We start from the raw sequence: 240,206 nt of genomic DNA on the forward strand, positions 1-240,206 counted from the left end.
CTTTTTTCAATGGCAAAGATAGCATTTAAAAGAGTAGAACTGCCCTAGTCTTTTAGGAGGAATTAAGATGATTAGAAACACAACCCATTATCAGTTATTTTCATTACTATGTACTATCACTGGATTCCTGTCCAGACCCTTTCTGATATCCAGGGCACACTGCAAATAAATGCCAGTTTTCTCTAAGTTAAAAGTCAGAACAATTGTAAACTAGAATCTGAAACCCTTCTATTTGGCACAAAGTCATTTTATTTGGTTGGAGGGTTTTGGAACTTTTCTGATTTGGGTTGGTTTGATTTCCAAGTTTAGGTTACAGTCTATTAAATATAGAGTAAGTGATGAAACAGATTTAGTCAACAAATGAAGAAACAACATGGCTTACAGTTCTTCATCCATCAGTTTCAGCAATAAAAAAGGGTCAACAGTTCAAAATAGTCCTAAATTTTCTTAGTTGATGTAAAGTGTGATGCTTTTGTTTATATGTTTTGTTCATTTTTAAATTTCTCATTATGAGCCAAAATTAGATATATTTAAATTGTATAGGTATCAATAAAAGAAAGTGCATATGCTGTTTAAGAAAGAGCAGTTACTGCGAAAATGTCTGGCCAGATCTTAAATATGCAGTATGGTTTCAGATGCTTTCTTACACATTTTTTATAATGGTTTGGGTGGTGATTGTTAAGATCTTCCTCAACAATGGTAAGATCCAAGACCATTCATATCCTGAAATATCTTTTTGCAAATCTGTACAGAATTGTGAATGGGGGGTGGGGATGGGGAGAGGGAAGTGTGTATTTCCAGTCTATTCCTAAGAATGATTATATGAATAATTTTCTAACTGTGAATACACAAAAGGAAGTTACAACTACAAAAAGTAGAATACCATTTTGTACTCATTTTGAAATTCTTCTGTAGTATATACTGTATTATTCTATACTATAATTCTTCTATTCTGTCACAGATAAATGCAATGAATGCCTTCCTGCCCTTATCAGATGCAGTTTTTGGTCACAGGATGTCCCTGGGGCTATCATAAGAGTTTTGAAAATGGTCCTGCAAAGCAGATAATGGACTGCCATAGGGAGGAATCAGCATGTGATGTTGACATGAAGATTGTCCATCTTATGATGAGCTTTACCAAGTCTTCATCCAAGGTGTGACTCTGGTAACAAGGCAGATTTTTTTTAGCCGTACTGGAACTTAGAGAAAATGAGCGCTATCTACTTGAGAGTCAACTTGCTTGTCCTAATGATGCTTTCAGCTATTGCTCAGTAGTCTTCTAGAGAGCCTTCTTTGAAGTTATTCCCAAAGCCTCACAGCATCTAGAACTAGAAAGTAACTTAGAGATATAGTTCAGCTTTTTTCATTTTATAGATGATAAAACTAGAAAGCATGTGAAATGAAGCATAATATAGACAATAAAGAAATAGGACCAATGTCCAAGCCTAGGTCTTCTGACCCCCAACCCAGTGTTCTTTGCATACTAGCACACCTCCTGATGCACATTCTTCTATATCAGGGGTTGTAAATATTTTCCAGGAGGGGGGGGGGCATGAATTTGGTGGGGTTTTTTATATTTTCTGTATTTCAATCTAATTGGTTTCCATTGTATTCCAGTGTATTTTATTTTATGCATTTAGAAACATTATTCTGAGAAACACTTCACCAGACTATCAAAGGAATCTTGACAAAAAAAAAAAAAGGTGAAGAATGCTTGTTATGAGTTGACTTAAATGATAATGAATCTTCATTCTTTGAGGATAACTTTGTACTTGCCCGTGGCCAAAAGCTAGTTGGAGCCAAATTTAGGAAACAGTGCTGGTGGTTCATTAAGCTGATTAATACCTTCCACATGGCTATAAAGTAATGAGAGTAATTTTATTGGGTCATTTGTAGACTGATGCTGAAGAATGTTCCCAAAATATTCTAGATGTGTTTTCAGAAATGGCCATGTTGTTGGAATAATCAATGTTCTCCTAAGGACAACTAATTTGAAAGAAAATAGTCATTTGCATGACCACTGGCTTGTTTTGAAAAATGAGTCTAATTCATAATTCCAGCTTGAATTTTCCTTTATCCAGCACAAACCTTTCTGCTGTTTCAAGGTCCACAAAGTAGTTTATGGTAGTGATCTCATTTGATCATTACCACAACCCTGTGAGGCAAGTACTATAGTATTATTATCCCAAGTGTCTGGTGAGAAAACTGAGGGTCAGAAAGATGAAGTGACTTGGCTGTGGTAAAACAGGACTAATTGTCAAAAGTGGGATTTGAATTCATCTCTTCCTGTTTCCAGGTCCAGCGTTCTTTTCAGATTGACTAACTATACTGCCCTCTCTCTAGCTACATGCACAGAAGTATGAGAGTATAATTTAAATGTCACCTATATAAGTCCAATGTAAGAGCTGCACTCTTGTGATAGAAGAGATGACTAGAAGTAGATTTCTTTGGTAGAAAAGATTAGTTGTTTTCTACTGAATCCTTAACATGCTTCTGTAACTTCACATCACACCTAGAACTCACCACAAAGATCATCATGATGAGAGTAATCTTGGGGGTGGAAGGAGAAAAGAGGAAAGTAAGAAGTATTGACATATTCAGTGGACTTGGGGAAACGTACCCTGCCTGAAGCACTTCCCTTCCTCCAGGACATCAGGTAGAGCAGAGGCCCTTAACACAGAGATGAGAGATCTCAACTTAGGCCACAAAGAATTAGAGCAGTCTACTTGGAAGAAGCAGTGTCAGGATCAGAACTTGAGGCCCTTTTAGAATTTGGATAGACAGCAAAGAGAAGGGAGAGGATTTCAGTCACCATGTCCCCAAAATGGTGACTAAAAGCATGGGTAAAACCTGAGGTATGTAAGCGATCTGGTCTGATTGGAGCTAGGGTTACAACAAAGGCTAAATGTTCACTCAGTAACCTCACCATGGGGAGGAGGATGAATATATGACAATTCACAAACATGAAGTGCCTCCTATGGGCTAGGCCCAGTGCTAAGCACTGGAGCTACAGAGACAGGAAGAAAACAATCCCTGCCCTCAAGGAGCTTATATTCTAGCAGAAGAGAGAACATACATATATACCTATACACAAAATTAATTTTGGGAGCAGAGGTCATAAGCATAAATTGAATAAATCATCAAAGTTGTTGTGTATAAGGTGGTATTTGAGCTGAGATTTGAAGGACCTGAGAGGCAGAGATGAGGGAGGGCAATCCAAGCATGGGGGATAGCCCTTGAGAAGGGCAGAGAAAAAAACAGTGCCAGGGTGTAGAGTGCCAGGGTGTGAGGAACAATGAGAAGGTCAGTTTGACTGCATCTTGGATGTATGAAGGAAAGTCGTGTAGTAAGACAATAAATGTTAGGTTGGGGCCTGATAATGAAAAGTAATAAATATCCAAAAAAAGTTTATATTTGATCTTGGAGTTAATAAGGAGCCAAACCTGAAATAAGAGAAATTTAGACATTTAAGAGTTAGAAGGGATATCAGTGATTATCTAGTACAAAACAAACCTGTTCAGGAATAATCTGCAACACTGCACTGGACCTGGAGTTAGGAAGTCTGGAATTCAAATGTGGCCTCAAACACTATGTGACCCTGGGCAAGTAACTTAACCCTATCCACCTAAGTTTCCCCATCTATAAAATAGGGATAATAGCATAGTAAGATAAAATGAAATAATAGAAGGATAAAATGAAATAATATTTGTAAAGCACTTTGCAAATCTTAAAGTACAAATTGCTATCTACGATAATTGTTACTGTAACATGACATCCTTGCCAAGTGTGAATCTAATCTGAAGACGTTCATGAAAAGTAACTTATTATTGCTCAAGATACAAGAGTAGCTTTTCTCTTGTAGATAAACATAGAAGAAAATAAGCCTGTTCTCTTGGTCTCCAGGGATGGGAAAAGAATAACCAAGAAAATCTTTAGCTAATTCTTACTTTTGAGCTCTCTAGGTAAGCTGATTTCTCTCTCAAGAACTACAGGATGCTCACTTAACTTTGCTTGAGAAATTTGAGCAGACGATCACATTTCTTGTTAGTCACAAGTAATAATAGTAACTAATATTTACACAATGTGTTGAAGTTTACAAAGTGCTTTAAATCCATTAGCTCTGTGAGGAAGAACAAATCCTTTCATTGTACAGCTGAGGAAAAAGCTAACCAACGGCAGAACTGAGGAGCCCACCCAGGTGTTCTGATCCCAATTTGGCATCTTTTTCAAAATATCCTGCAGTTTCCCTTCACATGCTTGAGGAAATAAATGTATTCCTCAAAAACTCTGCAACATTTACTGTCAAACCCTACCTTAAAAGTTTTAGGAATTTTATGAGGTTTGTGACCAAGAGCAAGGGGTCAGGTGACCTGAAATCTAAAAGTCTCAGACCTTGCTTCTTACAGAGTATCCAAACCCCAATTATAATCCTCAAATAATTTACTAAGCAATGAGGTCCATCTAGCTGCCCAATTCAGAATTAAGTTGAGAATTACAACAAATAGAGAAGGCAATACAGAATAATCAAATTCATTACTGACTGTCAGGATTAGAAGGGATCTCAGAGGCCATGTAATACAGTCTACCTGTCCAATCCCCATCAAGTGGTCCTTTGGATTCTGTTAAAAGTTCTACAGTAAGGAAGGCGGAGCCAAGATGACAGAGTAGAAGGACACACCTCTAGAAGCTGTCCTCCTACAGCCCATAAAATACCTGTGAAAAATGACTCTCAAAAAATTCTAGAGCAGCAGAAGCCACAAAATGACAGAGTGAAAGAGATTTCCAGTTCAAGGCAGCCTAGAAGGCCAATAGGAAAGGTCTATCGCACCAGGTGCAAAGCAGAGTGCAGCACAGCATGGGCCATGCCACAGCAAGGACAGGACTGGAGCAAGGCTTCAAGATGCCTCCAGCAGCAGCTGTGGGATCCAGATTCCTCAACTCACAAACGCCAAAGACAGCTTCAAAGGTCAGTGAGAAAACTCTTTCACTTGGGTAAAAAGGGAACACAGTGGTTTAGCCCCAGCCCCAGGCAGCAGCAGCTTCCATTGTTGGAGCCCTAGCCTAAAGACTCAGGGGAATTGAGCAGCTGATCTGGATCTCAGCCCTGAGTGGAGGCCCTGGGGTGAGGAGGAGTGCTGTCATCGTGGAACAGGTAGAAGCTCTAGAGAGGGAATCCTGCTCACGGACCAGAGTGCAGGCCAGGAGAGGAATAAACTCCTCTCCCTTGATTGTGCCACCTTGGAGGAACTAAGAACTTACAGGTCCCTGGAGTATACCCTCCACTTGATAAAGGACTTTAAAGTCAAGTGACTGGCTGGGAAGATGCCCAAAAAAGGGAAAAAGTATAAGACAATAGAAGGTTACTTTCTTGTGAGCAGGCATTTTCTACCATCTTTTCAGATGAGGAGGAACGAGATATGCCCTCAGAGGATGACCTAGGGGTAAGGGCTTCTGCATCCAAAACCTCCACAGTGGTTGTGTCTCAGACCATGGAAGAGCTCAAAAAGGATTTTGAAAATCAAAGTTGCAGAAAAGGTTGGGAGGAGAAATGAGAGTGATGCGAGAAAATCATGAAAAGCAGATCAAAAACTTGCTAAAGGAGACCCCAAAAAATGCTGAAGAAATTAACACCTTTAAAAATAGACTAACTCAAATGGCAAAAGTGGCCCAAAAAGCCAATGAGGAGAGGAATGCTTTAAAGAGCAGAATTAGCCAAATGCAAAAGGAGGTTCAAAAGCTCACTGAAGAAAATAATTCTTTAAAAATTAGAGTGGAACAGATGGAAGCTAATGACTTTATGAGAAATGAAGAAGTTACAAAACAAAACCAAAAGAATGAAAAAATAGAAGACTGTGAAATATCTCATTGGAAAAACAACTGACCTGGAAAATAGATCCAGGGGTGACAAAAATTATGAGACTACCTGAAAGCCATGATCAAAAAAAAAGAGCCTAGGCATTATCTTTCATGAAATTATCAAGGAAAACTGCCCTCATATTCTGGAATTAGAGAGTAAAATAAATATTGAAAGAATTCACCAATCACCTCCTGAAAGAGATCCAAAAAGAACAACTCCTAGAAATATTGTAGCCAAATTCCAGAGTTCCCAAGTCAAGGAGAAAATATTGCAAGCCGCCAGAAAGAAACAATTTGAGTATTTTGGAAATACAATTAGGGTAATACAAGATCTAGCAGCTTCTACATTAAGGGATCGAAGGGTTCGGAATATGATATTCCAGAAGTCAAATGAACTAAGATTAAAACGAAGAATCACCTACCCAGCAAAACTGAGTACAATACTTCAAGGGAAAAAATGGTCATTCAATGATATAGAGGACTTTCAAGAATTCTTGATGAAAAGCCCAGATCTGAATAGAATATTTGACTTTCAAACACAAGAATCAAGAGAAGCATGAAAAGGTAAACAGGAAAGAGAAATCATAAGGGACTTACTAAAGCTAAACTGTTTACATTCATACATGGAAAGATAATATTTGTAACTCTTGAAACTTTTCTCAGTATTTGGGTAGTTGGAGGGATTACACAAACACACACACATACACGCACACACACACACACACACATAGAGGGCACAGGGTGAGTTGAATAGGAAGGGATGATATCTAAATAAATAAAATTAAGGGGTGAGAGAGGAATATATTGGGAGGAGAAAGGGAGAAATGGAATGGGGCAAATTATCTCTAATATAAAAGGCAAGAAACACTTTTTTCAATGGAGGGAGAAAAAGGGAGGTGAGGGAAAAAGTGAATCTCATCACATTTGGCTTAAGGAGGGGATAACATGCGTATTCAATTTGTTATGAAAATCTATCTTACACTACAGGAAAGTAGGGGAGAAGGGGATAAGTGGGGAGTGGGAGGATGATAGAAAGAAGGGCAGATGAGAGGAGGGGGATAATTAGAAGTAAACCCTTTTGAGAAGGGATAAGTTCAAAAGAGAGAATAGAATAAATGGGGGGCAGGATAGGATGGAGGGAAATATAGGTGGCCTTGCACAACGATGACTGTTATGGAAGTCTTTAGCAAAACTTCGCATATATAGCCTATATTGAATTGCTTGACTTCTCAGTGGGGATGGGTGGGGAGGGAGAAAGGGAGAGAAGTTAGAACTCAAAGTTTTAGGAACAAATGTTGAGAATTGTTTTTGCATATAACTGGGAAATAAAAAATACAGGTAATGGAGTATAAGAATTTATCTTGCACTATAAGAAAAGAGAAAATGGGGATAAGGGAAGGGAGGGGTGTGATAGAAGGGAGGGCAGATTGGGGGAAGGGGTAATTAGAATGCACAGTGTGTTGGGTTGGGGGGAGGGGAGAGATGGGGAGAAAATTTGAAACTCAAAATCTTGTGGAAATGAATGTTGAAAACTAAAAATTATAAATAAATTGGGAGGAAAAAGTTGTACAGTGAGGGGCACCCTCTTAACCTCCAGAGACACCCCATTCCATTTGGGGACAGCTCTAAGGGTTAGAAACTATCACTCTACATAAAATTATTTTGCCTTTCTGCCATTTCCCAGTAATACTCAGTTTTGCCTTCTGGAAAACAATTCTAATGAGTCTTCTCCATGCTATCTCTTTAAAGATTTGAAGACAGAGAAATCATCTCTTCTTGAGGCTAAGCATTCCTAGAACCTTCCTATCCCAATCATTGTCCTCAGCTCCACCTTTTTTTCTTTCAAAAATACAGCTACAGAACTAAATACAACCCTCCCAATATTATCTGTCCAACTATGATAGTTCTGTCACGCCCAATTCATTTAACCTAAGGTCATCTTGGTTTTTTTGACTGCTGTATCACATTGTTGACTCATGTTGAGCTTGTAGTTCGTTAAAACACTAAGGTTTTTTTTTTGTTTTGTTTTTTTATCATGCAGCTCTGCCTCCCCCAACTGATATTTGTGAAGAAGTTAACATTTTGAGCCCAAGTGTAAAACTTTACACTTATTTCTTGTACATTTCATTTTAGTGGATTTGACCCATTGATTCTAGTCTTTTTTGAATGCTGATTCTATATTCCCAAATTTGCGTTATGCACAAATTTGGTAAGCATACTGGATACTCTGTGACCTAGCGATGCTAGCCTAGCCACCTATAACAAATGCTTTTGTAAAGCAAAGTTATTTTGTCAAGGAAAAAAATCACCCCATTATTTCTTTTAGAAAAAAAACAATAGATTTTTATCTACAAAGTTTCCTTAAAGTGAGATTAAGAGGAAATATGGGATTTTTAAATTATCCACCATACATGAAAGTATCAACAACAATGAAGTCTATTTGGAAAACACTGACCAGCCAAGCAAAATTAATGTTATATTCTTCAATATCAAATGAAGTCAACAAGCATTTATTAAGTAGTTTCTATGTGGCAAGTACTATACTAAGTTCTAGGGATGCAAAGAAAGGCAAAAAACTATGCCCTGCCCTCAAGGAGCAAACAATCTAATGAAAGAGACAACATGCCAATAATTATGTACAAACTATATATAGGATAAATTGGAGACAGTCAACAAAGGGAAGTTACTGGGAAAGGCTTGTTGCAGAGGTCGAAACATGAAGGAAACCAGAAGAAGCCAGTGAAAATGCTCAGCATTGCTCAGAAAATGCTCAGTATCCTGTGCAAGGAGTAACAAGTAGGCCAGCATCACTAAATCAAAGAGTAACAGAGAACTCACCTACAATTGGCCACTAGTACTAGCTGATCCCTGGAGTGAGGAAGATCTGAGTTCAAATCTAGCCTCAAGCACTAGCTGTGTGACCCTGGGCAAGTCACTTATCCCTGTTTGCCTCAGTTTCCTCATGTGGAAAAGAAAATGGCCAACCACTCCAGGATCTTTGCCAAAAAAAACCCAAACAAACCACCAACTGGGTTCACAAAGAGCTGGACTTGACTGTGCGACAACTAGCTGGCAATTATAAAGCACTTTGCAGTCTACAAAGTTCTTTACATACATACATTATCTCACTTGAGCCTCGTAACAACTCTTTAAAGTTGTTATTATCATGTAATCAGATTAAGAAATGGAGAAATAAAAAGGCTGAGTGACTTTCTTGGAGTCATACAGATCAAACCCAGGTCCTATTGATTCTAAGTCCTATACGTTATCCATTGTGCCACACTGATAGTCTCATGGATGACACAGTTTATTGAGGGTTGTTTTTGTTTTGCTTTGTTTTAAATAACAAATGCTTTTCACTATTGGTTACTGACTCTGAAATTGCAAAATTAACTAATTCTGCTTGAAGAAAAATTTAGTATTGTATATACAGAAAAATGTGTTACCTGCTGCAAGTCACTGACCTTCTCTGAGCTTCCTCCTTATTAAATAAGGAGGCTGATCTGGATCAGAAGTTCTTAACCATGCTTTGTGCACTGTGAACCCCTTTGGCAGGTTGCAGAGGCCAGTGAACCCCCTCTCAAGATAGTTTTTGTTACCCAAATTGGAATTGAAAAGAAGTGCTAAATTTCAGTTAGAAATTAGTGAAAATAAAGATGTCATTTTTCTAGTCAAGTTCATGGATCTCCTAAAAGCTATCCATAGACTTCAGGTTAAAAGTCCTAGCTCTAAATTATTTCTAATACCACTTTAAAGTATTTGAATGTATTGTGAAGCCAAGAGAAACACTGAATTCTCTTTTGCCAATATCAGATATTCAGAGCCGGTTTTCCCGACTTAAAGTTGGTGATACACTGTTTTACTCTGGGAAGAGACACATACCAAGGAGTCAGAAAAAGGTAAAAAAAGAGGGGGTGGACAAAGGAGAGAAGGAGGAAGAGGAAGAGAGAATGCAAACACAAATGCTGCAATGTTTGTGGTCAAAGTGTCATTAACTTTCACAGTCCTACTCTAGCTGTGACCCAGAATATTAAAATGGTATGTTAATTATCAACACTAATAATTTCCACTGAAAACTTACATGGTTATAATATAGGCAAATTTCTGAGCTGCCATATCACTGAAGGAAAGATATTGGATCATTTAATGATGCAGAAACCCATAAATGTAGAGAAAGAGAAAAAAATTGTTCCTGGACTTCACCCATACCATTGAAATCCCACAAGACTGGGCAGAAAAGGCTGAGAGATGATTTATGTATACTTTCTATAAATTACTAGAAATCCATTGGAATTACATATGGAAACGTTCCCTCCCCTAAAGAGTTTCCCCAGAAGAATGACCGTTTCCTGAGATTCGTTTTGTTTCATGGAGGACACTTCCACATGACTAAGATGGATGAAGGAATTAAGTGGACAGAAAGATTAAAAATGAAAAAGGGAGACTCAGAATTAGTGCAAGCAGTCACATGTACATTGTAGTACCTAAAGATATGGGAAATATCCAGAAATGCCAATTACAGAGCAAAAGGGGAGGAATTAAAGGGAAGCAAAGAAATTTATGTTAATAGTGACAATGACTCAATTCAACAGATATTATATAGACACCTAGGTGGTACAATCAATACAGCACTTGGCCTGGAGTTAGGAAGACCTGAGTTCAAATCCTCAAACACTTGTTTGAATAATTATGTGACCTTTGGCTAGTCACTTAACCTCAGCTTGCCTCAGTTTCCTCAGTTGTAAAATGGGGATCATATGCACCTACCTCATAGGGTTGTTAATGAGAAACAACTGAGACAATTATCTGTACAGCACTTAGAAGAGTGCCTAACACAAAGAAGGAGCTTAATAAAAACTTATTTCCTTCCCCCTTAAGTGCCTACTTGCTAAGAAACTGTTATTAACAAAAACGCTGAGGATCCATCAGTCCAGAGCAAGAGTTTTTCACCTAGGGCTTATAGAAAGATTTCAGCAGGTCTATGAACTTGGGTCTATGATGGGAAAAAAACTAAACTTACTTGACATTATGAATTTAACTTATTAAATGTTAATTGTAAAATTATAAAATTAAATTATGAATTTTTAAAATAGTAGTATTCTGAGAAGATCCCTATAGGCATCATCAGATTACCCAAAGGATCCATGACACAAAAAAGTTTAAGGACCTCTGGTCTAGAGAAATATCCACAGAAGCAGTCAATTTCTCTTTTTTCCAGTCTACTATATTAAACTTAACAGACAGCTTTGGGTTTAGTCAATGATTAAGATTTAAGAACCACATATATTCCTATCAGGGAAAGTGACAAAATTACTACAAGAACATAAGTCAAACCAGTTCCTTGATACTATCAGTATGACAACTTTGACCTCTCTCTCTTAAAGAAACAGAAGATACTGTACTTGGGAAATTGTTTCCAAGGGGAAACCAATATGGGAGTCAACATTGGACAATGAATAAGAACTGGCCTCAAAGCCAAGAAGACTTAGGTGTAAATCTTGTCTCTGATCCATAACAGTTGTTTGACACTGGGAAAGTCATTTAACCTCTTAGTACTCAGGACACTTTCTAAGTTTCCTAGAAGGGGCTGACATATTGGTAGAGAGCATTTCTTTAGGGAGTTCTCTATGCCAAAGAAATCATAAGCCCAGTCCTATCTTTCTCAAAGTAATTTTTTAAAACTCTAATTAAAAGCCCACATTCAACCTGTTAAGTTTTGAATAAGGAAACTCCAGTGTGGAAATTCCCTCCCTCTACTTCATCTGTCAGTTACAGTCTTACACAGTTGCAAGAGGTTAAAATGGTTTTCCCAGTCACACAGCCAGAACATATCTAGGTCTTCTCAACTCCAAAGCTAATTTACCCTGTATCCACCCAAACAAACTCTCTTCCAAGTATTTGCTTGTTTTGTTTTGTTTACTGGGCATTGTTTTTTTTATTATTTTTTGGTTTTGTTTTGTTTTTATAGAAAGGCTTAAAGGCAGGATATGGGGTACACATTAGCTCCCAGTTTTATCTATCACAACCTCAGAGAGAACAAGGGTGACAATTACCAGCTCCTAGCTACAAATCACAAGTTCTAGAGTCTTCCTATCTACCAGGCGAGGTCAGGATCCTGGTTCATAAATAGTTTTTAAAAAGTCAAGCATACACCTTGCAGCTTCCAGCAACCAACCAGCTGACCCTGTGCTGGTGCCGGGAGGAAGTTAATCAGCTCTGCACAGGCTGTTCGGGATGAGGCTAAGCAGATGGTTTCTCTGTGAATCGGCAGAACGGGAAGCAGATGTACCCACCACTGCTCCCCATGCATAACTGGGAACCAGCCACTTGGTAAGGAAATTTGCATAATAAGGATAATTTGGTATCAAAACTGCCCCCTACAAGTGAACTGCATGGATCTCAGTAGAGTTAGAGAAATTTCACTTCTTGTTTCCCATGTTCTGTGAGGCCCACCAAATTTGATTCTGAGAATGTGAATTATCCAGGGCTTTCCCCTCTTTCTTTGCTGAGTCCCTGGCCTCCTATCACAACTCTCTCTTTTTTCCAGAGTCCAAAAGATTATTACATCTCCACATTCACTGGAGCAACTGCTTCTTTCTTTTCCTTTAAGGCTACATTTGTGTGTCTACATAAAGCCATAAAGCCTTCTACAGAAAGTCTCATTTTTGCTTGAGGTCTTTGAAAACTCCAACCTCTTTTTCCCTTCCCAGGGAGGAAGATAATTGATTTGTCTTCAGATATCTATTTGGCTTGGATTTCTCCAAAGCAATCTTCTGATGTGTCTCCTTCATCAGCTCCTATTTGGGTTTCCTCACTGTCACTCTCACCTCACCTCAGGCAGGAGTAGTCTTATTATGTGTTCCTAGATCCTTCTGGTATTCTCTTACCTTTTCAGTCCTCCTTTCACATACCTTATACCTAGTCCTGATCCCCTAGATGTCTGAAGTTCTTCCACTGTAGGATATCCATAGAAGCAGGCCATACCAGAGACCTTTCTAGGCTCCATTTACAGTATCAGAACTTCTTAATTCAGTGTCCCATTCTTTCAGAGCCCAGCTGTTTAATGAGCTGATTTGTGTTAAGGCATTAATAGCTGAGAAGCAAGGTGATGCCCTGGCAAGAGCTCACCTCTAAGTGATGCCTGAATTTCTTCATCTGAATACAGGAATCAGTCAAAAAAATCATTTAACTGTCTAGCACTGTGCTAGGAAGTAGGACTACTAAGGCAAAAATGAAATTATCCCTGACCTCAAGAAGCTTACATTTTCCAATGGGAGACATGGACCACATGCACAGTATATACACATATAAATATATGTGATAAAAAGCATGGACAAAATAGATTCAGGGGTACAGGGAGGGGGTCACCAGCAGAGAGCAGATCCTGACTAGCAGATCACTAGATCTTAGACTCTATGACTTAATGTCTTACCTCTTTCCAGGCAGGGGTACTCACTCAGTGCCTTACCCTAAGAAGATGAGTAATGTGGGAATTTCAGGCAGGGATAGCTATTGAAGGGCAGCAGAAGGGGGTTTTTCCCAGGACTTTCCCAAGATGCCTATGAAGAGAGGCTGCCCTGTGTGGGTGGGGCTGTGCTTTCCAAGACTAGAGTAGCATCTGCTGTATGCGCACCTCTGAAAGACAAAGGTTTGGAAAGAAGGCTACTGATTGCACCATGCACACCTGAACATACCTCTGCTCCAAGTTTCCTTTAAGTCCCAACTAAAACCCTACCTTCTACTGGAAGCCTTCTCTAACCTTCTTAATTCTTTTGCCTTCCCTCTGTTAATTATTTCCTATTTATCCTGTATGTAGATTGCTTTGTATATATCGCTTGCACATTGTCTCCCTGATTAGACTGTAGGGTCCTTGAGCGTAGAGACTATCTTTTGCCTTTTTTCCATTCTCAGCGCTTAGCTTCACAGTGTCTGGCATATAATAAGCACTTTGTTGCTGTTCAGTCTTGTCCAACTTTTCATGACCCCATTGGGGGTTTTCTTGACAAAAAAGCTGGAGTCATATTCCATTTCCTTCTCCAGCTCATTTTACAAATGAGGAAACTGACACTTACTATGTTTATTGATTATAAATGCTTAATCAATGTTTATTGGTTATTGATTGCTTGTTTGCTCCTGGAAGTCAAGGGGCCACTTATCTTATGAAAATCACTGACTTTATTAGGGAACCCTGTATAGATTAAATCATTTTTCTTACAATAACCTTGCCAGGTAGGTATTGCAAGTATCATGATGTCCATTTTGAAGTTGAGAAAATTCAAACACAGAGAAGTTGTTACTTAGTTTAAGGTCATCAAGCAAAGAGGTCTCAGAACCAGGACTTGAATCTAGGGTTTATGGAAGTAATAAATACAAGCATTTCCTGCTGAGCTCTTGTCCTTGTAGGTGGAACTCCTACTCCATGCAATTGTTCCCTGCTGCCACAACCATCAGGCTGAAAGCCTTTCTACTGTCTGTCAAAGTATCAGTCAAAGGGATGGGGAAACTGACTCCTTGCTTTTTTGACCTTTGACCCAGGGACACCTTTCTAACAGGAATGATTGAGTATTTCTAGGGATGTGGCATCCACTGACTGAGAATACCTTTTTTAATCATATCACACATATGACTTTCCCTCTTGTGCCAATATCACCCATCTTCTTGGCCCTGGATAACATAGGCATAGACACAAACCAAAAACAAAGGCTCACAGGATCCCAGATTGGCCATAGATGGCAGTAGGCCAGTCTACTTTGGGATGGTTCTAATCATTAGGAAGGTTTTCCTTACAATCAGCCAAAAATATGCTCTCTGTAACTTCCATCCACTTCTTCTAGTTTCTGCCTAATGGGACTAAGCAGAACAATCTAATTTCTCTCCTATATTGCAGCCCTAAAGATTCATATGTGAAAAATTGGTATCATACCCACTCCCCCACCTCCGCTAAAGTCTTTTATTTTCAGTATTTCTAGAGGGCATCATGGTGGGGTGGAAAGATGGTTGGACTTGAAGTCATAGGACCTGGCTTCAAGAACTAATTCATCTACTTACCTGAATGATCTGTGGGTATATCCCTTAATCTCTCTGGACCTCATTTTCCTCATCTGTAGAATGAGGGGGGTCTGGTCTAGATTAACTATCTAATCCTTAAGTAGATACTCTCCAAGGTCCTTTCCAACTGCAAATCTGTGATTCTGTTGGAGACAAGTAGGTGGCACATTGGATAGAAGACTGAGCCTGGAGTCAGGAAGACTTACACTCAAGTACTTACCGTGTAACCTTGGGCAAGTCATTTAACTTCTGTCTGTCTGTTTTCTCAGCTGTAAAATGGGATAATAATAGTACCTACCCTCTCAGGATTGTTGTAACTATCAAATGAGAGAATATTTGTAAAGTGCTTTAGCACAATACCTGGTACATTATATAAATAACTGTTTCCTTCCTTCCCTGTGGATCCATCTTTCTATGGCATGGTCCTCAGTCCCCTTACTAGTTTGCTCACCTTTCTCTCAACCCCACACACCACTACTCCATGAATGCCATTCTCAAAGGGAGCATCACCAATGGAGCACACAAGTACATGTGCATACAGAAGGAGTATACTGAAAGAACCTAACTTCTATATCTAAAAGGCTTACTAGGCTCCTCTCTTGCCCTTTCTTTGCATATAATCTCTCTGTAAATCTGTATAATATTAACAGTCAATTTTGTCCCATACACACCAGGGGTATTCATTCTGTTTCCCTTAAATTCCTTGGTTATAGCAACTCCAGGAGGAAGTGTTGATGTAATCATATGACCTCACCCTAACGATTTTCAGTAACCCTGACCCCAGTGGAAGCTTCCTGGGGAAATCTCCAGTACACTTCCACAATTCCCCCTCTACTCTCTTCCATCTATGACCTGTGATTCAGCACACAAAATGTGTTTTCTTCTCTCACACAGTACTCTGAATCTATTTATAGTCATACTTAATAGTGCTTAGTATAAAGGCATAAACCTTGAAATAATGAGGAGTGAATCATAAAACTTTCATCTTTCAAAATCAATATGAAATGTTGGGAAAATTGTTTAAGTAAAGATTTACTATAATGACAAACTGCATTTCAGAAAGTATGAAAATGTTTCAGTATGTTATATATCCTGGGTCTTGATGATCAGTAGCTACTCTAAATATTAAAGGAAGATGAATTATGTTGGAAATAATAAGTAGGTCAGAAGTAAAGCCAAAATTAGTAGAAAACTAACTGAAAAAAGGATGGATAGATTGGATTCAACATCACTGAACATTGCATTTAACCGTGAAGGAAATTTGCCCAAGAGTTGACAAGTCAAAACACATGTTCTGCCAAAGTTGTTGAAATGCTGCTATGACTATTGGCCTAAAAGAATTATAGAATAGCTTATTACATTCCACAACTTCTTAGAATACATCACTTAAATTAAAACATCACAATTCTACTTGTTCATGAAGATTATTAAACACTTAAACATACATGGGTGAGGGTATCCAGGGTGTTCAGACAAGTACTCTATAGGGTATTTGGCCAAAACTTATAATATTGATCAATTCTGGTGTTTCATAAAATTCAGAATGCATATTTATGGGGGAAGGAGTATTCAATATTATTCAAGTAATACTTTGGGGAAAGCTAGAGAGAGGATTAGCAGAACATTATTGTAGAGCAGCATTTTATATAGTACACCACAATAAATTCCAAATAGATAACTAATTTAAAAGTAAATAGTCTTATTGTTAGAAAAAATAGAAAGATGTATTGTTTACAAATATAGATGGGAAAAATTCTTAATCAAGTGAGAGAAAGGGATCTAAAGACAAAATAGACAATTTCGATAGTATAAAATTTAAAAGCATTTGCACAAGTGCAAAATGAGAGAAACATACTTTTGAAAAGGAAGAAAACTTTGCATCAGGTGAGAATATCAGAGATATTTGATGCAAAGATTTCTATATATGCCTACGTAGACATTTCCACATATACCCATGTACATATATATGTATGAAATTTATATACACAAATAAAACCAAGATACATTCCCCAGTAGATAAGTGGTCAAAGGATAGGAATAGTTTTCAGAAAGAAAAAGACAAATCATAAGCAACTATATAAAAAGGCTCCAAATAACAGGGGAGATTAAAACATCTCTAAGATTTTACCATATACCAATCAAACTGGCAGATTTGTCAACTTGCCAATTTAGCTTGGTAGAAATATGCAGCATTGGGGAGATTGTGTGAATGTAGGCACATTAGTCCATTGTTGGTGGAGCAATGAATTGGTCCAACCATTCTGGAAAAAAATCACAAAAAATCACTCTCATTCTTTGATCTAGCAATTCCACTATTAAGCATATACCCATACATCAACAAGACTGCTATTAACAAAAAATAGCTTAAAAGGAAACAAAGTAGGTTTCTGTTGATTGAGGAATGGTTGAACAACCTGTATCTGCATAATATTGGAATATTATTGCAGCATAAGAATAATCAATATATAAGGAATTGAAAGATACAGAAAGATTTGTATGAACTGATGCTTGATGAAGAATTAAAAAGCAGAACCTTTAGAACTTTGTACACAATGATTAAAATAGTGACAACAAAATCACACTAAAATGAGGCGAAATTCAGATTCATTGTAACAAATCTTGATCTCAGAGAATAGATGGTGATGAAACTCATTTCCCTCCTGTTGATAGAAGAGTGTGGGGCCCTTGGTGTAGAACTTGCATGCCTTGTCAAACTCATATTCTTTACCAACTGGTTTGCTTAATTATTTTTCTTTGTTAAAATGAGAAAAGGGTATATAGCAAGAAATGATAGTGGTTAAAAAAAGAAATCAATAAAATATTTTTAAAATAAGAAACTCCTTTCAAAGGACAATATCTAAATTCCCACTCTCTTTATGCTCCATGTTCAATAATTAATTTCTTTTGAGAATTAAACTTAGACTAAAGCTTTCATTTTGGTCACTGTTTTTCTTCTTCTGAAAGTTCCAGAAAATAAGATCTTCTGTAAATGGTCACAGTAAGGAGACCACAAAAAGACCTAAATATGAACAGAGATGCATTACTAGGATTTGAGAAGGCAAATTATTCTTGCTTTTGGATGTCTGTCTCACAGAATCACAGAATCTCAGAGTTTAAAGGAAACTCAAAGATCATAAAGTCTAATCTGCATCCATAAAAGAATTCACTCAGCTACATATCCAACATATAGTCATCCAACCTCTGCTTGAAGACCTCCAAGGTAAGGGAACCCACCATCCTCTTGGAGGAGCCCATTCAACTTTTGGATAGTTATGAAGTTTTTCTTGACATCCATCTTACATTTTCTTCCTTCCAATTCCATCCAATACTCTTGGGGTCTGCCTTCTTGGACCAAGCCAAGCCCCTCTTCCACATAATATCCCTTCAAATACTTGAACGCATCTTTTATATTCCCCAAGTCTTTTCTTCTCCAGGCTCCCCATGGATCCTCTGGTCACTTATCAATGTCTTTACCCTGTAGTGCCCAGAACTGAACACAATCCTCCAGATGAGATCTGAGGAATACAGAAGATGACCAGAACACCGTCTCCTTGTTCCTGGAAGCTGTTCCCCTCTTAATGAATCCTAAAATCCCATTTGCTTTCTCAAGGTGCCTCCTCATACTGCTGACTCATTTTGAGTTTGCAGTCCACTAAAACCCTCAGTTCTTTTTCAAACAAACTTCTGTATGTCAGGCCTCCATGTTTTAACCCTTTCTTATGGTGTGTTAGGTATCTTTCCCAGCTCTGTGTCATTGGCAAATTTGATAAGCTTGTCATTTATGTATCTCTTGAAGTGTATGATGAAAATGTTAGTTTAAAAGAAGACAAAAAAACAGTCCTGAACTTCATAGTTATGAATTTATTTTAGAATTATAGAATCTTGGAACTAGAAGGAATTTTAAAAATCCCTTAGCTCCACCCTTTATTTTTAAAATGAGGAAACTGAGATTGAGAATAAGTAACTTGCCTAAGGGTTACACAAAAGTTTCATTTACCGCAGGTTTGAGCCAAAACCGGGACTTACAGTTCCTAGTTTAGGGCTCTTTCTCAGGCGTCTGTGGAATGAAGAAATCATTTATTCATTGTGTGAATAAAAGCAGTGTGTTTTTCATAATTGAACATTGCATTTAGGAATAAAGAAGAAAGGATAGTGGCCTTGGGTTTTAGTGTAGGTTTTGCCACTAACTAATTATGTGTTGTTAGGTAATTCATCAACCCTCTCTGGGCTTCAATTTCTCCTCCTGTAAAAAATGGACTATATGATTTCTAAAGTTCCTTCCAACTCTATGATTCTGTAATTCCCATTATCTCCAACTCAATAATCACCATCTGCATCTACCCTACAGATGGGAAAAACTGAGGTCTACTTAAAGGCCTTTCACAACATCATTCAAGGCCTTAATTCCTGGCTTTGAATCTCTATTTCTAATGATAAATGAACATTTGCTCTGGAACATATTAATGTAGTAAAGGTTAAAATATCTTCTATCTAACGACTAATTCCCAGTTACCTTATGTTTTCCTCTCTCTAAATCTCATCTCTCCAACTTCTCCCCCCCCAAAAAAAATCAGAGAAGCTTAATCCAGAAATTCTAGACTATTTGTAAGCAAGCTTATGATTTTATGACAAAAAATATATTTTGATGCAAACTGGTAGAATACCTGTTCTAAACTTTGAAAAGGAGCGAGTGCATACTACAGACATTGAAATAAAGATAACTCAATAATGAAGACCATCCTTACATTAACAAACCATATCTGGTGTTTCTATTAAGGGGCCATGTACATAGTGGACCATGTGCTGGAGTCAGACACAGGAAGACTGGATTTCAAATCCTGTCTCTCATGTTTATTAGCTGTGTGACCACAGATAAGTCATGTGAGTTCTCTGAGCCTTATCAACTCTCTTGGACTGGCTGTAGATTTAGAGATCTCTGGAAATTTTTGCATCAGTGAATCATTGATTTTGTTATATTGCCGTTTATATAAATTTGTTGTTTTTTTAAAGATCCAAACCAAAAGAATGCCTCTACGTAGATTGTCCTTAAAACTCTGACAAATAATGGCTGAATTATTGTTATATTAATTACAGTAGAAATAGAACTGGATTGAGAGTCACAGTGCCTGAGTCTGTATCCTTGAATGCATGCCGTTGGCTGCCTGTATGACCTATGGACAAATCACCTAACTTCTCTGGGTTTTGGTTGCTTTATTTATTAAAAGGTTGAGGGGACTAACTAGATGACCTCTGAGTCCTTTCCAGCTCTACATCTACAATCATATGAACTATGCAATTTCATAATTGTTTTATTATGTACATCACATATTCCAAGTATATTTCCTGGGCAAGTATTTCAGGTGAAGCTAGAGGAAAAACTGTCAAAAATAAAGTTACATTGTAAATTTTAATTTTCTTTCATTTATCAGGCACTTGTCACTGTTATCAGAGGAAAAGAAAACTAAATTAGGTTGACTATGGGGGAACCATATGTTCCCTATAAAGCACTCAAGGCAGGTAGGTGGCATACCAGGGCCTGAAGTCAGAAAGACCTGAGTTCAAATCTAACTTCAGATATTAGTTGTGCAGCCCTGGACAAACTACTTAACCTTGTTTGCCTCAGTTTCCTTATCAGTAAAATGAACTAGAGAAGAGAATGGCAAACACTCCAGCATCTTTGCCAAAAATACCTCAAAAGGGCACAAAAAGAGTCAGACAGGACTGAAAACAACTAAACAACAACATAAAGCAGCCATTCAGTACCCTGGTGAGTTCAAGGTGTTTGCCAGTTGACTAATAGATTTTGTGATTGGTTTTACAGCATCTAGTGAGGCACATGCTCAAAGCTCCATAGTTTCCAGGATTTGCCATATTTCCCTTTTTGTAAGCACAGAAACCAAACTGGCTCCTCTCTAACCTCAAGGCATCTAGCCAGGTCAAAGAGCAACATACAAAATGGAAACTTAGATAAGTTTCAGGAGGGCGGGCTTTCCAACAAATAGGGAAGGACTTGTTACACCCTGTTCTTCAATTCTTGCAGGATCACCCTGGCCTTGGGAGAAAAAGAGGAAAAAAAGGCAAATAACTTTCCTTTTGTTTCTGCTTCTCCTAAATAAACTGCTTGCCTAATTTCCTTTGCAGTTAGAGCAATGTTCCTTGTGAAAACCATGATTTCCACATGTTGCACAAGGTTTAGCGCTTTGGGAGACATTTTTGGAGCAGCAATATTCAATGTATTTAGGATCATGGGGGTGGAAGGCATGTTGGAGACCCTATACTGTAATTTTATTTTACAAATAAAGTGACCTGCCTAAGGTGACACATGCTGCTTTATGTAGTAACAAAGTCAAGAATCTAGACTATAAACTCTTTAATGAGCCTTGTCTTCTTAAAGCATACCAGAGATAGTGGGAAAGGCTCCAGGTAAGTGGCAAAATTTGCCATTCCATCTGGGTTTTTTCATATCTGTTCACCTTGATTTTCGGCAAGTCCTTCCTGGGCCTCAGTTTGCTCACCTGGAGAATTAGGGCATTAGACTGGATAATCTCTAAAATCTCTTCCACCTCTAAATCTATGTTCCTATGAGCTTTGTCATGGCATTTATGTTTCATTTTCTTTATGGAAGCAGAGATAGAGTTAGGTCTACTCGTACTATCCCTAAAGTAACCCTAAACCCTGTAATACAGTGAATCTCAATACATTAAAAAAAATTAATTGAATTCACAATTTTGCCAGGCTTGGCCCTTTACTGTTTTCAAATTCACTGTGTACCAGGCATTAGAGATATAACAACAAAAAATACGATTTTTGTTTTGATATGATTTGATAAACTCATTCTAAATAAAATGTTTGTGATTTAGCACGCTATGCCTCAAAGAATAATTTGTTTTTAATTATTTTAAATAGTTTTTAATGTAAAGGGATTTCTTGTAAAGAATTCACCATTATAAATCTTAAGATAAATCCCCCATGGTGGAACAGCAGGGAGTTATTTTTTGGGCAAAGGAGTTTCTCGATCTTTATTTGTTTTCCCATTTTTGAAAAATCTTTGGAATAAATCAGACCAGCAATAGCAATAATAATAGTGATAGCTTTTGAAGAACTCTAAAGACTTTCATAAATATTCATTTTTTTTTGTCTTCTTGGGTGTTAATATATCAAAAAAGCTGAATTGTAGTCTGGTGGAGTATGTTAACAATTCAAATAAATTTGGTTTTGTCTGGCTTTTTTTTTTTTCAGAGTTTATGGAACCCTTCAAGAATTTTATTTTTTCTAATTACATGTAAAGATAGTTTTCAACATTCACTTTTACAAGAATTTGAGTTCCAAATTTTTTCTTCCTCCTCTTCCCAAGATGACAAGCAATCTGATATATGTTATACATGTACAATCATATTAAACATAAGGGGAAAACCATGAGAAAGAAAAAAAAAAGAAAAAGTGTATGCTTCAATCTGCATTCAGACTCCACAATTCTTTCTCTGTATGTGGTTAGCATTTTCCATCCTGAATATTATGGAATTGTCTTAGATCACTGTGTTGCTAAGAATAGCTAAGTGTATCAAAGATGGTCATTATTAGCTATGGCTTTATGGGAAAGGTAGACTTTCAAAGTTGGGGGCTATGACAGCATCTTGTCCAATTTGATATAGTTTTCTAATTCTGAGTGCTTATTCATACCAGAATAACCTCCAGAAGAAAGAAGTCACTCTAAAGGCTTAGGGCTTTTCTGTGTCAAATGAGGATTGTTCAGAAGTCAAGGAAGGCATAAGTAATATCAGCACTCTTACTTTGGGGTAAAAAAAAAAGGTGAGACATTGAGCTCATTCATAGTAGTGAGGGTGAGTGAAATGTCCCTCAGGACAAGAGGTTAATAACTGGAATGTTGTTTGTCCTTCATTTTTGAAGAGGACCGTGACATTAGGAAGGTGATGCCATGACTTAGAAGTGAATTGGATTTAAGTGAGGGAGAGCTGTGCCAAGTCTCTCCTCATTCTCTCCTTGGGAGCCTTATGAGTCCAATGGCTAGATAAATATCGGCGTGACTGGAGGTAGCCCCCAGCTCTATAGGAAGGGAAGAGGGGAGGATAAAGGAGCAAATAAGCCTGATGGAAAAACAAAAGATATCAATAAAACTTATCTTTAAAAAAGAATGGGAATTTAATAAAACAATAACTTTTTTCAGGAGAAATCTATATAATATATGCCTATGTTTCCTAATCATAGTTTAGAGGGGACCCTGAATTCTCATAGGCTGTTCTAGTAAAACACAAGTTCTGGTGGGTCTTTACCAAGCTGGAAATGCTCCAAGTACCAGTTCAATGACAAACTGTATATCTACCATCCAAAAAACAATTAAGTTAAATTCATCAAGGTGGCTATGGGTGATGGGTTCGTAGTTGTTGTTATTTGACTATAGCAACTCTAAGACAATTGGAACAAGTCTAGAAAGGTTTTGATCTACTTTGGTTGGAGGACCCAACCCATAATGGCAAAATCACTAGATTCCGAAATAGTGAAATTATCAACTTAAGTGGCATATTTCAAAATTTCCAACTGGTTCATTTAGTATTGTGTCATCAGTCTTAGTTGGTGAAGCATTTCAACTGCTTAGGGAAAAAGAACACCTACACCTAATAGTTTGGGTTTTTTCCCTACTTCTCACTCCTAAGTATGTTATCTGTTTCTTGTTATTTGTGTTGGAGAACCAAATCAAACCAAAGACTCAAGTCTACATCATTATTTTTATATACATCATTGATATACATCATCTACATCATTATTTTTAATTTGCTCCACTCCAATCTATTTTTCATCCTCACTTAAAATTCATAGTTACTTTATATTTTCATAACTAAATTACTCATTAGAATGACTGGAATAATGTCTAAATAAATGCCTGTACATGAATATTATGGAATGTTGGTGTGCCATAGATAAAAAAATATTAAAAATTCAGAGAACCATGGAAAGACTCATAAACTGATACAGAGTGGAGTAAGTAGGACCAGGAAAAATATGTTCAATGACCACATAACCTATACAAAAGAAGTCAACTTTAAAATACAATGAAACACAAAAAACTTAGTCCTAACTTATCAATAACAATTATTATTAAAACTGAAGTAGATATCCTTTTTTTCCTTTTCAATTCAGTATAGCAATACTCTGGTTGGGTTGCCAGAACTCATCTGGCTACATCTTCCCCACAGGAGAAACTCTGAATGTTTAAGGGCAATTCTCTCTAAGACTCTAACCCCTATTTCTGTGTATTCTGCCCAATGTTAACCACTAGTTATTAGCACTCACTCTCCCATCTATCACTTCAGTCCCTGGGAAGAATGAGCTCATACTTAAAGCATTTACCCTATCCAAGTTCACTTCCAAATTCAGGATAACTTTCTGGATGAACAAGTCCATGTCTCTATCAAAGACCTGGGTCAAAGGTGATTCTTTAAGGTCTTGGCTGTCATCTTACCCATGCTTAGCCTCAAATCCTGACACAGGCCACAACTCCCTGGTGCTCATTATTCTGACCTTTAAAAGCTCACAAGGTTCTTCCCAGCTCTGATACGATTTCACATAAAAACAAGATTCAGAGATAACAGCAGACATGTAATTATGAGTTACATGGAGCAGCCCTGTTGGCCTAAGGCCTCTCAACCCATATAGGGTTTATCCAGTCTTCAGTCAAACTTAACCAAGGGGGAAAGACCAAGAGACTCACTTGTGTTGTGTCTTTGGAATGAACACCAGTTCTGACTCAGGAGCCAATCAAAAGTACACCTGCTCATCCTGTTTTAACAGACTAGAACCAGTTGCAGAATGCCTACATATGCTCTGAATTGGTGAGCAGGACCCTTTATCCATTATCATACTTTTCTGGAAGCAGTCTCCTTAGACTCTTCTACATGAGTTGACAGCAGGCAACATACACTACATATACTCTGAGCTCCATTAGCCAGGCTCCCATTATAACAACAAGCATTTATTAAGTACATACTGTGTGCCAGTGGGGACAACTAGGTAGTGCAGTGGATAGAGTGCCAGGCCTGAAGTCAGGAAGACTCATCTTCATGAGTTCAACTATGGCCTTAGACACTAGCTATGTGACCCTGGGCAAGTCACTGTTTGGCTCAGTTTCCTCAACTGTAAAATGACCTGGAGAAGGAAATGGCAAATCACTTCAATATCTTTGCCAAAGAAAACCCCAAATGGGATCATGAAGAATCAGACACAAGTGAAACGACTGAACAACCAGGCACTCTACTTGGGACACAGAGACAAAAACAAAAGAAGTTTATCCTCAAGGAGCTTATGGGGAAACTAAAGTAGAAGGTTACCTGCACTATCAGTCATAATCATATTTTAATTGTTTTGTTTAAGTACTGGCAGGGATTAAATTTTGCATAGAGTTTGGTTGTGATTTTGTTGGGGTTTGTGTGATGTGTCAAAAAAAAGTTTCACCTAACTAAAAGAAAAAAAGTCAAGGAGCTTACATGTCAGGTTAAGGAGGTCCCCAAAGTGACATCAGTCCACAACAATTGTATAAAGTAAAAAAAAAGTCAAACAACAAAGTCAAAAAAAGAAATAACAGATTCATCAGATCAGCTGAATATGATAACTCTCCCAGAATCTCACAGGACACATTGCTAGTTCCCATCTTAGTCTTACTCAAGGTAATAGAGCCTTCATTATCCCTCCTTAGTCAGGGTACATTGTCTTACTGGAGAGCAGAGAGTGCAGAAATGTCAACTGGGGTGAATGAAGAGTGTTCCATGCCTCCAGCACACAATTTCTTGAGACAAATTGGGTTGAAAAGTTCATAATAACACTTTTCTACCTTAGCCTTAGATGGGGGGAACACTCCTCAATGCACAGCAAGTATAGTACAGCACAAGTAAAGTAAACTCTTCCATTGTTCCTATAAGCTAACAGAGCAGATGAATTCAGAGGCTTCCGTGACACTCCAAGGCTCTAAAACCCATACTGTAATGCAATGATTCCAATGCAGTACAAATTTTTTGTACTATACTCCCGACCATGTCCATTGGCATAATAAGAGATTGTAACATCTATTATCAATATGCTAATATATCTGTGTTGTCTTGTTTTCAGCCAGCAACTAACAATTATTTTTGTCCAAAGCAAGGAATTAAAAACTTAGATTTCAAAGAGATATTCACTGGGAAGCATAACATAAGGCCCCAAATACTGAAACCAGAGGGCACTAAACACCATGGCTAGATAAAGCCATGGCTACATAAAGCCACGGCTAGCTAAGGATCAGGAACAGAGTTGAGAAGGCTAGGGAAGAGCTCCCCTGAAATTTCTTTTTATTTAAAAACTAACAAACAAGCCAAAAATAAATAAATAAAAACCTGATCAGTTCCTATTTTAACTAAGTGCTAAAATCAATTTTTTCCCAAGCTGCTAGAAAGCAAATGCTACATGTTCCTTTAAATTCTGGTGCCCTTGAACAGTTTTTCAATTCTAATTGTGTTCCTACTGACCTTTCTCCAAACCAAATGGTATTTGTATATTCCCATAAAAGAAGCAAAATCATAACTTGTATGTGATAATTGCCAGAAAACACCATATACACACATGCATGCTTGTTTTGTCCATGTATGTATATATGCATACACACATATGTATATACACATACACAGGCAGTTTAATATAATGGTACTGGACCAGAAGAACCAAATTCTAGTCCCATTTCTGGTACAAACTAATAGAGGACTCATAAACAAGTCACTTAAATTCTCTACACTTCAATTTCTGAATATGTACCACAGTTGTAATAGTGCTTATATAACCTACTTCATGAGGTTATTTTAATAACCTCTGTAAAAATTCTTTGAAAAGTAATGAAATGATTGGACTAGGTATCTCTAAGATCTCTCTCAACTCTAACATTTCTAATAGGTCAGTGAGTTAGGTGACAAAGAGAATAAGGTACTGGGCTTGGAGTCAGGAAGACAGGAGTCCAAATTCAACCCCAGACACTTCCTAGCTGTGTGACCCTGGGCAAGTCACTTAACCTCTGCTTATCTCAGTTTCCTCATCTATAAGATGTGGATGATAATAATAGCAGCTAATAGGTTGAGATGCACTTCCAGACCTCAAAGGGCTTATATTCTATTGAGGAAGGTATTATGAAATACCTGGGGAAAGTTAAATAAACAATCAGTTCTAACAAACAAATTCAAATCCAAGAGAGGGAGAACATTAAGAGTCAATAATAAGAAACTAAGAAACTGGGTGAGCTTGGCCCTTGACCTTTGTATTACATCACCACAAGCATCAGGCACCATGATATCAATCTTAGGGCTGTTGACAGTCATTAACTGGGACACTATCATTTGACTGTATCTTGTTAACAGAAGAAAGTACTTTTAGTTTAGAAGCAATTTAAGATCTTTCTGGACCATGAAGAGGGAAATAAAAGCTGCACAACGCCACTGAAATTCTCTGTGTAATGAATTTAGGCTAAAAAGTATTTTAAAATTACAGGTGGAGTGAAGTGAATATTAAAGTTTAAATGGTGTAATATAAGTACATTGAAATGGACAAAAGGGAGGAAATCCCAACTTTGAGGTTCTGAGCAACATTAATTCAGCCAATACTTTTCCAACATTCAAACTGTAAATGCATCTCTCGCATAGATAGTCTTCATCGTGGTATTAATATTCAACATATCGTTCTACTTTGGGGATAGACAGAAAAGGTGAGAAGGAATTATTTTAGTCATATTTAAGAGTTCTTGGAATTTCTTTGAGAAAAGATCTCCATCTAGTGGTGAAGGGCAGTATAGAACAAGAGTGATTACCCATAAAAGTTAGCACTCCCAGAGATTAGTTTATCTTGGTTTTATTGCAATATGTTGTTTGTGATTTCTAAATTACCACACCACCCCTCCTACCCCCCCAAAAAATCCTCTGTATTATTTACAGGCACTTGATAGAATAAAATGCAAAGTTCTTAGCCTGCTATGGAAAGCCCTCCGTAATCAGCCTTTCAAGGCTTGTTTCATATTACTCTTCTTCACAACTCTTGGTTCCTGGAAAACTGGCCTACCAGTTGTTCCCCATAGGCAGTGGTGTGCTGGTAAGATTTAACAACCACCTATCCAGAGGAAAAAAAGGACATACTATTAAGTTTAATCTGCATTAATATTTTCTCCATCACTTTCTTAAAGCCTAAACCATCACCAAAACAGTAAGTCAATTCCTATTTGTAGCAGTCTGCTGAAGCTCACGCTGAAAATTTAACAATTTGTTCTCAGGGTGAAGATGGTGGAATTATAGGAAGCAGCAAGATGAGTTCCCCCTCCACAAACCCCTCCAAACAGATCTAGAAAATGCACTAGATTGAATCCTGATGGAAAAATCAAGAGAAAATGACAGTGAGTCATTTGTCCAGCCCAGCTCCATGCAGAGAGACAGAGAGGGAGAGCCGCAAACACTGGAGACCTGGCCGGATCAGGCATTCCAGGACCTAGAGAAAGTGGTGCACCAGGGCAAAAGGAGATCTCAGACCCATAAGACGTGCCCCCAGGGCCATACAGGGCACTGTGATGCAGACAAGTGAATAGAAGAGTAGACTTCCTAGGTAGGGAGGCTCTGGGTGGAGTATGGAGAAAGGAGAAAGTTCAGTAGCCAGCAGCAGCAGTGGTGTGGCTCAGACTTCAGTAGGAGAGCAGGGTCGCACTTCCAACACAAAAATGAGAACCAGCTCCCATTCCAGCCTGTAAAGCCTGAATAGTTTACATTCCAATTTGCAGGACAATAACCAAAACCGGAATCCTAGACCAAAGGGAACTTACAATTATGCCACTAAGACAACAGAGTTTTCCAGCTGACTGATAGGAGCAGTCTAGCCATAGACTCCTCTTGCACAGACCCAAACACAGATCAGGAACTTGCAGAATTCAGACCAGGGCAGGGCAGCAGCAATCATTCTTTGTCTCATACTGAAAATATCGAGGCTTTTTTACTGAGAGCTCCCTCTTCTCCCCCCCTGATCTCATATCACTCTGCCATCTTTTCTCCACTATCTCCTCCTCCATTCCAGTCCTAGATGAAAACATGGCTAAAATTACCTTCTGTATATGCACCCTTGCGTCATCTCCAGCCACCTTCTCCCAATATCATCCTCATGCTCTTATCCTTAATTTCTGCTTCTCAGTCTCCTTACGATTTCTTCCCTGTCACCTTCAAACATACGCATGTATCCCTCCTCCTTAAAAAAACCTCACTTGATCTTATTAGCCTTTTGATCATTCTGTGCTTCTCCTTGAGAAAACTGTTTAGCCTAGATGCCTCTACTTCTCATTTTCTCCTAAACCCTATATAATTTGACTTCCAACCTCTTTAATCAAATAAAACTATTCTCTCCAAAATTAACAATATCTTCTTTACTAAATCAAATGGCCTTTTCCCAATCCTCATCTCTCTTGACCTCTCTGAAGATTCAGCATGGTTGATCTTAGTCTCCTCCTGGATAATTATCTGTTCTCTGGGTTTACATGACACTTCCTTCTGCTCTCCGCCCTGTCTGACCACTCCTTAATATCCTTTGCTATCCTTCATATAGGACACACTCACAAATCATTAGTGTACCCAGAAGTTCTCTCTTGGTCTCTTCTATCTTTCTCTATATATACAATTTCACTTGATGATCTCACCAGCTTCCATGGGTCTAATGATCATTTCTGTCTCCTAGTCTATCTCCTAGACTACTGTCCACTACCACCAACCATTCATATCTCAATAATCAAAATGCTTTATGTATGTTATCTGATCTGATCCTGAAACAGGAATTGCTCTATTAAATCAAATACTTTGTTTAAACAGAAAGAAATATCAAAGGGCAGCTATGTGGTACAGTGAATAGAGCCCTGGCCCTGGAGTTAAAAGGACCCCAGTTCAAATTTGACCTCAGACACTTGACCCTCACTGTGTGACCTGGGCACTTAACTTCCATTGCCTTGCAAAAACGGAAGCAAATAATAAACACAGAGAAATTGTATCTTCTCTGACTCAGCTGAGAGACTGGAATGATGCGAACTGCTATAAAATATCATTTGTGAATATCTGGCTATTCTAATAAGAATCCTGTGTGTGTGTGTGCGCATGCGCACATGTGTGAGACAGAGAGAGAATGGGGGCATGTATGTGGTTCATTCTCATAAAATTTTTGTTGAGAATTATTCATATTCCTTCATTCACTTTTTTTTTCTGGTAATGGTTAGGTTCACAATTTTTTCCAAAACAAAAAGGCAGTATAAAGCAATGAATAAAGGTTTGGCCTAGAAACCACAAAGACCTGGGCTTAAGATTTGCCTGCTACATAAAGGTATTGGACCCCAGCAAGGGACTTAACCTCTCAATGATTTGGGCAACTGTTTAAAACAAGAGCTCTTAACCTTAAACCAATCCACAGAAAAATTACAGAGGACCTGTGAATTTGGATGGGAAAAAAAGTTACACATTTATTTTCACTAACCTAACATTAAGCTTCATCTGACTGCCAAAGGAGTCCATGACACATGAATCCATGTTCTAAAATTATTAAAGTTGCAAAGAAGATGCTGACCTGAATAGACAGAAGGAATTTCCCCACCAGGAAGTTCTCTATACCAGGAGTCAGGAAGATTCTTCTTCTTGAGTTCAAATCCGGCCTTACTAGTTGTGTGGCCCTATGCGACTTGAGTCAAGTCACTTAACCCTGTTAGTCTCAGTTTCCTTATCTATAAATTGAGCTGGAAAAGGAAATGGCAAATCACTTAAAAAAAAAAAACAAAAAACATGACTGAAAAACTACTAAACAACAACAAAGGGTATTAGATAAAATTCCATATTTCCCTACACTGAATAATCTATGAAATATAGGGATTATTATTCTTAGAAGTTTTGGAAGAATTTAGTTGTAATCTAGGTATTTTTGGGGGGAACAAGATAATTCTTTGATGATTTTTCTTATTTCTTCTTCAGAGACTGGTCTACTTGAATAATTTCCTGTTGTGCAAATTCTGGCAATACAGTTTTGTAGATAATCTTCTATTTTAGATACTTCAATTTTTTAATATAACCTGCCTTTGAGTCAGAAAAACTTGGGGAAAGAACTGACTTTGACTCCCAAATTTGTCCAATCTTTCCTTTCTAAAAGGAGTTGTGGAAAAAGGAGGCAGGAAAGAGCCAAGCAAGCAAGGAGAATGGAGAGATAGAAGTGGTCAGCATGTCAAGAGATAAGCCATGATAGTCTATCAGGAGATATAGACTGATATAGTGCTACCACCCAGCAGGAATACCCAAGGCAGGGATCCCTATCTGTGTGGCAATAATAGATAGCCCAAGGGGGTGGGACAGACTGGGAATTACTTTGTAGCAAAGCCACTTTTCCCTTTTCCAGTGTGCTAGTATGTCTAATCTTTATCTCTGGCTTTCACTTACCTACAATAAAACCCTGCTGGCCAACAGAAATGCTAAACTGTGCATGTGTTAGTTAAGATTACAGATAGAGCTTATGGGAGATAGCATGAATATTATAGCATTCTTTACTGTAGAGAGATGAAAGCAAAGATTTGGTCAATAGTAATTGATTTGGGGATGGGAGTTGTTAGGATAAAGTAGAACAATGGTACTGCACACATCTGTTAGATGAATCTGGGACTCAGATTCATAGAAACAAATTACAAGCTATTGAGATAACAGGCTGTACTCATCAAAGCATATATAAGTGTACTTTCATTTTTGAACCAACCGTAGCTATTTTTAGTAGAATGAGTTGAAAGGAAAGGTAGTCCCTTGAGGCAAGAGGGAGCTGAAACTCATAGATCCCTTCCCCTCCAGGCCTCTGGCAGCGTAACTTGCCTTGCTCACCAGCACCATCTGCTGTCTATAATAATATAGCTGTGCAAAGTATTCCCAAATAATATTCTTGGGTTTTGAGGAGTTTGTTTTTTTTCTGTTGAGATCTCTCCTTTTTCTCTAATAATTTTATTGATTTTTATTTTCTTTATCCTTTGAAAAAATAAATTTAATATTTTGTCCCCTTTTATTGATTTCTTCCCCGAACTAGCTCCTGATTTTAATATTTAAATTGTTCTTTCATTTTTTATTCTATTTATTTCTTCTCTTAACTTTGCAGTCTCTTCCTTTTTAAATACTTTTCTTTAGACAACTGCTTTGGTCCTTTTTAGGAGTGCCTTTATGTACTACCTTGATTTTCCTAAAAAGATTTCTCCTTTTCTCTCATTATTATTATGTATTCAGTATATGTTTCTTAGGATATAAATTTGGCTATAAGCTTTGGATGCATCTCATGTATTTCGATAAATGCCAGTATTATGTTCATTTGGTTTTCAAAAGTTGATTACAGTTTTTCTGATTTTCAGTAGAGGTGAGACCAGAAATTCATCCAGTAAATAAAAAAGCATTTATCAGGTACCTACTATGCGCCAGGCATCACGATAGCTCTGTAGAGGGCACAAGCAAGTGAAAAAAACAAACAGTGCCTTTCCTCAAGGATCTTATATTCTATTAAGGGAAAACCATATACACACATAGGAAAATACAAAATGCATTATAAAGGAAATAATAAGCATATAAAATTATATCTGTTTTAGAAAAGTTTATAAACTATATGAATTTATTTATATTCATATATTCATGTAAACAAAATATAAATCAAATTTATATTTTATATTTATACATAAACATGTTTGCTATTATATTACTGTAATAGAAATGTATGTTATGGGGGCAGAACCAAGATGGCAGAAAGATGGACCTGTTCTAGCTCTCCCCTCATAGCCCATAAAATAGCTGTAAAAAATTATTCCAAATAAATTCTAGAGCAGCAGAAGCCAAAGAATGACAGAGTTAAAGAGATTTCCAGGCCAAGGGAGCCTGGAAGGCCAACAAGAAAGGTCTATCCCACCAGGCTCAGAGTGGAGCACAGCCCAGCCTTGGCCATGCAGCCCAGCATGGACAGGATTGGAGCAGTCTTCAGAGCACAGAATCACAGGTAGCAGTTGCATTTCCCAGATTTCTCAATGCACAAACACCAAAGACAGCTTCAGAGGTCAGTAAGAAAGTTCTTTCACCTGGGTGAGGGGAGTGCAGTCTGGCCCCAGCCCCAGCATCTACTTTTAGAGCCCTCAGTCTAAAGACTCTGATCTGGGTCTCAGTTCTGAGTGATGATCCTGGGGTGAGGAGTGCTAGTGTGGTGGAGCTAGTGGTGGCAGTGTAGAGGGAATTCTACTAGCAGATCCTGGGCAGAAAAGAATGTTCGTTCTTACTCACAGACCAGAGTGCAGGCTGGAGAGAAGTAAATTCCTCTCCCTTGATTATGCCACTCTGGAGAAACTGTAAACTTACAGGTCCCTAGAGTATACCCTCCACTTGACAAAGGACTCTAAAGTCAAGTAACTGGCTGGGGAAATGCCCCCCAAAAAAGGAAAAAAATAAAACTCTAGAAGGTTATTTTCTTGGTGAAAAGGTATCTTCTTCCATCCTTTCAGATGAGAAGAATAAAGCATACCATCAGAGGAAGACATAAAACTCAAGGCTTCTACATCCAAAATATCCAAAAAAAAAAATGTAATGGTGTCAGACTATGGAAGAGCTCAAAAAGGATTTTGAAAATCAAGTAAGAGAGGTGGAGGAAAAATTGGGAAGGGAAATGAGAGCGATGCAAGAAAATCATGAAAAGCGGTTCAACAGTTTGCTAAAGGAGACCCAAACATGCTGAAGAAAATAACACCTTTAAAGATAGACTAACTCAAATGGCAAAAGAAGAGGTCACAAGCCAATGAGGAGAAGAATACTTTAAAAGGCAGAATTAGGCAAATGGAAAAAGAGGTTCAAAAGCTCACTGAAAAAAATAGTTCTTTAAAAATTAGAATGGGAGGGGCAGAGCCAAGATGGCGGAGTAGAAAGACACACATACGCTAGCTCCGAACCCACAGCCCATAAAATATCTGTAAAAAAGAACTCCCAACAAATTCTGGAGCAGCAGAAGCCACAGAACAACAGAGTGGAGGAGATTTCTGTTCCAGAGAGCCCTGAAAACAGACACCAAAGTTCCATCGCACTGCAGACCTGGAGCCAAGCCCAGCCCTGCCTTAGCCGCGCAGCGCTGAGAGGAGTGGATCTGAGCAGGCTTCAGGGACAGAATCTCCAGCAGCCGCACAGGTCCCTCCACCCACGGGCCCCAAAGTTTGGTGAGGGGGTCTTCTTGGTTTGACGAAAGGGGAGTGGGGTGCCCCCATAACTCAGGCCCCCTCGGGAGGCAGCAGCAAGGGCGGCAGCAGACCTAGGTTCCCCAAGCAGGCAGGAGCCCAGATCCATTGTTGAAGGTCAAGGCTTCTGTATCCCAGCCCACTCAATGTGCTCAGGCCATGGAAGAGCTCAAAAAGGATTTTGAAAATCAAGTTAGAGAGGTGGAGGAAAAACTGGGAAGAGAAATGAGAGACATGCAAGTAAAGCATGAAAAACAAGTAAACACCCTGCTAAAGGAGACCCAAAAAAATGCTGAAGAAAATAACACCTTGAAAAATAGGCTAACTCAATTGGCAAAAGAGGTTCAAAAAGCCAATGAGGAGAAGAATGCTTTCAAAAGCAGAATTAGCCAAATGGAAAAGGAGATTCAAAAGCTCACTGAAGACAATAGTTCTTTCAAAATTAGAATGGAACAGATGGAGGCCAATGACTTGACCAAGAAATCACAAAACAAAACCAAAAGAATGAAAAAATGGAAGATAATGTGAAATATCTTATTGGAAAAACAACTGACCTGGAAAATAGATCCAGGAAAGACAATTTAAAAATTATGGGACTACCTGAAAGCCATGATCAAAAAAAGAGCTTAGACATCATCTTTCATGAAATTATCAAGGAAAACTGCCCTGATATTTTAGAACCAGAGGGCAAAATAAGTATTCAAGGAATCCACAGATCACCACCTGAAAGAGATCCAAAAAGAGAAACTCCTAGGAACATTGTGGCCAAATTCCAGAGTTCCCAGGTGAAGGAGAAAATATTGCAAGCAGCTAGAAAGAAACAATTCAAGTATTGTGGAAATACAATCAGGATAACACAAGATCTAGCAGCTTCTACATTAAGGGATCGAAGGGCATGGAATAGGATATTCCAGAAGTCAAAGGAACTAGGACTAAAACCAAGAATCACCTACCCAGCAAAACTGAGTATAATACTTCAGGGGAAAAAAAATGGTCTTTCAATGAAATCGAGGACTTTCAAGCATTCTTGATGAAAAGACCAGAGCTGAAAAGAAAATCTGACTTTCAAACACAAGAATGAAGAGAAGCATGAAAAGGTAAACAGCAAAGAGAAGTCATAAGGGACTTACAAAAGTTGAACTGTTCACATCCCTACATGGAAAGACAATATTTGTAACTCTTGAAACTATTCAGTATCTGGGTAGTGGGTGGGATTACACACACACACACATGCGCACACATAGAGACAAAGTGCACAGAGTGAATTGAAGAGGATGGGATCATATCTTAAAAAAATGAAATCAAGCAGTGAGAGAGAAATATATTGGGAGGAGAAAGGGAGAAATGGAATGGGCTAAATTATCTCTCATAAAAGAGGCAAGCAAAAGACTTTTTAGTGGAGGGAAAAAGAGGGGAGGTGAGAGAAAAACATGAAGTTTACTCTCATCACATTCCACTAAAGGAAGGAATAAAATGCACACTCATTTTGGTATGAAAATCTATCTTACAATACAGGAAAGTGGGGGAGAAGGGGATAAGCAGGGTGGGGGGGATGATGGAAGGGAGGGCATGGGGAGGAGGGAGCAATTTGAGGTCGACACTCATGGGGAGGGACAGCATCAAAAGAGAGAACAGAAGCAATGGGGGACAGGATAGGATGGAGGGAAATATAGTTAGTCTTATACAGCACGACTATCATGGAAATCATTTGCAAAACTACACAGATTCGGCCTATATTGAATTGCTTGGCTTCTAAAGGGAAGGGGTGGGGAGGGAGGGAGGAAGAGAAGTTGAAACTCAAAGTTTTAGGAACAACTGTCGAGTACTATTCTTGCCACTAGGAAATAAGAAATACAGGTAAAGGGGTATAGAAAGTTATTTGGCCCTACAGGACAAAAGAGAAGATGGAGACAAGGGCAGAGAGGGATGATAGAAGAGAGAGCAGATTGGTGATAGGGGAAATTAGAATGCTCTGTGTTTTGAGGTGGGGGGAGGGGACAAAAGGGGAGAAAATTTGGAACCCCAAATTTTGTGAAAATGAATGTTAAAAGTTAAAGAAAGAAAGAAAGAAAGAAGAAAAAGAAAGAAAAAAATTAGAATGGAATGATGGAACCTAACGACTTTATGAGAAACCAAGAAATTATAAAACAAAACCAAAAGAATGAAAAAACAGAAGACAATGTGAAATATCTCATTGGAAAAACAGCTCATCTGGAAAATAAGTCCAGAAGAGATAATTTAAAAATTATTGGTCTACCAGAAAACCAAGATCAAAAAAAGAGCCTAGACATCATATTCCAAGAAATGATCAAGGAAAACTGCTATGATATTCTAGAATCAAAGGGTAAAACAGAAATGGAAAGAATTCACCAATGACTTCCTGAAAGAGATCCCAAAAGCAAAACTCCTAGGAATACTGTAGCCAAATTCCAGAGTTCCCAGGTCAAGGAGAAAATATTACAAGCAGCCAGAAAGAAACAATTCAAGTACTGTAGAAATACAATCAGGATAACACAGGATTTAGCAGCTTCTACGCTAAGGGATCAAAGGGCTTGGAATATGATATTCCAGAAGTCAAAAGAGATAGGACTAAAACCAAGAATCACCTACCCAGCAAAACTGAGTATAATACTTCAGGGGAAAAATGGAATTTCAATGAAATAGAGGACTTCCAAGCCTTCTTGTTGAAAAAACCAGAGCTGAATAGAAAATTTGACTTTCAGATATAAGAATCAAGAGAAGCATGAAAAGGTAAACAGAAATGGAAGCCTTAAGGAACTCATTAAAGTTGAACTGTTTACATTCCTATATGGAAAGATGTTATTTGTAACTCATGAGACTTTTTTCAGTATTAGATTAGTTAGAGGGAATATGTGTGTGTGTCTCTGTGTATATATGTATGTATATATACGTATATATGTATGTACATATGTATATGTATGTATATGTAGGTGTGAATGGGTATTTATGTATATATTATATATTGTTGGTGTGTACATGTGTGCATGTATGTATACATGTGTGTATATATGCATGTATACATGCACACATAGAGGGCACAGGGTGAGCTGAATATGAAGGGAGAATACCTAAAAAAATAAAATTTACTGTTGAATGGAATGTACTAGGAGTAAGAGAAAGTGAGAGGAAGAAAGTAGCAAATCATCTCACATAAGAGAGGGAAGAAAGAGCTTTTACAATGGAGAGGAAGAGAGGGGAGATGAAAGGAAATAACTGAGCCTTGTTCTCACAGGATTTGATGTAAGGAGGGAATAACACATATTCAATTGGGTATGGAAATCTATTTTACCCTGTAGGAAGGCAAGGGGGAAGGGGATAAGAGAGGGAAGATAATAGAAGGGACAGCAAATTAGGAAAAGGGATAATCAGAAGCAAACACTATTGTGGGAAGACAAGTCAAGGGAGAGAATGGAATAAATGAAGGTCAGGATAGCACAAAGGGAAATGTGGTTAGTCTTTTACAACATAACTATTATGGAAGTGCTTTGCACTGTTACACATGTACGACCTATATTGAATTGCTTGTTTTCTCAGTGAGGGTGGGTGCAGAGGGAGGGAGAGAATATGAAACTCAAAGTTTTAAGAATGAATGTTAAAAATTGCTTCAGCATGCAACTACAAATTAAGCTATATAGGCAATAGAGTATAAAAATCTATTTTGCCCTACAGGAAAATAGAAGGGAAGGGGGGTGGAAGAAAGGTAGGTAATAGAAGGGAGGACAGACTGGCAGAAGGGGTGGATGGGGTATATGCTGTTCTGGGGTGAGGGTGGGGAGAGATGGAGAGAAAATTTTGAATTCAAATTCTTGTGGAAGTGAATGTTAAGAACTGAAAAATAAATAAATTATATATCAAAAAAGAGAAGTGCATGTTATTTCTATATGAATATATAAGTAAAATATAAAATTTGTTTACAACATTCAATTTTATAAAGTGTTTATATTTATAAAATATATATTTTATATTTATAAATTATTTTATATATATATATTAATAGTAACTATAAAAGAAGCAGCTAGATGGCACAAGGCATAGAGTATTGGACTGGAGCCAGAAAGGCCCACATTCAAATCCTGCCTCTGACACTAGCTGTATGATCAGAAGCCAAGTTTGATTACTTCTTTCATCTTCAATTTCCACATCTGTAAAATGGGTATAACACTAGCACCTGCCTCATGGAATCATTGTGAGGATGAAATTAAAATAACCCATGAAAAGTACTTTTCAAACCTGAAAGTTGCTATATCACGGTAACTTGAAGAGAGGTATGGTGGATAAGGAGACACACTAGTAGCTGTAAAGATCAGCTAAGGTCTCCCGAAGAAGGTAGTGAGAACTGAGCTGAGCTTTGATCAGCTGAGGAAAAAGAAAAGCAGAACAGGTCAACCTCTTCTGTGGAGACTTAGAGTCAAAAAGGAGCCAGAAGTGGTGATTTCTCCTCTTCTACTGGTGATTTTTACAATTCTTTCCCAATTTTCGTTTTTCCTCCTTATTTATGAGCTGGGAAGGAAATCAGGAAGTATTTCTAAAATATTGAAGGGGGTGGGGTAGAATTGACTGCCATCCCTCAGGTAACACCTATGACCACTATTTCCATGAGACTTTTGTACGCTTGTATGTCACATGTGGACAGATGTAGTAGGTTAACAAAAGCAATTCAACAGGGCAGGGAAAAATAAATGTACATGCATCATGCCTTAGGAACTGAAAGGGACTTTAGTAATTATCAAATCTAATCATACACTGGAAAGACCAAAGACCTGGAGTTAGAGGACCTGGGTTTAAATCCATCTGATGCTTATTTTTGTTAACTTGGGAGAATTATTTAACCTGAATGGTTCTCGGTTTTCTGATCTGTAAAATAATACAGTCAGACTAGATGACCTCTGTGATACCTTCTAGACCTGCAGTCCCATCATTTTATAGTTTTGAGGGGGGAATAAAAAAAAAAACAACCTAGTCATCACCCTGTTTCCTAAGAACCTCCTCCTTTTCTAGGAGGGGAAAAAGTATCTAAAAAGGCATAGAATTATGGAATCTTTAATTCTATTAGGATCACACAATCTTTGAGTAAAAACAGATTTGAGACATCTTTGGACCAATTGCCTGAGACAACAACATGGCATCCAGGGCATGGAACTTGAAATCATGAAGCACCAAGTTTAAAACTCACCTCAGCAAACCTGCTTTCTGTGTGATCCTAAGCAAGTCACTTAAGCACTCTGTGCCTCCATTTCCTCATTTGGAAAATAAGGGAGTTGGAGTGGATGACTTCTAATGTCCCTTCTAGCTCTAAATCTATGATCCTATGATACCTCTTCCAAACCATTCAGGCCAAATAAGTACCTCTTCACTTTATGAAAATCTTTAGAACCTGGAACTCCACAACCATTCAGTGATGGACTTCTGGGATATTCTACCGATTCTTAACACACCTTCATTGTCTACTCTTTCCTTTCCTAACCCCTAGTTGTGATTCCTAATGCCATGTCCCTTTAATCTTCTCCTTCGATGCTGTTTTTCTTGGTGAATCTGTAGTCTCTTGTGTCTTCACTAGGAGGCAATGTCGTATAGTAAAAAGGCTACTTGACTGGAAATCAGAGATTGTGGGTTCCAATTCTGACTCTGATGCTTACTACCTGTATGACCTTAAGAAAGACATTCTCTCTGGACATCAGAGAAAAGAACATCAAGGAAATATTTAATGTACATTAGAATTGACTAGGAAGAAATTCAGAAGGGAACATACATAAGAAAGTGCTGATATTGCTCTGTCAAATGTGACATATGATTCAAGACAAACTAGAGTGATAAATTCAAAGTGCTAAATACAGTGTTGACGCTGCTGTTAAATTTGAAATATGCTTCAAGAAAACAAAATAGAGTGCTAGATTCAAGGTGTTACATGCAATCTTCTTTTTCCATCCTTTATATGTAGAAATATTTTGGTTTTTGTTGACTGTTCATAATTTTTTAAAACTATAAAAACAGGTCCTGCTATTTATTGATTATTGATTACAAAAAATCATTTAACTTGTTAGAACAAAATACAACATTAAATTGAGGTGCCTTTCATACATGTTACAATCATACAAGATTTAATCAAAGCAATTCAGAAATAACTCAGTTCAATAACCCTCAGACACTTGCTCAAGCATTAAATAGTGACATGCATGGGCTCCAATGTCATAGAGGATGTCCCATGTAGAGTTCAAATGGAAAAGCAGCATAGGCTCATAGATTAAGAATGGAAAAAGAACCTAGGAAGTCATCTCATCCAACCCCTTTGTTACGTAGATGAAGAAATTCAGTCAAAGAAAGAGTCACTCCCCCAAATTAAACTTCTGATAGAATTCTTTCAGTGAAGTGAAGTCCTCTAGATGCTTACATTTATGGATGAATGTACCAAGAAAGATCTGCTCAATGAGATCCATGAACTCAAAAGTGTAGAATAATGATCCATTTAGTGATCAGGCTTCTTTAAGAACTGAGTCAAGGGATGGTAAGGGAAGACCCTCAGGTTTGCTGAGATAAGAAAAACAGTTACTATAGACATTCAGTGTGAGCCAGGAGGGCCCAGAATATAGGCATTAAGTGGAGCTTGGTCAGGAAGCTATTGGGAGGGAAGGAAGGAAGGAAGGAAGGAAGGAAGGAAGGAAGGAAGGAAGGAAGGAAGGAAGGAAGGAAGGAAGGAAGGAAGGAAGGAAGGAAGGAAGGAAAGATTTGCACTGAGTAGATCCTCTGTGTGTAAGAACTATGGGAAAACAAGAATCATAATTGCACAAGATGAGAAAGGGTGGATGAATTGTGGTCTGCAGCAATGGAGGGAACATATATACCAATAAGATCACAGATCCATTGAAGAGAAAGCATTGAAGGAAACATTGTGTAGATGTGAATTCAATCTCTTTTGGCCACACTGTTCTGTATTTTCCCTTACAAATGTTACTGGAGGGAAGAGGTGGAAGGCAATAAGCATTTATTAGGTACCTACATTTGACCTTTCTAGCAATCCTCAGTCAGGTGTTATGATGCTCATTTTACAGTTGAGGAAACTGAAGGAGAGGTTAAGTGATGTGCCCAGGGTCACATAGCTATAAGTGTCAAAAGTCAAATTTTAATTCAGATCTTTCTGACTCCAGATCCAGTGTTTTATCTACCGTGCTGCCTAGTTGCTATGATTCATTGAATAATTAATTCCTTCCCCCTTGTTTAGTGAGCTTCCATTTATCAAACACTAATCTGTTTCTCTGGTTACCACTCTGGATTATCTAGGAAAATAGAGTTTAACAAACTGCCTTGGATCTTCCCCTCTGTGGTACTCCTACATATTTATTAAATATATGCATGCAGTCCTGTCAGGCATCTATGAATTTGTCAGTGTGGGTAATCTCTCTACTAAAACAGATCACAACCCTTTCACACACCTCAGAGGGTGGTCTTCATGAGAAGTTTCATTCTCATTGCTCTGTGAATGGCAGCATCAGAAGCATTCCACAAGTTTTCCAGCTTGGCATAAAATCTTTCAGATCTTTGCTGGCATATAAATTCTTAAGTTTTTTTAAAAAATTATTTTAAACAAAACAATAGCATAGGACTAAGCAAGAGGTGAAGTCACATCAACTTTAATAAGTTTCAAGCCAGTCAAAACTGGTTCAAGCAAAACAACATGACAAAACCAAGGCCAGTTCCATGTTTTAATGGGTTCTCTCTCTTCTTTCCCTTAACTTTCTTGTTCTTTTCTACCAGCCATCCTAAACAATGGCATCAAATTTGAGACTCTAGATGATACAACTTTTTTTTTTGTCTACCTTTTTTCATCCTCCCCAATTTCAGAGCATGGTTTAGTAGAAAGAGTTGCAGGATTTCAAGTCAGGGAACCTGGGCTCAAGTTCCAGGTTTGCCACTTAGTTACTTGTGTGTCTTTCAGCAAATTATTTAATTTCTTGGGGTCTCAGTTTCCTCATCTATAAAAAGAGGCAACTGGACCTCTGAGGTTCATTCAAGGTCCACAAATGTTACCTATGAACTTCTATTTTTAGACTAATAGTATGGATACAGATCATTATATCATTAGTTACTAAAACAAAACTCTATTCAAAGATGAAGGGTATTCATTCATTTATTTATTCAAGTGTAAACTACAAAAAAACTAATCTGCTTCCCCTATAAAAACTATAATATAGTTTCTAGGTCTTTACTTACTAAGGACATTTCTAATGTTGGTGTACATCAATTTCCTTTAAAAATGCAGGCAGCCTCAGAACACAGTCACAGAACAGTTGATAATGGTAAATAATCCTTCTCTATGGGGAAATAGCATTAAACTGATCAAAGTTTTGAAGCCTCCAGTGACAAGAGAGTGTTTGCCACAGAGGAAAGAAAAAGAAAGGAGAGGAGAGGAGGGGACAGCAGAAAAGAGGTGAGGAGAGGTGATCAGTGCAGTGCTTATCTGAATCTAAATAACATAAAATGTCACTTTCCCATAATGAGTCCCTTTTACTATTTCAAGTGACTGACTTTCAAATCGGAATTAAAGTTATTCTATCAGCTAAATTACAGAATCTCTCATTCTATACATTTCTTTGGAAAGGCTTCATAGATTATCTAGATTTTCTAAGTGTAAAATGATGTGGAAACTTTCCTTCTGAGGCTAACCAGTCTTACATATAAAATAAAGAATTTAATTTGTCTCACAAGTATCAGTAAGAACAGTGAAACCCTGAATAATATTAACATTATGGAGCACTAATTTTTAAACAATATAGGAAATTAATTGTAGAGGAAAAGAGGGATGATGAATTTCCCTAAAGTCTTCAAACAAGTTCATTCAATGCAAGAGATATGATGTGATGTTTATTTTTCTGATTTAGTAAATTCAATCCTATAGGCATTGATGCATAAGGATCAGTGGTAGGCAGGGGCTTGTAATAAAAACACAAAACAAAAAATAATCTCTTCCCTCCAGAATCTTGCATTCTTTTGGAGGAGATATAGCACATAAACAGACCACTAAACTTTACCATTTCCCCTGGGGCTAACCCTCTCTTAGTTCTTGTCTCCCAGATTAAAAAATGTAAATTACTTCAGGGAAGGGCTTTTTTTTTTTTAGTTCTACCTCTAGTGCAAAGGGGTGTTTGGCACATAATAGTCACCTAAGAAGTGTCTTGTCATGAATTAATTAATGCTCCTTTGAGGAAGTTATGAGCATTACCAAGTAGTGAGATCAGGAAATCTTCCTTCAGCAAACAGTACATGAGCTGAGCCATGAAGGAAATCAGACATTCCAAGAGTTATCTAATTGTGTTAGTCTATGTATAGCACTTTTTTTTAGAGAAAGAGAAAGCCCATTCCAAATATTAAACAAATTGTGATGCATAAATGTAATGGAATACTTCTGTGCTGTACAAAATAATGGGTATGGAGGCAGAGCCAAGATGGCAGAGTAAAGGCAGGGACTCATTTGAGATGTCCCAAATTCCCCTCCAAAGAACTGTAAAATAATGCCTCATTACATTATGGAGCAGTAGAGGAAACAAAAGGACAGGGTGACTAGTGAAAGACAATTTAGAAGGTCAACAAGATACATCCATCTCACTGGGGTGAGAGTAGAGCACAATGCAGCCCAGACTGAGCCCTGACAAGTTGGCAGTAGGCTTTGGTGGCAACTGAATCAGCATAAGCAGCTTCCAGAGGCTTCTGGAGTTCTCAGCCCACAGATGGTAAGGGGGTCAGACAACTGGTCAGAAGGAGGTTACAGAAGACTGTTTGCTAGTACGGGAAGCAGGACTCTATTAAATTGCCCATATACTATTCCTGATCACAATCCCAGAACAAAGAGGAGCACTAGCAGGAATAGGAATATTATTCACAGTTCCACGGCGGAAAGGAATCCTTGTAGCTGCTCTCAGAGCAGAACACAAGCCAGGAAAGCAGTGAAAAATGTGAATTGGCCTCAGGCCAAAAAAGAATTCTAGAAGACATCAAAAAAAGGATTTTAAAAATTAAATAATAGAGGTAGAGGAAAAATTGGAAAAAGAAATTAGAGTTATGTAAGACAATCATGAAAAAGTGCCAACACTTGGTAAAGGAGGCACCAAAAAAAAAAAAATACCGATGAAAATAACACCTTGAAAAATAGAATAGGTCAAATGGTAAAAGAAGTACAAAAAAATCACTAAAGAACTCCTTACATAACAGAATTGCTCAAATGGGGAAAAAAAAAAATATGTACAAAAATACACTGAAAAAAAGAACTCCTTGAAATGTAGAATTGACCAAATGGAAAAATATGTACAAAAGCTCAATGAAGAAAATAATTCCTTAATAATCAGAATTGGACAGGTAGAAGTTAATGACTCCATGAAATAGCAGGAAACAATAAAACAAAATCAAATAAAATGAAAAAATAGAAGAACATGTGGAATATCTTACTGGAAAAAAACAACTTATCTAGAAAGTAGACATAATTTAAGAATTACTGGACTACCTGAAAGCCATGATCCAAAAAAAAAAGTCTAGACATAGACATAATAATTCAAGAAATTATCAAGAAAAACTGCCCTGATATTTTAGGAAAAAATAGAGGGAAAAATAGAAATGGAAAGAATCCACTTATCACCTCCTAAAAGAAATCCCAAAATGAAAACTCCCTAGGAATATTATAGCCAAATTTCAGAACTCCTGGGTGAAAGAAAAATTATGCAAGTAGCTGGAAAGAAATCATTCAAATATCGTAGAGCCACAGTCAGGATAACAAAAGATTTAGCAGTTTCTACATTAAAAGATCAGAGGCTTGGAATATGATATGCCAGAGGACAAAAGATTTAGGATTACAACCAAGAATCACCTATCTTGCAGAACTGAATATAATCCTTCAGGAGAAAAATATGGATATTTAATGAAACAGAGGACTTCCAAGCATTCCCGATGAAAAGAACAGAGCTGAATAGAAAAACTAACTTTCAAATACAAAATTTAAAAAAACTGTAAAAAGAAAAGGTAAACAGGAAAGGAAATCATAAAAGATTTAATAAGGTTAAATTGTTTACATTCCTACATGAGAAGATGATTCATGTAAGTCCTAAGAACTTTATCTTTATTAGGGCAGTTAGAAGAAGTATATACAGACAGAAGACATGAATATGAGTTGCTATGATGGGATGATTTAAAAAAATAAATTAAGGAGGGAGAAAGGATTAGGAGGGGAGAGAGAGAGAAAGAGAGAGAGAGAGACAGAGAGAGAGAGAGAGAGAGAGAGAGAAGGATAAACAAGGGGAAAAGATTACAGAGGCAAATACACAGCTAGTAAGCATAACTGTGAATGTAAATGGGATGAACTGACCCATAAAATGGAAGCAGATAGCAAAAATGGATTAATCCTACAAGATGTTGCTTGCAAGAAACACAATTGAAGTACAGACATATAGAACAGAGGTAAGGGGCTTTAGGAAAATCTATTTACTTCAGCTGATGTAAAAAAAAATAAATCAGGGGTAGCAATCATGATCTCAGACAAAGTAAAAGCAAAAAGTAGATCTAATTAAAGGAAACAAGCAGGGAAACTATATTTTGCCAAAAACTACCATATATAATGAAATAATATTAATACTAAACATATATGTACCAAATGATATAGCATCCTAATTCTTAAAGGAAAAGGTAAATAAGTTACAAAAGGAAATAGACAGTAAAAGTATACTAGTAGGGATATAAAATTTCTCTTCTCAGAACTAATTAAATCTAACTAAATATAAATAAATAAGAAAGATGTTAAAGAGATGAATAGAATTTTAGAAAAGTTAGATAGGATAGACCTCTGGAGAAAACTGAATGAGAATAAAAAGGGATGCACTTTTTTTTTTTTATCAGTTGTACATAGCACATACACAAAAACTGACCTTGTAATTACATCATAAAAACCTCACAACAAGTGCAAAAAAAAAGAAATATTAGCTGCATCCTTTTCAGTTCATAATGAAGTAAAATCACATGTGAAAATATGATTAAAAATTTAAAAAGAGAGTGACAAGACAACATACAATTTGTGAAATGCAGCCAAAGCAGTACTTAGGAGAAAATTTCTATCTATAAACACTTATCAGTAAAATAAAGAGCAGAGCAATTAATTGGGCATACAACTAAAAAAACCTAGAAAAACAACAGATTAAAATTCCTCATTTGAATACTACATTGGAAATTCTGAAAAATCAATGAAGAGATTAATAAAATTGGAAGAAAATCATTAAAATAATAAATAAAACTAGAAGCTGGTTTTATGTAAAAAAAATAAAATAAAATAGATAAGCCATTGATTAATTTGATTTTTTTAAAAGAGAAAAAAATCAAGTTACCAGAACAAAAAATGAAAAGAGTAAACCACCAATGTAAAAAACAATTATCAGAAGCTGCTTTGCACAATTATATGCCAATAAATCTACCACAAGTGAAATCAATAAATACTTACAAAAATAGAAATTGCCAAATAAAATAAAAAGAAGAGGAAATAGAATGTTTTAATAACCCTATCTTTGTAAAAGGGAATTGAACAAATCATCATTGAGCTTCCTAAAATCCCTAGAAACAGATGGATTCACAACTGAATTCTACCAAACACTGAGAGGACAATTAATTCCAATCCTATATAAACTATATGGAAAACTGGTAAAGAAGGAGTCCTACCAAATTCCTTTTATGACACAAATATGGTGTTTATACCTAAACCAGAGAGAAAAACAGTGAAAGAAATGTTAGAGCAATTTCCTTAATAAATTTTGACGTAAAAACTTTAAATAAAATACTAGAAAGGAGATTACAATATTATATCACAAAGATCGTACATTACATAAGGAATGCAAGGCTTATTTAATATGAGGAAAACTACCTGCATAACTGATCATGTCAATAATAAGAAAGATCACAATATTATATCAATAGATGCAGAAAAAGCTTTTTGACAAACTAAAGCATCCATTCCTGTCTAAAAATAAAAACTCTAGAAAGTATAGCAATCAATGGAGCTTTCCTATAAAATGATAAGTAGCATCAACCTAAAACCAAGAGCAAGCATTATCTGGGACAGGAATAAACTTGAAACCTTCCCAGTAAAATCTGGGGCGAAGCAAAGATGTCCATTATTGCAAATGTAATAGAAATGCTAGCTATGGCAATAAGATACGAAAAAGAAATTTAGGGAATTACAATGGTAATGAAGAAACAAAACTATCACTCTTTGAAGATATGATAGTATGGAAACCCTAGACAGTAAACTAAAAAAACTGGTTGAAACAACATTTTCAGCAAATTTACTTATTCAGTGCCATACCAATTAAATTACTAAAAAATATTTTATAGGACTAGAAAAAATAATACAATTTATCTGGAAGAACAAAAGGTCAAGAATATCAAGGGAATTAATGGAAAAAAATGTGAAGGAAGATGGCCTACCAGTCCCAGATCTCAATTGGTAATATAAAGTACTAAGCATCAAAACAATCTGGCTAAGATATAGAGTCGTGGATCAGTAGAACTGATTAGGTATGCAATACACAGAAATTACCATAGCAATCAAAGTTTCATAAATATAAAATTGAAGCTTTTGGATAAGAACTCAGTATTTGACAAAAATTCCTAGGAAAACTGGAAATCAATTTAGCAGAAACTAGACATAGACCACTCACATTATATACCAAGATAAGGTCAAAATTGGCATGATTTAGACATAAAGAGTAATATCAAAAATAAACTAGGGGAATATGGAAAAATTTACCTGTAAGATGGTAGAATTTATGACCAAACAAGATAGGGAGAATAATGGGATGTAAAATGGATAACTTGATTACATGAAATTAAAAAGGTTTTGCACAAATAAAACCTATGTAACCAAGATTAGAGGAAAAGCAGAAAATGGAGTGTGGGGGGGGGGGGGGCGGAATTTCGCAGCAAGCTTCTTTAATAAGGGCCTCATTTCTCAAATATATAGCGAGCAGAATCAAACGTATAAGAATACAAGTCATTCCCTAATTGATAAATGGTCAAAGAATATGAACAGGCAGTTTTCAGACAAGGGAGTTCGAGCTATCTATAATCATATGAAAAAATGCTCTAAATCACTATTGATTAGAGATGTGTTTAATTAAAACAACTCTGATGTACAACCTCACACCAATCAGATTCATTAATAGGACAGAAAAGGAAAATAACAAATATTGGAGAGGATGTGGAAAAATCGGGACACCAACACATTGTTGATGGAGTTATGAACTAATCCAACCATTCTGGAGAACAATTTGGAAGTTTACCAAAAGGGCTACAAAACTGTGCATGCTCCTTGATCTAGCAATATCACTACAATGTCTTAATCATCAAAAATATTTTTAAAAAATTAATATATATGTATATAATGTGTGTATATTGTATACCATATAGTAGTTATATAGTAGCAGGCAGTTTTAATGGCATATAATTGGGCAAAATAATTCTAACAATTTTTTTAAAATTTAATTTCATCTGCATTAGTAGTGCATTCACCCTTCACAGTTTTAATTCTGGTGATTTGGTTTTCTTTTTTTAAAATTAAAATTAACCAATGGTTTATCTATTTTATTGGTTTCTCATAAAAGCAGCTCCCAGTTTTATTTATTTCAACGCTTTTTAAAAAAAAAACTTTCAATTTTATTAATCTCTCCTTTAATTTTCAGGATTTCCATTTGGGTGTCTAATAGGGAATTTTAAATTTGTTCTTTTTCCTTTTTTTTTTTTTTTAGTTGCATGTCCAATTCATTGATTTGCTCTTTCTCTCTTTTACTGATGTACACATTTAAAAATATAAAATTTTCCCTAAGTACTGCCTTGGTTGCATGCCACAAATTTTATTATGTTGTTGTATAATTATCATTCTCTTTAATGATACCATTTCTATGATTTATTCATTGACCCACTCATTCTTCTGATTTAGATTGTTTAGCTTCCAATTAAATTTTAATCTATGCTTCCACAGTGCTTTATTAAATATAATTTTTATTGCACTATGGTCTGAAAAATGTGCATTTAATATTTCTACTTTTCTGCATTTGGTTGTCAGGTTTTTACCTGTAATACATGATCAATTTTTGTGAAGTTGACATGTATATCTGAGAAAAAGTATAATTTCTATTCCCTTTCAGTATTCTCCAGAGGGTTATCTAAGATTCTATTAATCTCCCTCACTTCTTTCTTAGTTTTTTTTAAATTGGTTTATCTAGTTCTGAGAAAGAAAAGTTGAGGTCCCCTACCAATACAGATTTATGATTTCCTCCTATAATTCCTTTAAATGTTCCTTTAAAAATTATAGATGTTATGCTATTTGCTGTGTACATGTTTATTATTAATATTACTTCACTGTCTATGGTTCTTTTTAACAAGACATAGTTTCCCTGCTTATCCCTTTTAATTAGATGTTTTTACTTTTGCTCTTTCTGAGGTCATGATTGCTACCCCTGCCTTCTATTATTTCAGCTGACATATAGTAAGTTCTGCTCCAACTCCTGTGTGTCTGTTCTAAGTGTGTTTCCTGCTATGCTGGATTCTGGTTTCTAATCTATTCCACTATCTACTTCTATTTTACAATTTCCAATTTTCCAGATTTTACAGGCGAGTTCATCCTATTCACATTCGCTGTTATGATTACTAATTGTGCATTTCCCTGCATATTGTTGTTTTTTGTTTCTCATTCTATTTCTTTATTCTGTCCTTCCTCTAAAATCTGTTTTGTTTCTGACCACTGTCTTCTTTTATCTGACCTACCTTTTATCAGTCCCACTTTTCCTTAATTACTTTCCTTCCTACTTTCTGTTGAGTAAAACAGATTTCTATGACCAGTTGATTATTTGTAGTTTTCCTTTTTGAAACAATTCAGATGTGAGTTAGGTTTAAGCAATTCCTACCCCTCTTCCCACCATTTTCCCTTCTGTAATTCCTTGTGTGGTTCTTTTATTTGAGATAATTTTCCCCATTCTTCCTCTCTCTTCCCCCTTTTACCAGGGCATCCCACTTCCTATCCATTTTTTTACATCATGATATCTTAATATAATTGACTCATTCCTGTACCCTCTTTATATGTAGAATCATTTTAATTGCACTATTAATGATAAAGTTTTTAGAAGATACATGTATTATCTTCCCAAATAGAAAGGTAAACAGTTTAAGCTTATTAAGTCCCTTATGATTTTTATTTCATGTTTACCTTTTTATGCTTGAGTCTTGTATTTCAAAATCCAATTTTCTATTCAGCTCTGGTATTTTCATTAAGAATGCTTGATGTCCATTTTTTTTTCTAGAAAGATTATACTTAGTTTATGTGGGTAACCTATTCTTAATTGTAGTCTCAGTTCTTTTGCCTTCTGAAATATTATATTCCAAGTCCTCTTCTCCTTTAGCATGGTAGCTGATAAATCCTTCATAACCCTGACTGTGGCTTCACAGTATCTGAAGGGTTTCTGTTTTCTTGAAGTATTTTCACTTTGACCTGGGAGCTCTTGAATTTAGCTATATTCCTGAGTTTTCATTTTGGGCTTTATTTCTGGAGGTAATACTTGCTATTTTACCCTCTAGTTCTAGAATACCAAGGCAGTTTTCCTAGATAATTTCTTGAAATATGATGTGTAAGCTATCTTTGATCATGGCTTTCTAGTAATCCAATAATTCTTAAATTTTCTCTCCTTGATCTATTTTCCAGGCCAATTGTTTTTTCACACTTTCTTCAATTTTTTTTTCAATCTTTTGAATTTGTTTTAGTGTTTCTTGGTGTCTCATGAGATCATTAGCTTTCGCTTGCCCAATTCTGATTTTTAAGGAGCTATTTTCATCAGTGAATTTTTTTAACCTCTTTTTCCATTTGGTCAATTCTGGGTTTTAAGGTGCTATTTTGTTCAGTCTTTTTATGCCTTTTTTTCCAGGCTATTAATTGTCTTTTCATAATCTTCTTTCTTTTTCACTTATTTACCTAGTTTCCCCTTGACCCCTCTTTACTTGATTTTGAAAATCATTTTTTAAGGTCTTTCAGGAATTCTAGTTGGCCTTGTATCCAATTTCCATTTCTCTTAGAGGTTTTGCTTGTAGATATTTTGCCTTCATTGTCTTCTGAGTTTGTGTCTTGATCTTCCCTGTCACCATAGTAGCTTTTTATAGTCAGGTTCTTCTTAATTGTTGTTGTTTGCTCATTTTCCACCCTATTTCTTAATTTGGAACTCTATGTTAAAGTTGAATTCTGTTCCCTATGTCAGGAGGAAGGGACACTGTCTCATGCTTCAGACTTTTTCCACACTGCTGTTTTTCAGAGCTAATTCTGTGGGTTTGGGAGTTTTCAATGCTTCCAAAGTGATGTGATCTGGGGAAGGATGTGATCACTGTTTCTTGCCCTGCATTCTGGTCCTTATCCCTGAATGGCCCTTTATCCCTTGGAACTGCAATCAATACTGCTCCTCAGGGACCCTCTTTCTTTGGGACTAAAAGTGATACTGCCCTTCAGGACCTCCACTCCCCTTTGACCAAAAGTATTCTTCTCTGCCTTTGAACTATGACCCAGAAGAGGGCATGGACAATGAAGTTGCTAAATAGAATCTGATCCTGCATACAGTGCTAGCACAGGGATACCCTACAATTTGTTTCTGACCACTTGCCAGATCCCTTCTGGCTTAAGAGCTCCTGAAGTTGCTGCTGCTTCTGTCACCATTACCAAGTGCCACCAATGGTATTTCAAGCATGTGGGCTCCAGGCCAGCCTCCACCTCCATGTCACAGATGTCTCTTTTGGACCTCCTGTGTTGTCTTGAGCTGGAAGAATGTCTCTCTCTGACCTTTTGCTGGCTCTGCCACTCTAGAATTCAATTTGAGGTGATGTTTTAAAGTTGTTTGGAAGAGAATATTGAGAGAGCTTAGCTGCATGCTTTCCCTATTCTGCCATCTTGGTTCTGCCCCCAGAAGTTCTGTTTAAAAAAATACCATATGGGTTTAAATGCCTTTAAAAAAATTTTAGGTAATTTAACATGAATTAATATAAAGGAACAATAAGTCTATACTATTGGAGCTGATAGCTTTTATCTTCATTGTCAGAGGCTAGGTTCACCTGCTAGTCACTCTACCTTACAGAGTGCCTTTGGCACACCTCAAGCAGCTGGGTTGGCTGGTTAACACACAGGCTCACAGATGATCTAGTTAAACTGAGCTGATACTATACCAAACAAAGAAACTCTTATACAACATCTCCAACAAGGAGTCATCCAGCCTTCACTTGAAAACTAATTCCAGAAAAGGAGAACCCACTAACTCCAATGATAACTCATTCCATTTTGGGATAACTCTAATTATTAGGAAGTTTTTCCTAAAACCATGTCAAAATTTAACTCTGAAGCTTTTATCTTTTGCTGCTAATCTGCCCTCTCAGGCAAAAGAGAACAAGTCTAATCTCTCTCCCATGTGGCTGCCATCAAGACACTATTATGCATTTCCCCTCAAATCTTCTTTTCTTACTCTCAGTTCTTTCAAATGATGTACATATGGCATGAATTTGAGGTTCTTCTTCAGCATTCTAAGGATAAGCCTCTGGATGTACTTCAGTTTTATCATGGTTCTCCCAAAAATGCCTTGTCCAGTACTGAACATAAAACTACATATAGAATCCAAAGTGGAGTACAACAAATCTATCAATTGCTTAGAAACTATACCTTTCATTGAAGCCCATGATAGAATTAGCTTTTTCGGCCATGATGAAGGTATATGTCACCAACTATACTCCAGAATCAATGTTAATCATTCCTTTGATCTATAGGTTGTTTTGATTCACATTATTGTAGTCATTGTGTGTATTTGTATTGATTCTGTTTCCTTCACACTGTATCAATTCATATAAATCCTCTCGTTTCTGCAAATTCCTCATGTAAAGCTTTTCTTAAAATGCAACAGTGTTCTCTTACATTCACATACAGCAATTTATATAGCCATTCTCCAATTAATGAAAACCTTTTTTCTTTTCCTTTTTTTGGCTAACTCAAAAAGTGCTGGTTTGAATATTTATATGTATGAAACTTTTATTTCTCTTGCCTTTTTTGGTATATATCTAGTAATGAATTTGTTGGATCAAGGGTATCATCAGCTTATTTACTGTATCAAATAATTCCAAATTGTTTTCCAGAATGGCTGAACCAACTGGCCCTCTCTTTGTTGATCTTTCCACAGTTTGTACAGCACTATTTACAGTTTTTATCATCTATGCCATTTGATGGGCATGATATGAAAACAAAGAGCTGTCAATTTGTATTGCTCTTATTATTAGAGATTTGAACCATTTTTTAAAATATGGATGTTCTAGTTTGCAATTTTTCTTTTGAAAACTTTGTTGATATCGTTTGTCCACTTTCTTATTGAGGAATAATTCATAGTCACATATTTGTGCTAGTTACTTATATTTCTTAGATAAGAGGCTTTTATCAGAAATGTTTGATACAAAGATTCTTTCCCATTCACGAGTTTCACTTCTTACTTTAGTTGCATTGATTTTGTTTCTACAAAAGCTTCCTTTTATATAATCAACTTTGTTTTGTTTTATTAAATTCCCACACTCTTCAAGTGATTATGTATTTTCTAACTGTAGTCAGGAAAGGTACTGCTTTTAATAATGTAATCTTACATATTTAATTCATGTATCTTTTTTGCAATATATGATGTAAAATGCTAATGTTAAGTGTTTTCTTCAAAACCACTTTCTGTTTTCCCCAATACTTCATTCACTGATCCCCTAGAATTTATTAAGCACTTACTATATGCTAGGTATACTTGGAGGTGCCAAGACAAATGTAAAAACAATATTCACAACATGATTTGACAAAGGCAAAGTATAGAGTGGTCATCACTCTTGCCTGGAAACCATGCTTTCCTTGTTGATGGTCAGTCATTTACAGTTGTGCCCAACTCTTAATGACCCCATTTGGAATTTTCTTGGCAAAGATATTGGAATAGTTAGCCATTTCCTTCTCCAGTTCATTTTACAGATGAAGAAACTGAGGCAAACAGGGTTAGGTCAAATTTGAACACAGGAAGATGAATCTTCCTGACTAGGCTGAGCACTCTTTCCATGCTGGTACTAGCTATCCAGTATGTCTCCCTTATTGAAGCCCCAAATTGCACTATATTTTTGTTTACCTTATCATACTTTTGACTCATAATGAGATGTCGGTACAATTTTTTTTCAGAGGAACTGCTTCCTAGCAAATCTGCTCCCATCTTTTAATTAGGATATTGTGGGAGATTCTTTTGGATCCTAACATAAGACTTTAAGTATATTACTACTAATATTACTATTACTATATAGCAATATTACTATACTTAATATTACTATATTTAATATTACCATATTTAATATTACTATACAGTAATATTACTATTACCATATTACATTTTAGAATTGTTTAAAGTTCTAAATGTCTAGATACTTTGAGTTCCTGACTCTATCATCCTGTGTTAGTTAGCTAAACCCACTTTATGTTATCTACAAATATGAGCAAGGTACCATCTATACCTTTTTCCAAATCACTGGGAGAAATCTTACCAAACACAAAACCAAGAATGGATCTCTGGGACACTCCAGTGTCCATATATCCAGAAGACACCTTCTTGCAATTTGATACTGAACCATTAATCCTCACTTTGCGTTTGGCCATTCAACCAGTTCCAGGTCTAACTGTACTATCTATCATCCAGCCCACAGATGTTAAATAAATGGCCTGCAGACCATGCTTCAAGTGTGCCCAAACCAAATTTAAATGTAATTGGCAAATATTTAACAAAATAAAACACAGATAATATTAATGTTATTTTCTAAATTAACATGTGGACTACAGAGATCCTTATGTATGTTTAGTGGCCCCCTTTCTATTTGAGTTTGGCAGCACTGATTTAACTCACTTATCTACATAATTTCCCACAAGGAGAGAAAAAGGGAGGGAGGGGAAGAAGGGAGAGAGAGAGACACACACACACACAAACAGAGAGGGAGGGAAGGAAGGAAAGAAGGAAGAAAAGAAGGGGAGAAAAACAGATGGAATATCTTTCACAACTATGTGTACAGGGTGAATTTTTAACCAAAACAGAAATAGAGGCAATTACAAAAGATAAAATCAATAATTTTAAATTAAATTGAAGAACTTGTGTATAAACAATGAAACTATATTAAAGAGGGAGAAGGTAGACTGAGGAAAAATATCTCTACATCAAATATATCTGATAAGGATCAAGATATATAGCCAACTGACAGAAATATAAAAGACTAAAATTCATTTTCTAATAGTTGAATGTCCAGAGGATTTGAACAAACAATTCTCAGAGGAAGAGTTATATGTTGGCAATTTATAAAAAATGCTATATATGTAAAAGAATAAAACTAGAAGGATTTTACTTTATACTCAAAAAATTGGAAAATTACTACTTCCCCCCTTTCCTGTTTTTCCACACTAATTAATATAAAATGCTGCCCCACTGCATTTTTAATCAATTCTATTCCTTTTGAATAAAGCATATCCTTCCAAAGACAGTCCAATCATGAGTTCCATCCTGCCAAGCCTTTGTGACAGCTAAAAGGTAAGATTTGCCTTTGTACTTTAGAATATTTAAGTCACTTTGTTATCTCTACTTTGGGATTCATAAATACCTGAGGTAATTTTTTTAATGGCTAGGTCATTTCTTAAGTTTTGTGGCCTGTGAATTGCTGGGATCTCTACCATTTAAAAAAAAATGGATTCTAGATAGTTTTTGTTATATCTAGCTTGGCAGATATATAGGCAGTTTTTCTTCTTTCCCTTCCTCTTCATTTTAAATCTCTTTTGACTAAACTTACAAAAATTCAAACAAAGATAAACTTACCAGCCCTTATTTGGTCAGCTGTATCCCTACAGAGGCAGAAAACAGCACAGGTGAAGCCTAAGAAACATATAAGAGATCATTTCAAGAGGCTTCCATTGTATTATGTCCATTGATTTGGAGAAGAGATTAGTAAGATGTCTTCAATTATCTGAATGAATAGCTTCCAATTAATCAACAAATCATTTCAAAATGACTATTATGTGCCAAGCACTGTCGTGGAAAAAGATTCACCTTGTTCTGCTCAGCTCCAGAAGGCAAAACTAGAAGCAACTGGGGAGAGGAGAGAGCGAAGAATTTGAGCTTGAAGTAGGGGAAAACTTAACAATTAGAGGGATCTGAGAGTGCAATGTGTAACCCTCGTTGGAAGTCTTCAATCAAAAACTGGATAACTACTTCTGGAGGGTGTTCTAGTGGGATGTTTATGTGGCTATGGGTTACATTAGATCAAGGGACTGAAAGATCCTTCCAAATTTGAGATTTTGCGATTCTACTGAAAGCAGCTGCCTGAAAATACACTAATTTCCTTGACCTTCCATCTGGGACTGCAGTTGCCAGGATACTTAAGGTCAGTGGACTGTAGGAACTGGGTTCGTATGTTCTATGGAGGGCCAACTGTGATATACTCTATGCTGTGGAGAGTTTGTGAGTGAGGACAAAGTGAGAGGTTTGCAGGAGTTGTGATAAACAGATGGAGAACTTCTGGACATGTTCTACCTGTGCAAATTGTGCAATCCCCTGACTACCTTCTCTGGGGGTTGATAACTCCTCATGGGAGCTGTGGTGACTATGTTCCTAGAGAAGCCTGGTTCTTTTTTCTCTGTCTAATCAGCTCATGACCCAAAAGCTTATATGGGAGGAGTTGTAATGAAAAAAAAATACCATAGAAAACACTTTCTCTAAGTCATACCCCTGGGTTAAAGAGATGTCACTGGTAGTGATCATGAATTAGATATCATGGGGACAGAAGTACAGAGAGGTCAGAAGATCACTTTTACCTGGACATGGGTGGGGGTGGAATAGAATAACAGGGCATTTGAAGGGAATACCGCAAAGAACACTAGATTGTAAATCAGTGAGATCTGGAAGTTTAGGAGACCTGAGTTCAAATTTCAACACTGTTATGAGGCTATGCCACTTCAGATAGGACAATTAACCTAAAGAGGTCTCAATTTCTTAATTTATAAAAGGAGTAAGTTTGAATAAATGACATATAATGACTTTTTAAATTCTGACATTCTGTGATAGACATTCGAAGATTAATGGGTTCAGCACTGAAAAGTGGCATAATGTAATGGAAAAATGATAAACTTGGGGTCAAGAGACATTTGTTCAAATAACACTTCTCACACATATTTACCTATGTGACCCTGAGCAAGTCACATAACCTTTTTCTAATCGGTAAAAACTTATCTGTATCACTTCCTCCACAAAGTCCTACTCTAATGCCTCATCTTTTTTGTGGAGGTGATGCTGGATTTTCAAATGCTTTGCCAGTGGAGCTCTACCATGACAGAAGTAGTTAGGGTATGGTCCTAAGAAAAGAATGTGTCCCTCTTCTTAGGACTAGCCTCACTAAAGTACAAAGAGGTTCATCACTAGTAGCCTGGTCACTTGGTGAAGACCTTTACAGGTCAACAAAACAAAAATAAAAACATAAAATGTTCTTGTTTGGTCCCTTTCTGCTTCTACAATAGTGGTAGAGTGAAGGGAAAGGGGATAAAGTATAATGAAGCACCTGTTTTTTTATATAGTCTATAGACTTTAACTTAGCTAATGGTACTCTAAATGTGAGAACTCTGTTCAATGATCTAAAAGTAAACTTACTACTGGAAAAAGTGAATATCATCAACCTTGACATTTTTAGTATAAACAAAACTAGAAGAGAGAAGGAATTTGCATCTAAATGGAAAGATGGCTCACAGGTTCAAATTGGAGATACAAATAAAGGTTTTAGTAGATTTGGTTGTATCAAATGCCCAAAGGCAACAAAAAAACATTTCATGGGATACATGATCATCTCATAATTACAGAGTTCATAAGCATTAGTGAAAAGACCACCATGAAAATAAATGGATCTTTTCCCCAACATCAGTTGCAAAGAATGAAGAGAAAGAAAAATTCTATGGAGTTGATCAGATGCTCTGGATTAAATTAATGTATACTTTGACAATCAGTTACTTCAAAGCAATTGGGAAAGGAAAGCAAAAAATTTGCAGAAAATGTGGATTTAAAGTAGAGACTGGCCAAATACTTATACACCACAAAGAAGTCATGAATATGAAGTCATAAATAATCATGAATATTTTCTTTCAGAAAATAATCAGGAACACTAGGCATGTCAAGAATAGAATCACAGAATAGGAAATAGTTCATTATGGTTGTGACATTCCTTTATCAACTGCCTATGCTAAGTCAAACTCCCAACTTGTTAAAAGATCAAAATAACTACAGTTAGAATTAAAATCATAAAAAAGATATGAACAACTAAGTCAACTCCAACCACACCTATTTAAATATGGCACAGAAATGGATGAAAGAATGGGCATAGATACTCAGACTAATAATTTTGTACAGAAGTTTAACAAATATAAATCAAATGGTTTAACAAGGAGAACAAAGAGCCTAAAAATTATTTGATCAGCAAACACTTGACTTATATGCCACAACTAGAAGGATATGACAGTTAATGAAAACATAACTTGGAATATATATTTATTTGAAAAATTTTTACAAAGAATGATAAAATTAATACCTCAGAGAACACAGAAAAGCAGAGGACAGTAAAACTAGTTTAAAGGAAGTTTGCAAGAGACTCACTTATCTAAACAGTTATCCCCAGGTCAAACTGGAAGAACAAAAAACATGCACGTGCACATGTGTGTATTCTCTCCAAACTAAGCAATCATTGTATAAGTGGAAGAAAGAGTGCTGACTTAAAATCAGGTGACAGGTTCAAATCTTGCCTTTCTGACTTATTACCTATGGATCCTCAATAAGTTATTTAAATTGTTTATTCATCCATCAAATGATTGGATTAAAACAATTTTTTAAATACCTTCAAGTGCTAAGTTCTACAAGAGATACCATTCTGAACTAAATCTTATTCATCATACCCTAAGAAAAGTTTTAAACTTGGTGTCCATGAAATTGGAACTTTTAATATTCTGACATTTCAATCTTCTTTATTTTATTCATTTTGAAACATTATTCTGAGGAATCTAGACACTTCAAAGGGGTCCATAACACACACAAAGTTAAGATTCCCTGCTCTAGATTTAAAAAATTGTTTAACATTTGAAGTTTCTCAAATGAAATAAATTTCTAACTTCTGATTCCTTCAGTCATTTTCCCTACAGCCCAAACCACAAAATATTTTCTACTAGATTAAGTTCCTCAAAGCCTACAGATAGTTCACATTACAGGTGATGGGATTTCAGAGGCCTCTAAGAAAAGAAAAAATCACTTTAACTGACTTTTAGACTTGCAATGTTTTCAAAAGTACTGGAGTTAGACAGACTGTTTTCTGATAGTCACTAAGGTAGTCATACCAAGCTGATCTTGGTTAGGTTGCTTTCCTCTTTCCATATCTTTGTTTCCTTACCTGTAAAATGAGATTTTATTAGTTGATTCCTAAGTTCCATTCTAGTTTATCCATGATCTTCTTTCTCTCCCTTCTTGTTACCCTAATTACGGTTTAGTGAAATCTTTATCTATAAGTGTTGGAGGGAACTCATTTGACTAGAATGTAGGAAAGTGAACAACAGGAAAAGAGAAACACTCTTCTGAATTATCTTAATTATTAAGTAGTATTACATCTTTGTAAGCTACCAAAATGATTTCAGAGGGGAAAAAAAGGGATTCTTCAATTTTACGTGCATGACTAGACTAGACGTCCTGTGGGTTTTCCCCCTGATAAGTTCAGCCAGCCAAAAGGAATAAATAATGGAGTACTTTTTTTTTCTTGCATCTACTAAGCCAAACCATTAAAAGAGATTTATCTGCTCCATTTCCCTTAAATTGCAACCATGCCCTCGTTTGTAGCAATTTTCTGCATTTTGTGAAATTATGTTTCCAGAAGCTTATTTTCCATTTTGGAAGTTGCATCATCAAATTAACTCATGAAACACACATTGACAATGTGGTTTTTTTTTTCCATATGTGAAAGAAAGCTCAGCATTATGTTCAATCCAACCAAATCCTGAATAATGGAATTTATCCAATTCTTCAGTAACTACTGGAATGCTGGCACAGATTCCTTTGTAAAATGAATTTCAGAGAATTCTGGTTCTTATGAAGCATATCAATCCTAGATTCACTTTTTAGTTACTTTAAGGTAATTATGATCATCAAGCTCATGTTGTAATTGTATGAAAGACTATTTTATCTTGGGTAGTGATTTCTATGATGGCTGCTTTTAAATAAAGTCTACATCCTTTATAAATGCAATAAAATATGGGACTTTTTCTCACTGTATTGATATTTTTCATCAGGAGAATCCAAACACCATTTCTCTTATGCATATAGATGCCTCCTTTTCTTCCAAGAGGCTTATTGCTGCACTGTTGATTTACATCACATACTGTAGCTAATACTTAAGAGATTGCAATTCACAACTACCGCCTTTTCTTTCTGCCCTGCTCTCTCCAACACACTCAACCCAACCACTACTATCAAAAAAAGAATTATTCAACTGTTCAGGTAAAATACACTCAACATTATTTTAAATCAAAAGGCAAAGAATGAACATCTTGTTAGGTAAGTTAGTCATAGAAATAGAGGATGATCGATAAATATTCTATCATTCCAGATTTGGAAAGTAATGTGAAGTTCAAATAATTTTATCCTGTGACTTTCTTATCTAAAAATGGAAATTTTATGTATTTGTGTATTTTAGAATCATTTTTTCTTTCATTTTTCTATTTGCCTTTTTAATTTGTGTAGTGAGGAGTTTGTATCCTTTCCATCCTCACACTTGGACATCTTGGATCAGTCTTCCCAGCCTTTCCTAAAAGGATTAAACCAAGGAAAATTCTTACTGCTATTATCTCATCCCACCACTTTCTTTTCTTGCTTTCTTAAGAAAGTAATATGGGCAATAGTGGGACTACTCTGCCTCACTTAAATCCAATTCATACACACAAAACATTACCCATGATGTCACTGGTCTACTAAGCAACAAAGGATGAACAAAATTCTTTGAGGGTAGGGACTGTGTCTTACACATCTTTGTATTTTTCATTCTTAAGAATCTGGATTGTAGATATTCAATAAACATTTAATTTCATTTCTAATAATGTTACTGACCTCTTTTATCTTGGCAGTCCCAAGAAAAGAACTGATACAATTTTAAAATGGTATAGAATAACTAAAATCAGTTATGATACCAGAAAGAATGGAAATTTAAGCAAAAACTAGTGTTCTAGGGGAAATCACAAGACTGAAGGCTCAAGTAAAACTACGAGAAATTATACAATTTATAATGTCAATTTAAGACTTATCTGTGTTATACAGATAACTTTTTAAAATGGATCTGTGATCACATTAGATGAGGATCCTCCATTCAATGATGTATATATCACAACCCATCTACATCTGTCAATCCTGTGCAATCCTTATCAATATCCTTGTAAATCCTCTACAAGTTTTCAATAGACATTATTCACCAGTTATCTCTGGCTCCTACTATACCATCAATATTTTTTTGACTGTACATCTGTCCATATCCTTTGTCACTTCTATTCAATTTTTACTTTGTAATGTGTTGTAGACAAAATCCTCTCCGTTTTGGCATCTCAAAATTTTTCTTTGAAGACTGTAATATGCCATTGTTTTGTAATATAGCATCAGTTTGTTTTGTTTTTTTTTTAAGAAAAAAACCAGAACTATAATTTTATCAGTATAGGGAATTCTCAGTGAGGAAATTTTCTCTAGCAATGTAGACATGTTAATGCCCCATATCAGCTCCAATTGCCAGAATAATAAGTATTAAAAAGATGAGTGTCTGTTTCAAAGATAAATGTGGGATGTTTAAATGCACTATACAAGTTCCCAAATGCAATCCAGTTGGGAGACGGAAGAAGTAGAAAAGAGAGAGCCAGTCTCTGACACATACTGGCTATATGATCTTATGCAAATCACTTAACCTTTCTGCTCTAGGCAGCCTAAGGCTACAATTTGGAGAAGTTTTTGTTGTTTAGTCACGTCCAACTCTTCATAATCCCATTTGGTGTTTTCTTGGTTTGTCATTTCCTTTTTCAGCTCATTTTCCATGAGGAAATTGACACAAATGGGTTTGAGTGACTTGCCCAGGGTCACACAGCTAGTAAGTGTCTGAAGCCTCTGAGGCCAAATCTGAAATCACGGCTTCCTGGCCACTCCAGGCAGTGCTCTATCCGCTGCAGTACCAGGGTGCCCTTGAGAGGTGCCAACCTGCACCAATTGTTCCTCATGCAGTAGTTTCCCATATTAATGACATTACAAGTCCAGTCCCATTCCCTACCTACTTACTGATCAGAACAGCATTATGAGCTGTTGATACAATAGATCAGACTAGCCGGTAGACATTCTTCATCCACTTGTTTTCTCCACTGATGTTACCCATAAACAGGCAAGCTTAACAGACCTGGGAAGAGCAGTGATCCACTTTTTTCATTTCACCTTCTCCTTCCCCACCCCTCCCACCTAGAAAAACCTTGTAAAGATACAATCTGGCAACTAACTCTGCACATGTTATAGACCACTCTACCTCTGTCTCCTCAGAAGCCACAGCTACTAATCAAGACCCAGAAAATTCTCACCACCAGTCTTTGGCATCATCACCAAATGGTAGAACATGAGAAACAGACATAACTTTATGTGTGGGAAGACGCTAAAAGAAGCTGTATGACATGTTGGCTTTTAGTAATTGTTCAATCTGGAAAGAGGATAATAATGATAGCTAACATTTATATACCACCATATGCCAGGCTCTGTGCTAAACACTTAAATTATCTCATCTGACCATCACAACAGTCTTGGAAGGTTAACACTATCATTACTCTCATTTAATAAATGCGGAAACTGAGGTAAACAGAAGTGCCCAGGGTCATACAGCTAGTGTCTGAGACTAGATCTGAACTTGTGTTCCAGACTCCAGACCCAGCACCCTACCCATTGTGCCAACTAGCTACCCCACAGTAAATGTCCATCAAAAAGCTAAACTTTAGAATGTGAATGTAAAAGAATATATCACTATTACATAACAATGAATATCAAAAATTCAAAGAAGCATGGGACTTTTATGAATCAACAGAATGAGGTACAGAGAAACAGTAAAAACAAGAGGCACAATCAAAACAATAGACATGGAAAGAACAAAACCACAAAACTTAGCACTGCATAATTATCACTAAGCTGACCCTCAGAAAAAAAAAAGAATGCATTTACCTACCCTTCATTGGAAGGAGGGGTCTAAGAGTATGGAACACTGCATACTTTTGTCAAACTTAATTCATAAAGCTCAGTAGTTTTGCTGTACCTAGGTCTGAGAAAGAGAAGGTGAAAGACTATTAGTCAGATCCCATAGACCTATATGGGATGAGAGTCTGAGGTCTAGGAGAAGCTAGAGATCAGCAGCATGCCATAGAAATGGCTAGGTAATTTTCCACATTATCCACATTGGGATTTAAAATCAGGAGGCTTTATTTTTGCTATTGAGAAAGGAGTTCTAGAACCAATGGCTCAGTGTCTGATAAACCCAAAAAGATAAATTACTGGAGAAAGAACTTTTTTTACATGAACAAGTAGGAAAACTGGAAAGCAATGTGGCAGAAATTAGAATTAAACTATCAGCTTACAACACAAAATCCAAAATGAATAGATGACCTTAATATAAAGAGCTACACTAAAAAATGAATAGAAAACATCAAGTACTTTACAAAACTTTGGTAACAGAAAACTAACCAAAGGACAGGAGATCATAAAAGAAAAAAGACAATTTTGATTGCATAAAATTAAAAAGCTGAACTTCAAAATATAAAAGGAAGTGACAAATGCTACTAAAAGGCAATACCAAAAGGACATTAAACTTTTCAAATAAATCTTGCAAACTATAAATGACTACATGGAAATAAATATACTCTAAAATCCTAAAAACCAGGAGAAATAGAAATTAAAATTAAGTAAACTGGCAAAAGTGCAAAAAAAAAAAAAGGAAGTCAATTTTGGAGTAGCTGGAGGAAAAAATATGTACCGTTGGAGGAGTAGTACAATTGCCACTGCTTTTAATTTGGAATTATGCAAAACACATAGTATCATAAAAAAGGCAAAGGGAAGATCCTACATACAACAAAATGGTCAATGCAGTATTTCTTGTGGTAGCACAGAACTGGAAACTATGTTCCATCATCTACCAAAGGGTTGAAAAAATTATAGTAAGAAATGACAAATGTAAGGAATCAAGAGAAAAAAGGGAAAATGAAATTAATGCAAAGCAAAATTAGGAGAACCAAGAAAAATAACCACAATGACAAGGACAATGTAATGAAAAGACCACAGAAAGGAAGTTATACTTGGAAAAACAATGAAGAGATACTAAAACATACCCCACACCTTGTGGCAGAAGTGACTACTACAACATGACATTAGATACACTGTGAAATAGTTTCAGCATCAATGATTTTGTTTACGTGAGAAATGACTCCAAGTAAGGAAAGAGATAGCAATAAAAACCCTCCCCCCAGGAAAAGGAATTCAGAATGTCAAGTATTCTATGCCAATTTGGTCCATAATTTATTTCTTTTTTTTCAATACAGAAAATACCTAGTTGACAACGTGGTTACTTATCAACAACTACACTGTAGTTCTGATATTACCTAAAAACATTTAATAATACAAAATACTAAATAACTTTCCAATAAACCAAAGGCATCCTTTTTTTTAAGCCTAAAAAAGTACTCTTCCACAGATAAGGAGAGACACAAATCTTTTTACTCTTCTACCTTATAACAAAATTCACATTTTTAAATCCATCATTGCAAAAGATATACAAAATATTTACTTCTGAAAGAAAACACTGTTAACAGGCTATGAATTGTCATAGATTAATTTCTTATCTCACAAAATATTTTTACAAGTACTGACCACCTTTAATGTTATTTTTATCATGTCACACTACAGAAATATTTCCAATTCCAAATCATTCCTAGTTATCATTATATATCATTACTATAGAAACGTTCTTTTCAAAGATTTAGCAGTTACAGCAAAAACAAAATTCCACATGCCCCTAAAATGATAATGTTCAATATTTTTATTTTTTAAAGTCTATCATGCTGAAAGGGAAAAAAAAACAAATAGAGGTTGGGTTATAAATTTTAAGGAACAAAACATACAGCTGGTACTGATTCAGGTGAGTAGCTTTTTTTTTGCTGTGATTTTGAGTTTAACTTTTTTTTAATCTCAATTTTACCACTCTTTTAAGAAAACATTAAAGAGTAAGACCTTCCAAAAGGCATTCCATTCCTAAACACAAGAGAGTGACTGAAGGAAAGCTTCATACAAAATCTTTGGATTTTCAAAAATCATTTAAAATGTTCTATTCCCTTTATAGTTGCCCCTTCAAAAAAAATAAAAAATCTCAAAAAAGTCTCATATGGGGCATGCAGATCTCAACTATCATTTAATGATGAGAATTTTGGCTCCCAATTTTTAAAAATATATATTACGTAGCTGCCTTAAATTTCATTTCATTCATTTACTTTCCACAACCAAAAGTTTTATTCCAGTTTTCATACAGTTCCAAATCTTTTAGAGATACACTTGGACGCACAGTTTGGAAGGCATTTTCAAAATCCACAAAAGCTATTGGACGAACTTGGTCTGGTGTGACTGTGGCAATGTCAACTGCCTGTAAACTTCGAATAGGACCTAAAGAAGCTTCTCGACAAAGCTGTGTCATATCTGCTCCAGAGAATCCATCAGACTGCTTAACAATCAGGGATATTTCCTCTTCACTAAGGCAAAAGTGCTCCTTGGCCATCAGATTTTTTACTATTTGCCTTCTTGCTGAAGCTTCTGGGAGTGGAATATACAGTCTTTTTACCAATCTTCTCCGAGCAGCCTCATCAATTTCTTGTGGCCTATTAGTTGCTCCCACCACTAAAATACGTTCTTCAGAAGATGTGGTTGCTCCATCTAACTGAACTAAAAATTCAGTTTTTATCCTTCTGGAAGATTCATGCTCACCATCTCCCCGCTGTGACAACAAGGAGTCAATTTCATCAATAAATATCACAGCTGGCTGCTGACATCTTGCAACAGCAAACAGGGCACGAACCATTTTCTCTCCTTCACCCACCCATTTAGAAGTCAAGGAAGAAGCACTGATACTAAAAAATGTTGCCCCAGACTGACTTGCAATGCACTTGCCAATTAGGGTTTTACCTGTTCCAGGAGGACCAAAGAGCAAGATCCCTTTGGGAGGCCCTCGTAATCCAGTAAAAATGTCTGGCCTCAACATAGGCCACACAACTATCTCCTTTATTGTGGTTTTAGCAAATTCTACTCCTGCTATGTCTTCCCAGTTTACTGGGGGGCCATGATCCATGATCTCATTCATAATAAGTTCAATCATCTTTGGCTCTAGAGTCTTCAAACGTTCATCAATTGGATGAGCTGGCTCTGTAGGCACAGCCCCATGAGGTTTACATTGAATTCCTCCTTTCTCATCTCTACCATCCTGTCTGGCTAGGGGAGGAACAAATTTCCCAAATGTGCCCCGAGATCTGCCAGCTCCCAGAGATTTTTTTACTCCACCATATGAAAAGCTTGGTGCACGTTGGGGTTGGTGGTTTTTCTTTTGTTGATCTATCCATAGTTGTTCTTTTGCAGTTTTAAAACTAGACAGGCTGCTCTCATCTCTGTGGCCACTGGCTTCTGTGTTACTAAGAGTCTTATTCAGTGTGGGTTTGCAAAAGGCTTCAGTACCATCATTGCCAGAATCATAAAATGTCTTCTTTTTCTCAGGATTTCCATACTCAGAATGAAAAAAGGACTGATTTGATGACATGTTTGATACCACTGTATTGGCTTTTGTAGCATCACCTGTCATTTTGACATTTCCAAATAATGGAGTAACATGGAACTTTGCACTGGACAATTCATCTAAAGGCACTGAGGATACAGGAAAACCATCTGTAGTTTTGGTCATGACAGGTAGCTGAGTATTCTGAGAGTGGATCAAGGATGCTGGTTTCTTTGGAATGCCTAATGTTTGTTCTGTACAATTAGATTTGGGTTTAGAAAAACCAAAGGCACTGACCTCCTTATGGATTACTGTTGATGCATCTGTTGGTGCCAACAGAGAATCTTTAAACTTTCGGCCAGCCTGCATCATCTCTTGGACACTATTTAATTTGAAAACATTATTTATTGTTAATCCAGACTGCCACTTGCCACTATCAGTTTGTTGGCATTTTGCCATAGTCAAAATGTTGTCTGCATAGTTATTCAAGCCAATCTCTACATTGTCAGAGTCAATAATTGCAGAATATTTGTCTGCATATTTTCTGAAGAGTTTGGTAGCACAAGCCTGGGAGATCTCAGAATTTGCCAATGCATACTGAATGCGTAAAATCTGTGCACGGAAGGCATCTGCTTTCTGGCTCGGTGTACAGGTGCCAGAGGTTATATCAAAGTAATTCTTCTGCCATTCACTCAAATGCAGAGATCTAGTACTTGGGGTCTGCATTTTGGAGGTTCTATAAAAAAGTAAGAAAAAAGAAAAAAGATCAATATCAATCACAAACATTTATATTGTACTTTAAGAATTACCAAGTGCATTATTCACATCATCTCATTTGATTCTCATATTATCTGTCTGACATAGGGACTATAAGAAAAAAAAAGTAAAAGAAGTCATTGTGATAAGATTTTTGCTTGCTTTGGAGTCTGAATTCAGCACCTGCCACTGACACAAGCCTATGATCACAAAACTAGTAAATCATGTAAGGCGCCAAAATTATAAGAGAAGTTACCAGTCTATAATTGGGAGAGTCTATACTCATAAAATCACAGGCCCAAAGCAAAAATGAAAAAAAAACACCTAACCAAACAATAACAAAAATCTACCAGATAAATATCACTCTTCACGTAGTGAATTTAAAATTCTAAAATAATTAAAACTCTTATTTGGAGAAAAACAACAGATCTCAGTTTAAACACAAACGCAAATAAATGTTATTTGGCTATATTCTAGTTCTTCCTAAAATTAAGAACAAAATTTGTTAGGTTGCAAACGACATATATCATAAAAAAAGCATAAAGATAACAAAAAGTCTGTAATGAGAAATATTAATAATTAACTTGACACAAAATGGCATTTCCTATCTTCTATGTTCCTTGGGTAAGCAACAATTTGGGGGTACAAAGAAGCCAATCAAGAGTTCTGTAATACTAGACTGCATGCTACTATGCCTACTTCCACATGGTCAACGCCAAGTTCAATTAAATACTTATTAAATGTGTACTATGAATAAGACAGTATGGAATCCTACAATAAATACAACTTAATCTCACTATCAATAAGCTTATCATCCATGGCTTTCTGTTTCCTTATGTAAAAATGTGAAATCACTAATGCTGAGTGAAATAATGGCCTACCAGAGGTGAAGAACCTTTTGCCTGAATACAAACTTCATGGAACAAATTCCCTTAATAAAAGGATTTGTTCTGTGAAGTCTGGATTAAGTCAAAGAGCTGCAATTGAGGACCTAGAGGACCACATATGGTCTCAAGGTCACAGGTTTCCCACACCTGGTACTAATATAACTAAGGCACAGTAAGAAGTCAGTAAATTACCTCATACATTTGATTTACTCTGTGCAATCATTGACAAATTATCTCACAAAGATTATTAAAAAGAAACTGGCAGGAAATCCTGTTGCTAAATTAATAAATTATGATAGAGAACTGAACTCAGTACAATTTGTGTTCAAAGTCCACCTTAGATACATAGCACTTGCTGGACTCTGGGGCAAGCCATTTAACCTCTAAGTGCCCCAGGCCACTAAGTTCTGTCAACAGGAGTAGCTCTCCACCTAGCAAATGAAATTACAAGTAACAACTATTTGGGGAACAATAGAATGGTAGGACAGGAACACAGGAGGCGTTGGTCATGTGGCAAGGACAAGGAATGATAAATTCACCAGTGCTCCTGATCAGGATGTCTTAAGAGGAAGGTCTGTAGCATATTCTGTCGTAATTATGGGAAATGGAAGAGAATACTCAGAGAATGGGCAGGTATGAATGTAATGACAGAAACAGTCATATTCATGAAATCACAGATCCTCAATTAGAGTACACATACTTAAAACAGCTAGGTGGCACAGGGTATAGAGTATTATTAGACTTGCTGCCAGGAAGAGCTGTGTTCCAATCCTGCCTTGGCCCCTTTACTAGCTGGGTGACCCTGGGCACTTAGCCTCTCTCTGCCTCAGTTTCCTCATCAATAAAATGGAAGGAGCAAGGATCAAATAAGATGACATGTACATACCTTAAAGTGTTTGTTACCAGCAAGCTATTATCGTAAAAAATCAAGTCCTAAAGCTTTTAACTTAAAAGGTTCTTAAAACCAGAAAAAGTTTATGCATTTTAAAAGACCCATCCCTTCAAGCTGCTCCATTAGCAATCTTTCTCCACTTCCCAAAGTCAAATTCCCAAGAAAAAGCTACGTTACACTGATTTCACTTCCCCTACTAAATTCTTACAATGCAACTTCAGTCCTTTCTTTCAAACTTTTTTTTTTCAAGTTATCAACTAAACCGGCTCTCTTGATTGCAAGATACAATGGACTTTCCTCAATCCCTACATTTCTTACATCTTACATTTCTCTATTCTCTCAAAGATCCCTTGATTCAAGCCCTCCCCAGATATACATATTTCAAAAGCCTACAACCTGGTCTCTACTAGAGATCAAAGCATCCTTGAAACATCGGCTAAAATGATTTTCCTAAATCTCAGATCTGACCATGCCATTTCCCTAATCCAGCGGCTCCCAATTTAGGGGTTAGCAAAGATGGTCTGAAAGGTTCATAATAAAAATTCTTTTATAGTGTTTTAAGTATCAAATAAATACCAAATGATGTTAAAAGTATACTTTGTGACAAGCATACGCATGCTTTAAGTGTTTCTGAAGTGATTTGGAGTTTTGGGGGGCAAAAGTTATCTTCAAGCATAAATCTAAAAGACTGTGAGTAGTATATTAAATTATCCTAACAATTTGTAATACTTTTTTTGGGGGGGGGGGTAATTGAAAAGAGCTCAGAGATCAAAAAACAATGGGAACCAGCTTTCATCAAGAAGCTCCAATGATGTCCAAAGTCACAGAGCCAAGACTTGAGTCTTACCACGCATCTAGACTGCAAATCCAGAGTTCTTTCCCTTACATCACTCAAAACTGTGTTGCCAGCCAAGTCCCCTTCTATATTCTCCTTTTTTTCCTAGGATCACTCAAGCTCCACAAAACCAAGCACCTTACACGGGGTAACTAACCTAAGGCTGGAAGAGGCCTCCCCGCGAAACATTTAACGATCCGACCTATTTTAGAGAAGTCAAATCTAGACTCCAGGGAGGCGCAGTGACTCGCTCAAGGCCCCACGAAGCCCGCTCCTCTGGGCACGTCACGGACCGCACAAGGCCGAGGGGCCGAGGGCACGGTGGGTGCTTCGTGCTTACGAATTTAATGGAGTCGTGGCAGGGCCAGGCCTCAGAGCGGGTCCCAGCGCTGAGGCCCACATGGACCTTACGGGCCGCCTGATAGAGTTTTACAAGCGGGGAAACCAAGGCACGAAACGCTCAAGGCAGACTCCAACGGCTTCGCTCTTTCCTTAAGCTCCGGCCTCCCCTCCGTGACACCCAGCACGGTACGTGGCACACCGTGGGCGCTTAATAAACGCTCCACAGCCCAGACCTGGGCGTCCGTCCTTAACGACCCCGGCTGGGGCTTCATAAACGTTACCGGCCCGAAGGCGGGCCAGTTCCCGGCGGCCCTCGGGGTCTGCCTTCCCCCACCCCAGGCCGGAGGCGGTGAGAGGTGGGGAGTCCTGGGAGAACCCGGAGGCGGCCGGAAACGCAGGCCCGTTGGGGGAGGGGTCCGTGCCTCAGTTTCCCCGGGAAGAAGACGGCGGCGGCCCGCTGTTCCTTCTCAGACCTACCTACCTCCCGCTTTGAGGGGGACCCGGGAGAAAGCCGAGGGGCGGGACAGGGTAAGGGGTTCCCCGAGTCCACCGCGCCTCAGCTCGGAGTCTAGAGAAGGGATTTCCCCCCCACGCCCACGGTCCCAACCGTCACCCGCCACCTGCACGCGCGAGAGTCCAGCCTGGGACCGCGCCTCCGAGCGGGAGTGGGCGGGCCCGGCACGTGCGTAAGCACGCACGCGCGTGTGCGCGCGGCGACGTCTACGTGCAGCGTCCCAACGCACGCAGCGTCCTGCGCGGCTCCCGGCCGGCCGCCTGTGCGGCGTCGGAGTAGAGGACGGGCTTGCCTGGGGAAAGTGAGGCGCACACAGGTAGTTAGTAACAGAATTGGGATTCAAACCCATTCAATCCATCCATCAATCAAAAGACATTTATTAAGGCCTCCCTAGATGTGAGTGCCAAGAAAACAGTCAGCATTTATGAAGCACTTACTGTGTTCCAGACGCTCTAATAAGGAATCAAGAGCATTTATTGAGCACTCACTGTGTACCAGACGCTGTAATAAGCGCTTAGGATACAAAGAAATCAATCAACAGCATTCATTGAGCACTTACTGTGTTCCAGAGACTCTAATAAGGAATCAGCAGCATTTATTGAGCACTCCCTGTGTACCAGACGCTGTAATAAGCGCTTAGGGATACAAAGAAATCAGTCAGCAGCATTCATTGAGCACTTACTGTGTTTCAGACGCTGAAGGTACAAAAAATAAATCTTAGTAGCTGGAAGGGGGTTTGAACCCAGGTCCTGTGACTCTAAAATCTGTGGCTTGTTCCTGAAGCTACTGCCTTCCTTTGTTTAGAAAGAAAATTCTTTGTTCCGGCTTTCCCCAGATTAAGGGGTTAACATTTAGGACAAAAAGAATTAAAAGTTTATAAAGTACAACTTGGACGCAGATCAGATTTAAGATGGAGCCATCTTTTATTGATAACTTTTGTAATGAGATAGACAGTTCAGACAAGTCTGTGTAAGCAAAAAGGGGTGAGCACATACAATTTTTCTGCAGATAAAGTCATCTGAATAATTGAAGTAATATTTATTGTTCATGGGTAGATAAAGCAAATAGAATAATGACAATCTTGCCTACTTATGTAATGCCATTCTAATTAAATTATTTTTTAAAAAAATCTTACTGAGTTAGAAAAAAGTAATAACAAAGGAAGAACAGGTCAAGAACTTCAGAGAAGCCAGGGAGAAAAAGATATAAAGGAAGCAAATGCAATAGTATGAGACAGTCAACTATATTATAAGGTGAGCACATTGTTGAAGGGTAAAATGCATAATTTTGGTTATTTTAAATTAAAATTTTCTTGTATAAATAAAACCTATGTAGCCAAGAATATAAGGAATGCAGAACATTGGGGTGAAAATTTCATAAATGATATTCCAAATCCAGTGTGATTATGTTGGAATATTGCTGTGATATAGGAAATGATGAGCTAATTGATTTAGAAAAACAAGGGAAGACTCAGTCTCCCCCAATGAAAAACATGGAAAGAAGGTGTTACCCACCTTCAGAGAAACAGAGAAGTAGAAATATGCATAGTATGGTCTTACATATAGATCTATGGATGTATATTTTTGTATCTATGTGTATGTTTAAAAAAACTGTATGTTGTATGTGTATGTATGTATGTATATCTGGATTTAATTGTAGCCTTCTTTGGGGGAGGAGAAAAATATAGCTAGAAGTACACAGCAGAGAATAAAAGAAAACCTACAAGGAAGCAAAGAAAAAAACTGGACAGCTTTGAAAGCAATGTGCAGTACTTATTATATAGGTTTTCTGGGAATGCAAATTTATTGTTTTATATTCAATACTCTCATGTTATGCTATGTACAGGGTCGTTTTTTTCTTTCTTATTTTGTATTTGAGTTTAAAACAAATTTTTAAACTTACAAAAGGGGGTAGGGAAAAGAAGGGCTATTACATCTCAAGGTAGCAAGTATGTGACAATTGCCAGGTGTATACAAATAAGTAAGGGGTGACTTGATGCATGATGAATAACAGGTAATACAAAACTGCACACTGGGTGAAGCTTCCCCCAATGCTTTTGACAAACTGGTCTAGGAACAGTAGGTCACTGAGTCAGCATAGCTTTCCATACCCTCTAAGATTACCTTCCATCCTTCCCATACCTCTTTATTTACAAGTTATCTCCCACCATTAGAATGTGAACTCATTAAGGACTTGTACCCCACCCCCAGCTCATGATACATAGTAAAAGTACTTGTGGCTGGGTTCCGTGCTGTTTGTTGATGATACAAAGAAAGGAAACACCAGACCCAGCTTTCCTGGAGCTCACAATCTAATTTGGGAGACATTGTTGCAAACAGCTGTGTACAAACAAAATATGTACTGGAGAAATAGATAGCCTTCAGAAGGAAGGCACTAGCATTAAAGGAGATCAGGAAAGGCTTGCTGTAGAAGGTGGGATTTTAACCAAGACTTCCAGGAGGCAGAGATGAGGAGGGAACACATTCCAGGCATAGGGAATAGCCAGTGCAAAAGCATGGAGTCAGGAGATGGAGTGTCTTAAGGGACATCAAGCAGGACAGGCTTGTTGGATCATAGGGTGCTGAGAGTGAAGCAGTGTCAGAAAACAGGAGAGATAAAAAAGATCCAGGTTGTGAAAGGCTTTAAATGGTAAACAGAAAGATTTTATATTTGATCCTAGAGCAGCTGAGGTGTGTGTGTGTGTCTGTGTGTTAGGAGGTAGGAGATGGCATAGCCAGACCTGTGCTTTAGGAAGATCATTTTGGTAACTGAGTAGGGAGTATTAAGAGTTCATATTAAAGTGTGGGAGAAGCTTGAGTCAGGGAGACCAATTAGAACATTATTTCAGTAGTTGAGAGAGAAATAATGAGAGCCTAGACTTGAATTGTGTCTGTGTGAGTGGAGAGGAAGGGATCATAGGACAGATATTGTGAAAGTAGAGACTGTAAGGTTTGACAATGGATTAAGTATTTTTGATGAATGAGAGCTGATAAGTCTAAGATGACACCAAGGTTACATGAGTGAATAGGAAGGTGGTAGCTACCTCCACAGTAATAGGGAAGTTCAGGCGTGCTTGAGGGATGAGGAAAAATGACTTCTGTTTTGGACATGCAGAGTTTGAGATTCTTACGTACATTCAATTCAAGATGTTCAAAGAGGTTGGTGGTGCAGGACTAATGCTCATCAAAGAAATTAGGACTGGATATATTGATCTGGAAATCATCAGCATAGTGATGAATCTCATGTGAAATAATGGGGGGGAGTGGAAAGGTGGGGAACCTGGTAGTATTAAATATCAAACTATGCTACGAAGCTATAATCATCAAAATTATTTTGTACTAGTTAAGAAATGAAGAGGTCAATAAGATAGATTAGGTACATATTATACAAATGGAAACTAGCATAGTAGGCTAATATTCTTTAAATCCAGTGACCCTGCCTAGTAAGGTAAGGATTCATCAGTATTTGACCAAAAAAAAAACCTGCTGGAAAAAATTGGAAAGTAGTCTGGTAAAATTTATTTTTAGACCAAGAGTTCCTAACCTTTTTAGTGTCATGGTCCTCTTCTGCAGTCTGTTGTTGTCTACAGACTCCTCAGAATAATATTTTTAAATGTAATTTAAAATTGCAAAGAAACATAATTATATTGAAGCACAGTTGTCAAAAAAATTTTAAACAAGTTCATGGACCCCAGGTTAAGAATCCTAGAGTTGGATTAGCACTTCTCACCATAAACCAGATCCATAAATCCAAATGATTGCATGAATTAGATATAAAAGATCACATAACAAACAAATTATGGAAAGAAGCAAGGAAGAAATTACCTTTCAGATTTGTGGACAGGGGAAGAGTTTGTGACCAAAACAAGGTATAGAGAGGATCATAAAAGATAAAATAGACTGTTGTGACTACATAAAATTAAAAAGGTTTTTCACAAACAGAACTAATACAGGTAAGATATAATGGAATAGGTAACTGCATAGTCAAGGCAATATTCACAGCACTGGTCGTGACTATGAATATGCCGGTATAGTTCTCAACTGCAAAGTATAACAGACTCTCCATATAGAAGGCAGAAGAAAAAGCATTCATTCAAACACCAGAAAGACAAATCCATCATAGTAGCCAAGAAGTCAATACACATTATCACTGCAGGACACAAAGCCATTCCGGAACCTCCCCCAACCCCCTAGGGCTTTCTCATAAACAAACATTCACAAGCCTAGCTCTCTGCTTACCTGTGTCCTCCCTCTCCCCTTCCTAACTGCTCTCACTGACTTCCTCCCAGTTCTGCTACACCCTTCCTATTCCATGTTCAGCAAGCTCCTCCTACTCCATGTGACTTAGGCTTCCATGTGATTCAAGCAGGTCACATGGTCCTATTAATGAATGGGAAAGGTCTTCCCATTTAAATTACCATTGCAGTAACCAGGAGGCAAAACTTTGCAGCAAGTTTCTATGATAAAGATCTCATCTCCAATATGTAAATCTAAGAAACTGATTCAAATTTATAAAAAGAAGCATTTCCCAATAGATAAATTGTCAAAGGATATGAACAGGCAGTTTTCAAAAGAAAAATCAAACTATCAACAATAAAAAAAAAGTTCAAATCACTATTAGAGAAGTACAAATTAAAGCAACTCTGAGGTCCCATCTCATACCCATCAGATTGGCAAAGATAACAGAGGAAAGTTACAAATGTTGGACATTTGTAACCAGGCACATTAATGCCCTGTTAGTGGAGCTATGACTTGATACAGCTATTCTAGAATGCAATTTGAAATTATGCCCCCAAAGTTACTAACTTGTACGTACCCTTTGATCCAACAATACCCTTACTTCTATACTTATCCCCAAAAATATCCAGTAGAAAGGAAAAGGAGCCGTATATAGGAATGTATTTATAGCAGCTGTCTTTGTGGTAGTCCGTGCAGTGACTATCCATGATTCCAGAGAAATTGACTTAGCTCTGACCTATGTTAGTACACTGTTAACACATCCTCTATTTATCTACTCTAACATCATGAATGAATGAAAAGGACATTTGTTAAGTACTTATATGCTAAGTGTTGGGTATTCAACAAGTTAGGCAAAAAACTTTTTAAGTACTATATGTACTAAATGAGAAGGATCAAAATAAGAAAATAAAATAGGCCTTGCTCTCAAGGAACACACATTGTAATGAATACAACACTTAGGGAAGAATTCAGCTCTCAGTCACCAAAGATTTTTTAGGCTTTGTGCTAAGTGCTAGTGATACAAATAGCACTAAGAAATAATCCCTGCCCTCAAGGGGCTTACAGTCTATCAGAGCTACAAGTCAGATGAAAAGTTCTGTGGTCCTTAAGATGTGACTTCAAAGCAGATAGTAATGCCTCTTCCTTTCCCCCAGTAAAATATCAGTTTCTGATGTCAAACCATTTGAGAGTGACAAGGACTTTCTTTTCTAAATTTTCAGTAGATAAGGCTGTAACAACTGCCATTTGCTAGGCTGCATCTCCACAGGAGTTTTTTCCCAGAATAATGACCAAGGACAGTAAACTAGAATCATTGCCAATCCTTAGGCATAAGAGTTCAGGGTCCTAGAATGTCCCCATCAGAGACTGTAGAAAATAGTAGTTAACACGGCCTGACCTAACTGGCACTTGTGAACTCCAGTCTCTCCTTTAAGAGTGTTGCTGCTTCAGGTTGCCCCGACTTGGCCGACTTGTGAATGGCATTTGGTTGGTAGTTGGTAGGGATAGAATAGTGCCTTCTCTAAAATCTGGCAACCTTATTTAATATTGTATCTCCAGTAATCCATTGTCTGTGTTCACACTAAGTACTTGAACTGTCTGTTGTTATCATCTGTATAGTCTCATTTTGCATATAGGTATTTTAATACATTGCATATGATTCAAGATGAGCTACTTTTTTTAATACATTATATATAATTGAAGATAAGTTACTTTCTTAGTGCCTCAGCTTTCACATCTTTAAAATGAAGAGAATGCTTACTACACTAGATTATTGTGAAGGAAAACATTATGGAAACTTGAAAGTTTTTATTGTTGTCTAAAATTCTTTAATGAAACATCAAAAAACAGGACTCCTGAAAAACAATCATATGTTCTAATTGGTATTATTTTATCTTTAGTATGTTTGCAAAACTCTTTTAAACTATGAAATAAATGAAAGTTCATTTTTTTCAAAATGAATTAACATAGCTAACAATAAAATGGAGGAAGCATGGATTTAAAAATAAGACAATATCATTGGATTTACTTCTTTTCTTGTACTCTAGACTATTCAAAAAAGGAAAAATTTATCATTAATGCACTAAGACAAAAACAGTTAAATTAAAAAAACGTATAATATGAATTTAGGTTTCAGGCTTAAATTGTCATTTTTTTTGTGCGTTGGTTTATGTTTCCTTCTATCTTAGCCTAGTTGGATTAGCAAAATGACCCAAAAGACAGTATTTATACTACTATACAGTCTTTATAATGAAGTTCTAAAAGAAAAAATACAGATGTCTTAAGTCCAAAACTACTCAAAAAAAAAAAAAAGATTTCATAAAATGTCTTAATTGGCCTCAGCAGACAAAAAGATTCTGACAAAAATTAAAAAATAGAAAAGGAGCACCATAAAAAGCTGTTCGTTTGTTTCATTTCTCATATTAGGTAATAATGAAGTAAAGTTTTTGCTTCTAATTATACATAACTAGTGAAAATGTCATTCAGTTATAAGTTATATAAGTAATTATATGTAATAAAAAAGAAAAATTTGAAGAATAAAGGTCTTTTCATGGCTAACTTCACGTTAATCAGTCATTTTTCTTCATGCATAGCTAAAAGTCACACTATACTCTATACAGCATTGAGAACTGGCCACTCTGAAGGCTCCACAGAAATCATTAAAAGAATCTTGGAAACAAATCTTAGCCATTATTTTATCTTAATATGGATAATGCTGAAATGCCTCTTGCCTTTGTTATTGCCATTCTGAGAAAAACTAGAGTGGGTGAAGTTCCAGAAAAGGAATCCCAAAATGATCAAATGAAAAGTAAAATGTAGCTTCTAGGACAGTGTAAAAAGACAAGGATTCTTCAGGATAGAAAAAAAGGCCTGAACAAACATAAAATCTAAAAAAATAAGGGAGGTATGACTAGAATGAATGTGTTTTATATTTCAAAAACATATAGAACACATGAAAACATTCTTTATCAACAGTTTGTTACAACAATTCCTGACTTACTAGAACTATCGTTCACCTTTTGATACTTGAAAGATGTGGTTTGGTTAAGTAATACAGTGGCTCAAGCAAACTCATCCCAACAAGCTACATGAAATAAAAATATAAATTCAGCAGTGTGGGTCATAGGAGACACTTCGTAAACACTTGCTGAATAAATTGAAATAAATTGAATAAATGAATTACTTGGAAATCAAGCCACAAATTATTCATTGAAGAAATAAGGATGTTCAAGGTTTATTTTAATAATTCTCATGTATCAACATGACTGTTACCACCGTTGGTACAGATTGCAACTCATCTATACTTTCTCATCCCATATAATTCTTGTTAATTTTCTCCTAGAAGACTTCCATAGTGGGAACTATTCAACATTCTAGAGGCCCTCTAGATATTTTTGCATTTCATGGGTACCAGTGCAGCACATGGTCCATAGATCTAGTATCCCTTACTTTTGCTGTGTGGCCAACCCACCTCCTTTTCTGATCTTACATTTCCTTAATGATAACTCATATGCAGCTTCTCACTTGTGGGTCATTATTGGAAATATGCTGCCACTTAATTGCACCCATTTTATGTCTCAACATAATCCTTTGGGTCACCCAGTGAGGTAACTAATCAGCAAGCGTTTAAGTACGGGCACTAGAAAGAAAAAGAAACGAAAAACTTTGATTCATCTGAAATTGTAATATTCCAAGATTAATAACCTAAAGAAATTTTTGTCAGTAGGAAAGTTTTTGTTTTTTAAAAGATGTTCTTTTCTGTTAAGAATGTGTTATTGTTGAAGACATTGCACAGCTTACTGAATACAATCTATTTCTCTAGTTCAATTCTGGGCCCAATTAATTGTCTATATGTAGTATCCCTGTTAGATGCGTACTAATGTACTAACTCAATAAACTAACCAGACTTTTGCATGTCATGGTTTGAATAGCAAGTTGTTTTTATTCATCTTTTTGCTGTATTTTTATTATATGGATTTTTAGAATAGGATATGTTGGCTTATTTATGAGTAATCTTGGATCTTGCTAAGGAGAAATCCAGACAAATATTTACTGGAAAACTTAAGGAAAGAAGGGAAAACATTTTTAGCCCGGGGAAACAAGGAAGTGTTTGTGGAAGAGATTTATAATAGGATGAATTGCCTGGAATAAAAATTCTCAATAAAATTTAGATAGAAGTGAAGTCAGGAAGACCTAGGTTTAATACAAATAGTATTTCATTTAGGTCATATCTGGGAAAGAGTGATGGCACCCACACTGGGGTGTGGGCCAGCTAAGGGAAGTACTAGAGCTGTTCACTATTCAAACAACATCTCCATCTAAGTGTTAGGTTTCTTTTCATATATTTTGACTAATAAATTATGTGATATCATTGATAAGAAAAAAATTTACATCAGCATGCAAATTCTATTGTAATAATATGTTTATCTGTAACACAGAATCTGAGTTGAAAGGGATTCCAGAATGTATCTTGTACAACTTGTGCCTGAACAAGTGATCATTGCACTGAACCTGAAAATCTCCAGTGTGTGGTAAACCAAGGTAATCGTTCCATTTCTTTTTTTGGTCTGATTCTTAGGAAGTTTTGTTTTGGTTTGGTTTTTGGAGTATATATATATGCCCTTCTGAAATTCCCACCTATTTCTCCTACCCCTGCTTTTCAGGACTAAATAGAACAAAACTAATGATTTGTGTGTGTATACATATATATATATATATTTATACATGTGTGTATATATACGTGTGTGTACATATGTATGTATCCATTATGATCTCCTGTGTTGCTTTCCTGTTAAATTATTAGTCAGCAATGTAAATCCTATTATTTCTTATCATTTGTAAGATCTCACATATTTTATGCTTTACATGATAGCACATGTATTACCTATATCAAATTGCCTACCATTTTAGGAAGAAGGGAGCAGGGAGAGAAAAAAAACTTTGAAACTCAAAATCTTGTAAAAAATGAGTGCTGGAAATTGTCTTAGCATGTAATTGTGGGGGGAATAAAATACTATTAAAAAAAATAGAGACTTTCTTATTGGGAAAAAAAAAAGATCTCACTTATTTTACAGTTGATATAATCTGCAGTGCCATGGGTTGTAATGCCATGCCTTTGGGAAATTGTAGAGCTCTTTAAATTATTCCAGATTTGTCTCTGAAACAAAAACCTATCTTTTTAATACCAATACTTTACTGGTTGTGTTGTATGACTCCAAGTCCTAGAAAACTAATCTCATGCATAGACTATAACATCCAGAGAGCTTTAGAATGATATGTGTGCGTGTGAGCAAAGAAGGAGCCGCAGTTTACAAGGTGTATCTCTACTGCTAGACATTTGTCATCCTTGAAATTTCCATAAATAGAATAATTATTGGCATAAAAAGTAAAGAACTATACAGAAGAACCAGAATATGTTGTCATCAAAGAAATGTATGATGGAAAAAGAAGATAGGATGGTCACATGGTGAGAGCTAGGGTTAATCTAATGAGCAGCCCATACATATCTATTGTATGCATGGCTCCTCCATTAGCGTGTAAGCTCTTTGAAGTTGAGAACTGTTTTTCATTTTTGTTTTCTTTGTATAACCGGTGCCTAGCACAGTGCCTGACACATAGTAACTAATTAATAAATTGATATGCTCATGATATTGAGAAAATGAGGAAGGGTCCCACAACACTGGGGATAAATTGCCTTTGTGGCAAACATACGGAAGAAGTCACAGAATCACAAAGGTTGAGAGTTGGAAAGGACTTTAGTGGAATCTTCATCATAACACACCCAAAAAATGATCTCCCATGCTCTGCTTGAAGACCTTCAAAGTGGGGAACCTATCACTTCTTGAGGCAACTCATTCCACTTTTTGACAACTCTATTAAGAATGTTTCTTCCTGACATCAGGACTAAATTTGATTCTGCAACTTTTATGCACCAGATTCTGCCCCAAAAGCCCAAGTAGAACAAATCCAATCCCTCCTCCAAAGACAGTACTTCAATTACTAAAAAAAAAGACTTCATATCTCACCATGAGTTTTCTTCAAGCTAAATATTCACAGTTCTTTCAACAGATCTTAATATAATTTTATCTTCACCTTCTTGGTTTAACAATGTCTTTCTGTGCCCAGAGCTTAATATAATATCCAAAATGAAGTCTGAGAGCAGAGTACAGTGGGATGATCGCTTCCCTATTTCTGGAAACCATGCCCTTCTTAATGCAGTCCAAGATTGCATTACCTTTTTTATTTTTTGGCAGTTGCATCACATTCACAATGAGCTTATGGTCCACTAAAAAAAAGCAACAGATGTTTTTTTTTTTTCAGAAAAATTGATTTCTAACCATGCCTCCCTGTCTTATCCTTCTGAAGCTAACTTCTTTTTGACCAAATTCTTCCTTACATCACTTAATTCTTACAGCAATTCTATAAAGTAGGTAATGTTAATATTTCTGTTTTAGAGGTGAAGAAACTAAGACTTAAAGAGCTTAATTGAATTGCCCCAAATCATGCAGCTATTAAATGGCAAGGCTACGCAAATCAAAACTTTCTGTCTCTTAAGTCCAATGGTCTTTCCATGATACCCCAATAAAAAGATATAAATCAATAGATTAGAGATAAATGTATGCACTAAAGCATGATGCTGGAAATAGGTCTGGAGTTAGCAGCTGTGAATCTGAATCCTTGATCTGCCATTTACTATCAATCCGTCATTTTATCTCTCTGGGTCTTGGTTTGTTGTACCTGTAGAAGATAATGGGACTACGTGATGTCCAGGATCCCTTCTAATTCTACTTTATAGGATGATACTATGTGAGCTAAACAAAATGCCAAAAGAACACAATCTGTGTTTTGTCTTTTGTACAAAGATCATTTTAAGAGATTATTTTGTGTTATAAATAGACGGTTTAGTGCTTGAATATGTACATAACCAACTACCCACCATTCCTTCCTCTAGGTCACATAACTTGTTTTATTTTAGGAGTATATTGCGAGCAAAGAATACTGGTCAGCCTGGTGAAGAGTTCTTCTTCCAGGCAGCTGTAATTCTCTCCTCATTTCCATATTCATGAATTTTATAAGCACTGAATCAAGTAAATTTCAAAGTACACTTGAGTGATCTCATTTGTTTTTGAGCCAAGGGATAAAATGGCCCCAGACAGTATGCACCCTTGCCTGCCAGTACAGTTCACCTATGTAATAAGCCTTAAAGGGAAAAATGTGAAATTAGAAAGGAAAGAGTAGGCAAAAAAACAGCCAAGTTTTATTCAGTGGCTCTGGGGATCATACAGTTTCTGCCTATTCTAATTTGTTTCCATACTTTTCAAATGAAAAATAGCATCTAAATGCAGGATATGGTAAGGATGAAGTTAGGAAGAAGAATCAGGAGGCAAGGGCCTATTGAACAAGGAAAACATATTTGTAATATATAATGAGAGAAATATACCCTTTTAAAATGGTTTTTAGAAAGGTTTATCATTTAGAAGACTTCCATTGATTTTATTTATGAAGCTTCATTTATAGTAATGCCACATTTATGTAAATAGAGAGAACTTTCAGGTTTATGGAACATTTTTCTCACAACAATTCTGCATGCAAATATCAATGTAATCTCAAGTCCTAAAGTCCATCTCTCCTCATTGCTGGAGATCATTGGCTGGTAAGTGGGGGGTAAGACATCAAAGCATCATGATCTACATTCTATAAATAAGAAATACTGAATGACTTGGCTAAACTTACATAGCATAACTGCTTGAGGTAATATTTGAACCCCAGCTTCTAGGTGACTAATCCTATGCTCTTTTTTTTTTTTTGTTTTGTTTTGTTGTTGTTTTTTTTTTTTAATTTTAATTTATTTATTTAACTTTTAACATTCATATTCACAAAATTTTGGGTTCCAAATTTTCTCCCCATTTGCCCCCTCCCCCCACCCCAGAACACCAAATATTCTAACTGTCCCTATCACCAATCTGCCCTCTCTTCTATCATCCCTCCCTTCCCTTGTCCCCATCTTCTCTTTTGTCCTGCAGGGCCAGGTAACTTTCTATACCCCTTTACCTGTATTTCTTATTTCCTAGTAGCAAGAACAGTACTCGACAGTTGTTCCTAAAACTTTGAGTTCCAACTTCTCTTCCTCCCTCCCTCCCCACCCATTCCCTTTGTAAGGTAAGCAATTCAATATAGGCCATATCTGTGTAGTTTTGCAAATGACTTCCAAAATAGTCGTGTTGTATAAGACTAACTGTATTTCTCTCCATCCTATCCTGCCCCCCATTGCTTGTATTCTCTCTTTTGATCCTGTCCCTCCCCATGAGTGTTGACCTCAAATTGCTCCCTCCTCCCAATGCCCTCCCTTCCATTATCCCCCCCCACCCTGCTTATCCCCTTATCCCCCACTTTCCTGTATTGTAAGATAGGTTTTCCTACCAAAATGAGTGTGCATTTTATTCCTTCCTTTAGTCGAATGTGATGAGAGTAAACTTCATGTTTTTCTCTCACCTCCCCTCTTTTTCCCTCCACTACAAAGTCTTTTGCTTGCCTCTTTTATGAGAGATAATTTAGCCCATTCCATTTCTCCCTTTCTCCTCCCAATATATTTCTCTCTCACTGCTTAATTTCATTTTTTTAAGATATGATCCCATCCTCTTCAATTCACTCTGTGCACTCTGTCTCTGTGTGTGTGCACATGTGCGTGTGTGTGTGTGTGATCCCACCCACTACCCATATACTGAAAAGTTTCAAGAGTTACAAATATTATCTTTCCATGTAGGAATGTAAACAGTTCAACTTTAGTAAGTCCCTTATGACTTCTCTTTGCTGTTTACCTTTTCATGCTTCTCTTCATTCTTGTGTTTGAAAGTCAAATTTTCTTTTCAGCTCTGGTCTTTTCATCAAGAATGCTTGAAAGCCCCAGATTTCATTGAAAGACCATTTTTTCCCCTGAAGTATTATACTCAGTTTTGCTGGGTAGGTGATTCTTGGTTTTAGTCCTGGTTCCTTTGACTTCTGGAATATCATATTCCACACCCTTCGATCCCTTAATGTAGAAGCTGCTAGATCTTGTGTTATCCTGATTGTATTTCCATAATGCTTGAATTGTTCTTTCTAGCTGCTTACAATATTTTCTCCTTGACCAGGGAACTCTGGAATTTGGCCACAACGTTCCTAGGAGTTTCTCTTTCTGGATCTCTTTCAGGCAGTGATCGGTGGATTCCTTGAATACTTATTTTGCCCTCTGATTCTAGAATATCAGGGCAGTTTTCCTTGATAATTTCATGAAAGATGATGTCTAAGCTCTTTTTCTGATCATGGCTTTCAGGTAGTCCCATAATTTTTAAATTGTCTCTCCTGGATCTATTTTCCAGGTCAGTTGTTTTTCCAATGACATTTCACATTATCTTCCATTTTTTCATTCTTTTGGTTTTGTTTTGTGATTTCTTGGTTTCTCATGAAGTCATTAGCCTCCATCTGTTCCATTCTAATTTTGAAAGAACTATTTTCTTCAGTGAGCTTTTGAACCTCCTTTTCCATTTGGTTAATTCTGCTTTTGAAAGCATTCTTCTCCTCATTGGCTTTTTGAACCTCTTTTGCCAATTGAGTTAGCCTATTTTTCAAGGTGTTATTTTCTTCAGCATTTTTTTGAGTCTCCTTTAGCAAGGTGTTCATCTGCTTTTCATGCTTTTCTTTCATCTCTCTCATTTCTCTTCCCAGTTTTTCTTCCACCTCTCTTACTTGAATTTCAAAATCCTTTTTGAGCTCTTCCATGGCCTGAGCCCACTGAATATTTATTTTGGATGTGTGGGATACAGAAGCCTTGACTTCTGTGTCTTTTCCTGATGGTAAGCCTTGTTCTTCCTCATCTGAGAGGATGGGAGGAGATATCTGTTCACCAAGAAAGTGACCTCCTATGGTCTTTTTTCCCCTTTTCTGGGCATTTTCCCAGCCAGTGACTTGACTTCTGAGTGTCCTCTCCATACCCACCTCGCCTCCAGATCTGCCCAGCCAGTGCTTGGGGTCTGAGATTCAAATGCTGCTTCCCAGCCTCAGGGCTTTGGGCAGGGTAGGGCTGCTATTCAGTGTGAGATTAAGTTCAGGTGCTCAGGTGGGGGCAGGGCCACCTCACTGGGCTCAGTTCCCTCAAGGGGTTTATGTGGAGACCTTCAACAATGGATCCAGGTTCCTGCCTGCTTGGGGAGCCCCTGTCCGCCATTGCCCCTGCTGCTGCCTCCCGAGGGGGCCTGAGTTATGGGGACACCCCACTCCCCTCTCGACCAGCCAAAGAGACCCTCTCACCAACCCTTGTCACCTGTGGGTGGAGGGACCTGCGCAGCCGCTGGAGATTCCGTCCCTGAAGCCCACTCAACCTGCTCCTCTCGGTGCCATACAGCCAACGCAGGGCTGGGCACTGCTCCGGGTCCGTGGTGCAACGGACCTCTCGCATCAGTTTTTCAGGGCTCTCTGGAACAGAAATCTCCTCCACTCCAGTGTTCTGTGGCTTCTGCTACTCCAGAATTTGTTGGGAGTTCTTTACGGATATTTTACGGGCTGTGGGTTCGGAACTAGCATATGTGTGTCTTTCTACTCAGCCATCTTGGCTCCTCCACTCCAATTAATTTTAAATTGACTCTCCTGAATCTATTTGCCAGGTCAGTTATTTTTCCAATGAGATATTTCACATCTACTATTTTTCTTTCCTTTGACTTTGTTTTATAATTTCTTGATTTTTCATAGTCTTAAGCTTCCATCTGTTCCATTCTAATCTTTAAGAAATTATTTTCTTCAGTGAGCTTTTGGACCTCCTTTTCCATCTGGTCAATTCTGCTTTTTAGGGCATTCTTCTCCTCATTGGCTTTTTGGATCTTTTTGCCATTTGGGTTAGTCTATTTTTTAAAGTGTTATTTTTCTTCAGCAGTTTTTTGGATCTCCTTTAGCAAGGAGTTGACTTGATTTTCATGATTTTCTTGCAGCACTCTCATTTCTCTTTCCAATTTTTGCTCTACTTCTCTCACTTGATTTTCAAAATCCTTATTGAGCTCTTCCATGGCCTGAGACCAATTCATATTTTTCTTGGAGTCTTTGGATATAGGAGCTTTGATTCTGTTGTCTTCTATTTGTATACTTCAGTCTTCCTTGTCATCAAAATAGGATTCTATAGTCTGATTCTTTTTTCCAGTTTTTGCTCATTTTCCTAGCTATTTACTTGGCTTTTGAGCTCTTCATCAAGGTAGTTCTCTGCTTCCATTGGGGGAAGAGGGTGTTCTGTGAGCCTCTAGATTTCTCAACAATGTGTGGGCCTAGAGCTCTGGAAAGAATCACTGCCACTGTCCATGCCCCTGATGCTGCTGCTTCTGGCTCCTCCTCCAAGGACTTTTCAACCCACTCCACTGCCCTTGGGCCCAACCACTCTACTCTCTCACACAGATCCCACAGGTCTTTCCTACTGAACTTCCAATTTGTCCTTGGCATTTTGGGATCATGAAGTCTGGAAGGATTCAGTCCCCCTGAAGCTTGCTCAGGTCCCATCTCTGTTGGCATTGCACACACTGTACTACACTCTGCTCCCAGCATGGTGTAATGGATGCTTCCCAGTGACTTTTCAGGCTGTATTGGGCTGGAGATTTGCTTCACTCACATTCTGTGGGTTCTGCAGCTCCCAGAATTTGTTTAGTCATTTTTTTTTACAGATATTTGGCTGGCTTTAGGGGGAGAGCACTAGCAAGGCAGTGCTGTTATTCTGCCATCTTGGCTCAGCTCATTGTTTTTTTTTTTAAAAAGGCACATTATCTGTCTATTTGTGGTATGATTTACTCTGCTTTAGTAATATGATCAAAAGACTAACTACAGGGAATTCAGGAGTCAAATTTGTTACAGTATTCATTTCTCATTCTCAGAGCATTTTTTATTTTTCATCCAGATGTTCTTAGAAATGTAGTGACATTGGTTCTAACCATTCAGGTTTTAAGCAGAATAATATGTTTATCTTTGAGTCTGGATTCTTGGTTTCAGATATGTCAGCTGAGAAGCAAAGGATGACTACTTTGGGTCAGCTAATTTAAGATAATAGCCATTCTTTAAGCTCCTTATGAAATTTCTCTCCTTCTAAGAAGTCTTTTCCAACTCTTCTGGTCCACATTGACCTCTCCTATGCTTATCTTCTATGGCATTCATTTTGACTAGTAAGACAAGTTTTGCATTATTATTTAACTATTAAAACATATATCTTTCTTCTAGGGTTAGAATGCAAACTCCTTACATACAGAGGCCATGGTTTCTTTATTTTTTCCATTTTTTTTATTCCCTAGTCCCACACTCTATTTTCTTTTCCCAACTGTTCAATTTTTAATTTTCATATTTTTAATAAAGGACAAAGGCATAATGTTCTGAGAACCTGTGATCAAAATGGAAACTATAAGATATTTGGCTGAGGTTATGGGCAGAATTAGGAATTAGAAAATATTCAGAGAAGAGAAACAAAGAGAAGAAAAGCAGAGATAAGTTAGAGGACTGAATTAAAGGGCAGGTTGGCAATCTGGGGTTTGAATAGCTGACAACTCCAAGAAGAAGCCCCATATGACCCAGGGCATAGGACTACATACACACTGGAGTTACATCCATCAAAAACAAAACAAAACTACCAGTGTCTCTAGAAACTTTTTTGTCTAATGGATCCTTTTGGCTGTGTGGTAAAGTCTGCAGACCTTTCTTGAGAATAACATTTTTCAAGCATTGTCACATACCCTCTTCCTTTTGCTTTCGCATTGTAAAAGCATAAAAAAGTATGCCTCTTTTATTCCAGATAAGTTCTCCTCTTCTTTCCCTCCTGTCCCTCACCTTTCAGTGCAATCCTCTTTCTCACACTTTAATAAAAAAAAAAATCATCCCATCATTCATCAACTTATACCTGTGCCCTCTATGTATATATATGCCTCTTAACTGTCCTAATAATAATAAAGGTCTTAGGAGTTAAAAATATCATCTTTTTATATTGGAATGCAAACAATTTAACCTTATTGGATCCCTTATGATTTATGTTTCATGTTTACCTTTTTATACTTCGCTTGAGCCTTATATCTGAAAGTCAAATTTTCTATTCAGCTTTGGTCTTTTCCTCAGAAATGCTTGAAAGTTTTTCTTTTTATTAAATATCCATTTTTTTTCCTCTGAAGGATCATGCTCAGTTTTGCAGGGTAGATTTATTTTTGGTTGTAATTCTGTCTCCTTAGCCATCTGAAATAGCACACTCCTAGTCCTCAGCTGCTTTAATGTGGAAGCTGCTAAATCTTCTGTGATCATGACTATGACTCCATGATATTTGAATTACTTCTTTCTGGCTGCTTCCAATATTTTCTCCTTGAGCAGGGGGTATATTATAACTATGGTTGGCTTTAATATTTCTTAGGGTTTTCATTTGGAATCTCTTTCAGGAGGTGACTGGTGGATTCTTTGTTTCCATTTGCCATCTTGTTCCAGGATATCAGGGCAGTTTTCCTTGATAATTTCTTATAATAAAATGTCTAGATTCTTTTTTTAAAAAATCATGACTTTCAGATAGTTCAATAATTTTTAAATTATCCCTTTTTAAAAGTAGTATTTTGTTTTTTCTTATTATATGTAAAGATAATTTTCAATTTTCATTTTTTGAAAGATTTTGAGTTCCAAATTTTTCCCCTTCCTCCTTTCTCTTTCTACTCCCTAAGATGGCAAGCAACCTGATATAGGTTATATAAATGCTACCCATGTTAGTCATGATATGCAAGAAGAAATAGAACCAAAGGGGAAAACCACCAAAAAAAAGGTGAAAATAGTATGCTTCAATTTGCATTCAGACCTCGTCAATTCTTTCTCTGAATGTGGATAGCATATTCCATCACAAGTTTTCAGAACTGTCTTGAATCACTGTATTACTGAGAAGAGCTAAGTCAATCATAGTTGATCATTGCAGAATGTTACTGTTACCATGTACTATGTTTTTCTGGTTCTGCTTGTTTTACTCAGCATCATTTCATGCAAGTCCAAAGTTTTCTGAAATCAACTTGCTCATCATTTCTTAAAAATATTCCATTACATTCATATATCACAACTTGTTCAGCTGTTTCCCAATTGATGGGCATACCTTTAATTTACAATTATTTGCCACCACAAAAAGAGCTGCTATAAATATTTTTGTATATTGGTTCTTTTTCTCCTTTTTATGGTCTGTTTATAATACAGACTAGTAGTAGTATTGCTGGATTAAAGGGTATGCACAGTTCCGTTGCCATTTGAGTATAGCTCTAAACTGCTTTCCAGAATGGTTAGATCAGTTCACAACTCCACCAATAGTGCTTTAGTGTCCCAATTTCCCCATATCTTCTCCAACATTTATCATTTTCCTTTTCTGTTAAATTAGCCAATCTGATAAGTGTGAGATGGTACATCAGAGTTGTTTTAATTTGCATTTCTCTAATCAATAGCGATTTAGGGCATTTTTTTATGTGACTATAGACAGCTTTGATTTCTTCATCTGAAAACTTCCCGTTCATATCGTTTAACTTATCCTTTAACATATTCTTTAACTCATCCTTAATCCTTTAACATATCCTTTAATTTATCAACTAGGAAATGGCTTCTATTCTTATAAATTTGACTCAGTTCTCTGTATATTTGAGAAATAAAGCCTTTATCAAAGACACTTGGTGTAAAAATTGTTTCCCAGTTGTCTGCTTTCCTTCTAATCTTGGTTGCATTGGTTTCATTTATGCAAAAACTTTTTAGTTTAATACAATCAAAATTATCATTTGTATTTTGTCATGCTCTCTGTCCCTTGTTTGTTCATAAATTCTTCTCTTTTACCATAGATTTTACAGGTAAACTATTCCTTGCTCTCCAGATTTACATATGGTACCATTTAAATCATGCACTCATTTTTATCTTATCTTGGTATATGTTGTGAGCTCTTGGTCTATACCTAGTTTCTGCCATACTATTTTCCAGTTTTCCCAGTAGTTTCTGCAAATAGTGAGTTCTTATCTCAGAAGCTGGAGTTTTTGGATTTATCAAACAGTAGATTACTATTGTCATTAACTGCTGTGTCTTGTGTAACTAACCTATTCCACTGATCCACCAATTTATTTTTTAGCCAGTAACAAATAATTTTGATGATTGTCACTTTATAATATAGTTTCTGAGTTAGCCTATTTTTCAAGGTGTTATTTTCTTCAGCATTTTTTTGGGTCTCCTTTAGCAAGGTGTTGACCTGCTTTTCATGCTTTTCTTTCATCTCTCTCATTTCTCTTCCCAGTTTTTCCTCCACCTCTCTTACTTGAATTTCAAAATCCTTTTTGAGCTCTTCCATGGCCTGAGCCCACTGAATATTTATTTTGGATGCGTGGGATACAGAAGCCTTGACTTTTGTGTCTTTTCCTGATGGTAAGCCTTGTTCTTTAGATCTTATCTGCTAAGCCACTTTCTTTTGCATTTTTCTCATTAATTCCCTTGATATTCTTGACCTATTGTTTTCCAGATGAATTTTATTATAATTTTTTTCTACCTACATAAAATATTTTTGGTAGTTTGATTGGTATGGCACTGAATAATAAAATAAATTAGGTAGAACTGTCATTTTTATTATATTATCTCAGCCTACCCATAAGCAATTGATAGTTTTCAAATTATTTAGATCTGACTGCATTTGTGTGAAAGGTATTTTGTAAGTGTGTGCCTATAGTTCTTGGTTTGTCTTGGCAGGTAGATTCCCAAGTATTTTATACTGTTTACAATTATTTTAAATGCAATTTCTCTATCTCTTGGTTCTAGGTTGTTGGGGTTTTTTTTAGTAATATATAAAAATGCTGGTGATTTATGAGCTTTTTTAATATCCTGCAACTCTGCTGAATTCATTGTTTTAACTAGTTTTTTTTGTTGATTTTCTAAGATTCTCTAAGTATATGATCACATCATCTGCAAAGAGTGATAATTTTGTTTCTTCATAGCATATCTTAATTCCTGCAATTTCTTATTCTTCATTTATTGCTAAAGCTAACATTTCTAGTACAATATTGAATGATAATGTGATAATGGACATCCTTGTTTCACCCCTGCTCTTATTCAGAAGGATTCTAGCTTATTCCCATTACAGATAATGTTTGCTGATGGTTTTAGGTAAATGCTACTTATTATTTTAAGGAAAGCTTCATTTATTCCTATGCCCTCTGGTATTTTTAATAGGAGTGGGTGTTGTATTTTGTCAAAAGTCTTTTCTGCATCTGTTGAGATAATCGTGTAATTTTTGTTAATTTTGTTATTGATATGGTCAATTATACTGATAGTTTTCCTTAAATATTGAGCAAGTCTTCCATTCCTGGTATCAATCCAAACTTGCAATAGTAAATTAGCCTGGTGATAAATTGTAATCTCCTTGCAAATAGTTTATTTAAAGTTTTTGCATTTCAATATTCACTAGGGAAATTGGTCTATGATTTTCTTTCTCTGTTTTGGCTTTTCCTGCTTTAGGTATCAGCACTTTATTTGTGTCATAAAATGAGCTAGGACTCCTTCTTCCCCTATTTTTCCAAATAGTTCATATAATATTGGAATTAATTGTTCTTTAAATGTGTGATAGAATTCACTTGTAAATCCATCTAGCCCTGGGGATTTTTTCTTAGGGAATTCATTGATGACTTGTTCAATTTCTTTTTTTTTGTTTAAATGGGGTTAAGTATTCTATTTCTTCTGTTAACTTGGGCAATTTATACTTTTGTAAATATTTATCCATTTCACTTAGATGATCAGATTTATTGGCATACAATTGGGCCAAATAACTTTAAAGTATTGCCTTAATTTCTTCTTCATTGGTAGTGAATTAACCCTTTTCATTTTTAGTACTGGTTATTTGGTTTTCTTTTGTTTTTTTAATCAAATTAACCAAAAGTTTGTTTATTTTAGTTTTTTTCAAAAAATCAGCTTGTAGTTTTATTTGAGTTCAATGGTTTTCTTAGTTTCAATTTTATTACTCTCTCTCTTGATTTTCAGGATTTGGTGTTTAATTGGGAAGTTAAATAATTTTCTAGCTTTTTTAGTTGCATGCCCAATTAATTGATCTATCCTTTTTCTATTTTATTGATATAAGCATTTAGAGATATAAAACATTTCCCCTAAGTACTATTTTGGCTTCGTCCCATAAATTTTATTATGTTTTTTCCCTATTCATTCACTATGACAAAATTGATTATTTCTATGATTTGTTGTTTGACCAACCTATTCTTTAGGATTAGATTATTAAGTTTTCAGTTAATTTTAATATATGTTTCTGTGGTCTTTTATTAAATGTAATTTTTATTGCATCATTATCTGAAAATGATCTATTTAATATTTCTGCCTTTCTGAATTTGAATGTGAGGGTTTTATGCCCTAATACATGGCCATTGTTTGTGTAGATGCCACATATCTCTGAGAAAAAGATATATTCCCCATTCAATTTTCTACAGAGGTCTTTCATATCTAACTTTTCCAAAACTATATTTGCTTGCTTAACTTCTTTCTTATTTTGTGGTTTATCTTGTTCTAAGAGGGGAAAGTTGAGTTCCCCACTAGTACAGTTTTATTGTCTATTTCCTCCTCTGACTTATGTAATTTCTCCTATAGAAATCTGTATACCATTTGGTGCATGTATGTTTAGCATTGATATTGCTTCATTATCTCTGGTACTTTTTAGCCAGATGTATTTTCCTTCCTTGTCTCTTTCAGTTAGATATACTTTGCTTTTGCTTTGTCTGAGATCATGATTGTTACCCGTTTTTTTTTTTTTACTTCAGCTGAAGCACACTATAATTTTGCTTCATCCTTTTACCTTTACTCTGTCTCTCTGCTTCAGATATGTTTCGTGTAAATAGAATACTGTAGGATTCTGGTTTTTAATCCAGTCTGCTATCCACTTCCATTTTATGGGAGAGTTCACATTCTCAGTTATAATTACTGTGTATTTTCCTCCATCCTATTTACCTGTCTGCACTTTTCCCTCTCCATTAGCCGTTTCCCTCCTCACCAATGTTTTACTTCTGAACACCACCTCTCTCAATCTGCCTTCTCTATCAGTCCACCCCCTTTTTCTTTTCCTTTTCTTCCTCCTACTTCCCTATAGACTAAGATAGGTATCTATAGGCAACTGACTGTGTATATTATTCTCTCTGAGGCAAATCTGATAAGAGTGAGGTTCAAACAATGTTCTTCCCCTACCTTCTTTCCCTCTAATGTAACAGGTCTCTTGCACCTCTCCAAGTGATATAATTTACTCCATTCTGCCTCCCTCTTCCTTCTTTTCCAAGTACAATCATTTTTTTCACCTCTTATTTTTATATCATATCAAAGTCAACTTTTATTTGCACCTTCTACATATTCTTTCTAACTGCCCCAGGAGAGATACGTTTCTATCATCTTCCCATCTAAGGATGTAAACAGTTTTACCTTATTGAATAACATGGGTTTTTTTCTTTCTTTTTTACCTTTTTATGCTTCTCTTGTGACTCGTGTTTGAAAATCAAATCTTCTGTTGAGCTCATGTCTTGCTACAAGGAAGGTTTGAAAGTCTTCTGTTCATTGAATGTCCATTTTTCCTCCTCCCTCCCAAAAAAGAACATGTTCAATTTTTCTGGGCAATTGATTCTTGCCTAGAACAACCCCAACGAGATTAAAAACTCATAATAGTAGCTATGAATCCACAATTGATAAATGGTCAAAACATTTGAATGGATAATTTTCTTTCTTTTTTTTCATTATGTACAACTTGCTATTCCTTTTAAATATATAATAAAATTATGATGTAAACTTTTTTCCCTTTTTTCTTCCTTCCTCCTCCACCATTGAAACACACATGTTGTGTGTATGTATATGTAAAATCATTCTATGCATACTTCTATTTATCAGTACTTTCTCTGGATACAAACAGTAGCTTCTTTCATATGCCTCTTGTAGTTAATTTTGAGTATTTATAATAGACTAAATGATTTGATTGCTCAAAGTTCTGCTTAAAACAATATTGTTGTTAATGTATATAACGTTCTCTTGGTTCAGCTCATTTTGTTCTTCATCGTTTCATGCAAGTTTATCCATGCTTCTCAGATTATCGAGTTCACCATTTCTCATAGTACAGTAATATTCCATCACAATTGTATATCACAACTTGTACAGCCATTTCCCAATTGATGGGTATCCCTGCAATTTCCAGTTCTTTTCCACCATAAAGAGAAATGCTATAAATATTTTAGAACATATAGGTTCTTTTATTTTTCCCTAATCATCTTTGGAAACAGAACTGCAGGGGGATTGCTGGATCAAAGGGTATAGACAGTTTAAAAACTTTTTGGTCATATTTCCAGATTGCTCTCAAAAATGGTTGTATCAGTTCACAATTCTATCAATGATGAATGAGTGTCCCAATTTTTTCACATCCCCTTCCATATCTGTCATTTTCCTGTTCAATGATTCTAGCCAATCTGACAGGTGTAAAATGATATCTCAAAGTTGTTTTAATTTGACTTTCTCTAATCAATAACAATTTAGAGCATTTTTTCACGACTAAATTATTTTGATTTCTTCATCTGAAAACTGATTGTTCATATTATTTGATCATTTATCATTTGGGGAAGGACTTGTATTCTCATGCTTTTACAGAATTCGTTACATATTCAAGATGTGACACCTTTATCTGAGAAATTGTCTATAAAAATTTCCCCCAATTTTCCTCTTTCCTTCTACTCTTGGTTACATTTGTTTTCTTTGTACTAAACCTTCTTAATTTGATGTAATCAAAATTATCTGTAGAGGGCCGAGCTCTGGACCGTGGCCCCCTGGTGAGCCCGGAGACGCCCGGGGGTGAGAACCCGCCTTCGGGGGCTGGGAATGCCCCTTACGGAGCTGAGCTCTGCCTCCAGGGTGGAACATGGGAGGAGCTACGGCAGGGTATATAAGGGGGAACACGGGAAGGTCGGGAGGACTGGGGTAAGCAATAAAGTGCAGTAAGCAGCCTCCTCGGGTGTATTGTTTGGTCATTCCCCTCCCCCACAGGAGGGGGCCGGAACCACTGGAAGACCAGTATAGCGGGTGGCTTACAGGAGAGGTAAGCTTCTAGGCGACGGCCCCAGGCAGGCCCAGAGCAATTATCCATTTTATACTTCACTTTGCTCTCTCTCTCGTTCATAAATTATTCATCTACCCATAAATCTGACAAGAATTAAGCTCCATGTTCTTCAGATTATCTCATATCTCTCTTTATATTGACATCATGTATCCATTTTGACCTTATCTTGGTAAACAGTATAAGATATTGCTCTATATCCAATTTCTGCCATGCTGCTTTTCAGTTTTCCCAACAATTATTTTTTTCTACCAAATAATGAATTCTTATCTCAAAATTTTAAGTCTTTACATTTGTTAAACTGAATGGACCATTTTCAAAACAGTAAACACAAATTGCTAATAATAATTTGAAAAATGCTCAATCTCACTAATAATGAAAGAGATGTAAATTGAAACTCTAAAATGCCACCTCCTACTTATCAAATCAGCAAAAAGTAATTAAAAGCTATGAAATTCAGTGCTGGAGGGTTAAAAAGGAATTTCATGCTAATAAAATTGCCAATTTGCAAAGCACATCTAGTGTATATAGTAAAAACAAATAAAAAAAAAACAAATAAAAAACAAACCCACAACTTCCCTTTAATCAAATAATCCATTATGAGGAATTTACTTTTTTCCCCTAAACCTTTGATTTCTTTAGTGAAGGCAGTTTCCTGTGAGAAACTCTTATCAATAGAGATCAACGCTTTCTTTGATATTTATAGTCTTAAGAGAATTGCTTGGGCACTGAGGAATTAGGTGAGTTTTTTTAGGGTCATATAGCCAGTCAGTATGGTTAGAGATAGAAATAGAATGTACATCTTCCTTTATCCAAGGCCACCTCTCTATTATACCACAATGTCTCTATATTATTGGGAATATACTCTGAAAATGTTATAAGAACTGAAAAAAAAGGACATATTTTCAAAAATTTTAGTTGCAGCATTTTAAGTGTACTGTTGGTTGTACGGAGCATGTACAGATATTTTCTGCTTGCTTCTATTTCACCCTGTGGTAGTTTTGGGGGCCTGCTCCCAGTTACATGAGTAACACTGGAGTTTGTACAGTGTGAAGAGGGATTGAATAATTGACTACTGAGCTGGAAAAGTTGATGAATTGGTAGACAGACCTTTTTGTTTTTACTAAAAAAGAGCATAGGAGGGGGAGGAGCCAAGATGGTGGAGTAGAAAGATTCACATATGATAGCTCTGAACCCACAGCCCATAAAATATCCGTAAAGAACTCCCAACAAATTCTGGAGCAGCAGAAGCCACAGAACAATGGAGTGGAGGAGATTTCTGTTCCAGAGAGCCCTGAAAAACTGATGCAAGAGGTCCGTTGCACCACGGACCCGGAGCAGTGCCCAGCCCTGCGTTGGCTGTATGGCACCGAGAGGAGCAGGTTGAGTGGGCTTCAGGGACGGAATCTCCAGCGGCTGCGCAGGTCCCTCCACCCACAGGTGACAAGGGTTGGTGAGAGGGTCTCTTTGGCTGGTCGAGAGGGGAGTGGGGTGTCCCCATAACTCAGGCCCCCTCGGGAGGCAGCAGCAGGGGCAATGGCGGACAGGGGCTCCCCAAGCAGGCAGGAACCTGGATCCATTGTTGAAGGTCTCCACATAAACCCCTTGAGGGAACTGAGCCCAGTGAGGTGGCCCTGCCCCCACCTGAGCACCTGAACTTAATCTCACACTGAATAGCAGCCCTACCCTGCCCAAAGCCCTGAGGCTGGGAAGCAGCACTTGAATCTCAGACCCCAAGCACTGGCTGGGCAGATCTGGAGGCGAGGTGGGTATGGAGAGGACACTCAGAAGTCAAGTCACTGGCTGGGAAAATGCCCAGAAAAGGGGAAAAAAGACCATAGGAGGTCACTTTCTTGGTGAACAGATATCTCCTCCCATCCTCTCAGATGAGGAAGAACAAGGCTTACCATCAGGAAAAGACACAGAAGTCAAGGCTTCTGTATCCCACACATCCAAAATAAATATTCAGTGGGCTCAGGCCATGGAAGAGCTCAAAAAGGATTTTGAAATTCAAGTAAGAGAGGTGGAGGAAAAACTGGGAAGAGAAATGAGAGAGATGAAAGAAAAGCATGAAAAGCAGGTGAACACCTTGCTAAAGGAGACCCAAAAAAATGCTGAAGAAAATAACACCTTGAAAAATAGGCTAACTCAATTGGCAAAAGAGGTTCAAAAAGCCAATGAGGAGAAGAATGCTTTCAAAAACAGAGTTAACCAAATGGAAAAGGAGGTTCAAAAGCTCACTGAAGAAAATAGTTCTTTCAAAATTAGAATGGAACAGATGGAGGCTAATGACTTTATGAGAAACCAAGAAATCACAAAACAAAACCAAAAGAATGAAAAAATGGAAGATAATGTGAAATGTCATTGGAAAAACAACTGACCTGGAAAATAGATCCAGGAGAGACAATTTAAAAATTATGGGACTACCTGAAAGCCATGAACAAAAAAAGAGCTTAGACATCATCTTTCATGAAATTATCAAGGAAAACTGCCCTGATATTCTAGAATCAGAGGGCAAAATAAGTATTCAAGGAATCCACCGATCACTGCCTGAAAGAGATCCAGAAAGAGAAACTCCTAGGAACGTTGTGGCCAAATTCCAGAGTTCCCTGGTCAAGGAGAAAATATTGCAAGCAGCTAGAAAGAAACAATTCAAGCATTATGGAAATACAATCAGGATAACACAAGATCTAGCAGCTTCTACATTAAGGGATCGAAGGGTGTGGAATATGATATTCCAGAAGTCAAAGGAACCAGGACTAAAACCAAGAATCACCTACCCAGCAAAACTGAGTATAATATTTCAGGGGAAAAAATGGTCTTTCAATGAAATTGGGGACTTTCAAGCATTCTTGATGAAAAGACCAGAGCTGAAAAGAAAATGTGACTTTCAAACACAAGAATGAAGAGAAGCATGAAAAGGTAAACAGCAAAGAGAAGTCATAAGGGACTTTATTAAAGTTGAACTGTTTACATTCCTACATGGAAAGATAATATTTGTAACTCTTGAAACTTTTCAGTATCTGGGTAGTTGGTGGGATTACATACACACACACGTGCACGCACGCACACACAGAGACAGAGAGCACAGAGTGAATGGAATAGGAAGGGATCATATCTTAAAAAGAAATGAAATTAAGCAGTGAGAGAGAAATATATTGGGAGGAGAAAGGGAGAAATGGAATGGGGCAAGTTATCACTCATAAAAGAGGTAGGCAAAAGATTTTTTAATGGAGGGAAAAAGAGAGGAGGTGAGAGAAAAACATGAAGTTTACTCTCATCACACTTGACTCAAGGAAGCAACAAAATACACGCTCATTTTGGTATGAAAACCTATCTTACAATACAGGAAAGTGGGGGATAAGGGGATAAATAGGGTGGGGGGGGAGGGTGGAAGGGAGGGCATGGGGAAGAGGGAGCAATTTGAGGTCAACACTCATGGGGAGGGACAGGATCAAAAGAGAGAATACAAGCAATGGGGGGCAGGATAGGATGGAGGGAAATATAGTTAGTCTTATACAACATGACTATTTTGGAAGTCATTAGCAAAACTACACAGATATGGCCTATATTGAATTGCTTGCCTTCCAAAGGGAATGGGTGGGGAGGGAGGGAGGAAGAGAAGTTGGAACTCAAAGTTTTGGGAACAACTGTCGAGTACTGTTCTTGCTACTAGGAAATAAGAAATACAGGTAAAGGGGTATAGAAAGTTATCTGGCCCTGCAGGACAAAAGAGAAGATGGGGACAAGGGCAGAGAGGGATGATAGAAGAGAGGACAGATTGGTGATAGGGACTGTTAGAATGCTCGGTGTTCTGGGGTGGGGGGAGGGGGCAAATGGGGAGAAAATTTGGAACCCAAAATTTTGTGAAAATGACTGTTAAAAGTTAAATAAATTAATTTTAAAAAAAAGAAACTCATTCAAATTTTAAAAAAAAATAAAAATAAAATTAATTGGAGTACCTGAAAGTCAGGATCAAAAAAAGAACCTAGATATCATCTTTCAAGAAATTATCAAAGAAAACTAGTCTGATATTGTAGAACTAGAGGGTAAAATAGATATTGAAAGAATTCACTAATCATCTCCTGAAAGAGATTCAAAAAGAACAGCTCCTAGAAATATTGTAGCCAAATTTCAGAGCTCCCAGATTAAGGAGAAAACATTGCAAGCAACCAGAAAAAACAATTTGAGTACTGTGGAAATACAATCAGGATAACACAGGATCTGTCAGCTTCTACATTAAGGGATTGCAGGGCTTGGAATATGATACTCCAGAGGTCAAAGGAACTAGGATTAAAAGCAAGAATCACCTACCCCGCAAAACTGAGTAAAACACTTCAGGGGGGAAAATGTTTGTTCAATGAAATAGAGGACTTTCAAGCATTCTTGATGAAAAGATCAGAGCTGAATAGAAAATCTGACTTTCAAACACAAGAGTCAATAGAAGCATGAAAAGGTAAAAGGGAAAGAGAAATCATAAGAGACTTTCTAAAGTTGAATTCTTTGCATTCCTACATGGAAAGATCATATTTGTAACTCTTAAGACTTTTCTCAGTATTAGGGTAGTTGGAGGGATTATACACATATAGACAGAGGGCACAGGGTGAGTTGAATAGGTAGGGGTGATATCTACAAGAGTAAAATTAAGGGATGAGAGAGGAATATATTGAGAGGAGAAAGGGAGAAAGAATGGGGCAAATTATCTCACATAAAAGAGTCAAGAGAAAGGTTTATTCAATAAAGGGGAAGCAGGGGGAAGTGAGAGAAAAAGAGTGAACCTTACTCATCACATTTGGCTTAAGGAAAGAATAACATGCACACTCAATTTGGTATGAACATCTATCTATCTTACACTACAGGAAAGTAAGGGGAAAGGAGATATGCAAGGACTGGAGGGTATGATAGAAGGGAGGGCAAATGGGAGGAGGTGGTAATTAGAAGTAAACACTTTTGAAGAGGGATAGGGTCAAAAGTGAGAATAGTATAAATGGAGGGCAGGATAGGATGGAGGGAAATATAGTTAGTCTTTCATAATATGACTGTTATGGAAGTGTTTTGCATAACTACACATTTATAACCTATATTGGGTTGCTTGCCTTCTCAGTGAGGATGGGTGGAGAGAGAGGAAGGGAGAGAAGTTGAAACTCAGAGCTTTAAAAATGAATGTTAAAAATTGTTTTTACATGCAACTGGGAAATAAGATATACAGGCAATGGGATATAGAAATCTATCTTGTCCTACAAGAAAATAGAGGGGATGGGGATAGGAGAAGGGAGGGATGAGATAGAAGGGAGGGCAGATTAGGGGAAGTGATAAGCAGAATGCATGCTGTCTTGGGGTGAGTGGAGGGGAGCAATGAGAAGAACATTTGGAACTCAAAATCTTGTGGAAGTGTCTGTTGAAAACTAAAATAAATAAATAAATTTTAGAAAAACCAACAATAATTGGAGCAGGCAAATAAAAATATTCACTATAGTTGTTTTGTCTGAATATTTATGTATTTTCTCATATATTCTTGCTGTCAAACTGTCTTCTAATTTTAAGGGGCAATAATTTTTTTTTTATTTCTGTGTGTAATTCATACCTTGTTGGAGCAATCTTGGACCTATGAAGGTTTGGTAAAATAAATAGTTTCAATCTTAATATGGGGGATTTTTTTACATAAGCTTTCATTAATGCTTTTTGTTTTTTATATCATAGGAGTCCCTCCTAGGATCCCTTTTCCTTCCCCTCCTAGAGAATCCATATAAAAATTAGTATTTTTAAAAGGCAGGAAGGAAAAGAGGGGGAAATCAGCACAAATGATCAGTACATTGAAAAAACTCCAAATACCTGTGCAATGTGCAACATGCATGGACCTCCCATCTCTATGAAGCTGGGAATATTCTCTCACTTACTACTTTGTATCCTATCTCTTCTTTTGAGCCATTCTTGTAATTTATAATTTTATAACGTCCACTTTTGATTTTTGTGTGTGCAAGTGGTTGTTGTATTTACATTGTTGTAGTCTTTGTGCACCTTGTTTTCTTGGCTCTGCCTACTTCACTCTTCATAAGTTCATGTTAAGTCTTTCCATACTTCTCTGTATTCATCACAGGGTGTATAGGGTGTTCAGGGAGGACTAGCTAGCACCTCCAACATAAGGGTTTGCTGAGACCTTTTCAGGGCAGCTCATTCACCTTTGCTGTCTACCTTTCCCCAGCTCTCATCTCTAGCTCCAAGAAGCTGTAGCATACAAAGAAGGCATACCTTGCTAAAACATCTCAGCAGACAAGGATGAATATAACTAACTGGCTTCAATAAGTTAGTAAGTTAGAGAGATGTCCACCCCATGCATGTGAAGACTTCCGAGCACCCCTTCCTGCGGAATAGTTGGCTGAGAACAGTTTGTTCCAACACCCATGAAGGCAGCTGAAGCAGATGCTGCGGAGCACTCGCAACTTGGTCAGACATCAAAGACACCAAGGCCATGCCCTGCAGTCCAGTCCATCACCAGTTGTGCTGGCTTTTGTCTTGCCACTGGACTTCCAGGACTTTGGAAGAGAGAGTGAGGTTGATGACTTTGTACAATTCCATCTCATTTATATCCAATTCATGTGCAAGTCAAGACATTACCCCATGATGTCATTGGTCCTCAAAAATGAAGGATTAGTAACAATGGTATTCATCACATTCATCATTTTTTACAATATGGCAATATTTCTTTATATTCACTTATCACAATTGGTTTAACCATTTCCCAATTAATGGATATCTACTTTGTTTCCAGTTCTTTGCTATCACAAAAAAAAAGTGTTGCTATAAATATTTTGGCATATATGGGGGCTTTTTTCTTATTAATGGCCTTCTTGTAGTATGAGCCCACTAGTGGAATCTCTGGGTTGAAGTGTATGGACATCTAAATGATTTTATTTGCATAATTGCAAATTGCAAATTGCTTTTCATAATAGACCACCAACCAGTGGACCAGTGAACCTATGTTTCCACAATCTCCCCAACAATGACTATTGCCATCTTTTCTCATCTTTACCAATTTGCAAGATGTGAAGTGAAATCTAAGAGTACACATGAGATTTTTAGCACTTTGTGTACAAATTCTGGAAATGTTTACTTATTTGTGTTGTGTAAACATTTTTTCTTTACTTAGTAGAAAGAGTTTTCATTTTGTTTTGCAAGCAATGGCTATGAGATTTTGTAATAGTTGATATAATGGAGCACTGTTCTTTTGGCTTTCCTAATAGAATATTAATTCGTAGCAATGTTAGATGTAGTTCTTATTCTACAGCCATTTAACTTATAAGAAATTATGCTTGTAATTGCTAATTCTAAGTGCTTTTCTAATTATATTTAGGTTACTACTTACAATGCTTTTGTCAAGTCACACACAAATGAGCATATGCTGACCAATCAGTTTTGAAGAAATTAATTTGAACCTTAAGTACAGCGTAAAAGTCAACAACTTAATGCCTATGCTTGTTATAGAGAAATTTATTATGAGGAAAAGAAAGCAGCAAAATAAATATTCCTGGATCAGTTTTTCAAATAGCCATTACATGGTGATAATAGGTACTCATGTCACATGTCTACTTAAGGCCATCTCAAAAAATGTGACACCAAATAATGGGGGTACTTTTCTAGTCCCCTGGATGTCTGCTGACACATCTTTTGAGCTATGGGCCCTACTGTTGGAAATCTTAGCATACAGCTCCAAAATGTGTTCTGTTCTACCTATAAACATATAGCATTTTCCATCTAAGATAATCATTTGGGTGAGTGACTTTCAGTTGCCTTTCTTAGAGGAGAGGAGATGACTCAAGTCCTTTTTTTCACCTAATAAATTTTCAGTTCTCTTCTACTGTAAGACAATTACTTGAGGGGAAGTCTACTCAAATCCTACATAAGAGACTGATACATAATTTGAAGTCCAAAGATTCTTTTGTTAAAAAACAAAGACATTGCTGTCATTTACATATGTATACCTACATTATCCTAACTTTTATAAATGACTAATGATGCTACCTAACATTCCATCTTTGTAAACACACCATCTTCGCCACTACAGAAAAGAGACCAAGAATCCCTGCTTTGTTTTTTGTTAAAGATATCTTTTTTTCCTTCATAGCAAAGTGAATCTAATCTAAAGTTGGAAAGAAGCAAATCTGTAAGATGTCCTTGCTTAGAGATGTTTTGCTAGCAAGTGCTAAAAGTAAATAATTAGATAATCTTCTAAGTCATCTATCAATGAATTTCCTGTGCATTGCCTGTATGTGTACATGAATTACTACTTGTATAATTTTACTCAGAAAATCATTTGTATACAATAGCGTATACATATGTAGTTACTTGTACTGTGGTTTTGTTAAAATTACTCAGTGGTTTCTTGTTTTTCATTAACCTTATATTCCTAAGGCTGTATAGTGTTTAGATTTCCCTGATCATCCTTGAAAGCTATGGGACCATAGAACGGGTTCATCAAAGGAATTCTTTCTGCCTCCTGCTTCTATGAAGATATAAGAATTTCTATTTAAAGACCAAGGTCTATTAAAAATGAAATGTGACCTAGGGCTTTTGGAGCATGTCCTGAATGCCTAACATGGAACATCCCTACCATGTGAGTGGGTATAGCCTCTTTTGATTGGCTGTCTGTCTTTAAAACTAGCAAGACTGAAGCCATAGCCCTTTTTCTACCACTCTTTCTTTCATTCTTTTTCCTGTCCTTGTCCAGAAGTTGAAGATCACAGTTCAGTCACAGTATGGATGCCAGGATGTGAACCAGTGAGAGGGGAAGGACTTCCTTCTGTTCTCTCTCTGCTACCCTGACCTAAGAAATGGACAATGAGGCCCATTGTTTCTTTTCTGAGTTGTTTGACCTCAGTTTCTAGGCATCTTTGGTAATCCTTCTGTATCCAGGAGTTCCAGTCATGATGACCTCGGTGCCAGGGTTACAGGCAGGATGGTGCAGCCAGCCAACCAGATATGGAAGCTCTGAAAAGCCAGGGTGCCTGGGACGCAAGCCCAAGTTTGGTTTTGGACTTGGACCTGGGACCATACTGTATAGAAATTCAGCTAAGCTATAACCTAATACATTTCTTCTCCCCAGAGACTGAGAAGGTAAAAAAGAATTTTGTGTATTTCTGATTATACCCTCCATATTTTTGTGTAAAAGTTAATATGACTGTTAATATGGCCAGACGGAAAAGGAGGCCCAAAAGCTCACTGAAGAAAGTAATTTAATTATTAATTAACTAATTAATTAATATTTAACAATGGAACTGAAATGGAAGAGACCCTATTCCCTACTTTCAAGATCACCATTGGTAGGGGCTGGAACCATTTACAGAGAGCCTAGACACCTCCCCCTAATGCCTTTAGGGGGAGAGGAGAACTCTGGAGTAGTGAAATGTGGCATATGTGGCCTTCCCATAATAGGGGTAAGGGTGACCACTGTTATAAAAGAATTACTAATGTTAAATTTTATGTTTGGCTTCTAATTCTTTTATGTATGGTATAGATGTTAGAAGTAGGAAGAATGGAAAAAAATGTTAAAGCCTACAGAAAGGAAGTGAATCCTCTTCCTGTTTATAAGTAAAGGCCAGTAGCCAGTGTGAGGGTGCTACCTCCCAGCTATTAGCTTTGACACTGGTAGGATTACCCTCAGACTTGCACCTAGAGTCCCCTGCAGACTTGTCAGAACAGGACAGTGCTGTAGTCATCAGCTGTGTTCATGTCTAATTGCTCCCAGACAGCAGCCAACTATGCCCAAAAATTTCATCTCAATTAATTAGGTTTTTGGCATTAAGTTTTGTGTGTAACTTGTCTTACACTGTGTACATGCTTTCACTGTGTGTGTGTGTGTGTGTGTGTGTGAGAACACTAACTTGCTGTAAAAATTATGTATTCAGAGAGCATTTAATGCTAAATGGTGGGGAAAACAAATAAACCACCTAAACTCCTAAATCAAGCTGAATACATGAAGTACTAAATAGGTTAACATTATTTTTGAATCTATAGAGCATGCTTTAAAGTTTGAATGTTGTCTGAAAAAGCTTAAGAATTAAGGAACATACGTAGACTTCTGGCAGACTTAATGGCACCTTTGTTGCTATCTGCTTGCTTCTTAAATTCCTTAACTCTGAGAAAGCTTTCTATCCAAGTTTCTCATTTTATAAAAGTCATAAATATGTAAGTAAATGATTATTCTCCTCACTCAATTCAAGGCAATGAAAATAACCCCCATTTCCCTTTTTCTATGCCTTAATATGATGCAATTCCAAGGTCAGTTATAAGTCTAACTAGTACATCTCCTTCTTACTTTTATTTTTTTCTTTTAGAACTTTAATCAGTTGTAATATTCAGAGGTCCTAAAAGCAGAAATTTAGAAGTGGAGGCAACAGATAATAACTTATCTCTCCACCAACCAAAATGCTAAAAAGAAGTCAAAAGTGAAATCAACATATGTGGGAAAGTGAAGGGAATGTTATAGCTCACATACTGGAGAAAAGGTTTCTTCTATATATGAAAGTTTCAGGAACTTCTGTCTTGGGCTGCTGCTTGTTTTTTAATAGGCCTGCATCCCAAGTCTTTGGTGCTTGAGACTAGAGATCCTACACAATCAAAGGAACACACTCCACATTGTAAGTACCAGAGAACCAACTCACCAGCTGCATTCTCTGCACCACATGTTTGACCAAATATAAACATAATGTAACTTAAAACAGAGAAGGCAAACACACAGCTGTGGGCTGCCCACAACATTCCTTAGTGCAGCCAATCAGATTAAAATGTAATTGGGAAATATTTAGCAAAATAAATAAAAATACAATAAAATATAGATAATATTAATATGTGGTTTTCCAAGTCAATATACAACCCATCAGTATCCTTATGTAATAACCATTTAGTGGCCCCCATTTCTATTTAAGTTTGATGCCACTGCCCTAAAATATCCATCAGATAAATTAGGCTTAAGATAATTGAGTTTTGTGTGGGATCTGCCTTTCATTTTCACTGGTGTGGCCACTGATTCACCACAAAATTACCCAGTCTGAAAGGATTTGCTTCTAAATAGTAGTAAAAATGGACACAGAAAGATAAGTGCAGAGTAGATAGAGTGCTAGGTATGGAGTCAATGAGATTTGAGTTCAAATCCACCCTCAGACACTTGTTATCTATATGACTTTGGGCAAGCCCTTTAACTTTGGTTTGTCTGTTTTCTCAATTGCAAAACAAGGATAAAAGCACCTATTTTGTAGGGTTGTTGTGAGGATCAAATGAGAAATAATGTTTGTAAAGCACAAGTGTCTGGCACATAGTAAGTGCTTGATAATGTTTGTTTCCTCCCTCCTCACTCCCTGACTCCCAGAAGACTTGATCATTTCTCCTTTCTTTAATAAGACTTCTGGGTCCATCTAATACAGTAGACCTGGCATTCCTTAAATTTTCCTTGGAGTTAATAGTCAAAATATCTCAAAGCTCATCTTTTAAAATTCTATGACCTTAGTTAGTCATTATTTGATGCAATAAACATTCAGCAGAAATTACAAAGAAGTAAGAAAAATGTTTTAAAGTATACTATGATACTGTTGGAAAATAAAATGTATTCTATTAGTTACCACTTAGTTGACTGAAACTTTACAAAGTTTTATACTAGTCAGAGTATAGTTCTATCACTTAAATTCAATAAAGATATTTGGGGCCGTTTCTATAAAAAGAGGAGTATCAAGCCCTTGTTGGGACTGTAACCCAGTATTTTAATATCGTTTCTACCAAAGAATAAATATCTACATCATTTAGAACTGTACAAAGGTACTGTGCCAAATTTAGTATATAAAGACAGAAGTAGCAAATAGGTTTTGCTTTGAATGGATTTAGAATCTAATTGAAGAAGAAAGACATGTATAAATAATTATGATACAACAGAAAGTGTAATAAGTGTGAAGAAGAGACCCATGTAATGCACTATGAAAATTTAAGGAGAGGAAAATTACTTTCAGCTGGGGAGAGTCAGATCTGAGAAAGATCCCTGGAAAAGGAACCACTTAAGTTGATCCTTGAAAGAAGGGAGGGTCTTCCAGAGGCAGAGATAGAGATGTGGATGGGCAGAAAGCCATCTCTTGCCAGAGTTGGGTGAGAGTAGTTTAAGAGGGGGATAAAGGGTAGTCCAATGTGGAGAGTACACAGAGGTAAATTGTATGAGATAAGGTTGGAAAATATATTAGAAACAGATTAGACAAGGTCTCAGGTGTCAGGATCAGCAGTTTGGTTGGCATCCAGGAGCCATCAAAGGTTTTTGAAAAGATCATAATATTCCTGGTCTGGTCAAGGCAGAGTACAGTGGAAGTACCATCTCCTCTTAATGGAACATATCCCACTCAATAAAGATGAAAAGTACACATTGTCTCTTTAAGGGTGTTTTAACATGGAGCAATTTAGTGGTTTGAAAGGGTTTCAAGAAAAGGGGGGGGGTTGTAAAAAAAGATTTATATTAATAAATTATGTAACAAATTGTGAACAGTTTGATACCTAAAAGAACTTTGTTTTAATATATTCCAATAATATATGTGTATGAAAAATAAATATCATATGAGATTAGGATTATTTTGATAGAGAAAAAAGGTTTTTATAGTATGAATATAAAAACTCAGATTTTCTTTTGAACAATACAGAATGATGCCTCACTTGTGTAATAACAGTTTAATGTTGTAAAAAGGCAGAGAATAATCTTTTATTTATTAAAAACTGAAGAACTACAGCAATCAGCTTTTTGAGATGAACTATGTCTAGTCATGTCTCCCCTATCTTGTACTTGTAAAGTTATATTTAAAAAAAAAAACAACTTCCCAAGTACAAGATAGAGATAGGATTAGATAGGAGTTAATATGAAAAAGAAGTGGGGAGTTTTAGGGGCCTGTGAACTCAAAGACAACAGTATGATATAGTATGGCAGCCAGAAAAGTAAGTAACGATCTTGGGCAGCCTTCTGAGAAGCATCACTTCTAGGAACAAGGAGATGACTGTCCTGCTGTACTCTGCCCTAGTCAAGACTATATCTGAAATACCACAGGGAATTGCTTTAAGTTCTTCAAATTTTAGGAAGGACACTGACAAACCAGAGGAAGGTGCTCAAGTGAGGGAAAGCACCTTTCTTGGTAAAGGGCCTCAAATTCACACCATATGAAGACTGACTGAAGGAACTTGGGATATTTAGCCAGGATATGAGACTACTTGAGGGGTGGGGAAAGTGGGAAGAGGTGTAACTGTCTTCAAATATTTGAAGGACTGTTACATAGAGGGGGGGTTAAACTTGTTTTGTTTGGCCCCAGAATTCAGAACCAGAAGCAATATCAGTGGAAGATTCAAAGAGACAAAACTAGGTATAAGTAAAAACTATGTAAGTATGAGTAAGTAATATAAGTAAAAACTACTTAATAACTAGGACTATCCAAATGTTATTATCAATAACAATTTCTTGAATAAGCAACCAGGGCTTAGAAAAAGTTGAAGTGGTTTCTCTCATTACAACAACATAAAGAAAGCCAAGAACCTTCTTGCTCCCCTACTTTGCTTGAGTGTGCATGGAAGTGTTTATGTATGTGTGGTAGAAAGATGTTTGGTATTAATCTGCTTTTGTTGGATGCCTCAGCCCTACTTTGTTTTTTTTGTGGTGGTTATTATTTTAGCTCATCAAGTTGTTAGATTACTTTGGAAAGGCTCCGGAGCCTATGTCGACAACGTCCTTTTTAGTCTAATGTAGAAACCAGGATTAATAGCCAATGGACAGTTATGCAGCACATCGAAGTGGTTTATTAAACATATAGTCACATCAAAAAATATTCTGAAAGACTACAGATACAGCATCAAGTCACATAAATTCAGTTTGCCCATGATGCCCTTTCGATAAGTCTTCATTTAATGCACCATCACAATAACTTCAGAAACAATTAAAATTACAGTACAATTTCATCTCACAAATGGTAGCTTCATTTTGTGTGTTTATGATTAAGACTCAAACATTTAGAACATGTTAATATTTCACATGCTTTGTAATAAGCTAACTTTTGACAAAAATCAGAATCAAATAAAAAAATCTGATAGGACTAAAGGAACAAAGAACCCAGCATCTATTTTGACCAATGAAGAATGCTTCCAAGTTGATATTTCTGGGCAACTTCAGAGAAAATCTTGGACTTCCTTAAGTTACTATGCTGTCATGACGATTTTTATTTTTTAATTATGTATCTATTCCATTCCATCTCTTTGTCTCTGTGAAAATATAAAACAATCAGTACAATTTAATTGGAAATCACCCTTCTAAATGTAGATATATTAACTATGACATAGAATAAGCATTTTACATACATTAAAGCTTTACATTTTGAAAGCAGAGATTTAAAAAAATAAAATTTACTATACAATGTAAAAGACTTTTTTGAAAATAAGAACATTTGGATTATAACCCAACTTTAGTTCTGACTTCCCTAAATGGTACCCTGAATCTGAGCTATTGTTTTCTCTATTTGGAAAATGGAGATATCTCTTGCACTTGCGGGACTTATCAGGAATATTGTTGGGATAATGCAGGTATGTTAAGCCTTTTTGTATGTCATAGACCTGTTTGACAGTCTGGTGAAATCTAGGGACCCTTTCTCAGAATAATGTTTTTAAATAATTGAGGCAAATGCTCCCTTCTTCCCAACTTTCCTATCATTGTCAAGGGCACCATCATCCTCTCACTCACCCAGGTTCACAATCCAGGCATCATCTTTGACTCCTCACTATTTCTCACATTCCATATCCAATCTATTGCCAAGATCTGTTGATTTCACCTTTGTAAAGTCTCTCTCAAATATGCCCCCTTCTTTCCTCTGATACAATCACCAACCTGTTGCAGACTCTGTCTCCTCACACCTGGTCTACTGCAATAGTCTTCTATTTGGTCTGCTTGCCACAAGTCTCTTCCCCATTCTAGTCTATCCTAAATTCAGCCAACAAAGTGATTTTTTCTAAAGCACAGGTCTTCTCCCCCCACATCCCTAGATCCCATTCAATAAACTCCACTGGTTCCTCATAACTTCCATGATCAAATAGAAAATTGTCTATTTGATGTGAGGAGGTCTTCATAATCTAGAAACCTGTCTTCCTCCCTCCCCTCCCCCCAACATTTCCAGTCTTCTTACACTTTACCTTGAACACCTCACTTCCACATATACTCTTCTATCCAGTGACAGTGGCCTCTTTGCAGTTCCTTGAACAAGACACATCATCTTCCTCAGGAAATTTTCAGTGGCTGCTCCCCCTTCCCAGAATGATCTTTCTCTTTTCTTCTCTCCTTCCTGGATTCCCCCCACCTTCCTCCAAGTCTCACCTAAAATCTCACCTTCTACAGGAAGCTTTTCCTAATCTCTCTTAACTCTAGTGCCTTCTCTCCATTGATTATTTCCTATCTATCCTGTATTTAGCTTATATGGATGAAGTTGTTTACAAGTTGTCACCTCTATTAGATTGTGAGTTCCTTGAGGGCAGGGAATGATTCTTTTTATTTCCCCAGCACTTAGTACAGTGCCAAGTATATTGTAGATGCTTAATAAATGTAGATTGACTGATTGACCTTTTTAAATAATTGTAGTGAATGCTATATTTAAGTCAGAGGCTCGTAAAAATAAAATGTAATTATTTTTCCATTCAAGTTCAGATATCTCTCATGGACTCCAGTCAGACCCTCCAGTATAAAAGGATGTACTGAAAATGGAGCAGTGGGAGAATTTCACAGATAAACTCAAACCTTTCTTTTGCATGAGTACATGTTTTCCTCTTTTTTTACTTTAATTTTAATATCTCTATAATCTTTACAAAAAGACCATAGATATAAAAGACTAACTATTTCACAACAAATAGGAGACAATTAGGTGCCGTAGGCAGGAAGATTAGAGTTTAAATCTGGCTTCAGATATTTTCTAGGTGTGTGACCCTAGGCAAGTAACTAACCACAATTTGTCACAGTTTCCTCATCTGTAAAATTGGAATAACAATAGGATAACTTCCTAGGGTTGTTGTGAACATCAAATGAAATAATATTTGTAAAGAGCTTAGCACAGTGCCTGGCACAAACTTATCCAAAGTCATTTCAAAGGAAGAGGGCACTGACAGCTGGGAAGAGGGTGGTGAGGAGGAGAGGTTAAAAAAGTTGTCCTATAAGAGGAAGTCCTAGAGCTATGCTTTGTAGGATGCTAGGGATTCTAAAAAGGGAGCAGGGAGTGCCTTCCAGACAGCAGTTGGGAGAGTAGAAAGGGTGGGGCAAGTAAGGGACACTTGAGCAAAGGTAGAGAAGTAGGAGACGGAATGCCTTCATGGGAAATAACTAACCTGTCAGTTTGAGTGGCACAAAGAGAGTGATAGGAAATAAGTCTGAAAAGGCAAATAAGAGTCAGATTGTTGAGGGCTGAACATTGGGTGCTTTATCCTAGAGAGAGTCAAAATCCACTTAATAAGACTTTATTTTTAATATTTCCTGCATACATGATTTGAGCATTTTGCTTTGTTTTGACTTTTCTATAGGGGCAAAAAGGCTCAAATTTCTCAAGCACTACAAGTCTAAATATTACAAGTATCATCTTCCCCTAAATTTTCAATAACTTCATCTTCCTTGAGCATAAATCTACCTAGAACATTAAACTATCCATTCTCTATTTGCATTGACTAGCATTTATCTAGACTTTGTCTTTTTAATGGTTTATTTAACTTTTTTATTGTATTTTTAAATAAGAGTAGTAATAAACAGGCCTGGAGGTAACCTAGCCAAGAAGTTATTAGATATGTATGATAGAGTTTGTCTTGCAGGGAAATAGAGTATAATTTTAATGAGATAATAACAATAATAATATTTACATAATTAGCTTAAATTTTGCAAAGTGTTTTATCACAGTATGATATTCAAAACAACCCTAGGAAGTGGGTGCTATTATTATTCTCATTTTACAGATGAGGAAAGTGAGTCAGACAGAGGTTTAAGTGACTTGTCCAGGGTCATACAGGTGAGCTGTAAGTTTCTGAGGCTGGATTTGAACTCAGGTCTACCTGACTCCAAGTCCAAGGCTCTAATCACTGCACTACCTAGCTACCTCTGTGAAAATATGAAAACGGTCATAATGTTTTGATTTGTCACCATTGCCCTCATCTTGTTTTGACCCAAACAAGTCATAAGATCAAAAATGAAAAAACCTTGAAGATCATCTAGTTGAACCCTTTTACATCTAAGGAACTTCAGGCCCAGAGAGTTTAAATGACCTGTCCAAGGTCACAAAGATAATTCGTGACACAATAAGGATTTGAGCCCCTATCCTGACTCCACACTCAGTACTGTTTCTACTTTATGACCAGAATTAGGGAATCAGAAGGCACTTTAGAGACCTCATACCACATGCTACAGCTGGGGCTAGAATCCAGGTCTCCTGCCACCCAGTTGAGCTTCTTACCACAACATGAGTCCATAGTATGAAACACATGAAAGAAATTTTTACCGGCAGTTACTGATTCATTTTCTGTTCTTTTTCCTTTTTCAGCAGCTCAGTCGCCAGTTCTGTAATGTGCTGCCAGGCGTGCTGGATGTGAACAGACTCTACAGTACGAGAGCAGATAGCAAAGCGCAGCACAAACTTGTCTCTGAGGTGACAAGGAACCAAGTGGATTTTCTTGGCTTCGTTAATTTTTTCAAGAAGTGCTTCATTCAATTCATTGGAACCCTGAAAGAATTTAAAAGGGTGAGTCATCTGTGGTTATTTTAGTACTTCAAAATTCATCAGCTTAAGACTTTTTGGGGGGATGGGGCTTAATTAGCTGTTACTTATCTATTAGTCAATCAACAAGCATTTATCAAGTACTAGCTAATGCCTGGCATTGTGTTAGGCAGGCACTGGGGATATACAAGTGCAAAAAAAAAAAAGAAAGAAAGAGAGAGAGAGAGAGAGAGAAAGGAAGGAAGGAAGAAAGGAAGGAAGGAAGAAAGAAAGAAAGGAAGAAAGGAAGAAAGAAAGAAAGAAAGAAAGAAAGAAAGAAAGAAAGAAAGAAAGAAAGAAAGAAAGAAAGAAAGAAAGAAAGAAAAAGAATCACAATATGCAAAGAGCTTATATCTAATAGGGGACACAAGTGCATATATGAGAAAATACAGTATAAATCTTAAAGTCAAAGTAGCTAAATACAAGACAGGTTGAGGGGGAGGGCACTATCAGTTGGATGATCAGGAAAGGCTTCATGTGGAAGATGTCACTTGAGAGGCATCTTAAAAGAAAAAAGGGACTTTCTGGGGCAAAGGTAAGTAGGGAATGCATTTCTTGTTTGTGGGACAGGCAATGCAAAGGCATGTAGACCGGAGATGGAATGTTGTGCCTGAGGAAGAGAGAAGCTGGTTTGGCTAAATCATAGAGTGCAGTAGAGACAGAAACAATGAGGCTGGAAAGATAGGCTAAAACCAGTTGTGAAAGAATTTCAAAATTAAATGGAATGGTTTATATTTTATCCAGAGGCAATAGGAAGCCCCTGCAGTTGAGTTGGAGAGTGACATGGTCCACTCTATGCTTAAGAAAAATTACTTTGGCAACAATGTGGAGGATAGACTGGAGTAGGGAGAGACTTCTGGCAGAGACACCAATTAAGAGACTATTGCAATAGTCTAGGGGAAAGATAGCGACCTGAACTGTGGCAGTAACTGTTAGTTGAGAGAAGGGATGAGAAATGAAAGAAGTGGAGACTGAACTAAAGATTTGACAACTGATTGGATATATGTGGTAAGGGAAAATGAAGAAGGATAATATTGAGACTATGAACCTGGGAGGACTGGAAGGATGGTTGTTCTTTTGACAGAAATAGGGAAATTTGGAGGAAGGAAGAGTTTAAGGATAAAGATATGAGTTAATTTTTAGATATGTTGAATGTGAGCTATTTTTAGGACAACAAATTTGAAATATCCAATAGGTAATTGATGATGTAGGACTAAAGTTCTGGGGAGAAATGGAGGCTAGATATTATCTATCTGTCTCTACCTATTCATCTATCTAATCTGTATATGTATTATGTGTTCTTACACATAGATTTATATCTGAGATGACATGTATATGTATGTCATCAGCATAGAGATGATAGTTAAACTCATGGGAACTGATGAAGTTACAGATAGAACCTTGGGCAAGATTTTCCATAAATTGAGTGCTATTGGATAGTCTGACTATCCTTTCATAACATGACCCTAGAACATTGCATCTTATTGTTAACTTTGGGCATCTTGGTATTTCCTTAGAGTCTCAAAAGAGAATGACTCATGTATATGCTTACCCTTTTGACTCAAGGTATCAATAAAAAATAAAAATTTTAAAATAAATTATATATTATAATTATTAGTAATTAATTTGATAAAATTTAAATAAAATCTGTTATCTTTATAAGAGTTGAGAATTAAAGAACATAAAGGAGAAGACTTTTTAAAAGCAAAAAAAGAAGAGAATTTATTAAATGTGTATCTTTTAACAATCCACTCTGTAGCTGTTTTATGTTATCAAATTGATTGTTTTTTAGTTATTACTCCTAGCTGTTCAGAATGAGCATCTTCAGTTGTAACAATCTAGGGCACATAGTTCATAGTTTTTTCCTTTAGTGTAAATATCAGCCATTACACTTTGGGGAAACTGATAGTGCACCCTTTTAAAACTACTGATTTCTTAATTTTCTGTTTTTCTTATATATGGGAAATATTCTCTCAGTGACCTGAATTAATGTATTTTAGGATTGCTAAGGAAAATAATACAGGTTCACATGAGAAAATATGTTTAAAGTGTTTTGTACACCTTAAAGCACTGTATAAATCTCAAATATTATTGCTGTTGTTACTAATTTTGTGAACTAGTGTATGTTTTGGTTTACCTCTACCTTTGGAGGTAGGTAAGTATAAGAACAATTCCAGCTTTTGGTCAAATTGTTTAGCTCAGTTTTGTGATGAGGGCACAACTGATATTCAGACAAAGTATTTTTAAGAGAATTTGAGTAGAGGGAGATCAGGTTCTGCTAGGAGGATGAGGAAAGAGAGACCTGAGCTGGGTCTTGAACGAAGAGAGAATTTTGACAGTAGAAGTAAAGAGGAACTCCATCCCAGGCATACCAGAAGACCTACAGAAATGCAAGGAGGATAGAGAGTACAGAATGAGACAAGTAACTGACTAGTAGTTTTGCTAGAATATGAAGTACATGAAGAGGTATAGTATGAATTCTGGCTAGAGAGGTGAGCGCTAAGGCTGAAAGATGCCTGATTAGATTCAGGGCAAGGAGAAGGGAAAGAATGATGAGGAAGAGTAGTCTATACCCACTGCCTCCAGTTCTTCAATATCCACTGTGCCCCACATCTTGAATGGATTTCTTCCCTCTCCCCTAAATCATTTATTGAAAGCCTTCCCCTTCCTCTGTCCAGTCCAGGTGCAGCCTCCTTCATGAAGTATCCCCATTTAAATGCAGCCCCTCTCTCTCAAATCTCTTCTGTTACTATGCACTTTCTTGATATACTCATATTCTAATTCATATTATAACTACACATGTCTGCCTTATCTATTCTACCTTACACATTCTAAGGGTGTGCTGGAACCAGCTTGTGTCAGCTCATGGGAACTATTTTTAAATTTTTAGTGTTAGCATTTGCAATTTGGAAATTGGCAAGTGTTACATAGCAGTCCTACACATTACTTTTTTTGATTGTTTAGACTTAAGAACATGATAGAGAAAATGTTGTAATTCAGATTAAACTTAAAAGTGTGTGTTAAGTATGTTGCTTCCCCTTCCCCCCAGACAGCTGGTTGTTAATGATTCACCAGCGTACCCTGGTACTACCAGATTGTAAATTCCTTAAGGACATGTAACATGTCTAGTTTCATCTCTGTATTCACAGCCATTTAGGGCAGTGCATTTCACAGAGTAGGCTTTTAAGACATTTTGTTGGATTAAATTAATCCATGGAAAAACACAAAGAACAAAAAATAGTTCAAAGATTCAGGTAGAAGAGAAGAAGGGATGAATTAGAAAGTGGTGATATTTATTGTGCTGTAGAAGGGGCAGTAAAAAGTAATTGATCAGTTTATATATCTTTATTTATTATCTTTAAAATAGTAAGTCACAATTCTAACTGACCAAATATTAAAAGATGAATCAACTCCAACATTTTTTCAACTGTGGCTAACTTTGTTTACCACCCTCCAAAAAATTTGTTTCCTTCAGAGAGGGAATTCTTCCTGCAAAATACAAACCTCCTGATTGGTTGTTAATGTATCAGTGCCACTTCTTATTTCATCTACACCGGGTAGATGAATAATAAAGGGGTGTAAGTTGAGTAGAGGGAGAACATTTTGGATCACATAATACTATACAGTTTGTGCAAGTTTGCCTTATGTCAGATCCCAGAGAAAAATGTTTAGCTACATTGGAAGATGATTTTATTCTCAACCGCCAAACCACAGGCACATTGGAATGAAGGCTTTTGATAATTCCACTCCTGAAAAGCCACTTTGAAATAGTTTAGAACTGTCACCAGTACAGTAATTAATCATGATTTTAGAAGACTGATAATGAATTATGTCTTCTGCCTCTTGTCTGAGAATTAATGGCCTAGAGATACAAAATGAGACATGCATTTATGAGCATTGCCACTAACTGTGCTTACATGTTTATAAGGTGAGCTGGTTTTAGGGAGAATTGAGCTGGTGGCTAAAAAGAAGTAATGAAAGTTGAGAGAGAATTAATAAAACATTTAAAAATATACAAAATAGAAAGAAATTCAGAGGGCTACACAAACCAGCTAATTTTGTTACTATCTAATTAAATTTAATATATATTTTTAAATTGTATGTAATAGAAGTTCCCAGGTTCCTATACAATCCTTTGTTCTGCTAATTGTATATTGAAATCTTTTTTTGATTGATGGTCAAATTCATAAGAAAAAAGAAAATTTTTAAAGTTAGGAAAAACAAACCTCTGATTAAAGTGAGATAAGACAACTTAAATTACTTAAAATTGTTCATAAAGGAGTAAAGAAAATAAATAAGTCTTTCACTTCTCTATCATGAATGTTCAGCCATGCCTGCATTCTCCACAGCTGGTAGACTCCACTAGACCAAGCTATGAATGAATGCCCACCTGTTCTATAGAAGAGGACAGGCTCAGAAAATAGTGCTACTTGGGGTCCTTTGGCCCTGCACCTCCCAATCTTTCAGCAGACTTGTCAAAGTTCCCATTGTCAGGGGCTGCGTGTTTAAACAAACGCAGCTCTGTTCAAAAGACCTTTTCCAAGAGCTCCATACACTTCAATATATGCTGCATCTGTTCCCACAGCAGGAGACCTTCTCTCTAATGAAAGAAGCAGCACAAAAGAAACTCCCTTCCTTCTTGGGCTCTGAGGAGGCTCTACTGTAGCTCTCATTATCAGACATGCAGTTTGACTCCTCAATAAACAGTCAAAAGATAAATAAATAAGTAACCAAGTCACTCAGGCAACTGAAGAACTCAGGAAGAAATGTCTGTTAACATTCACTATGTTACTGAAACAACTGGGAACTGTTTTAAAAGGCTTTAGAAAAGCTTCACTATAAAAGCTCATTTCTATGAGCCCTTTTAGGAACAGTATCAGATGAACATTGTCTGGAAGGAACACCACAATGCCCTGAATCCATTTAAAGTAATTTCCCTCCTCAGAGTGCACATGTACCAGACATCAGTCTGCAGATTAATGGACATCTGGTTAACAGAATTGAATGGAATTGGATAAATTATCTATTGGAACATGAACAATGGACCATAAGAATAGTATAGAAAAAGTTAAGGGAACTGCATTCAAATTTTGCCTCTGTTTTTGCTATCCATGTGACCTTGGTAAAGTCATTTCATTATTCTAAGCCTCACTTCCTTAATCATAAAATTAGATAATCTGTAAGTTTCCTTCCAACTCGATATCCTGTAACTCAGTGTGGTACATCTTTGATATGTCAACAGATCTGTGAACTCCAGTGGTGGAGACTGTAACCAACCATGTCTTCTCAGCTTCTGTATCTCTTATCAGTGTTCCCCAAAATGTCTATTCTCCAGGAGTTCTATCCAATGCGCTGAGAGGGTGAAGGGGAAGGATTGGAGAGGAGGGTCTGCCTCTGAATTACTTCACATTATGTGGAGGATACCAAAGGTTCACAGAAGCTCTTCACCAGTTATCTCTAACTCTGGTTGTTTAATTGGCAGTTCTATAAATAAGACTTTTCCAGTCATATTTCAGTCTAATGTCATCTTCTCCATTTCTGGTTCATAATTTTTGGTTGGTAATATGCTCCAACCAATTTATCTCCACCATGCATCTTTCTATTACCCTTTGAATTGGCCCCAACTTTTATTCATCAGAAATTGTAATAGTCTATGATTCACAGCCATCAAGTATCATTGGGAGGATGCTGATGGGCCTCTGTTTCAGAGTTTACTAAATGCACTGTGCAATGTCTTTAAAATAATCCAGCCCTGATTCAGTTGGAATTGATCCAATTCATGGTTGATCTTTGGTACCTGTCCAAGACATATCCTCAAGAAATGGGATATCTAAACGTATATCATAACCTGAACAAGAACACATTGTAATGGTTTTTTATTTATGAATAGTTGAAATATGAGTAGCCTGAAATATTTTGGGTGGTTGTAGATGCTTGTCATGTTATATGGTTTAATGCAATCATCACGTATGCCATTTTTAAACAGGAGTATCTGGAGGATCTCACCATCTACAGGGAATCCCTCTTCCATTTGGGCTCTGATGGTCCTTCCTCTATCCAACTTGCCTTTTGCAAGCATGAATCTCATTGTTTTATACATTACTTGATATAAATAATCAGAGTATCTTTCTAGTTGTATCTTCTGAGGAATTTTGTATCATTTTAATATATGCATGGGAGATGTGTTGTTGGGCAAGAGCTTTGAAGGTAGCATGCTGTTCTATTGAATTAAATGTTTACATATGATCAAACAATAATTACACTGAGATCTGGTATTACATGTGCTAACTGTATGAGCATAAACATGTAGTCAGCTGTAGAGTAATATTTATGAAAGCCTGCTTGTGCCTTCTCGTATCTTCACCAAGGATACCCTCAACATATGTGTGGATTAGTCTTATAAAAATGTCTGAAGAAATGACAAAGTAGGTACATAAGTGATTAATTGTTATTTTCCTGATAATTTTTGGCCAACTTTTTCCATGCCTTTGGTATTGTCTCCTTTATCAGGTGTTTTGTCAATTTCTCCCTCAATATCATCAAAATTGTGTCACCTTTGGCATGAAGCTCCATAGAGTTTACTTGTTCCAATCTAACTTTTCTTTCCATCTTTGTTTTCTTTAGCACCATTTTCTACTTCCCCAAATTGTTATTTGTAAATTGTGATGGTAGAGTCCCAATGGGGTTTCTTCATTTTTTGTGATAGTGAAAAGAATTTTCTTTAGAAATCTTCACAGATTTCTTTAATTTGTTTATTTGTTATTCCCCTTCCAGATTTATCCTTAAATGCTCTTAGGTCACTGGAGTTATTAACCTGGGTTGTGTGACCTCATTTGCCTATTTTGATAACTATGTTTTAATATACTTGTTTTGCTTTGTTGTCCTACGTATTTTTTATTTTATACTTTTAAGAATTCTATTCTGAGAAGGGTTCAAAGGCCTCACCACACTTCCAAAGGAATCCATGATACAAAAAAAATCAAAAACTCCTGTGTTACCATGATCTGAATATGTTCCTTGTGGCCATTGGTTTCTATTGGCTTAACTTCCTTGGTATATATAATAGTCCAGGTGTATGTTCTTTCATCATTTTCACATTTGGAGGAATGAGATCATCTTAAGTGTTTCCAATTTGAGCTGTTTTAATTGAATGCTGTATCTTCTCATTTTTATTCTTTCTTCTAATTTAATATTGATTTTGATCTTTGCTTTAACAAGCAAAACTTCTGACTAGATAAAGGCAGGTGATTTAAAAATTACTCCCATGTTGATAAAGTCTTTTCTTATCAAAAATATGGTTAATTTAATTTGATATGGTGTTATTCAGGTCTTGATTATGTTCAGCACCTCCTGCCTCTCTTCTTAAAGAAAGTATTCACGGAACACAGGCATGAGGCTTCTCTATAATATTTAAGCCATTAGCCTCTTTAATTTCTTCATCCTGGTCCATATTTTCCATTGTATTTTTAGGTTGTTCCTCTATGTCCACCTTTGCTTAAAGTCATGCAGGTCATGGAATATTAAAGTATATATTAGTTTAATTTGGAGGATCATATGGTGCTCTTCATAGACTTTACCTGCCTACTCCTTCTCTGCAACACCATGAGTTATGCAAGGATGAAAGTCTATCTGTCTGCACAAATGAATTTGATTGACCTGATATTTTTTATTGATATGATCAGTTAAAGCAAGTTGAAGTTTACATTGGTGACCTAAAACTCCTCTACTATAATGGGTAATTGATATGTTGTTTTTACTAAAGGTTGTGGTCAGGGTGAAAAAGAGAAAATGAGTACCACTGAAAATTGTCCTAATTGGGGCAGGTTAACTGGGGCTTTTTCCTAAGGTGCTGAATTTAGAGGACACCAGTTTCAGAGAATACTGCCAAGGCTTGCAATTCTACAACAGCAAATAAATAATAGAATTTAGTGTCTAGGTAGGAAGAAAAAATAATTAAAATGGGAAGATACCAGATCGTCAGCTAGGAGAGCTCTCTCCCTGCCCCATCATGCTTCATTCTTCTCTGTCCTCCATTCAGAGACCTGCCCAGAAGCAGCCTTACATGGGGGTAATATTCCAGGGTCTCTGGTTCCCCTCACAATTGAACCCAAGGGTAGAATTCCCTCCTTCTGAGGGACAACTTTGTGTCATTTTTTCCAGGAGAAGTGTGTGATAAAGTTTGGGAGGACAAAAAATTTTCACTATAGCTATGACAAGAGAAATAACATTTGTGAATTCTATCAAAGATCTTTAAAATAACCACAGAGATTTATAAATCCAGATTCTAATAGCAGTGGTACAATAGAAAATTCTAATATTGAATTTAAATGGCTGTCAAAGATTTTATATACCACATCTGGGTCTTGCATCCCAATTAAAAAGAAATAAGTGAATTCTGAGGGTTCTGGGTCTCATTAAAGCTCTTCTGCTTCTTGAAGTCCAAAATTGAGTCTTTTCTTATCTTAGCCTTCCCAGCATCTAGTCTTACTAAATGTTTGTGGAATTGAATTGAGTTGAAGGAAGATTGCCCTTGGCCCACCTAACACTAAATACAGAGTTATCACTGATAACATTTACTGTGAGGTCTACTCTGTGCAGGGAGCTTTGCCGGACACTAGAGAAACAAAGCACTAGAGTATCAGACAGGAGGAGTTCTGGGCTAGTTGGGAACATACCAATCTGAGGCACTACTTCACTGTTAATTGGTGCTGTATTTGAGTAGGGAGCATAGAAGAAATCCAAACGCAAAGATTCCAGTTAGAACTCTTTGCCCTGAGTGTAATTGAGTCCAAGATTTAATGTTTTGTCGTTGTTATTGTTATTGTCCAGTTGTTTCCATTGTGTTTGACTCTTTGTGACCCCATTTGAGGTCTTCTTGGCAAAGATATTGGAGTGGCTTGCCATTTCCTTATCCAGCTCATTTTACAGATGAGAAAACTGAGGCAAACACAGGTAAGTGACTTGCCCAGAGTCACACAACTAAGCATCTGGGGCTGAATTTGAACTCAGAAAAAGAAGTCTTCCTGGTTACTATTTAATAAAGAGTTAAAGATTCATTACTTTGGACTCTAAAGTTATGTAGTGCCTAAGCAACACCCTAGCAAGAGTGTGGTGAAACCAGCTCAAATGGTCTAGCTAGAGCCAATTGTTAAATTTTCCATATGAGCATTTACACCCTAGAAATCGTCAAATGCTACAAATCAGGGTTTAACTTATTTTTTCAAATTATCTAGACTTGAGAAAGTGATGGAGAAAATGTTAATAATGTAGATTAAACTTTAAAATGTGCTATATGTGCTTTTTTTTGTGGAGAGCCAGTTATTAAAAATCTGTCAACATACCCTTGCACCAGAGATGTAGTCAAACCTCAAATGTCATAGAATAGATTACTTACCTCAACCTGATTAGTAAAAATAAACCCCAAGAAGCAATACATTGTTTTTACTTACCTGTTAGGACTCATCCCACTAAAATTAAAGTCATCCAAAAAGTATCTAAAAAGATTTTTTGCTTTATTTGTTCTTAGTATCTCTATTATTTCCAAAGTAGACAAGGAAGATTTTTAAAATAACGTAAACTTACCTTTATTCGAAAACATACCAGCCCCAATACAACTTCAGCACAGATCTCAAATCGGGGATCCTTCTGGACCAAAGATTCAAACTCATGTGATAGTTTCACATGCTTGAAAGAGAAAAGGAGAATGGGACTGAATCTTGAATCCCAATGTAACTTACAAACAATTATTACTTACTAAGTTGTAATACACTGCTGTGATTTTTTCGATTTTATTTACTCCAAATACCAGACATTCTTACACATACGGAAAGAATGTTTCATTATTAGATATCAGAATCACAGAATATAAGAGGTAGAAGGGACCTTGGGGGTCATATAGCCCAACATATACATGAAAGGAATACTACTATGTCATTCCAAAGAAGTAGTCTTCAGAAACAATTCTAAGCCATTACTCTTTTGTTGATATGACTATTATTTTTTCATTTTAAAGAGTCTAATAATTTTAGAATATGCATAGCAATGAAACATGTAAAACAATGAGGCATAAATCTAAAAAATAACTCCCCCTAAAATAATTCTGGAGACTGTGTATCACCCAATGATATACCATTCTTAAGGGAGCATGATTCCAGTGAAAAATCACCTATAACTACTAAACATTTTATAAACTCAAAACCTTGTTAAAATTATTTATTGTCTATGAGAAAATTGCCTGGACTTTCCATGTTACTATCATTTAAGTATAGCAACTATGTAAGAACAATTTGTACAATTCATTTAACAACTTTGGGCTTCAGTTTCTTTGAAGCTATAAAATGAAGGGGTTGGATTAGATGGCCTCTCATGTCCCTTTGACCTTTATAACTGATTCTATGATCTAAATGTGCAGTTTGGTTGGCAAGAAGACAACCGGTTTGCCTCAGTTCTCTCATTTGTATGATGGGATCTGATGACCTCTAGACCCCTAAGATCCCTTCTATCTCTAATTCTGTGATTCTGTGACTCTTCAAAAAGTTCTGTATTTAACATCAAGCAATTGCCAGTCCTGTCACTAGAGGGCACCAAATGATTTGGCAAATGATAGATTTGCTCATGGAATAGTTGCCATGCATATTTCATTTTGATATCTCTGCAGCTACCATTTTCCATGTTGTGAATCAAAGTTTGAACATAGTGTTTACATATATGTATGTGTGTATACACATGCATATATGTATGATGATTCAACTATATATGTAATATATTTTATGTAAATATACACACACATATATATGTGTATATGTGTATACAGTGATTCAAAGTGAAAGAGGGTAGGCAGGGTCCTTAAGAAAAATACTGAAGGGTTCGGTTGAGTTTGAGGTCCACTTCCCCTCTTTTGAACCACTTTCCTTCCCTCTATTATCTCTCCATGTTCTCTCCAAACTCTGCTTCCATTTCTCCCATTCTTCCAAACCCTTTCTCACTCTTCTACTCCTTTTGCTGTTTGCGTTACATTTAAAGGGCAGAACACAAAGTTTAAAATGAGGCTGTGACCTAAAGAATGTTTTGGAAGGAAAGAGCTATTTAAAACAGCTGATGACAAAAAAAAACCTCAATAATAAGTCAGCAAAGTCTAGATAACAAATCATACGTTTTGATCATTTTTACTATCCCATTAAATAGGAATATTAAAAGAAAATACTCTAAGAGAGAAAAAATGTGGGGCTCTATTAGAGTCGCTGAAACAAATATGGAACTGGAACATGGTCAGAGTAAGGCCAATTTTGTCAATATAGACTAGCCACCTTAATGAACTGATAAAGTTTATATGTAGTATTCATTCAGAAATGTATTCATTCAGTAAAAATAAGTAATCTAAAAATTATTTATTTTAATAATAGATAATTATGAATTTAACAAATGTTATTGTACTCTAAATCTAATGCACCAGCCCCTGTTTGCTGACCCGTATCCAATATAAATATTTACAAGGTCAGAGACTCCTACCATAAAATGTATTATAAAATTTTTTTATTAAAATCATAACTTTAGAGTCGGAAGAAACCATCTAGTCCCACCACTAGTTTTTTTACAAGTGAAGAATCTGAGACCCAAAAGATTAAGTGATTTACTCAAAGTCACAAAGGGAGTATATAAAGAGCTGGGATTCTAAGGTGAGTTTTCCTTTTACTGCATTATGTTATACTACCTCTGACTTGTAATGTTACTTATTATATAGGTATAATGTTGTATTATGTAGATTTTTATAAGGACTATAAATTGAGAGCTATGTAGTCAGTCAGTGAATAAACATTTACTGTGTTTTCAGGCACCATGCTAACTCTAGGGATACAAAAAGAGGCAAAAGATGTGCCTGCCCTCAAGGAGCTCACAATTTAGTGAGAATATAGATATAATAATATTTCTACTGAGGCCTCAAATTCAGGAGGATGTGGCTTTGACATGTCCTGTCTGTGCAACCTTGAACAAGTCACTTAACTCCTAGTTTCCCAGGCAACTCTAAGTCTATAAATTGCAGAAGAGTTGCTGATCAGAGGCAGCGTGGGGTAGTGGACTCAGAGTCAGGAAAATTTGATTAGAATCATGACTTTGATATTTACTACCACAGAGTTTTCTCATCAGGAGCTCCTTATATCAATGACAGCAGATTTGGTTCAAGAAAATTAAGTAATTATCAATATAAATTGTTTTTAAATGTGTCAAGTACTGTGAGTTACTACTAATATTGTGAGCTTTAGTTATAGTATTTTTAAAATATTAAAATGTTGAAATGAAAATCATAATTTCTCTTGAGACTAGCTTAACATAATTAAATAAAATTTATTCAAATACATTTTTGCTATTTACATATTGTTATCCTATAAAAATAAGCCTCAGCGGTCTTCAGAAGTATGCATTTTGTATAGGGAGAGAGTACTGATGAGTGGAAGAATAGATTATAGCATTGCCATTTGGGCCTTTATAAGTTGTCCTACCATTTTCCCTGTTTTCTGTTAATGCCTTGGAAATCTATTAGGTGAGACAGGCGCTGACTAAAACATGACTAATAACTCTTTCAGGACTGCTCTTATTGACATATGGGTCTCCTCAAAGACCAGACTATGAAGGAAGAAGAATCCTAAATTGTCCTTTTAAATCCATATATCCTTCTAGAGCTGATCAGCTATTCCTTCATTGGGAGTATATTTGAAGGGACATTTGACAAATCAACAATCACGTTTTTAACAACTTCTTAATTAGCAGCTCTCTGCTTTTGAATTATATAACTCTTGTAACTCAGGCTAATTGTTCAGATCAAACAATCAAAATGAGGTTTATAAAGTTACACTTCATAATCTGTCTACTATGCAAATCCATCAAAGGGGTGCTGTATGTAAAATAATAGGTAAAAGAATATGAACAAGGTGTGTCCTTAGTACGTCAGTGATATGTATGAAGAGGAAGGAAATTTCAGAGTCTCAGGCTTTTGATCCAAGCCTGATTTCCTGCCTTCCCTCCTCCTCAACACCATACCCAGACTGGAGCAATCATCCACAGAAATCTGATTATCTTGAGACAGCAATGGAGACTGGACTGGGAGTTTGTGCGTATTTATTTGGGTATTTGAAGACACAGAGAGGAATTACTTCCTTAGTTTCTGAAAATCTGCCCATGACACCTCTTTCCAAATTAGACAGAGAAGTTAATAAAAATAAAATTACCTTGCGGATATACGCTTGTAGTCCCTTCACACCATACATCCTAAACACAAACCACATTTTCAGAGAGCGAAACCTCCGACCTAGTGGTATCTGCCAGTGCTGAAAATGGGGACAAAGAACCTCATCAAAGAGAAGTTTGGTAAGAATGATTTCTCCCTGTCTCGCTTACCAGTTCAGCAAAGCAATTTGTCAGCATTGTACACTTTCCTGCCAAATACAGGGAATTTTATAGGACAAACTCAATTATTCTAAGAAAAGTATAAATCAGATATAAGGGGCTTGTTGTGCCTTCAAAGTGTTAAGTCAAACCGTAAGAAGGATAATGAACACAACAGGGACTATTATAGCCTTGGAAATGCTAGAAATATTTTATCTGTTGTCCTATACTTTAAATAAAGATGTTAGACAGAAAGACTTCTTTTTTCTTCTTATGTGAATGACTTGTATTTATAGATGGAACATTAAATCTATTTCTCTTTTCTTCTTCTACTAACTCTCTCAAGCTCAAATGGGAAAAGCAAGTAGCCTCTTTGGAGTAATACGCAGTAGATGGAGATAACAGAGGGGAAACAGTGCGGTGAGCATTTGAGAAATAGGAGACAACTTTTTCCTTCCTCTCTGCTCAGACACATTGTCCTTGTGTATTTGTATGTAGTAGATTTAATATCCTAAGGATCCTAATGAGAGTCTGCAGAGCAGAGCTGGGTTCAGAGCACATTCCAGAGAAGAAAATGTTGCAACAAATACTTCTATCAAAGAAGGTTTAAATTACTTTGTATCTGGAGTACAGTGAATGGGCTATGGGACAGGAGAACAGTTATTTGAAAATATTTCTTCCTTTGGACCACAGTTTTTTTTATAAATGGCAATTCATATTTGCCAAATTTTTTTTTTTTTTACCATTTTTAAAGAAAAGACTAGGTCTTCTTCTCTCATCACCGTGACTGCTGATTGGCATGGAAGTTTTAACATTCTATTACATTTCCAATCTGGTCTGCTTTATCCATTTCCAGGGGCTCGCTATAGTGGACAAGGGGGCAAATGATGCTTGACTTAACAGATACCCAGTTGATTTAGTCCGTTGTAGCTCAGAACACTTAAGCTCAAGAGATCTGCCAGGCTCAGCCTCCCTAGTAGCTGTGATTATAGGTATGACCCTCTATGTTTGGCTTATCATGCATTTTTAAAAATAAATAATTCAATGGGCTTCATCTCAGTCCTCACCCTCAGCCTCCACTATACACATACATCTAGGGAGGATCCAATTATATTATGCATCATGTAACTGCCCATGGTTTCATACTCTTTTCCATTACTTGGGAGTATAATGGAAATAGTCTCTGCTCCTCAGGAAGTTGTCTTTGTATTCCTTGGCTTGATTCTTCTGGTATTCCAGCATTCTTAGGTCATAACTGCTTTGAGGAGCTATATATGACTGGGACCATGTACATTCACTGTACTTGGGGAGATAGGACAGAGGAAGAGAGAGTATTGGTGTATATGTGAACAGAGTGAATAGCTAGATATTTTGAAACCTCAGTTATATATTTGGAAATTATTTTTTAATGCCTACATGAGAAAACAAAACTGTCATTTAGTAGCCTTACCTAAGAGAATGGGTTAGTTGAAACAGAAGAAGCTGTCCACTAATTTATAGAGCATTACCTAACTTTCTTAAAGGTGTAACTTAGAAGTTCTAATTTTGTAGGTTTTTTGACCTTAGGAATGATAGTAGGTAACAGACTGTACACAAATACATGTAGAACAACAGATGCTCCTTTTTAGGGGAGATACATGATTTAAAATGGAGGGGGAAAAGCAGGCAAATAGTTTACTTACCCGATAGTCAGTGATAAGACCTGAAACAATTTTTTAAAAAGATATGTTGGTCATTGAATATGTTAATAAATTTTAAAATCTAAACTACTCAGGCCTCCCTTCATCCCCTTCATTTTCTCTGCCTACAACATAGCTTTTCAGCTTTATCTCACACTACTCCCCTCCACACACTCTCACTCTAGATTGGACTATTCATCTTCCCTGAACATGTTTGGCATGTTTTTTGGAGCTTTTGTTCATGCCATTCTCTATGACAATAATGCTTTCCCCATTTCCTCTCCTCCTATTTCCACATGTAGTATGCCTGCTGTCATAAAATCATGGACTCAGAGAGTGTTAGAATTGGAGAGGATCTTAGACAAACATTTCTCACTTTGCACATGAGGAATCAATCTTCAAGGTCCAGTTCAAAGGCTACACCATTCATAAAGACTTTCCTAAATAGCCTACAAGAAATTATTTCTTTCCCCTCTAAATCCTCCCAGAATTTTATTCACATCTTTTTGGGATATTTGTCATATGTGTATGCGTGTGCGTGTGCATGTGCGTGTGTGTGTGTATGGGAGTGGTTTGCCATTTCCTTTTTACAGATGAGGAAATTGAGGCATACAGGGTTAAGTGACCTGCCTGGGATGAAACTGCTAGTATGTGTCTGAGGCTGAATTTGAATTCAGCAAGAAGTCTTCCTGACTCCAGGTGCAGCATTTTATCTACTGTCAAGCAGTTAGTAGGAAATGAGAAGAGTGGCTATAATGTTCAGGGAAGGATTCATCCATTGAGAAGGTGGAATTTGAGTTGTTTATCAAAGTATGGATAAGATTTGCATCTATTCTTCCAAACCACTAGTATAACCATTTGATGCCGTGTAGAAGCATGACTTTCTTCTAGTACCCCTATTACCTTGTAGATCACTAGGGTTTCTTACAATGTACCAGTGGGGGAAAAGTGACTTACTATAATTTTACCATAACATGGATAGGCAAAACCAAAAGAAATGGTCAGTTTAGTTGTTGTGGCAATATTGGTGAAGGATGCATAGACAATAATATTGTAATTCTTAGTTCAGAAGAAGATTTCAGATTATTTGTATAACTTCATTTACCCTAATTATCACCAACATTCTATGTTTGTCTTAACCATTTTGGTTAATGTTGATCTCTCAATTGCCTGATTACATTAGCACCTCATTACATATTTTCAGTTCATCATCAGAATGTTGACCACTAGGTGAATTTTCTTAGGTTTTCACAAAGAACCCATCTATTACAGGCTACAATTTGCATTGGTGGAGAAGGTACACCTATCCCAAGTGATATTATGAATTCTTAAATGTACTGACATTAGCATGTGCTTTCTTATATTGTTCTTTAAGTTACCTTATTTTCTCACTTCAATCAAAGTGTAAACTCTTTGAGAATGGGGACTGTATTATTCTTCTTTTATACTCCTCCCTGTCCCTCACCTCGAGTTTTGAGCACAAAGTAAGTATTCCAAGAAGATAAACTCTTTGACGATGGGGACTGTGACATAGTCTTCCCTTCTTTCCCCACTATTCTGAATACAGTCACTGATAGTGAGATGTTAAATTAGCAAGAATAAGCTATAAAAATATCTTCCTAGGATAAATGGCCAAAATAATAGTAAATGAACTTCAGTATGGATAAATCTGAAGGAATACATTTAGGAAAAATAAATATTTGGGGCTATACTTATCAAATGAATTATGAGCTATTAGTAAAACTCAGGAAAAGAATCTTGAAATTATTAGAGAATGATCCCTAAATACATCATATGCTAATGGTGAACATTTTAGGAAGAATATTAAAAACAAATAGCCAAATCCTAATGGGAAAAGGACATATTGTGCAAAAATATTTATAGCAGCTCTTTTTGTGGTGAGAAAGAGTTGGAAATTGAGGTGATGTCCATAAATTGGGGAATGATTGAACAAGTTGTGGCATATGATTATAGAGGAATATTATTATGCTATAAGAAATGACAAGCAGAACAATTTCAGAAAAACTTGGAAAGGCTTACATGAACTGATGTAGAATGAAGTGAGAAGACCCAGGAGAATATTCTACCCAGTAACAGCAATATTGTATAGTGAACAACTGTGAATGACTTAGCTATTCTCAGCAATACAACAAAATCCCAAAGGACTCATCGTGAAAAATGTTATCCATCTCCAAAGAAAGAACTGATGGCATCTGAATATAGATTGAAACATACTATTCTCTTTTTTTCCTTTCTTGCTTCCTTTTTCCCTCCTTCCCTTCCTCCCTCTTTCCTTCCTTCCTTCCTTTTTTCTTTTCAAATTTTCTTCCACAAAATGCCTAATATTGAGATTGCACATGTATATTCTATATCAGATTGCTTACCATCTCAGGGAAGGGGCAGGGGATAAAGGGATAGAATTTGGAACTCAAAATTTAAAAAAAAAGTTTAAAATTGTTTTTACATATAATTGAGGGAAAAATAAAATATTATTATTTTTATAAAAAGAAATCCAAGTCCTAACATTTTATGTCTTTAACAATAGTATGCTGCTTGTCAAGAGATCACTATGCTGCACTAATAGCTTAAGCACTGGATCTAGAGTCAGGAAGACCTGAATTCAAATTTGACCTCAGACACTAGATGTGTGGCAAGTCACTTAACCTCTGTTTGCCTCAGTTTCCTCAACTATAAGTGAAAATAATAATAGCTCCTACCTCAAAGGGTTGTGGTGAGGATCAAATAAGATAATATTTGCAAAGCAATTAGCACAGTACCTGGTACATAAGAAGTGCCATACAAATGCTTATTCTTTCCTTCCCTGTACTATCTCACAATTATAAACTGGTTATTGATGATATCAATTGCTAACATTTATATAGCACTTAAAGGTTTGCTAAGCACTTTATACCTTTATTCCTTCCATATGTATATACATATGTGTATGCAGATATACATATATAAAACATATAGATGTATAGATATATATGGAGATATATAATTTTATTTGATCCTCTATCTACTCTTGCCAGAATTATCTGGATTAGCTATACTGTTCTAGTTTTTAGAATCATATAATCTTCAAATCTTAGAACTGGGACCAACTGCAGAGGTCATCTGTTCCAATTCATAATGAAGCATTATTTCCCTCTACAATACATCCTGTGCTAGTTGTCATCTAGCCTCAGACAGATAACTCCAGTGTCAGGGACCTCCCTCCCTCCCAAAGAAGTCAATTCCACTTTGGGAAATCTCTCATCGTTTTTTAATGTTTCTTAACTGGAAAAAGCTCTTGGATTTTGCTTATGTTGAATCAAAACTTGCTTCCTTTCACCTTTCTCCCATTAATCCTAGTTCTCCCCTCTTAGACCAAGGAAAAGTAAAGACATTCCTCTTCCTCTTGACAGGCACTCACATATTTACAGAAAGATATTATGTCCATGCTAAGTCTTATCTTTTCCCGGCTGAAGAGTCTAATTCTTCATACAGCAATCCGTCCTTATATAGCATCATAGAATCACTTCAGCTCCTCTCACCATCCTTGTCATGTTCTTCTGGGTGTATTCCAACTTGTCAATGTTCCTTTCCTAAATGCAGCACCTCTAAATGAATATGATACCCCCCTCTTGGTATCTGAACCGGGTGTAGAGTACAAGATGACTATCACCTCTCTCTTCTGGATACTGTAGCTCTATTAAAGGCAGCCATTTTATTGTTAATTGTTGGGGTTTTTTGTTTTTTTTTGGCTTCCATGTCTAACTTCTGATTCATATGAGCTTTTCAATAAATTAAAATCTGATTTTTTTTCATGTGACCTATGTCTTCTCACCATGTACTCACATAGGTGATATAAGGAATTTAAATACAGACTTTCAAATTCATCTTTTTTTGTTAAACAGGCATTCTAAGCCCATAGCTAAGGAGACTATAAATATATTTTTAAAAGATCTTTACTGTATTAACATTTGCCATATAGACCTGAGGATACTTCTGGCAATGAGTTTGCATTGTTTTTTAACCTCACACCCAGAATAAGGGAATTACTAGAGAAATAGCACTAAAAATAGCTGTTTATTGTTATCATCATTATTGTGTTTATCTAAATTCTTAGCAATGTGATGCAAATTATTAACATAACAACTTCGATTTATGTAACAGCCTATAAAACAAACTACAGAACTTAATGATAGCTAAATAATAGCTAGTATTTATGTAGTGCTTCAAAGATCCCAAAGCTCGCATTTGATACTCACAATAATTCTGTGAGATGGAGGGTATTATAATCCTCATTTTACAGACAAGGAAACTGAAGCTCTGAGAAGTTAATGACTTTGCTTATGGTCACATACCTGCTATCTCAAGCAAGATTCAAACTTAGACTTTCTCGACTCTAAGCAAGGTATTCTCTATCCATTATACCAGATCGGTGCCTATTTTTCTGGGTCCTCAAAACATCTCTATGCAATAGGAAGACCAAGTATTATTGTTCCTCTTTTACAAACCTGAGGCTAAGAGATTGACTTCTCTTAAATTACCTAGCTAATAAGTGGAAGAGATAGGTCCTGAATCCAGATCTTCAGACTTAGATTGGGTGAGGGTAGGGCACCATCCTCTCTCTCCCCCCCACCCACTGCAACCTTCTCCTCCCTACGGTACCCAGTAGTTACAGAGTCCAAGAAGACAGAGATGTCATGTTTTATCTAAGCCTTACATTAACCCCTGTGCCTTGCATACAAAAATCAGGGGCTGAGTAAATGTTAATTAAATTGAATTCTCACTCCAAAGTCCAGAACTCTATCCACTACACTTCACTGCCTCTCAACTACACTAGACTGGCAACTCATTATGCACCCTGTATGGTTCCTCCTCTACAGCTTAGTGGTAAAAGGAAGCATTGGCTTTGAACTTCTGATTGAAGCCAGATGAGAAATGCTTTAATGTCATAGAATTTCTGCCTTTAGCTCCTGCTGAACACAAATAGTAAACCATGAGGCAATTGGTGATGGGCATATAATTTCATGTTCCTGTAATGGGCTAATGTATTTTAATAACTCAAAGATAACAGACAACTGGTGAAGCATAATGGGACCCACATTATTTCTTATCTGGGTGATTATTAGCTATATGCCCATATCTATATTCAACCAGGGACTAAACAGGGCATGAATATCCTATTTACAAGGATGAGCTAGGGCTTTATGTGTCTGCTGAAAGGGTCTGACTGATATTCTTGGCTGCTGGAAAGACCATAGAATTGCTCAATTGTAAAGGCATTAAGGAGGCACATAACAAATAATCGCTATTTTTTCTTTTGGAGAAAGAAGGTCCTTTAGTTGTTAAAAGTAAATGATCAGAAATCATGTTATCTGATCAGTGAAGCCTTTTAAATTGCTGAATAATGGGACTTAAGCTGGGAAGGAAACACAGCTAATGAGAAAGAAAAGGACCTTGAGATGAAGATTGTTGGCTACTTAACTAATTCAGTGTACAAAGTGCCTATGTAATATATTTGTCATGCTTGATAAATGTATACTATAATTGTTATTAATTAATAATTATTATAATGACATTAGTAGGAATAAAAATGGATTCCTAGTCATTCTTAAGTGTCAATTAGCATGGGAATAACTTGTGTCTTTCAATTATGAGATGCTTCCAGTGAGAGTCTAAGAACTAAGCTAAAACACAGCCCTAGTTGTCCCCTTACCTAGGAAAACAATTCTTTCATCTTCTAAAGAGCATTGCCAATAAAAGATATAGGGGGTCTGACTTTTGATAACACTGCTGCCTGAATGCTGAAGTTGTTTGTCCCAGTATTATCAGTCTGCCATATTTCAGTTGTAAATCTAACAATGGGTGATGGTAGCAGTTGTTTGACCTTTACCCTGGTGTGGCTAGATCACGGGTGTGCTAGAGCCCAATTCATACCAGCTCACAAAAACCATTTGTTAAAATTTCAGCATGAGCATTTACTCATCAGAAAGCTACAACTCGGGGCTTGAATGTTTTTGATTTTTGGATTGTCTAGATTTTAAAAAGTGGTGAATAAAATGTTAATAGTGTAGATTAAATTTAAAAGTGGGTCATGGGCTTATTTTTGGTGGGGAGAAGAGCTGTTTGTTAAACATTTACCAGCACATTCCTAGGGTAAAGCTACTTTTTCCCAACTCCTTCCTCCAAGCTTGATTTTCTCCATTCCCTACAGGTGCTCCTGCAGCATTCAGCCATAATCTTTTCTCATAATCTCACCCTGGTCACCATGTGGTAGAAGACATTTGGCAGTGGAAGCTGGGGCTGCAGAGTTGAGGCTGCCTGAGCATATCATCACATGGTATTAAGTGCTGTATGTGCTAAGTATACAGAGACAAAATGAAAACCAACCCTCAGAGTCTACATATAACTGTTATCTACCTACTTAAGTATGCGTGTATATGTGTGTGTGTGTGTGTGTGTGTGTGTGTGTATTAAACAGTTAAGCTTTGTTTGTTTGGGGGGCTTTGGTCAACCTGTGATTTTATTGGTAGATGCAGTTCACTGGGAGGAATTCCCTCTATCAAAGCAGATAGATGCCTAGCCCTCTTGCCCAGGATCACAGGGTCAGTCCGCGCCATAGGTAGGACTGAGCCTAGGTAGCCCTGAATCTGTGGCCACCACTCTTTCCATTATCTATTATTTCTTGTAATCTTTCACCAACAGAAAGTAGAAACTTGATAATCTGTGGAAGAAGGAAAGAATATTAACAACTAAAGGGATCGAAAAAGGCTTTTTATAGGAAATGACACATGAGCTGATCCCTGAAGAAAACTAAGGGTTTTATGAGGTGACATTGAAGGTGGAATGTATTCTAGACGTGGTGGACAGCCTCAGGAAAGGCATAGAGGGAGGATGCAATGTACTGAGTTTGGGAAATAACAGGTAGGCCAATTTGACTGGAGTATGAAGGGGAGTAATGTTCAATTAGCCTTTAAAAGGAGACTGGAGACAGATTGTAAAGGCAGCTAGGTGGCACAATAGATAGAGCATGGGCCTGGAGTCAGGAAGACCTGAGTTCAAATCCATCCTCAGACATTTATGAACTATGTGATGTTGAGCAAGTCACTTAACTTCTGTCTACTCCAGTTTCCTCAACTATAAGTTGAAAATACACCTACCTCCCAGGGTTGTTTTGAGGATCAAACAAGATAATAATTGTAAAGTGTTGTGCACAGTGTCTGACACATAGTAGGCATGCTTGCTTTCCTTTCTTCCTGCAATGTCAGATTGAGAATTTTATATTTTATGCTAGAGCTATTAAAGATTTATGAGTAAGGGAGTGGCATGATAGAATGACGCGTTATGAAGATTGTCTGGACAGCTGCGCGGAGAGTGGATTAGAAAAGGAAGAGAACAGAAGCCAAGGGAACCTGTTATTGTAGTCCAAGTGAGATGTGATAAGGGTCTGGACATGCAAAGGAGAAGAAGACAATGTCCATAAGAAATGTTGTGTAGATGTTGAAAAGACCTGGCCACTGAATATAAGGGATGCAGGAGAGAAAAGTGTCAAGAACTCCAGTTGTGAGCCTTGGTGGGTGGAAGGATGATGGAGTCCTCAACAGAAATAGTCAGGTTCAGAGGAGAGACAAATTGGGGTGGGGGAGTGAGGGATGATAATGAATTATGTCTTGGTCATGTTGAGTTTGAAATGCCTACAGATGGTCCATTTGGAGATTGATATAGTGCCGTAAAACCCCATCACAAAATTGTTTGCTACACAATGGATTCAGGGATAATGTAGGTCCTTTACACATTGCAAACCTTGTGTTGTCTGGTGAATCTCACTGTGGTTGCCATAGGTGGTCTCTTTGTTTTCTGCCAACAACATTATAACATGGTTCTACAAAAATCATTTAATAAAAGTATACTGCTTATATTGTTTGTCGAAAGAGCAAAAGGGAGAGGGAGAGAGAAGGGGAGAGAGGAGTAGAGGGAGGAGGATGGGAAGAGAGTTGGAGGGAAGGAGTGAGGGAGAGAATGAGAAGGGAAGAGGGGAGACAGAGAGAAATAACAACTTGCAAACCTCCTCTCTATTGGGCTTTCTGTTGTGACCTGCATTTTGGTAATATTTTCATGGTGCATTATCTAAGTCATCCTAAAGTGCCAGAAATTAAAAACTCCCAGCAACTTGACTATGAATCATAAGCTTCTCTAGTTATAGAGTCTGGGAAATCCCAGTTTGTGGCGCCTACACATTAGCGATGGTCCTACAAGAGATGAGAAAGCAGGAAAGGACATTTCAAATAAGCCTGTTATTCAGGTTTTTTTTAAAGCAAAATCACACATTACTCCCTCATTTTGTGTTCAGTGTAGGAGTTCAACAACTTTTCTAGTCCTGGAAAATCTAATATACTCAATGTATGGAGAGTACCTTTGTTTTTGGCAATTAATTTTTTACTCAGAGAAATTTCCCATTTCCCACATAAACCTTAAAAACCTATCAAGTATGATTATTTTTCATGATACTATTCAAATCAAAAATTCATCATTGGTCAGAGGGAACTGCCAATGGCTCACATTATAGCTTTATTTATTAGGTCAAAATAAGTCCCTTTCAATATGAGAATATGAAATATACTCATACATCTAAGTGATTGTTACATGGCTTGACTGTACAGTCCAAGTATAGCCTAGATAGCTGTCCTTACTGATGAAAACCCAAATCCTTTCAGCTAACATATAGGTACCTACAACTATAATTAGCACTTTCACACCCAGGTCAAGCTTCACAAAATATACCCAAGATAAGCAGCCTGAAAAAAAGAAAAAGCAAATTTTCAAGTCAACTTTTTTTTAAGACAAATTTAGTTACTGGCACTGAGACCTCTGTGGGTAAAGATCCCAGAAAACCATCAATCTCTTGCTGAGGAAACCACTAGGGAAATGGAGCAGGGCAAGACCTGGCTAAGGAGGATCTCACCTGGAAGCAGCGAGCCATATGGTAACTTCCTATTTTAGTGATGTACTCTTGCTAAGTGGGTATATAACCCTGTTAACCTCCTTCTGGAAACACCGAGCTGAACTGGGTATGAATTTTCTTTGCCCTGGATAAATGCCTACTGCAGTAAAATAAGTTTGGGACATGACTTTGGATTTAACATTGAGTCAAGATCACTTTCCAAAGCAACAGCCATGATAATGATGAAGAAAGTCTGCTTACCAGATTCTTGGTTGTGGTGTTGTAGGTAAAGAGGATCCAACTTAAAGGCACCTATCAAGTCTGCTCTCTTTTTCACCCTGTTTTTGGACAAATCCACATAACATGGTTTAATTAATCATATTATTGTCATGTCAAAGAATCAGGAGTGTCAGAAAATGGTTTGATTCTACAATTATGTTATATACATATAGGCTTCAGAAAATCCTCGCACATTAATTTGTCTTACGTTAATTCCAGCTATTTATATTTTTAAAAATAAGCTTATCTATTTAAAGGACAAGGAGAAGACACATAGAAAGCTTTCCAAAAATTCTGTTATATAAGGGATGGAAGGCCCTCTGAGACTGGGAAGATGGAGCTATGGGGAAATTTAGCTCATGTAAAAGCAAAAAATATCAATGAAAGTTTCTTTTTTAAAAAGAAAAAGAAAATGTCTTCCAAATGGAAAATTAGCCATTAGAGATAGTAAATGACATAAGCTAATTGAGTAAAGACTTCCTAATGTATCTCTATAGACAGCTTCTGAGGTTAACACAGTCCTGAGACTCAGAGAGTCCTCCCCTATACCATAATTATACCATAGGCACCTCCTCCACATTATAGAATTTGTCCCTTTCCCCGAAGGAATATAAAATAAATAGAACTTCCAAATGCAAGGGCATCAGAGGTACTCTGGACATGTGCTAGCTCCCATTACACAAACAATTCTGGAACACTACTAAAGGCCGAGGATGTAGATGTACAAGGGAACTTGTGTCATCGATAATTCAAGGCAAAAACCTCCTATTTTTTTTTAATTCTGAGTGGGATGGACTTGAATTATGAAATTCAATTCAATTCAATAACATTAAGCACAAGGGAGTGGGCTAGACAGTTGGGGATTGTGAGATGAAGAAAATGACTTCCACAATTCTATAATCCAACAGGAAAAGGATGCAGGGGCACCCAAATCTGTACCACATATTACAATGGCATCTGGACTCTTGATTTCACTTGTGTAGAGAAGTCCCCAGGTGAGAAAACTCTCTTTCTCAATGAAGGTTGGCACCCTTTCTACAAATTAAAGCATAGTGAGGTGCCTGGAGCATTCACTAACAAATTATGTGATTTGCCTAAGGTCACCCAGCAAGTGTGTATCAAAGGTGGGACCTGAATCAGGGTCTTTCTGGCTTCCAGGTGAGGCTCTCTAGTCAACATCCTTACACAAATCAAAATATGATAACTGCAAAGAAAAGGTTAAAAAAACCACAAGAAATTTGAAAATTGCTTTTATTTTGGTGGGTAAACATGACCTAACAGCAATATTGTAGTGAAAGTTTCCTAGGGATAGACTGGAGACTAAATTTCAATCTGACAGTGGCCTTGGCTTAGAAAACAAATGCAGTGTAATAGTCACGGAAAGATAAAGCCCAGTAAGCATGAAATAAAGCTTTGAGAATACTGACTGCCAACGAGGAAATGAGAGAGAAAGGTAACTGGATTTATTTTCAAAAAGCCAATACTTGTGTGTATTTTTCTCCTTCTAAAAGGAAAAAAAGAGAGACTGTGTCAATCAACAATAATAAACTTTCTGGATTATATTCTCTGCTTGAATTGTATGAGAAAATTCCATTAAAACTAATGGAAGATACACCCACACAATACCGCCCTTCATATATGAAAATGATACTCCTGACTGCCTCACTGTTTGTAGGGAAGGCATTTGGAGCTTTTTTTCCCCAATTGTGGTGACTGATTTCAAGTGATATACCAATGCTATCTCAGTGTCACATGTGAACAAGGGCACACATTCTAATAGCTGACCCAGATAGGAGTGCTTTCTGTGATGATGTAAGTGAACAAAGCTACCTGAGACACAGAAATTCATTCATTCAATGAACATTTAATAAGGGCCCACTACATGTGATTGCAGTACGCTTTGGGAGTTACGCAAGTGACTAAGAATCCAAGAATGCTTTGGATTCATTATGGAATCACAATTATAGAGCAGCAGTCCCAAGAAAGGACCTCAGAGTTCATCGAATCCAACTCTCTCATTTTATAGATTAGAAAACTGAGGTCTAGATGGGGACGAAGTGGAAGGAATCATGATGAAGTAATTAGACTTTGGGTCAAAGAGAGCTAGAAGAGTGTGATACCTATTTACTCTGTGACCTTGGATAAATCACTTAAACTTTCTGAGCCTCAGTTTATTCATTTATAAAAATAGGGATAATAACATGTATACTCCCTACCTCCAATGGTTGTTGTAAGGCTCAAATTTTTGTTGTTGAGATGTTTCCATCATGTCCAACTCTTCAAGACCCCATTTGGAGTTTCTTGGCAGAGATACTGGAGTGGTTTGCCACTTCCTTCTCCAGCTTATTTGACAGATGAGGAAACTTAAGGCAAAAGGGGTTAAGTGACTCACCTAGGGTCATACAGCTAATTAAATGTCTGAGGCCAGAATGAACTCAGGTCTTCCTGACTTCAGGCCCAGCTAGTTATCCTCTGTACCACCTAAATTCCCAAAAGCTGAAATAGGTAGCTATATAACACTTTCAAACTATATATATAGCTAACTATATAGTTTGCATAATAAAGTTTGCAAAACACTTTGTAAATATTATTTCATTATCCTTATTTTACAGATGAAGAAACTGAGGGTAAGAGAGGCACTAGTTTGCCTAGTTATTCAGTTAATAAGTATCTAAGGTAGAATTTGAACTTGTATCTTCCTGACTCCAAACCCAAAGCTCTGACCCACATGCCACCTAGCCACCTGCCCTGGTGACGTGATCTATATAAAATGCATTGCAAACTTTAAAGAATTGCCTATCATTATTACAAGTAACTTGTCCAAGATTACACAATGGATAAATGGTAGCACTGGTATTGAAACCCATGTTCTCTGAGTCCATTACAAGGATCTCATTTCAACCTCACAACAACCTTGGGAGGCAGGTACAACTATTATCCTCACTTTTCAGTTGTGGAAACTGAGGCAAGCAGAGGTTAAGTGACTAGAAACTGATTTAAAAATAAAAGGTAGTCCAGGCTGTTCTGCTGAGCTTACCTTTGGGATTTCTTGGTTCTTTTGTTCATTAGTATCCTGCTTTCTCATTTAAACATTTTTAGGAGGCTTATACAAAGGTGATCTCACAACCACTACGTCTCTGAGGCTGTATTTAAACTCAGGTCTACCTTATTCTGGCACTCTATTTATGAGCTGCCTCTAAATCCCATACTCTTTCAGCTACATTATATTGAATTCATTAGATAGAACTATACCCGATAATGTAGAGGGGGAAGGGAAGAATGTTAGTGGAATAAAGAGTGAAGGAATAGGATGAAAGAGGATATGTTATATGGTTGTTTAGACCCACTGATGTGTGAGGTGACCCATGGCCAAAATCAGTGCTGTCCTTGGAGTCAGCAGGTCTGGTTCCAAACACTGCCTCAGAGACTCTCCTTACTAGCTCTATGATCCTAGGGCAAGTTCCTTAACCTTTATCGGTCTCAGTTACTCCTCTGTAAAATGGGAAAAATAAGAGCATCTACCTCCCAGGGCTGCTGTGAGGATCAAAGGAGATGATGGGTGTAAAGTGATTTGCAAACCTTAAAGTGCCATAGAAATAGAAACTGCTATTATCCCTCCCCTTTAGGATTAATCTCATTAAATTAGCTCTATGTTTTTGTGTAATATCATTGTTTTTTGCACATTTTGCCATTCTGTATTATTGAGATAAAATTTCTTCAGCAAATGCAATATCATATTTTAAGAAGAGCGTTGACAAAGCAATGAGTTTCCCCAAAAGGGTGATTAGAAGAGGGAGGGTCCTATAAACCAATTCAGATGAAGAATCATTAAAGTAACTGAAATCAGAGGTCTTGGGTTCAAACCCCAGTCCTGCCACTTACTAGTTGTATGTCCTTGGGCAATTGATTTACCCCCTCTGAGTATCAGTTTTGTCACTAATACACCCAAGAGTTTGAACTAAATTCATTATATCCCTCCAAGTTTTATAGCCTATGATCAATTAAAATGGGCATTCTTGGCTCAGAAAATCGAAAACCAGAAAGACAGTGTGTATAATGGGTAGAGTGCTGTTGGGAGATCAGAAGGGTTCTAATCTCATCTCCAACATTGACTAGCTGAAAGAATATGGACAAAATCACTTTCTGAACTTCAGTTCCTCTCTTGCAAACATGAGAATGACAATGCTTGTAGAACCTATAATACCTTACAAGTCTGTATATAAATTTCACATCAGGTGAGCTACCTGAATGGCCTTGCAAACATTAAACAACTAAGTAAATGTGACCTATTGATGGTGATGGTGATGATGATGAAGTTGAAGATGAAGATGATGATGCTGGCAATGTGTGATCTTGGGTAAGTTAACCTCTGTGGGTCTCATTCTTTCTTGTTGTAACAAGAAAGAATGGGACCCAGTTCCCCTAAACTCCCTTCATTATAGGATCATGGGAGATCACCTTTGCATAAGCCTCCTAAAATTGTTTAATCAAACTACGAGAAAGCAGGATATTAATAAATAAAAGAATTAAGAAATCCCAAAGGTAAGCTGCAACAGAACAGCCAGGACTACCTTTTATTTTTAAATCAGTTTCTAGATCCACTTTCAGGTTTTAAGAATGTTAGAACTGCTGAGACATCTTGGAAGCGGTTGAAATTCTTGTAGTTCTTTAGGTTGTAATCATACACTATATTAATGAAATAATTGGGGAAGGGCAAAGTGATTGGGATTTTTGAGTGTACTTATCCAAGCAGGGAAAAACAGAAGTGCAATTGATATGCTGAGAAGTGTGGGACTCCTTTAAAAACTAATCCCATAGTAATGGACCATTAAGAGCTAGCAAGAATGGTTTAAATTTGCATACAAAGGATTCTTAGCAACAAATGCACAGCAAAAGGTTTATGAGCAGAATAATGAAATCATTAGGGAAAGTATTGGCTGTGGTTGTTCAAAGTCAGTTTTTAGAAATTCCAATTATCTTGTCTATTTCAATATTTAATGGAAATCACCAAAATGTTTATTTTACATTATGGACTAACCATTGGTAAAATTTCATTATGAAATACAGATAGTTTTCATTTCAAAGAATGCACACACATGAAATGCCAGTGAGTTCAGTAAACAATTTTCTTTCCTTTAACTTCTCATTTGTAGTAACAGTCAAGTCTGAAATTAAAAACCAACAACAAATAATTCATTCTTGAGTATGTGGGGGTGGGTGGGGAGGGAAGGTATCTTTTTAAATATAGAAGGCAGTTAGGTGGCACAGAGGGCAGAGCATTGAGCCAGGAGTTTAAATCTGACCTCAGACACTAGCTACGCATCCCTGGACAAACAACTTAACCTCCATCTGCTTCGGTTACCCAATTTGTAAACTGGGTCTATAAAGAGCATTAACCTCACAAAGACCAAAGGATATATTTGTAAAGGGCTTAGTACAGGCACTCAAAAAATGCCTATTTTCTTCCTTCCTTATGGAAGTTGGTGACTATGCTTATATTCAAGGAGCACAGCACATGTTACTTTTACATTTCTTTTAATTATAATGATTATGCTAAAATCCTAAGTTTAAAGTATAATATTGTGGTCAGGAGGACTTGTATTCAAATCCTGCCTGCGAGTTAGTTCTAGTGATCCTCAAAGAGGCATTTAAACTCAGGCAACTTTGTAGGATTTATTGACTAAGTCTCAAAATAGAGAATTATGATATACATTGATGGCCAAAGGCCATCTGCCTTTACCAGGAGTTTTCTAAAATGATTTTATCCTTCCCTTATTTGAGTATAAATAGAGACAGCAGGTGCTTTGTGGGCAGAGAGACTGGATTTGTAGGCAAAAAGACCTGAATTTGAATGCTTCTTCAGAGCTAAGTTCAAATACTGCCTCAGACACTTACTATCTATGTGACCCTAACTAGACAAACCAATTAACCTCTTGAATTAGCCTTAGTTTCTTCATCTGTAAAATAGGTATAATAATATCTACCTCGCAGGGTTGTCATGAGAATGAAATGAGATGTTATGTAAAGCATTTTGCAAATTTTAAAGAGCTACATAAGGGCTAGCAAATAATATCATATTAAAATTAACGTTATGATGATCATTCATTTAGCAAATGAAAAACATAACATCTAATTCTGTTTACCTGGACATCTAGAAGAACATAGGTTTTAAAAAGAGCCACAAGCCATATAAATTTATAAGACAAATTAAAATCAGCCAACAACAGAATCCGAGATGTAACCAGGTTATCACAACACAATTTTGTTGGGCTGAGAGCATACCCAAGTCAGACAGCAGCAAGATCTTCACAGAGTTGCTATATACTGGGTGAAAAGGGGGCAAGATAATTAAGACAGGTTGGACCAATTTAGTCTGACCATCGTTGCTTCAACAAGCATTTGTTGAATCTACAACCATGGGGATACCACCACTTGCTAACTGGAGTGACTTTGGGCAAGTTGTTTAACCCATCTGAGCATCAGATATTTATGTCTCTAAAATGGGAGTATTAGCCACTACCTTCCACAACAGGTTGAAGTGGGGAGGGAGGTGTCAAATGAGAGACTGTATGGGAAAGCAACTTGTGATAATGAAGTCGTAAAAATAAAAATGCTAACTACTATTAGTTATATTGGACAGTAAGAATTTTGAGTCAGAAGGGACTTTAGAGGTCAGCTAGTCCAGCCCCCTCATCTTACAAAGATCTTACTGGGACCCAAGAGAAGTTAAGAAACTGGCCCAAATTAATAAATAGCAGTTCTGGGATTCAAACCCAGGTCCTCTAAGTGCAATTTTGTTGGACTTTGTATTGTATCACACAGAGAAAGATGATAGCAGAAGAAAATTAAACAAAGTCTCAGGAAGTTTACCAACTAGGCAGGCACTAGACATCTGGTCCAACCTCTTTATTTTCCAGATCAGGCAACTGAAGTCTAGAGACATTGAGTGACTTGCCCAGGGTCCCATTGATAGTAAGTGGGAGATCTGGGATTTAGAACTAAGTCCTCTTGCTCTAAATCTCATATCCTTTTCACATCATTAGCCTCTCCCCCGTACACATCAGTATTGAAGGGATTTCAAATAGAGGAATCATCAGAATATGATTGGAATGAGACTTCGCAGTAACGAGACATATAGACAAGATCTTCTGACAAAAAGCAGGAGATACAGTAAACTAAACTAACACAAAGGAGTCAGGGATGGACGTAATCCTCAAGTCTTGGCCAAAGCATCCAAAGGGCAGAGTTTACAGGAACATACTACTGAATTCATGTGGGCATTAAAGTCATATATACAGGACCTCTGTTTAATAGAAAAGAAATGAAATGGATTGATTAAACAAAAGTACATTCGTTTTCCCTGTAGGGTCAGTTTCCATTGAAGGCAACATCAATCCTACCATTAATCACATAATGTTGTAATTTTATACCATATGTTGATTTTTTTGAGGAATCCCATCTTATTTACCTTGCCCCATGTTCTTTTACTTAGCAGCTCCGTGAGAATCTTATTGCTATCCAATTGTCGTATGCTCTCAGCCCCAAAAAATTGTATTACAATAGACTGGCTATGTCAGTGACCAGGTACAGGCATATTTGATTATACTCTGCTTCATTTGATTGTACTTCACAGATGTTGTGTTTTATACAAATTAAAGTTTGTGGCAGCCCTATGTCAGGCAAGACTACAGGTGACATTTTTCCAGTCTCATATACTCACATCATATCTTTGTGTCACATTTTGATAACTCTTGAAATATTTCAAACTTTTTCATTATTACATCTGTGATCCATGATATTTGATGCTACTATTGTAACTACTTTAGGGCACAGAAACCTTGTCCATATAAAACATCGACCTTAGGTGATAAAGGATGTATGTGTGTTCTGACTGCTCCACCAACTCACTGTTCCTGGTCTCTCTCCTGCTCAGTTTTCCCTATTCCCTGAGACACAATATTGACGAATATTAAATAAACTTCATTGATAAAACAGCATCATAATTATCATGCTTAACGAAATATACGGGTTTTTCAAATTATTAGATCTACTTCCTCCCCTTAACTTCCTCTCTTAAAAAATTAAAATAAAAAGCACCGAGTTTAATTGAAATCTAAAAAATATGAATACTCTTTATAACATACTACATGCTCCCAAGAAATCTAAAGCATTAGAATCTACCATTAAAAGTTTTTTTATTTAAAAATATGAAGTTGTTTACTCTTATAGTTGATTTTTTAAAAATATATTGGTAATTTTTGTTAGAGCTGGAAGAGACTTTCAAGTTCTAGTCTGAATTCTTTTACTGATGCTGAAACTGAGATCCAAAGACATTGTGACTTGCCCAAAGTCTTTCAGCTAGTAAATTGTGAAACTGTAACTAAATCTCAGGTCTTCTGAACTCCCTGACCTCCCTCCAATCCCTTCCTACTGGGATAACACACTAGCAGTGATATCATGAATATACATCAACTACAGTAATAACTGAGAGATAACTGAGGAAATAATTCACATTTCAGGAGAGAAAGTATTTGAAGGACTGAGAACAAATTCCTCCTACCAGCAGTCATCTATAAAAGAATACATTCTGGGGTCAACTGCTTCAAAATTCAGGAGAGAGCATTTCTGTGTTATCCTGTGAACCGAGACCCACTTAAAAATTGCATTTAGTGGGCTGTGAGAAGGAAAATGGGAAGTATATTTATTGTTTGTGTCACAGGTTTCTGGTAGTATCTCTCTTTGGTCCTTTCATTGATTTAGAAAAATAGAATTTCCCCAATGTGAACAAAGATAGATGTATTGAAAGAAATATACCTCCAAAACTTTTCCTGTTTTAAGAAATTGGTTAAGAAACTACTACTGCGTTTCTGTTGTTGTCAAGAAGATTCTTCTGTGGTGTGGGAGGTTAGACTAAATGAACTATAAATATCCTTTTAAACCCCAAGATGTGAAGAGTCATTTATTCTCTTTTTTTAAAAAAAATTACCTCATACTTTTTCTGTTTAAAATTGAGGAAATGACACCGAGGCGTGTCTGAGCACAACTTATATGCAGAAAACCACCTCTGAATAATTCAGAGCTGCCAGATGTCTAGCCATATGACATTAGAATTCAACTTATTGGGAGCTGACAGAGCAGAGCATTTTTTGCTTCCTGGGGCTGAAAGAATAGGGTGGCCACAGAGAAAGATAGGGAGAGAGACCAAACTTTTAACCCCATTACCATAGGGAACTCCCTGATTAATGAAGTTCCTCTACAGATCTGTCTGTAGACAGATGCTCCTCTTGTGCAGTTTATAGTCCTAGAGAGTTGCCTAAAGTTCTGAGGGGTGAGCCTTGCCCAGGGTCACACAGCCAGAAAGTATCAGAGGCAGGTCTTGAACCCTGATCTTCTTGGTTCTGAGACTAGTACTCTATCTACTCTTTATACCTACATTACAAACCAGCTTAAAGAATTTAGGGGGAAAAAATATAAGATCTGGAGTCTAGAGACCTAGGTTCTAATGCTGACTGTACCACTACCTAGCTGTGTGGGTAAATCTACCTCTGTGTTTCCTAATCTGTAAAATGAAGAGTTTGTGTCAGATGATACTTGAGACTTAATGTTAAACGAGTAATAAGCCTTCATTATTTTCCTGTCACAAAAAGTTCCAACATCTTTGTATGGCATTTAAGTCCCTTTGCAGTCTGCAGTTCACTCTCCATTAATTCCATATTGTTCCCTACTATGATCCAGTCAAACCAACTGCCCACCACAATCTGCTCCCTTTCTTTATTCACACCATTAACAACAATAACTGACAGCTAGCTTTTGTGTAGTGCTTTAAGGTTTACAAGAGGTTTTACCTACATTGTCTCATTTTATCCTCACAATAACCTTGTAATGTAGAAGCTGTTATTATCCCCATTTTATAAACAAGAAAACTGAGGCTGAATGAGGTAACTAGCCCAGGGTTATATAATGAGAAAGTATGTCACACAAGAGTAGAATTCAGATCTTTCTGACTCCATGTCCAGCACTCTCTAGAGGCATCTAGGTATGATGATGGGCCAGGAGTCAGGATGACCTGAGTTCAGACACTTACTGTGTACCCCTATGAAAGTCACTTAACTTCTCTCCACCACAGTTGCCTCCTCTGTAAAACAGGGATAATGATAGTATCTGTCTCCCAGGGTTGCTTTTAGGACCAAAGAGATAATATTTGTAAAGCACTTAACACATTTCCTGGCACATAGTAGGCACTTAATAAATGCTTATTTTCTTCCAATCCACTGTACCAACTAGCTGCAACTATTTATACTGCCTGGAATGTCTTCCTATTCTTCCTTTGTTTACTGAATGCTTACTCATCCTTTAGAACTCAACTCAAATCCTCTCTCCTCTAGCTAAAGCAATAAGAGAAGAAAAAGAAGTTGAAGGAATTAGAATAGAGAATGAGGAAACAAAACTCTCACTCTTTGCAGATGATATGATGGTATACTTAGAGAATCCTAGAGAATCAATTAAAAACCTGTAACAATGAATTCAGCAAAGTTGCCCAGTATATAAAATAAATAGACATAAATCATTAACATTTCTATATATTAACAGCAAAGTTGAGGATGAAGCAATAGAAAGTGAAATTTCCTTTAAAATGACTGCAGACAATATAAATACTCAGGAGTCTGTCTACCTGCCAAGACAAACCCAGGAACTATATGAACACAGTTACAAAACATTTTTCTCACAAATAAAGTCAGATCTAAACAATAAGAAAAATATTAATTACTTATGGGTAAGCCTCATTTCTCAAGAGAAAAAGGAATAAAATTTATAAGAATATGAATCATTCCCCAACTGATAAATGGTCAAAGGATATGAATAGGCAATCTTCAAACAAAGTAATTAAAGCTATCTATAGTCATATGAAAAAATGTTCTAAATCACTATTGATTAGAAAAATGCACATTAAAGCAACTCTGAGGTTGCACCTCAGATCTGGTTAATGTGACAGAAAAGGAAAAGAATAAATGTTGAAGGAGATGTGGAAAAAATTGGGACACTAATGTAGTGCTGGTGGAGTTGTGAACAGATCCAACTATTCTGGAGAGTAATTTGGAACTATGCCCAAAGGGTTACAAAATTGTGCCTCCCCTTTGACTCAGGAATGCCACTGATTGATCTGTATCCCAAAGAGATCAAAGGAAAAGGAAAAGGACCTAAATTGGAAAAAAAAATTAAAGCAGCTCTTTTTGTGATAGCAAATTGAGGGGATACCCATCAATTGGGGAATGGATGAACAAATTGTAGTATATAATTGTGATGCAATACTATTGTGTTACTAGAAATAATGAGCAGGATGGTTTCAGAAAAGCCTCAAAAGATTTATATAAGATGATGCAAAGTAAAGTGAGTAGAATGAGGAGAACAATTATACATAGTAGCACAAATATTTTGAAATGATAACCAACTGTGAATGACTTAGCTATGCTGATCAATACAATGACCCAATACAATTCCAGAGGATTTATGATGAAAAATCTGTTCACCTCCAGAGAGAAAACTGATGGAGTCTGAATGCAGATCAAAATATACTTTTTTTTAACTTTACTAGTTCAGGGTTTTTTGTCTGTGTTTTCTTTTGCAACATGGTTAATATGGAAATGTTTCTCATGACTTCACATGTATAATCTATATGAAATTGCTGCTTTCTCAAGGAGCAAAAGAGGATGAAGGGAGGAAGAGAATTTGAAACAACATTCTTCAAAAACGATTGTTAAAAATTTTTTTGTACATGTAACTGAGAAAAAATATTTTAAAAAAAAAACTTATTCAAACAAACAAACAAATGCTGCTTCCTCCAAGAAACCTTATTTTATCATCCTGGCTATTAAGAGCTGCCTCCTGATTCCTTATAAGGAACTTTTATAAGTATTGATCTTATTCTAGTGGCACTTATTATAGTTGCCTATTACTATCTTTGTCTATTTCCTAATTCCCACTATATTGTTGTAATAGTAGTTTAAATGGGAAGATCTTTCCCAGTCATTAATAGACCCATGTGACCTGCCTGGATCACATGGAAGTCTGAGTCACATGGAGCCTGTGGTAGGAGGGTTTTTCCTGAATGGGTGGAACAAGAAGAGCAGAGCTAGAGCAGAGCTGAGAGGAAGTTGGTCATAAGAACAGTCAGAGTTAGGAAGGATGCAAGCAAGCAAGCAGGTATCTGGCTAGCATGAGTGAAAGAGTTTGTTTGTGATTTTCTTTAAGGGACCCTGCTTGTGATTTGTTTAATGGAGCTGGTTTGTGGGAAGCCTAGCAGGGGGAAGGCTTGGAAGTGGTGTTGTTCTCCATATTGTTATTGCATATAGATTTTTGTTACTATGATGGATTTGGCTTTCTGGTATCTGAATAAATGTTTTGGTTCTATCTTCCATGTGGAGAGTCTGTTGTATTTTGCAATTCAGAATTTCATCGGGATATTCTTGGCCTCCATAGGCGCTGTGAATATTGCATTGGCACTACAATTGTAAGCTACATGAAGGAAAGAACTGCAATAAATAAAAACCTAAATTATTTTTCTCTCCCTTTGTACCTATTACAGTGTTCTGAACATAATAGACACATAATAGATATCTGCTATAAATTGTTAAATAATTGATGGCAAAATTTTGTGCATTATTAGAAATGTAGACAATGGGCTCAAGGAGGATCTCATGGGAACTTTAACTTGTGACTATCAGATTAGTGAACAAAGTATGGATGGGGGAAAAGGAGGACAGAAGCATAGGGGTTAGGTATTTGGTAAATATTTATTGATTCAAATTGCCATTGCCTGTATAGGCAAACTTAGAAGACTACATATTAACATTACCAATGTTATGTCATATTTTTATGTATTTTATTAAGTATTTCCCACTTACATTTTAATCTTATTCCCTCCACACACAGGAGTATTGCAAGAAGCAAGTGGGCCAGTTGTTTGTCACTTCTGGTTTAAAATTTTCCTTTTTCAAACATTGAGATAATTTCTCTAGGTGTAGTCCAAAATGCTGAAGTAAATGAATCAAATTGATTGTTTGAATTTAGACCTCTATGGATCGTATTGGGGTAAAAATTGGGATTCAAATTGAATCTATAATGAGTTTGCTAATGTTAGTCATTTAAACAAGAATTATTTCCCTTTTGTAGAAATGGAAACCAGTTTATAGAATGGCTGAATATTTACGTTAAAATACATCCTCTTTTTTAAAAACCTATTCCATGTAAAGAAATCTTAGAAAATAGCCAATAAGACCAGAGAAGCAGAGACCTTCTGCATTTTGATACAAAAGGGACATTAATTTCACAAATGGGGTTCCAAAGTAGGAAGTGGAAATTACAAATAAGAGAAACTAAAAGACTAGAATGTAAGGTAAGAGCTAATACACAGAAGGTGAGAGATGTGTGGTGAAGAGATAGAGAGAAAGCTCATGGAAAATAATCTGGAAATTGATAGGCAAAAGGCATTTTAGCATGGATTCTCCATTCCTAGTTGAGGACAAGTTAGCATTAATATACTTTAGGGATCTGTCCTTTTATCATCTTTGTTACTCCCTCTGCCTGTGCTGATCTCAATTCCTCTGTAACTTAGTAGGTGGTCTCCAACAATTGCTTTGGGCAAAAAAGTCATTTCCTTACAACCAATATGGCAATGAGCTTACCTATGTGATTTGAGAAGAACACTCAAAAACACTCTGGGTCTCAATTTCCTCATCTATAAAATGGGGGAAGGATGAACCAGCTGATTTCTAAGGTCCCTTCCAACTCAAAAGCTATGATCCTATGAATTTAGTTAGTACTAAGACAGCTAGTATATTATCATTAACTGGGCCTGTGCCTGAAGGCTTTCTCTTTGGTATGACCTTTCAGCCCATGCCCCATGAGAATAGTCTTTAATAGTTTGGAATCACCTGCTCACAAAAATGAGGCATCAGAGTTGGACATTAGTGGAGGATATGGTATGAAGATAATTCACCAATGTAAAGAATTAAGAGAATCCACAATATCTGAAATTCTATGCACCTATAAAACCTATAAAACACTCAGTTTTCAAGAGAACCCAAGAAAAGCAGAAGGAATGCAGCTGAGAAAAGTTATTAGAACCTTTCAGTTGAGCAGAATTAGAAGAATTTTAGGAGCATGGAGCTACTCTGATATACTGAAAGACAAACAAGTGAAGATAGTTCAAGGACCTCAGCATTTCTGCCAAATTCACTCTGACCTCATTAAAATTCAGAATGAATCCACATATTCATATATGTGATGTGTCATATGTAATCATGCAGATCAGAAAGGTATTTAATTTAGAAGGAATTTATGATAAGTTAAAATTGTTACTTATTCTGTATTCTTTTCATTGTAAATTGAACTTGATATTCAATCAGTTTTTTTCCTGTGAAGTTGGAAAAGTTTGTCATTTTTTAAAAAAGAAAAATACAAGCAAAGAGATAGTTATCTAAGAATAGGCAGTGTGGTATAGCGCAAAGCCTGTTGGTCTTGGGGGTCGTCATGTGTTCAGGTCCTAGCTTAGACATTTAATTAATCCTGTGACCATAGTCAAGCAAAACTGTAAAACGGGGTCTGTAAAAAATTCTGTAAAACAGAAATAATAGGGGGGCGGAGCCAAGATGGCGGAGTGAAAGCAACGACTCACCTAAGCTCCTGGAAAAACTCCTTTGGATATTTCTGGGGGGAGAGTCTGACCAGACTTTGGAGGTGTAGAATCCAGTGGGAGACGGACTTTGACAGATTCGGAGCCCAGGCTGGACTGGAAGGTCCACGGGAGGGATCTGTTCCGCGGGGGTAAGAGCCCGGCGCACAGCGCAGCGCGGTCGGCGCGGCAGGGCGGAGGCGACCCGAGGGGCCCGAGAGTGGCGGGCGAGACCAGCGGAGCAGGAGATAAGCCAGGCCAAGCCAACGATATCAGCGCAACAGCCTTTGAAATCTTCAGCCTAAAGACGGGACTTCAGTGGGTCACTACTTGAACATCCAGGAGCTGGGATGCCGGAGTGATCAGTAAGTGCTCTCCCCTCCCCCCCGATGACCGTGAGGGAACCATAAAATTCTTCCCCAGATTGATCCTGGATCAGTGGGAGCAGCAGAAGGGGGCGGGTGGTCTCATAACACCAGAGGCTGGAGAGGTGGCAAAGGGGGATTCTTCCTACCGTGGTGGAGGCTATCTGGAGGGACAGACGACCCAGGGCAGAGAAAAATTCGCACTGAGACCCAAGCAAGCCTCAGCCCGGGAGACGAGCCCCAGGAGGGGCGGGAACACGCATTAGCCTCTAGGCGTGCCCCAGCCCTCCAGGGGAAAAGGGAAGACAATAGGGAAGCTGGGATCACCATTCCCCTGGACCTTGCCTTTGCCTCAGGCCAGCTGAGGAGATATCCTGAGAACAGACCACACCTCCCACACACCTATCAAGCTAAACCCAGGGTTGATCTGGGAAACAACAACAACAACAACAAAAAAAAAGCCTGCTTTTAGCCTAGACAAACATCAACTCAACTTAAAAGATCTGTATCTTCTGACTGAAAGAACCAAAAGCTACAACACTCAGCCAACATCATGAATCGGAAAAAGCAGACGAAAAGTGAAAAAACCATAGAATCTTTCTATGGGGATAAGGACCAAAACACAAACACCAAAGAGGTCAGAGCTGAGACTGTACTTCCATCTGAAACCTCAGATGGGAATATGAATTTCTCGCAAGCACAACTAGATTACCTGGAACGTCTGAAGAAGGATATAAAAGAAAAACTGGCCAATGATTTTAAAACCATAAAAAAAGAATTCACTGATGAGAACATCAATCTGAAAAAGAAAATTGAAGAAATGGAAAAGGAAGTTCAAAAATTAACTGGAGAGAATAATTCCCTAAAAGGAAGAGTTAATCAAACGGAAAAGGAAACTCAAAACCTAATAGGGAAAATTGATCAGATGGAAAAGGAAACCCAAAACCTAACTGGGAAAATTGGTCGAATGGAAAAAGAAGTACAAAAATTAAATGGAGAAAATAGCTCCTTAAAGGGAAAAATTGGCCAGATGGAAAAGGAGATGCGAAAGCTAACTGAAGAAAACAATACGATCAAGATTAGAATTGGGCAAGTAGAAACTAATGACTCAATGAGGCAACAAGAGTCAGTCAAACAAAATCTAAAGAATGAAAAGATGGAAGAAAATCTAAAATATTTAATTGGAAAAACAACTGACCTGGAAAATAGATCCAGGAGAGAAAATCTAAGAATTATTGGCCTGCCAGAAACCCATGATGAAGAAAAGAGTCTGGACAATATCTTCCAGGAAATCATCAAGGAAAACTGCCCAGAAGTACTAGACTCAGAGGGCAAAATAGTCATCGAAAGAATCCACCGTTCCCCACCGGAAAGGGATCCCAAACTCAAAACCCCAAGAAATATAGTTGCCAAATTCCAGAGCTATCAAGTGAAGGAGAAAATACTACAAGCAGCCAGAAAGAAACAATTTAAATATCAAGGTCACACAGTCAGGATCACACAGGACCTTGCAGCTTCTACATTAAAAGATCGAAAGAATTGGAACCCAATATTCCGTAAGGCAAAGGAGTTGGGACTCCAACCGAGGATCAACTACCCAGCAAAGTTCAGCATAACATTTCAGGCAAGGAGAAAGTCATTCAACGAAATAAGGGATTTCCAGAGCTTCCTGACCAAAACACCAGAACTCAATAGACAATTTGATCTTCAAATGCAGGTCTCCAGAGAATCATAAAAAGGTAAACAGAGGGGAAAAAACAAAAACAAAAACTTGCAACTCAATTAGGGCAATCTGTTTACCTCCCTGTAAGGGAAGATGCTACCTGTTAATCTGGAGAACTGTGCAGCTATTATGATAAAAGGGATATATGTAGAGGGAACGGGCATAAAGTAAATGATGTCATGGCAAAAATATGATTTAAGTATGAGAAGGGAATGTAATAGGAGGTGTGGAAAGGGGGAAGCAGAAAATGGCAAATTATATCACAGGAAGAAGTACAAAACCATAGTAGAGGGAAGGAGGGGAGGGAGATGAGCATTGTTTGAGAGGTACTCTCATCTGATTTGTTCAAAGGAGGGAACAATAACCTTAAGCAGATAATCCTAACTAGCTCTATAGGTAGTAGGAGGGGAAGGGGGAAGAAAGGGGAGGGTGGCTAAAAGGGAGGAAAGAAGCAATAAGAGTAAAGGGGAGTAAAAGGGAGGGGGGCTAAAAGAAGGAGGGGAAGGCTGCAGGAGGAGGGGGAGAAAAGTGAATACTATTGAGGAGGGGAAGGGAGACGGGAGAGTTAAAAGCACAAATGGTGGGAAAGAGGGTGGAGGGAAATACACAGATTGTAATCATAACTGTGAATGTGAATGGGATGAACTCTCCCATAAAACGGAGACGGATAGCAGAATGGATTAAAAGCCATAATCCAACAATATGCTGCTTACAAGAAACACATTTGAAACGGGGGGATACACATAGGATAAAGGTCAAAGGATGGAGCAGAATATATTGTGCTTCAGCTCATGTAAGAAAGGCAGGAGTAGCAATCCTAATCTCAGACAAAGCAAAAGCAGAAATAGATCTAATCAAAAGGGATAAGGATGGAAACTATATCCTACTAAAAGGCACCATAGACAATGAAGCAATATCATTACTAAACATGTATGCTCCAAGTGGTATAGCATCCAGATTCTTAGAGGAGAGGTTGGGGGAGTTGAAGGAAGAAATTGATAGCAAAACTATACTAGTGGGGGACCTCAACCTCCCCCTCTCTGAACTAGATAAATCCAACCTTAAAATAAACAAGAAAGAGGTTAAGGAGGTAAATAAAACTCTGGATAAGGTAGATATGATAGATCTTTGGAGAAAATTAAATGGGAATAGAAAGGAATATACCTTTTTCTCAGCGGTACATGGAACATTTACAAAAATTGACCATGTACTAGGACATAAAAATCTCACAATCCAGTGCAGAAAGGTAGAGATAATCAATGCATCCTTTTCAGATCATAATGCATTAAAAATTACATGTAATAAAAGGCCATGGAAAGAGAAACCAAAAATCAATTGGAAACTAAATAATCTAATTCTAAAGAAGGATTGGGTTAAAGAAGAAATCATAGAAACAATCAACAACTTCATTCAAGAGAATGACAATAGTGAGACAACGTACCAAAACTTATGGGATACTGCAAAAGCAGTTATTAGGGGAAGTTTTATATCTCTGAATGCTTACATAAATAAAATAGAGAAAGAGGAGATCAATGACTTAGGCTTGCAGTTGAAAAAGCTAGAAAAAGAACAAATTGAAAATCCCCAAGTAAATACCAAATTAGAAATACTGAAAACCAAAGGAGAGATTAATAAAATTGAAATAAAGAAAACTATTGAATTAATAAATAAAACCAATAGTTGGTTTTATGAAAAAACTAATAAAATTGATAAACCTTTGGTTAATCTGATCAAAAAAAAGAAAGAAGAAAACCAAATTACTAACATTAAAAATGAAAGGGGTGAACTCACCTCCAATGAGGAGGAAATTAAAACAATAATTAGAAACTACTTTGCCCAACTTTATGCCCACAAATTCGATAATCTAAACGAGATGGATGAATATTTTAAAAAATACAAATTGCCCAGATTAACAGAAGAGGAAGTTGAATACTTAAACAACCCCATCTCAGAAAAAGAAATTGAACAAGCCATCAATGAACTCCCTAGGAAAAAATCTCCAGGGCCAGATGGATTCACAAGTGAATTCTATCAAACATTTAAAGAACAGTTAATTCCAATACTACATACACTATTCTTGAAAATTGGGGAAGAAGGAGTCCTTCCAAATTCTTTCTATGATACAAATATGGTTTTGATACCCAAACCAGGAAGAGACAAAACAGAGAAAGAAAATTATAGACCAATTTCCCTAATGAATATAGATGCAAAAATTTTAAATAAGATTTTAGCAAAACGAATACAGCATCTTATCATGAGATTAATACATTATGATCAGGTAGGATTCATACCAGGACTACAGGGCTGGTTCAATATTAGGAAAACTATTAGCATTATCGACCACATCAACAACAAAGCTAACAAAAACCACATGATTATCTCAATAGATGCAGAAAAAGCTTTTGACAAAATACAACATCCATTCCTACTAAAAACATTGGAGAACGTAGGAATAAAGGGAACTTTCCATAAAATAATAAGCAGTATCTATCTAAAACCTTCAGCAAGCATTATATGCAATGGGGATAAGCTAGATGCATTCCCAATAAGATCAGGGGTGAAACAAGGTTGTCCATTATCACCACTATTATTCAATATGGTACTAGAAATGTTAGCTGTAGCAATTAGACAAGATAAAGATATTCAAGGAATTAGAATAGCCAAAGAAGAAACTAAGTTATCACTCTTTGCAGATGATATGATGATTTACCTAGAGAATCCCAGAGATTCAAGTAAAAAATTACTTGAATTAATAAACAACTTTGGCAAAGTTGCAGGGTACAAAATAAACCCACACAAATCCTCTGCATTCCTATATATTAGCAACAAAGTTCAACAGCAAGAGATAGAAAGAGAAATCCCATTTAAAGTTAGGGTAGACAGTATAAAATACTTAGGAGTCTACCTGCCAAAACAAACCCAGGGACTATATGAACACAATTACAAGACACTTTTTGCACAAATAAAGTCAGATTTAAGTAAGTGGAAAAACATTAGTTGCTCATGGGTAGGCCGTGCTAATATAATAAAAATGACAATTCTACCCAAATTAATATACTTATTTAGTGCCATACCAATTAAACTATCAGACAATTACTTTCTAGAGCTGGATAAAATAATATCAAAATTCATTTGGAAAAACAAAAGGTCCAGAATATCAAAGGGACTAATGAAAAGAAATGCTTGGGAAGGTGGCCTAGCGCTCCCAGACCTTAAACTGTACTATAAAGCAGCAATTATCAAAACCACTTGGTATTGGTTAAGAAACAGAGAGGTAGACAAGTGGAATAGACTTGGCACTCAAGATGCAGTAGGCAAGGAATATAGCAACCTTCTGTTTGATAAACCCAAGGACCCCAGCTTCTGGGATAAGAACTCATTGTTTGACAAAAATTGCTGGGAAAACTGGATAACAGTGTGGCGGAAATTAGGCATAGACCCATACCTGACACCGTACACAAGAATAAAGTCCAAATGGGTACATGATTTAGGTATAAAGACTGATACCATGAATAAACTGGAGAAGCAAGGAATAGTGTATTTATCAGATCTATGGAGAAGGGAAGAATTCTTTACTAAAGAAGAGATAGAATGCATTATGAAATGCAAAATGGATAACTTTGAGTACATTAAACTGAGAAGTTTTTGCACAACCAAACCCAATGCAACCAAAATCCGGAGGGATGTAGTAAATTGGGAAAAAATTTTTACAGCTAAGCTCGGGGATAAAGGCCTCATTTCTAGAATATATAGAGAACTGACCCAAATGTATAATCATACAAGTCATTCCCCAATTGATAAATGGTCAAAGGATATGAACAGGCAATTTTCAGAGGAAGAAATTAAAGCTATCTATAATCATATGAAAAAATGCTCTAAATCACTATTGGTTAGAGAGATGCAAATCAAAACAACTCTGAGGTACCACATCACACCTATAAGATTGGCAAACATGACAGAACAAGAAAATGATAAATGCTGGAGAGGATGTGGGAGAGTTGGAACACTAATTCATTGTTGGTGGAGCTGTGAGCGCATCCAACCATTCTGGAGAGCAATTTGGAACTATGCCCAAAGGGCTACAAAAATGTGCATACCCTTTGACCCAGCAATATCGCTACTAGGACTATATCCCCAAGAGATCATAAAAATGGGAAAGGGTCCCACATGTACAAAAATATTTATAGCAGCACTCTATGTAGTTGCCAAAAACTGGAAGTCAAGGGGATGTCCATCAATTGGGGAATGGCTGAATAAATTATGGTATATGAATGTAATGGAGTACTATTGTGCCATAAGAAATGATGAACAAGAAGACTTCAGAGAGGCCTGGAAGGACTTATATGACCTGATGCTGAGTGAAAGGAGCAGAACCAGGAGAACTTTATGCACAGCAACAACCACAGTGTGTGAGAGTTTTTTCTGGTAGACTTAGATTTTTGTAATAACACAAGAACTTCTGAAAAAAAAAAAAAAATCCCAATGGTGGACCTCAAGGCAAAAAGCCTTCCACACTCAGAGAGAGAAATATGGAAGTCACTCACATAATGTAGCAGATCATGTTTGTGTATGTGTATCTGTTTGTGTATCATGTTCTGATTTGTTATACGGATTCTTTCATTTATCTTAGTCTGACTACATAGCATGACGATAGTGAAAATATACTCAATAGGAAAGTATATGTAGAATCTATACAGAATTGTATGCAGTCGTGGGGAGGGAGGGAGGTAGTGGGGGGTGGGTGGGGAGGGATAAAATCGCAATTGTATGGCAGTGATTGTTAAACATTAAAAAAAATAAAAAAATTAATAAAAAAAAAAAAAGGATAAAAAAGAAAAAAAAAAAAAAAAAAAAAAAAAGAAAACAGAAATAATATTTGTGCTACCTCACAGGGTTGTTGGAAAGAAAGCACTTTATAAATCTTAATGCACTATATAAATGAGTTAGTTATTATTACTTCCTTTCTGTTTTCATTGCCTAGTGATGGTGAGTTTTTTAAAACTTAAGTCTTAGAGATTCCATCCCATGAAGATGTGACTAATTCACGCATGTGGCTATGTCTTATACTTTTCTGGTATCCACCACAGGAATTGACCAGTTCAGGCCTTTAGTATACACCCAATAAAGATACAATGATTTACTGAATTTTTAAAAAAGTTGTTAGCAATCAATATTACAAAGTTTGAATAGATATTGTAAAGCTTACCACATGGTGGAGCAGTCAAAATTCACCAGAAGCCATTTGTGAGGATTAAAGTTATATGAATCTGCAAACTAATAGAGAAAAGCAATTTTAAAATGATTAGAAAATATTCTCCAGCAGCCAACCCATTCATTCATCTTTGAATAAAGCTCTGACACTTTGTGTAGCAATAGTTATATTAATGTTAGACAGTCTAAAAATAATGTCCAGTCCTCTATTCCTTGACCATTCCTTGCCACTGTCATTGTAGAAGTGGAAGGGAATCACCCAAGACTGAAGGTAATTTTGTGTTTTTCTTTGTTTCATAGCTTGCTGTGGGCAAAAAATTCATCAATAAAGGTCAATTTTCAGAAGGCTTATAGTAAGAATAGTAGATCCTCTTGGGATGGTTTATGGCATCTATGGACAAGAATCACACAGAATGAGAAGGTATACATGGGATATGATATCTACCAATGGAAGAGAATGTACTCATAGATCCATTGCAACACGTTAATGAGTTCATGGATCCATATGAAGACATAATTGGAAGATCAGTTTCCAAGTAAGGAACATAATAACTTCAAAGAGGGAAAGCAAACTATTTTCTTATTTTTTGTAAGAAAGTTCTGGACACCTCTGCTCACCTTAATTGAGCTACTAGCTGCAACATGCATATATTATACTCTTTATACTCTACAGGTTCATGGAGTATATCAGTTAGATGGCACAGTAGATAGAGGGCTGGCCTTAAGAGTCCAGAAAACCTGAGTTAAGATCATGCTTCAGAAGTTTACTAGCTGTATAACCCTGGGCAAATCAATTAATCTTGCTGTACCTCAGTTTCTTCATCTGTAAAATGAACTCAGTCTCCTCTAAGATACAATTTTAGACCCTATGTTTCAAACAACTCTCCATCTACCTTTAAAGCATGCTATTAACCTTTGGATTCCTGCTTTGGCAAACACCAAATATTCATCCTGTTCATATCCTCTGTGATTACAGTCAGATCATATCCCTTCCCAGCTTTTATCTTTTCAGAATAAGGTGTCCTTATCTTTTTTTAACCACAGTAGGTATTACTTTTATGGGTTTTTCTGTCTGCTACTCAGTGACTTTCAGAGGAATTTACTGATTTTGAAGGAATGTAGTGCACTATTACAGGGTATTCTCAACACCAGATTGCTTCAAGAGGTTGGATTATTTTGGCCAGACCATCTGTAAAGTTATGGAGGAACTGATCTCAGTATTTGTAGGGGGAGTGTCCACTTTGAAGAAATTGAAATATTCACATATTGAGAATACATAGACAATTTTTATTTCAGAATTATTAGAAAAATTAGAAATGTAGCCAGGATGTGTGATAGCCTGAAATTAATTTAGCTTAGGTTTTGGTGTTTGTTTGCTTTTTTACTATGTGATTTCATTAGTTTATAGAACTCTTATTGTGGAAGCTCTATCCGTGCAGATCAGTTAGTTTCCTGCTACTTAAAAGTCTTAGAGCTTTGCCTAGGACATTGAGAGACTTAGCCTCTCCAAAGAAATTTTTTTCTCCCTGATGACAAGCACTTTTTTTTTTTTTTTTTGGTCTTTGTATCCTTAGCACCCAGCAGGGTAAAATGCTTGTTGAATTAACGAATGATAGAGTAGTGTTCAGATAGGAGAGACCTAGGTTCAGGTCCCAGTTCCACCACTTACTATGTGTGCTTATGGGCAAGTTCTTTAACTTCTTCTCTAACACTAGGGTTTCCTTGTTTGTAAACATATTAATAATATTTGCCCTACCTGCCTGACAGGTTTGTTGCAAGGAAAGTGCTTTGTAGGCTGTCATGGCTACAGAAATGTGAGCTATTATGATGATCTATTTCCTCAGGGTGACCACCTGCCTCTCTTCAAGGAAAGAGCAAGAACTTTTAAGTTCTAAAATAATTACCCCAAAGAAGCGTGCATAGCCAGGACCTGTGTACTCGAATTGTAACTTTTCAAACATGGCTTCAAACAGATCCTGCAATTTCTGGCACATAGAAACGGTATAAGACTTTTCTTTACCTGGCCAATGCATATGATCTGTGTTGTGGTGGAGGACTAGGTATGATTCTACCCGGTCTCCCACAATGAATCCATCCTGTGGGTGCTTCTAAGTACAGGGAGCAGTGGAAGCAAAGAACTGAAAACTCAGAGCCCCATCTCATAGGTAATCTTCTCTCTCCACTTTGTTAATAATCTGTGTCTTTATGAAACTCTCTCTTTTATTTATAAAAGGGTATAAGGAGCAGAGGCAGCAGCAAAGGAAGAGGGAGGAGTGTAAATATCAGAGGAGAGAAATCTCCAAGCCAGTTGGTGCCTAACTCCTGTACTGATAAAGTCTGACCCCTTACTTCATTTCCTACCAGGTTCCAATAAAAGTAAATTTTTTTTAAAGACAGGAAATTACAGTGTTTAGTTTGTTGATAAAAAAGAAACAAAAGGTTAAAAAAGGGCTTTGTTTGTTAGGGATTTTATTAGTTCTCTCCTATGTGGCTGTTTTGTTTAAACTTCTTTCATTACGGAACAGTGATATTTTCCTCTGGCTGACAGGAGAGAAAGGTCTTATCTTGGAGCCTAGGGCTGCAGCAGGAAATTGCAGCCCCCTTATCTGACCCTCAGAGCAGCCAGTTCCTTAGTCAGACAGGGTAAAGAGCAGTACACAATAATGGAGGCAAATTCCACCTGACTCATTGCCAAGGATTAAACCCCGTCTGCCACAGATAGGATCTTGCTGTCATGTCCATCAGAAGGACTGCCATGATGCCTGTGCACCTTGCTCTCGGAAAGGTAAAACCCCAACTTGTTGAAGGCCTTTCAGAAATAAAATGGGATCCCATCAAAGAGTATGGATCCTAAGGATGCTAGAGCTAGAAAGAGACCAGAGAGACCCCATCTGGTCCAAAATCTTGCCTTTAAGGTAAAACCTACAACGTTCAGGAGAACAAAATAAGTCAAAAGATTTAACCACACTTAAGGGGAGACACAGCCTGACATAGTAAATAAAAAACTGGCCTTCGAGTCCCATATTGTCTTTGTAACTGAGCAAATCTCTTAAGCTCTCTATATCTTGAAAAATAATTGCTGAGGTGCGTTAATAGAGGAAATTTACTCAGTAACAGCTCTCTACAGCTATGCAAACACAGGTCTAGAAAAAAGTGTTCAGGCTACTGGGGATCCAAAGAAATATTTAGTCTGCAAAGACTGTCCCTGCTAACATTCTATATAATTCTCATAGACTTGTACATGTATCCCCAGCAGAATATGACAGGGACTATTATGGCTTTATCTTTGTTTCTACAAACCCACACAGTGCCTAGTACATAGCAGGCATTATTAATGGTTTGCTATTGAATTGAATTTGGTTGATTTAGCTTTAAGAGGCAACCAGTCATAATGAATAGACTGAGCCTCAAAAGCTAGAAAGATCTTGGTTCAGGTCTTTCCTCTTAACCCATACTGGTGGTGTAAACCTAAGCGAGTCACTTAACCTCTGAAAGTCTAGATTATAGATCACAGAGGGAGTACCAACTCATATTAGTAGAGGGAGTTTGCTCAAATGACACGATGTAATTGCAGGTCCAGTCCCTATCCCTATCAATCAAGCTTGCCACAAAATTAATCCTAATTAAAGGCAAAGGGACACGGATGCTTACCTCAACTCCATTCAGAAGATGCCGGAATTCAGGGCAAATGAAGGCACTTCCTGCATATGCTGCATCAATATGCATCCAAATATTCTCCTTATTACCTAAAATATAGGAATATTTGAGAGGAACAAACCTATATAGCCTGATGGCCTTATGACTTTGAATATATTATATTCCTGAATTTCTGAGTTCCCAAAAGGTCCTGTACATGAGAAGTGGTTTCTTACCTAATTCACTGACATTTACAAAGCATGTTCATATACGTCACCTCATTTGACCTTCACACTAACCCTATAAGGTAAGCAGGACACATTTTATTACCATTATTAACAAAGGAAGAAATAAGCTTTGTAAAATGCTTGCCAAAGTGCGCATTTCATAATAAGAGGCTGGAACCAGAGCTAGAACCTAGATCTTCTGAGTAACTAGATAGTGTATTAGATGATGTTGCTGGATTTGGATTTAGGAAGCCCTGAATTCAAATCTTGCCTCAGACACTACCTAAGTGAGTCACTTAAACTGTCTCAGCCTCAGTTACCCCATCTATAAAATAGGCATCTATCTTGCAGGATTATTGTAAGAATCAAACGTAGCACACATAAAGCACTTTGCTTCAAGCTCTGTATAAATACTATCTATTATTATCACTCTTACTCCAAGTTTAATGACCCATGCTGCTCCATAGAGTAGGCATGCAATAAATATTTGTTTATGAGAATAATTGAATTCCTGATGACCTCCTGTTACTTATTATATCAAGCCCAAATTCTTCAATAGGAATAAGGTTCAAAGTTCATGATAATCTAGCTTATTCTTAGCTAACCAAACTCATTTCACTGGCATGATCTCTCTGTTCTGGTCATGCCAGTTTCTCTCCCTAGACATCACATTCTTTCTTGCCTCAGCCTACTGCGTCTCAAAATAAGATGGAAGTTCCTTGGTGGCAAGGATTCTTTTGTTTTTTTCTCTACATCCCAAGTGCCTAGTACTGTGCTTGGCACATAATATACTTAATATAATATACTTAATATACATAATATACTCAATAAATTCTTGTTGATGTTGAAGATGTTGTAGAATGCTCTTTCATCCACTTGGAGCACCCTTGTCTCCCCAAAATACCCTCACAAATGCCCCCATTTAAATCCTATCTCATTTTCAAAGTCCTACCTTCTCCATTATGGTCCCAGTCTACGTGGATTTCTATTCCCTATACCCCAATAGCAGTTTTTGCCTCTAACACACATCAGTGCATACTTATACACCACCAAGCTGCAAACCACCTTGAACTCAATTATTCCCATAGGTCAGGGTTCTTCCCCCAATAGGGAGGAATAGGATGGAAAAACAATCTTATCTACTCATGACTCGTCTAATTCAAGGCTCCTGGGGTCAGTTTCCCTGAGAATGACACATTTGCAAATGAACTCAGCTCTCTCTGTCTACTTCAGTAAAAAACCGCAGACCCCTCAGGCTACTCTGAATCAGACACTAGTCTGGATAGAGTCAATTTCTGGGTTGTGGTTACGTGCAAAACTTCATTTCTCAGAAGCGGACCAAGATTTAGAACCAAGGGTGGTGGTGAAGTAGGAACACATGTCTTCTTGTTTCCTTTTTGTGTGAGTTTTCAGCTGGTGGTTTGTATGCTAATAATAAACCCTATAGTTAGATTAGTGATAGGTAGATTAGAAGTAGAATTGATCACTCAGTTGATTAAGGAGGGGGTTAAACAAGATGTAATCCTTGAATGTAATAACATATTACTGCACCATAAGAAAGCAACAAACGCTTATCTAGCATTATGTTTCCGTAGCTGGGTTAATTGGTGGGTGTACAAAGAAAGGCAAAAAAATGTGGTCCATAGCCTCCAGGAACTCTTTCTAATAGAAGAGACAACATATGAATAATTATGTATACAAGACACACAGAGCTAATCTCAGAAGGAGAGGGAAGGCTATAGGGGTGGAGGGTAAACAGATTGGAAAAGGCTTCCTGCAGAAGATGGAATTTGGGTGAGTCTTAAAGGAAGCCAGGAAAGCCAAGAGGCTAAGAATTCAGAGAAGTGTGGGAAGACTTATATGAATTGGTACTAAGGGAAATAAGCAGAACCAGAAAACAATAGATACAATGACTACACAATGTAAATAGAAAAACAATCAAACAAATGAAACTGAATTCTGTGTAATTATAATGACCAAGCTTGGACCTGGAGAAGAGTTGAGGAAATGCATTTGTCTTCTTTCACTGTGCTACTTACCGTATGTAAAATATTGACCATACTGGTCAGATATAATTAATGTGTTGGTTAGTTTTACTGAACTGCTTTTTTATTCTTTTTATTAATCTTTGTTTCAAGGGATGGCTCTCTATGAAGGAGATAGAACAAAGATACATTCAGAAACATCTTTGGTAAAAATAAAAGACATCAACAAAACTAAAATAAAATAAGTGTAGAAAGGGTGGACTGCAGCACTTCCCAAGGACAGAAATGGTACAATTTTCAACTGGTCTCTTGAGACCTATGACAAGAGCTAAGTGCAAGATAATTATTAATTCCTGAGTGAGGAAGAACATCCTGTTAGTAAAGGCATGAAGAGAAAAGTTCTACCCCTCTTTTGAGAGAGTAACTTGGAAACTCTACTTTCTTTTTCTTAGACTTCCCGTAAGAGTGGGAACAATTTTGACAATGTTGATCCACAGAGCAGCAAGACTATGTCCCTGCCTTAATGAGCCTGAGTCCCCAGGTGCCTTGTTTCTTTGTGTTTTTTTTCCCTTGAGCATAGACTTTTGACCAGCAACCAATGATGCTGAGAGATGTACGTTCCCAGCCTGGGGGACAAGGTGGTTGAGTTTCTGCACTTCTGATTCAGTGATGGCTGTCATTGGGAGGAGATTCCTATAACAGCATGGTTCTCTGTCAAGTATTAAAAGGATTAAGAGTCCAAGCCATGGTCTGGCTGACATGGAGATCTATCTGGAACTTGTAAGCTCTGAAGTGAGAAGGAAATATCTGTTCATCAGTCCCACAAAGTGCCTTTGCCTTTCAGGGACATAATAATTATGAGGGGTTATTGACTTATGTTTTAAGTATATATTAATATGTGTTCATGAGATCTTTGTATATTAAGTATTTTTTTGTGTGTGTGATGGAGGAAATAGCTATTGTACACCTGATACTTATTTTGTACATAGCAGCTGGGTGGCACAGTGGTCACTAGGCCTGGAGTCAGGAAGACCTGAGTTCATATCTGGCCTCCAACACTTAGGTAGCCACTTGATCTCTATATACCTCAGTTTCCTCATCTGTAAAATGGGGATCATAGTAGCACCTTTCTCCCAGAGTTGTTATGAGGATCAGATAAAGCACTTAACATAGTGTCAGGCACATAGTAAGCTCTATATAAATGTTAGTTATTATTAATTATTATTACTATTATTACATTTAAAAAAAAAGCAGGGACCCACATTAATCCTTTCTAGAGAAATTTTACACAGAAATCAGACCTAAAGCTTTGCATGACAGATTTTCCCCAGAGTTCTATTTTGGAGTAATACATAATGACCTGGGGAGAATTGAATTTGGGGTAAGGCCATCCAGAGATGATTTCAGACTTCAGGTACAGGATTAAGAGCCTCTTGTGGAGATGAGCCCACAATGGGTCACTTAAGTGTTTTATTAAAACAGATGTTTAAAAGCAGAGAAATATAGAGGGCCCTAAGCTTGTTTCTTAATATCCAGACCTTTTCTAACTCTGATGGTGACAAAAATCAGGCCATCACATTTTCTGAGTAGCAATACCCTCTTTGGCCGCTTCTATGCTACAGATTCTTCTCAGTTCCCACCTGTTCCACCTGGAGTCCCACTCAGTGCCTCCTATATTCTTGCACCCAAGGGCCTTCAGTTTCTGGGACCAAAGTGCTACACATAGAACTAAAGCCTTGGGTCAGGCTTCATGTCCATACAACTTCTTGGGCTGGGCTACTTAGCTCTGCCTATGAAAGCAAACACTGTGTTTTACTCTCGGTGCCCTGGTTTCAGTTTCTTGCAATGAGGAGACTTTTATGCAAGTAATGAAAATTGATGGGTAGGTACTCCCCAAATAATATGATCCAAAGACATGAACAAACAGTTCTCAAAGGAAGAAATTCAAGGTATGAACAGCCATATGAAAAAAAATGCTTCAATTCACTGGTAATTAAAGAAAAGCAAATTAAAGCAACACTGATTAGATTAACTGTGATAAGAAAAGATGACCAAAAAGAAACATGACCAAATTCGGAGTGGCTGGAGAAAAACAGTCAAATTAACACACTGTTGGTGGCTCTGGGAAGAACTGGTCCAGTCATTCTGAAAGAAATATGAATCAATACCTCTGAAGTCACTAAACTATCTATCCCCTTTGACCTAGCCACTGAACCATATAACCCAAAGAGATTAGATTAAGAGGAAAAGTATAAATGTACAAAAATGTTTATAGGAGCTCTTTTTGAATGGCAAAAAATCTGGAAACCAAGAGAGGATACCCAACAATTGGGAAATGGCTGAACAAATTATTTTATGTAAATTTAATGGAATACTATTGTGCTATAAGAAATTATGAAGGGTATGATTCCAGAGAAAGCTGGGAAGACTCGTATGAACTGACAGAGGGAAGAAAGCAACAGAAGACCAATGTATGCAATGACAACAACCTTATAAAGACAAATAACTTTGAAAGACATAAGAACTCTGACCAATTCAGCGACCAGCCTCCACTTCAGAAAACCAGTAATAAGTATGATGCCAACTTCCTGGCAGACAAATGATAAATTCAAGATGAACAATGAGATATACATTTTTGAAGCAGGACAATGCTGCAATTCATTTTGCTTGATTGTGCAAGGGTTTTGTTTAATCTTCCCTTCCCCCCACATACCTGGCACTTAGTAAGTGCTTTATAATTGCTCTATCATCTATCTATCTATCTATCTATCTATCTATCTATCTATCATCTTTCTATCTATCTATCTATCTATAGATGGTTAACTTTTTAAAATTAAATTGAAATTTAATATGAAAAGAATATTAAATTGATAGCAAGGGTGGTCTACAGCTATCTGTCCTCTGATATATTCACAAGGTGTTGAGGTGGTACAGTGGATAAAGTGTCAATCCTGGAGTCATCAAGACTTGTCTTCCTGAGTTCAAATCTCACATAAGATACTTGTTAGCTATGGGACCCTGGGCAAGTCACTTAGCCCAGTTTGCCTCAGTTTCCTTATCTGTAAAATTAGTTGGAGAAGGAAGTGCAAACTACTCCAATATTTTTGCCAACAAAACCCGAAATGGAGTCATAAAGGGTCGGACATGACTGTAACAACTCAGCAACAACAACTATTTACAAAGCTGGGAGACACTTTGCCACACTTGTGCTGGGAGGTGTTTAATTCAGACAGCCCATTTTCAGGTCTGTTTGTTTCCATTGAAGGTCCTTTATCCTCCTGGAGCAGGGGATCTTAATCTGGTGTCTGTAAACTTAAATATTTTGATTATTATTTCAATATAATTGGTTTCCTTTGTAATTCTCAGTATTTTATTTTATTCCTTTAAAAATATATTCAGAGAAGGAGTTCAGAGGCTTTACTAGACTTAAAAAAGATTTAAAAATCTCTGAGTTTGAGGACCTTAGTAAAGACTTGGAAGTGACTTAGCAGTAGTATCCAACTTTATGGATGTGAAGACATCTTATCTGGGTTCTGAACCCCATTTTTCAACATCCTGGCCCTCTGGTTCAGATTGCCTGGTTGAATTTCAGGCTGATTATCTTCTTTGACCTTTAAAATCCACTTAACCCATTATGCTTGATTGCCAGTGCTCTGCATCTACTGTTAACCCTGACCCTCACTATTGACTTATACCCTAACTCCAGCTTTCTTATCTGGTTTTCATAAACTACCTGCCTCTGACTTTCAGGGCCTACATGTATCCCCACCTTGGACTGATCAAACGGTTCTAACCTTTGGAACAGCTTCAGCCACCAGCTTCCTTGTCCTTCCCCAGAACTGGCCTGCCTTTGTTCGGGGCTCTCTTCTTGCCCTCTTCCACACCCAGTGCTTCTGCAATCTGCTGTCCCTCCAGTCTTAGCATTGCCCTGTCTTCTTCTGGGCTATTCTCAAAACGTGCTTCAAGCTTGAGTTTAGTCATCCATTTTTTTTTCTACTTGTGATCTTTTTCTTAATTGAAATTGCCAGCAAATTAGCTTATTTAAGCAGACCATTTGAAAAGGTCTATGAAGAACAATAATAACTTGAAATTTTAAATGAAACAATTTTTAAAACAGCAGTTTTCAGAAAAATATGTACAGATTTGTCCTCTATATGGCTAGTGAATCATCACTTTTGTCAGAGTAGCTTTTCACCAAGAGGATATACAGGATAGTGCGGGAGAAGCATAGGGCTTGAAGTCAGAAGACCTGGATTTGAGAATTAGCTCTATTGCTTATTTCCTGTGAAACTTGGAACAAGTCACACTGATGAGGAACCCCACTTTGCACATCGGTGGAATGGAGATACTAATATTCATCTACCTCAACAGAGTCTCTTCAGGGACTAAATGAGTCTGCATATTGCAGTCCCTTGTCAGGAATAGGACCACATAAATGTAAGTTGTTTTTAGACTACTGACACTATGGGACATCCACTCTGGACGCTAAAAAAGATACAGTTTGAACTTGGCAAATGCTCAGCAACGAGGGCTTATTCAATATAGTAGCCTAAACAACACTCACTTTAAAAATTTCTACAACATATAAACAGAATTTAGAATTGTCTGATGTCAGATCATAGATTTGGAGCTAGAAGAGACCTCGGAGGTCACTAAATCCCCTGCCCTCATTTTATAGTGGAGGAAACTGAGGCCCAGTGAGAGAAGGAAGTTAAAGCTGAAGAGAAGAGAAACTTTCTAGTCCGACCTCATCATTTTAAAGAAGGAGAAACTGAGGACCAGGTTGGTGAAACATTCTCAGATCATGGATTTAGAGATGGGAGTGACTTTGGAAACCATCTAATCATACCCTCTCATTTTTCTGAGAAAGAGACTGGGGCCAAAAAAGAGATAAAGTTACTTGTCCAAAATTGCAACTGTGTACAAATAAGTGACAGAGCAGGGATTCAGACTCCACTTCTCCAACTCAAAAATTAATAAATAAAGATTCCTCCCAGTGTGCCAGGCTGCTTATCAGTGTATCTCCACAATGGACATCCCTTTATGATGCCAAGCAAATTACGCATCAGTTTCTAGCCACATTCAAGAAAGCATTTAAAAGTAATTAAATGCTACATCAAAGGGACAACCTGGACTCCATCTGACCTCAAGCTGGCAGATGTCTTATGAAGTAAGACTGGAACACCTGTGCAGAGGTCACAAGAGGGGCCTAATGGACTCAGCCCCACTGGAGCCCTCAGTCAGTCTTTGAATATGATAGCTGCAGGGAGTTATATAAGCAGGCTGAGGGCCAGGACATTCAGTTCCTCTGGGAGACCAGCCCAGCATTTGACTGAAATGAAGAGCCTGGGTTGTTTACTGCACTTGATTAGAGCTCTGCACTGAGGCCAAAGTCATGGCTTCGATCCCCATTTGGGCCAGTTAGCCTCACTCCATTCTGTGACCAGGAATCCTTCAGCCAGGCCAGCTGTTCTCACAAGTGAAAGCTGCCAGTCACATCAGGGGGTGGAGTGAGTGGAAATGGGTCAACTCAAACCTATCCTTGCTTCTGGAAAAAAACAAGAAGAACAACAGCCCAAAATGTACAGAAGTCAGGATGGAGAAGAGGCAGCTGATTAAAGTCATCTTTGGATAGGAAGTTCCATAAGGAGTCGCAGCTGTTGATTCCCCCAACTCCTTGCCTTGAAACTCTGAAGATACATAGAATTGAACCCTGGATAGGAGAGAACCCCACTCTCCTAGTTAGATATTGTAGTAAGAAGTATATGATTTGGAGAATTGAGAAAGCCCATTTGGGTGGTCTCATCTTAATGAGTAGCCAACTGTCACTCATTTAACATTCTACTCTAACAGACTGAGCAGATACAAGTCCTCTAGGAAAAGTTTCATACCCTATGCCTTCTCTAGCAAGTGCTCCTAAAAGTTGGTGCCAAATTGGGCGTTGTCCACATTGGGAAACACAATTTCTTGGCCTTCATTTGAGGCCAGAATTGGCCCACTCTAGAGGAATGTTCTCCATCCATAAAGCTATTTCCATGGTGTCTGGGGTTTCCAACAGCTTAGGCCCAAAATGAAATTTTAGGAGTACAGGGCCACCTGATTCTTCAGTTGGATGTACTAAGGGAAAGGAAAGATACTTTGTCCACAGACTGAAAAATCTAAGAGATTCCAGAGTAATTAAGAGGGAAGGTCAGTATGAATGAGCAAGAAATCTGAATCACAGACTGCCTTTAAAGAAATGAAGTTTTAATACCTTGAAATATATACTGTAAACTCCAACCAGGCTAACAAAATACAGATCCTAAGATGGAAATCTTTTTCAAAAATAGACTATTCCAAATTTGAATATGTAGGAAATTAATTATCGTATACATGGGAGAAGACAATAGTATGTCGAGCTAAGGAATATACTGTAAGAATAAAAAGATTTGTAATTCTAGTTAAAAAGATACGTAGTCTATGAATCCAACTTTGAAGGGCAAGGAGCTCAGTAGAAGCAATTATTCAGTACCTAGAGATTAGAGAGTGATTGCTAACAGTAGCTGAAAGCAGATGAAAGTATTCACTCTCTGTTGGTCCTAGGATATACATGAAAGGTTGGCCAATGAAAAAGCAAAGAGCTAGGGGTGGGCCACAGGGCAACATGAAGAAGAAGATAAATCCAAGAGAAAAGCCCACCGGGAGGAGCATGGGTGACTCAGGCACATTTAAGAGGATGTTGGAAGCCTGTCTTCACAGCCCTGGGCCACAGGGTCTAACACTTGTTTTAGGCACCGGGGGAAATGAAGATCTTTAGAGCCAACTAGTAGCATTGTTACAAAGAATAGAGAAGACAGAGAAAAGATAATAAAAAATAAATTCTCATTCAGCTAGAACCATCTATTTCCAAAGCAATGATGAGGGAAGCATGAGGCCTGAAGCCCAAGGAAGAGAAAACTTGAAGGCCCAATAGAGAAGTTTCATTTTTGTTTGGTAACCATGTGCTGTAGGAGAACCTTCCCAGTTTTATGGCCAGCAGTTCCAGGGTGAGATATGCTGTGCAGTGACTGAACCAGGAGAACCACAGGAGAAAGGAACCTGCCCGAAGTCCTAGGTACCCATACTCATAGCTGAGGGATGAGGAACCCACTTCTACCAGATGAGGTAACTCACAATCTGTAGTTGAAATTCCTAATAAGAACTACAGTGGAATTAATAAGAATAAGAACTGAAAGGAAGTCAGAAAGGGAGGAAGAGGGAGGCAGTGAATTACAGTTGAAAGAGCATTAGACCTGAATTCTAATCCAAATGATGCCACTTCCTATTTGTGTGACTTTGGGCAAGGTGAAGCATTCTGAGTAGAACTCAGTTTTCTGAGAGATTGGGTCCCTTGTATAAGCCAATGACCCAAGGAATAATAAGGTCTAGGACTCATACTTAGATTGTAGGATCAAAGGCATGGAGCTAGAAAGGATTGTATAGGTCATTTAGTCCAACTTCTTCAGTTTACAGTGAGGTTAAAGTCATTCAGACAGCAAGTAGCAGGGCTGATTTTGTACCAAAGTCCTCTGACTTCAAAGCCGCCACTTATTCCATCATACCCAGTTGTTTGTGGCTGGTATGAAGTGATAAAAAGATTTGTAATTTGTAAAAATTTACCCTTTTAAATCTGTCATTTTACACACACACACACACACAACTGGCATGTTTCTTAAAGCTTTGTAGCTTTTAAATACTTAAAAACTTACAATCTCACCCTAAAAGCAATGAGAAGACCCAGGAAAATAAGGGGAAGAGGTAGCAGAAGTATCCATTTGAAGGTACCAGTGGGCCAGCTCCTAGACCTGGGCTAAACAGTACAAGAGGCCCCGAGGTATCTAGATCCTGGGTGTGACTCCCACCAGCAGCCTGACACACTAAAGAATATCAGTTTATGAAAATGTCACTTAGTTTTGAAGCCCTAAGACATTTTTTTTTCTCTTCAGTAGAGTAAGCATTTTCCAGTAATTCTGGCACACTATTAAAGCATCAAACTCTTTCTTCATAAATAATACAAAGGTCAATGCTAGCCCAGCCAATTATCTCCAATTCTGAACTCCCGACCTCCTGAACTGTTTTTTGTTTCTAAACTGTTTATATTGCAAATACAGAAAAACTATACAAAGACCACGTTAGAAAAAAGCCCAATGAAGGCTATACTAGTTCTAATAGAATATAAGTTTTCTGAGGGTAGGAATGTTGTCTTTTTTTTTTTGCTATCTCCAGTGCCTAGCACAAGGCTTTGGGCACAGTGGACAGTGTGATTACACACACACACACACACACACACACACACACACACACACACACACATACATACATGTATACAAATGATGGGGTGCTTATGTCTGGACCCCAGCCAGCCCTAAGACCATATCTCTCCCCAACCTATTTCTGGCAATAACTCAGGAGTGGACCCAATGAGGCAAACTATCTCTCCCTGTTACAAGAACAAGCTGACCTCTGTAGAATTCCCTTTAATGAACAGGATTATTTTGTAACAGCAGAACTGTCATGTGCTGATTCCCACAGTTACCATACATAATCTAGAGGTCAAGCCATAGACATAATCTCCCAAGGCTATCTTGTTACAGATTTAACAGACCAAAAACACAACCCTCAACAGCCTACCCCCACCCCTTGCCCCAGGGTTTCCAGTAGTGAAGGACACCTTCACCCATGGTACAGAAACTGTATGTCACCACCTAATTAGCATAGTTGGCACACATTGTACTAAGTTGTTTTTTTTTTATAAACTTTTGCATCATTCCCATTAAGTTGAGAGTCCCCTAAAGGAGCTCTGCCCACCATATTAGCATTTCTTTTTACCACTTGCCTGAAAGACTGCTTGAGTCCAAGAATTCTTTCCAGATAACTCCGTCCTGAACCTCAGTATTTTGGAGTCCCTGCACCCCTAAAACCACATCTCATACATACACACATGTTTATATATATACATATATACACACACACACACACACACTGTATATGTATATATGCACATATCTATATATACACACATTGTATATGTATGCACATATATACACACATGCACACTGTATATGTATATATGCACATATATATACACATACTGTATATGTATATATATGCACATATCTATATATACACACACTGTATATGTATGCACATATATACACACATGCACACTGTATATGTATATATATGCACATATCTATATATACACACACTGTATATGTATATGTATGCACATATATACACACACGCACACTGTATATGTATATATGCACATATCTATATATACACACACTGTATATGTATGCACATGTATACACACACGCACACTGTATATGTATATATATGCATATATCTATATATACACACACTGTATATGTATATGTATGCACATATATACACACACGCACACTGTATATGTATATATGCACATATCTATATATACACACATTGTATATGTATGCACATATATACACACACGCACACTGTATATGTATATATGCACATATCTATATATACACACACTGTATATGTATGCACATGTATACACACACGCACACTGTATATGTATATATGCACATATCTATATATACACACATTGTATATGTATGCACATATATACACACACGCACACTGTATATGTATATATGCACATATCTATATATACACACACTGTATATGTATGCACATGTATACACACACGCACACTGTATATGTATATATGCACATATCTATATATACACACACTGTATATGTATGCACATGTATACACACACGCACACTGTATATGTATATATGCACATATCTATATATACACACACTGTATATGTATGCACATGTATACACACACGCACACTGTATATGTATATATATGCACATATCTATATATACACACACTGTATATGTATGCACATGTATACACACACGCACACTGTATATGTATATATATGCACATATCTATATATACACACACTGTATATGTATGCACATGTATACACATACGCACACTGTATATGTATATATGCACATATCTATATATACACACATTGTATATGTATATGTATGCACATGTATACACACACGCACACTGTATATGTATATATGCACATATCTATATATACACACACTGTATATGTATATGTATGCACATGTATACACACACGCACACTGTATATGTATGTATATGCACATATCTATATATACACACACTGTATATGTATGCACATGTATACACACACGCACACTGTATATGTACGTATGCACATATCTATATACATGCATATATATTTACATATTTACTACTTTTTAATTCTAGGAAAATGGTGAATTTAGTTGTGAAGCTCCTTACGGCCTTAGAAGGAGATAAAAAACTTGGAGTCAAAAATAGTAATGTTATTTTACCCAGCAAATCAACATTTCCCAAAGCATGAGGAAGAATTAGGTGAATACTCACAAATAGGACCCAGCTCTAAGAGATTGTCAAACGAACAGCAAGAAGTGGTTCCTAGCGTAGCAACCACCTAAGAAGTAAAAACAAAAAGCACAAAACTTAGAAATCTCTTTGTCCCCCTCCCTTAAGGAAGTTTTTAAATAGATCATTATTGTTTCCAATCTAATCCAACTCAAAAAAAGCATTTATTAAGCATCTGCTATGTGCCTGGAACTAAAGATAGGTCAGCAAAAGATCAGACTCTGGAACTTAAAATGAGGTGGGGGGAGGGGAATAAAAACAGATAAGAAGACGGGTAGATAAGCGTAAGTAGGGAAAGGAACCATATTCACACCTAGTAGATAAGGCCAAACAGATTATGGGAGTTACTTCTTTGATATAGCTTAATTGCATAAAAATTTCAGTAATTCTTTCTTAGCCCATTTCATTCACTGTGGCTTGCACATACCATGAGACCTAAAAGGATATAGGCATCTCCAGAGGACATCACCTAGCCTTCAAGTGGCTTCTCATGCTGCTTCTTCCATGGCATTACAAAGCCCAACTCTTAGAAAGGGTGACTAGCTGCGCCAATGCTGTTGGAAATGTTTCCTGAATCTCCAGCACCCTGGAGATCCCAGCAGCATAGTGCAGTACGTCTTAGGTGATTCCTTAACTTGCACTCTAAATACATGGTGGGATTTGAGAGGGGAGGTATTGTTCCTGAGTCTGATGGGTACCCTTTAGAGTCTTTTGAGAGGAAAGGACTAGTGACACAACCTCCTCTCTGATCATCTGACTTGGTGTCTCCCGTCACGTACTACCCTTGTCTCAGCCTTATTTCCAACCTCCTCTGGAAAGAGGGGTAGTGCTTTCCACTTGTTGATGAATGTTCTCTTATAACCTATACATTGTAGTGATTCTAAAAATCCTATTCTCCATCCCCTACCACCGATTGCTTATTTCCATCCCCCTCAACTCTCCTACCCCAGAGGTCCAACCAAACACCACCTACCGCTTTCACTCCAGAATGCCTGTTCCACAGGCAACAAATTTCCCTTCATCCTAAATCTTTTCCCTCCCACTCCTTCAGTCTATTATCTATTACCAAAATTTCCCTGATGACACAGCCTCCCTGACCATCCTTTACAGTACTGACTATATCTTTATTTATTCCCTTTGGCTCACAAGTTGAGGCAGGGGAATTAGAAAACTCCTTGCTCCCTATTGCCACTTCAAGGTTGTCTTCTTCCCTCAGTCATTCAAGAACCACACCTCCCTTAAAATTTATATTATTTATATTTACCACCCAATCAAAATCTTGGTAGCTGATGTCTATAGACCTTGAGGTCACTCTCCGTCCTTCCTCAATGCATTTATATATGGCTTACAATTTTTCTATCCTACTCAACTCCTACCTTCACACTAGGGGACTTCAACATATGTATTGACTCTCCCTCAAACACTCTAACCACTCAGGTTGTGAACCTACTCACTTCTCATGACCTACTCCTCTACACACAAAGATGGTCATTCCCTTGATTTTGCCGTCACCCACAAATATACCACTTCTGTGTTCAAGAATTCCAAAATCCCTCTATCCAACCATAATCCATTGGTTTTTCACTTCTCCCCCAGCCTTCCCTTCCAAAACCCTAGTATTCATTTGTGTCATAACCTCCAATGCCATGACCCCTCAGTTCTCTCCCAGATCATCTCCCTTCCTAGCCACTCTCTCTTCATTTCCCCATTTTGAACCCCTGGAGAACCAGTTCAACTCTACATTGCCCTCCTGTCTTGAATCCCTAAACCTTATCATCTCTTGATGCCAAGCCTCCCACTATCACATCACCTTCATTCCTACACATATGCTGCTGAATGAGAATGGAGAAAATCATGCAATCATTCTAGTTCATTTTGTGTTTTGCAGTCTCAACAGGGCCTTCATTGCTGCTAGGCAATTCTATAAAACTTCCTCATCTACTCACTCTCTATAAAGGCTCTTCCAAATCTTTTCATCTCCCCTCAAATTTCTCATGATTCTCTATCCCTCTATCCTCTCAGCTAAAAACCTCACTTCATATGTTACAGAAAAAAAACTGAGGTCATTCACCACAAACTTCTCCCCTCTTCTCTATTTCACATCATTCACATTCCCTCTGCCACTGTCTCCTCCTTCACTCTGTCTCATAGGATGAGGTGGCCTTACTCCTTATCAAGGCTAATATCCCCTCTGCCTGGTCAAGTAATCACATTCCATTTCACCTCTTCCAATAGATTGCCCCTTTTATTATCCCTGTTGTATCACTTATTTTCAATCCCTCTGTCTAGTGGTTCATTCTCTAAAGCTTACAAACATGTCTTGTGTCTCCATACATCCTTGATAATTATTGTTCTATATCTCTTTTGCCCTTTTGTGGCTAGAGTCTTAGAAAGGCCATCTATAATAGGTGCCTCCACTTTCTCTCCTCTCTTTCCATTTTTAACCCCTTATAATACAGGTTTGAACCTTATACTCCCCTAAAACTGCTCTCTCCAAAGTTACTGATGATCTCTTAATGGCCAAATCCATTAGCTTTTTCTCAATCCTCATTCCTTATCTGTCTGCAGCCTTTGATACTGTTGAACACTCTCTCCTCTTTGATACTCTCTTTTCTCTAGGTTTTCAGGACACCACTCTTTCCTGGTTCTCTCACCCATCTGACTGTTCTTTTTCTGTCTCCTTTGCTAGATCCAGATCATGCCCTCTATCTAACACAGTGTTTCCACAATCAGCAAGGAGGGAGCCAACCTTCATTAATGGCAGTCCTTTCCTGCTACAATTGCTACTCTGATCAAACTTCCACCCTAACAGCACTAAATCCTAGCAGGTCTATGAACTTGATTCATTTGTTCTTTTAATTATATTTAATAACTATATTTCAGTTTCCTTTGAAACCCTATATATTTTATATACTTAAAACATTATTCTGAGAAGGGCTCCCCAAGTTTCACTAGACTGCCAGAGAGGTCCATGACACTAAAACATGTTAAGAATCTTTACCTGATAGCCTCTCTCAAAGGGATTAACTTTAACAAATCCCAATTTAAAGCTTTGCACCACAGCATCTCCTGGTGGTCATTTATCAACAACCCCAATTTCAATTTTTGCAACCTGAGAGGGGGACAATACAATCAACTCAGATCCAGATTTCATCTAAGAAGCTGCCTTTGTGACAAAATGGATTTACTTTGTTTCAACACATTTTAAAATATCTTTTCTAGGAGAGTCTGAGCCACAAAGCAGCTTGTCCTAATTCCCAGAAACCACTTTAAAGCAACGACACCTGCTCTCCTGGGGCTCTGATTACCCTGCCTCAGCACCACACAATGAATTTAACCTAATTTACAACCCATATTACAGAAGCATAATCACATTTGGGCAGGGGTGGGGAGGAGAGAGAAGTTGCATATCAGAAATGGATCTGACAGCTAAAAACAGCCCAAAGGCTTTCTTCTGAGAAAATGGATTGCAAGCCAACTTCACCCTCAGGCTTGTCCCTGGCCTGGCCTCAATGTCTCATCTCACTCAACTCTCCATCTCTGGCTTTCCAGGCCAAAGGAAAGAAAGCAATTTTGATAAGTAAATGCCTTGAAAGGTTGGGGTTTTTTCCTTCCGCTTAAGTATTAGAACACTTAAACTCTGTCACTGGCCTCACTGTTGATAAGCCAGAAAGGTAACTAAAGGAAAATGAGGCAAATATCTTTGGAGTGGAGATCCCAGAGCCAGAGCTGAAGTTCTGGGTCATTTCCTGTTAACTCTTATTCTTGGGACCATGAGGCTATTTTTTAGGAAATTCTGGTGACTCAACAAATCCCAGTTTATGAGCTTAGAAACTACCCTTTTATGAAACACAGGCCTGTCGCCTTGCTGTGCTACCTTATACTGGTTAAAACGTTCTAGTCCATCCTCCAGTGATTTTTTGAAAAATGACTTCTCTGGCCTCGTCCAAGAAAATGCAGGAATATCTTTATTCATCAATTGTTAGAAAAACAGGGTTGGGAAACCTGCAGCCTTGAGGTCATGTGTGGCCCTCTAGGTCCTCAAGTGTGTCCCTGCCACATGTGGCCTCTGGAATGGTATTTCCCAACCTTGCTTTCAATCAACTAAGCAACAAGCATTTATTCAGGTATTTTTTGTTGTTCAGTCACGTCCAGCTCCTCAGGACACCATTTGGGATTTTCTTGGCAAAGATACGGAGTGGTTTGCCATTTTCTTCTCCAGCTCATTTTATAGATGAGGAAACTGAGGCAAACAGGGTTAAAAGATGAATCTTCCTGACTTCAGTCCCAGCACTCTCGCCACTGAGCAACCTCGCTGGCTTTACTAAGGCTTACTATGGACCTAGTACTGTGCTAGGCTTCAGGGAAGCAAAAACAAAAAACAATTAAAATTAAAACAATCCCTGTCCTCGAGTAACTTACATTCTATTGGGAATGAAATGATTTGTGAGTGTTTCTGTGAAGGACACTGAAATCTGAAGTGCAGCAGTGGAATTGTGGGTCCTTTCAGTCCCCATATTCAAGCCGTGGTGTACTCTTTTATTTTAGAGACAAATGATAAAAACCATTAGATCCCAAACTTCCCTTTAGCTGACAGATTTAATGCAGACAAACAAAAGGCCTAAATTTGAATTAGATCAAACTGAACAGATGCCTCATTTCAAAACTATAGAAACAAAAAAGATGAAAATAAAATGGATACCCTCTTTGTAGCCCTGTCATTAAATCTAAAGCATAAAGTTTGATCTTTCCTTTGTACATCCATAATTAGAAAGGTGTTATTAAAATTTATACATAAGGTCCAATGGTATAAGTACAGGACCAGCTGTGAGTTAGGAAGGTCTGACTTCAAGCTGTGCCTCTGACCCATGCTGTGAGACCATGAGCTTAACCTCTGGATGCCCCCTGGCAACTGTGCAGCTATAAGATACAGAACAATTGCTGATGTGCACCAACAGAAGGCGTTTCCACACTGGGAAGTTCTCCATACCAGGGAAATTACATACGTAGACCAATTAAAAAAACAAAAACAGTTCACTTTATACAGACCACACTTGAGTAACACAGAATCAAGTCCAATTTCAAATACTGCTGTAAGAAAAGCTACACAGCAGTCTCCTGACTAATCTCTGTACTTCCAGAATCTTTGTGTCTAGTTTCCTCCCCTGTCTCTCCTCCGCTCCATCCAGATTTGTCTTCCTCAGTGTGACTTTGATCATGTCACTAATTTAAAACCTTCAATGGTTCACTAGTACTTACAGAATGAAATCTAAATTTCTTATACTGTCAATGAAGGTCCTTCTTAATAGGCTTTCTAACCTATTCTCCCACTATTTCCAAATGTCAGCCTTCTGCTGCAGCCCAGCTCCTTGTTTTCTGAACCCTCTCTGCTTATTCCCACTTGCCAATTCTTGCTTACAAGCATTCCTGGAATCATCATCCCTTACCCTGGTTACCTAGATCCTACCCTTTAACATTAACTCAGGTTCTGTCTCTACCTCTTTCTCTGAACACCTTAGATCTAATTGCTGTACTCTCTCTCTCTCTCTCTCTCTCTCTCTCTCTCTCTCCCTCTCTGTCTGTCTGTCTGTCTCTGTCTCTCTGTCTGTCTCTTTCTTTCTCTCTTTCTCTCTCTGTCTCTGTCTGTCTGTCTATCTGTCTCTTTCTCTCTCTCTCTCTCTGGCTTTTCCTTTCCCTGCCCTCTCCTCTAGCAAGGACTACCTATATTCAATCAGAACAATAATGATGAATAGTGGTTGGTCCGTGGAGTCAGGAAGATCTGGGTTCAAGTCCACCCTTTGAAACATACTAGCAGTATAACCATGGACAAATCACTTGGTCCCAGACAACTCTCTTAAGACTGTAATGTTACCTATAAGTTGGTCATGTGCCTTGACTGAAAAAAACTTCCACTCTGAGAGTTCCCTACACAGACAAAACTATAGCCCAGACCAAAACATGATAATAACTGACTTTATGTGCACAGTGCCTTAAAGTTTACAAAACTTTGCTTTAAGGTTTTGACTTTGTTCTCTATGACAGATTAAGACATTCACAAAACAAGAAGATAATCACAGGGACAGAGTTTGAAATCTCCTGCTAATACTTACTGCCGATGTACCCTTGGTCAAGTCACCTAATTTCCCTCAGCCTCAGTTTCCTCTTCTATAGACCAAAAAGGTTGGACTACATGTGCCTCTGAGGTCTGACTCCATGAACTTAGGAACCTGTGGCCTCTCATTAAGCAGATAGGAGTTTCACAAGAGTTGCTCTGTAGTCACACATCCCCTACAAATTATTTCAAAGTGCACAATTCACAATGCCACAATTTATAACTCCATACTTTAAGAATCCCATGATCAGTGTGGACCCTCTTTCCACCAATACAGAACACAATCCCTAGCAGATTGTCTCTGACACATGTAAAAAAGAGAAAGAGAGAGGGAGAGGGAGATGGGGGGAGGGAGGGAGAAAGAGAGAGGGAGGGAGAGGGGGGTAGAGAGAGGGGGAGAAAGAGAGAAGGAGAGAGAGGGGAAGAGAGAGGAAGAGAGAGAGGGGAGAGAGAAGGAGAAAGAGAGAGGAGAGAGAGAGAGAGACAGAGAGACAGAGAGAAAGAGAGAAAGAGAGACAGAGAGAGAGAGGGAGAGGAAGAGAGAGAGAGAGGGAGGGAGAGAGGGAGGGAGGGAGAGAGAATCATGCTTTGGCTAATCTGGTTCTGAGTTTCTCTGAACTTAGCTCAGTTAGTCCTCATATACCAAATATACAGTGTATAATTGGGCCCATGACTTAAACCTTTCCATCATTATAACTCACAAAGGACAAAAGATTTAAGGCCATAAATGACATTCAAAGCACATAGCTCATCTATATTATAACTTACAAAGAATGGGATAAGGCCAGCAGCTTTGTCTTCATCCAGCTCTTTCTGTAGGGCTGAACCTCGTAGAGAAAATTTGTCATCTGAAGGGATCATTTTTAACTTCACGCCACCAATTAATCCAGCTCTTTCCACCGATGAGTGAGACTAGAATAAAAACATTAAACTTGACTTAGGATAACTGAGATCTCATTTCATATATGATTAGTCTACATCTGCAGTTGCAAAGTATACCATTCATTTTGAATATTAAAAGGGCTGTTCCTTCCTATACCCTGAAAACATCTCTATCTTCAATGATATTTTGATCATATTAGGTTTTTCCATATTACATATTGCTTTCAATTCCTTATTCATTCAAACATTTATTAAGTGCCTACTATTTACCAAGCCTCAGACATTTACTAGCTATGTGACCCCGGATAAATTACTTAACCCTCTTTGCCTTAGTTTCCTCATCTGTAAAATGAGCTGAAGAAGAAAAATGGCAAACCATGCCAGTATCTTTACCAAGAAAACCACAAATAGGGCCACAAAGAATTGATATGACTAAATAAATGGCTGAACCAGAATCTCCAGGCACTGTGCTAGGCACAGAGGACACAAAGATGAAAACAAAATAGCCCCTACATTCAAGGAGCTTACATTTTAGTCAGAGGCATTGACCTAAGACTTATCATGAGGTCAGTGTGATTTGTTTGGGGGAGGGAGATCTACACTGAAACTTCTCCACACTGACAAAATCATGGAGCTACTTAGCCCACTCCCTTATAAACTGATCTTGATGGTAATTTCAAAAAAAAAAAAAGTGGTGCCTGAGTGGAAAGAACTCTGGTACTAGATTCACAGAACCTGAGTTCAAATTGTGCCTCTGACACTTCTCGGCTATGTGACCTTGGAGAAGGCACTTATCCTCCATGGGCCTCAGTTTCCTGATCTATACAATGAGGAGATTAGACTTCAAAGGTGTTCAATCTTTTATGTGTCATTTAACCCTCTGACAGTCTGGCAAAGCCTACGGACCTTTTCGCGGGATAATGTTTTTAAATGCATTAAAATAAAATATATAGGATCATGAAGAAAAATAACTCAAAATATTTTTTTAAAAAGAGATCACAGACTGTGGGTTAATAAATACCCCCTGAAATGATGAACTCTAAGGTCCCTTTCAGCTCAGATTGATGACCTTGAGATGTTTTGAGCACCAAAAGCATTACTGGAATTGTCTTCTAAAGCATCTGACTTTTGACTGACAGTATTTATTTATAAGAAAGCATGACATATTAGAATAAGTTCAGGACTTAAAATCAAAAGTCTTAGGTTCAGGCTTGAGCTTTGTCACTTATTACCTGTGTGCAAGTCATTTGATTTGACTAAACCTCAGTTTGCATTTTGTAAATAGAAACTCTTATACTTGTAATCTGTCCTTGTAGTATGGGGGTTGGGGGACTATATTCCAGGTAGGTAGTACAGTTTGAGATAGTGGCCTCAAACAAAAGGTGTAATATGGTGCTTTAAGTGGCATGAATTATTATTGAATTGATAGGGTATAGCCCATGGGTGGAGCATTAAGATGGTGCCATCTTTTTGAAGAGATTTTTTTGTTTCTAGGTTTGTTTTGACACAGCCTGAAATTTCACTGACATAGGGAAATCCCAGTAAGCAAACTCCTGGCAGATTTGAAAGAGGAAAGAACAAGAAGAAAAAGCAGTAGTTGTAGTAGTAGTAGTAGTAGTAGTAGAAGAAGAAAAAGAAGAAGAAGAAGAAGAAGAAGAAGAAGAAGAAGAAGATAAAGAAGGAGGAGGAGGAACTAGCATTTATATAATGCTTCAATACTTGCAAAGAAGTTTTAAAATATTCTTATTTTGTCCTCATAATAACCCTGGGAGGTAGTTTGCTATTATAGCTTTCATTTTATACATGAGAAAACTGAGACAGGCAGAGGTTAAGTGACTTACCCAGAGCCATATAGCTAGAGAGTATCTGAGGCTGGATTTGAACTCATCTAACTGACTCCAGTTAGTTCCACTACATCATCAAATTGTCCCTCAAAAATGCAACTTACAGGGATGTAGCCAAGATGGCGGAGTAGAAAGACTCACATACTCTAGCTCTTCCCCCATAGCCCATAAAATACCTGTAAAAAATGACTCTCAACAGATTCTAGAGCAGCAGAAGCCACAGAACAACAGAGTGAAAGAGATTTCCTGCCAAAGGTAATCTGGAAGGCCAACAGGAAAGGTCTATCCCACAAGATGCTGAGCAGAGTGGAACCCAGCCCTGGCCATGTGGCACCAGGAGGAACAGGACCAGAACAGGCCTCCGGGGCAGAATCCCCAGCAGAGAGGGTCTCAGATCCCTCAGCCCACAAGCATCAAAGAAAGCCTCAAAGGTCAATGAGAGGGCTTTCCCAACTGGGCAAGAGGGGAGCAGGGTCCTCCCTGCAGCATGGGCCCCAAGCAGTGGCAGCAGCAGCAGCAGTGGGGCCATAGTGGCCAAGTCAGGCAGCAGCTTCCATTGTGGGAGCAGCTCAGCTTAAAACCCCTGGGGAATTGAGCAGCTGATCTCAACCTTATCCCTAAGTGGTGGCCCTGTCCCTGCCTAAAGCCCCTGGGGAAATTGAACAGCTGATCTGATTCTCAGCCCTGAGCATGCTCCTGGGGTGAGGAGGAGCACTAGGAAACTCCTCTTGACAAAGGATTCAGAAATCAAGTAACTGACTGAGAAAATGCCCAAAAAGGGGGGGAAAAATAAGACCATAGAAGGTTACTTTCTTGGTGAATAGGTATTTCCTTCCATCTTTTTAGATGAGGAAGAACAATGCATACTATCAGAGGAAGTCAAGGCTTCTGTATCCAGTACCTCCAAAATGAATATGCAATGTGCTCAGAACATGGAAGACCTTGAAAAGTGAGTGAACAGCTTGCTAAAGGAGACCCAAAAAAATGCTGAGGAAAATAACACCTTTAAAAACAGGCTAACTCAATTGGAAAAAGAGGTCCAAAAAGCCAGTGAGGAGAAGAAAGCTTTAAAAAGCAGAATCAGCCAAATGGAAAAGGAGGTTCAAAAGCTCATTGAAGAAAATAGTTCTTTAAAAATGAGAGTGAAGCTGAGGGAAGCTAATGACTATATGATAAACCAAGAAATTACAAAACAAAACCAAAAGAATGAAAAAGTAGAAGATAATGAGAAATATCTCATTGGAAAAACAACTGACCTGGAAAATAGATCCAGGAGACACAATTTAAAACTGTGGGACTATCTGAAAGCCATGATCAAAAAAAGAGCCTAGACATTATCTTTCATGAAATTATCCAGGAAAACTGCCCTGATATTCTAGAACCAGAGGGCAAAATAAATGTTGAAAGAATCCACTGATCACCTCCTGAAAGAGACCCAAAAAGAGAAACTCCTAGGAATATTATGGCCAAATTTCAGAGTTCCCAGGTCAAGGAGAAAATATTGCAAGCAGCTAGAAAGAAACAATTTGAGTATTGTGGAAATACAATCAGGATAACACAGGATCTGGCAGTTTCTACATTAAGGGATCGAAGGGCTTGGAATATGATATTCCAGAAGTCAAAGGAACTAGGATTAAAACCAAGAATCACCTACCCAGCAAAACTGAGTATAATACTTCAAGGGAAAAAATGGTCATTCAATGATATAGAGAACTTTCAATTATTCTTCATGAAAAGACCAGAACTAAAGAGAAAATTTGACTTTCAAACACAAGAATCAAGAGAAGCACGAAAAGGTAAACAGGAAAGAGAAATCATAAAGGACTTTCTAAAGCTAAACTGTTTACATTCCTACATGGAAAGATAATATTTGTAAATCTTGAGACTTTTCCCAGTATTTGGATAGGTGGAGGGATTATAAACATACACACACACACACACACACACACACACACACACACACATGCACACACATGTAGAGAGAGAGTTGAGTTGAATCAGAAGGGACGATATCCACAAAAACACATAAAATTAAGGAGTGAGAGAGGAATACATTGGGAGGAGAAAGGGAGAAATGGAATGGGGCAAATTATCACTCATAAAAGAGATAAGAAAAATCTTTTTTCAATGGAGGAGAAAAAGGAGGAGGTGAGAGGGGAAAAGTGAAGCTTACTCTCTTCACATATGGCTTAAGGAGGGAATAACATGCTCACTAAATTTGGTACGAAAATCTACAGGATCATACACTACAGGAAAGTAGGAGAGAAGGGGACAAGTGGGATGAGTGGGATGGTAGAAGGGAGGGAAAATGGGGGAAGGGAGTAACTAGAAATAAACACTTTTGGAAAGGGATTAGGTCAAATGAGAGAATAGAATAAAGGGGGGATAGGATAGGATGGAGGGAAAAATAGTCTTACACAACATGCGTATTATGGAAGTCTTTTGCAAAACAACACATATAGCCTGTATTGAATTGCTTGCCTTCTCAGTGGGGATGGGTGGGGAGGGAGGAAGGAAGAGAAGTTGGAATTCAAAGAATTAGAAACTAATGTTGAGAATTGTTATTGCATATAACTGGGAAATAAGAAATACAGGTAATGGGATACAGAAATCTATTTTGCCCTACAAGAAAAGAGAGAAGATGGGGATAAGGGAAGAAAGGCGTGTGATAGAAGGGAGGGCACATTGAGGGAAGGGGTAATCAGAATGCAAGGTGTTATGGGGTGGGGGGAAGGGAGAGATGGGGAGAAAAATTGGAACTCAAAATTTTGTGGAAATGAATATTGTGATCTAAAAATTTAAAAAAATGCAACTTACAGACTTAGAGATTTGGGACATGGAAAGGGTAAGTAAGTGACTTTCCTAGGGTCACACAAGCATTATGTGTCAAAGGAGAGGTCTTTTTGCTTTCAAAGCCAATTTTCTACACTCTGTCTCCCAGTGCCTATTTTTTTAAGGGTGTAATCTGGCCTTAGTCAATTAAATACTAAAAAACTTAACATACACCTTAACATATGCCTATTAGGCATATGCCTAATCATACTCAATATACAGGAAGTGCTACATAAATGTGGATTAGTTTTATGCTATGTTTGTTTTTTAAAGTAAATCTTATTATTTTGTAGTCATTCACATGATATATATCATGCAACTACTTCTCTGAATATGCATAATTTTTTATTGATGCATGAACACATCACTCCCCTCCATGAATAGAGATAAAATAGCCTCCTATTTTCTTTTTCTAGCTCTTGGAAAACATCAATATTTATGTGATCTGATACCAACAAAAAACATGCAGTGACAAAAGTCTACTCCAGTTCAGAATTTCTCCCACATCTTCTATTTTGAGATAAGATGAAATGAATTCAATAGGTCTTCCCTCCCATAGCAACTCATGCCAATACTGTGGTTCCCACTAAGCCACTGTCCTTTCACTTCCACATAAGCTCTTTGATTTATCTCAGGATTACTAAATGGGGAGATGGTAGGTATAAAGCAGAGAGAAAGGCAAGAACTATAAGGATAGACTTTGAAAGGTCAATAACAGCTTAAGGCAAAGCTTTCTTGCAGAGGGAATATCCTCTGACCTTCATTAAACACCACACGCTATCATTCTCCATTTCAAATCAGGCAGCAAGAAGCAGGGAGGACCTTAATACATGAACCAGAGACTGTCATTCAGGGTTCCACAGTGTGTGAATCTGAACAAATTACTCCTTCTTCAAAAAGAGAATCTCTCTACCTTCTTGTTTTCTGTCTAATTAACCAGAGAATTATCTAATCTATCTGACAATTATTAATTACTTTCTGAGGGAAAATATTAGATTGTCTCTTGAATTTGCCACCTGTTCATGTCATCTGTGTTAGGTGCCTAAGTCTTTTAACTTTTGATCTTGGAATAAGATTCTAATCAGGAGAGAAGAAAGGAAAGGAAAGGAAGGGAAGGGAAGGGAAGGGAAAAGAGGAAGGAAGGAAGGGAAGCAGGGAAGGAAGGAGGGAAAAAGAGGAAGACAAAACTTCCCTAGATATTCTCAAGAATTATAACTTAGAAAATATCTAGGTCATTTATTTTTATTTTGTTTAAAAATATTAAGCATTGTATTCTGATACTATTTATAGAATATAGGAAACTTGAGAGCAGGGTCCATTGCATTTTTATCTTTCTCAGTGCCTAGCACATAATAGATTCTCATTAAATGATTTTTGATTGATTACACAAATGAAAGTACTAAATTAAGCAAAACATCAGTCAAGTGATATTTGAAAAATTAAATTATATTTAGGAGGGAAAATGAAGTCATTACTTTCCCTTTGGTGGAATTAGAATAGTTAGAAACCAAGGGTAAAAGTCTATGCTATTTGCTTCCACATTAAGTGACTGCATTTCATAAACTTGTGAATTTGGGAGAATTCTCAACTTGACTATAAGCTGTATTTCCTCAGCTTTCCAGAAACAAGGTCAACATTATATAGACTGGAGTTGTCACTTTTAGTTTTCCTGCCAAAAATTAGCTTGCAAGTCTTACTCTTCAAACTTTGATTTAATGAAAATTTTAAGAAATGTTTAGTTTTTAGTTGTTAACAATTTTAAGAAATTTTACATTTTAACATTTTAAGAATGAGTATCTGTAATAGGGAATTGGAGGAATCAACCCATCTTTTCTTTAATGACAACTAATATTTATTGAGTATCAGCTGGGCACTTGGTTCACTAAGTGTCTCTGTGTGTATGTTATTTCCCCAGTTAGAATGTAAACTCCTTGAAAGCAGGTACTATTTTTACTTTTTCTTTGTATCCCTGATGCTTAGCACAGTGGTTGGCACACAGTTAAGGGATTTAGCAATTTTGTATAAATCCTCTGTTGAGTGATGCGTGCTCTTTATTATCTCAGTAGGGATTACTGGGGAATGTCCTGATCACATCACTTTGCTAGTACTACAAGTCTTCTCAAGTCATCTCTCCCACCCTGGCAGCTCCAGCCCTTTGGTGGCTGCTCCTTGCTAATCAAATCAAGTCCAAACTCTGATGTTTCATAACCTAGGACCACTCTTCCTTTACAGACTGACCTCAGGCTACCTCCTGGACTAGAGTATCTTCTTCTACTCATGTTGGACTGTGCACATCCTGTGTTGCCTCTGTGTCATTGTTGGCACAGTGCTCTGCCCAGCCTCTCTCCCATCCTGCTGAAGGATGACCTTTGAAACCTGGACCAAATGCTGTGTTCCCCATGATGCCTGCCTTCCATAATCATAGATTAGAACAAGAAGGGACCTTTCAGGGTCATCTAGTTCAACCCCCTCTTTTGAAGATGAGGAAACCAAAGTGCCAAGAGGTGATTTGACAGAGCTAAAATTCAAAATCGGGTTCTCTGACTCCCAATTCAGCATCCTTTTCACTGTGCCATGCTGTCCTGGGCCCCCTCAAATTATCAACAATGAAGACAATGACCCAACTTCAGACCTGCAATAGTGCATAGTTTGTGCCTTCTTAATGTTTTTATTACTCATCATTTTATTTTAGAGTCATTTGTATATGCATTGCTTCCCCCAACAGAGTATAAACTCCATGAGGTCAGGTACTATATCTTATCTAGATATTGTATCTCTCCCAGTGCTAGGCATAGTCGTTTACACAAAACAGACACTTATTATTTAGATTCAATTAATTCCAGACATCTAGGTGGTACCTGGAATAGAGCACTGGACCTGGAGTTAAGATTATCTCAACTCAAATCCAATCTTAGATACTTACTAGTTCTGTGATCCTGGGTAAGTCACTTACCTTCTCTTTGCCTCCACTTCCTCATCTGTAAAATGGGGGCAATACTAGTACCTACCTCCCAGGGTTATTATAAGGATAAGATGAGATAATAATTGTAAATAGCACAGTGCCTGGCACATAATAAGCTCTATATAAATGTTAGCTATTATTATTATTAACTAGTATACAAAATAGAATCACTACATAGAGGCATATTTCCTAAAATGAATAATTTGAAACAAACATTTCATCACCATAAAATACAATAGCCTGATAATTCCAGACTAAGTGCTAATAAATAGAATAGTAAAGATTTGCATGGTATTTTGTTTCATTTCTTAATTTGACCTTTGGAGATACCAAGTAAGAATTCCTTCTTTCTGGGGCGTACATACATCATAGTGTCGGAAGAGACCTTAAAATCAGAGGAAATCCCTCAGGGGCCCAAACTAGATTAAAATATAATTGGGAAAAATGTTTAACAAAATAAATTAGGATATGATACAACATAGATAATATTAATTTGTAGTTTTCTAAGCCAATATGCTTTGGGATCCATTTCCATTTGAGTTTGACACCACCGATATAGGTTATCTCCTGAGGGAGGGCCCAGACAAGAGAAACAATTTGCCAAGGGTAACATCAGTACTAAGTGGCAGAGCTGAAATTGGAACCCAGTCCCTCTAGAACCCTCTAAATCCAAATAAGATGTTCTTTTAAATCAATCAATCAATCAACTAAGTACTTGTAATGTGCCAAGCACTGTGCTAGGCACAAAAATGAAAAATGTCAACTTCCCATCGACTCTATCATGGGATTTAATGGAGTTCCATTCTACAACAGCAGACACCTAACAGAGGGCTGAACCTAGCTTCCAAGAACCTGAGCTGAATTCTGACTCTGACACTCACCAGCTAGGCAAACTTCAGCAAGTCACTTCATCTGGACCTCAGTTTTCTCATCCACAAAATAAAGGCTTTAGACCAGATGGCTCTGAAGGTCTTTTCCAACTCAAGAGCTAATGATCTTTTCAGTATGTAAGATTGTCTTCATAGGTGAGAAGTCTTGTGTTTTACCCTGTTTTATTCCCACCCACTCACCCTCCAAACCAAGCATTAAAGCTTCTGTGTTTATTGGCAGGACTTGTGGCTGGACTCACTTGATCAGATGCATAGGCCACCAGCTTGTCCATGATGGCTGCTGCTGTCAGTTCTGGAGACTTGGCCTGTAGCTGTCGAATCACTTTGGTTCTAGCGGCAAGTAGGGCAACCAAGGTAGCTTCACTGGCACTTCCCTGTAGTAAAAAAAAAAGAGAATTAAATGAAGAGACCAGAAACGAGAGAAGATAAAGCTAGAATCTGATCAAAGGAACACAGATTAAGAGCTAGAAGAGCTCTCCTATTATCTCTTATTTATTATTATATTAGCAAGTCCAGTTCCCTCATTCTAAAGATGAGAGAACTGAAGTATAGAGAGGTTTAGTGACTTGACTATGGTCACACAGCTAGTAAGTGTCTGAGGTCATATTTGAACATAGATCTTCCTAGCTCTAAGTGCAGAGGATCAGATCTATTTTTAAACAAAATCTAATGTGTGTATGGGGGAATTGCTGTGTCTTCTCTCGTTCTACAAGTCATCTTGAGAATATAGAGGAGGAAAGAATTACAAGAACAACTGATAAATAAACAAGATGATTCTCTTGTGTTTTATAAGACCCTCTTGTTCCTTTATTTCTAAGTAGGATACAATTAATAGGAGAGACCTGGAACCAAATAGTAAAGTAGATACAGATTACTCTCAACCATTGGCCTCAAACTTCAACCAGACAGAGTTAGTAGGGGAAAGGAGGGGCACAAAAGTAGAACAATTGTTACGGTGAAGTAAAGGAAGACACAAAAAACTCATTGAAAGTTTAAATGTAATGCCAATCTTGATTGGGGAGAGAGGGACTGAAACACACTTATGCTCTCAAAAGAAGTATGATTACAGGGGCCATAGGCTGAGGACCCTCAGAGGGGGAAATGGATTCCATAAAGCTTTATCTTAAAATCAAATTTCAAGAAACAAAGAGCAGAAGGAAGAAGACTATGAAAAGATAAATGAGAGAGTTGCTGAAAGAACATTGAAGAATGAATAAATAGTAAGTAGAACCAAAAAGGAAGGAGAAAAGATGAAGGAATAATGGGGGGAAGGAAGACCAAATTAATGTCCCTCAATGTCCAGATTATCATAGAATCATTCTTATCTCCCACATAACAGTGACCCTTTGTTCACTGAAGATCTTCGTTTTAAGTCTTCCAGTAAGTAAATGCTTTTCCCTTCTCTAATTCCCCAGTGAACTCTTAAGCAAATTCTGATGGAGGGCTTTGGATCTTTATATCAATTCACTATGGATTTTCCCTTTGGATTCTGTCAACTTCCTCAAGGAAAATTCTTTTCTTTAAGAAAGAAAGATTACTTAAAACACACAGACACACACACACAACTAAGCAAGTTTCCAACAGTACAACAATAACAAACTACCAAAGGCTTATAATACATCCAATTTGTTTGAACAAATTTGAATAGTGTGTGTGAGTGAGTGAATGTGTGTGTGTGTGTGTGTGTGTGTGTGAAAAGGAGTTCCATTATTGAAAACCCTTCTTTGAGAGTTGAGGGGGAGGGGGTTGGGAAGGTATTCTGTATGCTAAGAGATCAGTAATGATACATTCGCCTTTATTACTGCCAAACAAGGGTTGCCATGGTGAGCAGGACTCAAGAGGCATAAGGAAATATTGGTGAGATCTGATGCTCACATCTGCTGATTCTCTGAACTCAAATTTTCTTTCATCTTCTGGTTTTTCAAGTGTCATCTCACACACAGCAGAAAATTGGCTTCACATCCGCATGCAGGCTTTCAAACACAATTAAGAGCCAATTTTCTCAGACCTCATTTGTCCAAAACCACAATTATTGTTTGGTATTTGACTCAGGGATGACGGTCTGTCTTCTCCCCAGCCCCCATTCCTATGTCTTTACTCCACTATGTGCTAGCTGTTCTTGCTATTTTGATGGGAATCAATACCTCAAATTGTCACATCAGATGCAGGAGCACAGTATTCCACTATCCCCCAAACTTGGGCCTTCTTTTAGGTCTTGCAAATTGCAGACAATTAGCCCTGTCAGCTTGGAAGGGGGAGATTTCCTGCTGACAAATAGGCTAATTGCTTGATTTCATTGGACAAAAATAGAACTGCTCAGGCCCATGGTGAAGACCATTTTTAATCTTAGGCTTAAAATCCACAGAATGACATGTACCCAACATTGTTTCCAACAAGGACCTAATAATAACAGCTTGATTTAGCACTCTCTCCACTATTCTATCCATGCTGACTTCTTAGCCCAAGGAAATGAAACATTCAGAGGATCATAGGTCATTTGTTTTAACCCCCTGATTTTACAGATGAGGAAACAGGACCAGTAAGGTTAAGGGATTTGGCTAGGGTCATGCCAGTAGAAAGCCAGAGAGGTGGGATTTGAACCTAAGTCTCAAACTCTAAATTCATTACTCTTTCCAAGGCACTGTGCTGTCCTTCATTTAGCTGAGATATTTGAAACATGCAACCTTAATCATATTTATTCTTCTAGGGGTTCTAATCCCAGGGAATGATAAAAAATAAGCATGAGTTCCTCTAGTGGTTTTCAGAGAAACTGGTGTATATATATATATCCTGTTAACTGGAGAGATGGCTTACCCAATGATCCTTTCTGAATTATCAGGTAAAAATATCTCCCTGCATTAAAAGTGTGTTTCTCAAAGAATTGATTTCTCTCCTGGCTATGTCAAAGGGAAGGAACTTTTCTTGGGATCATCTTCATGCCTGACAAGGCCATAGAATCACAAAGGATGATAGAATTAAAACCAAAAAGAGTTCTAAAAATGGTCTCATCTAACCCCCTTTTTTTACATGAGGAAACTGAGGTACAGTCTGGTAAATAAGTATTTATTAAATGTCTACTGTATGACAGGCACTTTATTAAGTATTATGGGGATACAAATAAGAAAAAGATGGTCCTTGCCATCAAGGAGCTTACAATTAATCTAATGGGAGAATATAATTCACAAAAGGGAGTAAAGGGTTCCACCAGAGACCACCCAGAGAGGGGGCATGATATTTAAGGAACTGAAGCCAAACAGAGCAGCTGATGGTAAATGAGATTAACTTAAAAATATGTTTTTTAAAAATAATTTTTAAAATATTCTGAGCCCTCTATAAAGGAAGGCCTTGGGAGGCACTATGGTAGGTGCTTTATATGGTTATTATTTCATTTGATCTTTACAACAATCCTGGGAGGTAGGTGCTGTTGTTATCCTCATTCTACAGATGAGGACCTGAGGCAAACAAATTGAGTGACTTGCCCAGGGTCACACAACCAGTAATTGTCTGAGGCTAGATTTGAACTCAGGTCTTCCTGACTCCAGGCCTGGCACTCTATCCACTGTGTAATCTAGCTTCCCACAAAGTTTTTATTGCTATGTATTATTTTAATGTTGTTTGCAAAAAGGGATCATTCAGTTGAGTCCAGTGATTCTAATGAAATGTTTCTCTCTACTGAAGTAACAATACAAAAGTGTCTAACTTTATGGTGATCCAGTTGTGTCAACCTTGTATAGCATATTTAGGTGTTGTGGCTATATGCCTTATTGATTTTTATTGATTTTCTAGAAGAAAAAAGGGGCAATGTCCCAGAAAATTAATGCCTCTTTTAAAAACCAGAAGTTTAGAATAGAATCATGAAATCCAGACAGTTACAACATCCCACCTCCACCATACCTGAATCACTCCTCCCCCTTCTCCAGCTTTTCTGGCTAAAAATGCTTCTGGCAGATTGATCATCTTCCCCAGCCAATCCAGCATCACTGTCTCTAGTTCTGTGCAAGCAGGACTTGCAATCTGTTAGGATAAGAGAGGAAAGCAATAACCAGAGATCCAGTAAACCATGTGTAAATTTGTGATGAACAGTGCTCAATAATTTATATCCCTATTTTTCTCATTGAAGTATTGTTTAAATAAAAAAAAAGATAAAAATCCATTTTTTATATTGCTGCTCCCTTTATTCTGATATTATCAATCCACATTCCAGTCTTGCAGATGAGACTGTTAAACTCGGAATGATCTGATGTCCTACCTTCCGTTCCAAAGACTTCATATGGGAGGGGAAAGAAAGAATATATACATGCAAGAGAGGTGAGAGAGAAGCTGGTCTGATCAGTCACTTTGCTTAGTTTCCAAGTTACCCCAAGGATTTTCCAGATGAAATTGAAAATCTCTGTTTAAGGAAAAGAACCACATCTAAATAAACTTTCATTTCCCGTAAATCTTTCTTTCTGCTCACAGAGGGTAAGAGTGGAATCCTTTGCCTGGCATTCAAGACCTTTCAAGGATTAGCACCCCTTTTCCTTTCCAGTCTTATGACAAATTGCTTTCTTCACATATTCTATGCTCAGCCAAATTTAACTGTACTCTGTTCCCTAACTGTATCCTGTATTTTCCTTCTTCCATATCTTTCTTCACCTTTTTACTAAAATATCCTCCCTTTCTCTCTTGGCCATGTTGAACTACCACTCAGCCTTTACAGCCCATATGAAATGTGAGTTGTTCGTAAAGTCTTCCTGGTGCCTCCTTTTAATAACAATTATCCACAGTGGACTGTACATAATGATTTTTTCTGTACCTATATACTGCATTTATTAAGCAGTATTTTGCATTATATTTGCAGTAAAATAGGTAGTAAAACGTTCACTGGGAAAAAAACAAACCCCATACAGCTGTGTGCTGTAGAACTCAATTCACTCTTAGTTGGCTAGGCCCTTGGACCTCACTGAAGGAGGTTTATAGAAGTAGGAGAAGGACTTGGCTCTAAGGCACAGATTCTTAACCCTTTTTGATTCATGTTGCCTTTTGGCAATCTGAATGAAACCTATAGATCATTTCTCAGTGTAATGTTTTAAATACTTAAGGTAAAATATGTAATTCCATGAAGGAAATCAACTACGTTGAGATAAAGATGTAATGTTTTTCTCATCCAGGTTCACAGGACCTCTCAAATCTTTCCCAGAACACTCCCTGGTCCCCAGGTTAAGAACCCTCTTCCATATAATTTTACAGCCCTGTGACACAGGGTCTGAGCATAGTGATATGGTGACATTCCAAAGTCTACTTAAGTGAGGCAAAAATATAATTTATCATTTTTTAAAATGCACTGTTAGAGGAAAGCAGCTGGTACCCTCTCTCTTGGATTAAGAGCCACATCCAACATTGCATAGACACTTAGTACCAAGAATGTGCTTACCCAGGAAAAACCAATGCAGCCTATGGCACCTGATAGCATGTCAGCCAGCATTGCAGGATATGAACTGGCTGTGGGGAAATAAGCAAAGAAGTACGGACTGTGCCAATGAGTTACCTGTAGGGGAAGAAAAGAGCCATTTAAATTGTAATTATTTTACAAATTACAATTTACAACTTATAAGCAAGAGCAACTTAAAACCAGATTTTGTATTTACTTGGGTCAGCTTAGTGGTGTAACTCTGGGCAGATCACTTAACTTCTCTTACCTTAGTTACCTCATGTGTAAAATGGGGATAGTAAGGAGCACTTTCCTCACAGAGTTGCTGTGAAGATAAAGTGAGGTAATATATGTAACATAAGGAGGCATAGTAGATACAGTGCTAGGCATGGACTCAGGAAGACGCATCTTCCTGAGTTCAAATCCGTCTTCAGGCATGTTTTAGCTGTGTGACCCTGGGCATGTCATTTAACCCTGTTTGCCTAAGCTCCTTATCTATAAAATGAGCTGGAGAAAGAAATGGCAAATCACTTCAGTGTCTCTGCCAAGAAAACCCCCAATACTGTCACAAAGATCAGACAACTGAAAAATGAGTGAACAACAACAAATTATTGTTATTATATCTTTTGCATTACCACTTACAAACACCTGGTTTGGAATCTTAGCGCTTCTCTCCCAGACCACTGAAAAAAGCCTCCTAACTTGTTTCTCTACCTATCATTTATTCTCTCCAACGAATCAATTAAATCAATCAAAATGAGCCTTCATTGGGGTTCTAAAATGTACCAGGTGCTGCTAAACATTTGGGGGTACATATACAAAATGAGTCAGTCTGTTTTTTTTTTCCAGAAATAAATAATTTTTAGAGAGAAATTTTCATTTTCGGAGATAAATAATACAGGTCACATATGAGATATACAGAAAGTGATCTCAGGAGCAAAGGGGAATTAACAACTGAAGTAAATAAGGAAAGAGCTCCTGAAAGAGGCAGCACTTGAGTTGGGTCCTAATCCTATTTCCTAAAATCTGTATTGTTAAGGGGTTCTACTACATAAGGAAAATGGATGCTTTATGAGGTAATTTACTTAAAAATTTTACTTGAATTTTATAAGAAAACCTTCTAAGTATTAAGTGACCTCCAACCAGTCTTGCACAGTGCCAAAAGATTAATCTTCCCAACTTCTCATTACTGTGCTCAAAATCCTTCAATGGTTCCCCGTTGCCTCCCTAGTAAAGCCCAAAGTCTTTAGCCTGGCATTCAGAGCTGAGCATCACAGAAAGACCTTGCTTTCCAGACATCTCAAAATACATTCCCTGTATCCTAGTTAAATGAATCTACTTATTCTTCCTCAATATCCTTTGGCCACCTTTGCCCATTCCCTCTGTGATGTCTTCCCTGGACATGCTCATTGGAAGCAATCTTTCTCTTCAACTTAGCACTTAGTGTCTTTAGCATGAATCATGTGGAGTTAAGGAGGTTTGAATACTGAGGAGACTAGCATAGTGGACTTGTAGCCAGGAAGATCTGGATTCAAAATCCTGCCTCAGATAATATTGTCCTCTATTTCTAATATGTAAAACAAGAAAGTTAGACTGTCTTCCAAGGTTGCTTCCAACTCTAAATCTATATTCCCACAAGATTTGGACTTTATTTGTTAGACAACATCAACCACTGAAGATTTTTTTTAAATAATGGATTGTCATGATGAATCAGGTTGTATATAATGGACTGAAGTGGGGGAGGGAGTGGTAAGAGAGGCAAATATTGCTTAAAACAGTTGAAAGTGACTATGGTGGGCTGAAGATCCAGGTATGAGTGTTGCTTTTTTAGGCACCCAGAGGACATACAAAGGTCTAGGGCCATAAGACCTGGGTTTGAATTATTTGAAAGTCATCTAGTCCAACTCCGTTACTTTATAGTTTAGAAAACTGAGGCTCAGAAAGTTTAAATGACTTGCCCAATGTCACACAGGTAATCATTTTGAGAGGTCAGATTTGAACTCAAGTCATCTTATCCAAATCCAATGCTTTTTATTGTTGCATTTGAGAGATAGTGAGTAATATAGGATGGCTAAAGTAAAGAAGACATGGTGGGGAGTTAGGTATGTCAAGCCTAAAAAGGTAGAGTGTGCCAGATTACGAAGGACCTTGAATATTAGGCTTACGAAAGGATTTAGACTTTTTTCATTAGGTTATAGTGAGGCATTGGAGAGTTTTGGGCAGGAGACTGTTCTGATAAGAGTTGTACATGAGCAAGAATAAATGGACAGGGGTGTGCAAAATAGATTGGAGATGACAAAGAGATGAGAACATAAGTAAGACCAGAAGGAATTGCAGAAAGTAAATTGCAATTTTGAAAATTACATGTTGAATTTTAATATTCTCAAAAACAAAAACAAGCTGTATGTAATGAAGAATTGCAGTTTCATGTGCAATCCTCTTCTGTTCTCTACAATGCATATGAAAATGTTCATTTTGTTAATTTGCCAAGGACAAAGAGAGCAAAGGGAGATGGGAGTTATCAGTGAATAGGGTTCTGGGCTTGGAACTGGGAAGACATTGGTTCAGATCCCACCTCTGACAACTCAATGACCCTGGGCAAGTCACCTAACCTCTTTAGGCTTCCAGTAGGTCCCTAGATTTTATCATATACAGGGTGCATTCTGCCATCCTGAGGTCATTATGCTGACAAAATCACAAATACTTCACTTATTCACACACACACACACACACACACACACACACACACACATTCATGCGCACGTGCACAAGTATAAAACCAAGCCTCTGAGCTTTGGGTTGTTTTTATACTAAAAGAAAGAAATATGTTATGCTCTTATCTAATCTGTCAATTTGTATTTATTCCTTGTTTGCTATTTACAAGGCACTATGGGGAATAAAAAGATAAATAAAACATAGTCCCTGCCCTCAAATATCTTAAATTTAAGTGAAAAAAACAAGAGATATACTCAGAAAAGAAAGGCAACACAAAACAGTAAATGTTAGAAACAACAGTATATAAAACTGGGAGCAACATTAGAGCTTATGCATTCTGGCCTCTTCACTGAGGGGAATTGTGAAAATTGAGAAGCAGAGATTTAAGTGAATTGCCAAAGGCCACACACGTAAGAAGTGGAAAAGTTGAAATTCAAACCTCAAAGTGTGTTTATACCATGTGGTCTAATACTTTTGGGGAAGCAAACTCATTTGATAAAATTAATTGTTGACAGTTAGAAACTGAGCTGTCTTATGAGGGAAGTGGTCAAACATTTTAAAGTTGTCAGTCAACAAGCATTTATTAAGCATTTACTATGGGTCAGGAATTTTAATGATGCTGGAGATACAAGCAAGGGGAAAATATTCCCTACTCCCAAAGGACTTACTTTCTAGTGGGAGAGACATGATATAGATAACTAAATACATTTAAGATAATATATGCAAAGAAGTTGAAAGGTAATATCAAAAAGGACTCAAGCAGCTGGGGAGACTGAAGAAGGCTTCCTGCAGAAAATGATATTTGAGGTGACTTGGAGGACATGGAGGACAAACTAGAGCAAAGTACAAAGGTGACAAACTGTGTCACATGTGAGGAATTACAAATAGCCTAGTTTCACTGGATTGTTGATCATTGTGTAGATGAGAGTAAAGTAATAGAAGACTGGAAGGGACCAAGTTATGAAAGATTTTAAATTTCAAACCATATTTCATATAAGTAGTAAGGAGCCACTAGAATTTATTGAGTAGGAGGGTGATCTAGTCACACTTGCACCTCAGAAAATCACTTTGGCAGCTGAGTGGAGGATCAATTGGAGAGGGGAGTGACTTCAGGCTTGCATCAGTGATGAGAAAGGGAATCAGCATTTGGACAGAGCAATGAGGTGTAAGTCTGGAAGTTAAGGAACTAGCCATTGTACTGGTTTTCAATGCATCATCCATAGTGACTTAAGCATAGTAGTATTAATAGAGGAGCCAAATACACCAAAAAATATCAGATTTGCTGAAAGTTCAAAATCTGTTTCAACTGGCCAAAACCAACAAGACTTTATATCCAACTATATAAAAAGGAAAAGGCTTTGTCTTGCTCATTCCCCTTCCTACCTGATATTTAACCACATCTTTTCCTTCAAATAGGTTTTGTGCTAAGAAGCTTAGTCTATGTACATAAGCTTTTGGAGAAAACACTCAACGTGTTCACCCAAAAGCAAAAATGTCAAATGGAAATCTGTTGGTTTTTTTAAAAGAAACTGGAAGAGTTCTCTCCCCGTCCCCCACCAACTCCAAAGTGGACTGATATGATTTTATCTTTGCTGCAATGAAAAATGTACTGACCTGAGATTTTGAATATTTGGGCTCTAGTACCAGCCTTTCCACTGAAGACCTATATGATGATACATTACCCAAATTCCATAATGGCTCAGTGCTATGCTAGTGATAGTCACTAATTAAATCTTTCAAAATCTCAGGGCTTTAATTTCATCATCTGCACAATGAGAAATTGGTTTGAATCTGATATTTATTGGATATAAAATACCAGGCAAGTTGCCTAATTTCCCTGAGGTTTATTTTTTGTCATCTGTAAAATGGAACTAATAATAATCTTACTAATCCTCTTACATGTAAAACCAATTTGTGTAAAGTGCTCATTTAATTGATGTTTGTTAAGTTTGGAATTTAAAATGGAAAAAAGTACTTTGTAAAGTGCTATGTACATATGATTTGTTCTTAAATATCACTTAGGAGGAAGACTTGTCCGACTTGAATCTAATATATGTGCAATAAAGTTGCCAATAGCTTTTACCTACTCATGGTTCTAAACAGCCAGATATTATGTTAAATTTAGTGAAAAATAAATCAATAATACCAGTTATTTAAAGTCATAAATATATAGAGGGACAAAGTTAATTCACTTATAGTTTTCAAATTATTTGACAGACAAAAATTACTTTACATACAATTCTAGATTTAAGCGTTAACATATTGGAATGGAAGTGAAGCTACTAAAAGTTGTCTCCAGAAAATGGAAGTCTTTCTTTTACAGATCCCATGTTATCATACTGCAAATTTTTCCCTCGTTTTCTTCTTACGTCTCCTCCATGAATAAACAACTTCTGTAACACATCAGTGACTGATTTCTTTTTTTAAAAAAATCACCTATCCGGAAGAAATATAGTTATAGGGAGAAGTGGATCCCTCACTTCTTAATCTCAAATAGCATCAGACATGGGATTGGTCCCTTTGTTAATTCTTCTTAATCACAGAGATGAGAACAGCTCTCATTATATTTAGCCAATTAACTTTGCCTAGAATCAGCCATTCCCAAGATCATAGACCATAGAGCTGAAAAGAACCTTGGAGCTTATTTGTTATTATTTATTTAATTCGTTTATTGTTATTCAAGCCCTCATTTTAGAGATGAAGAAGCCGAAGCCAAAGATTTAAAGGTATTGTCCAAGGTCACATATTTTACTAACAATTATTTTCTCCTCTTCCCTCTATTTTTTCATCTGTAAAATAAGTTGGCATATGTGCTACATATAAATATACACAGCAACACATATAAATGCTTGTTGACTGACATATACTATGAGGCAGCAGTGTTGCATGGTATATTGAAGAGAAGACTAACTTTGGAGTTAGGAAGACTTGATTAAGGTCTTACCTCTGCTACACATTGACTATCTCACCATAAGAAAGAAATATTACTTCTCCCTCTCCCCAGGCAACTCTCTAAGATTATAAATTGTAGAGGAATTGTTTACTCAATTAAATTTTGTCAACTGGGTTAGCATCTAATATATACCTAACACAATGCTAGCAGCTATAGATAAGAGACAAAAATCCCTGTCATCAGGAAACTTACATTCTACAGTGAAAAAGAGTATTAAGACAAGTTAATACAAAATATATACAAATAATTGTGTGTGTGTTGGGGGGAGATCACAAAAAAAGTTTGGGAATCAGGAAAGACCTCTTATAGAAGGTATCCCTTGAAGGAAGCTTTAGATTCTAAGAAATGGAGAACATTTCAGGAAAGCAGAGAACATGTACAAAGACAAAGAAGTAAGAGATTTAACCTTCACAATATCTTTCCTATCTGTTCCCCTCTCTCTGTACACAGGAAAACCATCCTATTTCAGGTCCTCATCATCACTCACCAAATATGTATGTATGTATGTATGTACATATGTATGTATGTATATTGTGAGACCCAAGTCTCAAATATCCCAAGGATGTCCATCAGGTAATCCAGCTAAATGAAAGTAATTCCAATGCCTTGTACATTTTTTTTCCTGGTTGCGGGGACAGAACTATGATTTCACTGGCATAGGAAATTCTGTCAATGTAGTGAGACAACTGTTCCGCAAATCTTAAAAAGTTGCCTGGGGCACTGAGCCATTAAAGGACTTACTCAAGGTCACATAGCCAGTATGTGTGAGAGAGAGGACTTGAATCCAGACTGACTAGTTTACTGTCCCTGTATCCACTGTACCAAAACCACCTCTCCACCTAGCATTTAGTAAGTACCTAAAAGGTGTAAATTGAAAAAAAAAAATCACAGTGTTGACATGCTTCAGGACATGGTTTTTTGATTTTCTTTTTAAAAAAATTTTCCAGAATGTAATCATTACCCCTGGCATGATTATCTTCTCAATGTCCTTAATGATGTCTTCAAAGGTTTCTGGTTCCTGGGGGGCAGAGTCAGGAATCAGGGGTCTCAGATAACCTGGCTCCACATCTGGATAAACCTGACGTTTATGAATTCCCTCCAGGTAGTCTGCCACATAATCCACCATTTCTTTCCCTCTCTTTCGGAATTCAGCAGTATTCATGGTGAATATAGTTCCAATGTCAGTGTCAACCCTAAGCACAGAGAGAGAAAGAAACCATACTTTAAGTGTGTAGCACATTTGTATAGCACAAAGCACTCTTTTTACAATCCTGTAAGGTGAGCAGTACAGCTATGATTATACTAATTTTACAGATAGAGCTACTAGAGCTCAGAGTGGTACACACAACTCAGAAGTGCCTGAGCCAGGATTCCAACCCAAGCGCCATCATGCTTCCTTCTGAAACATGCTGGCCTTCTCTACAAATACAAAAAAATAGCATTACATTTTTGGAAGTGGAAAAATGTCAAAACAAGTTGATAATAGAGGCAAACTTGGACTTGTGGTCCCACTGGGACTACATAGGACTCTGAACTTAGAACACTTCTCTTATTTCTGACCATGAAGAGCAAGCCTAAATTGAAGATAATATCCATTTCACATAAAGATAGTCATATTACATGTATATTTGTTTCCTGATCTGGAATCCTCCTGATCAGAATGATTTTTGGAATAGATTTTCAGGAATTGAAAAAGAAATTAAAACAGCCACACCAAATATATGTGTTGGTACATTTTAGCTCCTTTCCTTCTCCCATTTATTAATTTTTTTTTTTTTGGTCTTTTCAGAGGTCAAACTAAGGAGTAAGCAGGTTCCCTGGAGTTAACCCAAACTTGCACAACTTGGTAGTAGGTAGGGGCCATAATTAAAATAGGCTAAATTTCTTCCATCTGCACATAGGGTAGACTGGAGACAGACTGATGATGGTTGGTTGCCGCAGGTCACATGACAAACAGGAGAATGCGCAGTGGCGACCCTACATTTTTCACTGTCCACTGGAAATTTTTTTGGCTGGCCACAAGTGGCTCATAGGCCATATGTTGTGCAGGCCTGAGGTAACCTAAGTTCTCCTATTAACTTGCCATGCAAACTGGAGCAAGTTACTTAGTTTTTTGTTTTGGTTTGTTTTGGTTTTTTTGAGGGGGAGGCAGTCTCAGTTGCTTCCATCTTTTCAATGGACATGAGAATATTTCTTCAATCTATTTCATTTCAGACCATTCATCATGACTCATAACATGAAAATAACATGACTGATTTCAATAATTCAATGATTGTTTATCCAAAATGATCTATTTATTTATTGTCTACTTAATAAGGTTTATCATTGCATTGATCAGAGACAGTTCTAAAGTTTTTCAAAGTTGTTTTCCTCTATAATGCGTTGTTGTTGTAAGTAATTGTTCTCCTAGTGCTGCTTTACCTTGATCTGCAAAATTTCGTAGAGGTTTTTCTGGTTTCCTCTGAAACTGTACATTGCATAAGTTCTTGTAGAACAATAATATTCCCTTACCTTAATAAAGCAAAAAAAAAAAAAAATTGGTCATTCCCCAATAGGAGGAGATGCTCTTGATTTTAGGTTGGGGCTTTCTTGAAAAGAACTGATGGAAATATTTTTGTATGTATAATTTCCCCTTTTTAATTTATTTAGGGGTATAGACTTGGTAGTGGCATATCTGGGTCAAAAGTATGCATATTTTATAAAATGATATATGGAATAAGTAAATAAATAAAATTTATAAAATAAAATATTTATAAAGTATTTAGGATAATGCCTGACACATGGCAGGGATTATATAAATGCTTATTCCCTTTCCCTCCATGTCAGGCACCGTCATAGGTGCTGCAGATAAAGACAAAAAATAAAGCAGTCTCAGACATCAAGGAGTTTACATTCTACTGAGAGATATAGTCTATACACAAATAAGCAAAAACAAAATTAATAAAAGACAATAGGAAGTCATTTCTAGAGGGAGAAAGCACTAACAATGCCCTGCTAATATAAAATACTACCGAAACAAGCCAGCTGTCTCTACCAATTTGCACCAGAGAAGAAACACTACCAATCAAGGTATAAGAAGAGAGCTTATTTTTCTTTTTAAATTATCCTCTTTTCTGCAGATCACACCCCACTAAACCTTTATAAGGCTTGAAGTGCAAACACACAGCAGGTCGTGTATTCATTATGTAGTTGTTTGATGCTTTGAGCCCCCAAGCTGGGCAAATATTGGCTAACAGATGTAAACCAAGATAAGTACTATTGGTTACATTGCCCAAGCCCTTTAAGGAGTGATTGCCTTACATAATTTGATCAGGGCTGTTAGAAATGGAAGTGCAATTCTGCTGTTTAAATAAATGCTATGTAGGTTACTGGAGTGAGTATGCGCTGTCTTTCTAGCTGTGTCTATCAAGGATTACCACTTAGACTGATGGTTCCTCTAACCACTTTTTTTGTGTGTTATGGACCCCTTAGGTAATGTCTGCTAAAGTCTATAGACCCCATCTCTGAATAATGCATTTTAAATGTGTAAAATTAAATGTATAAGATTTCATAGAAAACCAGTTATATTGGAAAGACTGTAATTTTTCCCATCTAAGTTCACAGATCCCTTGAAATCTATCCATGGACCCCTTGAAGATCTGTGAACCCCAAGTTAAGAAGCTCTGATTTAAATTACATGTAACAACCAGGTCTAAAATTTCAGCGAACTCCATGTGGCTCTTTCTCTTTCACTTGAAAATTTCAAAAGAATCTCTCAATACTTCTAATTCCATAATGGAAGCTTCTAGACTTGGAATAGAGTCACCTGCCTCTGACACCTACTAGTTGAATGACTCTGGCAAAGTCACTTTACTTCTTTGAGCCTCAGTTTCCTCCTCTATAAAATGGGAATAATAATACTTGCCATGTCTATCTGACAGGAACAAATGAGATCATAAATGTGACACACTCTGCAAATCTTAAACAATATTGAAATAAAGTATTTATTAAGTGCCTACAATGTATCAGATACTGTACTAGACAATGGGCACACAAAGATTAAATTGAAAGAGTCCCTGTCTTCAAAGAGCTTATATTCTTTTGGGGAAAATATGTGCATATGAAAATATATAAAAAATAAGGACAAAATAATGGGGGTGGGGACACAAGTAGATGGGGCCATGAGGAAAAGGCCTCATGTGGGAGGCCACATTTGAATTGAGCTCTGAATAATACTAGAAATTTGAAGAATTCTCAACAGAATAGTGCCAAGGATCTGCATAAATACATTGTACAGACACAGTCCTTCTGCAAGCTCTAATAATGATCCTCATCTAATATTATGACATGTTGAGCATGTAAAGAGTTAGTATGATGGAATGGTCAAAAGATACCAAAGTGAAACATCTATAGATATATAGATATAGGGAGCAGGAAAAGTGGTAGATAAGGAAAAAGCATCATGAATGGAGAGAGATGAGAGGAAGCATCCTAGCATAGCTTCTGAGGTCAGTTGACTCCTGATTATTTAGTACTCCCTATTTCTATGACTTAATTTTAAAACAGATGCACTTTTGAAGTCTTGACACTGTGTCCTTTAAATGAATCTGATAGAGGGAGACTACAAATGGAACACAAGTTTAAGGACAACCTCATTTAAGTGACTGTCTTTTAATTTTAATTTTTCAACCTTTCTTAAAGTGCTACATATGTGCCAGCTACTATTATGTTAATAATTATATAATAATTATATTATGAAGCATATTGCTGCATTGATAATGGACACACATAGCATTTTTGTGATTTACAAAGTGATTTTCAAGTAATGCTAAAGTGCCACTTTACACTCATGAGGTAGGCAAAGATTTCCTAAAAAGGAAAATGACAAATTTTAGAGAGGTTGCTCTGAATTGGCTTAGACATCCCAGAAAGCAATTTGGAACTATGCCCCACAAAGTAACTAAAAATGTGCATTCCCTTTGATCTACGGATATTTCTACTAAGTCTTTGGCCCAAAGAGATCAGAGAAAAAAGGGAAAAGGACCAACATGTACAAAAATATTTATAATAACTCTTTTTGTAGTGCCAAAGAAGCAAACGGGTGCTCATCAATTGAAGAATGACCAAACAAATTATGGTCTATGAATGTAATTGAATTCCATCATGCCATTAAAAATATAAAAGAGATTATTTCAGAGAAACTTGGGAAGATTTATGCAAACTGATGCAGAGTGAAGTGATGAAAACTAGAACAACTTATACAATATAAACATTGTTTACTTTTCTTTTTTTCCCCTTTCCTTCCTTTCTTCCTTTTTTTAATTAATCAGTTCCACCCACTACCCCTCCCCATGAGCAATGTTTTAAATGAAAAATAAAGTCCTCAATACACAACTACAAAATCTGGCCAAAAAAATATCACATTGGCTATGTCTAAAAATGTATGTTTCTTTGCATTTTAAGTTCATTACCTCTTTATCAAAAAGTATTTCATCTTTATTCTTTTGGACTTGTGATTTATCATTGAATTGAGCAAAGAATTCTAAAGTTTTTCAAAGTTATTTTCCTCTATAATCTTGTAATTATTATATAAATCATTTTCCTAATTCTGCTCAGCTTATTCTTTTCCCCCCTTTCCTCCCACTCTAGCCCAGAGTTACAAAAGTAGTCAGTGTCAGAGGTGGGCACTGAGTCCAGGTACTCTAGAACCTCTAGAACCAGTGTAAGATCTTTCTCTAATGCTAAACTGTAATCTCTGAGAATGAGAGGAACAAAAGCCATATTGCAACAGAGTGCAGAAAGATTGGACAGTAAAGAAAAGGATGGATTGGTTATAGATAAGTAGATAATGTTTTCCAGAAGTTTCACAGTGAACAGGAGGAGAGAGAAATCTAGCCATGCTTATAAACAAATGAAAAGGAACCAGTGATTAGAGAGAGGGGATAGACGCAGGAGAGGAAGGCACCAAGGTGTAAAAGAAGAGCACAGTATTTAGTGTCAGGAACCTTGATATATATCTTAGCCCCATTGTTTTGACCTGAGCGACCACTGACATATCATAGCTACTTTGTGGGCCTCAGTTGACTGCTCACATTTTAGAGTTTGCAGTTTACTGAAGATGTTTGTAAAATAATGGGGTCAGCTATGTAGTAGGGGTTCTGAGGTCTGTGAATTTTAAAAAGCATCTTTTGATAAGTATTTTGACATAATTGACTTCCTTTGTAATTCTATGTGTTTTATTTTATGTACTTAAGAATATTATTGTGACAAGGAACCATAAGTTTCACTAGATGGCCTAAGGGGTCTGTGACACACACAAACAGTTAAGATCTCCTTCTCTGAAAGGTCACTCCCAACTACAGATCCCCATGAGCTATGGTTGATTGAGCAAGGTCCTGGGGGAGGAGAGGGTGAATATGGATGGGATCAAGGCAGGGATGTGTTGCAGATGACTCATAAAAACTGATTGTCAGATTTTTAGTGTGAGTATTTTTACCTTGGAAAACAGCAGACAACAAAGTGGGGTTTAATTTATTGTTTTGCTGATTGTCTAGATTTAAGAAAGTGATGCAAAAACATGTTAATTATGCAGATTAAACCTAAAAGTGTGTCATGCATACATTCCCCCCCCACCAGAGAGTCAGTAGTTTAATATTTTACCAACACATTGATGGGTCAGGGACATAGATGAAAGGATCAATTTTAGCAAGGAATAGGTTACACTCTTCATGTGTGACCAGGGAAAAGGAGAAGAAAATAGATGATGATGCTGAGAAGTTGTTGGGAATGGGAGAATAGGAGCTAAGAGAGCTCAAAGGAGATGGTTTCAATCTATTAGTGTAGGAAGAGACTAGATTATTTCCTTCAGGGATAGGCCTTGGGTACATTTTGGGCCTTGAGGAAAGGAAAAAAATGTTTTGAAAAATCACCATGGAGGATGAGGTAGGGATTCAATATATAAATTCGCTGGCCCATTGCCTAGAAAATCAGAACACGTGGTTTAGTGGGTAGACTGCTGGGCTTGGAGCTAGAAAGACATGGTCTCAAATTCTGTCTCTGATTCTTACTATATGTTCGACTCTGAGCAAGTATATTAACCTCTTTGAGCCTCTGTTTCCCCATCTATAAAATGAAGGAATTTGGACTAAATGCTCTCTAAGATCCTTCCAGCTCCAAGAGGCTGTAAATGTTTCAACATTGGAAACCTCATCTGAAATGTAGAAATATAGCACAGTGATACCCAACGTGTCCACAAGAGCAACAATCCCCAAGTAAGGCAAATGATCGTATAAAACAGAACACCCTCACTGCTGAGCCACATTCTGACATGAAAATAACAACTCTTGGTGCTTTCCTTCGAATAACCCTGGGAAGTGCATGTGAGAAGTGCAGAGCTACATAACTGAGGCACAGAGTAGTTGTGACTCTTTTTTCAAAGTCACATGATTGGTGAATAGCAGAAATTGATATTTGGATTCAAGTTGGGGTTTGAAATCAAGTCTTCTGACTCCAGATCTAGTATCTAGGCATCAGATTGCCTCTCAAGGCTGCCATATCTAGCTAGAACATTTGTCTTGTTGAAGCCTTAACATCAAAATTTGAATTTGGTCTTCTAGTCCACAGTTAAGTAGAGCCTGAAAAATAATGAGAGGTGGAGTGATACCTCTCATAAAAAAAAAAAGGCCACGTGAGCATTGTAATCATGAAAAAGTATGAAATTGAAATTTCCAGGTAGCATTCAAAGGGTATGGATTTTAAAGCTGCAGAAATCATTTATGATATTATTTCACACTTCTCCAAGAGAAAAACACACAGGAAATATCTCTGAGGCAGCATGTCACAGTGGATAAAGTTTTGGGGCTAGAAGATCTGGATTCAAGTCGTATCCCACGAACTTTCTAGCTGAATAGATTATTAATCTCTCTCAGACTCAATTTGCTCTTCTATAAAATAGGGAGGTTGAACTAGATGGTTTCTAAGGTCCCTTCACAGCTTTAAATATGTAATCCTATGATTCTAATTTTCCCCCAAAAGGAATATTTTGTGATTAAGAATAGCCCATTTAATATTCCACAACATTCTGGAGTTGGAACAGTTATTAAACAAAAGGAAAGAGGTAGATTAAGAGAGTTTCTCCTGATCTGATTTGACCGAGGAAAATTTTTTTATAGAATTTGCTAGGCATTTCTTACTCTTTGGTCATGAAAAAGAATGCATTCAAAGTAAAAGCTGTATTTATAATGGCCAAGCTTTAGAGAACAGATGAGAAAATGCACCTCCTATCCTTTTTCTTGCATAGGTGGGAGACTATGGTGGGTGTGGCACATTGTGTATATAACCAGACTTTTTATGTTAGTTAGTTTTACTTAACAGCTGTTTTTTCTCTTCCTCTTTTATCTATGTAACAAAGAATGCCTTGCTGGGTAAGGAAGGAGGAGGGGTATATAGAAATCAAGGTGATGTAAAATGATAAATCAATAACAAAGCAAAAGTAAAACAAAGATATCCAAAGAGCTGTCTGAAGTCTCTCCTCCTCTAAAAGTAAAGACATTAAAGAATGCATCCACTCAAGTGTGCTTTTAATGATATTTTCTTCAGAAGGATGCTAATCAAGGAATTTTTAAACATATATCAGCAAATTCTGTTATCACTTCACATTTATCATTGATACTCTGTCCATGAAGGAGCACTGGACTGGTGACTGGGGGAAGGTCAGGACATCTGGGTTCTCCTCTTGGCTCTGCTCCTAACTCATTCTCTGACCTCAGTCAAATCACTTTAACTTCTCCAAACCTCACTTAACCTGGAAAATGGAGGCTAAGTTTTCTTTGAATGCTATCATTCTATAGTTAAAGGATTTCAGTTTTGTTTTATAATATTTCTCTTGTTTCAAGGGTAATTTCCCTTTTTTCCCTCTTTCCCCAAAACTCTTGAATTAAAATACTTGTGGAGTTTGGCATAATCTACTCCCATCTCCTTCTGTAGATTCAAGACTGTCTAGAGTAAATTCTAGTTGTCTGCTGCCTTTGAGGGGTTGAGACATTCTTAATATATCAGTGCATAGAAAGATGCTTCAAAGTCAAGAAGACATAACTCTCAATAGGTCACTGAACCTTTCAGGTTCACCTGTCCTCCTCTAAACCCTATGACCTGATGCAGGGCAACTCATTTATACTATAGATTTCAGAACAGGTGTCAGTCTGTATTGGCAGAGGGACTTTCCTCATCTGGAGTTCTCCATAGTAATTAAATCGTAGGTGTGGCGCAACAACAAAAAGGATGTGTCATAGACTCCTTTATCACTCACTAATCCGTAGCGCCTGCAGTTGTTCATTAAGTTTATAGATTTTGGTACAACTTCTGTGAGTCTCGTTTTTTTATGAATGGGTTTAATAGTAAATATTGACTCCTAATCTGATTGTGAACTTTTCATTATCCTATAGTTCACTGCTATCACCACCACTGACCAGCCCTGCCCAGGTGCCTGGTAACCAGAGGGTTGCTAGGTAACCTATATTTTAAATTTCCACATTTCAAAAATAAGGAACTCTTATCAGGCTCGCTACAAGACTTGTATGCAAATCTTTTATTTGAATGTCGTACAGTATTCTCCAACAAACTCAATGAATGCAAGCCAACACAGTTACCTGGATTGACTGCCAGAACTGAGAACAGGCTGTGATGAAGATGGCCAGCCATGACTTCCCAAAAGGGGCAGGAGAAGAGGAATGTCAATCACAATCTTTACTCTTCACTCTCAAACAACCCTATACTTATGTATCAAGGAGATATTAGCTGGCATTTAAACAGCACCTTAAGGATTGCAAAGGGCTTTCCTTCTATTATTTCATTTGATCTTCACAACAACCCTGTGAGGTAGGTGCTGTCATTATCCCCATTTTACAAATGAGGAAACTGAGGCAGAAGGCAGTTAAGTGATTTGCCCAGGCTTGAGTTGGGTATGACAGCACCCCAATATACTACAACATAATTCAACCAGTAAGTTGATCAGTATGGTTTATTGTGTGCTTATTTAAGCATTAGGCTAGGTGCTGGATAAATCTAATTGCCTTTCCCCAAGATTTGTCCCAGTGCAGGTGAGTGAGTCCTGAGAAGATGGGAGTATCTCCTTCCCCTGTTTGCCTCTGTTCCGAACCCTCACCCCATTTGACTTGTAGAATTTTTCCATGTCTCTACAGGCTCATATCAGTGTGGACTGTCAGTTCAGACCCTACCTAAAGGCAAATATTAACTACTGCCATTTAGCACCAGGGTCAGCTAGTATTATGTACTACCCAGAGAAAGGGAAAGTCAGGAAAAATTTTACATCTGGCTCCCTTGACCCCTCTCTCTGGCCTGTCTTCATTTAGCCAGGGACTCTGCCCTATCCCCTGAGGCTTGGTCCTACAACCATGCCAACCATGGGGAGCCTCAAAGTAAAGGATGGTATAATGTAATGAGAGGAACATTGGGTTTGAATTCAGAAGATCTCAATTGGGATTTTGGCTCTGCTTCATTACTACCTGCATAATATTGAATAAATCAGCCCCTCTAAGCATTTCAGTTTCCTCAACTATAAAATTAGGAGGTCAGAAGAGATATCTGAAGTCTCTCCCCCTCTAAATCCTATCACCTGATGCAGAGCAAGAATAACTATAGTTTCCTAAGGAATGCCCTTGAATTTCCTGAATTTTTTTCTTTATTTTTTTGCTCTGTTTTGCTGGTCTTTGCATGCTATATGTGTCTCTGGGGGATAGTTTTTCAGTATATGCCTAGAGCCATGGAAGCTAGAGTATAGCTTCCCCTACCTATGTAATTTTTTTGAACAGTAGCCTAAAATGAACTTAGGTATATGGGAGAATACATGAGGAGAGTATTGAAAAGACTATTAAGTGAAAGAAGGGTTAATTATATGTTTTCTACTTGGATCTACCAGGAATTATTTTGAGCAATGGATACAAGTGAAATAGATTTTGGCTAGATATAGGGAAGAGCTTCCTAACAAGGAAAGATATTCAAAAGATAAATGGACTGCCTTGGAAAACAGTGGATTCCTCCTCACTTGAGATCTCCAAGAGAAGGTTGTAACCACTTAGGGATATTGTAAAGAACTTTTATGTATATCAAGTAACTATTCTATTTGCACTTTATATTTTGGTGGTGAATTCATGTTTACTGAGGAAAAAAAGAGTAACATGCTTCTATTTGATGTCCTGTCTGATGTTCTGATTTAACACAAGAAATTCTGGCTTTCTTCTGTTTGCTAAAGAGGAAATATTTTTAACTTACGGCTTTAGGATCATCAATGTAAAATTGGAAGAGATTGTCAAGAACACAAAATTTAACTTCATTTTTTACAGGTGAGGAAACTGAGGCCAAGCAAGGTTAATTGACTCACTTAAGGTAACCTCAGTAGTGACAAAGGCAGGATTTGAGCCCAGGTCCATTGATTCCAAATCCAGTGCCTTTTAAATATATGTAAAAGTATATTTTATAAACCTTAAAATCCTACATAAGTGTAAGCTATCTGAGGAAAACCTCAAGCTCTTGATTGGCAAATATCTAATGACATCTCTTTTTCCCAGTGCTGCCTCACTGAATGTACAGGATGTCAAACATTTTAATCAGACCAAGTATTGAGGTGTCATGTAAGGGATAGAAAGAACTCCACAACAGCAACTACATATTCCAGTTATTTTATAGAGTTCTTTAGGTTTTGATTTTTGTTTGTTTGTTTTTACTGAATTTAGCTTAATTAGTTATGCAAATAGAAACAATGACTGTTGTTCTATATGGAAAAAGAAATAATAATGCAGTTAGTTGGATGACAAAGTCTAGATCAAAGACTTTGTTTAAAAAAAGTACAAATGGAACCATAGCCAACAGAAATCCCCATCACTTTAAAGGGAAGCCCAACAGGGCTGAGCGTGGTTTAGTGAACCCAAGCCATATGAAGCAGCTCCCTATAATCACTTCACACTCCCCCAGTGGGGGACAGAGAATAAATTGATGGAGAAAAGCAGGTATTTCTATGTGATGCATGGGAGACATCCAAAGCATCAAAGGAGAACATGTGTCCATTCTCCTTGCAGTTTCTATTTTTGTGATGAATTACCACTTACTGAGCAGCAAGGCATCTGGGAGATGATAGCACCCCATGCTTTCTCAGTGGAGCTAAAAGAAATCTGATTAAGGGAATGACCCAGACTAACCAACTTGAATTTCACTTGGAAAGCCCTGAAGACCAAGATCTCTGATAACTGTAAACTATAGTGATCACCCATTTTCTACATAGAATTTTCACTGCTTTATTTTCTTACTTTTTAGCCTATGTAATGATTACATTTTTGGCACAGATCTGCCAATAAATAATCTTTTGGGGGCAAAATATTTCCAAATACTTGGTTTATTTTGGAAGACTGTAAATTCTTATTTTTTAAAAAAATACATTTGAAAGTTTTTTTTATTAAGCACATTTAGTTGTCAAACTTCCATTTCTTAGGAATAAGAACCCAGTGTGTACAGAGAAGCTGAATTCTTAGAATACAAATACATCTTCTCAAAACTACTTGGACAATTTATGTATATTATAGAAATTGACTTAAATTGAAATTTATAAAGGATGCAAAGCTATAGCAATCAGTGGTGTTTTACTTTGCTCCTCCTGTAAGATATAATGAGCAATAGATTCCACAGTTAAGTATCAATTTGCAAAGCTTGCTACCTAAGAATCAAATTGTAACATTAACCCAGGCATACATCTCTTGACTTTATCCACCCAAACCAATGGCTAAAGAATGGTACTTACAGTCAGGCAAATTCTTCTTTCCCCTGTCCCCTCTCTCTTTGCTCTTCGATGACAGTTAAGAAACACAGAGGATGCAGTTGCCAGTTTATGTAGACAAAGTATCCATCTCCTCAAAGCCAATCAGAAACATTTGCTCCTGGTTTATTAAGCAGCTGCTCTTTAACCCTCCCTGTTTCACCTCAGTCTGTCTTTTTACCTCCCTTCCACCCAGTCTCTCAGGGCGTGTAGAAAACTAACCTAAAGCACCCTGAGAATAAAACTGAATGGCATGTTTGCTGATTGGGAACCTCTGGCCATCATTATAACATAAGAATGAGGGAAAGGGGATATATACTGAGATAAGATTCTCATTGTCAATGAAGGTCTTAGCTTTTTGTAACTAGTTCACTGCTTGGTGCATACACTTAAAGTCCAGGAAGCTTGAATATTATTTTCAGCCTTTACAGATCTGAGGGGAACTGTTGATATTCTAACTACCTTAGGTTATTTTTAATTTCATTTTAAATTGTGATGCTATACCCTGCCTTTAATTTGGGAAGAGAGATTGAGGGACTATTATTTACTAGATAATTAACAAACTGCTCTGATTGTCAGCCTGGACTCTAATGAAGCACTTGCTGGGACTCTAGGATCTTAAAGTAAGAAGGGAGCTGCAACCAGAACTGTCTCTCCTCAGGAACAGGCGTCCCAGTGTTCACTGGCTCCAAGGTTTGTCTGTTGTCTTAGTTCTGCCAATGAGACTAAACCCAAAGAGGTCCACCAGTGGACTACAGAAAGGTATCATGGAGATCTAGCCTTGTGCCTTAGATCATGTAGCCTTTAGAGAGATGGGAGTCTCAGGTATTAGTCTGGAACCAAAGGTGCAGGGAGAGACTCTACAATAACGACTAAGACCAAATGACTACAACTGGGGTAAGATGTTTACTTTAGGATAACCAACAGAGAGGCAAAGGGTAGAGTTTTTAAGGGTTAGACGTTACCCTCCAGGACAGTAAGGTGGGTGTGTGCCTCCCACTCTCTTGCACTAGGAAGTCCAGTTACTTCCTCCTATCTCTAGGATTAAATACAAACTACTCTCTCTAAACTACTCTCTCTCTTAAAGCCCTTTACAATCTGACTTCAACCTACCTTTCCACCCTTATTATATATTAATTCTCTCTCCACGCTGCACATTCCAGCTAAAATGGCCACTTTAGTCTCACCCCCTCTTTCCTCACCTCCACTTAAAAATCTTCGATTTTCTTCAAAGTTCTCTGATTCCATCCTCCACCATGATTGCCTCTCCTTATTGCCTTTTTAACATTTTTGACATGTTTTATATATACTCTTATGTGATTTTCCCTATAGAAAGTAAACTTTTTGAGGGTTGCTCTTTCATTCTTGTCTTTGTATCTTCAGTTTCTAGTGCAATACCTGACCTATATATTGTCACACACATATTTATCAAATGATTATGAATTGACTGAATTATTAGAGAAACTGATTTTAGTATAAATATTTGAGAAATCAGTGTAGCATAATGAAGTTGGACCTGGGTTAAAATTCCAGCTCTGCTATTTACTTGTCTGGGCAAATTATTTCAATTCCTTGTACCTCAGTTTCCTTATCTGTAAAATGAGGTTAGACTAGATAATTTATACAGTCCCTTCTTTCTCTAAATACAGTCCTCTGGGGTTGTTTTTTTCTTTTTCTTTTATGTAGGGGCAGTTAGTGGTCTTAAGGGTGTATGAGAGCCAGCTCAAACTGGCTTGTGATAGCCAATCGTTAAATTTTCAGTAGGAGCATTTATACCACAGAGCAGGCAAACTACAGGTTAAGGTTTGATTTACTGTTGGGTTGATTGACATAAGAAAGTGACAGAGAAAATAATAATGCAAATTGAATTTAAAAGTATGTGTTGTGTGTGTGTGTTTTTCAGCAGGGCTAGTTGCTAAACATTTACTAGCACACTACAGAGCACAATTCAAGGAAAAGGGTAACAGGAATAGGGTAGCCAAAAAAACAGAAGAGTTATTGGAACATTTTTTAATGCATAGAAGAGAACAGAAAGAAGTCTATAAAGAATTGCTGAAAGCAAAGACAACTTTGAAATTTTTTTGTTGAATTTGCTATATATTAAAAAAAAAAAAGACATTATAGAGTCACAGTTCCTTATATAGCCCTCTCTTTTTTTTTCCCAAGGGAGCACTCATTTTATTTGGAATTTGTTTTTAAATCACATAAAATATTACATATATTTTAAAATCACATAAAATATTATATAACCCTCTAATGGTTTGCCAAGCAAAGTTTATGGGCTAGAAATAGACAGCTTGAGCTAATATCTGGCCTATACAGGATATACAAGACCCAGGAGAGGAATCATTTAAACAAAAGAGGCAGATCTAACCCGAAGCCTAATTCCTGAGTAAACATGCAGTATGATCAATGTTCATTATTAAAGCTTCTAAAATTCATGTCATTTCAATGTTTGTATTTTAACCCATTGTATGTCTCTATACATTTTGCTTAATAGTAGAAGCCTTTAAACCCCTAAATAAAATATTAGGTGCTAAGAGATAAGAGGCAAGTTGGTAAAGTAGGTAGAGCTGACTAGACAGTTGGGGAGAACTGGGTTCAAATCATGACTTTAACATATATTGGCTGTGTGATCCTGGGCAAGTCTCTTAATTTCCTACCACCCTAGAAAACTAAGATTATACATTGCACGACAATTGCTGATCTGCATTGGTAAAAGGAGTCCTCACCAGGAAAATCCTTATATCCATAAAGTCATAGGTCTATACCAAATAAAAAAAATAAAAAAAAAAAAGAGGAGAAAGAAAAGGGATATTAAAAAAGAGCACATCCTTTCCACCAGGCAAAGCTAAGGTTGTAGAATCTGAGTTTAGAAAGAAATGGTAGTAGAGAGAAACCAAAGAATGGGTGAACCAATGAATCAAGTCCTCAGAACTCTTGGTTAAAAAAAAAGAAGGTTCACGGGATTTAGTTGATCTGTGGCATCCCATTATTCCCTGCCTTATTACCCTGATAGCTGCAACTAGCTTGAAGGGGTGGTGTTCTCTCTGGAGACAGTGGTGAGACTAGTGATGAGAAGCATGCATGAGTACAATTTCCATTGATTAGAAGGCGGATACCTTTCAATAATGCCTTCCTCAAAGAATGCACTAAATAAAGGCTTTTTGAATTGAATAGTGATGTCATGGGTCCTCTTTGAGAATGAAGGACCAACAAAACACCCATTCGTGATCAGCTGAAATAGACGAAATGCAGCCATCATGAGCACGGAGAGGAAGAAATAATAAATGCCCATTAAAATAAATAAAGTATATATGTGTATCCATGTGCGTATATATGAACATACATGTTTATATATACATGTATGTACGTACACACAGGGTGTAATCCAAAATCTTACTGCAGTTTTAAGTCACTAAAGTTTAAAACTGCAGTGAGACTTTTGGGACACCCTGTATACATACAATAAAGAGATAAGTGTTGATAAAATCCTGCTGAAAGGCAGGTTGCTTATGGGTTAGAGTGAGGCTGGCAGCAGGGGAAGTCTTATAGGTGAGTAAATTAGGGAATGAATGACATATTATTATGTAAGCAAGCATCAAGTAGACCTTCTGAACCCCCAAATATTCCCCTTGTTGTTTGTCAGGGTACCTGAAATTTCAGCATTAGAAATTCATTCCCTTTAGTTTTTTGGTTGTGCAGTTTTCAGATGTACCCTTTTACTATGCAGATAATCCTGTGAGGTATAAGAAGATCACTCAGCATTAATAAATTAATAAAGTCCTCCCCAAAATAGGTGTAGTGGTAAGATGGGTATCTGGGAGAGTGGGACAGAGGACACAGGACAGAGCAAGACACTGGAAAGGAAGGCTGGGGAAAAGGGAAGCAGGGTAATGGGGCTGGAAGGGCCTGTGCTTAGGGTATTCCCAGCAGAGCACTGTGCTGATCACAGGTGCCTTACAGAATAAACACACAATCACAATTCATTGTGGTAATGCTCAAATAAGAAGATTAGGTTTCAGTGTCAGGCAGTGGCTGGTGAAACTAATTTTAGTTATAATAAGGTTAAGGAGGAGGGCTTTAGAATTTAACTTACACCACAACCAAAGCAAATCCCTTGGGTCAGAACAGAGATTTGGGATATATGAGCAAAGGAGGCAACAAGCAGACATATAAGAACCATATTGGTATCTAATGTACATGGTATGGAGCCTCTCTAATCATTCTTAACAGCAGGAACTGTCTACTGGGTTAGGAAAAGCCATATTAACCTGGACTCCACTCCGTGGCTGGATGCATGACTGTCTTAGAAAAACAATATACATGGAATATCTTTATATGTTCTCCGATGCCAAGTTTATCACCTACAACATGAGGCAACTACTGAGCATATTCCCTGTCTGCAAAATATCTCTCTTCCTATTTGTCCTGGTTCTTGAAATCACCACTATTTAGAAATTCATTCTCTTTTTTTTTTTTTTTGCCTTTACAAGTTCCCTATTAGAATGCAAGCTCTTTTGAGCTAATTCTTTAACTTGTCCAGTGAGAGGGAATTAAGACAAGACCTTCTGAACCCTTTTTTCCACTGTATCTGTATCAAATTTGAGGTGTCCTATCCTCAGAGACCATGGAATCTGAAAGATAGAGGCACTCCAAACCCAAGAAGTATGGATTAGCCCAATGCTTGTACAAAGGAGACAGAGAAAGTATGGTCAGAAAGAATCAATTTGACTGAGAGATTGTATATGACCTCGAGAGCTTATCTGATTGTCTTAGCAAAATGAATCTCTTAAATGATCTCTTCCTTCTTAATTCAGGGATATACAACATTTAATAAGCCCCTACTATACAAGATCCTCTGTTAGGTCCTGGGAATACAAAGATACATAGCACAGTCTGCCTTCAAGCAGCTCAAGGACTATTATGGGCCAGGAAACTAGTGAAACTGAGAAGATGTGAGTTAACCTTTCATTTTCTTACAACTCCAGCCAGGACTGGTGTCACCAAGAAATCTGTGATGCAGACGGATATTTTGGGTTAACTTCACCCTTAGGTGGGTTGACCTGGGATATAGCCGAGGGTCCTTTGGTCTAGAAGTATAAAAAAAATTGGTTTTTCAGATTTTTTGTCATGTGAATTCCTAATGCCTTAAGGAACCTTAATGCACACTGCTTTTACCTCCTTGCCAAAGCATTTAATCTAATTTTATTCATTCAACTAACATGTATTAAGTGCCTGCTATATGTCAGGTACTGTTCTAAGTGCTAGGGACACAATCCGTGCCTTTAAGGGGTTTACAATCCAATGGATTTTACCTTCCTAAACTTCATTTGAACAGCCTTAGGAGATGTTTTTGCTTGGGATATTTGGATTTATTTTCTTAAATGGATTATTTATTTGAACCCTTAAGTTCTGCATGATCTGTTTTGCCAGATCTGGACTAGACTGGACACAGTCTCATAGGGAAGAAAGGTATATAAACAAATAACTATAAGATTATAATATAAGGAGAGTGAACTAAAGCAAAAGTTTAGACAGAGTGCTATGAGAAATTTGAGAAGAGGGAAGTCACCTTCATCTGGGGGTGGGACCTTCGGAGGTTCAAGGAAGAGTGCATGGGGCAGGGGTTGGGGGGAAGGAACTTCAACAAGTAAAGATGGAGGATGAATAAGAAGAATCCATTCCTGGCATGATGAGATTTAAAAATAAGCAAAGAAACAAACCCAAGTTCATGGATCCCAGATTAAGAACCCCTGATATAGAGTTAAAGTGATCAGAACCAGAATGCAGAAGGCCTTGAACTTCAGGACTACGTGTTTATACTTTATTTGGTAGGCAAAAGAGAACTACTCATGCTTTTATAAGCAGTACATTAGGAAGTTTTCTCAGGCAGTGTTGGGAAGGATGGATTGACAAAGGGATAGAACGGGAGCAGTCCATTCCCCAATGCCTGAATGCTTTTCCTTCACACCTCTGCCTAATTTCTAACTTCTTTGAAGGCTCACCTCAAATCTCTTACCCAAGGCCTTTTAATTTCCCCGATTCTTGGTCGCCACTCTGAAATTATTATGCGTTTACTTTATATATATATATATATAGTATAACCTTGACTTTAGACCTAAAGCATTTACATAAGACTTTTTGCATTGGTAGAGAAAACATTGACTTAACATTGCCTACCTGTGAGAGAGCTAGAGTTGATATGAGAGCTTTGGCTTGGCCAAGCAGTCTTCTTCATTTCTGCTTCAAGAAAGGATACAATCTCTGTTCATGGAGACTTCAAGAAAAGAGAATAAATTTTTGGAAGGCAGACACCGCCCTGCTCCAGGTTTGAGGCCAGGGCTGCATTTTGATTTACTTGTCTCAGTGCATCTTCTTTCCTTCCAATGAAATGTAACCTCCTCATCCGTTGGGACTACTATATGATTTTCCTTTGTATCTTCATCTCATAGCCCGACCCAGTGGAGTAGCTGGTGCTTAATAAATGATTATTTAAATCAACTCAGTGGAAATCTTAGCTCTCCTCTCTTCCTTTCCCTGCCTATTATACAGGTTGCCTCCCCTAATGCCTATCCTAACTCCTGTCTCCTCTCCATCCCCAAATTTCTAGAAGTTTATTTTCATTATGACCTCTCCTCTTTTACTCTTTAAGCATCCATTCCCAGTTTACAGAATGGTGTTAAAGGGAACATTGGCCTTGATGATCCTTGGGACACCTTCCCACTCTGACATCCTACAGTTCTTTGATTCTAATTGTTTCTTTTAATCTTGTGCTATAGCTCCTGGTAGAATCTTTGCCCAGTCCAGAGTTTTTGCTGCCTCTAAGCCTGTGACATCTTGAAAGTGTTTCTTGATTAGGAAAGAGAGTAAAGAAGCAGAAAAGCAAGTGGCCAGATATATTCATTAGAGGTCATAGAAGGGAGCCCAGGAAGCTTCAGCCCTGGCCCATGATGACAAGGTTGGGGTGAGGATGTAGATAGAGGATGGGAACAGATGAAAACCAGCCCTAACCCTGAAGGCTCAACTGACCTGGAGACAGGGCCTCATCACCGTCCCTAGCTGTGGCACAGTTAGAATTAAGTTTCCTGGGTCCCCACCCCTTATTCCTTATTGGACAAGTCAGAAAATAACTTCCTTTCAGTGATCTAGAATCTCTGAACAATGAAACTGCCTCACACCATGGATGAGGGGGCAGCCTCCTATTCCTGCTGCGTCAGTCAGCCCTTTGTCTGAAATTCTATATAAGTTTGAGCCCTGAGGGGCTGGGGCATCTTGGATCAGAGTGTGAAGCTTGTTTTCTAGCTGACTCACTAGCCAGCCCAAAGAGCTAGGGATAATTAGGGGATAGGAAGGGGAGAAAGAAAGGGACCCTCTATGCGGTTCCTCGTGGGCTTCTGCCCTCCTCCTATAGTGGCCATCCCTGGGTGTCAGGACTGCTCTTTGGGAACAGTTCCCTCCCCATTTGCCTTTCTGGGGGTGGTGGGGCTGCCATGTGTAACAAAAAACTTAACACTTCATTATAGGTCAACACAACAGAGCTTGAAGGACCCTGAAAACTCGTTAAATCCAACCCACTGACTTTATAAAATGATATGCTGTCTTCTGTTTCCACTGATTGTTTCCTATGTCTTGGGTTCAGCTCTCTGACTAGATGATACATTTCTTGAAGGTATGGGACATATTGTACTTTACATTTTCTTGTCTTCCATATCTTGTTTTATTTTACCCCTTTACTGCCTCTATGCTATAGCTTAAATGAGCTATGACTTCCTAGACTCTACATTCTATCTCTCACCTCAGGACATTGGTTTAAGGCTGTCTCCTATTCCCAGAATGCACTTCCTTCTCATTCCCACCTTGCAGATACCTTTATTCCAAGGGAATAAAGTTTGGTACCACCTCCTCCATGATACCCTCCCTGAACTCCCCAACTGAAAGTATTCTCTCCTCCTCAAGTTTTTCTGAACCCATCATTCCTTACCTTTGTACTATACTTATCTGTATATGTTATATATCTCTGAGAACAAAGTAAGCTCCTTGAGGTCAGGCACAAAGTGTTTTTAACCTTTGTAACACCAGGGGCTAGCACAGTACCAAATGCCATAGTGATCACTTTAAAATGCTTGTGAGATGAATGGAAATGAGCTAGGCATGTAAAAGCAAGGAAAAATTCAAAACAGGAAAAGCTAATTGGGAAACGTTCAGGCATTTTTCAGTCATATCTGACTCTTCATGACTCTATTTAAAGTTTTCTTGGCAGAGATACTGGAGCAGTTTGCCATTTCCTTCTCCAGCTCATTTTATAGATGAGGAAACTGAGGCAACTAGGAATAAGTAACATGCCCAGGGTCACACAGCTAATAAATGTCTGAGGCTAGATTTGACCTCAGGAAGATGAGTCTTCCTCACTCCAGGTCCAGCACACTATCCACTCTGATACTTAGCTGCCCTTAATAGAGAGAATGTGAGGAGAGAAACCTTTATTACTTTGTGGTGATGTCTTAGTTAGGCCCTGAGGAATGCTATAGAAAAAAATATATTTAGAATGATGTATAAGCTAAATGTAAAGGATATATAATTTATTTAAAATAGGCATTTATAAAGCACTAACTGTGACAAGTATTCTGCCAAGCCCTGGAAATACAAATACAAAGAAAGAAATAATCCCTAATCCCTCCCAAGGAACCTCTTTCTAACAAAAGGACACAAGTTATTATACAAAGAATAAATACAAATAGTTTGGGAGAAATGGCACTCAGAGGATCCAGAAAGATTTATAATGTCATAGGTCTAGAACTGAAAGGGATCTCAGCAGCCAGCCAGTATAACAACTTTCTCATTTTATAGGTGAAGCTGAGTCCCAAAGAGGATAAGTGATTTTGCCATGGTTGCAAAGGTAGTAAAGATCAGAGGTGGGACCTGAACCTAGCCCCTCTGATTCTAGAGTCAAGTCTCTTTCCATTCTACTACTGTGGTGCCTCATCCAGAGCACAACTACATTAGGTGCTGAAGGAGATATCAAAGTGAGATGGTGAGGTCTTTGCCCTCTTGGAGCTGATAATCTAGAAGAGGCGGTATATATCCCAAACACAGACATATGCCACCCAATATTGTATCATAAGCACATTAGAGATATGGAAAAAATCTATGGGCTATGTGAGGACTGGGGATGTGGTAAGGAGGGAAGGTTCCTATCAACAAAGGGAAAGTTGCATGAAGGTATCTGAGCTGGGCTTTAAAGGATGTAGCACTCAGTCCAAGAGGGAGAGAGATGGAATACTAAGCATGGGGATCGTATAAATAAAGGTTTGGAGGAGGGGAAATGGATGGCACGTATAGAAAACAGGAGATATACCATTTTGACTAAAACATAGACCATGCACTAGCAGCTTGAGATAAGACAAAAAAGGCAGGATGGCAGCAGACTGAGTAGAATCCTGAAGGTTGGAGAACTCACTGGCCGGAACATATTTTAAAAGACAAAGAAAATACGAGGAAGGAAAGGTAATTAAAGAGGAATAGGAAGAAGTAGCACAGTTCTATAGAAGTGGTGTCAGGAGCATGGAAGCTCAGAATTCTTTGGTCTGAGAAGCAGTGCCAAGGAAGACAGGATCAACTTTTAAAGCTATTGTTGGGGGAAAGAAGATCTGAGAAGATGCTTCTAGGGTTGGAGAGAAGGTTAAACAGCTCCATTTTTAAGAGAAAATGTTGCTGCTATTTTTTTTCCTACCACTGAAAGTCCAGAATCGGGTCCTGTTTCTGACACACATTCGCTGCCAGGGTAAACTTGGATGAGTCACTGTTAACCTCTCATTAGTGATAGTAACTCTAAGACTAAATGAGGTAGAGAAGGTTGGAGAGAATGCAGTGATAAAGGGATTTTCTTTTCAGGAGCTCTTTCTACCTTTCTATCTTTCACTGGCACAATCTTACTCTCAGTCCCACTTCTGCTACTGAGGAGAATGTTCACTGTGGCAGAGATAGAAGAAAAATAATGAACAAGGAGGTAACCAGGCAACCAAGTAGCACACTAGATAAGAGTGCCAGGCCTGGAGTGAGGAAGGCTTATCTTCCTGAGTTCAAATACATCCTCAGACATGTACTAGCTGTGTGACCCTAGACAGGTCACTTAACCCTGTTTGCCTCAGTTTCCTTATCTTGGAGAAGGAAATAGCAAACCACTTCAGTATCTCTACCAAGAAAATCCCAAATGGGGTCTCCAAGAATCTGACACAACTGAAAAATGACTGAAGTTCAAGATAAATGAAGCAATGATAAGAGGGCATCTAGCTACTCTCAGTGAGTTGGAGTTACCAGCTCTCAATGGCCTTAACTCTCCAGAGGTTCTAAACAATCTGGAATATGTGACTATTGAATTTCTGACAATGCTCCATGAAAAACTGTGGTAAAATGGAAAACTGCAGAAACCACAGCCTGCAGATGGCCAAGCCTTCTCCCAGTTTTTGAAAAAGAAGTACAAGTCTTCAGTATAAAGGCCTGTTATATTGACTTTGATGCCTGGAAAAATTCTAGAATACACTATTAAAGAGATAAGATTTTTGAGCATTTAGAAAAGATGTTGATCACTAAGCTATTTTGGCTTCATCAAGAACATATCACGTCAGACTAACCTCATATCCTTTTCTGATAGGGTTGCTAGGCTGGTAGCACAGAGTAATATTTTAGATACAGATCAGCTAGATTTTAGAAAAATATTAAGTTTCTCATACTTCCCTTGTGAAAAAGAGAGATATGGGTTAGAACAGTTGTTCTCAAAGTGTGGCATGAGAAACTCCTGGGAGTCTCCAAGACCCTTCCAAGGGGGCCACATAGTCAAAGATATATTATATTATATTTATATAGTTGCATAGATATGCTATAATAATATGTAGATAGAATGCTATGTAATAATAATTTTAATTGCGTATATAGTAGTCATCAACAGTACATAGTAAACATCAATTCTAATATAGTAAACATCAATAAAACACTTTGAAGAAAAGTCTTCAATAATTTTTAAGGGGTTCTTAGACCAGAGACTTTGAGAATTCCTGGAATAAGTAACACAGGTAGATCTGAATCTAGTTATGAGGCCAAACTAGGATTGTTCTGGAATCAGCTCAAACTTAACTGTTTGACCCAACTGTTAAATTTTCACTGTGAACACTGAGAATTCCTGAAATAAGTAACACAGGTAGATCTGAATCTAGTTATGTGGCCAAACTAGGATTGTTCTTGAATCAGCTCAAACCAACTGTTTGACCCAACTGTTAAATTTTCACTGTGAACATTTACAACTCAGAAATCAGCAAACACTACAAAGTAAGGTTGAATTTATTTTATTGATTATCTAGACTTGTAAAAGTGATGGAGAATATATTAATAACTCAGATTAAACTTAAAAGTGAGTTTATATACATTTCCTCCCAGAGAACCAGTTGTTAAACATTTACTAGGACACCACTACATCCAATCCCAAAAGGTATCAGCATGTTAACCTTGAGGAAGAGCTCAGTTGAAATGGCCAAGGGATATATCCTTAATCCTGTGTTATTCACCATTTTAATGAATGCTTTGAATTAAGGTAGGTGTAGATGACACAAAGCCAAGAGGAATAATTCATACGTTGGATAATAACTGAGTCAGAATCTAAAAAGATCTCAAAAAGCTGGGATAATGGACCATGTCTAATAAGGTGAAATACAGTAAGGATAAACGCATGATGCTACACTTAGTTTCAAGAAGTCAATTGTATAAGTACACATTAGAGGTTGCAAGGCAGAGCAAAATTTCCTCTGGGAGGAGGTAAAAGGTTTAAAAAAGGTTTTGTTGAATTGTAAGCTTACATGAGTCAGAAGAATGACACAGAAGACAAAAAAAGCTGGCTCACACTTAAAACTGGTTAGGAAGGGGCAGAGTGTCCAGGATGACACATATGTACTTTGTCCTGGTCAAACTACATTCAGAACATTCCGTTCAGTTCTTACTGTCAAGTTTTAGGAAGAATTTTGACAAAGTGAAACATAACAAGGAGAGGTCTATCAGGATTACAGAGGGATTTGAAATGATAGCATTCAAGGAGTAGTTGAAGAAAATGGTAAAGAGAAGATGAGGGTGGAGGTATGGAATAGCTGTCTTCAGATTTTCTTAGCAAGTATAACTGTTACAAAATGAATTGAGTTTTCTTGAGTGGTAGTGAATTTCCCACCACTAAAAGGTTTCAGTTGGACACCAAAAGACCATTCTTCAGGGATCTGATGTATTTGTTTAATATGATAGAAAAGTATGTATCTAAAACAAAAAGCTAGCACTATTTGCGATGGAGAAACACGAGAAGCTTTCAAAAATAAACACAACAGTAAATGAAGTATGTTCCTTTTCCCCATAGTTGTTTGACATATGTCTAAAAATGCTAATAATAGCAATAAGAGAGGAAGACATTAAAGGTAGAAATGTAAACAAAAGAGACAGTTACCCCTACTTGCTATTTCAGTTAGAAGTACCCCCATCCCAGTTGTACATCACAAAAACTGATGATGTATTAGGGCATTAAAATCTCACAAACAAATGCAGAAAAGCAGGAGTATCAAATTCATCCTTTTCAGATCATAATTCAATAAAATTATATTCAATAAAGGGTCATGGAAATATAGATTAAAATTAATTGGAAACTAAATAATCTAATCTGAGAGAATGAATGGGTCAAAGAACAAATCACAGAAACAGTAAATACTTTCATTAAAGAGAATGACAACAATGATACAATATCCAAAATTTATAAGATGTAGCCAAAGCAATACTTAGGGGAAAATTTATATCTTGAAATGCTTCATAATAAATAAATAAAACTAGGAGCTGGTTTTATGGGGGTAGGGAATCAATAAAATAGATAAACCATTAGTTAATTTGATTTTTGAAAAAAGAAAGAAGAAAACCAAATTACCCATATCAAAAATGAAAAAGGTGAATTCACCAATGAAGATGAAATTTAAACAATTATTAGGAGATATTTTGCACAATTATATGCCAAATCTGATAATCTAAGAGAAAAAGATGAATATTGAGAAAATATAAATTTCCCAGATTAACAGAAGAGGAAATAGAATACTTCAATGACACTATCTCAGAAAAAGAAAATGGACAAGCCCTAAGAAAAAAATCTCCAGGACTAGATGGATTAAAAAGCAAATTGTACCAAACATTTAAAGAACCATTAATTCCAATACTATATAAAATATTTGAGATAATAGGCAAAGAGAAAGCCCTACCAAATTCCTTTTATGACACAAATATAGTATTGATACCTAAACCAGGAAGAAAACTATAAACTAATTTCCCTAATGAATACTGATGCAAAATTTTAAATAAAATAGTAGCAAGGAGATTACAACAATATATCACAAAGATCATATAGTAGAACCAAGTAGGATTTATACTAGGAATGCAGGACTGGTTCAATATTAAGAAAAGTATGGGCATAACTGATCATATCAATAACAGTAACAAATATGATTATTTCAATAGATACAGAAAAACTTTTGGAAAAATACGACACTCATTCTTATTAAAAAAAAAAACAAACAAACACTAGAAAGCACAGGAATCAATGGAACTGTCCTTAAAATGATAAGTAGTATTTGTAACTCAGCAAGCATTATTTATAATGGGGGTTACAATCCCCATTGTAATGGGTTTAACAAAGCTAGAAGCCTTCCCAGTAAGATCAGGAGTGAAATAAGGATGTTCATTTTCACTACTGTTGTTCAGTATTGTACTAGAAATGCTAGCTATAGAAATAAGAGAAGAAAAAGAAATTGAAGGAATTAGAAAGACAATGAAGAAATAAAACTATCACTCTTTGTAGATGACATGAAAGTATACTTAGAGAATCAACTAAAAAACTAGCTGAAATAATCAACAACTTCAGCAAAGTTACAAATATAAAATAAACCCACATAAATAATCAATATATTAACAACAATTTCCAATAGAGATAGTTAGAAAAATGCCATTTAAAATACCTACAGACAATACTTGGGAGGCTATCTGCCAAGACAAACCCAGGGACTATATAAACACCATTACAAAACACTTTTCACACAAATAAAGACAGATCTAAACACTTAGAGAAATAGTAGTTGCCTATGGGTAGGATAAGCCAATATGATAAAAATGGAAATTCTACCTAAATTAATTTACCAATTCAATGCCATACCAATCAAACTAATTATTTTATAGAGCTAGAAAAAGTAACAAAATTTACCTGAAAGAACAAAAGATCAAGGATATCAAGGGAATCAGTTTTTAAAGTGTCTAGTAGTACCAGACCTCAAATTGTAATACAAAGCAATAATCATCAAAACAATCTGGTACTGGCTGAGAAAGAGCGAGAGGTCAGTGGAATCAATTAGGCACATGATATGTAGTAGTGAATGACCACAGTAATTTAATGTTTGATAAATCCAAGGGTCTAAGCTTTTGGGACAAGAAGTCAGTTGACAAAACATTGCTAGGAAAACTGGAAAGTAGTTTTGCAGAAGCTGGGTATAAAACGCTATGTACCAAGATAAGGTCAAGATGGATTTGTGATTTAGACATAAAGAGTGATATCATAAGCAAATTTGGGGAGCATAGAAAAGTTTACCTGTCAGATCAATGGATAAGGGGAGAATTTATGATTAAACAAGAGACAGAGAACATTTAATCATGTAAAGTGGATTAATTTGGTTGCATTAAATAAAAAAAAACAAAAAAAAAACCTTTGCCCAAAGAAAGCCAATGCAGCCAAAATTAGAAGGAGAGCAGGAAATTGAAGGGAAAAAAATTTATAGCAAGAGTCTCTGATAAAAGTTTCATTTCTCAAACATATGAAGAATTGGATCAAATTTATAAGAATTGAAATCATTCTCTAGTTAATAAGTGATCAAAAGATATGATCAAGTAGTTTTCAGAAGGGACTTTTCAGAAGAAGGAATCAAAGCTATTTATAGTCATATGAGTAGCTATGTGACTCTAGCAAACTGATTAACTATTCTGGACCTCAGCTTCCTCATCTATGAAATGAAGGGCTGCACTCAAAGATCTCTTCAAGCTCTAAATTCATTATCCTATTATCCTTAGGGTATGGGTAACCCACAGTTATGGGTATGATATAGATGATTGTATTAATAATGCCTTTTGGGGGGCGGAGCCAAGATGGCGAAGTAGAAAGACACACATACACATAGCTCCGAACCCACAAACCACAGAATGGCTAGAGGGGACTAACCCAGGGCGAATTCTGCACCCAGAGACCACGGAATATTGGAGCGAGGGAGATTTCTGTTCCGGAGAGACCTGCAAACCTCTCGCGGGGGGTCCTTCGCGCCGTGGACTGGGTGCCGGGATGGGGAGCAGAGGGCAGCCCTGCCGCGGCCACGACACCGTGAGGAAAAGATCCGAGAGGGCTACGGGGACAGGATCTCCAGCGGCCACGCAGGTCCCCCCACCCACAGAGGGACATGCAAACCTCTCGCAAAAGATCCGTAGCGCTGCAGACGCGGAACCCAGACCGGACCTGCGGCGGCCGCGGCTCCGAGAGGCACAGATCTGAGAAGGCTCCAGAGACGGGATCTCCAGCAGCGGCACAAGCCCCCCCACCAACAGGTGACTGACGGGGGTAGGTGAGAGAGTCTCTTTGGCGGGTTGAGAGGGGAGTGGGGTGCCCCCATGGCTCGGGCCCCCCCGGGAGATAGAAGCTGAGAGGCGGCTGCAGACAGGGGCTCCCCAAGCGGGCGGGAGCCTGGATCCATTGTGGAAGGTCTGTGCATAAACCCCCTGAGGGAACAGAGCCTGAGAGGCGGCCCTGCCCTGACCTGACCATTTGAACTTAATTCTCACACTGAATAGCAGCCCTGCCCCCGCCAAAAACCCTAAGGCGGGAAGCAGCATTTGAATCTCAGTCCCCAAACGCTGGCTGGGAGGACCAGGAGGCGAGGTGGGTGCGAGGAGAACATTCAGAGGTCAGGCCACTGGTTGGAAAAAATGCCAAGAAAAGGGAAAAGAAATAAAACTATTGAAGGGTATTTTAGCGGAGAAAAGACACTTCCTCCCTTCCTTTCTGATGGGGAGGAACAATGCTTGCCATCAGGCAAAGACACAGAAATCGAGGATTCTGTGTCCCAGCCCACCCAATGGGCTCGGGCCATGGAAGAGCTCAAGAGGAATTTTGAAAATCAAGTTAGAGAGGTGGAGGAAAGACTGGGAAGGGAAATGAGAGGGAGAGGGAGAAGCATGAAAAGCAGATCAGCTCCCTGCTAAAGGAGAACCAAAAAAATCTTGAAGAAATTGGCACCTTGAGAACTAGCCTAACTCAGCTGGCAAGGGAGGTGCAAGGGGCCAATGAGGAGAAGAATGCTTTCAAAAGCAGAATTAACCAAATGGAAAAGGAGATTCAAAAGCTCACTGAAGAAAATAGATCTTTCAAAACTGGAATGGTACAGATGGACGCTAAGGACTTTATGAGAAAGACAGATATCTCAGAACATACCGCACAGATTCGAAAAATGGAAGATAATGTGAAATATCTTATTGGAAAAACAGCTGACCTGGAAAATAGAATCAGGAGAGACAATGTAAAAATTCTGGAACTACCTGAAAACCATGATCAAAAGAAGAGCCTAGACATCATCTTCTATGAAATTATCAAGGAAAACTGCCCTGAGATTCTAGAACCAGAAGGCAAAATAAATATTCAAGGAATCTGCAGAACACCACATGAAAGAGATCCAAAAAGAGAAACTCCTAGGAGCATTGTGGCCAAATTCCAGAATTCCCAGGTGAAAGAGAAAATATTGCAAGCAGCTAGAAAGAAGCAATTCAAGTATTGTGGAAATACAATCAGGATAGCACAAGATCTGGCACCCTCTACATTGAGGGATAGAAGGGAATGGAATAGGATATTCCAGAAGTCAAAGGAACTAGGACTGAAGCCAAGAATCACCTACCCAGCAAAACTGAGTATAATACTTCAGGAGAAAAAATGGTCTTTCAATGAAATAGAGGACTTTCAAATTTTCCTGATGAAAAGACCAGAGCTGGAAAGAAAATTTGACTTTCTAACACAAGAATGAAGAGAACCATGAAAAGGTGAACAGCAAAGAGAAGTCATAAGGGACTTACTAAAGTTGAACTGTTTACATTCCTACATGGAAAGACAATATTTGTAACTCTTGAAACATTTCAGTATCTGGGTACTGGGTGGGAGTACACACACACACACATGCACACATGCACACATACATAGAGACAGAGTGCACAGAGTGAATTGAAGAGGATGGGATCATATCTTAAAAAAAAAATGAAATCCAGCAGTGAGAGAGAAATATTGGGAGGAGAAAGGGAGAAGTTATATGGGGCAAATTATCTCTCATAAAAGAGGCAAGCAAAAGACTTATTAGTGGAGGGATAAAGAGGGGAGGCAAGAGAAAAACATGAGGTCTACTCTCATCACATTCCACTAAAGGAAAGAATATAATGCACACTCATTTTGATAGGAAAACCTATCTCATAATACAGGAGAGTGGGGGACAGGGGCACAAGCAGGGTGGGGGGGAGGATGGAGGGGAGGGCATGGGGAGGAGAATGCAATACGAGGTCGACACTCATGGGGAGGGAAAGGACCATAAGAAAATAGAAGTAATGGGGGACAGGATAGGATGGAGGGAAATATAGTTAGTCCTATACAACACAACTAGTATGGAAATCATTTGCAAAACTAAACAGATATGGCCTATATTGAATTGCCTGTCTTCCAAGGGGAAGGGGTGGAGAGGGAGGGAGCTAAAGAAGTTGGAACTCAAAGTGTTAGGACCAAATGTAATGTTCTTACCACTGGGTAACAAGAAATACAGGTTAAGGGGTCAAGAAAGCTATCTGGCCCTACAGGACAAAAGAGAAGACGGAAACAAGGGCAGGGAGGGAGGATAGAGGAGAGAGCAGATAGGTCACAGGGGCAATTAGAATGCTTGGGTTTGGAGGGGGGGAGGGGATAAAAGGGGAGAAAATTTGTAACCCAAAATTGTGTGAAAATAAATGTTAAAAGTTAAATAAAAAAATAATGCCTTTTTGCTTATCGTTAATATAATTTTGCTTCTTAATGAGATTAAATATCTTCCCCACCCAATAATGGACCTTCCCATTAAGGGGAATTTGATTAGGGGAGGTCCATACCTTTTGTTCATTTCTATGGAGATACTAGATCAGAGGATCCTGCCCTCTAGCTCTGAAAAGTGTATAAATACTGTGAGGTGAGGTTTTACTTTGGGGCTTACTCTTTGGAAGTGTTTAGCCAGACGAGACACTGGATAGCCACTAAGGAAGCTGCCCCCACTCTGGCTTTGAAAATCCAGATGTTGATGCTTCTTGCTCTGTTAACTATGTATGTATGTAATGGCCAGACAGTTGAATTTGTCTGTTAATCTATAATGCATGTATTTCTTATGTCAGACAGTTGAAAGCCATGTCTGTTGATTTTGATTTCTCTGCATTTTCTCTGAAGTTCAGGGTGCTGACTTTTTCCCCTAAAGTAAATGAATGATAAATGTGCTTGATTAAAATGATGAACCCTCAAAAGTGGCTTTCTTTTTAGAAAAGCAGATCAAAGAACCTGTACAGCAGACCCTCCTTTGTATGTCAGGGTGCTTTCTGTTACGATGATGAGTCAACGAAGGACTAATAGGGAGGAGAGAAGGTCAGAGAGAGAGAAGAACCAGAACACAAATACCTAGAAAAGAGAGAGTATCCAGGGAAAAAAAGAGTGATCAACAGAGTCCAGTTCTTCAGAGAGGTGAAGAAGGATGAAGACTGAGGAAATACAATCATATTTTCTAGTTCTGAGACTGTTGGTAAATATGAAGACATTTCAGTTAAGTAATGAGATCAGAAGGCAGATCACAAAGGGTTGCAAAATTAGTCATTCAATAAACATTTATTAAGGGCTTACTACGTGAGAGAGGCAGGGTGCCATGTGCTAAGAGCTGAGAATAAAAAAGAAAGGCAAATCAATCCCTGCTCTCAGGGTGTCGAGGGAGACAACATGCAAAGAACTATGTACAAATAAGCTATATATAAGATAAATTGAATATAATTAACAGAGAGAAGGCTCTAGGATTGAGGAATCAGGAAAGTCTTTCTGTAAAAGGTGAGATTTTAGTTGGGACTTGAAGGAAGCAGAAAAACCAAGAGGTGGAGATGAAGACAGAGAAAATTCCAGGCATGGGGTTCAGCGAGCAAAAGTGTCTAAAATCATGAGATGGAGAGTCTTGTCAGAAGAACAACCAAACGACCAGTGTCACTGGATCACAGAATATGTAAAGGTAACTTAAGATATAAAAAGGCTGGAAAGGGAGGGGAGTCAATTATGAAGGATTTTGAGTACGTAGTGACTAAAAATTTGACCCTAAAGGAAATAAGGAGCCGCTGAAGTTATTGAGGTACGGAAGGGTAGCAAGGCAGCTGCATAGAGGATGCTTTGGAGTGGGGAAAGACTTTTAACAGAGAGATCAATCTGCAACTTATTGCAATAGTCCAGATATGAGATGGTGAGTTCCTAGGTCAGTGTAGTGGTAGTGTCAGGGAGAGAGAAGACGGAATAGATGAGATGTTATGAAAGTAAAATCAGCAAGCCTTGGGCAGCAGAGATTGGTTATGGAGAGAGGAAGGTGAGAGAGAGTGAAGAGTGGAAGAAGGTACCTAGGTTGGGAGCCTGGGTGACTGGGAGTATGGTGGTAATAGGAGATTTTTGGACAGTAGGAAGGTATGTTAATAGGAGGATATTCACAGCAATAGGACAGTTTGGGGAGACAATATAATGAGTACATTGTTGGATTAGTTAAGTTCAGATGTCTTCTAGACATCTAATTTGAGATGAGCATTAGAGAAGTCAGGGCTAGACAAGTGATTTGAGAATCATCAGCCTAGAGATAAAAATTGAATCCATAGAAGATTAAGAAATCACTAATTGAAATAGTATAGAGGGAGAAGAGAGGACCAAGCCCCGTAGGTTAGTGTGGAAAAGCCCCATGGTTAGTGTGGGAAAAGGGGAGACGAAGTGTAGGCAATGAGCATAGATTGCTTTTTCTGAGAGATTGTGAAAAGGATTGTTTATTTTTGTCCTTCGTTACCAAAGAAGATCATGCCATCAGAGAAATGACATGACTTGCACTTGACTTTGTTTTGAGTGAGGGAGAGCTGTACAAGGTCACCAGCCTCACTTCTTCTCCAGAGCCATCTGAATCCCATGACCAGATATTCATCAGGATGACTGGAGATGAAAACTTTAAGATAATAGCTTGAGAAGGTTGGTTTTGTTTTGTTTTGTTTTAGTATGGTGAAGTTTGGGGCATCTTTGAAGGAATCAGGGAAAGAGTCACGAATAGGAAAATGCGTGTGTGTGTGTGTGTGTGTGTGTGTGTGTGTGTGTGGTTGTGCATGTGAACATGCATGTGTGTGAGAGAGAGAGACAGAGACATATGAAATGATTAAAAGGGAAATCTGTTGGAAAAGGTAGTTGGGGATAGGATCAAGAACACATGTAGAAGGTTTAGACTTGGAGAGGAGTATCAAGAGCAAAACAGAGAACCTAGGAATAGAAATTAATGTATATAAGAGTTTAGGGTTTGACAAACATATGTAAAAATTCAAGGGAGGATACTAAAAAATCTTTTTTTCAACTGATGAGAAAATTGGATAACTGCATGGCAAAAAAAATAAAAGAAAAATGAATATGGATCGTTATGTCATACTGTACACTAAAATCTTAGAACAGAAGTCTAATAAATAATATGTTGTAGAAAAATCAATAGGTATTACAAATGTTAAAAAACAAAAATGAAAAAAATTGGGGGAAATTTTTGTAGAAAATAAATTATTCAATAAGGTTTTACTTTTTGATAAAACTCCATGCAAATCCAGAATCTATATCAGTATATATCTTGAATACATGACCCAAATGGAGAAATTATCAGAGGAAATGAATGGATAATTTTATAACAAGGAAACATAACTTGTTAATAACCACATGAAAAAAGACTCAAATACTCTAATAGTAAACTGCAAATCAAGACAATCTTACTAGAACACTGATTAAATTGTCAAAAATAGCAGAAAATGTTAGAATTCAATGTTAGCAGGTCTTCAGGAAAACCGGCACCTACATTAGTATTGCAGACTAATGTAAACTTTTCATAGAGCAAACTGTAACAATGAGACAGAAAATTAACCATACTATTTCACTAATTAATTTCATTATAAGAACTTTATTATATATTATATATTATATTATATTCTATATAAATATATTTATTATAAAGCATTTTCATAGCAAAGTGGAATAAAAAAAAGAAACTGAAACTGAAAGTGCAGATCTATTATGTACGACTTGCTCCTCCTTTTAAATACACATGAAAGTCATCATATAACTTTCTTTTTTTCTAATGGCTATCATTAGAATCAAACACCCCCCCACCCCCACACAGATATGTCAGTTCCTTCTCTGAATACAGAGAGCATCTTCCTTCATAGGACCTTTGTAGTTAATTTGGGTATTTATAATAGAATTACTTGGTCAAAGTTATTCTTAAAACAATATTGCTGTTACTGTATACAGTGTTCTCTTGGTTCTCCTCATTTTGTTCATCATTATTTCATTCAAATCTTTCCATATTTTCCTGAAATCGTTGAGCTCATCATTTCTTATAGCAGAGTTGTATTCCATCATGAACATACACCACAACTTGTTTAGCCATTCCCCAATTGACAGGCATCCTTGTAATTCCCAGATTTTTTGCACAAAGATAGTACAGGATATGTTGGATTCATTTTTTTTTAAATGGAAGGATAACCTTTATAGTGAAAGACAATTCTTCAGCAAGTAATGGTCTTCTCGCTGAGCACATCTGTGAAATCCATGATCAGAATGTAATTGACTTGAAGGACTCTCAAGTTGCAAACATACTTTGAACATCTGGGACTGTAGTTACTATTAACAATCATACCCACTTTCATCTTTAAACACATACTCAAAAGGATGGCATCATATTATGAAAAATCTAATGGATCATGCTACCCTAGAAGTTTAAAATTCAAGCAATTGTGTCTCTGCTGAACTTGGGTAGTTTACTCAGCATCTTCTGTATTCGACACACAAACCTTACTGGGAATCAAGAAGCAAATGCTGCACGAGAGCCTTTGTATTATTGTATTACGGCTAGGAATATTACTGTTTAACCCAGCTTTGTGTTAAAGCTGTAAATTGTATTTGTAGCCTTATACTGATTTTATAGTTGTGAACCTTTTAAGAGTTTTGCTTTTCATGGCATCACATTTCCAGTAGTTAAATTACTCTTCCCATAAGCCATTATGGTTAAGATAACTAATACAGATTTTTTAAAATGTTACAATCAGGTACCTGTATTTTAGATATTCTAGAAAATAATATTGTTCCTCTTACTTTTCTTCTGCTGTAGCATTTTTAATGCTTTGCTACTGTACCTCTAATCTAATTATTTTCTACTACTTCCAATCTTGTTTATAAAAATGCAGTTAAGCAACCTTGGTTCCAATCCACATGAACATTACAAATGGCAAAATGTAGAACTGCACAAAATTGTGATGATTTTATCTTTAATAATGTACAACTAATGCTTCAATTGTTGCTTTAACCATGTTAAAGAAAAGTTCTGAAATAAAAATCAAATTAATTTATTAACTCAAAAAAAAGAAAAGAAAAAAAAAGAGAGTCTCTATAAACATTGTAGAACATATGGGTGCTTTTCTTTTCCCCTAATCATCTTTGGAAATAGATCTAGTCAATAATGAATTAAGGTCCCAATTTTTCCACATTGCCTCCAGCATTGAAAACATTTAAAATTCCCTCCAACCTTAAAAAAGGTTCAAGAATTTTATTATAAAAGTAGAAGAAAATTAGAAGTAACCTAGATGTCTAATAATTAGAAAATTGCCAAATTATGTTATCTAAATGTTATATTAAAATTATATGTACGTATATAACAAAGTCAGAGGTAACAGAATTAGAGACAAACTTGGAAAGAGATACAAAACACATAAATTTGTTGCTGTTTGTTAGTTTGGTAATATTTTCTTAAAATGCACAGTATCATATGTGTTAAGGCTTTTAGATATGTCTCTTTATTTTGCATATTTATTTCATTATTTGTTTTTATTTATTTCATCATTTGTTTTCAATTTAAAAGAAAAATATTAATTTAAAATAACATAAATCACTTAACACCTATTTAAAATAAAAACAAATACAGGTTATAGGAAACTATATCATAGAATTGAAAGTCCCTCTAACATTTACTTGCAGAAGATAAACAATCAATAGAAATTCCCAGAAAATTCTGTGAGACTATCTCCAAGTCTAACCTTCAGTTAATAATTAAAAGAATCTTTAAAAATAGCATTGTTCAGCAAAATCAAGTTTCCAGGTACAAAACATTCCCTTCTCCAGCAATAATACTTCAATTGAGAATGGATCATTCAGCTTTGAGAATGGATCTTTTTGACTTACTTTGTCCTGAATTTGAACTCTTTCCTAAGGTGCTCAGAACCTTCACGGAGCCTGTCAGACCTCCGGAAATGAGGAGAATGGAGATCAGTAACTATGGAACTTGGACTAGCACCCACTTTTGCAGGTTAAAAACATACATCTCAGGCCCTCACCTTTTCACTCTCCCGTCACATTTAATCATTAACTCTGCATGGTAAGAAAGGTCATAACATCTTGAGAAACCTCTCCTCTACTGAATTTTTTTTAAGAGGAAAAAGTAAGTCGGAAAAAAGAATATTGGTTCTGAGATACCACCCTTCCTCTCAATGGACATAGTCTACTTTCTATAAAGAACTAATCTAGAAAAGGATTAGTTGGGTGAACAAGTTAATTTAATTCAATTCAATTCAGTTCAATTCCACTCAGTCCACTAAATTCAATAAACATTATTAAGCACTTATAGTTTGTAGAACACTATACTAGACACACGTGGAGATACAGAATATAGGTAAGACATAATCACCACCCCCATGGAACTTACATATGGAGAGGATGCCAGATATACAGACAATACATGCAATCCAGGCTTCAAGTATGGAACATTTGAATAAGACTCTCCTCATTAGTGGAGAAAATAAGTACCCTCTGCTTACCTGCATAAATGGGCGGAGGTTGCTTTAGAGAAGAGAGGCTTCTTTCCTGCCTTGAGAGATACACACAAGAGGCTCCAGAATCTCTTTGGGGAGTGATCCATAGAAAGAGAAAGGACTTTGAAAGGGAGGCATGCAGGGGAAATCTATGTCCTCAATCTGTCCCTGGTTTGCAACTTCTCCTTCTAGAGACTTTGGAGCATTTCCTTTTGTGTGAGATAAGGGAATCTCTCTTGGTTGGGCTGAGATAACCCCCTCTCACTGGGAAAACGCATTGACTTTGTGTACTTTTGTGGGCAAGCTAAGAGATACAGTGGATAGCGTGCTGGTCCTGAAGTCAGGAAGACTCATCTTCTCAGTTCAAATCTGTCCTCACCCTGGACAAGTCACTAAACCCCTGTTTGCTGCATTTTTCTCATCTGTCAAATGAGCTGGAGACGGAAATGGCAAACCACTTCAGTATCTTTGCCAAGAAAACCCCAAATGAGATCAGAAAAAGTCTGAAAGGACAGACCAACAACAACTTTTGTGGATATTCTAATGTATATAACTTGGTTTTCTGTTTGCTGCTTCCTTGGAGAAATTATCTTACTTATTATTCATTTGCAACTCCTCTTGCTTTCC

General features: G+C 37.3%; 2 protein-coding genes and 2 long non-coding RNA genes across 15 annotated transcripts; 2 read left to right on the plus strand and 2 right to left on the minus strand.

The window, feature by feature from the left end:
• Positions 1 to 64,812: 64,812 nt before the first annotated feature.
• On the minus strand, positions 64,813 to 71,480 carry FIGNL1 (fidgetin like 1). 6 transcript variants are annotated; one of them, XM_072598157.1, is made up of 2 exons: positions 71,402 to 71,480; positions 64,813 to 67,805 (listed from the first exon to the last, which is right to left on the minus strand). In XM_072598157.1, the coding sequence occupies exon 2, from the start codon at positions 67,793 to 67,795 to the stop codon at positions 65,801 to 65,803; it is 1,995 nt and encodes a 664-aa protein (XP_072454258.1). In that variant the 5' UTR covers positions 67,796 to 67,805; positions 71,402 to 71,480; the 3' UTR covers positions 64,813 to 65,800. The 6 variants fall into 6 exon arrangements, with proteins under 6 accessions (XP_072454258.1, XP_072454257.1, XP_072454259.1 ...); XM_072598156.1 differs by having other exon boundaries at positions 71,263 to 71,475; XM_072598158.1 differs by having other exon boundaries at positions 69,599 to 71,422.
• Positions 71,462 to 108,145, plus strand: LOC140497331 (uncharacterized). Of its 2 annotated transcripts, XR_011964620.1 has the most exons (4): positions 71,462 to 71,611; positions 72,439 to 72,548; positions 79,970 to 80,072; positions 101,837 to 108,145. It is a non-coding gene; the product is annotated as an uncharacterized lncRNA (long non-coding RNA). The 2 variants fall into 2 exon arrangements; XR_011964619.1 differs by lacking the exon at positions 71,462 to 71,611 and having other exon boundaries at positions 71,621 to 72,548.
• Positions 108,146 to 109,414: 1,269 nt separating this feature from the next.
• Positions 109,415 to 239,819, minus strand: DDC (dopa decarboxylase). 6 transcript variants are annotated; one of them, XR_011964621.1, is made up of 16 exons: positions 239,586 to 239,819; positions 203,538 to 203,769; positions 196,912 to 197,025; positions 195,393 to 195,512; positions 191,738 to 191,872; positions 182,857 to 183,000; positions 175,959 to 176,025; positions 163,297 to 163,391; positions 159,641 to 159,708; positions 137,658 to 137,734; positions 128,468 to 128,487; positions 126,629 to 126,727; positions 122,988 to 123,089; positions 113,151 to 113,372; positions 110,818 to 110,878; positions 109,415 to 109,896 (listed from the first exon to the last, which is right to left on the minus strand). XR_011964621.1 is itself a non-coding variant. In XM_072598170.1 (16 exons), the coding sequence occupies exons 3-15, from the start codon at positions 203,736 to 203,738 to the stop codon at positions 113,157 to 113,159; spliced, it is 1,458 nt and encodes a 485-aa protein (XP_072454271.1). In that variant the 5' UTR covers positions 203,739 to 203,769; positions 221,562 to 221,857; positions 225,286 to 225,377; the 3' UTR covers positions 109,415 to 109,896; positions 113,151 to 113,156. The 6 variants fall into 6 exon arrangements, 5 of the variants coding, with proteins under 5 accessions (XP_072454271.1, XP_072454267.1, XP_072454269.1 ...); XM_072598170.1 differs by lacking the exons at positions 110,818 to 110,878; positions 239,586 to 239,819 and adding exons at positions 221,562 to 221,857; positions 225,286 to 225,377; XM_072598166.1 differs by lacking the exon at positions 110,818 to 110,878 and having other exon boundaries at positions 239,586 to 239,813.
• On the plus strand, positions 113,301 to 134,844 carry LOC140497335 (uncharacterized). The gene is made up of 2 exons (XR_011964623.1): positions 113,301 to 113,390; positions 134,670 to 134,844. It is a non-coding gene; the product is annotated as an uncharacterized lncRNA (long non-coding RNA).
• Positions 239,820 to 240,206: the final 387 nt, after the last annotated feature.

Source organism: Notamacropus eugenii, chromosome 3, assembly GCF_028372415.1.
Source record: "Notamacropus eugenii isolate mMacEug1 chromosome 3, mMacEug1.pri_v2, whole genome shotgun sequence".
In the NCBI taxonomy this organism is placed as follows: Eukaryota; Metazoa; Chordata; class Mammalia; order Diprotodontia; family Macropodidae; genus Notamacropus; species Notamacropus eugenii.

Excerpts from the sequence above, each read along its gene's own strand:
- DDC (XM_072598166.1), bottom strand. The coding sequence starts at position 239,686 with ATGGATCACTCCCCAAAGAGATTCTGGAGCCTCTTGTGTGTATCTCTC. Across the intron at positions 203,770-239,585 it reads ACCTCCGCCCATTTATGCAG|GGTTGACACTGACATTGGAA; the intron begins GTAAGCAGAGGG and ends CTCTGTGCTTAG. Across the intron at positions 195,513-196,911 it reads GCTGCATTGGTTTTTCCTGG|ATTGCAAGTCCTGCTTGCAC; the intron begins GTAAGCACATTC and ends TTATCCTAACAG.
- FIGNL1 (XM_072598154.1), bottom strand. The coding sequence starts at position 70,628 with ATGTTTCGCGGGGAGGCCTCTTCCAGCCTTAG. Across the intron at positions 67,806-70,596 it reads GAGGCCTCTTCCAGCCTTAG|AACCTCCAAAATGCAGACCC; the intron begins GTTAGTTACCCC and ends ACTTTTTTATAG.